This window comes from Sarcophilus harrisii, chromosome 4, assembly GCF_902635505.1.
Source record: "Sarcophilus harrisii chromosome 4, mSarHar1.11, whole genome shotgun sequence".
NCBI lineage: Eukaryota > Metazoa > Chordata > Mammalia > Dasyuromorphia > Dasyuridae > Sarcophilus > Sarcophilus harrisii.
In genome coordinates this window covers 422,011,031-422,299,388 of record NC_045429.1, presented here as the reverse complement: position 1 = coordinate 422,299,388, position 288,358 = coordinate 422,011,031, and the positions used below count along the sequence as shown (strand labels likewise).

General features: G+C 37.2%; 2 protein-coding genes across 3 annotated transcripts in view; both read left to right on the top strand.

The window, feature by feature from the left end:
* The window catches only part of WARS2 (tryptophanyl tRNA synthetase 2, mitochondrial), a 70,147-nt gene extending 3,958 nt beyond the window's left edge, over window positions 1-66,189 (top strand). Inside the window, exons 2-6 of one of the 2 annotated variants that reach the window (XM_023503517.2) lie at window positions 32,907-32,993; window positions 44,044-44,124; window positions 46,081-46,166; window positions 60,658-60,776; window positions 63,016-66,189. In XM_023503517.2, coding sequence (XP_023359285.1) covers window positions 32,907-32,993; window positions 44,044-44,124; window positions 46,081-46,166; window positions 60,658-60,776; window positions 63,016-63,464 — 822 coding nt within the window. In that variant the 3' untranslated portion in view covers window positions 63,465-66,189. Of the gene's footprint in view, window positions 1-32,906; window positions 33,165-44,043; window positions 44,125-46,080; window positions 46,167-60,657; window positions 60,777-63,015 lie in introns of both variants that reach the window. The other variant, XM_012549652.3, reaches the window with a different exon arrangement.
* Window positions 66,190-120,337: 54,148 nt separating this feature from the next.
* On the top strand, window positions 120,338-263,028 carry TBX15 (T-box transcription factor 15). The gene is made up of 8 exons (XM_003769848.2): window positions 120,338-120,539; window positions 203,264-203,477; window positions 214,345-214,446; window positions 217,428-217,599; window positions 218,697-218,864; window positions 226,868-226,932; window positions 244,374-244,471; window positions 259,066-263,028. Exons 1-8 carry the CDS (start codon window positions 120,338-120,340, stop codon window positions 259,851-259,853), a joined length of 1,809 nt encoding a protein of 602 aa, XP_003769896.1. The 3' UTR covers window positions 259,854-263,028.
* Window positions 263,029-288,358: the final 25,330 nt, after the last annotated feature.

Sequence of the window (288,358 nt, the reverse complement as noted above, 5' to 3'; positions counted from 1 at the left end):
TCTTGGGAATGGAAATAGGGATTGGTTATCTTTTTCACTGGTCTAAAGATCCCTATACTTAGGTAAGAAACTCCACCAATGAAGTTTGATACCCTCGCTACAACTTCTATTCATAAGGAGTTGCTGAGATCACTGAGAATTTAACTGGCACAATTGTCTAAGATCACTGGACTTGAATCCAGATCTTTAAGCCCATCTCCCTGCCTACTTAGCCTTGTTGCCTCTTAGACTTTGAAAATATATCTAATTAGTAGCCTACAAAGCTAAGTACAGAGCATTTATAAGCAGTAGTTTGATCACCAGGTGATAAATTATTTGGATATTATGCCCTGTGATATAAAATGCCTCAGTCCTTGGTTTTAGAATACAGTGATCTAAAAGGAAACCAAGTGTCATTAATAAAGTTAAAATTTGTTGAGATCTTGATTTAGTAACTGTAAATATATTACTGAAGGAAGTGAACCACATGGATATTGGCATCCTATAAATGATATCAGAAAACAAAACTGATTAGAAAGCTGGATAATAAGTAAACTTCAAAGAGGTAAATAAAGAAGTTAGGGAGAGTTTCACTATCCTTGTGGACTGGATGAAAATTGTAATGATAAGAAATTTGATGAAGTCTATAAATTTGGTTGAATCCCTAGATTGAGAATGGTGTCTCATTGTTGGATATCAAATTGTAGACATATGTTTAGTAGAGTGCCTTGGGATATTTTCTGGATTGTGTTTTGTTTTTGTTTTTCTATTGTGACCATTATCCACTTACTGTGGCTGCCTCTGGGCCTCTGGGGACCATGTCCTGGAGAAAATTTGGAATTTCAGCCCTGGCTGGGCAGTCCTGTTTGGTGAAATTTCTCATTATATCCAGCCAGCCTGAGACCTGTTCATGTTCTTTTTCCAGCTACCAGCTACCAGATTCTTTTTCCAGCTTTTACCCAGCTACTAGCATTTGAGCCTTCATTCTTCCCTACAAAATGTGTCACATCAACACTTCTGCTGTTTTTCAAAAGTGTCAGTTGACTATCCTATTGTTCAATTCTCTGTGTCTTTTCTTCACTTCCACTTAATATATGTTTTCTCCCGATAGTAAGTAAGCTCTTGAGGATTGGGACTGGCTTTCCCTTTTTGTATTTGTATTCTCAGTGGTAAGCATCATGCTTTTCATTTCAGAGTTGGAATTGATCTCAAAGGCCATGTAATTCAAGCTCTACCTCTCTAATACTCATGATAAGCATAGTTAATCTGTTTTTATTCACTCATGTCTGACTCTTCCCAATCCCATGTGGGGATTTCTTGGCCATTTGCCATGTCCTTCTCCAGCTCCTTTAGCACATGAAGAACTGAGGCAGACAGGTTGAGTGACTTGCCTAAGGGCACACAAGCTAGTGAGTGTCTGAAACTGGATTTGAACTCTTGAACATCTGACTCCAGGCCCCAAACTCTCTCTTGGAGCCTGGGAAGATGCTAGTACCTTTGACACGAATAAGAGAAGTTAGGAAGAAGGGAGGGTTTTGAAGAAAAATAATGAATTTCATTTTGCACATGTTGAGCTTAAGATGTCTATGAGATATTAGTTAAAAGAACTTTACTTACCTCCAGAATTGAAAGTCATTCTTTGCTGGGATGGATAGCAGATTTTATAAGTTGGTACTAGTTTATTTGCAGCTCAAACTGGCATAGCCACAGCAACTGTCAGAGACATTGATTTCTTTGGGATTACCTGTGTCTTTTCTGTAATCTCTTTAATGGCTTGTTGAGACTTTGCAAGCTTGGGTCATCTGTATTCATAACTTCTTTGAGAACCAGGTCAGTGTGCTGGAAACAGATAGCTTTGTCCTTTGTCCTTGACTTTTTTTCTCTCTTGAGTAATTACATCATTAAATTTTTCTCTTCTGTATCCATCTGAATGGCCGGTGCATTAGATATTTTCTTTTTTTTCTTTTAATATTCATGATTAGTGGACATGATCTAAGTAAATACTCAGCAAACAAGGCTAAGAGGAAGCTGTTTGGTAGTAGTATAGTAGAAGTAGGAATAATGCCATAAAACTATAGAATAGAGAATATTGAGGATAAGAGGATGATTGAGGGGCTTAAATACTTCTCAGATCAAGAAGAATGAAAATGGAGAAAAGACAAGAGATCCTTAGTGACTTTGGAGAGAGAAAATTCAATTAAGTTGGAAGTCAGACTATGCATAGAGTTAAGAGAATAAGGGGAAGTGAAGTGGAGGATTATAGACAGCCTTGTCAAGGAATTTAAGCCAAAATAGGGAGAAGAGTTATAGGATGATAACTAGCAGAGGGGGATGATCAAATGAGGTTTTTTTGATTGGGGGATATATGAACATGGTTGTAGACAAACAGGGAAGCAGCCACACAGGGAGAGAGTGGAGATGAGAGGGAGCAGTCTGGTGAAGAAGAGGGGAGGGAATGAAATCACTTGGGCAATTAAAAAGGGTTTGCCTTGGAGAGGGAAGGGCCACATGTTCATGTGATAATAGTATACAGGAGATAATAGAAGGGATCGGCATGTTGGGAAAAAGGGAAGAGGGAACCAGTGAATGGGTTCATTTTTTTCCAGGGCAGTAGGAGACAAGGTTCTCAGCTGAAAGGATGGGGGTAGGGAGGGTTTTGGGAGATTTGAGGGGGGGTGGAGAGTTAACTAGGGAGGTATAAAAGGATTCCTTTGCTATGAGGGTCCAAATGAGGTCATGTAACTTAAGTTTCTAGGGGACACAGCACAATTTTTCCAGTTTTATTTAAGACAGTAGTATCTCAGGGCTAGGGTTTGGCAAGGCATATGGGAAAAAAATACAAAATAATGATCAGGGAGTTAAGTATAATTACATTGTATCATTTTTCAAATTAATCAATAGGTTTGAATTTCATAATACTTAAAGATCAATTTCACATAGGCCATTTGAATTTCTTGTTATGCTGGCAGGGAGCAGTGAAAATTATGGATCTCTTTCTGTCTTTCCTTTTACACTGTTGTTTGGTCTAGATGAATTATGAGAAAAGAGCAAAACCTTCTTGTAAGTTTATCTCCATGTCTCTATTTGGCTGTTGCTGCCTGACTTGCTTTGTGTAAAATAGAGTCTTTTAACACATGAGTCCCTAGATGCTTGTAGGAAGTTCTGTTTATGCACAGCTCACAGCCAAGAGGTCAGCTTGAGCGCAGCCCCAAGGGCAGAAAAAAGGTGGTAAACGCTGATGCTGACTGAAGACTAGAGAGACATACATCTAAATCGTAGTTAGGATTTATAGCTGGAATCCTTTTTTAAACAGATGATATGTGCGAAGAGGACAGAGGTGAAAATCCTATTCAGGTCACTTCTGGAGGAAAAAAAATCAGAAAACTCTCTAGATAATTTTTATTGAAATAAATGATAAAGTAGTTGTGTGGTATGAAAATACATTACTCACTGCAGTGAATTCAGTGCCTCCCTAATGTCTTTAAAATAAAAAGCAGCAATCCTTTATTAATTGTTTACTCTTTGCCAGGCACTAGGATTCAGACAAAAATGAAATAGACCCTGTCATTAAGGTGCAGTCTTGAGAAAACAATCTGTCCATTCACAGCTGTCCACAGAATGAGTATAAGATCACTTTAGTGCGAAGATACTAGCAACAGTGGGGATCAGGAATGATATGTCATAGGTGATGAACTGAGCAGGAAACTGGAGATTTCAGGGAGCAGAAGTGAAGAAGGAGAACATTCCAGGGCTGGGGTAGAGGACAATCAGTAGGGGACAGTCAGAATTTGGAGTGTTTGAAGAATAGAATGAACAGAGTCCTCAGCTGTCCTTTAAAGCCTTTCAGATTATGTCATAAACTTCCCTCCCCAGTTTATTGCTCATTTCTGCCCTTTAAACACTGTTCTGTCATAGCCAAACTGAACTGATTGTTCCATTCTTTCTCTTAGGCTTTCCACCTCATCTTTGTCTCTTCACCTCCTTCAAAACTCAATTCATGTACATCTCCTAGAAATCTTTCCTGATCTTCCCAATTGTTTGTGCTTTCCATCTCTTCAAATTATCTTGTATCTATTTATCTGTTTACACAGAAAAATAGAAAATCATAGAGATGCTCCAGTCCAATCTCTTTTTACAAATAAAGAAACTGACCCAGAGTGGTTAGTGACTTGCCCAGGATCATTCATATAGTAAAAATCAGAGCAAGGTTTTAAACTCGGGTCTTCTAACTCTGAATTCTGCCTATTCCTTCCAATAAAGCCTCCTGCCCTGTTGTATCTCCTGGTATACGATTTCTCTCCCCCCCCCCCCCCAAGAGGAACTATTTGGCATTTTAACTTTGTGTCTAGTACAATAAATGCCTCACACATAACAGTTGCTTGTTGGATTGGATTGGATTGGGATCTTGGTCAGCAGGATCAAAAGTTGCAGAAAAAGTTGCAGTCAAGGTCAAGGAAGATTAAACAAAAATAAAATGTTAGATTTAGCCTCATTGATAACTTTTCCGAGAAAAGTTTCAGTGGATTGTTGAGTTCTGAAGCCAGATGCTCTAAGGTGCAAATGGAAGTGTGAACTATTATTTCTAATCGTTTAATAGTGGAGAAGGAGAGAGAGATAGGACCTAAGCTTTAGGTCATGTAGTATTAGCAAAGATTCTGTTTTCTTTTTAAGGAGACCTGAGAATATTTGTAGGCATTGGGTAAGTTGCCTGTAATTCTATTGAGTAAGTGGGTAGGAAGAGATGGAAGATGAAAGAGGAAGAAGGAAAATTTAATAGGGTAACTTCCCAAAAGGAGGATGGAAATGACATCAAGAGCATATGTAGAAGAGAAGAACTATTTCATCCTCTGCAATTGAAGCAAAAGATGGAAGGATGGGTGAAAATGTATATTGTTTTTAGTTGTGGAGTAAATGACATGAGGGAGTTTATAACAGATGGCCTTAGCAAAATAGAGTTGTAATAGGAGAGGCTGTGGTGCTGCACACTAATCCCAGTTACAATGAGGCTGAGGCAGGCCAAGCTACTATGCCAAAGTAAGATCAGTCTGAATGTCCAGGGTATGGGAGGTAGGGGAGAAAGACAGAAACAGAGAAAAAATAAAAAGGGGAGGGAGGTAGGGAAGGAGAAAGATGCAGAAAAGAGTAAAGAAGGGGAAAAGAGAGAAAGGAAGGGGAGGAGGGAGGGATAGAGACAGAAAAAAGAAAAAAGATAGGAAGGGGGAGGAGAAAGACAAGAGAAAGGAAGGAGAAAAAGAAAGAAAAGGAGGGAGGGAGAAAAAGAGAGAAACAGAACAAAGAAAAAGGAAGGGAGATAGGGAAAGAGAAAGACACAGGAAAGAGAAAGGGAGGGAAGAAGAGAGAAAGAAAGGAAGGGAAAGAAAGAAAGAGATAGAAACAGGAAAAAAAAGGAGGGAGGGAGGGAAGGAAAAAGAGGTACAAGAAAGAGAAAGGGAGGGAGGAAGAGAACAGAAACAGAGAGACTGAGAATAATGACTGTGACTCCTGTTTTAATTTTCTACCTCTTGGACATGTCCTTTCCTCCCCCTATATCAGTGCATGTTTATCTGCTCTTTCCCTTTATGGAGATTGGTTATAATATTCTGGACCATATTCCTATTTTCTCTGGAAGTATTGTGTCATATTCCTTCTACTAGATTGTAAGCTTTTTAAGGATAAGGCCTCTGTACCATTCCTTAATTTTCTTTTGATCTTTCCTATATTGCACAATGTTTGTTTATAATAGCCACTTAATAAATGATAATTTAAGAACTGAATGAACACATTGAGCCTCTGTCTAGTGCAGCTTCACTCGAGTTTACCACACTGATAGCTCCAGGTCTCCAAGTTTGGGAAATTCTAGGATATAGGGAAGAAAATTCCCTTTAGTTCCTATCTACCATCTGCTTCTAACCTATTTTCTCTCCTTCCCCCACTAAAATATCCCTTCCACAAAAAAAAGGAATGCAAATATATTTTTGGCCAGATAGTAAATTCCTATTTGTTTGATTGTTGTATTCTTAATTTATACTATTTTAACCCTCCTCCCCATACACGTACGTGTATATAGAGTCTCAGAAAATAGATTTGAATGTTTTGTAATATTTTTTCCTGTTTCCTCCTCTGAACTTAAATGTGGTTTAAAAAAAAATCTTTTTATCTTTCTTACATAAAGAAATTATAGGAAGTACAAAGGCATTCATGTTTATGGAACCCACCCTTTAAATGTCTATCTAAGGTCTGTGCTGCAAAGATTGCCTTATAAGTGAAACTTATGCTCTATGATAAAGTGCTTTTATTAATCCTGTTTTGGATGAGGTCCAAGACAGACCCTTCTTATGCCAGATTCTTCTCGATACAGTGTTACTGTGAAGTTCTAGCACACAGTTTTATAACTCATGTCACCCATTACATTTTAGTCGCCATATTTGGGAAATCCTATGGTATGATAGAGCTATCCAGCTATTTAAGTAAGCCAAAAAGTGTACTCTATCTAGTGAAAGTGGTAGAGGAAATAAAGGAAGAGTGAAAATAATTGCCTGAGAAGAAAATTGCCCAGGATATCAAGAGTAACACCCATCTAAGTCTTATAAAAAGTGTCATGAGAGTTTTTAATGATCAGAAGTGATCAGATATTTGGCTGTCCTTTTCAACCAGAAGGTGGATTTGAACCAGATTACCACATTTAGTGTTTAGTTTTGAAGGGAGAAAAAAAGCCAATTATTTGTCTCTTTGTTCAAAGGCTTTTCGTGTTACAGACCTCTGAAAAGCTGGTAGAAGAGCCAGCCTTTCACATCCATTAAGGTTAGCTCAGAAACTGTTGAATTTGATCTCTTCCATTTGCCATCTGGATACAGTAGAGAAAAATATATTCTGCATTGGGTTACTGGATACCATCCAGAAAATAATATGTCAGGGGCATCAAAGGATTGAAGCACTTGGTCCAGTCTGTCTAATGATCACAAGCAGTGTCTGCTCTCCAGTTTTGTAGTATGTTTTATTTTTTCAGTGACAATATATATCCCAGCATAATAGATCACAAAGATTGCTGCCAGCTTGTCAAATCTAGAATTCCTCCATCATACACTTCAAAAAATGCACATGTTTTATTTGGGGGAAAACCTTGCTCTTATAAAACTGAAGCAACATCATTTTCCCCACCTTTTTTTTTTTTTTCCCTGAAAGAAATAGTTTACTGCATAAAGAGGTCTCATTCATAGGGAAAGTTTCTCATTTCTCACTTTACCTTGCCCCTAGATCACCCCATTTTAGAGTTCCTTCCTTAAAGTTTGACTTTATTTAAAACTGCATTCATTGCCCCTTGTATGGAGAAGACATGATATCTGGCCAGCTAGTGACCACACTGGCAACTCTCCAGGAATCTGACAACTACATCTCATTATTCACACCAACTGGAGCCAATTGTAGCTGCCCCTGTATTTTTCTTATTTTTTATTTTAAAATGTGAATAGGAAGCTACAGTATGCCATTTGGTTTCTGCTTAGATCAAGAAAGAACTTTGCATAGTGGAACCTATATTCGCAATAGACCATATGCCTACATTTTAAAGTAACCAGAGGCCATCTTATATGTGGACTCCAGGGTGGGGTGCTCTGGTTTGGGGGCCTATAGAAGCAGGTTATGGTTGAATTTATGCTTTCTGCAGCAGAAACATTGGTAGGTCAGTTGTCTCACAGTGTGACCCTCACTCACTTAGGAGTGTTGGTGCTAAACCTTGTACTTCAGGAATTTTTGCTTCCAGTGTGATTCTTCCCACTCCACATCGTACATTCTAGGCCAATTCCAGAACCTTTTAGCACAAACTCCAAGAACCCTGAGAGAATCTTCTCTAGGTGCTGGACTAGTTTATTTGAGAGAAGCAATGTATAGAGCACAGGATTCTCTCCTTTCACAGATTTCCAAACTCCTTGGCCGCCTTTTCCCAAAGTTTTGGGGTAAACTTTAGACTGGGAAAACCTGGATGCATGGCCTTTGTCCTCCTGGTCAGGAGAGGTCAAGTTCCACATGTTCACGCACAGGCATGTTTGTGGTGTCCATGTGGCACTCCAAGTGGTTCCGCTGATTCTGGCAGACCCAGTGGCCTTTGCTGGGCCAGTGCCAGTCTCCAGTTGGAGTCTGAGTTCTGTGAACCCGTGCAGGGGAAAGCACCTCTTCCAAGTTAGAGTGCCAGGTATGGGATCATTGTGCGTCTTGAGAGTTAGTCCTCAATTTAGAACTGACATTCTGTGCAGGAAGGGCCCTACTAGGATCTGTAGGTAAATTGGGAACATTCTTCCAAGAGAAGAATATCTGTTATGAATTGTACTACTCTCTTCTAACATGTGCTTGACAAGAAAAGCAACTAGATTGCTTCGAATTTCATCATTGCCAAGGTCACACCAGAGATGCATGACCCTGTGGGCCTGATTTGTTCTGATGGAGAATGGGAACTCTCAGCGCAGATTTTGGTTTTGGGCCCTACTCCCCTCTCCCTTGGACTATTACGGTAATTTGTAACAGGTCTCCCAGATACCAGTCTCCCAAATCCATCCTCCACATTTTCCCCCTAATTATACTTTGTATAATGTAATTCTGATCAAGTAATTGTTCTCCTGAGATACTTTTAGTAGCTCATCCTTGCCCACTGTGTAAAGACAACATACTTAATCTTGACTTTTGGTGTCCTTCACTACCTTTTCTTCATTATATAAGTCAACAGATATTTTATTAGCAATATGTGTATGCAGAACACAGTGCAAGGCAGTAAAGAACATGCAAAATGTAGGTAAGACATGGTTTTGCCCTTTTGGAGCCTGTTTTGTTTTTTAATCTGACTATGACCCTTTTTTTGGGTTTTCTTGGCAGAAATCCTGGAGTGGGTTGCCATTTTCTTTTCCAGCTCATTTTACAGATGAGGAAACTTGGGCAAACAGGATTTAATGATTTGTCTAGGATCATAAGGCTAGTAAGTGGCTGAGGCTGAACTTCAGGCTGGACACTATAACTACTGTGCTATCTACCTGTCCTTTGGAGCCTATAGTCATTTAATAAGTATGATTGAACACTTTCTATTAAAAAATATATATATATACAGAGCTATATTAATAAAATATAACACTCAGCGATTTTGCCTATGCTTAATTTTTTTTCTCCTAAATCAGTGAACTAAACTTTTCAACTTACAAATCAGAATCTCAACATAAAGTTAGACATTACTTTCTTATGCTAAAAACATGCATTCCTCCTTTACTAACAAATTAATATCAGGATTTTGGTTTTTCTTCTCAAATGACCACTGACATCACAAGCACCAAATCGCATTTTCTTTTACCTCTTTGAGATGCCATGAACTGTCACAGTGGAAACTCTGACCCCTTGAACCCAAGCATCAGCAGGTGAGGGAAGGAGGAACTGATTTTAAAAATATTTTGCTTTAAAATATTATTTGCTGTGTCAGAGCCTGCAAATACCATCTGTTATTGATTGCCAGATTCTTGAACCTTTTTTCTTTTCAAAAACTTCTATCCTAAAAAAACTTTCCATCTCCATTTTCCATAAAAGCTATTCCTTAACTCCATCAAGCACATCCTGCTCCTGCTGTGCTTACCGTTATGTTTGTCCTCTCTTGTTTATGAACTCTACTTTATTCATAATGTAGTATAGAAACACACAGCATTTGTTTGGAAGGAATGGGTGAAATGAAACAGGGATGTGTGTTTTTGTAGGCACATATAATTGTAATGGGTTGAAACTCATGAACCTCCCTTCACCTCCGATTCTCCTTCACTTCCGATCCTTCTCCACTTCTCCTGAGAATAAAGATTGAAGATTTTCCCTTAACCTGAATTCCCGATTCCGGCTGATTTTAAAATACGCGGCCATCACATATGATGCCTCAGGGAACTGGACTCTTTCAAACTGAATCCCTGTATACTAAAGTATCACATCATTATAACATTATAACATGATCTATCAGCATATTTACTCATTAATGCTATATTTATATCACAGTGTTTCATTAAAATAATAAGAAGTTGCCAAAAGGGGAAAGTGACCTTAAACTATAAGGCAAAGTTGCTGCTTTTCTATTTCTGTTCTCTATTTTAGAGGGGCAAAAGTTTCATGATCTGAGGAGGAAGGGACAGCCTGAATGACAAATTGTGGGCCTGACCATGTAGAGTATGACTTTCTAAAGGCTAGTTCATAGTCACCTATGCTTGTGTGACCTGTCACAGTAAGTGAGAGGCCATCCAGAGAAGGGCAGGAGCCTCTCTCCAGGAGGAAAGATTCCACTTAAGGGATGGCTGAGAGAGAATCCACCCCCTGGTAAGCATACTCATGCTTCCTAAATTATTTTTACTTCTAATAGTACTTTATTTAAGTGTAATGCTTGAGTTGATGCACTGAGGTCCAAGTACGTGAGGCTAAATAAATTGGACTATATTAATATACATGCTTGGATAAAGAATGGCCCCTGCCCACTCTCTGTGCAAGTCCTGATGTGTTGTATAGGAAATGACGATTTTGGTGGGTGGAGGCAGAGAGACAGGAAGAGAGGCTGGAAGAGATTGGGCCTGGGTTCGATTCTGGGAGCTGCTGGTCGTGTGGCTGCTGGTCTAGCTAGCTTCTTGACTCAGCTGCACACATTGCTATTGCTGATTCTCTCCCACCTTCGATCTTTCTTCACTGAGAATAAAGATTGACGATTTTCCCCTAACTCCGGCTGATTTTAAAATACGCAGTCATCACATTTAAGGATAATAAAATTCATCTATTCATGAGTGAGTGAATATATATTGTTTTATATATATATATATATATATATGAATATGTATATGTTACATATATGTATATGTTATATAAATGATGCTGTAAGGGTAAATAAAATTATTTCATTACTTCAGGATAAAACCTTGTTAATAAAAAATGAACACTATTACCTCTACATTATGTTGGAAATGTATACTCAAATGAGTACTCATTGATGTGCCTGTCCCTCCTAGCAAAGCAGATCACAAACCAGACCCATCTGTCTGTATCACACATCCCTTATCAGTGTTCTCCCATTAGTTCCCCCGAGAGGGTTCACCCACCATGCTGGAAACCTTTCTGGTGATATCAGAAGGAGTGAGAGCAGCACATATTCTGTCCATTCCCTCACTCTTGAAATCTGATCTACCCATCGGATATTTCTCTGATGATATTCTTTACTCTGATATCCCTTCTTTACAGTTTATTCATTGTGTTTTGCATGTACTTCTTCATTGTTCTATACTCATTTTTAATTCTTTTAGTTGATACTACGTAACTTACAGACAGAAGACAGTGCACATGTTAGTATTTAAAAAGATGGGTCATTTTTTTTTTTTCTGGAAAAAAGTTGAAGGTCATTAAAGGACTTTAATTTCCCCAAAGGAATACAGAATGATCTCTTCCCATTTAATTTTTGGACCCAATTTGTGGTGTCTATCCATGTATAAAAGTCCATCTAACTGCATGTCACATTCTACATGGTAGGTATTCTTTATCCACTTGATTTTTTCCTATATGTTTGAATTTTGTTAAAATTTTTTTGAGTGGTGACAGATCTCATGTAGTGAGAAACTACAGTATTCCAAAGTTTGACCTGAACAACAGGAAGTCATCTGAAAACAGTCGCATCCGTAGGATCTCAGCATCTGTAGGGACTTCACATTGGAATCTGTGCTGGATCTGCCTCTTGATAGTAGTGAAGATCTTTAGTGTTCATTTGTCTTCCTGTTTATGCCTCAATTTATAGTGATTATAAAAGGAGCATTAAACACTGTTACCTTTGTTATTATATATTTTAAGGAATCTTGACAATTTTTGATGTATATTTGGGAGATCTTTGCTTTTATTTGCATATGACATTCCATCTCTCACTCCACATTTTCACTGTTTGTCTCCCATTCTGAAACTCTCTCTTTTCTTGCCTATACATCCTAACTTTCTTGACTTCCTTCAAGGTATAGTTCAAATGCTAGCTTCGTCTACAAGAAGTCTTTCCCAGTTTTCCCCTCCCCACAATTCCACCCTTAGTCTGCTTATGCTTTGCCTCTGAAATCATCCCAGATGCAATCCCATGTGTGCAGTTGTTTGAATGTTCACTTTCCTTTTTAGAATATGTGTTCCTCACGGACATGGACTTTTTTTACTTTTCATTTTATCTACTTTTTTCTCATTTTTATTTATTTTCCTAGTTTTATATTGTGACCTTTGATATAATGTTAGTGGTTTTATGATATACAGACACCTGATTCCATTATTCACTTTCTTGAAGTGTGTCTTCATACACTTTTCTTTCTGTTAAAGATATTCCTTTCTGTTAAAATTATCAATTAAATGTTTTCCAATGTTATTTAGTGATTACCATGTCAATACTACTGATTCTTTTCTCAAATGATGTATTCATAATATATAGTCACGAAACATGTCTTTGACCTCATTCCTTATGCTTGATCCCCATTTTCTAACATTTGCTATATTCCTCTACTCCTATTTTTCCATTGAAGTCAATTAGTATGAAAGTATATGTTAATTCCAGTACATCACTGATCAAAGAATATGAATAAATAATACACAGATAAAAAATTGCAAATATTAGCAACCATATGAAAGAATGCTTTAAATCCCTAGTAATACTCAAAATGCACATTTATCTCACAATCAGCATACTGACAAATGTGACAAAAGTTGGTATTAGTCAATGGTAGAGAGGTTGTGAAAACACAAGTACGTTAAATATATATTTGCTGGATCTAGAAATGAGTACAGCCATTATAGAAAGCAACTTGGAATTATACAAATAAAGTGGTGAAAATGTCCATACTTTTTAACACAGAGATTCCATTTTCAAATGTATATTTCAAGGTGGTTACTGATAGAAAGAAAAGTCCCATCTATGTACTTAGTGGAGGCCTTCTCTATGGGGAAGGAAAGAAAAGGGGAGAAAAATAGGCATTTATGAAGCACCTCCTATGTACCAGGCACTGTACAAGCCTCAGAGGTGGGTGCTGCCTATTTTACCATTAAGGAAACTGATACAGAAAAGTAATTAAGTAACCTGCCCAGGATCACACAGCTAGTAAGTATCTGAGGCTGGACCTACTAGATACCTCAATGAGGTGATTAAATAGGTAGGGTACCAGAAAGGCCCAAATTCTAATCCAGCCTCAGACATTTACCCGCTGTGGGATCCTGAGCAAGTCACTTAATTGCATCAGCCCCAGCTCCCTCATCTGTAAAACAAATAGTGTCAGCCTCATAGCATCATATGTTTAGGTGGTAACAGCTTCAACTAGAAAATTGCATAATTTTTTTTGGGTAGATAAAGTGGGGAATAAGGAACTGTAATCCAGACACCTGATTCCATGCATTTCCATTCTTTGTGCCATTATAGTACTCTTCCATTTCAACTGTTTGCTGCATTTCCACCCCCTACCCTTCTCCAGCCATGGGTTAGTATAATTTAAATCCTTCATTTTATGGGAACTGCTTTTGTTCAGAATATTAAAGAAAGAAATGTCTGTGCAATTTTTCTGAAGCAGCAACTGTTTTCTGTGTCATTTCAGTCTCATTAATCAGTGTTTGAGGGCAGTGGGGGGCTGTACTGTCCCTAGCACAGCGGCACCTCCATCCCTACCCGGAGGCTGATGCATTGGGGAAAAAGAGAGAGGGAAACCATCAATCTTCCCTGTCGCCCGTGTCAGCAGAGATTCCTTCGCCCTTCCTGTTCTCTCTGGCTCACTCACCACCTGTGTTTAGAATTAGCATCGAAGCTGCTGCCCAGATGAATAAGTTCCACTGTCCCTGTCACCTGCCCTGCTCTGAGCCACCGTGACGAAGTTAAAACAAATATAAAGGAGGATTCACACCCCTTCTCCTCCTACCCCCTTTACTTTTAGCCCAGAAGAGGACGTCAGACACCTGGTTAGAATTCTGTGGTATTGTATTAATGTCAATGTAAATATGCAGACATTAGGAGGCAGGATGATTTAGTGCAGTGGGACCAAGAAACCCTCAGTTTTAATTCTATTTTACCAGCGACGTCAGAGGCAACTTTGACACAGAATCTCAAATTTTATCTGTAAGATGTAAATGATTACATTAGGTCCATATTCACAGGAACTAATTTTTTAAAATTAATTGATTTTGGAAGTTAATAATTAAATTATTAATTTAATTAATGCTTCCCTTGATATTTCAAGATCACCTAGGTGTATATTCCTTTTAAAGAGAGTAAAACAATTCTGCCAGTTGCTGACACCAAAAAGAACCATCTCCTGACAGCCAAGTTTTTGGCCAGAGACCTTCCGGAGTTTAGCTAGATTGGTCCCCAGGCAACAGATGCACAGCCCATTGGCAGATGTGTTCTCAAAGCCTTTCTAGCACAGAAACACCTGCCTGAGCTTGTGCTGTGCAGGACATGAAGTCACTTCTATTCTGTGAGAAAAGGTCTCAGAGAAGTCAAGTCAGCAAGTTTCTGCTAAGTGCCCGCTGTGTGCCAGGCGCTGCATCTAGCAAAGAAACAAAGAAAAACAAAAGCAATCCTAACCATCTGGGGACAGAGCTCACCATCCAGTAGGGACTGCTTAAAAAAATGCAATAACTCCCATTAGGATAAAATACAAAACCTTCAGCTTGGCCTTTAAAGCTCTCCTCCTATCTGTGCATTCTCTTTTCTTATTACTCCTCTTCCCATGACTCTCCATTCCAGTGTTCTATCTTCTCCCGCTGAACAAGCATTTCTCCAGGCTTCTCACCTCCACCTCACAGAATCCCCAGAATCAGAGCACCATTTAGGTACCATATGATCGTCAAGACCTTTCTTAATCCCTCCTGTTGTCAATGTATTCTCCTTCTTACAATGTCTTGGTACTATTTGGTACATACTTTCTCATATATATGTTTCACCCAGAGAAGAATGTGACAATATAAATATAGTGGATATTCTATTTTTAAAAATTCAATTAACATTTGAAATAACTTTTGAAACATAGTACTGAACTGTTTGAGAGCAGGAAACTGTTATTGTGCTTGGCATATAGTAGATACTTACTATTTATTGATTATTGAATTTTTCTCATTTTAAAAAAAATTCCTAGCACCTATGTATAGGGCTTTATACAAAAACTGAATTAGATGCTCTCTGTAATGAGTCGGCTATGCTTCTGCAGATTGGGAATAGAACCCCAATAGATGTCCTCTATGTGAATGACTTGCTCTCATTTGTAGGGCTTAGAAGTTATTCCTTCTAAAATAAAATCCTTTTCTTTTTTTGCTGAGGTATTTGGGATTAGTGACTTGCCCAGGGTCACACAGCTAGGAAGTGTTAAATGTCTGAGGCTAGATTTGAACTCACAGAGTTGGTGCTCTATCCACTGCACCACCTGCAGCAATCTATTGTCATTTTATATAGCATATATCTTTATTTTTGCTGAGGCATTTGGGGTTAAGTGACTTGCCCAGGGTCACACAGCTAGGAAGTGTTGTGTCTGAGACCAGATTTGAACTCGGGTCCTCCTAACTTCAGGGCTGGTGTTCTATCCACTGCACCACCTAGCTGCCCCTATAAATTTCTTTTTTTATCCTGTAATTTTGGTATTTTGAGGGAAGTGCATCCATGCTGTGTATTAAAGAAACCCAGAATATTTGAGGTGGGCATGGAGTTATTTCATTGGAACATAAGGAAAGTTCCATGATAATGAATCTGGTTCCAATAAGCAAGGGGGAGCTAGTGAAGTTAAAGAAAAAGTAGCTTGAATATCCAATGACAATGATAGAGAGCTGTGTAATTGACTTTTTAGAGGCTTTGCATTTGTTTGAAGGTAGTATCTGAGGACAGTGTTATATGAATTTAGGTTTTGGTTCTCCTGACATCTCCCTTTGAAATGTTTTAAAAATGATAAACCTTAGTAACTCAAACTTAATCAGAGAACATCAAAATCAAAACTATGAAAGCACTAAAAAGAGAAAAATCCCCCAAAGTTTCAAGTTATAACCATCAGAACAATATTACTTCTTGTCACTCTCCTTGACAGGTTTTCTTCTTTTTCTTTTCACTCTGGTGATGCCAGGGTCTCTCTAGAATTATTTTGCTGTCAGTCATCAAATCAATGTTTTCCTGCTACATGTTCCTTGGGGAATTTATAGTAGTAGCTACTGCTTGCTGATCAGTGTCCAGGACTACCGATGCTGGCACACCAGAGTGAGAAGGTCAGGGCTAGGAGGTCGCCTTTATTAAAATATTGAAAGACTTTTTGGAGGAGCCAGTATTTGATTTGAACTTTAAACTTTAAATAAGAATTTAGTAGTTAATAAAGGAAGAGTATTCCAGTATAGTAAACAGCATGAACAAAGACAGACACAATTGTAGGCACAATATGTGTTCATTGGGGATGGTAATTTTTTTTTTTTCTGGATCACTTGCCCAATATAGCAATATTATGAGAAAAGTCATGAAAAGTAAGAAAATACCAGATTGCGGATGGCTTTAAATATCAGAATAAATATGAATTTTATTTGGTAAATAAAATTTTTATTTGGGAAGCTCTTAAAGAATTTTGAACAGAAGGGTGAAATGACCATTCCCATTAGCAACATGAAGAATGGATTAGTTGAACCATTAAAAACCAAAGAGAACAGAAAAATAGAAGAGGACACATATAAGCAGAATAATCGTGGTACTTGTGTGAAATTTAGTAAATATATTTTTAAATTTAGAAAATTGAAATTCATGTTTCTATATGTTCAAAATATATATTTTTGGTAAACATTTAACTGGACAAAAGAAATCCCTCAAGCCAATTCCCTGGTAAAAATTTGACAACCAATATATAAGAAGAATTGAGGCAAATGTGGAAGAACAAGAGTCATTTCCCAAAAGACAAATAGGTCAAACCATAAGAACAGGCAGTTCTCAAAAGAACTACTAAATTCATAATCACATGAAACAGTGCTCCAAATCATTTAATGAAAGAAATAGGGATTAAGATAACTCTGAGTTCTATTGTAGTACAGATTGGAAAAGACAATCAAAAAAGGGGAAAATTATAATTGTTTATTATTATTATTATTATTATTATTATTATTATAGCTTTTTGTTGACAAAACATATGCATGGGTAATTTTTCAACACTGACCCTTGCAAACACTTCTGTTTCAACTTTTTCCCTCCTTCCCTGCACTTCCTCCCCAAGATGGCAGGTAGCCTAATACATGTTAAACATGTTAAAGTATGTGTTAAATACAATATATGTGTACATATTTATACAGTTCTCTTATTGAACAAGAAAAATCAGATTTAGAAAGGTAAAAATAACCTGGGAAGAAAAACAAAAATGCAAGCAAATAACAATAGAAAATACAAATGCTTTGTTGTGGTCCACACTCATTTTCCAGCGTTCTTTTGCTGGGTGTAGCTGTTTCTGTTCATCACTGAACAGTTGGAATTGAATTGGACCCTCTCATTGCCAAAGATAGCCATGTCCATCAGATTGATCCTCATATAATATTATTGTTGCTGTGTATAATGATCTCCTGGTTCTGCTCATTCAGTTCATATAAGTCTCTCCAGGCTGCTCTGACATCATCCTGCTGGTCATTTCTTACAGAGCAATAATATTCCATAACATTTATATACCATAATTTGCTTAGCCATTCTCTAATTGATGGGCATCCACTCAGTTTCCAGTTTCTGGCCACTACAGAGACCTGCCACAGGCATTTTTGCACATGTGGGTCTTTTTCCCTTCTTTAAGATCTCTTTGGGATATAAGCCCAGTAGTAACACTTATGGATCAAAGGGTATGCACAGTTTCATAACTTTTTGAGCATACTTCCAAATTGCTCTCCAGAATGGCTGGATCCGTTCACAACTCCACCAACAATCAATCAGTGCCCCAGTTTTCCCACATCCCCTCCAACATTTATCATTATTTTTTCCTGTCATTCTAGCCAATCTGACAGGTATGTAGTGGTATCTCAAGAGTTGTCTTAATTTGCATTTCTCTGATCAGTAATGATTTGGAACAACTTTTCTTTTTTTTTTTTTTTTTTTTTTGCCCAAAAAACTGTTTATTTTTTTTTTTTTAGGTGGGTGAAATGGGTCTAACATGAGCTTTATTTTTTTTTTTTTTAATTTAATAGCCTTTTATTTACAGGATATATACATGGGTAACTTTTACAGCATTAACAATTGCCAAACCTCTTGTTCCAATTTTTCACCTCTTACTCCCCACCCTCCCCTAAATGGCAGGATGACCAGTAGATGTTAAATATATTAAAATATAACTTAGATACATAATAAGTATACATGACCAAAACATTATTTTGCTGTACAAAAAGAATCAGACTCTGAATTATTGTACAATTAGCTTGTGAAGGAAATCAAAATGCAGGTGTGCATAAATATAGGGATTGGGAATTCAATGTAATGGTTTTTAGTCATCTCCCAGAGTTCTTTTTCTGGGTATAGCTGGTTCAGTTCATTACTGCTCCATTAGAAATGATTTGGTTGATCTTGTTGCTGAGGATGGCCTGATCCATCAGAACTGGTCATCATCTAGTATTGTTGTTGAAGTATATAATGATCTCCTGGTCCTGCTCATTTCACTCAGCATCAGTTCGTGTAAGTCTCTCCTTGGAACAACTTTTCATATGAGTAGAAATATTTCAATTTCTTCATCTAAAAATTGTCTGTTCATATCCTTTGACCATTTATTAATTGGAGAATGGCTTGATTTCTTATAAATTAGAGTCAATTCTCTATATATTTTGGAAATGAGGTCTTTATCAGAACTGGAAAATTATAATTGTTAGAAGGATAGGTGTTCATATGGTATGAAATCTACTGACAGTTGTGAATTGATGCACCCATTCTGGAAAGGGGTCTGAAACTGGGCCAGCCTATCGACAAGCTGGATAGAAAATAATGATGGGAATCTTGGTTCCTCCAACTCAGAAGATGCACAAAAGTTTGACTTGTGTGACTCCTGTGACTAGAGAGTAGGAGGGTTGGGTGAGCGAGAAACCCAGCAAGACTATAGACACCAAGAGTGGAGCATGAGGTGTTCCTATCAGCAGCTCACAAAGGTGTACCCCACTGGCTGGTGGCGACCTTTTGGAGAGCTGTCTCATCTCAGAGATGTTGGAGAGAAATGTGATAACGGTCTCTAATTTGGGACCCTTTCCTATGTGAAGAGAGGAAAAAGAGAGGTGACAATGCTGATTTTAAACAGAAGGGATTTGAAACTGACATTGCTGTTTTTGTTTTTATAGTAGTAAAAATTCCATTTACTCGAAAAAAAAATTTTGTGGGTGGTAGTGGGTTTAGTTAGAATAGTACATTACTGCTACTCTTTCAGGCATATTGCATGTTAAATAAGGTTTAGTGAGCTTCCCAGGGAACGTGACTCCTCTGTCAGTCAATAAAAATTTAGGTGCTTACTGTGTCCTGGGCACTATGCTAAGGTCTCAAGGAGTGGACATCCTCTAAAGGGGAGGGTAGAAAAGGTCTTTGCTTTGAACTTAGTCTTAAAGAAAGCCAGGCAACCCCGTAGGCAAAAGGGGCTTGGTGGACAGACAGCCTTAGCAAAGGCATAGAATGCTGTGTGGAGGGAATGGCTGGTGTGGGTGGGAGGGAGGGGCTCTAGGTATGAAGAACTTTTTTTTTTTTTTTTTTTTTTTTAATTTAATAGCCTTTTATTTACAGGATATATGCATGGGTAACTTTACAGCATTAACAATTGCCAAACCTCTTGCTCCAATTTTTTCACCTCTTACCCCCCACCCCCTCCCCTAGATGGCAGGATGACCAGTAGATGTTAAATATATTAAAATATAAATTAGATACACAATAAATATACATGACCAAAACGTTATTTTGCAGTACAAAAAGAATCAGACTCTGAAATACTGTACAATTAGCTTGTGAAGGAAATCAAAAATGCAGGTGGGCATAAATATAGGGATTGGGAATTCAATGTAATGGTTTTTAGTCATCTCCCAGAGTTCTTTCTCTGGGCATAGCTGGTTCAGTTCATTACTGCTCCATTGGAAATGATTTGGTTGATCTCGTTGTTGAGGATGGCCAGGTCCATCAGAACTGGTCATCATATAGTATTGTTGTTGAAGTATATAATGATCTCCTGGTCCTGCTCATTTCACTCAGCATCAGTTCGTGTAAGTCTCTCCAAGCCTTTATGAAGAACTTTCAATGTCAGGCTGAGAACTGGATATTTGTGGAAGAAATTGGGAGCTACTGAGCAGGAGGGTATCATGATCAGGAGCATGTTTTAGAAGAGTCCACATGTTTTCTTATTCCACATAAACGTTGTAGAAGATAATAACTGGCATTTATATAACAATTTGTTTTGCAAAATACTCTACATGCTAATGCTTTTGATCCTCACAACAACTCTGTGAGATGGGTGCTTTTATTGTCTCTATGTTACAGACAGGAAACTGAAGCCAAGAGATTAAGTAACTTGTCGCTGTTGAGATGGGATTTGAACTTGGGTTTCCTGACTCAAGTCCAATGTTGGCCACTGTAGCACCCAACTAACCTGTTTCTAAGTGTAGGTTAAGTTAAGATTTGATTTGTTCCATCTCCAGTTGATTTGTTCTTTGGGCTTACATCTGAGGTGAACAAGAAACAGATGGTATTAGGGACAAGGTGAAAAAGTTATGCCATTTTAATAGTGTATATGTGTAATGAACACACATTGCATGCTAAAATTCTTTCTCTACTAATTTCCCTACTATCTCTAGGAAGGAGATGGTTATTTTTAATGAAAATATTAAGTGTCCAATATAAACTTCTAATCTGTATTTTCCACTAATTTAATAAGAATTTTGTCTGTAATGGCTCATATTCTCCGTAGATTTCCTCAAAGTAAGAGTTCTTGGAAACTGTCTTTTAGTGACTTAGGTTATTGAAGGTTAGAAGTAGTTAGAAAAGTCACTTATTAGAAAAGGTTGAGTGGAATTTAACAATCCCTGTTGTATTAAGACTATTATTAGATTTTGTTGTTGTTCTAAAAAAAGATAGTCTTCTAAACAATTCAAGTCAGCAAATAGTTATCAAGCTCTTACTGTGTACAAGGCTTTGTGCTATGCAAATCGCTTTTTTAAACATTTCTGTTCATTTCTGATATTTTAACATTTTCACATTTATTTGGTATCTTTCCTGTATGTAAATATTCTTCTCCCTGTAAAAATAAACTATGGAATGGTGGCTACATAAGATTTTTGTGGATATAAAATGTTCCTTACTAATTTAGTTCAACTGGCAGTTTTAGTATAAGAACTTTTAAAATCCTCTATATCATATATTTATGTTATTTTAGATATTATGTGAAATTTATTTTTAATTCCATTTCCAATAAAATCTGAGGAACTAATAACAAGGAACAAAATAGGTCTATAAAAACATTCCACTGTATAATGAAAAGGCACCATTGTAGGTGAAGGAAGCATCCCAGTACTAGAAATTTGGTAGCAATATAAGTCTAAAGTAAATTCTTTTTAAAAATAAAACTTTATGATTCAGTTCACTTTAACAGCTTAACCTAACAAATATTTATTAAGCCTACTATGTTTAACATAGGGGTAGTTAGGTGACTTAGTGGATAGAGTGCCAGGCCTGGAGTCAGGACTGCTCTTCCCAAGTTCAGATCCAGCCTCAGATATTTAGCTGTGAGACCCTGGGCAAGCCACTTAATCCCGTCTGCCTCAGTTTCCTCATCTGTAAAATAAGCTGGAGAAAAAAAGCTGGAGTGACAAACCACTCCAATGGCTCTACCGAGAAAACTTCAAATGGAATCACAACTGAGAAATGACTATTTGCTATTTTCCTCACATTTTCCCACACATGTACAGAAGTGAGAGTGTTTAATTGTTGGGGTGTATGTTCTTTCTTTTTCTTCAGATATACAAAGTGTGCCTTGTTCCTCCTAAGTTCATGTTTCTTCCTACTTTCAAACCCAGGTCAGAACATTTGGATTAGCGGATAAGCAGAAGCAATCTTTATGTTCTTGGAATTAACTCCGTCTTCTCTTTCCCAGGTCGAAAGCTTTGGAGAATTTTCTGGAGGAAGGAGCTGGAGGTTGAGCCTGGTTAGAAAGGGCTATGTCAAGGTTAAAGCCATTATAACTCAGAAATGTATTTGACTTTTCTCAACTAAGGTTAAGGGTTGCTGTTGCCCTAATGGAAGTCCTCGTGTGTGACCTCATAGACAGAGTACCCCGTGGCTGCCTTTAGTTTCTAATGAATGGTGTCAGATTGGCTGCTGTATGAACTTTAGCCTGGAATATTTGGGCCCTCTTGCCGCTAGTGGATTTGGGTCATTAACCACAGGTCCTGACTATCAGCTGTTTCAAAATTCTTGGCCCATCTGTGCCAGCAACTGCTGGACTGTTCAGCAGATTATCCTAAACAGGTGTCCAAAACTCAGTTGTAAACAAAATAGAAATATGAGGGAGTTTAGAGTCAGAATCAGAATTATAGCTTCAGAAGATACATTCTACCCACTTTATTTTACAGAACATTCTACCCACTTTATTTTACAGATAAGGAGCTTAAGGTCAGAGTGGTCAAATGACATAGCCAGAGTTTGTCTTGGGTTTTATGAACTGTATAAGTGTGTTGTAGTAGAAGAACCATGGCATCCCAAATCATAGGTACTGGGATTATTAGAAAATTAAGAAAATTACTCTCAAAACCATTCAAGAAGATGAGATGATAGAGCAGCACAAAAAGCTTAAAACGATGAAAATATCTTACATGTAACATGAGACCAGCATTGCTTCCAGTACAGAGCAGAAGACAGGGTCCTATGATACCCTTCTATGTGCATTATTTTTTTTTTTTACTTCAAACGTGGTTATGAGATTATATGCAGAAGCTATGATACCAACTAGCTTCTCAGAAAGAGAACATTAAAAGGGCTCTCTTAGCTTCATTTAATGTTTTATCAGCATTATTGCAGTAAACTTAATTGCCTTAGGATTTCTATCAAAGATTAATAGGAGAGTTTTGAAAATAGGTATAACAGGTGGCCACATTCACTATTTTATTTATTGGGGGCTCTAGGGTTGAAATTTATTTTCCTGTTCCATCTTTATGTCAGCATACTGACTTAAGAAGAAATCAAAGCTATGACTGAGGATCCCACAGGATCAGCTTGTGAACAATAACTATTCGTCCCTATAGGCCATCTCCCATTTTCTCCCTAATGGAAGTAGGATTCAGTCAAATTTTCTTTAACCTTCAAAGCTTCACTTACCTCCGTAACCACAGCAACCGGAGAGACAAAAAAATGGCTCAGCCGCCTTTTTCCAGGCTTTATCTTTGATCCCTCCAGGTCATTGGACACCTTGGCATCACTCTTTCTGAGGACTTTTCCTCTTTCCCCTGTGTTATTGTGACAATCTTTTCTTTTGGGTCTTTTTGTTTGTCTTTGACAATTCTTCAAAAGACTTTGATAAGATTGTCATCTGCATCCTGTGCCTTAATTATGGGTGTTTCTGTGCTAGGTGTTCTTCCCTTCTCACTAGACCCTCGAATCCTCCTCTGCCCTCTTGGGTTTAATTATCTCTTATACAAACAACTAACAGTTCTAGCAGGCTAGTCTCTTTTCTGAGGTCCAGGCCTGCATCATCAACTGCAATTAGATGTTTTGGACATAAGGACCCCGAAGCATCTTAAATGCAACATGTCCAAAATCGAACTCATTACCTTTCCTTCAGAACTCCCGTATCTGTCAGTCATCCTTCCAGTATTCCAGATTTTTAACCTCAGTGCTATTCTTAATTCCTCACTCTTTCTTTCACTCCACATATCCAGCCAGTCATGAAAGCTTGAGATTTCTGCCTTTGTAACATTTCTCTCAGCATCCCTTTCCCTCCACTCTCATGTCCTTTTCCTACTTCAGGCCCTCCTCTCTGCTTGCCTAGATTACCACTATAATGTTGTAATTAGTATCCTTTTCTCCTCCAATCCATCTTCCATGCCAACAAACATGCCAAAGTGTTTTTCCCAAAGTATAGTCTGATCATGTCACACTCCATAAATTATACTCTGGTAACGCTAGTAGGCTCTTTAAGGGCACAGACTGATTAATTTTTTTTAAATTGTTATTGTTCTTGTTGTTTGTATTTTAATTCCCCAGAGCAGGCATTTAATAATTTGAGCACTGGATTTAAAATCAGGAGATCTGACTTCCCACCTTAGACACTTAGTATTGTAATCATGGATATATCATATAACCTCTCAGAGTCTGTTTCCTCATCTATAAAACAGAGATGTGTGGATTAGAATCAGATATTTGTAGAGCACATGGCAAATCTTAGAAAACATAGCAGGCAGTTTAAATAGATTTTGAAGAAAACTATTTCTATGCTATTATTTATTGAGTTGATTAGTTTTGATTAGAGTTATATATTTCTTTATTTAACTAAATATGGATTATAAAAAATACTATTTTTATTTTTCAGGCATTTCACTGAAGTAGAGCTCCAACTAAACTCATGTGCTCTATGCTCTTATCAAATTAGATTGATCCATGTCCCTCCCCCCTCCCCCAATATATCTCTTTCTTCAAATATAGAAATATTTGTTAAAGGCTTCTTGCATACAAGAATACAACAGAGTACAAAATAGCCCATGATTTCAAAGAGCTAACCATTTTCCATGGCTGAATCTGATCTTGCTCTAATTTATCTTCTTGTAGGATATTGTATTTCTCTTATGCATTTCCATTTTGATTTGTATTCAATTAATTCATACAGGAAGTGTTTATTAAAATCGTATTACCTACAGTGCATTGTCCTAGGTCTAGAGGATATATTATAATGAATAGACCTCACCTCTACCTCCAAGCTACTTAAAATTTAGTAGACATGTGTAAACCATGACTTAATAGAATGACTAATGCCAACTCCAACCACAGTGGTAGAAAAAGCATATAATGTGGAATCAACAGAGCTGTATTTGAGTTGCAATTCAGACACCAGGAAAATCACAAAACCTCCCTGAGCCTCATTGTCTTTTTTTTGTAAAACTGGATTTAAAAACCAACAATAACTCTTTACCTGTTTCTTTTGTTTGTAAAGGAAGTGCTTTATAAATCTTAAAATACTATGTAAATATGAGCTGTAAGTATCATTATCTGGGTCCTTGTAAATGTTTTTGTGTTGTACAGAATTCACCCAGAGTAATTGAAGCATTAAATAAGTAGAGATCAATTTATCTCTATCAGGTTTAGATAAAATGATAAGACTGCATTAGAGGATCCCAGGTCTAGTATCTTAAAATAAGATGAAAAGAGGATTGAAAAATATTACAGAAGCTTAGAAGAGCTGTGTGTTTTTTGCTTAGGTGATAGCTGGGCAAATAGCCCAAGTATTTCTAAGTTAATTAGCTTGTAGGAATAGTTGCAGAATTATAATAGTATCAGTTTACATTTTTAGAGTGTTTCCTGGTTTGCAAAGCCTTTTGATACATTCTGTCATTTGTTCCTCTCAATCCTGTGATGTAGATGCTAATAATTTCCCCATTTTATGGATGAAGAAACAGGATTTGGAAAAATGAAGTACCTTGCTCATACAGTCTGAGTTGAGATTCTAGTACTTGATATACTTCTGGCTTTCATACCATACCAGTGACACATGGATACATCAAAATTCTTTGATTTTTCTTCATTTGTAGGCATACTGTTTATATATACAGTTATACTGTATGTGAACAGTCAGTGGCTGTTGATCTTGATGTAAGTATCACTGGAACTCTTGTTAAAAGATGTCTTTAAATATATTTTGTTCACCTTAGATAAAAGACAGAAACTTGCTTAGACATTCCAGAAAATTATATTGGGCTATTTTTAACAACTTTGAATTTTCCATTATGTTATGATTTGATATCAAAATTATGTTCATTTTGACAAGTCTGTACCTCAGAGCAGAAATAGCAATAACTATCTTCATCAAATGATTGAGTACATCAACTTCGCTTTTGATTTGTTCATTTGTTCTTCTGGAATGAATCAAATTCTAATGCTGAGACAGTTTTAGATCTGTTGCAAAAGCAGCACACACAACAAGATTATCTTATTGGGAATTGAGTTGATCAGCAAATGCACACCTGACATCAAATTAAGAACAGTTTTCTGAAAGACTCTGTCCTTAATGCTCTCTGGACCAGCCTTGTGGACCAATGTCTGCTGATACTCCAAACATCAGAGTGAATGAATGGATGCCTGTGGGCTGGGCCCAAGCCTGTTTGCCTTGTGGTTTGCCTCCCAGTCCACTGGGAAGCCAGCGCTCCTTTCATTTTCATTCTTTTCCATCTCTAGTGCTTTTGAACAGAGAACCCCCATCCTCCCGACCCCCAAACTCCACATTCCAACTCCATGATCTCATGGTACCAAGCATATCTCCCCTGCCAAGCAGCCAGGCTGCCTGCTGACTCTCAGAGGGAACAGACGGGAACATAAACTTGCTGCAGAGAAGCAAGACAATTTCTGTATATTTTTAAGACCAAGAATTCAGTATTCATTTAGAGGTTTTATTTTTTTAATAGCTCCTTGAAAATTCAGCAAAATAATTCATGCTGCCCTTATTTCTTGATAACATCATTCCCTTTGCACTGATGTGTAGAATCTCAGAAACCAGAAAATGGAAAAGATATATTAGATCATGTCTAGTCCATTCCCAATGGCCAGAATTCTTTCCCACAGTCTCCTCTACTACTTTTCCTATTCCAGTTTTCTCAAGAATTGGAATTTCCACCTTTTCTCCTGGGAGATGATTCCTTAAGACTTCTGGGTTATCATAGGGAATTTCCCTGTCATTGTGTGGAAATATTCCCATTCTTATTTTCAGTTTGGTGCTCCTTATTTTCACAACCCTTAACAGTGCCTCTCTTTCCTTGGTCAAGAATTCCTGGATGGTACATTCTCCCACACCATGATATCTAGTCTTGAACAAAGTTTAGGGTTTTTCTGGGTTTTTTTCACCCAAAATTTATGCATACATATTATATAAATACATACAGAAATGTACATACCTATCTAAATGCTCAGAATCATAGCTTTTGAGAATTGGATAGTTTTCATAGACCATCCACTCAACCCGTACATGAAAGGAATTCCTACTATACCATATATACTTAGCATCAGTTGGAGCATATCTTTCCCCATAAATCAACCCCTCAGCCCTTTCTTCCTAAATTGGATTCTTTTTTTTTTTTTTAAGCATCATCTCCAGCCCTGAAGCATGAAAATTTAATCTTTTCCATCCTATAAATTCATTTTCTGTATCAGTCTGAATTAGAAATTGTTAAGAGAAAAGTGATTTAGTATCTGAATGATAGGCTACAGCATTCCTAATTTGGAAGACTATTTTTTCATTCATTATTTGAGAAATGGGAAAGATTATTTGGTATTCAACATTTTAAAACATTTATTTATGCTTTTCCAACCCACAACTGCTAGCCTCTACTCATCTCTTCCTAACTACAGATACTTGGTTAGAGAGGGAAGGCTAGAGAGCAAGGAGGCTCCAAAAACTTGAGGTTGGAACTAAGGGAGCTCTTTTTTTGTGACAGATATTTGGAAATTGAGGGGATTCCCATCAATTGGGTACTGTCAAATAGTTCAGCATCAGAAATGTACATTTCTATTTTAAATTACCATCTGCTTTGCTGCTGTTCCCTAAAGATCATAGGACTTTTCTATCTGACTTGTAGCTAAAACTTCCCACATGTATTATCCCTTCTATTACATTGTGAACTCTTTAAGAGTGATCAGTCAGAACAATGCATTTATGTGCAACAAGTGTGACACACACACACACATACACACACACATACACTGTTCCAAATGGTGACAATGCAAAGAAAGACCAAAAAGTCCCTGCCCCTACGGAACTCACATTGTAATGGGTAAGATTAAAGTGGTAGCTCTCTAAGTGGAGAGATGACATAACATAGAGACATTATGAAGGTAGACAGGGCAGTATTTGGTGAAAGATTGGACATATAATGTGCCTGAGAATGAGGAATTAAGAATGACATCCAGTTGCAAACCTTGGTGACTGGGAGAATGGTGATTCTTTTCATTGTAATAAAGAATTTGGATTTGGGGGAAAGATAATAACATGTAAAGTTTGAGATGTTAGAGAAGACAAAGATTATCAATTCATCAGATAAAACTAGGGAGGAAAGGTTAAGGACATTCTGGTGATTGTGGATATCCAGCCTTTTGAGTTCTATGCCTCCTTCTACCTATTCAGATAAGTCCTCAAAGCAAGGCTCAACCTTCCCCTCAGTCTTTTAGGGGTATTCTGAAGGAAATAAAGTATATCTTTTCTATTGTGCTATTAGTTTGAGCTCCCATTCTTGTCTGTTGTTTCCACTAGTCCCCCAGCAAGCCCATTGTCACTTAAACCAATTAACATGAATTAGCTCTCACAAAGGGATTTTTACTGTAAAGATTGTAGATAAGGGGAGAAACTAGGTAGTACAGTAGATAAAGTACCAGCCCTGGAGTCAAAAGAAGCTAACTTCAAATCCGATCTTAAACCCTTATCAGCTGTGTGACCCTGAACAAGTCACTTGACACTCCCTACTCCTCCCCCCCTTCAAAGCTGGAGATGAAGGAATGAAGTACATTTCTGCTCAATACATCAAGGTACATGCTTAGCTCTTGGAAACTTAAAGCAATTTCTACATTTATCCCCATCAAATTCACTTCTGAATTTAGCTTTGAGTCTTCCAGGAGGTTGCTCAGGACTTTGTTCCACACTGTCTTGGTTCTAACAAATCTTGACATGGATTTTTCCAGTTGCTAGACTTCTGATCCTCATGCTTCAGGCCTTTTGAAGTTCACAAGGTTTTATATCCATCTTTAAAACATTTTCATGTAAAATACAAATTATCTTGTTTTCTGTTCATGTCCCAAGCATTTAGGACAGTGCTGTGTTCTTAATTGTTTGTTATTTGTCCTTCATTCTTGAAGAGTCCCAATGACTTCACTAAGGCATTGTCTTGACTTTCGAGTGAATTGAATTTAAGTGAGTCAGAGGCTGCAAAATTATCACCTCATTCTCTCCTCTAGAGCCATTAAAGTCCAGTAATGTCTTAGAATGAGTGTAAATAGCAATAGTTTTCTGTCCTGGCCAGAAACTCTGAGGATCTTGCTCAGGGGTCCTCAAACTACAGACGCGGGGCAGATTCGGCAGCTGCAGACGTTTATCTGGCTCACCCAGGGCTATGAAGTTTCTTTATTTAAAGGCCCACAAAACAAAGTTTTTGTTTTTTCTATAGTCTGGCACTCCAACAGTCTGAGGGACAGTGAACTGGCCCCCTATTTAAAAAGTTTGAGGATCGATATCTTAATAAATTTTTAATAAAAGATTTTTCTTTTCTTTCATTCATGATGATCTCAGCAAACCCACAATCTTTAATCCCTTGCAACCTATTGTCCACCTCTACTTATACTACACAGTCCTCATTTTCTTTTTACTTCTCTAACTGCTTTTTTTTTTTTTTTACTTATACCTACTAAACTTGCCCCAAAATGTGCCTCAAAAGTCCAGTTCTTGGTCTCCTGTTCTTTTACACTCTCTCGAATAAACTCTTTGATCTCCATGATTTCATCAAAATGCATATGATTCCTAAATCTATTTTTTTCAACTTTGATTTCTTCCCTAAACTTATTCCTTCATCTCCAGCTTTGAAGGGGGGGAGGAGTAGGGAGTGTCACGTTAAGTGACTTGTTCTGGGTCACACAACTGATAAGGGTTTAAGATCGGATTTGAAGTTAGCTTCTTTTGACTCCAGGGCTGGTACTTTATGTACTGTACTACCTAGCTTCTCCCCTTATCTACAACTTTTTGCTAAATCTGAATATCTTAGATAACCCACTCTAATATGAAAGACAGGTTGGAGGAAATGTGGCAATGGAAAGAATTTTGAATTTTTCATTTAATATCTGTGTGATTTTAGACAAATCATTCTATCTCTTAAAGATTTCATTTTCTCCTTATCTATGAAACTAAGGGGTTAAAATGAATAATCTTTAAGAGTCTATCTGGCTGTAAATACTTATTCTATTTCTGGGCCTTTGTTCATGCCATTTTTCCTACCTAGAATACCCCTCTTACTTAAGTCCAGTTTTTTCAGTTACCAGTTGTACTCCAGCTTCCCTCACAAAATTGTGATCATCCTTTGGTGATCACTTTTCCCTTCCACACTCCTTTGCTGACTATTAATCTATGCAATTTATTTGATCCAGCATTGGTTACCATAAAGGATTGTTTAACTTTTTATGTGTCTGTCCTGAATTCACAGCTGGCCTGGAAAGCCTTTGAAGAAAGAAGTTGTCCTTTATATGTCTGTAGTGCTTAGTATAATGCCAAGCACATAGTGGGTGCTCTGTTTATTTTATTTATTTTTTTAATGGATAATTATGCAATACCAATATTGCACTCATACCCAAAGAATGACACAAGATTTTGGAGAAAGTCTATGGGCCTTAGATAGATTCTTTTTGGAAGATTTATGGGGGAATATGGACTAAAATTAAAATTATGAAACTGCGCTGCTTAAAGGGTATACTTTCATTGATGAAATCAGATTTATTAAAGTATAAATATGATGAAGGTACAGCAGTACATTAAATCTATTGCTGTTATAATATTCATTACTATACTTGGTAGTATAATTTATCAGAAGTGCCTTGGAAATTTAAGATTATTGACTCTCAAACAGTTATGATATGTTGTAAAGGGCTGAAATTCTGAATCAGTACACTGGAATCAGACAACTGAGCACTTGAGGCTAATTACCTATTGGACAATACTCTATTAGCATATACTTGGAAAATGGTCCCTCTCACTATTCTGTGCTGGCTTGATCTTTTGGTGTATACAGACGATTGTAGGTGGGATTAGGCTAAGACAAGCCAGAGTCACTTTGGAGGAGAAGGGAGGTTGTAGAGAGCTCATGGAGTTTCGTCCATCTCCTTTAATTCTTCCCCTAAAGACCAGGAACTTTGGCTGATCCTGACTCTGGCTGATCCTGAGGTCAACATGGAGCTAACTCAGATATCACAATATGTTGTGTTATTTCTTGACGTTTCAAACAAATGAATGAATCCAGCTTTTCTGAGATGACTAAAGAATACACTGACTTCATGTATTTGAAAGATTGACATGTAGAAAAAAGATGGTAATTCTTCTATTTGGCTCCAGCGGACAGAACCTAGCAGCAACAAGTGAAAGTTAACTAGAAGAAAATTTAGGCTTGATGTCAGGGAAAACTTCCTTACAATTAGAACTATACAAAAGTGGAATGACTTACCGTGAGAAGTGGTGTTTCCCCTACCCAACCCCATCTCCTTGAAGGTCTTCAGAAGTTGCATGACCACTGATTAGGTTCTTTTGCTAATGTCCCTTCCAACTCTCAAATTCTAACATTCTTTGAGCTGGAAATCTACCAACTCCCACTTCTCTACACCCCCCTACTCTGGGACTGGATTTATAGTCTTTCTGATTAATGCATATGTGTCACCTGGCACAAGACTATAGTTACCATATCTTTTGTTTCTGCCATCTTTATAGCTTGTACCATCCTGGAGTATGGAAATTAAGTAAATAGTTAAAACCTAAGTAGTTTGGGAGACCTTTCTTTCTGAGTCTTCTGGTAGTATGCACTGGGATTATCAATAAACTGAGCAGATGATTATGTAAAAAAATAATTGAGTGCCTCTATAATCTTTTAACAGACAACTAAGAAATGACTGATTTCTCTGAGCCATGGTTTTCTTCTATATAAAATGAAGTTTTGGCCAAGGTGAACCCATAAGTCCCTTCAACTCTGTCTTATGATATTTATATCTTAAAAATATTTCATTTATCAAATATTGTATTGACTACCTGTAATAGGTAATATGATATAATGCTATATAATTTATAAGAAATCCATAAAATTATTCTTTCCCTCAAAGAGCTAATAGGGAAAATAAGAAATGTTCATAAGGAACCATAATACAAGGCAAGATGAAATAAGTTCCACACACGAAGAATGAAGGATGACCATAGTGGTCCAGATCTCTGTCCTGCACATTTGTTATAAATAGCAGTAACAAAACATTTTATTTTTGTAGCACCTTTCTTTCAGGAATGCACATTTTCTGATAAATGTTCTTTTTTATTGCATTATGAAATGCAGAATTATTCAGACAAATCAAAACCAACTGCTTTTTTATTGCCCATTGTTCTTTTATGTTACCATCATGGGTTTCAACCACTAGGAGGTACAAACCAACAAAGAAACAACAATGACCAAACATTATAAATTGTAAATGTGCTTCAGAACTCAAATCCTTTGGAGCATATAAAAATACAAATATTATCTTTATTAAAAATTAGAAGGAAACTGAAATATAGGAAAATTAAGTGACTTGTCAAAGTGATGTCAAAAATAAAACTCAAATTTCCTAACTTTAACTCTAATGTTCTGAGCCACAAGAGCACTTAAATATCCTTACACACATAGATAGTATTAGATTCTAGTCTTGGTGACTTGATAGAAGCCTTTTTCAGTTGCCTTAGCCCAGAGTAACCTCTCCCTTCCCTCTACATTCTTATAGCTCTTATCTATTTTATTCATGCAGCATTTAGTATATGCTTCTTTTGTTTTTTTTTAAATATTTTATTTATATACACCATTTCCCAAACTAGATGATAAATTTTCTCAACTTGTCTTTGAACCTTTTTCTAGTCCTTTACAGGTAGTAAATTGGCACTTCCCAAGTGACTACTGGTGGCAACACCTTTTCTGTTGGTTAATGATAAAGGATTTCTGGATTTGGTTTCAAAAGAAAGAAGTAATGTTTTCCTTTGTTCTAGAATAATGGCATACATCGGATATTCTCTGGCATCCAGCCTACGGGGATCCCTCATCTGGGGAATTACCTGGGAGCCATTGAGAGCTGGGTGAGTCTACAGGAAGAATGCAGCTCAATTTTATTTAGTGTTGTGGACCTCCATTCCATCACTGTGCCCCAAGACCCAGCTGTTCTTCACCAGAGCATCTTGGACATGACTGCTGTCCTGCTTGCCTGTGGCATAAACCCAGAAAAAAGCATTCTTTTCCAACAGTCCCAGGTCAGTTATACTTTTCAGAATTCTGTTTCCTTTCTTTTCCTTGTATGTGAGGAAAGATAAATGGTTCTTCTGCCTTCAGTTGTCTTTCAGGTTTAAAAATGACTCTGTCAGTTAAGGGTACAGCAGCCACATGTTGTTGTGATCCTTCCCTTCTATGTTTACCATCTGTCATTGTTGTTCAGTCATGTCTTACTCCTCATGATCCCATTTGGGGTTTTCTTGGAAAACCATTACTTGTTACTAACATAGAACAGCACCATTTGACAAATGGACCTTGTGATTCAATGTGTTGACAATGAAGTGAGATTTAGGGCCTACTATTTTCCAATAATTTGGACACTATCCCATTGCGTATCCCATTCACTGGATACTCCATTGTCTCTTCTCAGGAAACAGTGTTTCAAGAGATCTCTGAGAGACCAGCTAGGAACTTGAGGTAGTCCAGAGTTCCCATACCCAAGCTATAGCATTCTTGAGGGCAAAGCCACTCAAAGCAACTTCTACAATATTCTTTTGAATTTGTCTTTGAGCATCAGATTAGCCAAGGAGCACAAAGGTGTTGAGTTCTTTTTCCAAAACACAGCCAGGTGATAAAAGTTCAGATCTTTTATTGTGTCCTTCAATATAGCCTGCTTAGCTCAGAGGCCTCTCTCTCCGCTTGGTTCTAAGAGCTCCGCCCGAATGTCTCCAAATCCAAAGGTTTGTCCTTCCGACTCCAGCCAGCACCAAGGTAGAAGATACAATGAATCTCTCTTGCCTCAAAGATAGGGCTTGTGGGCTTCCTCCCAGAGTGCTCCCCCCCGACTCCTGGGAATGTTCCCAAATAACTCTCTCGAGTGGCTTACTGGAGCTGTATTTATGCTGCTTTTCTGAGAGTGGGATTGTGGGATATCTCCCAGCATGCTCTCTGGCCCTAAGAGCTTCAAGGGAGGTGTGAATTCCGATATCTCTTTCTAAACTCTGAAATCTCCCAAACATGTGAACTCCAGTGAGTACTTAAATATTTCTTGCTTCTATGAGCTCTCTAAAGGTGTGAACACAAGCATGTTTCTATCAGTTGTACTTAGTACCTTGTTTCAAGTTCTGGCCCAAAATATCTCCTTCTAAGATCAAATCAGTCATATTGAACCATGCTAAATTAGATAATTATTGTCTCTATCAATTCTAATGGCTTAACACTTTGTAAAGATTCCAACACAAAGGTATAGATCTTTGTAGGCTTCTAATTAAAAAAAAAATTACTCTAGTTTTTTAAGATAAATCTTTACTGATATCTTTAGATTTTAATGTTATCTGAATGGCAAGTACATAGTACACAGAGCATAGAATGCTGGACCTGGCACCTAAAAAATTCTTTTTCCCGAGTTCAAATCTGGCCTTAGACACTAGCTGCATGACTTTGAGCAAGTCACTTAATCCTGTTTGCCTCAATTCCTCATCTGTAAAATGGACTGGAGAAGGAAATGGTAGCGCACTCTAGTATCTCTGCCAAGAAAACCTCAAATAGGATTACAGAGAGTCTAACATGACTGATAACAACAACACAATTCACAAGGTTTCCTACTATATCCTTCCAACTTCTTCCTTCCAGAAAGTCATCCATTCATGCCCTATAACTAAGTATTGTTTTTTAAAAGAAAAAGAGAAAGAAAAGAAAATACATAAGCAAAATTATCCCACACATCTAAGAAACATTTGAAAATAGGCACTCACTATGTCTGCAGACCTCCCACCTCTGTAAAGGAATGTTCAGGGCTGGTCATATGGCTATGGTCAAAGATGATGTTCCTTGGCCAAATCTGTGTCACATAGCTCAGTTGCAATCTAAACTATAAATAAATGTGCTAGAAAGAGCTAGATGCTCTGCTAGATTGGAAACTTCTGTAGGTCAGAGACTATGACTTGTACATCTTTGTATCCCTCTTTGTATCCCTCTTAATTCCTGACACAGTAGCTTATATATAATATAGATGCTTGATAAATATTTATTAAATGAATTTGAAGAGAAAAATGCATGTATTACCTTAATGCCATTTCCTGCTTGAAGGAGAATTTTACTTTTTAACATAACTCATAAAATCCTAAAGCCAGAGGTTATCCAATACAACCACCTTCCCAGTTAGGGAATCCCCTCAACATCTACCCATTGGTAATATAATTGGGATTATTGCCTTCCTTTAACATATGCAGCTCAAAATATGATTAGCTTTTTTCTTGAGTAGTTGCATTATATATATTCTTGGTACTTAAAATTCCACCAATGAAAACTTTTTCATCTTTTTTTTTTTCTTTCCACACAAATGTCTGTCAAGCCAGATTGTCCCCTGTCCATTATATGGTTTATTTTTAAACCCAAATACAAGAATCTGCATTCAACTTGACTGCATGTGCTTTTATTGTTTTAGGCATATCATTAAAAATTGATTTTTTATGTAATATATTAATTCTTCCAACTGTCATCCTCAGATCTGTTAAGAATGTCTTTTTTGTTTTTATTTAAATCATTTATAATATTCAGGCTTATCATTCTGAGCTTTAATTTAAACAGCTCTAGTGTAATCTAGAGATGGGAAGATTTGGATGTTTTCTAACTAAGTGCAATGTATTCTTTATAATATTCTTTTAGACTTATTAAGTGCTTATAATTATAATAACGTTCACCCCCACGAAGCTCCAAACTAAAATGTACATTATTTAATTATAATTATAAAATGTAAAATTTTATTCTGTATATAATTGTGAATACTCTAAACCTAAAATTATAATTATAAATATTTTATGTGGAACATTCAATAAAAATTAAAAGGAATTCAGCATGCTTACTATTTATCTGCAAGACTTCAAGTTAAATTTCATTTTACAAAATTTTTGACAACATTTACAGTGAAATAAGATACAACTTGGAAGATGCTTGATATAACATAATCATATATATATACTTTATTTCAATATTCTGCTTTATTTGAACAAAGGTTTTTAATATTGGGCAAACAGTGGAGAAGCACCATCTTAAATCTTGCTCTGCATTGAGTTTATTTCTGTATCTTGATTTAAAACAAGAATAAAGTGAATATAGTTGCTTGCACAGATATGTGTTGGAACGTGATAGGAAAATTTTACAAACTTCCTTACTTGAGAGTTGGAAACTCATTTGTTTAATTTTTAGTCACTTAATCAACCAATAAAATTGAACTAATTTCTCAATGTAATACATTTACTTTTCAATTGTGAATGACAAATGCTGGATTAGATGGTAAATTTATTTAAAGTTCATTTGTAAACATTGCTTCATTTTTAACAATGTTTACACATAAACTTGCCTAAGGAAAAAATGCCTCCAAATTTCACTTTTTTCCTGCCATTAGCATATCACCCACAGTCTGTTAAACAATTAGCCACCATCATCAGTTTATTTGAAAATCTACTAGATAAAATACTAATAATCTAAGTTAAAATAAGTTTAAAATCAAAAAGCAGCCTTATGTTGAGGTATTATGAAGTTTGTTTCTGCTGAATGTTTGTGACGATGTCAAGATTGTAATATAATTCTAGTAATCATGGTGAAACATAGATCATTTCACATGACCTGATATTTGTACTGTAAGAATGCAAACATTTGTCCCATCTCTCTCATGTGATTATACAGTTGATGCTGTGATTACAGGATAACAGAGAAGAATGAGGTTAGTCTGGTGCTGTATACAGAATGCAAATGAGGGGATGCACCTGTGTCTGACTGTCCATTGGGAATCAATTTGCACTTGAACATCAAATCTTTGTGGCAGTTTGGAAACAATTTGGTGACAGAATAAGAAACTGTCAGAAGTGGACAGAATTTGATATAATCAAGTGCCCAAATGCCAGAATCACTGTGTATATGACCATGATCATTTCAAATCCCTTCAGAGACAAAACTCTTGTGCTTCAAACATGCACATGCTTGTTTTCACAGAGGGAAAAAAAAATGTATCGGTAATGTAATTGGGCAATTATTTACTGCTTAAGATGCCATTAAAGAATTTTTAGGATGAATAATTTAGACTATCATTGTGAACTCCCAAGGGGTTCATGAAGCACTGGTCTTGTCCAATTCTCATGTTTTATAAGTAACAAAATGGAATTAAATAATAGAGGCAGGACTTGAACCCAGCTCTTTGGATTATAATATATTTTTATAATCAATATAGCTGACTGTAAGATGACATGACTATTTACCACAGTATCTCTAGTAACCTTTCCTCTATAGTCTTCTAATTAGTTTGCCCTTCTCTAGTCTTATTCTTCTTGTTATAACAAGCAAAATAGATGTATGATTTTTATGAAATCTAATGAATAAAATTCCAAACTTATCAAAAAGATAAATGAAGCTTGACTAATTCTTCAAATATTGATTTCTCAACCTGTCCCTTAGTTCATTAATATTATAACTGTTTAAAAATTTGTAGCCACTGTTAATTGATATTACAAACTAAAATAAAATATCTCTGAAGTTATGCAAATTAATGGAAAATATTATTCAATTTATATAAGATTTTTCAAGAACATAACTGTCATGGAAAGTATGACACACCTGATATGATATTTTGGAGAAATTTGATTTTCCTTTAAAAATATATTTATTCCTGTATGTTATTAATTCTGTACATCTTAATTTATTTCTGGAGATAATTACACATGGAGAAAATAATTTTCTAAGCTATAAGACTGTTTTCACCAATGGTTTTTGTCTCCATTTCTTTGCATTCTTTCTGAACTGACTGGAACAATTTAGGCTCATTGAAGATTTTTCTCATTATTTTCTTTTTCTCTCTCTGGCTGCTGGTCATGTTGCTTTCCCTAAAATATGTTTGCCATATGTGGAGAATTTTACTGACTACCTCTCTTCTGAAAGGGGTGTGTGTGTGTGTGTGTGTGTGTGTGTGTGTGTGTGTGTATATACACACGTTTGGTAGGTGTTTCCTTCCCGTTGCTGGAGTCAATGATCTTTTATTTCCAGCAAGCCTGTATACAGATCCAATCTCTGATTCCCACAGCTGTCTCTGAATTGTGAGTCTCCACATTTCCAACTGCTGCCTTCACATTGTAATCACTGCAGATGGAAGATAAAAGGTGGAGGACATAGCTTGAGACACTAACTCACCATGAGAGCCAAGAGAGATGCCCTGATGTGTCAGGCTTCTCATTGTTTCAGTGAGTCTAAAAGCAGTTCAGGCAGATAGATATGCAAGGGAGAAGGAGGAAAAGGAGAATGGAATCTGTGACTGTGGATTCCTTTTGAATTCTCTAATTAAAATAGAGTTCTGTGTTATTACCCAAGAAACCAAAATTGGGAAGGAAAGTAAAGGAGAGGGCAAAATAGAACCAGCCTGCCATTCTGAATCATCCACATTTGACAGGCTAATGAAACTAAATGTGTGAGTCTTGTTGCTCCTAATGAGTTAATGAAAATTAGATGGTCTTCCTGACGTCTCTCATACTGGAGTCTATGCAGGATCCTGGGTATGGAGCCGATAGACCCCTTAGGGACCATCCAATCAGACCCCTTCTTTTACAGATGAAGAAACTGAAAAGATGAAGGGATTTATTAAAAATGGATGCCTCACAGGTAGTAAATGACAAAGTTAGGGTTTGAATCTAGGCTTTTCAATTCAGAGTCCAATGCTCTTTAACACAGCACTATGCCGCAAACCAAATTAAAGAATAAAACCTACTAAGTGTTAAGTATTGGGAAAACAATGATAAAAGTTTAAGCTGAACCTCAAAGAAAGTGATTTTAAAAGCTTGTGTTGAGAAGGGGTGCGTTTCAGGTGTGGGGAACAGCCTTGGCAAAGGCACGGAAATGGGATTGTCATGGGTATGTCATGAGAGGAATAGCAAGAAAGTCAGTTTGACTGGACTATAGAGCATAGAAAAGGGGGAAAATATGGGATAACCATGTAAAGATAGGCCTCTGGATTTCATTGAACGGGGTGGAACATGGTCAGACCTCTGCTTTAGAAATATATCGTTGGCAGCTGTGTGAAAGATGTGTCATTGGAACTGTGTCTCCAGCCTTTTTAATTAGGGCATCGTGTTTCTATGTGAAAAGGGGCACTGGACTTGGAGTTTGGGGATGTGGATCTGAACTTGTGGCTCTAGCACTATTTTTGTGATTGTGGGAAAATCACTTATTCTCCTGGTGCCTCCTCTTGTGAAATGGAAATAACATTTTTAAAAATTACATTATCCTATCAATGTCATTTCCCCAATCAGGATTCACTTATAATAAAGAATTTTAAAAGATCTGGGAACTAGGGTGGGAGTGGGGAAAAGCAGCTCTTCAGCAAAACTAATTTAACCACCACATCACCTCAATCTTATAGTATAGACAGTGGCCACTCAGTAGCCCCCACTTCTACAAAAAAGGCAGGAGGAAGGCAGGACCAAGCCTGATTATTACACAGTTACCCTCATACAGAGCTTTCAATCTCTCTGTTTTTATTTTATTTTGTATTGTTCCTGGTGTTCTTTTCATTTATATTGTTGCAGACATAGACATTCTTTTTATGACTCTGCTTACTTGGCAACACTCTTTCCATGCTTCTTTGGATAATGCATATTCTTCATTTCTTACTGGGGGATAATATTCCACTGCATTTATGTACCACCATTTGGTAGGCAGGAAATGGTAATATTTTCATTATCCATTTCACAGGAATTTAAAAGAAAAGAGCATGGAGTACCAATGGAAATATGTCATTCAATCAAACTCTTAAAATAATAGACTATTTGGAAATATTATGGAACTGGGCTGTTGGTAAATGTTTTGATCTTGCCTGTGAAACATCCACGTATGTCCAAAGAGCAATAACCTTATCTGAAAGATTGTCAGTAATCTAGCAAATTTTGCTTTCTTTTTTTTTTTTTTTTTTGACAGCACCTGAAGTAGATGGTTTAATTATTGGCTCTGTTGATTTCTAAGGTTGAGTTGCCCATAGAGTGTATTGTACAGAATGGAAATCCTTTTAAACCAAACTATTTAACTACTAATACTATTCCAGGTGTAGGGCAAGAATAGTTTGATTAGCCTCGTTCTTTGAATCAGCTTAGAGGACATTTTACTTTTTTCATGTGTAGTAGATTTTATAAATGATTTAAACAAAGCTTAATATAGAGAACTTCTCATCACCTTCTAACTTGAGCATGGTGCTGTAGTTGGAGTACTGGGTCTGGAGGCAGAAAGGCCCTCCTTTAAATCCAGCCTCTTATACTTAACAAGCTGTGGGACACAGGACAAGTAATTTAACTTTCTATTTGCCTCAGTTTCCTCATCAATAAAATAAGAATAAGAATAGCACCCACATCCCAGAGTTGTTGGAGTGATCAAATGAGATTATAGTTTTCAAGCATTTAGCACAGTTGCCTGGCACTTATAAATGTTGGATATTATTATTTTTATCCTATACAAGTGTAAGTGTGGAAAATAGATTCCAAATTCAAATTAAATGACAAAAATATCATTTCATTCTTTATCAGATTCAGTCTTCCATTTCTAAATCCATCACTAAGTTTTGTAATGTTAATATAGGTAACTGAAATAACTAAACTGGATTTTTTATATCCATAGAAGAAAAACAGACAAGAGAAATGACAAATTCTAACTCAGAGAAGGTGACCTTTGGTTAAAAATCAAGCAGATTAAGACTGTTGACTATACAAGAACTTTGGACGTGTTTGACTTGGAGAAAAATATGAGAAAATCCAAGTGCCCAAAAAGTAATAGATGGATATTGGCAAAACCAGAAGTGGGTCAATTAAAGAGCGTTTATATATTCGGTGTGAGGGTTTATCAGTTGATACAAGAGCCTTTTAATTAAAATCAGATCCCAGAACAAGGTTCCTGCTAAGGAGATTTGTCATGGGGATGATGAGTCTAGTGAAAATAACTCAGCATGAAATTGCTCATTTTTGAGAGGAAGTGATAAATGGGAATTTGTGAGTCTGAATAGTTTTCCAACTTAGCCAAGCTGCAGGAAATACTTCCTGGGAAGATAATATTTACATAGGAAATAGACAAGTCCTGGGAGACAAGAAAATATCTCAGGGCTCCCATCCAGGTTTTAATGCCCTGGGTGATTGCTTGAATGGGTCTGATTGATCCCCGGCAGCTGTATCTTTTAGCATCATCTGATATAGCATTGAAGGCCCAATGTTGGGTTTCTTTTTCTCTTCCCAGGTGTTTGGGGAAGGATCTCTTTCGTTCTTCAGCCCAATTGCCTCTTTTCAGCCTCTTCTCACATTCTAAATTTTCTTAATTATTATTCACAAAACTGACCTTGGAACTAGAAGACCTGCAATATTGAACTCTGGGAAACCTTTGGCTCCTCATCAGAGCCAGTGATGGTGTTGGATATGCTTCTTAGGTCTCTGTATTTTCCCAACCATCTCCTGTTTTCACCTAGAGATCAGCCTGTTTGTGATTATGAGTCATTGGCATTGGCAGAAACTATGTGCAGTGTAAAAATCGACCACAAGCTACAGTCATAATTGATTTCAAAGACTACAAAGCAAACGGTTATTATGTGCATATTTTATGTCATGACATATGTAAGGCACTGATATGGTAGACACTACTCAAATATTATTAGTTGTCCTTTTGTCCCCAATTCAAACTAACATTTCATCTTGGTATTTGAATGGATCATTATTCTCAACAGTGTGAATTCTCCCTCCAGGAATCCATACTGTAAACTATCCACAATTGCCTCTGCTTTACAGATCTTTCCCTATATATCTACCTCAAGGGAATCCATTGATACACTGGAGGCTCTCCACTAAATATCTTAGTTTACATAGATTGCAATGGAACTTGTGGTTCATCCAGTGGTCATTTCTTTTTTCTCAACTAGGTGAGGAGTCCATCTTTTTTCTGGTTGTACAATTCTTGATAGCATCTTTTGTACTGTGTTACCTAATTCCTTATATCTAATGTGCTGCAACTATTTTATGTTCATTTTTCAAATTGTTAGTTTGTCATGCTTAATCTGCTAAATTAAATATTTATAATGTATTTTTTTAAAATTTGGAGGATACTCCTCCCCAAATAATATCCCATCATTTGGCCAAAATGCATATTTTTTAATGAGTATTTTCTAAACAACACCTGAAGATTCTAAGATTCTGTGATTTTTTAGGGTGATAGGATTTGAAATTTTCAATCACAATCCAATCACTACATTTAATTTACCATGTGGCTGTCCAGCACATCACTTTATCAACTCCATGCCTTGATTTTCCTCTGTCTAAAACAATTTGGGTAGTCATTTGGATTGATTCTGTGTATTAAGTTCTGCTATTATTTTCCTTTTGTTCTTACAGTGTATTTCAGCAAATATTCATAGTTTTGTATCAAATGTAAAGTGAGCAAAAGAACCAAACTTTGTAATTTGTTATTGTTATGAAAAATAAGATGAGAAATAAGTTGTTTTTGACCTTTTGCCTGTTTTTCTTTATGATTTTTACTTGAATTAAGTTGATTTCTCCTGTTTTGGCAACAGCAAGAGAATATCCCAAAAATATTTTTTAAAAAAAGTTTCATTCCATATGTCCAAATAATATTTCTCCAAGGAAAATACTTGACTTCCTTGAGACACAGTGATAGCTTTTTGCAATCCATCAACAAAGCATCATACCTAGTCAGGAAGGCAGAACATTTTCTTTTTTTTTTTTTTTCCACACTTGTTTATCTATATTTTCATTCCATCATCCCACTTCATTAAAAAAAAGCGATTCTTTCCTCACCAAAGCTTTCCCCGTGCCAAGTAGCACTCTAATTGTTTTAATTTCTAATGGCAGTGAATTTTGCTGTAGCCAAGGCTACAGTTTTTGTCTGACAGATGTTTGTTTACAGCAGCAGTTAGCAATTTCCAGACATTGTTGTCAAAGCCACTGCCTTCAATGAAACCCAAATGCTGCTTTGGAAGGAAGATGATGGCGGCAGCAGCTCAGTGACTTGCATAGCTTTATGAGGGAGTCCTTGTCAAACAAGTGAAAAACAACCTTCTTTCTCTGTGGCTAATAGGAAAAAAAAAAAGAGAAAGAAACCCTCCTCTTCCAGATGGTGAATCCTCTTTAGTAAAATAAGCCTGAGTTGAAACAATGTCATTTCTCTCTGTTCACTTCACAGAACCCACAAAGAACACATTTGGTGTCACTTTTCAGAATTGGAAGCAATCTCTGCTTTTTAAGGCAATCACATGGAGAAGAAGCTGCAATTAATGAAGGACTGGGAATCCCAAGGGCTGGGGATGGGATGCCCTGCCCTAAATAAAATTCTAGATCATCAGAAGGAATTTGTCCTGGACCCAAGAGTCACCCCCAACTTTGTTTCCAACTTTTAACAAAATCATTTGACAAGAACCCCCTCATAAGTTCAGTGAGTTTGGGGAAATAATTTGGAAGAGCTCCCAATCCATTCCCTGGTTGACTGGGGCCCATCTCACAAGGCTGAGACACTTTACAGCATAAGTTGGCCCTCAGACTAGTTTGGAGGAATAGGGGAGGCCACAGTAAAAAGTGGGGGGGGAAACTATGGAAAAGAAATATTCCTTTAAGGGTGGGAATACCATCTCTGCACCTTTGCTACTTTTCAGACTAATGATTCCTAGACTGAATGGCTCAAGTTTCTGTAGTTTTCATTCCAGCACTTTTCTTTAAAATTTAGATGCAATAATTAAAAATAAGCCCTTTTTTCTTCTATGTATTGTCAAAATGCTTGAGTATTCTACAGGTTTAGAGATAATATTTGATTACCCTTATCCTGTTTTTTTATAAATGTTAAAATATCTTAAAAATATATATTAAAATAATATGTTAATAATGTAATTTCTCATTTCTTTAGGTGCCAGAGCACTCAGAATTAAGTTGGATCCTTGGATGTTTAGTCAGAATGCCACGATTACAAAACTTACCCCAGTGGAAGGTAAACATTTTCAAAGCAGGAAACAATTTAGTGAACTTAAATGCCATCATTATGGAAGTTTCTCTTTTATATATTCTTCTGTTTTATGACTTGTCTTACCATATCACAAGAACCTCAGCTTCTAGCTCATCTGATTAGCTCTGCTAACTTTGGCAAATTAGTAAGTGGCATGTGAACTAATGTCTTTAGGCCACAGTTAAAATAACGTGGTTAGAATCTCAAGGTCCTTTAAGCTTCAAAATTCTATGAATCTATGGTTTTTCTTCCTCTGTATCTCAGAATGGATGACCTAGAGTCTGCTTTTTAAGTTGCTAATGACCTTGAACCTTCCCTATTATGATTAACAGTCTGGATTCATTGCCCTTGGAATCTGTGTTCCATCCTCACCAGAACTAATTGATGGTTAGGCAAGAATGTGTTCATTGTGGGGAGAAGGGAAATAACATTTTTATGTAACATTTAAACAAGATGAGTCCAGGCAACAGTTCAAATCCACAGTAAAATAAAGGCTGTACTTTCTCAAAGAAGCTCAACTAAATAAGTTAAGTTGAGATAATTCACAGCACTTTACTTCCATTTATTTTTGCAATATGATAGCCCAAAATTAGTCTACAACCATGTCAAAACTGATCCCATTTGTAGGCATCTTTCCACCTTGCAAGTTTCCAGAACTGCCATGCTTTACTCTGAAATCAATGCCTCTAAACAGGATCCACATAGAGAAAAACAATAATATGTTGAAGTTACAGTGCTTAATTAAGAGGCAATGTTACCAATTCTTTCCATATCCTTGGGTAGAAACAAAACGGTGGCTCTCTGAAGCCCTTAGGTTCATCGTGGTTCTTATCATCTCAAATCAGAGTGCCTTCTTCCTCTAAAATTCTGGGATAGCATTCATTTCTTCACTCTTCAGTGTGAAGAGTGTGAAGAATACTTTTCAGTATTCTTCATCAGTCCTTGCCATCCCTCAGTGCATTATCTCATAAGCTATTTCCCCATCAATATATTAGTGTGTCCAACATAGTATTTTCACTCTTTTTTTGTTGTTGGCTTACATTTTTTTTTCCTTTTTATATGATTTTTCTTGCACATCATGATATTTGTGGAAGTATGTATAGAGGAATTGCACATGTTTAACATATATTGGATTACTTGCCTACTAGGGGAGGGTGGGAGGAAGGGAGAAGAAAAATTAGAATACAGGGTTTTGTAGGGATGAATGTCGAAAATTATTCATGTGTGTGTGTGTGTGTGTATACACACACACATATATATATATTTTTTTTTTTTTCCCCCCCTGAGGCAGTTGGGGTTAAGTGACTTTCCCAGGGTCACATAGCTAGGAAGTATTAAGATTTTGAGACCAGATTTGAACTCAGGTGCTCCTGACTTCAGGGCTGGTGTTCTATCCACTGTGCCACCTAGATGTCCCATCCATGTATATATTTTGAAAATAAAAAGCTACAATTAAAAAAAAAAGTAAAATTAAGATAATAATGTATAATTGAGATTTTAAATTTGCTTTCGTTCAAAACATTTAGTTGTCTTGAACTTTAAGTTTATTGATTTCTATTTTCTGATTTGATATGACAGTCTTAATAAAGAATAATTTTGTCTTAAAAAAAAATATATATATATATGTATGTATGTATGTATGTATGTATGTATGTATTAGTGTGTCTGGGATCCTGTCAACATGGCAGCTTTCTTTGATGGGAGAGATCACACTTCTTCTGTAGGTCTTATCTATGTCCTCCCCTACATCCTTTATAAAAGGCTCTATATGTTTGTTTATACGAGTGTGTATCACATGGAAAATGCATGACAGAGTTGGGGGATAGAACCCAAGTCTCTTTAATCTTATTCCTCTTTCCTCTTTTCTGTGCTATTTCCCTGGGCTTGGAAATGTCAGTGGTTAAGATATCTGAATTTTTTTCCCCTTTTGTGCCTGCTCAGACTAAGAATGACAGCCTGAAACAAGAGGGGACAGTGGGTCTCTTCACATACCCAGTACTTCAAGCTGCGGACATTCTGCTATATAAGTAAGTAAGGGTTGAAAAGTTGGATCATACAATCTTGTCTATTCTATCAGCAACCTATAAGAAGTAAAAGGGTTTGATGGATTTTTTTCCTAATAAATGAGAATGGACCCTGCACTTTAGTGGGACAAGATGCTAAAAGGAATTAGAAACTTGAATAATTTTTCATTTCAACATTAGTTGTATTCATTTTGAATTAGTGGAAATTAAGAGAATAATCAATCCTGGACATGAAATAAATTGAGCTGTCTTAGTTTCCATGTATTAGTAATATTAAGTAGATCATATTTATATAATGTTTTAAGATTTATAAAGCCCTTTATAAATAGTATCTTATTTGTTCCTCAATTCTGGAAGATAGTAAACACTATTATTACTCCCAGACAGTGATTAGATAACTTTCCTGGAATTACATAGCTAGTAAGTATCTAGATTGAGATTTGAACTTAGATTTTCCTAACACCACGTCTGATGCTTTATCCCTTATGTCACCTGACTGCCTCATTAATTATTCAGTCACCACTATTAATAAAAATGTATAGACATAGGTTCTCTATATGGCTTTGAACAAATGATTACATTTTTGCACCTCAGTTTCCTCAACTAAAAATCCTCCCACACTGCTTGATATTCTCTTCACATGGTTGGGGTTCCAAAAAATAATGCTTGTTTAAAAAGCTCTGAGTCAACATTAATATAGAAATAAAAAGAAATCCTGTTCATAATTTTTAATCTTGAGTCCATTGTTGTCTTAGCCATGTGGGATGAAATCTTACCATTTTCCAAGTAGGAATACTAAAGTAAATAATACTTCATACTTCATGTCTTTTGGAGTGGCCATTAGAAACAACAGGGGGCAATTTTAGTTCTTAGAATATGGAAGTACAATAGCTTTGAGTTGATGGCATCAATATCAACTAGAATGACCATATTGGTTTATGTTACAGGGTAATCCAAGAAATATTAGTGAAGAGTTTTTCTGCCTCTGTTCTGGAAATTTTCAGTTAATTCGGCATAATGATATATGCATATCCTTGGGCATGTAGGGACCATTTCAATATTGATTGTAACTTAAGAATTATAGGGACTCCAACTCATGCTCAATAATTTGAATTTTCTCGGTCTACAAAGGGAATCAGAGGCCAAAAAATGGGTTATTTAGTGAAGTACGTTGTTTAGAATATAAAATATCTTTATCTTCGTATTCTATGATGAAGGCTTTTTCATAGAAGTACTAAAATGAAAAAAAAACCTCCTGTACAAAAATATGGGAAACATAAAAGTAGTTAATTCTTAAGAATGATAAGGGGATAATCCATTGACCCAAAGTCAGTAATAACAAGAAATATTTATCAAACATCTGTGATGTTCCTGGTGTTATGTCCAGTCCTGTTGATGTATCAGAAGCTGCCCACACAGAATTTAAAAGCCAGAAAGAATCCTCTTTAGAGGTCAGATTTACTCTGCTTCTCCTCCTCCTTCCTCTGTCCTTTACTTAGCTGGGGGCAGAATCTGGATTTCTACTCTTTCATTCTGGGGCACTGTCCATAAAGAGTTTAGTTGGGCATATGTGAAACAAGTAGGAACCATCCAGAACAATTTATGTTAAGTGCTCAATAAATAAATCAGGCACCAAACTGTAAAGAATAATCCACCCACAGGTATTTTTTCAGTGCCCAGGTGCCAAGTACTTCAAGGCCCTTTTCATCCTGGGGACACAAAGATGAGAACGAATACGTGATCTACTGGGGGCTTAAAATACATTCCGATAAGTAAATACAAGCTATATGCAAAATAAATACATAGTGAGGGGAGTCAGGAAGAACACTAATAACTCAGGAAATCAGGCAATCCCACTCGGAAGGAGGCTGGGCTGAGCCTTGAAGGGAACGAAAAGAAGAGCTTAGGAAAGAGCCTGCACACATGCACAGACACCATGGATAATTAATTAATTAACAGTAAGGAAAGGAGGAAGGATCTCAGCAAGGCTGGCAAGAATCAGCTACCTGGAATTTCATAGTCTGGCCAGTCTTTCTCCATGGAGTGAATAAGCCCCTCCCCTTTCTTTAAAAAAAATTCTAACAGATGTTGCCACATCTGGTTATGATTTACTATAGACATGGTTGGGTAAGCTCATACTGTCTTATTATGCATATATCCATCCTTGCCAGGCCCTAAAGTTACACTTCTGTCCCCCAGGTATTAGTGTCACTTGCCAATAACGATTCCATCTTTCAGCCTCCAAAGACAAGCAGAATTCTCACAGGAGGGATTTTGTCATGAGAAACATGTGGTATTTCTTCATAATCCCTTGTTATCAACAAGCCCTCATTATGTGTCAGGCACTGTGCTAAGCCCTGGAAATAAAAAGAAAGGCAAAAATCAATAGCTGCCCTCAAGGAGCTCATGTTCTTGGGAACATCCAAAAAGCTATGGAAAAAACAACATGTGTACAAAATAAAATGTTATCCCAGTAGCAGGATTTCACAAGTGTTTCTTATCTGTTGTGAGTTGTCCTTTCTTTTCAGTAATCTGACCAATTATTCGGCTATTAGATAAGTCAGTAAGATTCCTTTTCTGTCCTATCATATCCCTCTTTGTAAAAGGAGAGAGAACACTGGGTCCCTTAGCTGCCTCAGCCGGGAAGCTGAAAATATTTTATATGATGTGTACCAAAACATCATCCTTGGGGATAAACCTGGCCTGCATAGGAGACTATCTCCTTCCTGTTAGAAAATTGTTCTGTATATTCTGAGATACTTAGCCTGAACATGTCTTTCCTGTCTCATGGTGAACATCATGAATCAACCTCTTCCTTCAGTAGATCCTTTGACATAGTAAAGTTAATGGTAGAAAAATGGGATTTTGGAGGAAGAAGATCTTGGCTTAAATCTGTACTTACTCTTTGAGAGGCCTTGGACAAAAAGCTTAACCTCTGTAGGCATTCGCTTCCTCGTCTACAAAATGAGAAGGCTGGACTAAGTAACTGGCTGTTATGGCCCCTCCAAACTCCATAATCCTATGCAGTCTGTCCAGAACACAAAAATGACCCAGGATTCTTGAGCACTGGGTCAGGACTATTGCAGTTCTGACCTGACACCAGGGCTTGATTTCGGCAGGTGACAGACCCCGTGGAGTTAGCCGGGGACTGCTGGGCCAGTAAACTGGTGAACTCTGAGGCTGACACCAGTCATTCCTACCTTTCTTTTCTCTGCGCCCTCCCCCCCCCCCCCCCCCAACCACACAAAAACCATCTTATAAGCGGATGAACAGTGGTGCACTTCTTGAGGTTAATGAACAAGAAAGAGTGTGTGGAGGGGCTAGATTGAGATCTGTAAGGAACCTAAGATACCATCCAATTCAACCCCTATTTTATGGAAAAAATAAGTTTCAGAGGGGGTAAGTGACTTGCTCAGGGTCACATGGGTAGTATCTGAGGCAGAATTCAAAATAATTTCTTCTTAATTCCAAGTCCAGCTCTCTGTCTACTGTGTCCTTTTATATAAATTTAGATGTAAATATGGACATATACATATATCCATCTGAATATATGTAATATATTAATATATTAAACTTGTTAAGTTTAAAATTACATAGAATCTACATTAAGTCTCTGTATAATATAATATAGTTGTTCAGAAAGTTATATTATGAGAATTTTTAAAAATAAGAATCTACTAGATGACCTTTAAGGTGCTTTCAGATCTAAATTCTGTGATTCCACAAATTAAAGCATTTTCCAAGCAAAATTAGGGAAGATTTTCAAAAATTGTTTTACAAAACCCTCTGCAGAGCCCAGGACTGGAGTAAAGTCTTGATAGATAGTGGAATTCTTAAGACCTGAAATTGTTAGATTAGGATCTGCTGATTTGGGTTGTGATGGTTCATGGATCTGAAGATACAGCTCTTACACAGTAGCTGTTATATTTTTTTTCCTGCCATTTAAGTAAGTACCTGGTTTTAAACATAGGATGAACTACTCTCTTTTTCCCTACTCAAATTTAAGCTTCTTTCAATATATTTTTTTTTAATGAACTTAATTTTTTTTTTTTTTTTTTTTGCTGAGGCAATTGGAGTTAAGTGACTTGCCCCGGATCACACAGCTAGGAAGTGTGTGACGTCAGATTTGAACACAAATCCTGATTCCAGAGCCGGTGTTCTTTCTACTATGCCATCTAGCTGAACTTAATTTTTTTTTTTTTTTAAATCTCCTGGTCCTGGACACACACTGTTATTTAGACCTTTTCCTCTTCAAAATACAATCAAAACTGCTTTCTACCCCCTATAAAAAGGCATGCATGAAGAAATTATTATGATTAGGGAAGGCATTTGTACTGGCTTTCATTGACCTGATTCATGTTTGAAGAACTGAAAACACTTGATTCTTATATATGTAATTTTCAGATACAATGGCATTAAAAAGTCATTGTCAATATACAAATGTAAATGTATTCCATTTCCCCAGAGAAGTTGTCTCATTCTTCCCATTGCTACCTGACCTCATAATTGAGAAATTGGTGTTAGAACTGGAAGAAGCCAACTCTTTTCTTATATCAAAACATGATTAGTGAAGGCCAAAATGGCTTCAAGTCTCATTCAAGTCATTTTTAATTTGGATGGCATTGTTTTGGTATTTACGATGTTCACTATCTTTTGACATTTTTCTTAAAGTATTCATCATTTGCAAGTCTGATATTTGTAAGTAATCTGTAAGCCTTTGCACTCCTTCATTTCTTGATCCTTCTTTTTTCCTCCCAAGGCAGATCTCTGTCTTCTCTGCTTGTCTTCGCACTGAAATGAGGTCAATGAGTATTATCAAGGCATTTATTGAGATTTTATAGTAGGGACTGGCAAACCATGATCTTTAGAGACAAACCTGGCCTATTACCTATTTGTTTTTACATTTTAAAATAAAGTTTTGTTATGTGTAAAAATGTAGAAATCATTCTTAGCTCAAGTCATACTAATTGACAGGATCATGAGTACAGAACTGCCCAGAGAGCAATCTAATCTACCCACTACATTCCACAGATTAGGGGACTGAGGTGCAATGAGAGAAAATTATTTTCCCAATGCCACTGAGTAGTAGGCAATGATTGTGGAATTTGAACCCAAGTTTTCTGATTTAAGAACCATCACTATTTCATTCAGTTAATCAACATGCTCAGGGATTATACTCAGAACTAAGGATACAAACACAAACGAAAAATCATCTCGATTCTCAAACTTATGTTCTATAGGAGAAGATAACAATAGAATAAATATGTACAGAATAAATAAATAAAAGATGATTAGGGATGGAAGTCAATAGCTATTGAAAAGTTCAGGGGAAAAACTTCAGATAGAAGGTGGGATTTGAGCTGTATCTTGGGGAAAAGATTGGTTTAATCATCTACACAATAGGAAACAAAATGAATGAAAAATGCTTTTTGCTCAGCTTGTTGCAGGTATATGAGTAGATCATTGGGTTAGCCCATCTATATATATATATATATATATATATATATATATATATATATATTTCTCTTGGATAGGTACTGGAAATAAATAGTAAGTAAATTATAAGAAAAGATTGAGCTAAATCAAATTTTGAAAATTACACAGCATTTTAAATGATCTCAAGCTCCAACTTGCCCTTTGCCTCCAAAGTCCAGGTCTTTAATGTGAGCATTCTCTTAGGGATTTCCAAGATCTCAGAAGTATCAAAATTCTCTCAAGGACTATGGGATTGATACTGGCAGTTGCCAGTGTAACTGTACCACATTACCAACTGTAATTGATATATCTGTAACACATTACCAACAATGACTTCTTGCTGAGAAGTAGAATTAAAAAAACCCCACAAAACACGGAAAATCCCTGCTCTGAAGACACTTACATTCCATCATATTCAAAGATAAGTAAATACAGGATTTGGACGAATAAATACACATTGATTGGAACAATGGCAGTGAAAGTAGTCCAGGGTTTCTTAAAGGCAGAGATGCAAGGGAGGAACATCCTAGACAAGGGATAGGGGTGGGGTACCTGGGTAAAAGCAGAAAGCCAGGAGGCAGACTATTGTGTTCAGGGGGAAAGCAAGTAAGCCAATTTAGTTAGCAGATAGAATATTGAGTGAGAGTAATGTGTAATGAACTTGGGTGGGCAAACTCTATCCAGATTGGAAAGGTTTCTATACATGACAATGTTCTGGAGGCTATAGAGAGCCTCTAAAGATTCTTTGTGTGGTGTCAAAGAACTGAGAACAAATGTCTGCTGGGTCAGAAATGGCTATTTACATAGTGATACAGTAATGTCATAGATTATTGATGTACTGTGAGAAATAAGCAATATAAAAAATTTATAGATAGTACTAGTACTCAGTGTTTACAACAATGTACAAAGGAACAAACCAAACAAAACAATAAAAATGAATATTATGTAATGATAATTACAATGGTCCTAGAAATGAGCTGAATGAGCCTATCTCCCTCTCTTTTTTTGCAGAGGTGGGGCACATTTGATGAATTGAATTTTTTTTTTCCTGAACTTTTATTTCTCTTTTCTTTTTCTTCTTTACGAGAGTAGAGCTATATTTAGAAAGCAAGATGATATAAAAACAAATGATCAAGAAAATAAGATTATAAAACAGAAAATTCCATCTGCTCTTTTGATGCTATAAGAATTTAAGGAAAAGATAAGTCAGTGGACTGGAATAGTTCTGGATGAATTTATGAAGAAGGAAAGACTCATTCATGGCATTGAAAACTGGGTGATATTGGCTAGCTGGAGAAGGAGGAATATAATATGTAGGGAAATTAGAAAAGAGGAAACATTATCAGCCAAAGTCAAAGACAGTAAAGAAACAGATTTTAGCAAGCTTTGGAGCTATTGAGTAGCTTAAAATGACACCAAATTAGAAGGGCCTTGATTAAGTCCATCAGATCATGCTCTTCTAATAAATATTATTGCTCTTAGAAGAAGTTTTCATTTGAGAAAAATACCAACTTTTTTGTGAGAAAATGTTTTTATAGCCAAAGAAGACTAGGAGAAAATTTGAAGAAATAATTGAAGAATGGGAGAGCAAAGGCTCATAAGCAGTCTGGGTGATAGATGAGAAGACTTTTTTCCTTTATTCATCCTCTGTTGGCTCTGATGTGCAAGGCTGTACTACTGTAGCGTCCAAAGTGAGCTTAAAAATAATTTAAAGTATCAAACTGTGCATACCCTTTGATCCAGCAGTGTTACTACTGGGATTATATCCCAAAGAGATCATAAAGAAGGGAAAGGGACCTGTATGTGCACGAATGTTTGTGGCAGCCCTTTTTGTAGTGGCTAGAAACTGGAAACTGAATGGATGTCCATCAGTTGGAGAATGGCTGAATAAATTGTGGTATATGAAAATTATGGAATATTACTGTTCTGTAAGAAATGACCAACAGGATGATTTCAGAAAGGCCTGGAGAGACTTACACGAACTGATGCTGAGTGAAATGAGCAGGACCAGGAGATCATTATATACTTCATCAACAATACTAGATGATGACCAGTTCTGATGGATCAGGCCATCCTCAGCAACGAGATCAACCAAATCATTTCTAATGGAGCAGTAATGAACTGAACTAGCTATACCCAGAAAAAGAACTCTGGGAGATGACTAAAAACCATTACATTGAATTCCCAATCCCTATATTTATGCACACCTGCATTTTTGATTTCCTTCACAAGCTAATTGTACAATAATTCAGAGTCTGATTCTTTTTGTACAGCAAAATAATGTTTTGGTCATGTATACTTATTGTGTATCTAAGTTATATTTTAATATATTTAACATCTACTGGTCATCCTGCCATTTAGGGGAGGGGGTGGGGGGGGGGTAAGAGGTGAAAAATTGGAACAAGAGGTTTGGCAATTGTTAATGCTGTAAAGTTACCCATGTATATATCCTGTAAATAAAAGGCTATTAAATTAAAAAAAATAATAATAATAATTTAAAGTGATTGAGTTACAAAAGATAGAGATCAAAGAGAAACTAGAATAATCAGTGAACATTTATTAAGTGCCTGCTACATGTACTGTACTAAGAGCTTATTGTTATTATTGTTGAGTTGTGTCCAATGCTCTGTGACTCCATTTGGGGTTTTCAGTCCTGGAGTGGTTTGCTGTTTCCTTCTCCAACTCATTTTACAGCTGAGGAAACTGGGGCACACAGGGTGAAGTGACTTGCCCAGAGTCACACAGCAAGTGACTAGGGCTGTATTTGAACTCAGGAAAAGGAGGCTTCCTGGCTTCAGACCTAGCACTCTATCCATTGCACCATCAAGTAGCCTAATGTTAGATATAACCATGTCCATAGACATATGTCCGTAGACATAGACCCTGCTTCCAATCTGATGGGGAAAAAGAACACACAAAAGGAAGATGGAGGGAACATGTCAGACACGACCCAAAGTAGAGTGGGGAATGAGGTATCTGGGAACCCCCTCTTTTGGTGGACTTTTGGAGCTCATGGTCCAGGCTACAGTCAGAGGCTTGGAGGAAAGTGATGAACTATGACTACCAGGACTGATGACCTCTTGCAGAACAATGAGAGTTTTCCCAGTGATGAGCTTTCTGGGTTGCAGTAGTACAGTGGATGGAAAATGAGTAAAAAAGGGAATAAATACTGAAGTGATGATTTCATTGACATAGGGAACTCCCAGGGAAGGAAACTTATTCTACTAGCACAAGGCAGCACCTTCTCTGGAATGTAAAGCCTCAAAGAATTACCCAGAGTACTGTGACTTGCCTAGAGTCACCCAGCCCAATAAGGAAATGTTTGTTTTATGGTAAATTTTAAAAAACCTAATTAGGATGAATGAAAGAAATAGAGAAGGAAAAAAATAAAAGGACAGATGTCATTACACCCTAAGGTGTAATAATACACATGAATAATGAGTAAAGCCAAAACATGTGAGGTGAAAGGAAAAGCTAGAGGAGAAAGGTTGAAAATGTAAACGGTGAACTGCCCAACTGTGAAATTAAACACAGACTGAAATAACGTTAAGTGTAAAAGCAGTGGGCAAGAAGTGAGGGCCAACATCCATTGTAGGAGGTAAAAAGAATACCAGAAGCAGGGGAGAAAGGGTCAGAGAGGGAAAAAAAGACTAACATAGGATGAAATGGCCATGATGTGTAACAGGACCGGGTGAAAAAGATGAGTTGTTATTTTTTCCTTTAAAAAACAAAAGCCTTAAAAAAAAAAAAAAAAAGTGAGAAAAGAGGCAAGAAACAGATACCAGCAAAGATACCCAAAGAGTTATTATAAAAGTTAAATGTGTTTTCTGTTTAGTTTGGTTGCTTTGTGAATCTGGAACCATTTTGACATGTGGAAATATTCATTGTGATGTGTTTAAAGTGCATTGATTATGGTCATTGTTTCTTCTGTGTTAGTTGCAGGCCATTGTGATTTCCTACAAGCTACTGCAGTTGCATTTTAACCTGCCCTGCAGACTAATTTGGAATTGGGGGAGTTCATGCTGACCTCTGGATGTCAAATTCACTGTAATTATCAAGAGGAGTAGTCAAGTCTGGTCAAAGACTAGAAATGATTGCAAAATGGGGAGTGCCAGAAGAGTATCATAAACAGGGGACTAGACATGAGAAAATAAAATAATAAGGAATATTTTTAGTACTTAACACTTAATTGTGCAACATCCCTAGTTCAACTCAGAATTGTCTAGGACACAACAATAAACATGGCCCTGATAATTATCTCTTATGCTTTGTGTGTGTATTTTTAAATTAACTATAAACTTTTAAAAATGACTGCTGTTGTTCCAAAAATGACATTCTTGTCTAAGGACCAATGAGTGGACATATTACTGGAGAAAACAATCAGTCTTGACATCCTTGCTTTAAAGAAAATCAGAAGAAAGGGAAAAGGTGCTACCAAATGGAAGGACAAGTCACAGATTATTCCTTGGAGGGAGGGAGGGAAGAAAGAAAGAAAGAGAGAGAGAGAGAGAGAGAGAGAGAGAGAGAGAGAAGAGAAAAGAAAAGAAAAGAAAAGAAAGAAAAAGTAATTTCCAGAGTTAGTTTTTTCTTATATCCAAAGACAACAAGAAGCATTATTTTGTGGGATATTTAGTTAACTCATATTATAGTACTCATGATAAATATTTGCAGAAAGACCAACATGTAAATAATTGCACTATACCAATATTGATTGAAGGGGAGGAAATAGAGAAATTTTCTGAAACTTTTTTTTAACTATAGCCCCTCAAATTAAATCAGTATAAACTTTAATATTCAGTAACTTCAAAGCAAAGGTTAGAATAAATAAGGATGATAAGATATATCAGAAAATACAATTCAGGAAGAGAAAATGAAAGAGGCCAAATACTTATAAGCTACCCAAAATGCTGATGGCTGCATCCTAAACATTTTCTTCAAGAAAAAAAATTGGTAGATGATAGACATGAAAGGCAACAAATAGCATCACCAAGAAAAAAAAAAAACATATATATATATATATATATATATATATATATACATTTGATCATATTTTTTTCAGATGGGAAAAATTTTTGATGTGAAAAACATCCTGGAATTAGTAGCCTGTGTATGGTCAGACCACCAGATGTCAGAACAAAGATGAGAATGACTAAGAAGAAAAGAAAAAGGAAGAGGAGAGAACAGAGATGAAATAGTTGCTATGGAATACAATTACAATAGCTCGATCCTGAATTATTTAAACCAGCAATTGTTAGTGAAAAACAGGCAGTAGACAACAGAAATGAGAGTATTGCAAAGTGTAACATTGTGCAGAAGATTAACCAATGTAAATTGGATGCCATGACAAAAATAAAAGAATCATGAAAATATTTTAGTCCGCAAACACTTGACTTACTTGCCAAATGTAAAGATTTTATAGCCAAAGATTAGTCATTTTACAAGCACTTAAACCTTGTTGAAGTCTAGATTTTTAAAAATAAATTTTTTCCCAGTACTTTTCAGTACTGCTATATGGAATGACCAAATGTCCAACAAAATAATGTTTCCTCTTGATTTTGGATGTATGAACAAATGAACTAACCCTTTTCTTTTTTCCCCTATCCCCATTCTATCAAGGATGCTGTGAGTTATCCTTCCATTTAGCTGAAACTTCTTTCTTCTGGCATGGTTTATATCAAGAATGTCAAGACTTATATCATTCAGTTTCTCTAGCTGTATTTCTACTCTTTGTACATTTATGTGCTAAGGCCAGGGGATACTAAGAAAGAAAAAAAAATTGTCCCCGCCCTCAAGGATTTTATGTCCTAATGGGGGAAATAACATATAAATAACTATGTACAAACAAAATATATAAAATTACTAAACAAAGGCAGCACTAGTCAGAGTATAAACTCATCTGTAAGATGTTATAAAAAAGGATAATAAATGATATAATTGGCATTATCTTATTAATCAGAGATAAACAGGAGAGAGTAAAACCAAATATAAAGAAAGTTTGAAAGGATCAATCCCTCCCTCAATCAAGTATTTTCTAAGCAACTGACAAATCTGCCAGGACCTGTGTTGTCAGGGATACAAACATAGTGAATGAAACAATTCCTACTTATAAGGAGTTTACATTCTAATAATGGAGACAACAAAGATATATCCTATTATGTATAGAAGAAGTATGACGAGAATAAATACAAAATAGTTAAATACAAGGTGTTTTGAAAGGGAGGATACTAACAATTGGTGAAATGCATTGTGAAAGAAGAGCCTGATTTCTATGAGGAAGGGAAGAGGGAGAGCATTCCACACATAGGAGACATCTAGTACAAGAAACACTACAGATCAAACTTAGCCAATTCACCCTGTTGGCATTGAAGAATAAAAACAGAAGAACATCAAACAAAGAAAATGGAAAATATCTGCAAAGATTTTGACATCCAACTAATTTTTTTTCTTTTTTTGCCATTAGGAATAGTGGTGGCACTCTAATTCTAGTATCACAACCTCAGATAGATTAATGGTGACATAGAAATTGTACTAAAAAGAACAAAGATGTGAAAAGCAGCATAGAGAAGATTTGTGTTGAAGTGACACAATTATAAGAATATTGAGGAATTTTCTTAAAAGGTATCTGAGAAGATACCAAAGGAATGGGGGGAAAAACTTAGACTTTATAAATATTGGAAAGGGGCAACTGAGAAAACATAATTGCTACCAAACTGTAAGCCTACTTTTTAATCTATACAAATATTTATGACACTCATTTACATATTAATCAATGTCATTCCTGGTAGGATTATTAGTCAGGAATAGTTTCACAAACTCCATTCTGTTATGAAACTAATTTTTACCTTTTACAATTCACTGAAAGATGTAGATAATATAAGATCTCACAGTGCTTATTGTTTGTTAATTATGAGAGGGTGGGAAATGATCCTTAAAGTTTCTCTTGCAAGGTATCTTTTATCTATACATCAAAATCATTAAAGGTTCCTTGAATAATATAACAGAGCTAACGTTCTTCAACTATCCTTTGCTGCTAAATATCAGGCAAGGCATAAAACAGGGAGACATATACGCTAAAGGTGTTTGCCCCTGTCTGGATGAAATCCAGCACAGATTTCAAGTCAAAGAGGGAGTCCCCATCCAATCTTCCAGATGCTCTTGCTTGTGAATGATATTGTGACAGTTAAGTTGCATTTAATGCAAGAATGTAGTAAAGCTTCCTAGAGTGGATACATAGCAATTCAAAGGAATTTAGAGTGACTTAGGCTCGTAGGAAAGACCAAATGGATGAAGAATGGCTATTGTCCTATTTATAAGATGCAGTTGTAGGAGCAACTTAAAAAGCTTGCGCGTGCGCGCGCGCATGTGTGTGTGTGTGTGTGTGTGTGTGTGTGTGTCTTTGAAACAAAGTGCAAATGGCTAACTTTTTGGACCTAGAGTAAACTGAAGTCAGGGAATCGGTTTCATTGCCTCAGGAAATTGAAGGTCCCTTTTTAATGACTCCAGACACAAAGACCCAATTTGTGAATACCAACTTTCTACCAGTATTACTTATGTCTGTGAAATATAGAATACAACATTTTCTGAAGAAATGAAAATGTTTGTCTCACAGAGGATAATAGAGAAGTATGTGGTGGTTATAATAGGTTACAATATAAAACTAGGAAAAGAAAATGATCTGGTCATGTAAACAAGGATGAGGGATATCAAGAGAAAGTAAAGAAAGCCTCCACAACTTTGAGTGAGCAGTTAAGTATTTGTAATACTTAAGTCCATAAGGTCTTTAGTCTAAATGAACTGGAAATAATCTTGCGGGCTATTGTTTTTTGACCCAAACAGGATTATCCAGCCTCATCACTTATCATTTTGCCCAGGTTGGCTCTGAATGACTTTCAGTTTTACAAAAATTAAATCCATTCTCAAGAGATAAAAATTTGCCACTATTTAGAAATTCAGTTTTAAAAAAATGTACCTTGGGCCCATATAAGACCAAAGTAGCTTTTTAAAAATTAAGTTATGCAAAGAATAAGTATAAAACATAGTATAAGCAAGAAAACAAATGGAAAATCATATGTGACTATAAAGCATAATAGTAAAAAAAAAAAATGAGCTTTTAAAAAGCGATGTTTTGAAATATACCCTTCAGTTTTAAGATATCTTATAAAAAAATTAAAACATTAATCTTCGAGTAATCCTTTTTACTGAGTGCTAGCAAAATCCAACTGTTCTCAGGTTTTGAAAAATGCAATATTGATGTGCTGGTATACACATTAGCTGTACTGTCTATACTTTGAATTGTGACAGATAGGCATTTCTTGTGTCAATCTGTAATTTATTGGCATAAATTGATGAGATGATCTGCTGAAGTTGGATATGCAGTTTCTAAATTATCTCTATAGATAATAAGCTGATTTTCATTGTTCTACTTGGAAGTTACACTTATCAACTTCTTATTAGTTTTATCTTACCAAATATATCCAATGTGACTCATGTTATCTATTATCTATAGCCTGTGGGTAATTCACCAGGAAAATGAGGAACACTCTGACAGAAAAAAAAACTTTCAAATGACACTAGTTAATTTTTCTGAATTCTCCTCTCTGTATAGTTATGACCTCTGCTTTTCTCTGAAATTCTTTGAAATTTTACAGATAAAAATGAAGACATGGGGTCAGACATTCAAAGTAGGGGTGATAAAAATATATGGGAGGTATAGATTTAAATTATGACTGTGCCAACTTAATATAGAGCATAGGCTATTTCGGGTATCTTTTATCTCCTCAGAAACAAGCGATTGCTTGGTGTTCTGTACTTTACTGATCTAGGAAAAACAAACAAAAACACACAAAATTTGATTGGGCAGCAATCTCTTTGTCATCTGTAACACACAGAGCTAGTTTGGGTTTCTACTCCTGCTCTGTTGTTGACAAACATTTGTGAGTCCTAATAGTGAAATAAGCCACAGCTATTATTTCAACATGACCAAAAAGCTTCTCTGAGACTTTCTGTCTTTTATTAAAAGGTCCACACACGTCCCTGTTGGGGAAGATCAAATCAAACATATGGAACTGGTCCGAGATCTAGCACAACGTTTTAACAAGAAGTATGGGGAGTTCTTTCCGGTACCCAAATCCCTTTTAAGTAAGTAGTGAGTCTATGATTATTAAATTGTGATTGATTTGAAGATGCCAATCTGTACTTGAAGTCATGCTGATTAAATTTGGGAATTACAGAGAAGATAAAAGTTTGGTGACAGTTTCAACTTAGAATATGCTTGAGTGAAATGGGGAAAGAGAGAGAGAGAGAGAGAGAAAAAAAAACATTCTCCCTCTTGGATTCAGCTGAACCCTCCCTTTAATAAACAAAGGCAGTGAAATAAAAAAGCTTGATAGCAGTGAAGGAGTCACTTCTGCCTTAGAAGTCTCTTCTTTTTCTCTGCCATTACATGGGAGATTACATGGGAGATTATCGCTTCCCCAGGACCATTATTGGTTTTTCAATTATTCAGAGTTTGGCTTCTTTTAGTGAATTCTTAATTGATGTTGTAATAGGCTTTATGTCTGTTTTATTTTGTGGGGGGAGGAATTCCCCTTATTTCACTGGGTATCAATTTGTACAAATGTCCTCATATTTTTAAAAATTCTCTATATTTATCATTTCTCACTGTACAATATTCCATTATATTCGTATGCCACAGATTGATGTCATTCTCTAATCTATGGCTTTCCCTGTCCATTCCTTAAGCATCTGAGAGGTTTGGGTAAATTTTTTTTTTTGGTCTTTTTTTCTCCTTTGCCTAAGACAATGTCAAGCATACATTAGGTATTTAGTAAATACTTGTCTTGAATGAATAGTCTTCCATGGGTAGTTCATGATTTGCGGAAAATTGGTTTTCCTCTTCCTATTCTTCTATGTCTCATTCCTTATTATCGGAATAGTACAACAGGTTGTACCATTGGAAAAAATAAATTATGAGAGTTTGAAATACCTACATAGATTTAAAATGTTGTCTAAATGAAATATAGTCATAAGAACCAAAAGAAGAACTGAAAACTCAAAGTAAATAAATTAAAAGAATGCGAAATTATAATACTGATGGTATAGTTGGCTCTGTTCATGAAACTATAATACTGATAGTATAGCTAGCTCTTGATGATCCTCTCACAAGGCAGCCCATGCAATTTTTGAACAGTCCAAAGTAAATGATATAGCAGGATATAGTAAAAACAAAAAAACCCCACCAGATTTGGAGTGAGATTTTGTTGTTTATATTATTAAGTTGTTTTTAGTTCTATCTGATTCTTTGTGACCCCATTTGGAATTTTCTTGGTAAAGATATTGAAGTAGTTTGCTTCCCCCTCCCCCAGCTCATTTTGCAGATGAGGAAACTGAGGCAAATTGTGTTAAGTGATTTGCACATGGTCATTCAGCTAGTAAGAGTTTGAGGCTAGATTTGAACTCAGGAAGATGAGACTTCCTGATTCCAGGCTCAATAGTCAATTCATTGTGCCACCTAGCTGCTAGATTACTTACAGATCCCATTTTTTGCTACTAATTAAATATGTCAACTTGGACAAATAATTTACCTTCTCTCAGTCTTCTTCTCCATTAATAAAATGCCAGAAGATTAGATATGTAAGAAGGAAAAATTCTTCCCATTCAGAAGTACTGTAAGTACTGTAATCCTATAATTATTGGGAGATTTTCCTTATATTTGAGTCTCCTTCAAATAATTATGCATTATTTTATAATTTTTCTACTAGTTAATATTTGGAAGTTTTTACAGAATTGATAGATATTATCTAGACAATAATGAGCTCCTTTAGAGCATACTGCACAGGAAGCACTATTTTGTGAGACAAAGCCAAATATTATATTTCTGTTCAAACAAAAAAGAAGTCATTTCTGAATTTAAAAAAAAATTTCTTGAATATGTACCATATACATGTTCATTACCAATTAGTGGGGGAAGAATCCATTGAAACTAGAATAAAACCTATTTTTATTTTTAAGCTTCTCTACTCATTAACATACCAAAACAGCAACCCAAATAGTTCAGTAGCTCTGTAACATGTGAAATAAGGAAATTCATAAAACATATATGTTTTAAAAGATTCAAAGAAGTTAAATTATGATCTATGAAATGCTTCACTTTTCACTGTTATGATCACCATTAATCTTCCAGAAATGTTATTAATAAGCACACAAGTTTCCATTCCGTCCAACAGACATTCATTAGGTACCCACACTGTGCTAAACATTGGGGTTTTCTCTACATCTTTTACTTGTTGAATTCTTCCTGGAGGAGAACCACAGCAGCTAGGGCAATATCCATCACTTATTTTAAAAGCTAATTAACAATTCTTGTGCTTGTTCTTAGCCTCTATGAAGAAAGTAAAATCACTCCGTGATCCTTCAGCCAAAATGTCAAAATCGGACCCTGACAAGTTAGCCACCATTAGGATAACAGACAGCCCAGAGGAGATTGTGATGAAGTTCCGTAAAGCCGTCACAGACTTTACTTCGGAGGTGACCTACAGCCCTTCTACTCGGTTGGGTGTCTCCAATATGGTGGACATTCATGCTGCGATGACGGGCCTCACAGTAGAAGAAGTGATCCACCAGAGTGCCGGCCTTGACACTGCTCGCTACAAAGATGTGGTGGCAGATGCTGTTATTCAGAAATTTGCACCAATTAAGAGAGAGGTTGAGAGACTGAGTGTGGAGAAAGACTACTTGAAAAAGGTTTTACAGGTTGGGGCAGAAAAAGCCAGAGAGCTAGCCAAACCAGTGTGCCAAGAAGTCAAGAAATTAGTAGGTTTTTTATAAGACTGTGATCAAATAATCATGTATATCCCTAATGGAGGGACCTGACCTCAGGCATAGGAAACTCTATTGTTTATGACTTTTGTTGGACCATCCCTACCTGCTCACTTCAGATGAGGAAACAATGTTTTGTGACCCTAACTAAGTATCACTTTCCCAAATTCCATAAACAAAATTTTGCCATCAGAAAAAAAGGAAAATGAAATTAAAGCAATAAGCATGGCTAAATATTCAAAAAGCCACGTTGCTGCTGCTGCTGCTGCTACTTTCTTCATCATTTTCTTTTCTTTCTTTTTCTCTTTTTTCTTCTTCTTTTTGGGGTTAGGATTCAAATAATTCTGCAGGTTTGGGGTTTTCCCTCCATGAATCTCTGTTTCATATTACAAAAGTAATTTTGAATAATCAGGAACATATTCTTGTGCTGACCTCTTCCAGAGAAGAGTGGAAGCAGTGAGGAAATAAACATTTATGCAGCACCTACTATGTGCTAAGCCACATATTCAGATTAAAAGCTCCTACTTTTTACAAGTTGTTTCCTTTATTATTTTTAGCACATAGAATTATTCTCTTTAAACATAGTAAGAGCTTAATAAATACATTGTTCATTCATTCATTCAATTTATGTAATAGTTTCTCTCTGAAGATTAAGCTTTAAATAAGACACTGGGGGGTCAACTTATATGTGGAATATTGTTCTTCAAGAATATTATAGCCTCTTTTTACTAATTTTTTTTTAAACCAAGAAGCTGAATCCAAAAAAAAAAAAAAAAAATGTCTGTATGATAGTTACTCCATAAAAGGAGAGTGTGTTGTTTTTATACTGCTGGTATATTTTATGGACCACTGGAACTGATGAACCCAGTCAGCCATCTGTGTAGTATCAGGCACACAGTTCAGATTTCTGTGTGGTGTCACCTCATGGCAAGTCTACCTCAGTCTCAATCCAGAACACACTGCAGGCTCTCAATAAATATCTAATGAAAGATAGAAAATAGTCCAGAAATTTTTCACAAAGCAAAAACTGACTTTTTACTTCACAATTTCTACCAATGCATGTTATCCTACTTCACATCCATAAGAAAGAGAAGCAGAAGAAATAGATATTTCTTCTCTTCAGCTTTTAAGGCTTCTTCAAAGATGCTCAGAAGAACTGCTGTCTTTTGGAGTAGCTTTCTAAGAAAGCCTCTCCCTCTCCCTCCCTCCCTCTTTCTCTCTCTCTCCCTCACTTCCTTCTCTCTCTCTCTCTCTCTCTCTCTCTCTCTCTCTCTCTCTTTTTCTCCAGTTTAAAGGATTATAGTTTTTGTCTCCTACATCTGCTATTTTAGCTCATTAACATTTGGCTTCTAGACTTCTATCTCAGCACTTAAATGGACAGAGTATTTGGATGTTGCTTAAAAAAAATGTTGAGTTTAGCAGATGTGAGTTAATATCTTGCATTCCTCTGACCCTGAACCAAGTCCACAGTTATTCTCTTGAAAATGTACTCTTTAGAACAAAGGAAACAAACATGATATATTTTATGCCTTCCAACGAATGATTTGTGACCGTGTTCAGAATTGTCAGGGATAATTTTATAATTTTACTGCATCCATTCATGACATAGAATCCAGATTATCATTTCAGGTTTTGAAATGGAGGGGACTGATCAACAAATGACCATCTTAAATACCTACCACTAAGTTAACTCATTATGGTGTCCTGTGGGAGAATCTATTGAGAACAACCGAAGGTAGTAGTAGTAGTAAAGGGACCTCTAAAAAGCCCTCAGAAATTGAGAGCTTCCCCAAAAAAAGGTGACTTGGCTGATGACCAACTGACATTTGACTGGCCCAGTTATATCAGTGAAAAATGGACTTTAGAAATAGGCATGTGTAGAGTGGAAACCAGAGACCGACATGGGTGGGCAGGAGATCTCTTCTGATATATAAAGAGGCGTACTAGAAGAAGTCTCTTGCACCTGAACTGAAAGCAAGTACTCACATGGATACAAGACCACAGGCGGGTTTTATGACAGCTCTGAGGGAACAAACCTTTCCTCTCCTAGGCTCACAGTAGAAAAATAGCCAACAGTGGAATTTTTGAAGTTGATGGTTCCCCAGTGAATGATCTTATTTTTTCCATTGATTTTACTGCCTGACTTTTTCCAATGCCTGTGTAATACTTACTCCTTATTCATAAGATTCTTAAGGCTCCCACATGCTCAGTACTGGGGAGATATGAACTATTACAGCTCCCTGCTGACCATAGCTCCTTTGATAATCACACAGCACCATGTGTTTGACCCCAAGAGCATCCTAGAAACCATACTCTTTACTCTTCAGATCCAGGTTGTTTTTAAAGTCTGTGGCGGCAGCTGCTTCTGCTTCCATCATCTCTGATGCATCTGTTTCTTTATCTCCATAAGTAACTACAAAAATTCCACTTCACTCCTATTATACTTTTCTATTACACTTTTCCTGGTAGAGCTTCCTGTCTTCTGCATAGTCCCTCTCCTTTAGAAATGTACCAGTCAAGCTCCTCCTTGCCTCCTATCATTTATCTTATCCCTGCTCTTCATACCAAACTCTCCTTTTTTTTTCTCTGCTGTCTCCTAAATACAGCCACCAGCTCTCCTCCTAATATCCCTGCCACTTCTTACAATTTTTCTTTTCATCCTTTTGTCCCTATCCTTTACACCTTGAATAGCTTCTCAGAGATCATACCACCTAATTACCTTTCAACATGCCTTTTTTTTTTTTTAATTTTTATTTATTTTTCTTTTTTTTTTTTTTTTTTTTTTTATTTAATAGCCTTTTATTTACAGGATATATACATGGGTAACTTTACAGCATTAACAATTGCCAAACCTCTTGTTCCAATTTTTCACCTCTTACCCCCACCCCTCCCTAAATGGCAGGATGACCAGTAGATGTTAAATATATTAAAATATAAATTAGATACACAATAAGTCTACATGACCAAAACATTATTTTGCTGTACAAAAGAATCAGACTCTGAATTATTGTACAATTAGCTTGTGAAGAAATCAAAAATGCAGGTGTGCATAAATATAGGGATTAGGAATTCAATGTAATGGTTTTAGTCATCTCCCAGAGTTCTTTTTCTGGGTATAGCTAGTTCAGTTCATTACTGCTCCATTAGAAATGATTTGGTTGATCTCGTTGCTGAGGATGGCCTGATCCATCAGAACTGGTCATCATCTAGTATTGTTGAAGTATATAATGATCTCCTGGTCCTGCTCATTTCACTCAGCATCAGTTAAGTGTAAGTCTCTCAGGCCTTTCTGAAATCATCCTGTTGGTCATTTCTTACAGAACAGTAATATTCCATAATTTTCATATACCACAATTTATTCAGCCATTCTCCAACTGATGGACATCCATTCAGTTTCCAGTTTCTAGCCACTACAAAAAGGGCTGCCACAAACATTCGTGCACATACAGGTCCCTTTCCCTTCTTTATAATCTCTTTGGGATATAATCCCAGTAGTAACACTGCTGGCAACATGCCCTTTTTTGCAGAAACACTTCTAAGAAGTGTATCTTAAAGCCCTTTAGACACTTTGATTAGCTGAGGAGAAGAACAGCATTCACAACTCCATTTTATCCATTCTAACCTAAAAAATGACAACCACTTCCACTCCAAATTTTGTAAATATATACATATATGTATATGGTGCATATGTAATATATCATGCAATAGCTATAATATGTAACACTAATGTGTAGCATAATATGTTTATATGATGCATTTAATATATTTATTGCTATATATAAAATCATTCAATATATGTATGTATATTATGTAAATTACATAGGTCTATATGTATGTGTACACACACACACACACACACACACACTTTTGGTCCCTTTTCCAGATTGTGATTATTTCCTGTTTGAACCTGGCCTATACGCATTTCACTAACACTTGAACACTTGAACAAGGACATTCTCTTCTCCAGTGACAGGAATTTGCAGTTTATCATGTTGCATCCCTGCCCTTATAATATACCATCAATCTCATGCTGCATTTAGCTAATGAAAAGTGATTCAGTGTAGATTGCATTTTCTTTATGTGTATTTATGTGCAGATGAACTAAAAATGTAGGCCTCAGGGACCTGTACAAAGGTTGAAAGGGGATGTGATCAAAGTCTGCAAAGTTGTAATGGTTAAGGATTAAGGTGGCTTCAGAGCAATGAACTAAGTCCTGGAAGACTAGAAATAGGGAGCACCCCCTAAATCAAAAAGGAAACATAAAGGTAGTTTCTGTTCTTCATAATCAACTAAGAGTGCAGAATTATACGGATGGAAAGTGTAAATAAGTCTAAGAGGAACTGAAATTCATGGAGGAGAGATTCACAAAATTATGTTAATGATTTTCAAAAGGTATCATTAACATACTGAAATGAGTATCATAAGAGGTAATTGTCTTGTTCTACCATTACTTTTACTAATCTTTTACTAATTTTTTTTTACTAATCTTTTACTAATACTATCGACATCTGTAAACATTTACAGAGTGTATTCAAAAATATTGTACTAGAGGCAGCTAGGTAGAGCAGTGGATAGAGCACCAGCTCTGAAGTCAGGAGGACCTGAGTTCAAATCTGGCCTCAGACACTTAACACTTCCTAGCTGTGTGACCCTGGACAAGTCATTTAACTAATTGCCTCAGCAAAAAACAAAAATACTGTACTAGATTAATCATTGAGCCATGGAAACATTGATAACGTTCTTATTTATGTATTGTCCTAAGAGGTAAATTATTGTTTTAAAAGTACTGTATGTTTTTATGCAGCCTATTTACATGCCCAAGCCTTATTCATCTTTGAAAGACATTCATTTGACTACTATCTTTTTTTTATGCTGTTATCTTATCTCTTTCCTCTCTTTCATAGCCAAAGTTTTAGGAAAAAAACCTGTCTCATTCATCTTCCTCTCTTTTCCTTCCATTATTCTCATTCAATTCTCAACTCCTTCCAACCTGATTTCTAGCCTCATAATCCAACTAAAAATTCTCTCTCTAAAGTTATACTATTTATATCTTCATTGCCAACTCCAAGAGCTTCTGTGGCTTCCTATTGCCTCTAGGTTAAAAATATAAACTCTTTAACATGTAAAGCCTTTAACAATTTCACTCCAGCCTACCTTTCCAGGCTTATTATATATTACTCCTCTTATTGCACTCTGCCAAAAGGCCAAACTGGCCAATTTATAGTTCCTCTTACAAACAAGTCTATTTTCTATTTTCTTGAAAATGCATTCTTTCAGTATGTACATCTGTCTTTTTGAGTCCCTGGTTTCCTCCAAAGCTCAGCTCATGAAGCATTTCCTATATGACACCCTTTAGTTGTTAGTTCTCATCCCTCTCCTAAAGTGTCTGTGTGTTTACACTGTGTAGATTTTGTATTTTTATATGCAAGTGTTAATTCCCCTGATAGAGTTACTCCCTGAGAAAGAATTGTTCCCCAGAGTCTAGTACTTTACATGCCAAATATATAGGCACTTAAGTGATAGGCTCATTGATTTTCCCTGTTTTGTGCAATATCTGGCATATTATAGGTGTTAAATGGAATATTAGATGGTGGAATTATGATTTTTTTTACCTGTACACAAGGTTTGTAATCTTGGGCTTGATTTAAGATTTAAGATACTGATCTACAGCATCTAAAATCAGAAAAGTCAAATGATATAGATGTGAACATTTTCTGAAAACTGTAAAGCATTATGTGAAAGTTGATGCTATAATAAAGATAGACACTGGAAAAAATTTTATAATTATATGTTTTAATTTGTTTTCCATATTGATGCTTTCACAAATAAATGATTTTTTTCTGTATTGCATTTGTTGCTATTGTCATACTTTTACCTTCAAACCAAAGCTCTAGATTTGCTGTCATGTAGGCAAACATTTGTTTAAAAAGAAAAAAATATATTAAAACTTATCTTGGCTTGAAACTTAAACTGACATCTGGACATTTTAAAGAGAGAGGGTATTGATTATTATATCCAATATCACCTGATTTTCTCAGAGCTGAAAGAATTACTAGAATAATCTGCTTAGGTTTCATCACTGTTGAAAAACCAGTTTTCATCCCATATGACTTTTCTGTACCAATAGAAATCATATCAGAATTCGTTCTTTTTTTTTTCTTTTTTCTTTTTTTAAGACTTCTTCAACTGCCTGGTTTCTTAAGCATCATCACTTTGGACTTCCATGCCAGATAATAATGTTTGAAGTCAAAAGTACTCGAGACTAAAGTCAAATCAAGTCACTGTCCTTTATGACTTTGGCACTTACCTCAGTTTCCTGATTTCTGTCTCTACCTACCATAAGACCATAAATTTAGAGTTTCAAGAGACCTTAAAATCCAGTTCATCCTCCTCATTTTACAAATGAGAAAATTAGGGCTCTTCAGTATTAAGTGATTAAGTGGCTTGTCTAAGATTATCTAAATCCTCTGTCTCCAAATCCCAGTGTAGAAAGTTTCTTGTTAAATCTAATGATTTCTCCCTGTCCCTCTTCTTATCCTCCTTGACCTCTATAAAACTTATGTATTTTTCTCTTTTCTCCTTTGATTTCTGAGACACTCTTCTTGTAGTTTTCCTTCTACCTCTCTGATCTCTTCTGTTTTCCTGGAGCTTCTTCCTCTCTTCCCTTGATTATAGACATCCCCCCAAATTCTTTCCTTACTCCCTTTTTTTTTTCCAGTGATCTCATCTTGAATATTGAACTCCACTTGAATATTGAACCAAATGCAAATGACTCACAAATCTATATCTCCCCCTCCCAACTTTCCCCTAAATCTTCCTATATATCCATAATTGAATATCTTACCAGAACCTCAAGTTTTATATGTCCATAATTGAATTCACAATCTTCCCAAACTTCCTCTCCCTATGAATGGCAATATTTTCTCCCCAACCACCAAAATTCATAACCCAATAGTCATATTTGCCTCTTCCCTTTTTCAAAACTCCAATTTCCACCATTTGTCAGGCCAAATCCTGTTGGTTGATTTGATCTCCGCAATAAATTCATATTTATCCTCTTCGTTGCAGCCACCCTTGTTTAGGCCCTTTTATCTTCCCAACTAATTTATTATAGTTGTCTCCTAACTAGTCTTTCCATCTCCTTTCTATTGTATCTCAAGTAATAGTTCTAATGTATACTAAATAACTCCACATTATTTATTGGATACAATATAAATCCTTGATGCTGATTGTAAGCTTCAACCTGCTTTTCCATTTCTATCTCATCCTACTCCTTTACATACCTAACCTTCCAGCACAACTGAATTACACTATCCCTGCTTCTCACTCTATCCTCTCCTACTACTATCAGCATTCCCCATACTTCTCTGTATCTTTTGTAGTCCCTCCCTTTAAGGCTCAATTCGACTTGTACTTCTATTATCCCTTTCCTTATCCTTCTGTCCCTTGCAGGTGAAAGTGATCTCACTTTTCTAAAATCTTCCATAGCATTATTTGTTTTGAGGGAAAGAGAGGTTTCTGTTTTTGTTTTGTTGTTTCATATATCTTTCCCCCTGGATTGTAAACTCCATAAAAGCAAGGTCTATGTCTTTTTTTTAATATATAGAATAATAGAGAGAGAAGTAACGGAACCTCAAAAGCTCTCTACTTCAAACCCTCATTTCATAGATGAGGAAACTGAGGTCCAGGGAAATTGTGACTTGTTCAAGATCTCACAGATCCACTGATTGCAGATCTAGAGCTCTTGCCACTTTACCAAACTATATGAACACTTAGCCCCGTGTCTCAAGTATTTAATATATTTTTAATCAAGTGGACCTTTTTATTGAGCTTTTATTGAAAGTAAATTGAATTATGTGGGCAAGCTATAAAAAAGTTTCTGAGTTTCCAAAGGAGGCACAGCTCTCCAGGAAAGGGTCATATTACAAGAATTACATCATAATGTTCACTTATGTTGCCCGACCAGGATCTGTGACACTGCCTTACAAGTTAACCCTTTGCTGAATGCTAGTTATCTATAAAAGAAAATTGAGGACTGCTTTCAAAAATGCTCCCTTTCCCCCCAGAAACCCCATAAATCTCCATGAGATTTTTCATCCACTTACGAAATAATGAACTCTTAATACGAATTCTCTCAACATTGAAACTTGATTTGATTGAATTTAGCAGATTATGTTTGATGTAAGCATTGTCTTCCCAACTAGATTTAGGACCCTAGAAGATTGACCCAAGGGGCTAGCACTTATTTATTCTAGGGAAGAAATAACTCAAGGATAAAACTTAAAAGTCCTCACAGCCTGACTTCAGTCTTTCTTTCCAGGCTTATTCTATATTATCCCCTTCACAAATTCTCTGTTCCAGCAAACCAGATTACTTGCTGCTGCCTGAACTTGATATTCTGCAAATTATATTCTACATATATCCTGTAAACCAGGGGTCCTCAAACTTTTTAAATAGGGGGCCAGTTCACTGTCCCTCAGACGGTTGGAGGGCCGGACTATAGTAAAAACAAAAACTTTGTTTTGTGCGCCTTTAAATAAAGAAACTTCATAGCCCTGGGTGAGGGGGATAAACGTCCTCAGCAGCCGCATCTGGCCCGTGGGCCATAGTTTGAGGACCCCTGCAACTGTTAACATTCCTGGAATGTATTCCTCCTCAGTCCTACTTCTCTCAGTCTTCATCTTTTCCTAAAACTCAGTTTATATGCCATCTGCTTCATAAAGCCTACCATGGTTTCTGTCATTATTAGTGCACTCTTTCTCTTTCAGTGATGTTGATAATGAGGATGATGATAAATAGCTAGCATGTATGAAGAACTTTAAGGTTTGCAATGATATTCACAAAAGTTATGTCCCTTTTGTATTTACTTATGCCCTTATGTATCCTCTGGCAGAAGCTAAGCTCCTTGAGGACAGGGACTGATTTATTTTGGTTTTCATATTCCCCATCACCTAGCACAGACACTCAAACAATAAATTGTTTGAAAGAATCCATTATTTCATCCTCGATTGGGAATTTCAGATGTTAGAATTCTCTGCCAATGATGACTTAGTAAGTAAAATCTCATGAACTGTTTATAGTACACAATGGTTAACTGATTAACTCATGCTCAGAAATAAGATTGCAACCCAGCTCTTAAAGCAAATCTCTCTAGGATTTGCTACCACATAAACATTTGTTTTATTTTAAATTTTATTTATGTTTTATATTCAAGAATCCATCCTAGCTTGAGACAAACTGTCATCTAACCATTTTAACAACTTGTGAACAATTTAGAAAACATTCATTAATGATTTATTTGCAAGGGAATATGATGTGGTGGCTAGAGTGCTGGGTTCAAAATGATGTTTTGCCCAATGGAACAAGGATTAGACTTGTGATACTTATCTTCAGAGAAGAAAAGTAGGATAGATGATAGAAGTTATAAGGAGACTAGTTTTGTTTCATTATAATAAAGAAATTTCTAATATAGAGAGCTGTCCAAGAACGAGACAGTTTTCCATTGTTTAGGTGTTCAAATAGAAACAATATGACCAATTTCAAGAATGTAGTAGAGAATATTAATGTGTTAGGCAAAGTTGGACATATATATAGCACAACTTACAATTCTTAGTAGATAACACACCCGTTAATTATCCACATTAAGCCAATGAGGAAACAGGTATAAAAAGGTTAATTGATTTGTCCATGGTCACAAAGTTAGTAACCATTAGTCATAATTTGAACTCAAATCTTATGACTCAGGATACAGCAATTTTTTCACTTCTTACCACACTTCCTCTCCTAAATGATGTCTTTGAATCATTTGATCCATCATTTAGTAAATAACTACTCATTCGGATACTTCTAGCATTTTTTAGTCAGAATATTAGCAGACATCTAGTCTAATCTGTATTTGAAAAGAAAAGAATTTGTACCAAACGTATCTTCTAAATTGTCCGCCAGTCTCGAATTGAAAACTTCCTTTGAGAGGGAACGTATTACCTCCCAAGGTAGCCCATTTCACTAATGGATTGCTCTAATTGTTTTTCCTGATGTTGAGTTTAAACCTGCCTCCTTGCAACTTTTGCTCTTCATTCCGGATTCTTTCATTTTATGCAAAGAACATTTCCAAGAAGCAAATTTGTTGTGTAGTATTTCATGCTACAGATAGAACTTAGAAATGAAGGGACCAAGGGAAATAGTTTGAATTATAAGGGGAAAAACTTCTTGGCTATGGTTAAGCTGGAAAGAAGAGTCCAGCTGTAATAGTATCTTTGAGTTATTCACTAATGAGAATGAGGAGGAGAAGAATATTGGACCCTATGATACTTCTTACCCAAGTTATTTTCAAGATCCATTAGATAACATCCTTTTGCTAGCCTTATTTCCCTGTCAATTGATCTGTGATTTGGAAATACCTTCAAAGGGAATCTAGTTCAACCTTTCTTTAACCATTCTAAGAATCTCCCCTACAACATACACAAAAAATTGTCTGCTTCTACTTTGAGGTCTCTGAAAATTAACTCAGTACTTCTAAGTTTAGCTTATTTCATTTTTGGATAAGTCCAATCATTAAGTTTTTGCATCCATCAACCATAAATTGGCCTCCCTACAACTTCTACCTATCATTCCTACTTGTGCTCTATGGAGCTAAACAGATATAGTCCAATTTGTTTTCATGATAACCTTTTAGATACCTGGACACAGGAATAATTCTCAGTCCCAACAGACTTTCTCTAGATCATTCAGTCAGCCTTCATTGATCATGATTGCAAGTCTTTTCACTACTTTGGTTACCCTCTTCTTGATATTCTACCACTTTTCACCTCCTAAAATATGACTCCCAGAAATGGAACACAATACTTCAGTTGTTTCACTAGAGAAGATTACAGAACCAGTTTTTCTTCCCTCAACCTGAATACTAAGCCTCTTCATGAATCATAAATTCACATTACCTCTTTTAGTTTCCTTAATAACTTTGATTCATCTTTAGTTTGCATTATTGAACATCTACGGGTAATTTTCAGATGAACTTTAATATTACTACATCTCCCCTATCATTTTTCTCTCCCATATCTTCCAAAGTAGAGCTTCTTAAACTTTTTTTCACCCATAACCCCTTTTCATCCAAGAAAATTTTATGTGACCCTGGATATACAGGTATACAAATAAGAATACAAATCAAACATTCACTGATAATAAATCATAATTTCATGGCCTCCACATTCAGTTACACCTATGGGGTTGTGATCCACAGTTTACGAAGCTTTGTTTTATAGCACTTAGCCCAGTGCTGGTCACATAGTAGATGCTTAGTGTGATTTGACTAGTAAATTCTAGTTGACTGATTATAAAATTGACATCCTGAATTCTAATATGATGCTTTGCATTTATTCCTATTATATCATGCCTCCTTATATCTTCTCCCGATTAAAAGAAAAAGAGTCACTTCTGAGTAAAATCTCATATATTTCCTAAAATATAGTGACCAGGACTCAGTCCCCTCAGTAAAATCTTATATATTTATTTATTTATTTAATAGCCTTTTATTTACAGGTTATATGCATGGGTAACTTTACAGCATTAACAATTGCCAAACCTCTTGTTCCAATTTTTCACCTCTTACCCCCCACCCCCTCCCCCAGATGGCAGGATGACCAGTAGATGTTAAATATATTAAAATATAAATTAGATACACAATAAGTCTACATGACCAAACCGTTATCTTGCTGTACAAAAAGAATCAGACTCTGAAATATTGTACAATTAGCTTGTGAAGGAAATCAAAAATGTATGTGGGCATAAATATAGGGATTGGGAATTCAATGTAATGGTTTTTAGTCATCACCCAGAGTTCTTTCTCTGGGTGTAGCTGGTTCAGTTCATTACTGCTCCATTGGAAATGATTTGGTTGATCTCATTGCTGAGGATGCCCAGGTCCATCAGAACTGGTCATCATATAGTATTGTTGTTGAAATATATTATGATCTCCTGGTCCTGCTCATTTCACTCAGCATCAGTTCATGTAAATCTCTCCAGGCCTTTCTGAAATCATCCTGTTGGTCATTTCTTACAGAACAATAATATTCCATAATTTTCATATACCACAATTTATTCAGCCATTCTCCAACTGATGGGCATCCATTCAGTTTCCAGTTTCTAGCCACTACAAAAAGGGCTGCCACAAACATTCATGCACATACAGGTCCCTTTCCCTTCTTTATGATCTCTTTGCGATATAAGCCCAGTAGTAATAACACTGCTGGATCAAAGGGTATGCACAGTTTGATAACTTTTTGAGCATAGTTCCAAACTACTCTCCAGAATGGTTGGATTTGTTCACAACTCCACCAACAATGCATCAATGTCCCAGTTTTCCCACATCCCCTCCAACAATCATCATTATTTTTTCCTGTCATCTTAGCCAATATGACAGATGTGTAGTGGTATCTTAGAGTTGTCTTAATTTGCATTTCTCTGATTAATAATGACTTGGAGCATCTTTTCATATGACTAGAAATAGTTTCAATTTCTTCATCAAATCTCATATATTTCATAAAATATAGTGATCAGCGCTAAATACAACACTCCATATATAATTTAACCAGGATCAGTAGTACCAGATTATTATATTCCTTGTTCTGGGCATTGTGTCTTTCTCATCACCTATGATCATAAGTTTTGTAAGGTATCGATAGTGACAACATCATAAACTTTTTCTGTAACCTCCCATAACACTTAGCAAACTACTGATTGCTTTGCAGACATTACATATGTATCAGTAAATTTAAGTTATGTTAAATTAGTTTTCTAGAGACATGAGTGACTAGAACAAGAGAAATAACTAAGAATTTTGTGCCACAAACCACACCCAGAGCAAGTTACAAGAAGCATTCCCTCATCTGAAAAGGAGGGAGAATACACCCTCTGGGAAAGTGGTGGAAAAACAGAGGGCCCAGGATACCAGTAACCTAAGGGTCCTGCTGAGAACACATGGGATCTGGGATCAGTGGAGAAAAAATAACTTCAGTCCATTATTTATCAATTCTAATTATTCTTGCTAAGTATTTATCTCCTTGTTTCTCTGCTGCTGAAAGATTGCAAATCCTGTCAGCATCCCTGAGGGCAAAGCTTTGGTCACCCTGCCCTAGTTATGAATCCAATTAAACCAATAATTTCATGTTGCTGAAAGACACTCAAACATCCTCCATATGACCAAACCCTGCTTTTCTTCTTAGAGTGAAGATCAGTGTAGCACTAAATTCTTCTATGGCACTTTTGTTCTCTGGAACTGGGAAGATTAAGTCCTTAGGTCTCTCTTTCACATGACAGCCCTCCAAATTCATTAAAATGTTCTTTAAAATTTGATTTAATTTTAAAAAATCTTTCCCTTTATCCTATGATCCAGATTTCCAAGGACGGTAATCTACATTTCCTTTCTCTGCTTTCTCAATATCTATTCCTTTTTCAATTCCCTAAAACGCTACTAAACTCCCATACTGAAGACATAATTCTAGAATACATCACGCTGAACTACTGAGCTCTATGACAATTCTAATACCTTCCTAGACCTACAGTGGTTTTTGAAGGATATGCAGATAACCCTGAAGACTATCCTTTGAGATGGGCTGTCTGTGAGTATTCTCAAGTTTCTGGGTCTCTTATGTTCCTTAGTCCTCCCCATACATAAAAACTCAAACATCATTTAAGCAAGTAAAAGTCCCATAAAATCTTCTGCCCCTCTGTGGGTTAATTTCCATTCTAAATTATTTAGTTAAGTGAAATTGGGCAGTTTCTTTGTGTCCTTACAGTTTCTTGACCTCAACTTTAATACTTTTATTTTTTACTTCAAGCACTCAATTTACCTTAAACTTGTCTTTATTGAAAATGGCTCCAGTGCCAAGATTCTGCATTCTGAAATGTCTTTCTAACTACAACCTCTTAAACCTCCACCTATCCTTTCTTGAACATCTTTGTCCTTATTAAGCTCTATTCCCTCAAGTTCTCTCTTCTCTTAAGTACGTCAAGCCCATCCAGTAAGGATCCAGGATCCTTACAGAGCCAGCATTCCCCAGAGAGTCACTCTAAAAATCTTTAAACTGTCACTCTAGAATCCCTCCCTTCTTTTGACCTTTCATCTTAATCTTGATCTTAATCTTGAGTAATCATCCTCATCTTTTTTTTATCGTTGTTGTTCCTGCTCCAGATTGCCAAATGTTGAAAAAATCAAGAAACCATGTTAAAAAAATCCACTATATTCACATTCTATTTAAATTCAGTTTATTCAGTTTCCAGTTTTTAGCCACTACAAAAAGGGCTGCCACAAACATTCGTGCACATACAGGTCCCTTTCCCTTCTTTATAATCTCTTTGGGATATAATCCCAGTAGTAACACTGCTGGATCAAAGGGTATGCAAGTTTGATAACTTTTTGAGCATAGTTCCAAACTACTTCTCAAAATGGTTGGATTGTTCACAACTCCACCAACAATGCATCAATGTCCCAGTTTTCCCGCATCCCTCCAACAATCATCATTATTTTTTCCTGTCATCTTAGCCAATCTGACAGGTGTGTAGTAGTATCTTAGAGTTGTCTTAATTTGCATTTCTCTGATTAATAATGACTTGGAGCATCTTTTCATATGACTAGAAATAGTTTCAATTTCTTCATCTGAGAATTGTCTGTTCATATCCTTTGACCATTTTCAATTGGAGAATGGCTTGATTTTTATAAATTAGAGTTAATTCTCTATATATTTTGGAAATGAGGCCTTTATCAGAACCTTTGACTGTAAAAATATTTTCCCAGTTTATTGCTTCCCTTCTAATCTTGTCTGCATTAGTTTTGTTTGTACAAAAACTTTTCAATTTGGTATAATCGAAATTTTCTATTTTGTGATTTGGAGAATGGCTGAATAGATTGTGGTATATGAATATTATGGAATATTACTGTTCTGTAAGAAATGGTTTGGCAATTGTTAATGCTGTAAAGTTACCCATGTATATATCCTGTAAATAAAAGGCTATTAAATAAAAAATAAAAATAAAAAAAAAAGAAATGACCAACAGGATAATTTCAGAAAGGCCTGGAGAGACTTACACGAACTGATGCTGAGTGAAATGAGCAGGACCAGGAGATCATTATATACTTCAACAACAATACTGTATGATGACCAGTTCTGATGGACCAGGCCATCCTCAGCAATGAGATCAACCAAATCATTTCCAATGGAGCAGTAATGAACTGAACCAGCTATGCCCAGAAAAAGAACTCTGGGAGATGACTAAAAACCATTACATTGAATTCCCAATCCCTATATTTATGCACACCTGCATTTTTGATTTCCTTCACAAGCTAATTGTACAATATTTCAGAGTCTGATTCTTTTTGTACAGCAAAATAACGTTTTGGTCATGTATACTTATTGTGTATCTAATTTATATTTTAATATATTTAACATCTACTGGTCATCCTACCATCTAGGGGGGGTGGGGGGGGGTAAGAGGTGAAAAATTAGAACAAGAGGTTTGGCAATTGTTAATGCTGTAAAGTTACCCATGTATATATCCTGTAAATAAAAGGCTATTAAATTAAAAAAAAAATTCAGTTTATTGTTGTTTCTTTTTACGTCTTACCAATATGATAAACAATGAAAGCCCCAAATTTGTTCCGTTTACTTTAAGTTCTCCCTATGGTTACTTCTCTTTCAGAAGATAATCTTGCCATTTGCTTCACTAAAGAAAGCCTGATGTTAGCTCCTTCAATGGTTTTTAGACCTTCAAATTGTCTTTACCACCCTATCATCTTCCTTCCTCACTGTCTCAGAAGTGACTTTTTTTCACCTCAAAAATAAACCTTTTACCTGTATCCCCAATCCAAATGCTTCATGCTTCCTCCAGGAAATCATTCTTTGAGTCATCCCTGCTTTTTCTTGCATGTTCTCCCTTTCTTTTCCTACTTGTTCCATTATCTTGGCTCATGATCAGACAGTGGAAAGAACCATGTCTCTGGAGCAGAGAATCAATTCAAATCCCACTTCTGATACTTATGACTGTCAACCAAACTGGAATCAGTCTTTAATATGTGGCAGCCAGCCTGTGCCCTTATTGAACCCACCCCTCTCTGTTCTGGTTGCAGAATCTCATTAGTTGTGTAATCTTAGGCAAATTATGTTTGCCCTAGTTTCCTGATCTGTAAAAAGAAAAATAATAATGTTATCCATCTGCCAGGGTTGTTGTGAGATCAAAATAATATAATGATGTAAAGTGCTTAACACAGTGACTGCCATATGCTGAACACTATATTATTATTTCTTTAATTGACTATAATTGTTCCGTGCCTAATAACTCCAAAGTGGCTTTAAAATGTGAAATGTAATAATGATTTTGATTAAAAAAATCAATAATTTTATATGTGATAATTTGGAAACGCAATTGATGTCATCTGGAGTTTATTGTTTGTGTTTGTGCATTTCTAAATTCTCTTATTTTATGAAATTTGAGGGACCATTGTAACAGAAATATTGTTAGACAAAATAAATTTTCAATCTATATGTTATTACATATAAATTGGGCTTTTAAAAGGATGTGATAAAAACAGGTATTTGAAAAATGTTAAATATTTAATGTGGTATATTTTGTTCTAAAACAAGTAATAATGTTTACTATAATAGCCAATTTTCATTTGACATTTTTGACTTGTGAAAGAGTATAGGATTTTAAGCTGCAACTTTAACATATTAATGATGAATCAACTATTAGGTATTTGCTGTATTCTGAAATCACAGAATATAGGTAGTTTTAATTTATGAGTAAAGGTTAAATGAAATGTTAACATCAGGAATAGTATTCAAGGTCTAAGTTGTGGTTAGTGAAATTTTACTATTTAAAGTAATTTCTGGGACTAAAATTTACTATTGTTTTGAGCTTTGATTACAGGGATAGTTGTCTGAATTGTCATGAATGAAGCCAATAGTACCAAATGACATATGCTGTAGTCCGGGAACTGCTAAAGGTATAAGTCTGTGCCTAGGAAAAGTTTTGGGGATAACCTCAAACATGGCCTAGTAGGATTTTCTTGACTCTATTTCCCCATTGTACTACTTCCTTTCTGAAAAGGAAAATTCTCATGTGGTCAATCCTGAGCCTTGCTTTTAACACTCTGTGATTCATGATTATCTGTCAGATATGACAAATACTTGGAATCAAATAGCTAAGGGAGTTTCCCCACCTCCACCCTTGTTATGATTTCCTTTCTTAGCAGTTTTTTACATCAAAAAGTTTTATAAGTACAATACTAAATCTATTAAATAATATATTGGTACTGGGATGTCTTTGAATTACTAAAATATGATGTATGAACATCTTACAATTTTAACCTATATTTGAGGTCAAATTATAATATAGGGATGATATTCTCCTAAGGTGGAAACAATTAAACTTAAGTAATAACACAAAGACGTAATGTGAAAGTTTTCTAATTAAATGGGATAGTAAATTTTGAGAAAAACAACAGCATTGCACTGTTTTCTCTAAGAAGTATATAGAGATGTATATGATTGACTTCCGAATTTTTTTATCATGGAAATTCAGTATGCTTTAGTAATAGGTTCTCAAAATTGGAATAAGGATTTATTAATTAAAGTCCAATAATTTTTAAACATAAATTGTATTGATAATGGTAAAGAAAGTGAAATTATTTTTCCCATTTTAAAGGTATCTGTCTGATAATTTTTTTTAATAGCCAGAACAGACTTAAATGATTTTCCTAAGAAAAAGGCACTAGGACCAAATAGATTTACAAGTGAATTCTATCAAACATTTAAAGATCAATTAATTCCAATATTAAATGAATTAGTTATTTGGAATAATAGGCGAAGGTGGGACCTACCAAAAGAAATCCTACCATAAATGGATCTTCTATATATGAAACAAATATAATATTGATACCTAAATCCAGGAAAAGTGAAAACAAAGAAAGAAAATTATGGACCAGTTTCATTAATGAATGTATTTGCAAAAATCCTAAATAAAATCCTGGCTAATAGATTACAGAAATATATTTAAAAGATTATACCAAGGGATTTATGCCAGGGATACAAATATAGTTTAACATAAAGAAAACTATTAACAGAAAAAGCTTTTGACAAAGAACAACACTCATTTCTATTAAAACATTTGAAAATATAGGTATAAATGGGTTTTTCTTCAAATGAATAAAATGCATGTTTTTTTCTAAAACCATCAGCAAGCATTATTTGTAATAGGGATAAGCTAGAAACCTTCTTAGTAAGATCAGACATGAAACAAGGATTCCCACTGTCACCAACATTCTTTATGTCACAAACAAAACCTTGCAAGAAGAGATAGTGAGAGATGCCCCATTTAAAATAACTCTAGACAGTATAAAATGTCTGAAAGTTCATTTGCTAAAATAAACCTAGGAATAATATCATATTTAAATAATAGGAGAAATAGAAATTACTCATGGGTAGGCAGGACCAATATAATGAAAATGAATAAAAATCAAGAGTAGCAAAGGAGATATATATATATATATATATATATATATATATATATGAGTTTTTAGCAATATTGGAGCTTAAAGTATATTATAAGATATCAGTTATCTAAATTGTCCGGTGCTGGCTAAGAAATGGAAAAAACAGATCAAATTTTAAACAATTCTTATATCAGGTACAGAATTTAGCTAAGGATAGAAACAGGAAATATTATGTGAACTAAAATTCTCTGGAGTTTCAAAATTAGAAAACTGGCCTCTGGAGGCATCTTGATTTATACCTGCCTCTCTTTTGACCAAAAGAGGGAAATATCAAGATAGTAGGAGATACTCTGTTTTCCAGAGCTAAGGGTCAGTAAGCAGACTGTGCCCTGAGGTCAACAATCCTTTGAGCTCACTCTCTGGGTGATTTTTACCCTCTGGCAAATGGTGTCATGGGAATTAAGATTTTATATAATTTGTGTAATGATTTAGCATCTCTATTTCCTATACCTGAGAGCCAGAAGCAACAGACATGGTGCAGAAAAAAAGCAAAAACAGCAACTGACTCCCTGAGCAATCCCTGCCCTTGTAACCGCTAAATGAACTGTACCAGGTGCTTCATCCCTGTTCCTGACACTAACTCTGGTTCTATACTCTGCTGAATAATCACAAGGCTCAACAATCCTAAAGATTTGAGACAATCAAAAGGTTCCCACAGGACTCAAGAATGCCTGTATTGTCCCAAAAATGCCTACACTCATGGTCTGTTCTGGGAACTGTTTACTCAAGATATAAGAATGACTGTATTGAGATTGTGGTTTTCATGCTTAAAAACTCTACTTCTGCCACAAGCCACAAGCTCTCCTCGGGAGGATTTTGATTTACAAACCTGTTTTCCTCACTTTGAAATTAAACTTCTGTTTGATTCCTGACTCTTCTGTCTCTAGCCTGTTTTTTCAGCTTTGGTCACTCACAAGTTTTTTTTTTTCTCATCTTGGGCAAATCATTTAACATACTTAAGCCTCAATTTTCTCATCTGTAAAATGATAAGATTGGATTTATTGACCTCTGAGGTTTCTATTATGTCTAGATTTTTAATCCTTATTTTAAAAAAAAACCTCCCCTTTTGTCTTGCAACCCAGACTTTTATTTTCCTACTAACTATCCATTTTTCAACTCCTTATTAGTTGGTTTGCTTCCCTAAAATTCTACTAAATTTAGAGAATCAAAGGTGACCAATGACTGACCAATCACTAAATACAATAGCTTTTTCTTAGTTCTAATCTTTCTCAGCCCTTGCAGGATTTTATATTCAGGAAATATCTCCATCCTCCATTTTGGTACATTCTCATTCTGTTTTTTTTAAGACATTGCACTTAGGTCATTCTTCTCCTACATACCGAGTGTTCCCTTGGCAGTCTTAATATAAAATTCCCCTAAAGAAGAGGGAATGAGTTAGAAAGAACTGTCTAGGACAGAATCAATTATGTATCTGAATCCTAAATACATACATCTTCATTAGAGAAAATGCAAATCATGGTATTGTCAACCTTTCTTCAGAATAGAGGCATTCTGATGTAAAACATGACCAGAACAGAAAATTACTTATAGAATTCTTGCACTTCCATGATGCATAATATCAATATGCTGTACTCTCTCAAATATTCATTTGTTCTGATGACGGCAGTGTAATAATTGGCCCAGGTTTGATTTAGTCAACAGACTCGTCTTCTTAAGTTCAAATTTGTCCCCAGATGCTTACTAGCTGCATGACACTGGGCAAGTCATGTTATCCCATTTGCCTCAGTTTCCTCATCTGTAAAATGAGTTGGAGAAGAAAATCACAAACCACTCTAGTATTTTTGCCAAGAAAACACTCAATGGGGTCGTGAAGAATTGGACTCAACTGAAAATAATGGAACAAAAAATTGCCACACGTGAATATCAAGAAAAGCAAAAACAGTTCCTGCCCTCAAGGAACATGCAGAATAATGGGGGAAATAAAATATAAACAATGATATATATATGAGATAAATGCAGGGTAAATTGAAGGTAGTTGCAGAGGAAAAGCAGTAGCATGAAGGGAAATCAAAAAAGATTTCTTCTTAATTTCTCCTTATAGCTTAAATACATGAGGTGATTATAGTTACAGAACAAAGCAAAATTACTAAGTTGCTTGCTTTCTATATGCAGAATACTTTTCATTATCTATCTTTCCCATTACAGTTCCATTGCTAACGCTGAAATTCAGATCCTCGTTGAATTTTTCCTGTATTTTTTTGCCTCTGGTTTTTTTTCCCCAATCAATCAATAAGCATTTATTAAGCACTCTTATACCAGGTACTATATATGAAGACAAAGTGAAACTGTTCTTGCCTTTAGCCAACTCCCAGCTTTTTTGTAAAGATCAAATGAGTTAACATTACATAAAGCATTTTTCAAACCTTAAAACACTGCATAAATACTAGGTCTCCAAGGGACTTTCACAATATATGTAAAAATCTGCAGAAGGCACTAAGCATGAGATCATTGCAAGAGATTTGAGTTAGGTCTTATCCATCTGATACATCATTGCCATAATGATTTTCCTACCACGCAATTCTGATCCTGTCACACCAATATTTAGAATGTTTGGTGCCTCCTCACCGGCCACAGAAGAAAATCCAAACATAAACTTGATCTTTGAGATCCTCTAAAATCTGACTCCAGTTTACCTTTTGGGGATAATCTCGTGCCATTTTGCTTCACACTTTCAAGGAACATCAAGCAACCTACCTACACTCAACTCAAGAAAACATGGTTTTCTGCCTCTAGGTTTTTGAGTAAGATGGCTTCTCTACCTAGAATGTCTTCCACTCCTGTCTCTATCTCATGAAATCTTTTAAAGGGAATCCCTGATCTCTCCTTCCTCTAAACATTCATATAACATTTTTTGTATTATTTTGAGATATGTGTCTTTGTATATATCTACATGACTTATATTCCCTAATATATTGTAAAGGTCTTCAGGCAGAAACCCAATCCTATTTTTTTTCCATCTCTCCCTAGCTCCTGACATAGAAGTTAATAAGTAATTGATGGATGAATGAACCAATGAAAACTTCAAGAATGGTTCTGGATCTTCTAAATGTAAATTTGCCTCTTCTGCAAATCTCTCCCAAATAGTAACTAACTCAGGACCTCTGGGATTCACCCAGGCAGAAGCATCCCCTTTTGGTTGGCTGGGAGCCAGCTCTTTTCTCTTAGGTCTTCCTTGGTCCAGACATGCATTTTTGGATATGCAGGTGCAACATTCCTTTGTCTAGACAAAGAAGTGTCTACCTAGAGCCCAGGACAATCCCCTGAGATAAAGATTTGGGGTAGCTCCAACTAAATCAAGTTTGGAATAGTACCTTTAAAATTTAATTCGCCCACCACTGGTTTAGACCTTCATTTAAATTACCATACCTAGAAGGTACTCCATTACAATTATATAATTTATTAAACATTTATGAAGGAAATTAATTTCAAAAGTTATGATGTTTCTAGAGAAAGTTCACTCAAATAACTGGCCTGCATTGTTCTAATCCGGCACAAATTGTGGCAACAGAAGAATAAATGCTCAATATTTGAAAAGAATGATTCCACAAACAGTCTCACAAAACTATGTAGCCAAGGGTCACTTACATTTAGTCTGTGTGATGGCCTTGAATCTCCACAAAACCTGGCATTCTACAGAGATACAGATACTGGAGTCCATGTGGTTTCTAAGGAGTTCAAACTGAAAATCATCTGAGAAGCTACCAACCTGTCGACAGAGCAGTCACTTCACTATACCACATGAAAAATGCTTTAAATCCTACATGAGCAATATTGAATATGTAAGCAGTATCAACACATAAGCAATGTGTATGTATATATATATATATATATATATATATATATATATATATATATATGCATTGTACAAATGTACATTAGTTTAAGAGTAGGGATAAGCCTGATATCCTACTCCCACTTAATGTCAATAAAATTTCATACTCTACTAACACTTCAATCTTGTGAGAACATGTCTTATAACTGAAGTGATACTGATAGGAAGTCTGTTCCAATTGGGAAAAGGACTTGGTCACAGCCTTCAGAGTTTGTATCAGAGCTGGAACCAAGTCAGAACTGGAGAGTTTTGAGTGTCAGAGAAGAGAAAGAGTCACCCCTGAAACGGAATAGATTGGTGGGGAGGAAAGAATCTTAGCCTTGGCACCTATTTCCACTCAAACAGAGGAGTACCTGATGAACTTCAAAAGACCAAAGCTTTGGTCTGCACTTTCACTGGCATCCTAGCTGTGTCCCCAAAAGAGCAGTTGATGATGGCAGTTTCTGCATCAAGAGTCAAGGATAGATTAGATTGATGAGTAAAGGCTCTTACAAAGTGACCAAGGAAAAGAACTATACCATATTTAAGGGGAATGTCTTAAGGACTCTAGCAAATGGGCTTCCTAGGAATGTATCTTTCCCATGTGTGCTTTCTAACTTTGAACTTTCTCTTGTATTCTTTATGTATATGGGGAAGCATATGTCACAGACTTTGGTGAATATGTCTATACTAGTTGCTCTTAGCATACCACCTTGGTAAATACCCTTTTCTAAAAAAGCTAATTAAGTCCTGCTGACAAGATGATGACTGATAATAATGACAGGAAGCACACTGGTGGGGAATTATGCACCATAGCATTAGAAAGACACTGTGTGACTCCTCAGAGCTATCCCTGTAGACCTGAGAGGCTATAGTAAAACTCATTATTGAGAATTGAAATTGGTATATTTGCCTTAGAGGATTGCTCTACTTATAAGTATATTTTTCAAGCTCCTAATAATTTGAGATTCTTCTCACTGCTTTCAATATCATAAAATTGAATAAAAGTTAACAAATCAAGATTACTCAAATTACAACTTCCAGGTCTGGCTTCTGTCCTTAGGTTTTTCTTTCACTCACCTGTGTATAACAGTTTCTAAGAATTAGTAAATTACAGCTTTCTTGGCCAATTTATAACATATCCCCAGCAGTAGCCAAAATGGCACATAAACAGATTGACAGCCAGCCAGTCTGACGGATAGACTCTCCAGAGAGTCATTAAGTTCAGGGGATTAGGTCTGAATATTCTGTAATAATCTGTGATGTTCAATCCTGCAACAGCATCAATACAAAACAGACACAATGTGAGCCCATGATCACAGCAACACAAAGATAGAGGAAGGGGCTGCTACTAATGATAGAACACTCCTAGTTCAAAAACCTTACATAAGACAAATGCAAATGACAACACACCTGTTCCTTGTATCTACACACTGTGGGATCCAACAAAAATGTGAGAAGGGGAAAGAAGGGTGAACTGAGGAAGAAGGATAAACAAGCAGATATATGTAAAATACAGAACACAATCCTAGGAATATTTGCTAAAGGATTCCAATCTTTCCTTAAGTTCTAAATATCTTGCTTTCATATGTTTATACACACACACACAGAGTTGGGAGTCATATATTTATACATGCATCCACACATATTCATACATATATGGGTATATAGAGTTGAGAGTTATATATATGCATATATATACATATACGTATATATATATTTTATATATATCTGACCACAATATAATAACAAGTTCCTTTGACCAAAACTGACAGGAGAAGTTTCTCCTATTTCCAAAATGCCCAGCTAGAAGGTGGTAATAGTGTCTGGTTTGGGGGATTTAAAAGCAGGGTTGGAGAACACCAATATAAGATTAACTGCTCCTAAATACAACTTGTGGTACATATCTGGGAAGATTCTGCTATGGTCTTGGGGTGGCTTTTTTCTGTACAGAAAGACCTAAAATGATAATAGTTCAACTTTCAGTGATAAAATTATTTATGAGTTTAGTTGTCTAACTTATCAGCTTATAACTCTCACAGAATGATAATACCAATATTCAAATCTAAGATTTATATAGCACTTTTAATATTTGCAAAGTGCTTTACATTTATTATTATAGTTTTCTTCAAAAGGAGCAATTATTCTTAAACAAATGAATGAAAAGGCATTTACTAATAATAATGGCTACTTTTTGTAGTGGCTAGAAACTGGAAACTGAATGGATGCCCATCAGTTGGAGAATGGCTGAATAAATTGTGGTATATGAATATTATGGAATATTATTGTTCTGTAAGAAATGACCAACAGGATGATTTCAGAAAGGCCTGGAGAGACTTACACGAACTGATGCTGAGTGAAATGAGCAGGACCAGGAGATCATTATATACTTCAACAACAATACTATATGATGACCAGTTCTGATGGACTTGGCCATCCTCAGCAATGAGATCAACCAAATCATTTCCAATGGAACAGTAAAGAACTGAACCAGCTATGCCCAGAGAAAGAACTCTGGGTGATGACTAAAAACCATTACATTGAATTCCCAATCCCTATATTTATGCCCACCTGCATTTTTGATTTTCTTCACAAGCTAATTGTACAATATTTCAGAGTCTGATTCTTTTTGTACAGCAAAATAACGGTTTGGTCATGTATACTTATTGTGTATCTAATTTATATTTTAATATATTTAACATCTACTGGTCATCCTGCCATCTGGGGGAGGGGGTGGGGGGGTAAGAGGTGAAAAATTGGAACAAGAGGTTTGGCAATTGTTAATGCTGTAAAGTTACCCATGCATATAACCTGTAAATAAAAGGCTATTAAATAAATAAAAAAATAATAATGGCTAACACATATAACACCATATATCAAGAACTTTACAATTATTATTTTATTTGATCCTCACAATTACCTTGTGATTTTTTTTAATCCCCATTTTATAGAAGAGGAAAATGAGGCAATCAGAAGTCCAAGTGAGCCAGAGGTTATATTGCTAATAAGTAAATGAGATTGGATTTGAACTCAGTTGCTCTGGACTCCAGATCCTGCATTCTATCCATTGAGCCCCATAGTTACATATACGTGTGTGTATGTATGTGTGTGTGTGTGTGTGTGTGTGTGTGTATGCTAACTATATCTTACTCCATTGTTCTTGGTCTAGTCTGAATAAAAACACCTGATTAATCTTTTTTTTTTTTAATTATCAGTGTCAAAGATGCAAAATCCTATCCCAAAGTCCTTGATGGTATTCTTATTAAAGACCTCATTGATTCCTAGACTCAGTCAAGGTCAAGAAGGAATCCCTTCCTGGAACAGATTCATGTGATGACCAGACAAGAGAAGTATTTCTTAAACTTGCTTTTGACTAGACTGAAAAGAGAATAAAGAGAGTGGGTAAAGAAGGACTATCCCTGTGCTAATAATCAAATAAATTTTCTCTTCTTTCTGTCAAGAACTAAATCTGGGAATGTGACCTTTTTATCATACCTTGGACTTAACACACCAGGAAAAAACAAAGGGAATTTGAAAAACTAGGATAAGAGAGAGGACAGTGGTTGGCCTGGACTCTTCTTAAATAGAAACTCTGGGAGGAGCCATCCATTGAGAGAGAAAGAACTAAGACTCCCAAGTGTACTTCCAATACGCAAATTCCAGGGTTCAAGTGGAATCCTGGATAAAGCAGTTTCTGGTGCATTGTTGGAAAACTCAGATGTACTACCTGGAGAAGAAACAAGAAAGCCTCAAGAAAGTGAATTCTAATTATAAAAGATCCCCTGGATAAAGGAAGAGGTGACATGTCAAGTTTAAGTAATAATTAATAGTTCAATTTGTATGAAAGAACTGTCTAGAAAAGTAAGATGGGGGTAACTAGGTGGCGCAGTGGATAGAGCACTAGCCCTGAAGTCAGGAGGTCCCGAGTTAAAATGTGGTCTCAAATACTTAACACTTTCTAGTTGTGTGACTCTGGGTAACCCCAGCCTCAGTAGAGAGAGAGAGAGAGAGAGAGAGAGAGAGAGAGAGAGAGAGAGAGAGAAGGAAAAGAAAGAAAGAAAAAGTGAGATCCACATTGTAGAGAGGAGAGAGTGGAAACAGGAAGATCAATTAGAAGATCCTTGTATTAGTGTAGCAGAGAAATGATTTGATACCTGTACCAGTATAATAACTAGTCATTGGAAAGAAAAGGATGAATGTGAGAGATGCTGTGGTCATGGCATCAAAAAGACTTGGTAACTGATTAGCTAATGAGCGATGAGGAAAAAGGAAAAGTCGAGCCTAACTCTAAAATTATCAATGTAGGGGACTGTGAAAATGATGGTGCTCTCAAAAGAAATAAGGAAGTTTGGAAGAGGAATAAATTTAGGGTGGAAAAAATCAGTTCCATTTTGGACATGTTGGCTTTGAGATATCTATGGGACTTACTTGTTTAGCAAGTAGTTGGTGATGTGAGATTGGATTCTCTCAAGAGAATACCAGTGGATACAAAAATATATATAATGTGAAAAGTATATGTATAGAGGTAATAACTGAGTCCATTACAGGTGATCAGATTACCTAGAGACAGAATATATAGAGCAGAAATGAAAAGAGAAGAGGATTCAATAAAACTCTGAGAACACCTGCACTGATTGGACAGAAGCTAGATAATAATATCTTAATGAAGACTGAGGAGTGGTCATTCTGGTAGAAGGAGAACAGAGTGTCATGATAGCCAAAGGAGGAGAGTAGGCAGGAGTAAGAAGTAGCTTTTTTTTTTTTTTTTAAGTTAGTCAGAAGGGTTGTTTGATTAAATTAATTTAATGTGTAACCTTAAGGACCTTTCTGTTTCATTGAGAAAGAAGGCTTACATACATGAAACCATTAGATAAGCAAGACAATTTAAGCAGAATTATATATTCATACTCACTTTTTCCTATATATCTTCTCAATTCTCCAGAAATAAGCTTTTGGGTTAGGGATGCAGAGAATTATATAACATATAGTACACATCTCACAGCTATCACATTGATTAATATGACAAAAAAAGGAAAGTGATAACTGTGGAAGGGATGTGGGAAAATTGGGAGATTAGTGCATTGTTGATAGAGTTGTGGACTGATCTAGACTAACCCTAACCCTAACCCTAACCCTAAAATTTCCCACAATAGCAATAGCAATCGTTTTTTATTGTGGTAAAGAATTCGACATCAAGGGGATGTTCCTCTTTTGAGAAATGGCTGAAGAGTGGTACATTATTGTAATGAGATACTATTGTGTTATAAGAAATGACAAGCAGTTTGCTTTTAGAAAAACCTGGAAAGACTGAAATGAACTAATTCCAAAGTGAACCCTAACCCTAACCCAAGAGAACATTGTACACAGTGATAGCAATATAATATGATGATCTGCTGTGAATGGCTCAGCCATTCAAAGTAATACAATGATCTAAGACAATGTCAAAGGACTGATCCATGATGAATAATATCTCCACCTCCAGAAAAAGAACTGATGGAGACTGAATGCAGATCAAAACATACTATTTTTCACTTTATTTTTGTAGTGGTTATTTTTGTCTGTTTTCTTCACAACATGACTAAAATGGAAATATGTTTTGCATAATTACCCATTTTAACCTATATCAAATTGCATACCATCTCAGAGAGGGAGTGGGAAAAGAGGAAGGGATGGAGAAAATTTGGAAATCAAAAGTTTAAAAAGCAATGTTAGCAAAATTGGTTTTACATGTTATTGGGGAAAATATATATATTTAAAATGTGATAAAATGCTAAAGAAAATCAAGTAGAAGATAGACTAAATAGAACTGGAGACTTCCTTCATTCTCCCAGAACTATGGATGGAGAATGTGGGCTTGCTTTGTGGATTCCTGTTTTGTGGGAAGCCCTTAGCTGATTTGGAAAGCTCCTCTGATAACATAAGGGATATGACATTCTGATGCTTTAGTCCAATCCCTTCATTTTACTCCTCCCCCTACAGCACGAAGCTAGGGGCCATAGAGGATCTAATATCAAAAGGGAGAGGGTTATACCACTACGTGGAGAGAAAAAAAAATAATTACCAAATTTCCTGAATAGTAAACAGCTTTAAAAAAAAAAAAAAAAAAGTTGAACTCTTTGATAACTTGGCCCTTGGTCTGCTGGTGAATGCCTTTTGGATTATATCATCAGGCAAGCTCCAGCAGTCAGAGCTATTGTTGCAGAACCGAAAACGAAAAGAGAGGAGTGGGTGGGGGCAGGGAGGCCTTGATGGGGAGGGGAGAAGATGAGGAATTTATAAAGCACAGTTATGACAAATGTTCATTAGAAGGGACTGGAGAGACACCCTGCATAAACTCTCCAGCATCCATGGTCAGGAGGTTGTTTCAACGGAAATATACCCACCCCTCCCCCGCCCATTTCTTGTGGATTAAAATAACTGTTTGAATTCAATAACTTTTTGACCACAGATGACATAAGTTCAAAAGAGATAAAGCGGCCCAGAAGTTATCCAGAAGGCAATGCTGTTTCAGAGAATCGTCACGGGGGGGCAGCCTTGCGACTGTTAACTTTTCGATGTCCCTTTCCAGTTCTAATAAGAGATGCTCTTCCCCCCCCCCCCCCCCCCCTTTTCTTTTTCTTTTTCTTTTTTTCTTTTGAAAAAGAAACTTGCCGGATCCAACTTCTTCCTTGGGAGAATAGGGCTTGAAGGGTAAGAAAAGGGGGATAGAAATTCCGGTTACTTTTTATTTTATTTTGTTTTCACTTTATGTTTAAAATGTTAGAGATGAATGATTTAATTGATTGATGGAAATTCACATCAAGGTCTTGGGATACATAACCAGAAGATCTAAGACGGCGACCCAGGGTGGAAATTAGAAAAGGAAGGCAGAAGAAAATGTTTATTCTCCCTGGAGAGACACAAATGGGGTTTGCGATCCGGAGCTCCCAGAAGCCTCTAGTGGAGATTGAAAGTTAAGGACCCTGAGAAGGGCAGCAGTGGGACTCTAGATCGCAAGGCCACTGAGAAAACCACAGAGCGACTCCCTCAAGCCTTAAGCTTAAAGAAGGCTATTTAAAGATTGCCGTTTGCTGCCATGCTCAAAACCGAGAGCTTTGCCGCAGATTTCCCCAGGATATAGGCCGGTGGGCCCCTCGTATAATACGCTCCAATCCAGCCCGGGCGAAAAGAGACCCAGGGAGGCGTTTGTATTTTAGTGAAGGAAAGTCTCCCGAGCTCGCTGGATCTGGGCAGATCAGGGATACTTAGCGCCCACTCAGCCCGCATTAATTCTCATAATAGCTGATGTTCCTAAGGCGTTTTCAGATTTACAAAGCGCCTTTACTGAATTTGTCAGGAATGATCAGATGATCACCTTGGAGCCAGCCTGGAGACGTTCCCGACGACCCTCTCTTCTATTTCTCAGCTATGTGGCTGGGAGTCCGAGCAATTAGGAGGAGAGTCACGTTCGAGTGGGAGAAAGGAGCTGTAGATCAAGCCTCCTGGGCAGGCAACCCCGCTACTCTCCCATTGCTCTAAGGGCCCAAATCACCCTGTCTGGAGCATTCGTGCTGTTCGCTGTGGCGAAGGGTTTAATGTCTTAGCATTTAAGAACCCCTAAGACCTTAATGTGCCAACAGATAAAATCCGTGGGACGAAAATTGACAGGGCCTGCAACCCGGGATCGGGGGATGGAATGAGGTGGGCGCAGGAGAGTCCTTCTATAAGTTTATGTCTTTGTTTTAGGGTGTGTGTGTGTGTGTGTGTGTGTGTGTGTGTGTGTGTACGCGCGAGCCCCGCATAAAATCAGAGCTTTTTGTTTGTCCTTGAGATATGGAAGTTGTAAGTGGCTAAATCAAGAATGGAAAGGTCTCTCACTCTGTCTCTCAGTGTCTCTGTGTGTCTTTCTGAGTGTGTGTGTGTGTGTGTGTGTGTATGTGACACACGGAAAGACATACAGAGACAGAGATACAGAGACACGCATAGAGAAACAGACGGAGATGGAGAGAGACAGACAGGCAGAAAAGCCTTAATCTGTTAGGTACTCTCAGAACTTCGCCACGGGGTAATAGTAGTGCTGGTGCCGGGGCCGGTGGTGGCTTTGGCCAAATGGATGGGGAAGTGAGGAATTGGGTTGAAGGGGAAAGCTGACAGAGACTCGGCTTGAGACTTCTACCTTCTCCTACTCCTCTGTGCCCCTGACCCAGCATCAACAAACACAAAAACTACGCTGTGAGAGGACAAAAAAGTGACCAAGGAGAACGCGAAAGTGAACCCCAAGATCAAGTTCAAGTGCAAACAGTCGCTACAGATTCTCTGGCTTATGCTCGGAATCAAAATATCTTCCCTGCCCAAGGCCAAGGCGCACCCTTCTCCTTCTAGGTGCCCAGGGTGGGTACACTGTGACATGTGAGCCTTCTGACTTATACTCCCAGAAAGGGCTTGGCGGGTCGGAACTTGCTCCACTTTCGCCCCTGAGCTCGACCTCTTCTGCTCTCCCAGAACTTCCAGGTCTCTTTTGAAAGCAATTAGACGCAACAGCGTGGGAAGGGAAGGTCACCCCCGCAATCCCCAAAACACTTTCCTAAGAGTTTGGGGGCTTAGGGAGGAGAGTGAATAAAGAGGTCAGACCAGCTGCGAATTTTTTTGGGGGGAGTGGTGTTTTTAAGTGTCTTCTATTGCTCCAAAGTCTCCTAGAGAACTTGGATTTCTCCCCAGTTCTTTGCCCCTTCTTCCTTCCTTTCCCCTCCTCGTCCTCTTCTCCCCCACCCCCCACCTCCCTCCCCCGCCTATCCATCTCCACTAAGCAGGCTTAGATATGTACTTGAAGTAGCAAAGGAGATGTAAGGGGAAGTCTCTGTTAAGAGAATACAAAGATTTCCACAAACTCGACAGCTTTTTTTAAAGGGATTCTTTCCTCTGAAATGATTCTTTCGGAACCAGAGACCATATGTAACTGAAAGAGCTCTGCCCTGGGAAATGACCGTAGCGTGCTGTATTTCTCGCTGACTCTCTAGGCATCTCCTGCAGGTAGATTGTGGGACAAGGACACTCAGCTGAAGCTTGACCCCGTTTCCTCCGGGCCTCCAAATATTATTTCCCCGCCCCTCCCCCCACCCCGGGCCCCACACTCTGGAGAGTCGTATCAATTTTCCGAACCACGCGCAGCTCCTGGCCCTGACTCGGGGAGACCTTACCCACTCACGCCTGGGCCCTACTGGCTTGGAAGGAAGCCGGAAAGGAAAAAAGGCTCATCGCGGGTTCTAAATCAGGGTACTTTCTAAGCACTCAGATATCAAACTCCAAAGAATCTCCTTAGTCCCAGGCAACCAGAATCCGGGTTTTCTTTAGGGTAATATTTTCAGGTATCATTTTAAGGTTAGAAGTCGGATTTCCGCTTGGTGCATGTGAAAATCAGCCCCTTGATTTAAGAACCACTCTGCGGTCACCTGAATGAGACCTCCATATGACACTAAATAAAGCGGTTTCCATCCTGGGGCCTTGTGAAGTAGGTAGTGATAGTGTGAGGTCCATTTCACAGATTAATAAACAGGCTTAGAGAGATGTGGAAGGCAAGGATGCTAACTAACGCAGTGCTGGACGTCTGACAACTTCAAGTTCGGATTCTATTACACTAGCTGTAATTCATCTCTTTTTTGCTATTAAAAAATCATCTACATAAAACTCAGAATACAGTGAGATGCTTCCCGCCTTTTCTTTTTTTTTTTGGGGGGGGAGGCATCGATTTCATCAGTGTGGTCAGCTCCCGATGGGAAAAACAGTCCCTGGATATAGATGGACAACTGATTTGTAACTCAGTCTTAGAAAAATAGATGGGATCATTACGGAGAGGTCAAGAAATTCGCCTTCCTGCAAGTAGTAGGCGTCAGAGAGTGGACTCGTACCCAGTTCTCTATCTACAAAAACTGCCTCTCACTCTGTTCATAGCAAAAGTTTATTATGAGTATTTTATTGGTGGGCTTTTTTTTTGGGGGGGGGGTGGAGACTTGAACTAAGGCTAATTACCCATTGCCGGTTTAAAAGCCTCATTCATTTTGCTGACTGTTGTTCTATTTCCCTAGTCTGGGGAGATTTTAGTCTACAGTTTAGAGAGGCGTTGGAATCAGTGAAATAGAGGCGCTAACCTTGAGTATTAGAATGGACTACACAGTTCACTTGGGGAGGATCAGTCTCCAGCCGCCTACAGAATGCCTTAGGTTCTGAGCCGGAAGCCACAACCGGAGGAGACTGCGCGCGAGGAAGGAGTCCCGATTCTCCTCATCTGGGGCCTGGCTCTCCAAAGACAATGCCTACCTCGGGAGCCAGACTTTTAGCAAGAGAAGGCAGCTGTCAGGCTTTCTTTTCCTCCATTCTATTGAATGTCCAGAACAATTCGTTATTTAGATAGATGGTGTGACAATGTTGTCGTTCACATACAGTTTAACCGAAAGCTAAAGGGAGAAGTAGATACTTAAAGTCTTTTTCTTTCCAGTTTTGGAGTTCTTAAGGTGAAACTGATGGGTCGGTGCAATTTTTTTTTTTTTTTTTTTTTTTTGCTTATTTGTTTTGGCCTCGAATGACCTGGATTATTTTCTCCCCCTTTCCCCATTATCCTTTATGTGTCTAATGTCCTTGAGGAAAGCATACGCAATTTGAAAGGATTTCTCTGAACTTTTGCGAGGAAAGGCTCAATTTCCTCAGTGTTCTTCCCTTGATTCTCTTTTCACGTCCAGGGAGCCCTAAAAGCCCAGTCAGTGACTTCAATGGCTAGACTGGAAGTCTGAAATGTGAAATCTGGAACGGCCACAACAAAAATGAGGACACCCCCCCCCCTTTATCTTTTCCAGTTCAAGAACCGTTCCTTTTTCCTTCCTCTATTCCTTCTCCCCTCCTGGGAGTCTGCCGAACTAATGTTCCTTTACGGGCCATAAAACTCCCATAGCAATTTGCGGCCATCAAGGGTTGCGCCCCTTAGGTTGGGCATTTATTTCCGTTGCTTTATCTTCTTCCCTCATTTCTATTGGATTAGGACAATGAAATCGGCTTTCAGACTCAAAATACATATTTTGGCAATTGGAGAGAAGTGGAGGGAGGGGTATAAGGGGTGAGGGAAGTGTTGTGAAACCTTTATCAATGTTTCTCGTGAATAACTTTACCCTAAAGTGCAGGTCTTAGTCTAGGCCTGATCTCTCGGCCCAAACTTCCTGACCCAGACTCAACCTACCCTATACCTGTGCCTCAAGTTCCACAGGACGTCTATAAAGTCGAAACACACCGAAGTTAGATTGAGGCAGAGCATTAGAGTTAGAAGGAGCCCTGAAGACCTAGCTAATCCTTTCATTTTTCAGATTAGGAAACATACATTTCTGAAAGAAGGCTTTTATCTGTCTTACATTGGACACTGGATTACTCATATATCTGCTATGCAAAATACATCAAAATATGGAACAGAAAAATTAACATGGTTTTATTTATAACCACAGTGTGTATGCATCACCTGGAATAAGGTGTATGCCCTATTCCTAGTCAGTTGACTCCCTCCCTTCCAAATTGTTCCTCTTTGAAATCAGTGGTCTCTTAAGTCTCTTCCACCTCTAACAATTCATGATGTTTTTTGGTTTTTTTTCTGTGTTCACTATTAAATCGATATTCGAACTCCAAAGAAAGATTTCTTAGGGTTCAATTATCCCTTGGGGAATCGAAGTGGAGCTTTTGTTTAGTGAAAACTTAGATCACATGAGTGTTTGTGTCTAAATTTCTTCTAGACCCTTTCTGTGAAGTCTATGTAGCGAGAATGAAAAACAGAGACTGGAGAGCAGCATTTCATTTTGTCTCTACCCCGTAGCCCCTAGAAAAATGAACTTGGATGGAGGGGTGGGGGGGTAGAACTTCTTAATGCAAAAGGGTATCGATCTGTTTTCTCTGAGCATTTTCAGCAAACTTGGAAAGCAGAACCAGACCGGGTGGATTGTTCTATGCCAGATCCAAGCTGCGAAGAGTGAACATAACCTGCAAAGCAAAACTTTTTCCAGTTCAAGAATCCCTTCTTCCTTCCTTCTAGTTGGTTAGAGTCCAATTAGACTGAACTGAATTAAATCGAATTATACAGAGAGAAGAGACAATTGAATAATCAGAAAGAAAAGAAAAAATACATTGTCACAGAAAATATACCAAATAGCCATGGGCTGAATTGTCTCTCCCCCTGCCTCCATCTGTTTGCTTTCCCCAGTTTTTTCCCTTGTTAGTTTTAGCTCCATGAGGGAAAGAGAGAACTGCCTGAGAATGTGGTCTGTGACAGACTGCTCTGGGCTTCTCAATAAACCCCTGATCAGATTCAAGTTTGACTAAGGAATTTTACAGGTTAGGGAAAATATTATTCATTTTTCTTTTTCACACTTTGGTGTATCTTGCATATTTTGAAATTTGAACAGAGTTCTCTGCCTTTGTCCCCTTTCTTTGGGAATTTTTTTCCCCCAGAGAAATAATTTTTAGGGATGTGATAGCATTCAGCACATGTCTTAGTAGGTGAATTTCTTAGGCAGGTTTAGCTCTACTCGGTTGGAGCGAAAGATAGATCTGGCACTAAAACTGGTCAGTTGTGAACAGCCAATAGTAAAGTCATGAATTATGGTTGTGTTTACACTTCTTTTGTAAACTAAAAACATCTGTGTATTTAATCTTCAATCTCTTCCCTTGACTACAAGCAGAGGGGGAAAAAAGGTGATATAAACTAGATGGGGTTTTCCCAAGTATTTGTCAACTGCAAACTCTTACATCTCCTAGTTAGACTCCCTAATGAGTTACAAACTGAAGATCTTATGGAAACCCAAGACTGGTCAGTAGAACTGCACATTAAGCAATAGGTTGACAGCCACTTAGTAAGAGTGACCTTAAGTAAACCCTTTCCCTCTTTAGGCTGCATAGGCCTTTTCCCTCTCATCTGCCAAATCATGAGGATCAGCAGGGTTGTTGGGAAAGATACTCTTCTACTTTTAGGATAACTTCTGAGATTTATCTAAGTCTTATATTTTCTAGTTTCTTTTGATTGACCCTACCCTCTATTGGGTCCTTTCTTGAGGCCTAATACAGACCTTTTCATCACAGATATTATGTGTGTGTGGAGAATATAGACATGGAAATATAATATTATTGGCAGGACAGGGGACATTTCTGAAAGATGAGGATGGGCTAGAAACTTAAGTAATCTTTTTTGCTGCCCCCTGAAAGGCTGTTCTACCTGCAGACCAGTCTACCTTTGCTTCTCGGTCCTAGGGAGTCCACATAGATACACATCTCCCCTGCTATAGCCAAAGTCTTTTCACAAGGGCAATCTAACATAACCTGCACAGAAAATCTAATTTTTCTTCCCTCTGACTGCCTGGGGCCCTAATTGCTGGGGCCCTGTTGGAATGAATGGTCTGAAGGATATTCATCTGTGGTGCTACAAAAGAGGCCAGGAACATCTTTCCAGATATCTTTCCTCTTCCTCCTCCTCTCTCTATACGGAACTTGGAGCCCTCGGTTGGGGAAGGGGAAGGGGAAGGGGCAGAAGAAAGAGAAAGGGAAGGGAAGTATGTTTCTTTCCAGCAAATGTGAAGAGATCTGCCACCCAGGCTGCTGCAGAGAAAAACTGAAGAAGCAAAAATCAAGCTGGGAATTATCCCTGTTGGAGAAAGGAAGACAGTTTTGAAGGTGTCACAGAAATGGATCCCATCGGGCTAAATAAAAAATAAACCCTGGTGTTAAAGGTAGTCCTAAAGACTGCTTTCACTTCTCTTGGTTCCCCTTTCCCTCCTTTGCCCCTTCCCAGACTCCCTGCAGGTAACCACATCTCCTCAGCTAATGAGTCTGCAACCTTAGAAAGAGCAGACTCAGTGCCAGAGGCCAAGGACCCCCTGCAGTGAGTGGGAAGTCATGACCCCGCACTTTGCCTAATTCTGATGGCCGATTAGTAGAAGCAGCTTGGAGTTGGTGGAAAAAAACACCAGCCTGAGAGTCAGAATCCACGCATGCAAGTCCCTATTCGTTCGACACCTCCGTGGACAGCCTTCCTAAGATTTAGTTTCTGCAGCTGTGAAATGAAAGATACTAATATTTACTTATTCGGCAGGATTGTTGGGAAAGATACCCTTCTTTTATGAATGACTACATCTGAAGTCTTCTTCATCTTATTAAGAGAATGGAAAGTTCTGCCTAGAATCGGAGTATAATTCGAGCCTGAACAGTCCTTTTCCCTATTAGGGGATGAGAGGATAACAGAAGAGGCAAAATCTGGAGAACAACCTGCCAGGTCCACTCTTCCCCACCCCTTGCTACCTCCCTGAGGTTCTCTGGGGAAAGATTTACCAGGAGGTCTTAACAAAACAAAACTGCAAGAGAGCTCAGAACAGCGCTGTGGTATTTATTCAGCTTCTCCCCCTCCACTCTTCCTTCCCCACAGCGTGATATACAGCCCAGAAACCGAAAATGCTGAGCTGGAGACCCTGAAATCCGTGGAATAAGTGGGGTCGTTAATCACCTAGCAGAAACAGTCCAGGCCTGGCATGGGGAAGAAGGAGACGGAGGTGGGGGAGGGGGAGAGTGTGCACGTGCGCGTGCAGGTGTGAACCTGGATTGTGTGCACTCTACGTGGAAATGTGCAGAGGTTGGAAGGGGTTGTTCGGTTATTTTGGTCTGTTCCTTGACCCGAATCTTTTAAGAAAAACACGTCCCCAGAGCTGGAAGGGATTTGGGAAGGAGAACCAGCACTTGGTTCTCCCTTATTAAAAATTGGAACTGTTTTCCCTGGGCACAGGAGAGGGCTGAAAGGGAGCAGAGCTACAGAACATCCGAATTCTACCATAGTTCTAGAATCCTACCAGAGCTCCAGAATCCTGCCAGAAATCTAGAGCCCTACTGAATCTTAGGGAGACTCGAAGGCAGATGTGCACGCCGGCCAGGTGAGAGTCGCGTGGAGAGGCTCAGAATGGACTCCACTAGTGTCCCGTGGCCCCGAGGCAGGGCCCGGGGGTGAGGGAGCTTAGCTCGATCATTGCCACAGGGAGAGAGGTAGCTCCGGGACAGAAGGGAAAACACGGTGAACACATCGAGAATTCGAGTTTTTATTAGGGACAAGTGTTTCTCTTAATGGAAAGCAGGATCGCTCTCTCTAAATCGCCTTCGACACACCCACCGCCTCCACCCCCCACTCTCCGAACTTTAATTCGTGCCGAATTTCCTATAGGAAGAGAGGAGTAGACTTGGCTCGCTGGGCTTAGTAAAGGCCTCGGGTCTCTTGATCGCATTTTTGTTCCTTTGCTCCGCCTGAACTGGGTGTAGTTCAGTGTCACTGAGGGCTCTGTTCTTTTCCCGCCACGGACAACCCAATAACTGACCCCGACTGCATGAGAGCACACCTCCCCCCTGCCCTGCTTTTTGCCCTGCCCAGTCCGGTCCTTCCGGGCCCCGTCTCTGGCTGCCAGGCTGGAGGCATTAGGCCCAAGAAGGCGTAGATCAGAGAGCGAAAAGACTGACCCCACCCCAACTCCGGGTGATTTCAGTCAGCCCCATTCAGGAACTGTTTGGGGGAATCATTTGTTTAGAAGTTTTTCAAACAATGGAAAGTGCATACTTTTCCTGGAGATCCTCTACTGCAGCTGAAGCTGCGCGAAGCTCCCCAATCCGTTTACCCCTCGATCTGCCCTCTCAGCGCTGGAGAGGGAAGGGGAACTTCTAAACGGCACTTTCCATTTTAGCCAGAGAACCCGGAAACTTCTCCCGCCACCCCTCCTGCTGCCTGGGTGAGGTGAGACTTTCCTAGGATAAGGCTGGGGGACCGACTAACAGAAATGTGGAAAGGATGGAGATGGTGATGATGGTGGTGGCGGTGGTGATGGTGGTAGGTGGTGGTGATGGTGATGGTGATGTAAGGAGGGAGAAAGAGAAGGGAAAAGCATGGGAGGGAGGAAAGGGGAGAGGGGACAATTAATAGCATCTTATTCCCAGCGGAGTCTCGGCTAGAAGGAGCTGGGTGGGTCTGTCCTGTTTCCTATTCTCTCTTTCCAGGGAAGTCCTTTAATAGTTCATTAAATTGCAGAATCAATAGGGACAAATTAAGATTAACAACGTAAGGAAAGGGACACTAAATGTGGCGATAGGACTATTTTTCTGTTCCTGAACTTGGGCAAATCACTCCCACCATTCTGAACTTCGTTTCTTCTCTAAAATGAAGGGGTTGAACTACATGACCTTTCAAGTCACTTCCAGTTCTAGGTCTTCTATCCTGTCTACAAGCAGGGGAATGGTTGTACTTGTCATTTCAGCAGAGCCCCTCCTTCGCTTTGTAGGGTTGAGCGCTTAGGGGCGGGTACTCAAGCGTGCTTCAGTATAGAATGTACTTGTGTGGGTTTAGCTGGCTTATACCGCTTTGGAGACAGGCTTTCTGAGAAACCAGAGGAGAGTGGCCCTTTCTATACATCTGTTATTCATCTATACATCTCCTCTTTCAAGCCATCTCTGCCGATTCTTCCCAGCCGGGATGAGACACTAAAGGGCTGACAGATAAACCGCTTTGAAAATAATCCTTATCGATTAGACTTCTTCCGTGGATGCTAACCTTAAAAGCAGCCAGACCTTACCTCATTGGCTCTCCTAGCTCCCCCGGCTGAGGACTCCATAGCCTTTGGACTGTTCCTTTCCTAGTGTGTGTGAGTCCCATAATAATCCGAGGAAGCTTCAGTCTATACAGATTCTATTTTTGTGAAAATAGATTTGGCTTCAGAATCCGAAGTCAGAGCTTCAAATCCCATTCCTCATCCTTCCTCCTTATGTGGCTTGGAGAGAAAAAAAAATCAGTTCTTCTGAGCCTCTGTCTTCTTCCTACAAAGAGGGAGCCAGATTAGACTGTTTCTATGGCGCCCTCCAAGCTCAATGATCCCTCCCCATACCAGTAAATAGCTTAATAATGTAGAAAATTAATAAATTAGATCCTGGACCAGATTCCACCATGACTGCTCAGTCACATAGGATTTATTTACACACACACACACACACACACGCTCTGAACAGCGGAACTCCCGAATTACCGGATTCTTGTGCTTTCCTTCATTTAACCTTATCTTTTGAGCGATGGGACATTGAGGGGGGGGGGGAGAGCTCTATATACCATCACAAAGGTGTGTTTTGAGGATGCAAGGAGAAACTACCATTTATTATCGCTGTTGCTTTTCTCGCTTTTAAGACAGATGGGGAGTTCGTGGGGGACGGGGGAAGGAAACCATTCTATATCTTCAAAGAGCCGGATCTCTTTCCAGCTCTAAATCCAGCTCTGCTCACTTCACCTCTCCCTTCAGTTCATCTATTCCAGAGGACAGAAATCACCTGTACTTTTAAGACTCGAAGGGGTTACCGGGCTGCGGGATAGATGGTACAAGTTTATAACACGTTTCTTCCCTGGGGGAAAACGCACAGGCCTATTGTCTTCCTCTCAGATGCCGACGGAAAAGATTGAGAGAAGGGGAAGTTAAAATATACTGGACAAAAATTCATTGTTAAGAAACACTTTGAAGTTGGGCAACTGTGGCTGCTTCGATTTTCCCCCTCCTCTCCTCCTCTCCCCGCTCCCCCCCCACCCCAGTTCGCCAGATGCACTAGAAATCCTTACTTTGATCTTGCAAAGCAACAATTGAGATTTTTAATTTTTTTTTTTTATAAAAAAAAAAAATGGACAGGGAGGAAATAATAGTAACCATGCAAGCTGGAGCACTCCGGGGAATCGGTTCTCCTGGTCAGGGGGCGGAACCAGTTAGGGGCTTTCTCTCCAGCTTAATTGAGAGAACCGAGGCGAGGGTTTTCCACCCCCCAAAATATTTCGAGATTGGATAGGAACATCTGCTCGGGCCCTCGTTTTACATAAATTCTTGTTCGCAAAGATTTTCCCCCCTCTTCCCCATTTTCCTTTTCGTTCCCCTGACAGGGCATATTTGTCTGGTTCAAACAAGGAAGTAAAATGTGTGTGTGTGTGTGTGCGTGCGTGTGTGTGTGTGTGTGTGTGACAGACAGAGACAGAGAGACAGAGAGACAGAGAGAGACAGAGACAGAGACACAGAGAGACAGAGACACAGAGAGACAGAGATAGACAGAGACAGAGAAGAGGTGGTGGATAGGTGTGTTTCCGAGCGGCGGCGGGGAAGGGGAAGTGCTTGGAAGTGAGAAGGTTCCTCCTCACTTGCCATCCTCTCCTTTCGCTCCCCACCCCTTCTACCCACCCGCCCCGACTCTGAGAATAAGTTTAAGAAGAAAGAGGGCCAGAGGGAAACGTAGGCGCCCCCACCTCTCCCCACTTCTCTCTGCTTCAATAAATGATGTCCTTCTAGAGGGAACCAAGCTATATGCTTCGACCAAGGAGCGATGTCAGCACGTTTCCTCCTTTCCTGGATCTCTCCCTCTGTCTGGAGCTCAGGGAGTTACTGAAATAAGACAGATGTGCAACCTTTCCCGGCGCTTTTGGGATCAGTCTAATAACCCCAAATTGGATTGGGATTAGGAAGAATATTAAAACCACATAGAGAACGACACTTAGACCCCTCGCTTTCCACAGCCAACCACTCCCACTCCCGGAGTCCTGCCCCGAGTCTTCAAGATGAGAATATACTTTTGCCTCTGCCTTGACAAACCCCGGCAAAATCCTCTAGGTGTTCGAATCCGATTAGAAGTGTCTGCTCACCTCCTGACCAACTCATTACCTGAAACTCTCATCTTCTTACCTTTCATAAATCCATAGTGCATATCTCGAGTATGTAGCTCTGTCTTTTGCTCTCTAGAGTCAACAGAGGCACTCTAACTGGATGGTAGTGGCGGGGGCGGGGGGGGGGGGGAGAGAAAGAGAGGGGGGGAGGAGAGAAAGAGAGGGAGGGAAGGAGGGAGAGACAGAAACAGAGAAAGACACAGAGACACGGAGAGACACAGAGAGACAGAGAAAGAGGGAAACAGAAACAGAGAGACTGAAAGAGAGAGACGGAGATAGGCAGAGAACAGAGAGAAAGAGACAGAGAGAGAGAGAGGGACAGAGACAGACAGAGGCAGAGACAGACAGAAGGCACCTTTCTCTAACATGAATAGAAGGCTAAGATCTTAATCTTGGAGGTATTAATAACTACTTCAGTAGCACCAACATAAAAAAAAACACCATTCTAGGGAAAGCTCAGGAAAAAAATCACTTAATTAATGTTGTTATTTTTGAAGTAATATAATTATTATTTCTTCATCCTACAAATACTTTATTAAATTTTTCGGAACAATCTGGTTTTGATATATACATGAAGACCAGCTCAAAGTGTTTTAAAATCATTTGTTATCAACGTGATAATCTGGAACTTATGTCAAGTATTTATTATTGATACAGAGTAATTCCCTTGAGTATTCGATTTCCCGTAGAATGTTCTTTTATATAAGACTTTGACTTTTTACTATATAAACCTTTTGCCAACAGGACCCCCAAATCACCTGCATTAACCTATTGGTAGTGGGGAAAAGGGGGAGGGTAAAGCTGAGACTAAAATCATTTGCTGCTTCTTGAAAAGAACTGGTGAATGAATTGATTTTTTTCAGAAACTCTCTTTTATTCTTACTTTCCTTTCTTCCTTTTCTCCTTTCCAATGACCGGTTCATTTTCCTCCTGAACCCGTGATACCCAAGAGCAGTAGAGCCCACCAGCCTCTAAGGAGTCCTGAAAGGCCCACAAGAATTCTTTATTTTGGAAGCAACTAGATAGTGCAGGGAAATGAGCACTGGCTTTAGAACCAGTTCAAATCTGGCATCCTCAAATTCCTAACACTTACTGTCTATGTGACCCTGGGCAAGTCATTTAACCCTAATTGCTTTACTCAAAAAAACAAAACAAAACAAAACAAAACAGTTTCCAGAAAATTAAGTCTGTTTCCCCCCCCCACCCCCCTTCCAGAATTGACAGATTGTCTTAGCCACTGTAAGGCCAGGGGAAGGTTTCACTCAGTAAAATAAAAGCCAAAGACCAGGGAGGGAATCCCTTCCTTGTGAACTAGGTCAGAAAATGTTCTCCAGGATCCAAGGTTTCTAAGCAGGCTCAAAGTATTTCCTTAAATATTAGACAGATACACTTACAACTTCCTTTAATTTTCTTCAACTCCCTTTCCTGTTTTGACCACATATATCACACACACACACACACACACACACACAGGCACACACACACACACACACACTCCTACCTTCTATTTATCGAATTCAACTTCAGGGGAAGTGGGATTAAAAGAAAAGTAAAGAAAAAGCACAGGCTGGCAAGAAAGACAGAACAGAAAGACTGATTGTAAGAGGAAGCTGTGGCATTGATTGGCTCTGAGAAAGAAGGTAAAAAAAAAAAAAAATCGAAATCCATGTTGTAAGGTAGAAGTTGGGAACCTGAGGTAGAAAAATGGCTAGAACTTGATACTAAAAGATCTTTGAGGAGACATACATAATGGTTTGGGTGGCCATAGAACACACTAAAAAAATTCTGCACAGCAAGAAAATGTCTTGAAAAGCATTTTAAGGTAATGTTTGTACTGGGTAAGCCTGCAAGTAACGCTGGATTTGCCATCAGAGCAAAAAAAAAAAAAAAAAAAAAAAAAAAAAATAGCAGAAAACCAAACTGTGCCAACATTCCACTGTGAAATCCAGTCAGGAAAAGGGGGGGGGGGGGATGAGTGTATGTGTGTGTATGTATGCATATGTGTGTGTGGGGGGGGGTTAGATTTTGGTTTTCTCTCTCAATTTGTTTCTGTATTTTTCTATCCCTTTTCTCCCTTGCCTGGGCATCAGACCATAAGTGAAAACTGAGTTCTAGCTCTAGCTTCAATACTAACTCATTATATGATCTTGGGAAATCACTTATCCCTTCTTTGTCTGAGTTTCCTTATTTATAAAGAGAAGCAGCTGAACTAGACAAGATGATTTCTCCAATTCTAGCCAAAAATTTAAGTCAATAAAGCTTATAGTTAGGCCTTTAAATTTTGTCCCCTTTTCCTTTAGGTAGCTAATAACATAGTAAGCCTTACCTTTTCCCCATAAACACTTTCTTGGGGTTCTTTATTCATACAGAGTTGTAAGTGGTTGAAAATGTATGATTTATATGATTACCTCTTGGGAGGGAGTTAGTTTTTAAATGGATCAGAGCTCTAAACTAACAAAACAATATAATGCACTGTGAATGAGCTGCAAGGGAAACAAAAGAAATATATGTATTAATTCATTCAATATGTATTTATGAAGTTCTTACTATGTACAAATTACTATACTTAGAGCTGAGGAAGATACAGACAATAATAGTTTGTCCGAAGCCCAAAAAGAGTTTTCAGTGTAGTGGAGGAGACAAGGAAACACCAATAACTATAATAAAAGGCAGAATGTGATATATGCCATAAGAAAGTTAGGAACAAAGTGTTACAGGATTTCAGCGGAATGAGTGATCCTTTTCTACTGGAGTGATCACATGAGACTTCCTGGAAAAGTTCAACTGTAACTAGACCTTAAAAGATGTATAGAAAGAGATGGTGTGAAAATGGTATTTTAAGGTGAGGGACTGATATAAACAAAGGTATAAAAAAGTAAAAAGCAGGATATTTGAAAGCTGCAATTAGCTCAAGTTTAAAGGAATAGACAGTAGATAATGACACATCAGGATGAGAATGCTAACTAGTCTTGGATTGCAGAGGACATTTAATACTAGGGTCATGTTTTGAACTTGATTCTTTAGACAATAGAAAACCACTGAAGATTTTTGAGAAGAGTAGCATGCATGATCAGAGCTGTGCATTAAGAAAAAAAAAATCAGTCTCCAATGGAGCAGAGAAAGTACAGAAAGGAGGGGAAATAAAGTAAGAAATATTGTAAAAAGTCGAGGTCAGAAAAAAATGAAATCTAGATTTAAGTTGATGACAGTAGGAATAGAGAGAGAATAGATGAAAGATTTTATAGAGGAATATTGAACAGGCTTTTTTGACATGGAGGTCAAGAAACAGATCACCTCACAAAATCTCAAAAGGCCAAAATTGGAAGATTATCTATTCCAGTCCACACCTGAACAAAAAGTCAAAGTTGAATTCGTTGTTTCTAGCCTTATTGATTGAACGAGGAAAACCAGAAGCTGGAGTGGGTTTGGGAAAGGAGAGGTTGAAGATAAGTTCGATTTGGCCACTTTGGGGCTTACACTTAAGCTTAAACAAATGTAGAATTAATAATAGCTAGGATACTAGAGTGATTTTTATATATAAACATGCACGGACATAATCGCTAAAATAATGTCACTTTAATATTTACAAAATATTTTATATACTTATATAATATATATATTATATAAGTATATTATATATATTATATAAGTATATTATATATATTATATAAGTATATAATATATATACTTATAAATATGTAAATATTTATTTATATATCTTGTTGAAGCTTGACAAAGTACATAGTCAATACAGATGCTATTTTTGAGAAAGTGAATGGCCTAGTAGGTACAAAGATAGTGGGGAAAATTGGAATTCAGATTTCACCGGCAATATTTGTAAGTGTCATGCATGACTATACATTCTAAATCTTAATTTCTTCATCTGTAAAATTCACATAATAATGCCTTTAGTATCTCTCTCACAAAATTACTATGAAGCTTAAATAAGAATATATGTAAACTGTTCTGTAAATCCTACTGGATTATATATGTACCCATACACACTTTACAGAGGAGAAGACTGAGTTTAAGTGATATGCCTTCAGTCCCACAGCTGTCATCTGAAGCAACAAAAACTGTATCTAAGTCTTACAGATTCCTGAGGACCACAATCATAGACTCATAGATTTAGAAGTGGCATGGGACTTTAGATGACATTGAGTTCAACTCCTAAATTGTACAGATGAGGAACTAAAGAGATTAAAGGACTTGCCCATGATCTTAAAGGAAGTAATAATTTTCTAAGTGTACTAGAGTCTTGGAGAAAACAAAGATCTGAATCATAATCATTTGAATAATCTCCATATGGTTTTTGCTGTCGGGAATCTTACAGTTGAATTGAATAGACAAAACAAAGATCCATGAAACTGTAATAAAAGAGAATGAAAATTGTGAGCAAAGACAAGTAATTTAGTTTCTCCAAATCTCAGTTTGGAATTGAGATTGTAATGAAATAGAAACTATTATTATTGAGTAGAGGAGAAAGAATTTGCCTAAATTTGTGAGTTTTTTTTTTAACACAAGATTAATCTATCATTTACATTGCAATTAGACTTTTGGAGATGATTTATATTGCAAATGGAGAGCAACTCAAATATTACTCTAATAATCTAGCTATTAGATGCTAGGAGGGCTGCACTAGAATGGTTGTGGAAGAACTGAGAGAAGAGTGTGAACCCAGGAGAAATATGAAAGAAGAAACCATGGGCATTGGTAACTAATTTAATATATCACGTAAAAGAGAGAGGGAGGCCAAAATTTATAGCCTGGTAAACTGAAGAAATAGTGGTGCCATTGACAGAAATAGGCTAATTGGGAAGGGGAGATTGTTGAATAGGTAGAAACTTAATGAATTCAGTGTTGTATATGCTGATTTTTAAAGACATCAGAATGGAGTTGTCTTGTGGTCAGTTTTAAATGTGGGATTAGAATGAAGATGAAAAGGATTAGGGTTCCAGAAGCAGATTTGATTATCTTCCAGTTGCAGGTTTTATTTGAAGCCCATGACTAGGTGAAATCTCCAACAAAGTGAATGTAGAGCAAGAACACAGCTCCAGGAGTTTCTTACAGTTTGAAGGCAAAAGATAATAGAAACACTTGAATATAACTAGAAAAGGTATCAGTGGCATCATTAGCTGCAGTTTCATTAACATTTAAAAAATACTTCACATGTGCTAGTTGCTGCTAAAGACTCTGTGAGGTGGATCCTACAGGTACCATTATTTTAATTCATAGATTTAGAAGCAGAGGTTAAAAGAAACTTGCCCAATTGTCACACAGTGTTAAGAGCTAGGAGAATGGCGATAATACTGTACGATCTATATCTAGAGATTATTTGTGAAAATTCCTGGTCAACTAAAAAAAAAAAAAAGTGATTTATTCTACAATGTGGGATTCAAATGAAGGATTTTAAAAATTGTTTATTTTATAGCATATTCCAAAGCTGAAGATAAATAATATATGGAATAAATGGAAAGAGATCGAAGATGCTAGATTGTAAAGGGATTCATTTGAAAATAGGAATTTGGAATCGTGTCTTGTTTACTCGGAAACCAGCCTCCTTTCACTGTACCAGGTTATCTGGAAGGGCTGGGCGTATGAGATAATAGATGACCGAATAGTAATAGACTGAGGTCTTGAAGAAGGAGGCACATAAGGAAACTTATTCTAAATGAAGCTCTATCAGCAGGATTTCCTGTGTTAGCAAGAGAAAATTTGGAGACTTTCTTGTTTTCCTTAAAAACCCACCAAGTAAGCAGTATTCCATCCATGTCTAAGGTCTATCTGTCTCCAAAACCAGCACCAAATCTTAGGGGATGACAGTCTCCTCAATTAGAAAAAGATTATTCTGTTATTCTTGGTGGTATTCCTACAACAAAGATGATGATATATATTGAGATGAAATTCAAGTACTCTGCCTTCGCTCCTCTCCCAGCTAGGACTAGCTTTTCTACTTTCCCCTCGAGTCAAAAATACTCATTTCTTCACATTGAACCAAAAAAAAAAAAAACCCACCCAAAAATACAATACACACACACACACACACACACAGAGAGAGAGAGAGAGAGAGAGAGAGAGAGAGAGCGCATTTCCTTTTCTTTTCCTCCCATGTGTCTCTTCTGAATTTTACTGAGAAAGAGAATTTTGAGATAATGATTCTCATTTCTTGTCTAGTGTAAGAAGAAGATTGGGGATTAGCCAGTACATACTTCACAGGGCTGACATCGGGATTTTAGAATCAAGGAGCTTGTTTGTTCTCAAAGTGAAATCCACATGCTTGGACAGATGTATCTCTTTTCTTTCCCATGCCCCATCTCGTCCTTAATTGTAGTAATATTTCAGAATCATGTCTTTGAAGTATCGAAACATTTTCATCAATGGTCACTCGTCATACACAGTACATCTAGAAGGAATATGGCACCAGTCTGAATTTGTCAATAGACTATTTATTTATTGGTGAGATGTTTGTCCGTGGATTAGTGCAAATGTACTTGAGAAAGACAGACGAGCAATCTTAAGATTAGATTGCAAAGTTTTGGGAAGGGCTATGTTCTTGCTTTATTGGAGCTATTATATTATATATATAATATATTACACGAGCTATATATTTGTGGGAATGAAACTTTAAATCAAAGAGTTTTGTTAATGTTGTATCAAAACTTTTTTTTTTTAAAGTCATTTCCTCTCTTAAATGAGAAATCTTTGAGGCTTTCTTTGCCAAATCGAGAAAAAGGCGTCTTTGAACCAATGTAGTCGCTGAGGCTGAGCTAAATAATTTAGCAAATACTTTAACTTCACTAGTTCGAAATACTTACAATTCTTTCAGGGTGGGCACCTGCCGGCAGATTGCGAGCCCTTAGCAGAAGGTCTTGGGACCTATTTTGGCTGAAAAGGTCTTGACCTGGTAGCCAAAGTCTGGTGGTGGTGAGCTTACCCATACTTAATTTGTTACACCTCTTCTCTCCCCCCCCCCCCACTCCCCCTCCTCCCCATCACACACCTCCAAGTCCTTTTCCCTTGAAGCTGTCCTTCTGAGCTTGGTAGGTCTGCCACATAGTCATTCCTCTCCACTACCCCGCCCAAGTCTACGGAAAATCAATCACTTCTAAGCAGCGACGAGCCATTGAAAAACTTTAGAGAAGACTAAAGCAAACTAGAATGGGGTGGTGATGGAGGACAAACGATTTCTAATCGAAGGAAATTCATTTCTCCTTCCTTTGTTTATCTTTCTGAAAGACCCTGGAAATTTTCTGAGTCGAATCTATAACAATTATATTTACACGACACTCCAAAGCTTGCAAGACATTTATATTATCTTATTGTATCCCCACAACAATCTTGTGTTGGGGTAATATTATTAGCTTCATTTTGCAGTTGAATAAACGGAGACTCAGAGCAGTTAATTAATTTCTTTATGACAAGATTCAAACTCAGGACTTCTTGGCTCCAGGACTCGCAGCCAATCCATCATGCACCTCGTTGCCTCTAGTTCTGGTCTGTCTCTGTAGTCGTTCAGTCGCTACTGATTCTTCTTGACCCGGTGGACCCGTACATACTGTCTGTGAGGTTTTCTTGGCAAAGATACCGGAATAGTTTACCATTTTGTTCTCCACTGAATTAAGGTCAATACAGTGAAGTGACTTTCCCAGGGTCACGCAGTAAGTGTCACACAGTAAGTGTCTGAGACTGAACTTTCTGACTCCAGGTCCAGAGCTCTATTCACTGAGTCACCTGGCTAACTTCTATCATTGGGACGATTATTTTAGTATTCGCTTTTCATGTCTCAATTTAGTCAAAATTTTTATTTTTCCAGCAGTTTTGGGGGGTCTCTGATATTGAGAATAATATTTATATTCTAAGAAGTGGATCCACTTCTCTCTACTTGAAGTCCAATTGGCTGGACTTGAGAAATCCCGGGACTCATCAGACCTGGGAAAAGCTACCCATCTTCTTGTCATTCGTAGGCTATCTTGCTTCTCTCTAAAACCGAGAGAATTTAACTTGACATCCGTGTATCCTGTAATTTAGATTTCAGCGGGTACCCGAATTTGGATGAGAAAAAAATTCTTTATAATTGGTTTCTTTGGTAATTGGTTTCCTCTGAATTTCATATCATGCATTTAAAACAAAACCCTGAGAAGGGATCCAGGAAACTTGGCAAAGGGGTCCAAGGTACACAGAAAAGTAAAGAAACCCACTTCTCCACATGCGTTTTCGCCCAGGAGCTTCCGATTTGCTCTGCCCTCTTAGGTTTTCTAGCTTAGCATGGAGGGATTCGAGGTGGGAGAGGCCGAAACAAAGGGGGTGGTGATAGTGCAAAACGGCTTTGGTAACTACAGAATAATTGGAAAATTTGCTTTAGTTTGTAGATCCCGCGTTCCAATTTGGAAGTATTCAGACTCAGTGTGCAGCGCAGATGTGCACACACATCTCCTGCCCTCCACTTTGTCTTTAGCATTTTCACTGTATATCTCTGTCTCTGTCAGTGTTGGTTCTCTGACTTTGTCTCTCTGTTAGCGTCTCTCTGTGTCTCATGTCAGTCTGTGTCTCTCTTTCTCTGTCTCTGTGTCAGTGTCTCTCTCTGTCTCTGTGCCAGTATCAGTGTCTCTGTCTGTTTCCCCTCCTCCTGTCATTCAGACGTCAGCTCTTTGCTTTTTTTTTCTTTCTGATGTAACGATTTTATGTAATACTTCCTCTCCTTGGAAAAACAAATACAGACGCTTAACTTTAGCAAAACACCTGCAAACAAGGAGAGAAAGGCTTGCTTTTCCTTGGCAGTGGATTGGGGCGTGTATGGAGAAAGTTAAGAAAACCCGAAGCCTCTTTAATGCCCTGGATCTCCTCCCGTTCCTCCCCGGGACTCTTTACTGCGACCCCATTTCCCCTTTTTCTTGACTTCCCTTTCTTCACACTGCCCGTGGGGTGGGAGGGGAGGAAGAAAGGGTTTTGCGGTTGTCTTGCCGGGCGCCTCCCTCCCTTTCTACCACGGACTCCCAGTTCCCTTGGGTTTGGAGAGGAAAGTCAGGGGTTGCGCTGGCCTCCATGGCTGCTTTCTTTTTCACATTCATTGCCCGTGTTGACCAACTCCCGCTACGGACTGGGTGCCTCTTCAGCCCGCCAGCCAGTCGTCCCCTTTAACTACCACCAGACTTGGACTTTGTTGGGGGCGCTAGGCCGCAGGTAGGATTACTCAAGTCCCTGGCCTTCTTCACAAACACTTCGATTCTCCACAGGTAGCTCTTCTCGCAAAGGAACTCAGCCTAAAGAATCTGGTCTCCATCACCTCTTGGAGACAAGGGCGGGGGGAGTGGAAGAAAGTTGGAGGGAGGGTGAGTGTGGGGCAGGAGGGGTGTAGACGTTGTTCTCTTCAGTCCTGAGTATGTGTACGGGAGAGAGCGCGCGCGCGAGAATCTAATTTGACACGCACTCATAATCTGCATGTGCTTAGACGACGCATATGTAGGTGTGTATATGCGTGTGTGGGCCCTTGCGCTCGCATTTGTGTGAGTACATGGCGGTGAATGCGTGTCTCTGTGTTTCTTGGAGCAGGAGCGTTTTCCCAAATGGCATTATGAATCAGGCTGCAGTTAAAAACTTTACGGAAACTCCTAGGGAGTTTAAGCAGGTTTAGGGAAAATGCAGATGTTCTGCAAGCTGGTCTGGTCCGTAGTCCCTAACACCAGAAAATACTGGGTGTCCACCACTTTTGACTTTGTTTACCCCCGGCGCTCCTGCAGAGGACTCTCTGTGTGTGTGTGTGTGTGTGTGTGTGTGTGTGTGTGTGTGTGTGTGTGTGTGTGTGGTAGGAGCCAATGCTTGGCCCTCTGGCTGGGGCCCGGGCCGCCCTCCCTGCGTGGTTGCCTTTCTGCCTCGCAGCTGCCTCCTCGAGGCTTGCGTAGGAGTGAAAGCAGGCTCTCTGCTCTACAGATCTTTCAATACGGGCTCCATTTTCTCGTTTCCTGCGAAGAGGTTCAGCCAGAAAGCCGAGCCTTCCGCCAGTTCAGCTCCAGGATTCAGGGCCAGAGGCTGGGGGTTGGGATAGGTTCAGTGTCTCCTCCGAGATTGGGGTGGGGTTAGCGTTAGGGAGGTAGATTGGGGCGGGGAGGGGGTGCGAGGATTCAGGATGCTTTGAAGTTTGAGGCAGAGAGAAGGTTTTGTGGTTGCGGGATTCAGGGAACGAAATTTCCTTTCTTTACCTGGGCCCAACTGAGCCCCGGCGTTATTCTTACAAAGGTCCCCTTTGTTAAGGGGCAAAAACCTGAAGATTGAGAACCATCCACGAGCTGTAGTTCGGTCAATGATGAGGGACGGATTCCCTTCCCAATCCCCACCTCTCGCACCCCACCCCCACCCCCGCCCCCGACCCGAGCACTGCGTGGCCACAGTCAGAGAAGGCTAGGAAACCGGGTGGCTCGTTTTTATAGTCCAAGTGCATAATCGGGTTCAGCCCCCCCCCGCCCCCACTCCCCACCTCGCCAGAAAGAAAGCAGATAAATTTATGAAGGGAGAGCTAAGAGAATAATTACAGGGTGAAGGTAGTTAAATTTTATTTCGAGTCCCAAAGGCGAAACCTGACATTTTATTGCAAACATCTGGAAGAACTGCAAGACTGGCACGCTGCTAGTTTAAAATAAAAACAAAAGATTTTATTTCGTACAACAACAAAAAATAATAATTAAAGAAACCTCGCCAGGAGCGGTCCGGCAGTTAAAGGAAAGCGGGAGTGGGTCGTGAACCCTGAACGACGCCTGACAAGTAGTTCTCAGTGAAAGTTACTGAAGGGCATCTGAAGGTGTGGACTGGGGGGCCGAAATCAGGGCCAAGCAAGATTGGAAGGGGTCCTGAGAAGTTGGCTTCTCTGTTCATGTACCGCAACCTCTACCCTAGACCCGGGGAGGCCTTCATTCTCCTCTCTGGTGGTGCGTTATCCAGTCTTCTCTTTATTGTTTCTGTATTTGACTTAGGCCTGCTCTTTCTCCATAGCAGGAAAGGTTCCCAAGGAGAGAGACAATTTTGTCTCCTTTTCTCAGGTTATTTCATTCATAATGTTTTATATCTACCAGGCAGCGGAAAATACAATAAATTGCAGCCCTCCCCCAATATATGATTACCACGTGTTTAAAGGGCAACCTCCCGCCACACACCCGCCGCTATTTTAAACTTTGTTTTCGACTATTGGCTCAAAAATCCTTATCAAACCGGGACGGAGTCAGGTCACCTTGATGTTATATTCCAATTATTTCTCGGGAGTGGGGTGGTAACTGAGTATTTATAAAGACTGGAATATTTCTGACAGTGTTTTTGCTTGTGATTTCTGTCCCTGGTAGGGGAAGAGTCGCTTCCTTTTTCGTTAATAACGTGTCTGGATAAGTTGTAATCACTGTGACCTCCCTATCTCATTCTGCTGCTTCCCAGCTCTTTCCTCCTCTCCTTGATACTTCTCATTGACTTTCTCTTTTCCTAACTGGTAGCTGCTTTTACATCTCCTTACTCTACGAATCCAAACAAAGCCACTTCCAAATTACCATTCCCACACCTAAGGCCAGGCTCTCACTAGCTGACTTGTCCTAGTCTTTTGGAGCGGAAATGGACAGATTCAATCTCCACTCCCGAGGCGGTTATCAAAGAATTGACGGTGACTAGAGTGCATCAGAGGCCATCAGTTAATCAGTTCTGGGACTATCCCTGTTTTGAATTGTGTCCCTTGCCTCTTCCCCCCATCATGGGCTCACAAATCTCAGTAAGGCAGGAGGGAGATAGAGGCAGAGGAAAAAGGCAAAAAACAAAGGTCGAGCAGATAGAAAGAAAGGCAGAAATAAATATAGAAAGAGAAAAGTTTTCTAAAGTCTGCAAAGAAAAAAAAGGCCAAAGAGGCTCTATCCTGAAGCACATACAGTTCATTTAAAACTTCACCCAAATAAAAGCCCTCCCTTTCTATTTCTCATCGTTGCCTAACCCCAACAATGCACCACTCACTATGGTATCCCAGTCATATGTTCCATCAGCTTTTAGGCAGAAAGTAGCTACCCGCCCACTCTTAGACCCAACTTCTCATTTGTGGCCAACAAGAATATCCCAGGTGAGAGCATCCTTTAATTTTACGAACGACTGGGCATCTAGGGCGGCGTGGGTACAGACTGAGAAATCATAAAAAGGAATGGAAAGAGTCCTTCTCTTCGTGGGCCCAGGGCCCAGAGAGTAGGGAGTGTGTGTGTGTGTGTGTGTGTGTGCGTGTGCGCGTATGTGTGCAGACACGCATTTCCACGTGGCACGGCTCACTCGAGTATCGGAACATGTGCACAGATGGTCTGCATTGTATGTATTGGACACACACACACATGCCTGCATTGTTTTGGCCTCCGGACCTGTGTTCCAGGTAAGTGTACAGATCGATCCTTCTCGCTTATCTGCGTTGTCTGCCTTCAGTCCTGAGTGTATTGCCCTCATGGGCCTCTGATGAAATGTGGAGCACAGGCTGGTCGGAACGCTGAACAGCACTGCACTTGGGAGACTAGCTTCCCGTTTCCCCCCTCCCCCCTTTCCTTTCCCTCGAACCAGAGAATCCAGAGGAAGGAACTAGCTAGGTGCGGGAGTGTCTGGAGTCTAACTCATCTCTTAGGCTTTCCCCGCCCCCCTCCGGGGGCTGGCGCTTCCCGGTTCCAAAACTGAATTATTTTATTCACCTTCTGGGAGAGTGAAAAGGCTTTGGAATTTTCCTACAGAGTTTGTGTATCTAGGGCAAAGGGACGGGGGAAGCCAAAAACTCCCGGAGGGCCTACTGAGGCTGAGGGAACTCCAAGGAGTCACCCATACAGCCCGGAAAAGTTAGCTTTCGAATCTCCATCAACTTTTGGGTAGATCTTGATGCTTACTGGCAGATACCAAGAATAACCTAAACGAGGGCGGGTAAAGCTAAGGAGGTCCTGTATTGCTAATGACATTGAAGTACTTTGGAGGCAACGGAAGAGAAAAATACTGACAAAGGGAGGGATGTTAAAGTTGATTGTAGTTTGCGCGTTCTTTGCACCTCAGCATCTGAGGATTCGCTCCCCGAAACTCAGCGAATGACCTTACGCAGGGCACAGCACCTCTGGGAAAGGTAGTGAGCGGCCCGAGGCCCAAGACAGAGCTATCTCCTCACGGCAACTTTCATCAGTTCAGAATCCCAGGGCCCGCAGTCCGCAGCTTTGAGAGTGGGGGAGGAAAGGGGGATTCAGGAGATGGCATCTGTGCCATCCAAAACTCACACATGTGAACTGAAGCTAGGCCTAGTACAGTCTGGCTTTCCCAGATCAGCCTTCGGTTCCTGTAGTCTGCGATCTTCCAAATGTAGCTGCAGTTTGAGAAGAGGCTTCTCGCTTTATGGTTTCCATTTCTTCCTCAGAAACGCCTCTGTAAAAATTAGGCAGGGTGTCGTTATAAGGCGGTCCAACAGGCCATGGCACTAGGTTACAAAGCAAAATCCTCTTGTCACTGCGACTTCTAAGGTCAAATCTCGATTTGCGATCTTTCCTTATTTCTGCATACACACAGTCTTTTCCTGAATATATTTCTTTTCTTCTCTGTTTCTGTTGATCTGGTTGGTTTGTCATTCAGCGTGTGGATCCTATACTTTTCAAGCTATCCGTCTGTCTGTCTGCCTTTGAGAACTAGGCTTGAGGAAGATTATGAAATCGCTCTAATAATCCCCTCCTACTGTAATTGATTTGTGCCCGAGAAATTAGATTCTTATTTTTCTTCCTTGACACTAAAGCAATTTGAGGTTTCTCTATTCCTTGGGTTCAGTTAGCCAATGCTAAACTCTGGGGATTTCTGACACCATTTCTAAGGGATTCACGATCAGTCTTTCATCTCAGACAGCAGCGTGTAAAAAGGTAAAGTCACTTTCAGGCAAGAGATGTTTATTGGGGGGCGGGCCGAGTTAAATTTATAATGTTGGAACTTAAACTTGCTTTAAGAAATTAACCAAATTGAAGTAGGGAGGAAACCCCCCAAAAGGCTTTCTCTGCTAAAAGAAAGGAAGGGAAGAAAAGGGAAAGGGAAGAAAAAAGAAGCACCTTTCCCAAAGAATTTAGATCTCGGCCTGACCCAGTCCCCGCATTTTCCTCTTCTCTCTCCGAGGAGAAACTCCCGAAGGCTCCCTAGCTGGGCCTCCAACACGACGAGAAAAAGCTAGCTTGTCCTAGGAGTGCTAGGGGGAACTGTGGCTCCGAACTCTCTTGAGCACTTCACTTTGATTTTTGAGCCTCCTCTTCCTTCTCCACCTCCACCCCCCAAGTCCCCAGGACCTATTCGGAAAACAAAAACTGTGCGTCTAAAAACACTTCCGAATTCGTTTTCTTATGATAAAAAAATGTTTGGGCTCTTTTAAAGACAGGTACTCTGTGGTAAGAAGGAGATTTTTATTTAATTTTTGAAGATTTTTCATAGTAAAGGTGAGGAGGACAGCGAGGATTAAACCATAGAAGATTTAAATCAAAATAACTAATGAAATACAGGGACTGTCAGCTCTAAATATTTAGTTTAGATAATTCTGTTAAGTCGAGGGGGCAAGTGGAGACGTAACAATAACCATAATTTAAAGACACTTAGCAAATCCGACAATATTCTTTTGAGTCCTAAGTTCCAAGGTCTTTATTGAGGCATCTAAAGCACGTAGCTGAATTAAAAAGAAACGGTTTTGAACTTGGGGTTTGGAGAAATTTCATTTTTCGAACCTAATATTGCACTAAATGTAGGTTCCCCCTTCTCATCTCACCTCCTCAATTTCAGTGGGATCCGGGGTGACAAGGGTTAATCACAAGGCTAACTAAGGAGAGACAAATAGGCCCAAGTTCTTGCCCCCTAGCCTCAGTCTCTCTCAGTTTCTTATTGGACAGTAGCTTTGGGGTTTCTCCTGTTCCGTCTTCCCCTATTGGTTGGGGGCTTGCCTTTTTTTTCCCCCTTTCTTTCTCCCTTCCCCCTCCCTTTCCCTCGCGCCTTTGACTGGCACACACAGCCCAACCCCAGCTCTTCGGGAAAGGGAGGAATTAAAAAAAAAAAAGTTTCCCAGAAGTTTGGATCAGCGGAAAGACGAAGAGAGGGGGAGAGAGAAAAAGAGAAAGAGGAAGAGAGAGGGAGGGAGAGGGGAGGAGAGAAAGAGGGGGAGGAGAGAGCCAAGGGAAGAGAGAGAGAGGAGAGAGAGAGAGAGAGAGAGAGAGAGAGAGAGAGAGAGAGAGAGAGAGAGAAGAGAGAGAGAGAGAGAGAGAGAGAGAGAGAGAGAGAGAGAGAGAGAGAGAGAGAGAAGAGAGAATTTAAAAAAAGATGAAATCCAGTCCGAACAGCTTTTGAGCCTGGCCGGGAGGGGGGGTGTGGTGGGGGGGAGAGCGAGGCAGGGGTGGGGACACCAGCCAGCACCGCTCAGCTGTCCCGGAGCCTCCACTACTGTAGCCGCTGCCGCCGCCTCCGCTCCGCCGGGGTCCAGCGCCACAGCCTCTTGCCCAAGCTCATGTAGCAATACTGTCCCCGCTACGGGCCCAGGTCCTTAATTGCCGGCGGCAGCGGGGGACGCTTTCCGGAGTCGGAGGCCGAGTGAGTGGGGTGGCAGTGCTGGGCTGTGGGGGGGAGGGGGGGGGGGAGAGAGGACTCTGAGAAGCCACCACCTCCGCCAGAGCCGAGACCCACTGCCGCAGCTGCTGCAGCTCTAGTCACCCGCCGTTGCCGCTGCCTCTTCCCCGCTGAGGCTCCGCCGGTCGCTCAGTCTTAGCGCACGATTTGGAGCCGGCTACGGGTGGGCTGGCGGTCCAGGGCGCAGGGCGGCTAAGATGAGTGAAAGGAGAAGATCTGCAGTCGCCTTGAGCTCCCGAGCACATGCTTTCTCCGTAGAAGCCCTGATTGGGACAAATAAAAAGCGCAAACTCCGAGACTGGGAGGAAAAGGGTTTGGATCTGTCCATGGAGTCCTTGAGCCCCGCGGGACCGCTTGGAGACGGCGAGGACGCGGCTCACTGCCTGGAGCCCCACCCCGGTGAGTACGGCGTGCGTAGCAGGCGGTGCCGGCACAAGGGGCAGAATGGAAACCCGGGAAGGTGGTGGGCTGGCCTTTCCTTTTTTCCTCTTTTACTTTGTCTTCCTCCCCCTTGCTTTACTTTTTATTTTCTTCTTTCACTATTTCTTCTGCAGTTCTTTAAAAAGAAAAGGTTTTGCTTTCTTTAGAACCATCCATTCACTCCTCCCAATGTTTTAGTTTTAGTTTTTGGCGGGAGATACGTTGTGGTTATTGCTATCCTATCATAAAACTAACACGTAGAAGCATGTTAATTAAATTGCAAAGGGGGTGCCCTTTCTTGAGGAGTGTACTCCAAATTCTGGGCCAGATAGATCCCGCGATAAATGTGCGAGAGCCCGGGCAGCTGAGAAGGAGCGTCTTCCCTTATGCGACCCGGTGAACCAGTTCTTCATTCGAAAGAAAACCCCGCTTGTTTTAGGATTCCCCGACTTGCTTTATTCTTAGCTCTATCCCCTCGTCCTTTCCCACCTTCCTGGGGCTAAAGTTGTGTGTGCGTGTGTGCGCGTGCTTTCCTGACGACAAGAGATCAAACTTATATTGTGACTGTATTTGTGTGTAAGTACTTTTTTATATGGAAATTCTTTTCACGTACTTTTATCCTACCTCCTGGATATATTCCCCAGACATTGACATCTATTATCTGAGTAGACACAAGCATATAATTAATATATATGACATCTGTGTCTGCAAAAGTATTACAAAACTGCCCTCTTGATAGGTTTTTGAACAGAATTGTAGAAGGGAAAAAAAAAAAAAGCTTATATCTTTCTTGTGCTAAGTGCCAAGATTTCGCCTGTGAAAAACCAGCGTAAGTCGAACAGCTGTTATCAGAAGAAACTCAGACACACGCACACACATAACACATGCTGTAGCCTCTTTTGGTTGTTTGAGAACATATCCAGCGCTTCTAAAGCATTTCTGGACATTCTCATGGATCTGGGGGTGGGGGGAGGAGAGGGGGAGATGACACACAGGAAAATTGGGAAGGGGGAAAGGCGAGTTAGAGAGACCCCAAACTGTCAATTTCCAGAGGGCAAGAGCAGCGGGAAGAAATAGAAAATCTTATTTCTCGTAACAGCTTGACCCAGGGAAGATTCGGAGAAGGGGGCAGCTGTCGGCTACATTTTTTTAAAAAGCAGTGACAGTTCAATTTCCATGGCCATGAGGCTAATAATAATGCGATTAAAGGGTGGACTTCAGAGACAGGATTTTATGAATTCTTCGTGTTTTTGTGGCAAGATACGGTATTTGGCTTTAGTGTTGGAGAATTATTTTTATTAGACGGTGAAAAGAAAATTAAAAGGAGATTTATATCGGTGGAATACATCTACGCATTCACGGGCACATGAATTTGGAACACTGGTAATGTGATTTAAGTGTTGCTCCTCTCCCTGGGCAAGTGCTCAAAGTCTTAGAGAATGTTAAGCTCTGGAAATCATATTGAGCCACTCCTTCACTTTACTGATGAGGAAAATGAAACACAAAAGAGATAAAAGGCTTGTCCAAGATCGAACACATTTAGGTAGGTGAGGGGCTTGGAATGCATGCCTTCTGGCACCTAGCGCCGCAACTAGTGAATTCTACTCCGCCATCCTCTTGCCTCTTAACGCTTCTGTGAAACCATTTCTGTAGCGCTATTTTAGTACTCCTGCCTTGGAGTAATCAGAGCTCTGGCAAGGGTTTCGAGCAGTCCGAGTTTGGGATTTCTGCCTGTTTGTTCCACGTCCCCTTTTATATTCACCCGATTCGAGTTAAAATTATTAAGGGAGTAGGTTAGACAACTGGGAGTCGATTCCCCGCTTCCTTCCCCTACTCCCCTTCCCTCCACTTTCTAATAACATTTCTCTTCTATTCTTCTCAAGAACTCGGTACTGCCGGGTGATCTTCCTCGGCTCCGCTCTTGTGTGGTTTCACTGTTTAAAATGGGATAAAACGAGTTCTAATCAGAATCGCGTTCTTTCATTTTTCTTTGCTTCTCAGTTGGAAGATCAAGATCTGGATGTTTGGTGGCCAAGGAGGGAAATAGAGCTAAGAAGGGGAAAATGGAAGCAATCTTTGGGGAAAACGTAAACATTTAAAAAATAAGAGCAGTAGCAAATATATATATATATATATATATATATATATATATTCAAGAAAATCTTTATTCCTTCATTTTCTTCTCCTTCCAGAAAAAAGAAGGTAACTTTTGTAAAGTTCTTCCAATCTGTCAACTTAATTATCTTCCAAGAAAAAAAAAAAGCACAATAAAAGGAAACAAGAAACGATTTCTTTTAGGAAAGGTTGGGGAGGCGATTTTTAAAAAAAGAAATCAATGGTAACTCATTCCGCTGCTTTTCCCGAGACTTCTTAGTAGGAAGGAATAAGTCTCCGCGGGAAGACAGTTCCACCCGCCTTTGTGCGTGGGGCGGAGAGACAGAAAAGAGAAGTCCCCCTTGAAGGGGAGATAAGGCTTTGTCCGAGGGGGTCCCGAAGTTCATTGGTAGCCCCCGAGAGGGGAGCGGTCGGGGGAAATAACGCTGTGGGGAATCTGGTCCTGGGGAGAACACTCGAGCTGGCACTTGGCTGGATTTGGAGGACGGGAGCTCTTTTACGTTTTCTCCCTTCAGTCGTCTTGACTGCCCATAGCATATAGAAAATAAATTACGACCAGTTTTAAAGGGGAAATAAAGGCAAACAAATCAAACAACCGATCTGTGATTTGGAAAGAAAAGATCGGGTCATCGGGTCCCTATCCCATCACTATGTCCTTTTCACTTCCAGCCTTTAGAGGGGAAACTTAATAGAGACTTACACCACCAAAGGCTCTATCAGATCATTCTCAGAGAATGAAATCGAAGGAGGACTGGGCTGGAGGAGCATGACGAAGATTATTTAGGACAATTGTGTTTCTGTTTATATTTGATTTGGCTTTAGTGAATGACTATAGTGGGGTTCTAGCGGTAGGACGAGAACCGCAACGCCTGAGTATCTCGTCCAACAGTTAGTTTCTTCTTTTCTAACCTTCAACCTCCCCCCCCCACCCCCGCATATTTATATGTGTATGGATGTATGTATGTGTATATATGTATGTATGTACGTATGTATGTATTTCTCCTTGATTTCAATCACAGTTTGGTTTCATTTCGTTGCTCGAAAAGCAAGAGCCTAGAAATAATAATAATAATAAATAATAATAATAATTCTCTCATCCTTCACCCCATAAACGCAGATGTCTAACATAGCAAAGCGGGTGGGCAGTGGTGGGAAAAGAACAAAAAGTCGTCGGGGCACCCAACACCTATTCTGTCAAGTTTCCAACTAATCAGAGTGGAAATAAAGAAAAAAGCTCGGGGTCACAACCTTGGACCTTGAAACCTTCAGTGAACTTCGATGGGCAAGAAAGCATTTCTAAGATTTAAGGCTCGCGCATGTGTGTCCCAATTCAAGAGGCAAAGTTCCCCAGGATTTGGGAGAACCAGACCCTAGGGCCTTGGGAAAGAAGGGTCAAATACCGTTGTCCCAATTGTGCCACCCGCCGGGCTTTCTCCCCCCCCTCCCTCCTATCCTTCCCTGCCCCCAAACCTGCCGTTGCAGAGCGCCCAGGGCCTCTCAAGTTGCGGCCTTGAAAAGACCTTCCCGGAACCTGACAGTCTCTACTTTCCAATCCCAGTCGGTATGTTCTAATTTGCGATCCCATCAGGTTTCCTCAGCTAACTTTCGAGATCTTCCTGTCAAAAGCCCCACTAAAATACCTCCGACTTTCTCGGCTCGGGCTTGTAGCCACGGGCAGAGAGCGCTTCGAGGCTTAAGACTCCTAGAAGGCCTTCCGGAGCGCTTTGGTGTCGGCTCTCAAGCGACTTAAAAGCCCGTTCCGCTGGGCCAGCTCGGGAAATGTTGCTGTTCCGCAGAGTTCCTGGGGCGCCAAAAAGCGGGCGGCACAGTGGTGAGAGACCCCCAGGATGTACTAAAGAGTTGAGCTGAGCTGCCTGGGGCTACGTCTGTCCGTGAGATCAATCTTGCCGCCAGACTTGAAACTGATTTAGGAAATCATTTTAACCAGGGCAGGCTTTTAATTCTATCCCCTTAGAGCAATCAACTCCCCTCAACTAAGGGGAGAAATCAAAAGGAGGTTTTTCTTCTTCTTCTTCTTCTTTTTGGTGGGAGTAGCGGGGAAAACATTGACTAGATTTCTGTGTGGTTATAGATCTGTGAATGTGTGTGCGCCTAAGCGCTTGAAACCAGGCGAGGAGACTAAGAACATCAGCCACAACGAGAAAGACTAATAATATTGCTGAGTAGAGTACATTCTTCCTTGTAGCTCTGCAGCTCAGTCTGAAGAGCTCAGAGAGGCTCAGGGATCTCTTCACAATTCTCCTTCCTTCCCAAGAGATACGATTACCCGGGTTTTCCAGATGTTACCGACTTTGTGTGGGTTAGAATATTGTACGGTCTCTACAGGCTTGACTGAGCCAGTCACTCCGGAGTGGGGTGTAGAGTTTTGGCTCAGTCCCTCAGATTTAATCCTTTGGGGAGAGAAGAGAGTATTCTTGGGGGAAACTTTTTACGTGTGTGACCGGCTCGGACACAGAGCAAAACATGCATCTGGCTTCCTTGCTATTTTGAAATGTGGGTACCCAGGTTCTTTGTAAGTGCCCTCCATGAAGGCGAGAACCCGGTCTTCCGGAGGGAGGTCTGAAATTGTCATCGGCTAATCTTGACTCTCTAAGAGGGTGTTTGTTAGTTCCCTCGTTCATAGTGATGAGATATTTTCTCTGGGGATTGTCAGACAAATTTACAAATGTTAAAAAAAAAAAAAAATCGCAGGGTGGTGTTTTGCTCTGTGTAGTAACTGCAGCGAATGTGTCACAGAAGAAATGAAAACTGCATGATATCGTCCGCCCTTTGTAAAGATTATTGTCAAGTAAAAACTACTGGGCCCGGCAAATTAAATGTTATCAAGTCTTATAAACAAACGCTACTGGTAAAATGGCAACGCCGATACCACCAGGAGAAATAACCTTTTAAAATTCAAGGGCGGTTTAGAGCCTATGGGAGGAATAGGAAGGCTTTATAGAATCCCCCTGTTTTTTATTTTTGTTTTTTAATTTTTACCTGATAACATTTCTAAAGAACGATGTGATTAGTTTTTTTTTTTTTTTTTAATGATAATGTCCAGTTATATCTTCTCAAATATGATCTCTCTTCCCTTTCCCCCTCCCAGACTTCTTGTATAAAGGGCAAGGGTGCACACATGTTTAGCAGAAGGTTTTCCATTTCATCAAAGCCTCAGGGCAAATAAATATGCGGCTGCCTCTCTGCATTCTCTTCCTGGGTGCAAGCCTGGACTCTCTTCTCTGCCTTCTCCAAACAGATAATGACTGGATGTAAAAACAGGACTCACTAGAGATTCCCAAACCGAATATCCAAGTGATACTCAGGTTGATTACTTGGAAGACTTCAGATAAGTAGTTCTTAATGTTCAAAGAGAAATGGAGATTGATTCCTTTCCAAACTCTTCTGCAGAGAGTCCCCAGATAATGAGGACAGAGATCCTAGCAAGATGATCCACCAAGCATCCATAGAGCTAGTCAAGTTTCTATTAAGTTAAAATCAGTGAGATGGATAAAAGGAGAATACCATACTTTAAAGATGCATAAGAGTTAACTCGAATTTCTAGATGCCCCAGAAGAACTTTTCAAATGATCTTAAAGAGAGTTTTGGAATTCTGTAATAAATGACCAAAATTAATTTAAATTAACCTTAATTAAAGAAAATATGAAAATCACCCTGAGCAGTGTTTGAGAGCTGCATCTCCAAAGGGGCCTTTGCATTATTATTAATTAGTATTAAAGAGCCTTGCATCTACTAACAAACTTAAATTAACCGAATAAATAGATAATTTATAAAATAAGTGAGTTCCTAAATCTCTCCCTCCTCCCCTCAATTGAGGTGTTTTCCTCCTGACTCCCTCTAATTATCTGGATAATTTCCTCCATTTTTCATTTTGCCTGTGTGGACACAAGATTAATGGGAAAAAATCATTCAGAAATAACTAAGGATAATTTTTTTTTTATCAGATAGGAGTGAAATAATTGTACTTTAAAAGCCTTTTCCCCCTTTCTATTCAAGATTCTTGAAAGGCTCTTAAAAACAAAAACAACAAATCCTTAATGATGGAAACTTTTCAAACTACTGTAGTCATTATCTGTATTTTGTGAAGTATCTAGTGGAATTAACTAGTACACTGATTATGGAATCTGGCACACCTTGCACTGGAGTGTAGAAGTATCCTAAATCTGTTAGCTCTTTCTCTGGGCAGGGAAAGATGACAAAAGCCAGTGTTAAAATCTGTATGTTTCACAGAAAATGATAAACAGATTGGCATTTGCTTTTCAATTCTGGAAAGACACTTAGATAATCTATTAAATAATGATTCTGGGCTCTATGTGGTTATTCTTTTCTAACTTCCAAAAGAAACAAAGCAACCTAACAGAAGGGAAATTTTTTTTAGTGGATTTGTTCATTAGAAGTTTTCATTTTGATTTTTGCTGGATATTTCCCCATAGTAGCAGGTAACTTAGAGAATTTAGATTCGGTTTGAAACAAGCATTTTTTCCTTTTTTCTCTGCATTGATCATTTTAACTTGTCTTCCTTCCTCTCCCCTTGCCCTCCCCACCCCCGTTTCCTAGTAAGTTTAAGTTCAGAATTTTATGTGTGCCTGTCTGAGATCATATGGTTAAAGACTGAACCCTAGCTAAAGTCCCAGCAGGGAAGAGCAATTAGCAAATTCATGAATGGGGTTCTGTTTACACTTCTATTAAGAAGGATAATTATTTGTTAATTTAAGTAAGACCTTATGCTTTGGTTATAACTATTAGCAGTGATGCCTCAGCCCCAGTCCCTCACAGGAAATGTACGAAGTGGGGAATTCAAACACACTTGTAAAATTCAATTACATTTTCATTTTATTCAAAGCAGAAAATTTCAGTTAAAACAAACTTAAGAGTTGTAAACAAGCCCTATAATTCATTCTTTACTGCTGAAAAACCCAATGTTTGGTCCAAGTACTCTATATATGTACTACATGATCTCTATATAACTATAGATTTGTTATGTTCACTATGATAGTCATTCATTCATTTATTCATCAATTCACTACATGTTTATTAGATTTTACTGGGTGCTGGGTGCTAGGGGCAGGGCAGATAAAATTTTTAAATAAGACGTAAAACATTCCCTGGGCATATTATAGTAATACTCTATATTAATATGGAATAACAGTAATATAAATAATATTGGAGAGAGAGAAACAGAATTATAGTTGTTCTATAGTTTTGCCGAACTAGTTTATTAACAAACAGAGCATCTGAACCTTGGGAGGCCTTCGGGGATGTCACATCCAGGTTTTTTTTGACAATTGTAGAAAATCCCCAATGCTGAAGCCATGCCCCTAGTTTTGTCTTTGGATTGGATCCTGATGTTATAGGATAAAAGACAGAGGAAAATGCAGTTTGAGGGAAGGGTCAGTCCTGTAGTGCAAAATCTCTTTAATTTATTTGATAATGACATTCATTCTGAAAAAAAAATACAGAGGAATTTTACTGTGATTGCTAATTTCATATTTTACATCCAATAGGGAAATTGCATTATTGTAAGGGTCTAGGGAAACAGAATAAATGGCCGAGATATGAAAACTATTGATAATTTTTGTTTATTCATTAAGATAAATGGAATTAAGAAATAATATGAAATGTTCAGAAGCATTTCTCCTCATTTCCTCCTCTTGTGTTGATCATATTAAGCTTCTACAAGAATCAGATGAAATGGTGTGAATGAGAACACTTCAACAAGTAGGAATCATTAAGGGATTATTATAATGTAGCTAACAGAAACCATGGGGTTTAAACTTATAGAATTCAAGTGAATTCCATGATATTATTCTCACTATCCCCCTTGTTTCCTGTTTAACACTGTCCCACAACACCGATGTTTATTTTCAAAGCCTTAGACTGGGGCTCATAAAGCCCTGTTTTCACTCTTACCTCCTCCTGTGGCTTACTTGACCCCCGACCTGCCCCCCTTCCCATATGAGGTTCGGAAAACCAACTCTTCCAGCAAATTTCAGATGGGGTTTCACTGTGGAAGGAATTCTGATTTTACCCCCTTCCTGTGAATGGTTCCTTGGAAAAATTAAACAGTTTCAATTACCTTCAGAAGTCAATTAATTGGGCCCAAATCACAGATTATACCTCCCTTTCATCTGTTTGCCTTTGGCTGGGTGTCCTATGTTTCCTAAACACTCCTCTCCAGCAGCTCCTTATCCTGTGCTGGGCTAGTTGCTTTCAGAAAACATGGAATATTTTTCTTTTTCCCCAGATGGCGGAGAGCAAGAAAGCAAGAGAGGGCCTTAGTAGAACGGTTACCCACAGAAATCTAATTTCTGTTGCCATATTTTAGCTACAGCCTCAAGTTTCTCTCTTCATCCTTTTAGTAACTCCTCTCAGCTCCCCATACTCCAGCTTCAGGCAATATATGTGGAGCTGGGGGGTCTCGCTGCACCCTTCAGTTTAAGGCAGATTCCATATGTTCAGAAACCTTGATTGTGGCATTTTAAATAACCAGGGACATTGGAGTGCTACATGAAGGCTGATTCTCCTCATAAGCTCCAGTTACTGTAGCCTGTTGACTATGAGGTAAAGGGATGGGGTTTGAGGGTGGAGGTGGGAGGGGGGGGGAATAAAAGAAAACAAAAAAAAATTCCCCCAAAAATGCAACTAAGAAGGGGCCCAAGGATCTTACACCTCACGCCCTGAGGGGGATTTGAATTTTGCTTTCATCAGGCCCAGCAAATTTCAGAAGAATCAAATTGACTTCAAACATTAGAAGCAATTAGAAACCAGGAATCCCTCTGCTTGCCGAACTTTTTATCCCTAAACATTTCCAAATGGGCAAATCTAGGGTCAGGAGATAGCTTAGCAATCCTGTTACAGAGGATAGTAATCATTTAGCCTGTTCAAAAAGCAAAATGTCATTCAAACTTAATAGTTTTGCTAATGTAGTTAATATTTTTGCTTGCTTAGATATAACTTTGTAATAACATGAGCAAACATTTAATGGCCCAGTGGAATGAGTCATATTGGGCACTGTATATTATATAGCCTAGTTCCTGAGGTTGGTATGATAGTACACTTGAGTAAATAATAAACACTCCTCCAGAAAAGCTTGATCCAGGATGCTTTGCCTGCTAATCCCCCCAAAATAAATGAATACATTTTTCTTTTTGGATTTCCCATTCTGATGCATCATCAGGGTGTTGAATTGATTTTAGCTATGCTAGGTTATGCCAGCAGAGCTCAATCTCTGGCAGGCTTTAATAAGGTATATGGGCTTTGAGCATGAACTCAGGGACAGATGACTCATCTTTTATCAGAGGATGAACCTAGCTAAATTAGGAGAAGCTCATCGATGAAAAGATAAGTCAGCAGAGAATGGCTTTTTTTTTTTCCAGTAACTATTACTTGTATTAATAAATTGTGAAGGAGTTACCATCTGTACTGAGATGGTTTGTACTCATGAAATCAGGGATCTTTGAGCTATTGAGTATATTTTGAAAATAGACCAAAAAAAGTTAAGACAGTGTCAAATGACAACTGGTCCTATGATCCCTTAGTGCCTCAATGTCTACCCTCAGATAATTCTTGACTGATTATCATTCTAAGAACACAAACCTCTTCAGCCTCTGATTTAGAGAGCAGTGAGGGGAAAGGCAAAGAAAGACACTGGGATTTGAGGAATTAAATATTACTTAGATCCTAAATGAAGCCCTTAATTCTGACCAAGCTTTTGCATTTCTCAGTGTCCTAAATCCAATGGCATGACTTCTCAGGGCCTTTCCTTCTGCCTTAGGGGAAAAAATATAATGATGTGAATTTTCTTCTATACTGGAAGTTATAAATAAAAGTAACTATAAGTGTTTATGGAGTACATTCCAAAAAATAGGAATGTTTTCCACAGAAAATAAGCTCTCAGATGGATGGGCAGAGCTCAATTGAAAAGACCATTTAAGAAACCTGCATTTGGATCCCACCTCAGCCACTAAAAAGTGCACATTTTATAGATGAAGAAACAAAAACTTGGAGAATCAATAAAATTATATGCTCCAGGATACCGAGTTAATAAATGGTGATGTTCCTTTCACTATATCTACTGTACTATGCATTTAGTCTGTGCAATGCATTGTGTTGGGGACTGGGAGGAACATGTCTTGGAATACAGATTCCTTTTGGTATTTTCAAAAAACAGTCACCTTATCTCTAGTGGAGGAAATCAGAGGAACTGATCTGTATCTTTAATTTCCTAGATAGAGGGAACTCCCTGTAAGGAAATCTATCAATGCAGATGAGCAACTACTCTGTATCTTCCAATCTCAGAATGTTGTTTGAGACACTGCTGTGTACCTAGTATGGCTTCCATCTTCACACCCCAATTTCTTCTTGTTGTTGAATCATTTATTAGTATTGGACTCCTCATTATCCCATTTGGGGCTATTTGGGGTTTTCTTGGCAGAGATACTGGAGTGTTTTGCCATTTCCTTCTTGTTTTATAGATGAAGAAACTGAGGCAAACAAGATTAAATGACTTGCCCAAAGTCTCATAGTAAGGAAGTATCTGAAGCCACATTTGAACACAGAAAGAAGAGTCCTACTGACTTGAAGCCCAGTGCTCTATCCATTTTGATATCTAGCTGCCCAAACCTCCAATCTTTTACTTTGCAGATAAATTGTGTGAGAAGCAGGATTTCCCTTAAGACTTCTTGCCTCCGAGTTCTCTATCTTGCCTTTCGTGGACAAAAATTAATGGGCACAAAATTGGACTTGAACATGACAGAAAGAATTAGTTTCTATATTTCATGTCAAACCTGGTAAGCTGAGATCTTGATTTGTAATGTTGTTAGGATGCTAAAAGCACGACTCGGGGACAAGCAAACTGCTTGTCAACAAGATAGATCAGAAGTCTACATAATATTCAAATCCTCTCTTCATTACTACTGAACTTGGGGTGATGTCAGAGCCAATCACTATAAAGGAAGAAGGGTCCAACCAGCATGTAGGAGTGATTCCTCATGTTTCTATCTCATGAGAGTCTAATTTCTTATGGATTCTTGCAGCTAAATCTGAAACCCAATAGTGCACTTATTCTTAAACTCTTGCCATGCTTCCTTGCTTTTATGAACAAACAACAGAATACTTAAATTCTAGTTGCAATTGCATAACTTTAGTGGTATGCAACCAAATGGTAAAATTTTGTAATATCTTAGTGAGCCCTGTTACAACATATTACAACACATTGGATTTACAGGCATCATGGTGTACTGGAAAGAACACTGGAATTAGGAGACCTGGACTTGAGCCCCATCTGCGTTACTTTAAGTGAATCATTCATTTTTTAAAACTTTAGTATCCTCAACTGCAAAATCTAGTTAATAATATGTAACAGAATCCTAGAATATCAAAATGGGAGGGAACCTAGTGGCAATCTATACAATCCAGCCCTGTACAAGAATCTTTTTTTTTTTTTTTAATGACATTTCTGACAAGTCTTTGCTTGGAGAATCCTAGAGAGGAAGCTCATTACCTATCTCAGTAGCCCATTTCACTCTGGTATAGCTCTAATTGTTAGGAAGTTTTCGCTTATGTCAAACCAAAATTGTTCATTTTTATGTCTCTATTTCTTGTGCCTAGTTCTGCCCTCTGGGGATAAGCAGAGCAAGTCTTATCCATCTTTCCCATGAGAATCCTTAAAATACTCAGATATCTATCATGCTGCAAATGTTTCTTTTCCAGAGTAAATTCCTCAGTCCCTTCAACTGATTCTTATATAGAATGATCTCAAGTAACTACACCATCCTGATGGCCTCTTGAGAATGTACTCTAGTTTATCAATATCTTCTCTAAAATATTACACCTAGAACTGCAGAGTGTAGTTCTAGATGTAGTCTCACTAGGACAGAATATAGTGGGATCGTTAATTCCCTAATCCTTGATGCTATATTTCTTTCAATGAAAATTCATTTTACACTAATTTTTGGCTTCCATATTACACTGTTGATTTTTCAATGTTTTTTCATTTTTCAAAGAACTGAAATCAACTAACTACCCTCGCAAATCTTTCCATCTAGATCAGAACTTCTTATCAGAACTTTTTCCACTTATGACTGCTTTTCAATTAATTTTTTTTACATGATCCTGGGTATATAGGGATATAAGATAGGTATACAAATCAACCATTGACTGGTAGTAAATCACAGTTTTGTGATCCCCACATTCGGATATACAACCCCTTTATTATTTATTCTCTTTAAATGTCATAAAAAAACCATTTTGGCCTGTCAAAGTCTCTTTGCACTATCTATATCTTGGGATTGTTATCCAATTAGCTATGATGTATATAATGTGCTTTCTGACAGTAAAAATGCTTTATGTCTACCCAAGTTCCTTCCAGATTTAAGTCCTATAAAATTAGAACTGTCGATTCTAGATGGGGTGTCATTGCCAAAGAGTTCATGATATAGGTACTTGCCTACTGTTGATAAATCTTCTTGTATTTAGGTAGGACAGTCCTTGAAAAACATACTTTCTCTTTCTGGGACTCTATTTGAAGCCCTTTCAGCCTTTTTACATATCAAAAGTTAGACTTTGCTATAATGCGTACCTTAGAGACTCTAGGTTCAATCCATGCCATGATGAGACATTAAGTGAAGGTTTTATTGAAGAAGTGTTATATAAATGTGACTTATTGTCTCATTATAAGGATAACTGCCCATAAATTAAAATCAGGAATAAGGTATAAGATTTAGCCATGTAGTATTTTAGGGTGTGTGTGTGTGTGTGTGTGTGTGTGTGTAAGGGGAAATATCCCAGAAAACACTTTTAAATTTATCTACATTTTCTCCATCACTTTCTTAAATTCAGACAATTCATTCAATTCAGACAATTAAATTCAGTCAACAACAACAACAACAACAACAAAGATCAAACAAAAGATCTAAGCCTTGATTTGTGGAGCTTATTGGTTTTTAAAGAAGTAAACATGCACACTGAATATTGTATAATGATTTCTGCATAAATTGGCTCCAGCACATTCCGAGAAATTATGGACCCTTTCCCAAGTCAACAGGAAAAATGCTTTTAAATGTGTAAAATTAAATACATAAGATCACAAAGGAAATACATTATATTGAAACACAGGTATCAAACTATTAAAAGCTTCCAGGGGCTTTGAAATTTCAGTTTAAGTAATCCTGATCCACTGGAATATCCAGGACCAGAGAGTATCTTGATGGCACCAAATACCTTTTCAGAGGTGTATTTACTATGTGATCCAGGGCAAGTCACTTAGGTTCTCTGGGACTCAGGTTCATCATTTACAAAATAAAATATTTCTCACAGAGACTTTAAAGGAGTTTGAGAAGAATTAAGTGTTCTTTGTAGGGTTTCAGATCGCACTTGGTGTTCAAATGCAGTAGTGCAAGCAGAAGTGACGTGTTTTGGCTAAATCATTTTTGAACTGTTTTTAAGGTTCTTAACAAATAGCCAAGAAGTTTACATGTAATGAAAGAGATGATACACTCTTAGAAAAGTCCCAGATATTTTGATGACTTGGGTGTTATGAAAGTTCCACCTTGGAACCTTTTTTTTTTTTTTTTTTATTAAAGTGACAAAACCATGACATGCCTGAACTTAATTTGTTTTGGGGCAGAGAATGAACTAGGCTGCAAGTGTGTGTTAATAGGCTTTGGTAAGGAAGAACAGACACAAACAACCTGACATAAAGGAGAGAAAGTAAAAGGACCAAATTAAGTGAAGATGGACCTAAAAGGGCTGTCAGAGAAAAAGCCTCATGGGGAAAGCTTTTGAGAGCAATGGAAGAAACTCAGAAAATGACAAAGAGTAGTAACCCATTGTATTTGAACTGCTAAATCCCCGATACTTTGACTTTCTGAAGCCTTTCCTTTCTGAAGTCAGTTTCTTCAGAAAACAGAGGTTCCCAAAATAAGCGCAATTGCGTAAGACTTTCTTTCGTTCTCATGCTCCACATTGGATTTATGTCATTTCCTGGCAGCAAGGCAGGGAAGGTGGCTTCTCTGGGAAGGAAGGAAATCATAGCTCCTTGTTGGAGCCAAGCCAGACGCCCATCTCCCCCACTGAACAATCCAGTAGAGATGTAGAGTGCTGACCCTTGGCTATCTAGGCCCAATTATTGAATTCTCAATACCAACTGACTCCTATTCCTTTCATATACTATGCTGTGGTATCTTATATGTCATTTCCAAATCACATATTTCTGGACTGGGAATGTCATGCAAGGGACACTTAATTCATAACCAGAGGACTTCTATTCAAATTTGAGCTCTGCTGCTGCAAATCTATGTGCCCCTGAGCAGACCATTTTAATCTCTTTGGGCCTCAGTTTCCCCAACTGTGAAATGAGATTTAGATGATTTCAAATGTTCTAAATGAATGATCCTATGATCTTATGACTTAACCACTTCCTTTAACCTCTTCTCATTTTCCCAAGACTTAATCTCTCATCTTTTCTGTGAATGACTCTTTTTCTGATATTCAGGTTCAAAGGAGCCTCCGGTTGGCAGGCAGTATGCTGAAATGAAAGACCCTGGACCGAGAAATCAGACTGCTGGGTCCTAAACCTGGTTTTGTGTGATCTTGGGCAAGTAGGTCTTTTAACTATTTAACTAAATGTTCTTATCTATAAACGAGGGAGATTGGTCTCATAATTGGAAGGTAAGGAGAATAGAGGAAACTTCACCCCAGGATCTGCATTCCCAGAGAAGGGCAGCATACCTTCATACTTCTTATGTCCCTTTCTTATTCTGTAGTTAAAATTTGAATTTAGGAAGATAGAAGCCTTTCCTTTGTTGTTTCATAAGATTAAAGAGTCTATATATGAAATGTTTAATCATTCTCTTGTTTGGTAGCAACATAGAGAAAAATAAAGAAGTATTGAATGTCTCTTTCCATCCTCCTTAGGGTACATAATAATGTAAGGAAGCATAAGAAGCCTCTTTTTTTCACCAATGTTACTGGCTAATTAAGTTCTCAATCAGGTTCAGGATTCCTCAGTAACCGTTGTAATAGAATCACTTCTATCTTGATTATGATTGACATCACAACCAATCAATGAAAGGAGCACAGTAGTGCTGAAAGAGTGGGGATCTTCATCCACCTTGCTTTTCTTTCACCTGATAATGACAAAGAAAAAGATTACAGACAAGCAGTTTGAGGATGTAGAATGTTTCCTGGTATAATAAATTAATCCTGGTATAGGACTAATGGTACAAACTACTGAGTCCTTAGTTTGCTACTTAGCTACTCCTTTGCTACTGTGTAAATATTGGGAGGATAGAGAGTGTAGGGGAAACCTCAGCATCTGGACATCCTCAAAGGAGGGAAGCGCCCTAAAATGGCCCACTTTGGTTTTGCCTATTATACCTATTAAAGAAAGACTCCGAGGTGAAAAGAGTTTGAGAAGTCTGAATTTTAGAAATTATTTTCTTGAATTTGGAGTGACTATACTTTTCTAAATCTCCTCTGCAATTCTTCCATGCAATAGACTCTGGCTACTTATTGAATTTGATTTAAAATTTCCCTATCTTAAACCAGAGTCACTTTGAAATTCAGGGGAACCTTAAATAACACTTTCTTCTTCATTCACAATAGAGATTGCTTCTGATGGGTAATTGATTCAAAATGGAATGACTTAAAAACATATCAGTTGCAGCAACAGACAATTCATGCATTATAAGTATGGTTGATTTTTGGAAACTGGAATCCCAGCTGAAATCTCTTTTCCATGGATTGAATTTACACGGGAAGAGTTCCTGATTTACACAGTGGCTTCTCTCTAATGCATAAGGATTAGGAAACAGCCTTGAAGAGTGACAGACAAATATGGCTAGCAGAGCCACAACTTTCAATGTGGGATAGTTGCTTTGATACCATTTTTTTTTTCAGAGCTCTCCAGCCAAAATAGATGACTAGCTCTTTCCCAGTATAATTCAGCACTCCATTGCCTCCATGCATTTTTGTGTGATGCAGTGTACAGAGTCGTGGGCTTGGATTGGGTATTGAGAGCAAGGATCTGAGTGAGAATCCCTTCTCTAATACTGTATGACTGTGGTCAAGTCACTTATTAGCTCTAAATATCAGTCTCATTATCTATAACATGAGGTTGACAATATCAATCTCATAATGTTGATAATGTATATAAAATGCTTTACAAACCATAAAGGATAATCATCAGTTGTTATTTTTACCTGAATTAAATTCTCTTCTTCCCTCCACTTGTTGAACTGTTTCTTGGTTGCCCCATCCCTGGTGTTTTAATTTCCTCAACTGAAAAGTGATATCTCTTTCCTCCAGTTTTCTAAGACTATTCTAGTAAGCTTTTCCTACTTTTTATATTCTCTTTGGTGTCATGGTTATTTATGTATTCTTCTAGTAGACCATATTCTTCTTGAGAACAGGATTTTTCATTTTCTGTATCTGCAGTATCTAGCACGATATCTTTCACACATCATACATTAATAAACACACGAGGGATTTAAGTAAATTGATGCATCATTTGTCATGTTTATTACCAAAAAATAGTATAATCATTTATTTCCCCAAATCTCTTTTAATGGTAACTCACATTCTCATTCTCTCTCTCTCTCTCTCTCTCTCTCTCTCTCTCATTAAAGCATTTTATTTTCAAAACATATGCATGGATAATTTTTCAGCATTGAACCTTGCAAAACCTTGTGTTCCAAATTTTCCCTTCTTCTCCCTCCCACCCCATCCTCTAGATGGCAAGTAATCTATGTTAAACATGTACAATTCTTCTATACATATTTCTACAATTGTCATGTGGCACAAGAAAAATCAGATGTAAAAGGGAAAAAAAATGGATAACACATTTTCTAGACTGTAAGTTCCATGAAGGCAGAGAATATATTTCTACTCAGTAAGTAATCAATAAATAGGTGTTAATTGAATTTTTTCTTCACTCCCCAGTTCCTATTACCAGATTTTATGATCCTTCTAAATCAGTGGTTCTCAAAGTATGGTCTAGAGAATCCTGGGGATCTCTGAAACTCTTTTAGAGGGTCTACAAATTCAAAAATAGTTTGTATTTCCAGTATGGTAAATGTCTATAAATATAACCCAAATAAACAAAAATGCTTTAGAGAGATCCTCAATAATTTTAATAGGATAAAGATACTGAAAACAAAAGTTTAAGAACCACTGTTAAAGTATATGTGATTTTTAGTAGGGATCTTGGGTAACTTTTTTAAAATATAATTTTCAAAATTTGTTCATCCATTTGTGCTTTCATTTCACTCTTCTTTGATGTACTTAGCATCTACTCTCTAACTTGAAGTCATATATCTATAACAAGGACTTGGAAAATGGTCCATCTATGAATTCATGAAAGGTTTCTTTGGGTGTAGCTATTCATTATTGTATATCTCTTGCTTCATTGTGGCTTTAGTCAACTCTGTCAAATCACAGACCAAAGACTGGCTCTATTTCAGGACTCGAAAAATAGTGGTAGAAGATGCTAAGAGTGAATGTTTGACTATGTCTCTATTGTAAAGCTAGATTTGCTCTTCTTGCTGGCATCACAACCATGTGGCCAAGTGGAGGATTGGTGACTTGATAGTATGTAATATATACAGAAACAAATGGTTTTGGGGGCACATTTACCCATAAAACTCCACTAAAATAAACATATCTTTACATTTTCAATATGGGGTAAGATTGGAAGCGAAGCAAAAATTTTAAAAGAAAAATTGGGGGACTATTTGTCAAAGGAAATTGACTATAAATAAATTACTGAGTGTGTTGCTGATATAAGTGGTAGAATTAACAGCTTAGGCTATGACTATATATAAATAATGGAAAACAAATGGAGTCTTGGTCATATGACTTTTGCTACAACATCTTGATATAGTCCAAGTGCTTCCAGTACACCAGGGAAATCTCCAGCTGCAAAACCACCCTCATCCTGGGAACATTATCTACAGCCTGGTACAACTGCATATTACGCAGATTAGACTGTGACATCACAGCAATTTGAGGAATCTCTATGATATTCTGTCTGGGTGGCACGGCAGTGACAAAGGAGATCAGGAGACCGTTTCTCCTGAGACAGGCCAGTTCTGGGTACTGCATCAATTCACACGTAGGAAGCAGAGCTCGGGAAGGAATGGGGAGGTAATGTGTTGTGTGGAAGAAAACTGAGTGTAATGGTTTGCCAGCCTGTGTGGGTGAATTGGTTTCGGGTGTTAACATTTGTTTTTTTTCTTCCCCAGGACTTGACTGCATTCTTCTTTTTCTCTGCTTGTCTGGTTTCCTGGCTGAGTTGTTAGGAGCTACACAGCTGTGTAGCTCATTTTGGGGATGTGTTGGGAGTGATGTGGCTTGCCTTTGTAAGGGAACTTTTTTTAAGGCATCAACAAAAGTACATACTCCTTTGGACTTTAGAGGAATATTTTATCTGTAGCCTTATCAACTGAATGGTGACCTGAACCTGAATGGTTACCTGAGTGGACCTGAAATTCATTAACTTGAATTTAATACACAGAAGGCAGTTTTATCCATACTTTAGACTCATAAAATATCAGTTTGACTGTCAAAGTGTGGGATCTTAGCTCACTTGGTCTATAATTGGGAAGTTGGTAAATTCAGAGGATCCAGAAGGCTTGAGATTCCCATGTTCTCTTCAAAGGATCTTCGGAGAACATGAGGGCAAAAATAATTTTTAATCCTTCCCTTTGTTTTTTCTAGTTACAGACTTCATTTCACTGTGATAATATTCAGAGTATTTATTTAATTTGTGGTTAGAATGTTGGTAAACTCCAAGTACTCAGGGGGTTGAATGAAACTTAGAGGGATGAACAGATCCCTGTTCATCAGGGAGAAAGTAGAACAGGAACAACCTCCTGTTCCTGGTGCAATTGGCTTGGGGGAGACACCAGCACTTAATGTTCCTTCCAGACTCGGGGCTTCAATATCTGGTTGCACAAAAACTATGGAAGTCTTGATGGGTACCTGTGGTATAGATCTTGTTTTTTCGGGATTAATGTAGCTCTGATAAGAGATTACAAGTTTCTAGCACCTCAGATCTTTTCAACTCATGATTTGGGCCTCAGCAATTGCAGCATATCTTTTCCAGGCCCCCTCCCCTAATCCAGTAAGCCCTTTGCAAGTCTACCTATATGGGAGCTGGCTGTGTCCAAAGACCGAGGATTCAGAACAAGCATTAGCTTTAGGTAATGTACTTAGTTGTCAGCTAAAAAGCAATTATTTAGCACCTACTACATACTAGGCATGGAGCAATGCCAAAAAAGTCAGAAAACAGTCTTCAAGAGTCTTATATTCTTATTGGAGAGAAAGCACATCAAGAAAGAAGGATCGAAGGAAGGAAAGAAAAAAGGAAGGAGGAAAGCATTTATTAATCACCTACTATGTGCCAGGACTCAAAATCTGGTATCTTTGCACACACACACACACACACACACAAACACACACACACACACACACACAAACATGGAAGTCTTGATGGGTCCCTGTAATACAAATCTTGTTTTTTTTCAGGATTAATGTGGCTCTTATAAGGGATTACAAATTTCTAGCACTTAAGATCCTCTCAAATCATGATTTGGGCCTTAGCAATTACAACATATCTTTTCCAGACCTCCTTCCCTAATTCAGCAAGCCCTTTTCAAGTCTACCTACATGAAAGCTGTCTGGGTCGAAAGGCCTAGGATTGAGAACAAGCACCAGCTTTAGGCCATGTACTTAGTTGTCAGCTAAAAAGCAATTATTTAGCACTTACTGTATTCCAGGCACTAAACAATACTAAGAAAGGCAAAAAATAGTCCTCGAGAGTCTTACATTCTTATTGGAGAGAAAGCACACCAAGAAAGAAGGATAGAATGAAGGAAAGAAATTAGGAGGAAGGGAACCATTTATTAATCACCTACTATGTGCCAGGTACTTTACAGATATTTTCTCATTTGATTTTCCCAAGAACCCTGGAAGGTAGTTGCTATTGTGAGTAAATGTGGACATATATCTAATATGACTGTACATGTATAATCTACATCAGATTGCCAGTTTGGGGAGGGAGAAGGAATGGTAGGGAGGGAAGAAAACATGGAAATCTAAATATGATCCTTAATTTGTAGTTGAAGAAACTGAGGCAGATAAAAAATAAAGTATTTGACCAGAATCATATAAATAGTAAGTCCCCCAGGCTTAATTTGAATCAGGTCATTCTGTTTTTTTTTATTTTTTTATTTAATAGCCTTTTATTTACAGGATATATGCATGGGTAACTTTACAGCATTAACAATTGCCAAACCTCTTGTTCCAATTTTTCACCTCTTACCCCCCCCTCCCCTAAATGGCAGGATGACCAGTAGATGTTAAATATATTAAAATATAACTTAGATACACAATAAGTATACATGACCAAAACATTATTTTGCTGTACAAAAAGAATCAGACTCTGAATTATTGTACAATTAGCTTGTGAAGGAAATCAAAAATGCAGGTGTGCATAAATATAGGGATTGGGAATTCAATGTAATGGTTTTTAGTCATCTCCCAGAGTTCTTTTTCTGGGTATAGCTAGTTCAGTTCATTACTGTTCCATTAGAAATGATTTGGTTGATCTCGTTGCTGAGGATGGCCTGATCCATCAGAACTGGTCATCATCTAGTATTGTTGATGAAGTATATAATGATCTCCTGGTCCTGCTCATTTCACTCAGCATCAGTTCGTGTAAGTCTCTCCAGGCCTTTCTGAAATCATCCTGTTGGTCATTTCTTACAGAACAGTAATATTCCATAATTTTCATATACCACAATTTATTCAGCCATTCTCCAACTGATGGACATCCATTCAGTTTCCAGTTTTTAGCCACTACAAAAAGGGCTGCCACAAACTGAATCAGGTCATTCTGAATCCCTGCCTAGTTCTCTACTTGCTGTACTTCCTAGTTGTATACCTACAGTTGTATGCATACCACATACACACACACATACCTCTTAACAATATATGTGTGTGTGTGTGTGTATGTATATATATATATATATATATATATATATATATATATATCTTAGAATACCCACATATGTGTAAAATAATATTATATACATATAATATAATAACATAGGAAATATAATATTGTATATAACATGATAATGGTGTATTTATATATATAATATAAAAGGGACATTATCTCCAAGGGAAAGCCATGAGAGTGGGAAGGGAAGGAGAGATAAGAAAAGTTTCCTATGGAAAGTGGGATTGAGTTAAACCTTGAAAGTTAAAAAAAAAAAAAGTTAAGCCTTAAAAGAAACCAGGATACAGAGCCGAGGAGGGAGAGTATTCCAGGCCTGGAGGATGGTCCGTGAATAGGCAAGGACTTGGGAGATGCAGTGTCCTATATGAAGACTCCGTATGGATTGTTGGTGGTTTGGCACCAGAGACCCTGAATTCTCGAGACCTTCAGACTTGTAGACAATTTGCTTTGTAAATTCAAGTGAATCCTTTGGCCCAGGGGCAGCTAGATCGCTCGTGGATAGAGTACTGGACCTGAGTTCAAATATGACTTCAGACACTTAACACTTACTAGCTGTGTGAGCCCCAATTACCTCTGCCTCCCCCCCCCAAAAAAATCATTTGGCTCAATAATGCTTGTTTTCCCTCTGTAAATAGGGAAACTTTTGGCTTCTCCAATGCTATTGCAAAGGAATGTGGGGAAAATATTTTTGCAGAGAGAAAGTACTTTCTGTGATGTGTAAAGAGGCTTCAGTTTTGTTTTCTAGGAGCCTCCTGAGCAGGCCTCTCAATTTTAGAAAGTGTCATTAGTTAGTGAGGGAAATGTCCCAGAGTAGAGCTGCTCCAGTCATTCCTATTAGTTTCCAGCCTTATTTCTCTGGCAGTCTTTGCTTCCTGCCCAGCAAGGGAGAAAAAGAAATGGAATAAAAAGGGAATCTGAAAATCCCTGGTGTTAGACAGAAGTGCAAAAAATATCCTTAAATGAAAGACAGATTGCATATATTTGCCTGAGAAAGCACTGTTGTATTGGGCAAAAGCAGGGGATAGGAAATTCCTCCTTGTGTGTTTGTGTGTGTGTGTGTGTGTGTGTGTGTGTGTGTGTGTGTGTAAAGTAATGGAAGCCTGGTGCTACTGAGAGGGCCTGAGACACCATGAAGACCCAGCTGATGGAGGACCATAGAAAGTGTCAGGAGGAAAAAGAAATAAACCATTGACTTTGAAACACTCAAGTGATCTTTTTGTAAAAGGGAGAAAGGCAAGGATGAAAGGAAGGGGAAGAGAGAAGAGAAAGACACACAGATAGACATTAAGATAGACAAGATATATACAGAGACAGAGATAAGCAAATAGAGACACAGAGACAGACACACATAGATACAAACAGAAACAGAGCAAAAAAAGAAAGAAATAGATAGAGACAGAGATCAGAAACAAATAGAGGGGTACAGACAGAAACACAGTCACAAATAGAAAGGCCAAAAGAGACAAATATACACATATACAGAGAGAGAAAGAGAAAAGGAAGAAGAAAGGAGAGAAAGAGAGAGAGAGATGGAAAGAGCGAAAGAGAGATGGAAAGGAGAGACAGAGACAGAGAGATGGAGAGAGACAGACAGACAGACGGAGAGAGACAGAGAGAGAGAGAGACAGAGACAGAGAAAGAGAGACCTAGAGACACACACACACACACAAACACACACAGAGAGAGAGAGAGAGAGAGAGAGAGAGAGAGAGAGAGAGAGAGAGAAGGAAGAAGAGAGAGGGAGAGAGAGGGAGAGGGAGATATTTATTAACTTGCTGTAAAAGTTTGAATGCTTTCTTGGATCTGATTCAAGTCAGAGAGGGACATAAGGAGTTTGGTACTCCTCACCTCTATCTTGTTATTTCCTTTGTGGGTTCTGTTAAGTGTCTAACCATTCTCAGGATCTAATCTGAAGTTAGGGTCTCCATATTTATATGTGTTTGAGTCACAAGTTCTTAACCTTGAAGTCCCACAGATCCCCCAAGGAGTCTGTGGGTAGATTTTAGGAAGTTTGTTAACTCATATGAGAAAAAAAAATTTACATCTTTATTTTCACTAAGCTTTGGTTTCCTTTATAATCCTATGAATTTTATTTTATTTCTTTACCTACACTATTTTGAGTTTCACTAAACTGTTAAAGGGGTTCATGACGCACAGAGAAAAGGATCAGAACTTCTGGTTTAAGCCCTGAATCTTAGGTCTTAATCCATCTATACCCCTGACTAAAGGAAAGTTTAAGGCATTAATGATTCCCCAAACCTCATTACTGTGCAATGGAAAAAGAGTCAGATTTGGAGTGGAGTGACTTGGACTCAAATTTCAATTCCGGTACTATTTTTATAATTTGGAGCAAGACCCTTTCCACTTCTTCAGCCTTCAATTTCCTTTTTGTGAAATGGCAAGACTAGGATTAGATAACTTCTAAAGTCCCTTCTGGTTTTAACTGCATGACCTTCTGATTCCAATGGTATATAAAGACAGAGGAGATCCGCTCTGTGAAAGCAGGACACATATCAGTTCTCCATTGAGTGACTTAAGTTCTGAAGATGAAAGAAAATGACTTTTTGATGTCACCCAGATCTTTGTGGATGAACACAGCAGTGTATTCCAGTCCTATCTTCTTTCAGGTGAATATTCCTGAGTCTTCATCATACCTAATATAATCATTTAACAAAAAATGGAAAAAAAAGAAAGAACCTTGTAAGCTGGAAGAAGAAATGGTCCACAGTGTGATTCCATCAGAGTGGAACAAGACTGCCCATTGTCTTGTCCTCTGGCATGAGTAGGCAGCAGTTTTTGACTAACCAAGAATTAACTCTAAGTGTCTAACATGTGTAGGTTCCTAATTATGGGGCTTAGGTTCTAGAAGAGCTGGTGAGAAGCAGATGAACAATCATCTCCCCACAAAAGGCATTCCTCAGATTTTACTTTGGATACCTCATAGACAGTATCTCATGGAGGGGCAGATGGAAACCTCTTTGATGTTCCTGAGATTTAATGTAACTGTAACTAAAACTTGTTACTCGTCTTATGTTAGTGTAGTTGGCATTTTTTCTGTTAATTTCTGATACTTTGTACCCTACCTAGGAAATGAGCAACAAAACATTTTATTTTCTTTTGAAAATAGACTTGTAAGTAATACAAAAGGATCTCTACTATATGCTAGGATATCTTAATGACGATAAAAAGGTTATGGACTGGACTGTTGGTGTATTTGGCTGTGAGAGAATTAGCTACAATTTGCTGGCTTCAGCAGAAAACCTTATTCTCTCTTGACTAAAGATTTTTGGGTTAAGAAAGAGAATATATGGCAGGTGGTTTAGGCCAGGTCTCTAAAACATAGGTTCCATTTAGGAACTCTTTCAGAGGTAGTGCTCAGAGTTAGAAGATAGTTTTACATCTGGTGGATTGTGTTTATTTCTAGCACCACAATTTGCAAACCAAAATATGTAGAGAGCAGGGTAATTAGAATGTCAATGCGTTTAAAACTTGCATTATATAAGAAGAAATTAGAATTGTAGAGAGAAAATGATGGAAAAGTATTATATATATATATATATATATATATATGTCTTTGGATATTTGAAAGATGGTCATGTTATATAGACAGTCATTCTTTTAGTCTTTATTTGTTAGCAGAATGTATTTTTTGGGGGTGCGTGGGGTTTGGAATAGGTGATCACTGGGAAGGCATTAGAATCGAAAAGAGCTTGATTCTCTCCCTGTTTCTCTCTCTTCCTCCTCCTTTCCCTCTTTCTCTCCCTCTCTTCTTTCCTCCTTTCCCCTCTCCCCTCCTTTCTTAGGTATCTAAACTTTAGAGTTTGAGAACTCATGTGTACACCGATTTGTCAGTTACTGGGTAATCTCCTTTCCTATTCTAGTAGGTACTTAACGTTGCGGTTCATCTTTGTACTAGAAGAGGACCAAGGACCTCATGATGTTGGGATCAGGTATAGTGTATCTCCTGACCTAACCAGTACAAGCTTGGAAGGCTCTACTACAAGTTAGACACAAGTAGTCCACTTGAACATTTAGAACAGAGATGTCTCTAGATTTGTACATTTCACATTTCCTTTGGGCTACTGTGCTTTCTTGGATGCTGACTTGTGGTGGATAGTTCTGTGTCAGCATTTCCCATGTCTCACAATCGATATTAAAATTCTTCAGAGATCTTGAGAGTGTCCTTCTACCTCTTTTTCTGATCTCTATGTGAACACTTGCCTTATGCCAATTCTCCATAAAGTGGGTCTTTTGGTTAAATGTACATTTGGTATTTGGGCTATATGGCCAGCTCATCAGAGTTTTGCTTCCTGTAATAAAATTGGACAGTTTCTATTAATAACATCAACAACATTAATCATGTGAACTTAATTATTTACAATAATTAATAATAACAATTAATTGTCATATATTATATGTGTAATATAATAGATGGTATATTAATAATTAATAGTGTAATTAATTGGTAATAATTAATAACAAAGAACTGGCCAGTGATTCTTCACATACAACTTACCTTTTTATTGTACCTCATCTATAGTAACCTCTCTCTTGTCATACTATTGGCTGTTCTCTATGCCTAGGGAACTTCTTCCTAATCTTCATTTCTTAAAATCCCTAGTTTCCATAAAGGCTCATCTCAAGTACCACCTACCCGAAGCCTCCCTTGACTTTATAAACTGATATATACTGGCTATATTACTCTGGATAAGTCACCTAACTTGTTTAGCATTCTAACACTAAATTGAAGAGAAGGTGCTGCTATTTCTTTGTCAACATGAATGTAACTTTTATGAATTCTCCAGTGCTTGGGATCCTCAGAAGCTTTTGAAGGGGCCAGTGCTTTCTTGCCCATGTTTTTTCCATGTTGTCTTGAGCTGTTCCCAAATCTGAAGCTCTAAAAAAGGCCCAAGTTTAAAAATAAAGACATTTGGGATCAGGCCAAAGGGCAAATATTTAGAGGCATTTCCATGTGTTATGGTCATTATTGGTAATACTAAATTAGTCAATTCAGTTAAACAAAGGGTTACTGAATGCTCCATAAATATAAGGCTCTGTTATTAATCACTACTGATCAGGCTTTATGGAACCAAATATGTTGACATCCATGTTAGGGAAAGTTAAACAGCCTGGGCACACTGAATGTAGTAGGCTTATCTAATTTCACGTTTGATTATGGCATTATTGCTTAGTTACTTCAATGTTGTAATGAATTAGAACTTGGTACTTAGAGTCAGAAATTCATCAATTCAAGTCCTGAATTAGACACTTATTGTGTTGTATTGTTTAAGTCACTTAACCTCCCTTGGCTGGCCTCTGTCTCTTCATCTTTAAAATGAAGATACTATTAGCACTGACCTCACAAGATTGTTTTAAGGATGAACTCAAATGATAAAATATATGTCCTTGGCAAGTGCTGTATAAATGTTATTTGTTATTTTTTTTGTGAACTGGTAGTAAAAATTATTTGTGGCTAGATAATAGCACGTAGTTTCCTTACAGTGACAAAAGTTATCAGAGATCTAGAAGTTAGCGATCAAAAACAGCTCATTAGTTTTGTTGGCAGTTTAAAAAAATTCAATTTAGTTGCAATGGTACAAATATTTCCAAAGGAACTCCAATGTGCAGGACATCTATCTAGGTTGCTGCTATTTTTTTTTTAAAGAATGAGATTTGTATAAAGATATAGCTGGGAATTTTCTGGTAAATGATTAATAACCAACTTTCTGGGAAAACTATGTATGTGATATACTTTTGAATTTAACTTGCATCATTAGCATTTTCTCTATTATTGTCTTAAGTCAATAAATCAACAAAACCATACACCATGCCCAAATTTTTGATGTTTGTCAATTTCCAAGATGTAATGCTCCCACTGAAAATTTAACATTAGCTTTCGAACCAGTTTGAGGGCTCTAGCACACCTCATTTTATACAATAGGAATGTAGACTGAATATTAGAAGAGACTGTCTATGTAGTTCAACCCTCTTATTTTATGTGTGAAGAAACTGAGACAGAGAAATTAAGTGGCTTGTTCAAGGACATATATTTAGTAAAAGGTAATGGTGTGGTGCAATGGGAAAAGTCCTACACCTTTGTTCAATATTGACTGTGCTGTATACATGAGTTTGTGACTTTGGGTTCAGTCACAACTTCTCTGGGATGAGGAGGGTAGATGAGGTAACCTGTAATGATGCTTCTGGCTCTAAATCTGTGATCCCATAAACTAGCAGGAGTGGTATTTGAACCAAGGTCCTTTGTCACTAAATCAAATATTTTTCAACAAATCATAATGTTTCCAGAAAAAGAGATGTATGCTGATAGATGTGCATGTCAGTAGAATTTGTTTAAATTGAATTATATTTAAGTATACCAGCTATGCTTGCTATTTATAGAAATTCTATTGTAAGTCCTTATGTGAAATGAAGAATCTTTTGGGAAAATAGAAATTTACTTTCTAATATATATGCTTTCTAAAGCTTAATACACATATAAAAATTTGCTTAAAGTATACTTTTATTTTTTCCAATTAATAGTATTTTATTTTTCCAATTGCCTGTAAAGATAGTTTTCAGCATTCATCTTTGTACGATCTTGAACTCCAAATTTTTTTCCCTCCCTTCCTCTTTTTCTCCCCTCCCCAAGACATCAAGCAATTCAATATAGATTATACATGTAGAATTATGTTAAACATATTTCTACATTAATCATGCTATAAAAGAAGACTCACCACAAAGGGGAAAAACTCAGAGAAAGAAAAAACAAAAACACTGAACGTGAAAATAGTATGCTTCAATCTGTATTCAGACTCCATAATTCTTTCTCTGGATGTAGTCAGCATTTTCCATCACAAGTCCTTTGGAATTGTCTCGGATCATTGCATTGCTGAGATGAACTAAGATAAAATATACTTCTATTAAAAATACAACTTTGTGGTAAATTCCACTTAGTCTCATTGGCTTCATCTAGTGAGTTAAATCTGTGTTGGAAACTTATTGATTTAAAACTTATTCTTGGTACTGTATAATATCCATAAGGATTCTCTTATTCTTTTCTCTTCTCTCTTTTCCTCTCTCATCTCCTCTCCCTTGTTCTATTCTTTCTTCTCTCCTCTTCTCTTCTGTTCTATATTCTCTAGTCTATTCTATCTCTTTCCATCCCATCCCATACTCTTCCCTTCCCTTCTCTTTTCTTCTCTTCCATCCTATTCTGTATTATATTCCATCCCATTTCTGTTTTGTTCTGTTCTATTCTGCAAGCATTCATTAAAACTCTTACTATGTGCCAGGAACTGTGGTAGGCCTAAGGGAGTTAAAGACAAGAAAGGAACTCCCTACCATCAAGGAGCTTACCTTCCCCTGAACGGAAGAAAATCTACAAATATTATTTTAGTTTGCTCATACAGTACAGTTGGGTAGCCATATGGGTCAAAGACAATATTTCTCCATTCTCAAAAAAGAGCTTTTTAAGCTTATTTCAAATATTTTTCTAAGAAAGGGTTCATGATATTTTGAAAATTTCTACTTAATTTTTAAAGCTGCATTTGACAAAATGAACCCCTTTCTATTTGCACAGTTGATATTGCCAAGGCAATTGGTACGTCAGAGGGGAAAAATTCCAGATGCCCCATTACTAATATGTTTTGAGTCATCTTTTAAAAAATTATTCACCCTCTCTATACCTGATTTCTCTCATTTAAGTAGAAGAGAATAATGCTTATTAGTATAGGAAAGAGAAAGGAGACAATGTCATTGGAGGTCTTTGACTTTTTGCAAAGAGCTCCACAAAGCTTTGAGGGAATTGTATTCTAGACATGTTGAAAAAAAAGTTGGAAGACCTGCATTTAGATTCTTATTCCTTTTTAAACTTTCCATGTCTCTTTTATTTATTTGAGATATAGGCCTATTAGGATTATGGCTGCATAAAATAGTATGAATGGTGTAGTAACTTTGGGGCTATCGTTCTCAATGACTGGACTGGACTGGACTAAATCCTAGGTCCACCAACAGTAAATTAGTGTGCCTGTTTTCCTACAGCCCCTCCACCATGTTTATCCTCTTTTGAAATCTTTGCCAGTTTGATGGGTGTGAGGTGCCTGGTATCTTTTAAAAGATAGATTGCAAATAGAATTCTTGGTAATTTCCAATCTCCCTCCTCCCACTTCCTAACATCCCCTCACTTTTTCCAGGTCCGCCAAGTTTATTGGTCTGTACCTGCCAACATTCTTTCTTTCACCTTTTAAAACAGAATCTTTTTCAGCCTCCTCTGAGTCTCCCCACTCCTCCTGGTGTTCCCAAACATGACTTTGCCTTATTCTTTTAGGATCCTGTGGTGCAAAGAGTCAGTGCCCACAGTTTTCAAGGTGCAGAGTAAATAAAAACCGGCTGCAAATACTTCTTGTTAGTGTGGGAGAGCATAAAAGGCATCTCACTCAGTGTTTCTGGATGCAACTTTGAGCTCAATTATCCTCAGCTGTTCAAAATCAAGGCAATTTCCAGACCCTTTCAAAGGGCTGGATGGGCTGTCTGCTGGGTCCTGAGTGAAATGAATGCTGTGTTACAACTAATTAGTGGAACTCTTTTGCCTGCAATTGGGGTGACGGTGGGAGGAGTGTTTATCACTTCCTGCAAAAGCCAGGAAACAGAGATGTTGAGAAGGTTCAGGATTCTTCCTTTCCTCCCCTCCTCCCAGATCAAGTCAATTTTTCTTCCCTCTTCTTTGTCTCTCTTCCTCCTTCCCTCCATCCCTCCCTCCTTTTCTCTCTCCCTCATTTCTTCCCTTTTTCCATCCTTTTTTCCCTTCCTGTCTTCCTCACTCCTTCCCTCCCTCCATCCTTTTTTCTTTCCCTCCCTCCTTTTCTCCTGCCCTCCCTCTCTCTGTCTCTATCTCTGCCTATAAAGAAAAAGGCTACAAAACAGCCCCTTTGGCTTTTTAAATAAAACTCAAACATAGATTTTCTCATTTTAACAATAGAGAATGGTATGTCAGTCTCAGAGTTGTGAATAGATTTGAGAATAACCATAAAAGGAATACTTCCTTTTTGAAAAATCAGATCTTTAGATCTTTAAGAATCTGAATTCTAGAAATCATTTACTTTATCCTCACAACTTCCATGTTGCTTGCTGTTTGTCTATGGATAACTCATTTCACATCTATGTTTTTGTAAAATACCATCCATTGATTTTAATCAGATGTTACAAGATGTAGTTACCAAGAAAGTAATTTTTCAGAGACACAAAGAAAGATATTAGTTAAAAGACATGGGTGCTATGTCTTTTTTTTTTTTTTTAAAGGGCTAAATCCATAGCAGTAAGAGTTGGGTAGCTAATCAGTGTTATAAGGTGGGACTTTTTAAAAAGATAGCTTTCTTGTCTTATTTCTGTATTTCAGATTCTATGTAGGAGATGGTAGGTATTATAGGAGTATGAGAACTATTTCCCAAGCACAATTGCTTCCCAGTGTTTACTTCTTAATTGATTTTTCAACTAGATTTTTGGAGAATTTGAGATCAGTTAGTACCCTCCTTCCCTATTTCTTCAATTAAAACAAATTTTATGCTCTTTGCACTGAATTCACTAAAGCAAGTAATTCAATCCTTGATTTTTTTTGTTTTTTTTTCCTTTAGTGTTTTCCATAGTACCTGTCACATAATTAATTCTAATAGCCACTTTTAGTTTGAATAGTGAGGTGTTCTTCATCAATAATTTCTTTTTGTACAATAAAATCTTTTTCAGACCATTCTTCAGTGGATGTATCTTGATTCATTTCTAGAGATGATTTCCCTTAGTTTATCCAAAGCATTGCCTTGTATGCCAGCAGACAGTCTATCCAAGAGTTTTGCTTGTTTTCCTCCCTACTCTGAAATTCTCCAGCTACCATTGCTTCTTAGCTATCTCTACCTCTTGTTGTCCACTATTATCCATCAGCCACTTCTTCGCAAATGCCATGGTCATCCATTTGCCACAGCTACTTAAACAATGCTCAGTTATTATAAATAACTTGTTGCCATCCTACAGTTGCAGTTTCAACTCTCTCCAAGCCTCTTTTCGGGTTTATGTGTTGATGGGAGTAACAACAAATTACATTCTCTTTCATACTGTGATGACAGCTTGGGCAGTGTTCAGAATGACTAAATTGTACCTATAACTACCACCAGAGTGGTGGCCAGAACTTAGTCCCAGTCTTCCCTTCCAAGCAAAGGGAAACAGCCATTCTACTTGACTGTAGGCATATCTCTATAAGAACCTTGAACTGTGAATCAAAAAATTTAGAGTTTTGATTTCTAATTCTGTAGCTAATTTTCTTTGTGTCTTTGGGCAAGTCATTTTACTTCAAAAGATTTCATTTATTCAGACAAGAGAGATGGATTACGATGATGGCCAAGGTCCTTTTTAGGTTTTTTTTTTGTTTTTAAATTCTCTTAAGATCTGTGATTGTTTTGTGTAAGAAATTCTGCCTATGTAGATTGCAACTTTTAGTCTTAAAGAATAGTCAGGGAAGAACTGAGAGGTTAAGTGATTTGCCCTGGATCACAGAGCATATATAAGAAGTGGAACTTAAACTTAGGTATTTCTGAGGGTCCAACTTCTAAACATTATACCGTGTTGTTTTTTTTACTCTAGTTCTAATATTAATTTTTTATGATTCCATGTCATGACAAAATTAGTATTTCAGAGACCCAACAGAGGAATTTGTTTCTTTCTATTGGCTAAGAAATCTGGAGAAGCTCAGGTTCTTTCATCCACTCAAATCAGATGGTATTGGATTGAGTCAGCAATGTTAAAGGAGAAAACCAGGTGTGGTTATGTTGACGGTGACGGGAGGAGCTGAGGAAGGAGCCATACACTTTCTTTAAGATTGACTAATGTGAGTTTATTGCCATCAATTTGCAAGAATGCACTGGGTTATTCAAACCAGAGTTGTGATTCAGCTGAAATCTGAACCAGAAGGGAATGTGGCAAGTCTGTCAGTGCAAGGCCAGTGAGAACACTTGGTTCAATAGTCACGGCAGGCCCATAAACACGGCAGGATGCAAGGCTGCCAAATGAAGAGGCAGAAATAGTTGAGTGGATTCCCGTCCTCCTCCCGCCTTCCCCATTGCCACCAATCCCTGGATTTCCTCCCTCATCCCCTATTCTACTTTTTTTGCTTACCCCAACTCCTTCGTTACACATTTCTGGCAGGAGGGATCCTTCAAGGCAAAGAGATTTCTCAAGCAGTTGCAGGAGCAATCCACAGGTAGTGTCAAATTACTGATTTGTAAATTGCTCTGCTTTCCACTGGTACTAGAGGAACTTTCTGCTGGGGTGCAATATGGGAAGTGAAAAGAGCAGATTTAATTTATAGCTCTGCCATTTCCTACCTGGGTCACCCTGGGGGAACCGCTCCCCTTTTCTGAATGGTGGTATCCTCTATAAAAAGAGAAGACCATGTTAGAGATCTAATATCCCATCAAGCTCTAAATCTGATACAATGAGCTCTGAGATCTCTTCTAGTTCAAGTTAGTTCTACAAGCCAATGACTTGTAAGGCCCTTTATAATTCGAAATCTATAATCCTTAGGTGTGTGTATGTATGTGTATACATACATGTATGTACCCATACATATATGTGAATATATATAGACACATATATATTTATCTCTCTACATAGCTTTCTTGAATATATAAAAAGTAAGGGTTTCTTCCCTCAGGAAATTAGTAGGAAATATACTTCTTTCCCCCACTATCAGACAATGTATTCTAAGTTCCTGCAGAAGGGAAAGAAATTATTTCACTATCTTAATTTTGAATGAAGCTGGACAGAATTTATTTTAACCATTCATACTTATCATCATTTGAAATCTGATTTAGTCTCTCTCTCTCTCCACACACAAACACACACACACACACACACACACACACACACACACCCTACAACATGTTTTTGTATTCACTTCTCATGAAATTGTCTTTATTAGTTAAATATTTCTGATTTTTTTCCATCCCTTTATATCATGGCCTAAAGACTTTATCATTCTGATAGCTATCCTTTGAATGCTTTCCAGTCTATCAATTCCCTTAAATCTGGTAACTTGGGGTCCATATTTGAGAAAGTAAAAAAAAAAGCCCTGGCACTCACATCTCCTTAGGAACCCCTACTCCAGAAGCTTCTCCCTATCTCTGGTTGGAGAGAGGGAGGGTGGACATTGGAGAGCTACTCGAATCTCCATAAAAGAAAGGTGCCCAGGGTACTCATGCCATCATTTCCCAGTTTCAGAACCTTATCATACCTCCACAACAGATACTTTCCCTCTCTCTGTCTGTACCCTTCCATCCCTACTACTTTTTCAACTTCTTTTTATGTATTTTATGTGGAGGTATGTTTTCACTCTGGAAAGATGATTGCCCCCTTTGTTTAAAAAACCCAAAGTGAATATTAAAATAAGACATATTCTCCCAATACTCAGTCTATTTCCCTTGGAAGGATGAGTTAAGTACCTTGGGAATAATTAAGTCTCTCAAACCACTTCACAGTTTTAATAGGGCAGGATAATTATTTTATTTTATATTCATTCTTATTACCAAGCTTAGGGTATGTCACAGTGTTTAGGGCCCCTCTCATCTCATGTTTTTATGCCTGTGAGGCTTAAGGGCTAAATATTTCTGATTCTTTCTATCTCTTTATATCATGATCTAAAGATTATCATTCTGATACCTATCCTCTGAATGCTGTCCAGTCTAGCAATTCCCTAAAATCTGGTATTTTGAACTGAGTAAAAGGCTCCAAATATTGTATGATGGAGTCGGGGCATAGAAGTTGTTGCCTCTCTAGGTTTGGATGACCTCTCCTGGTGCAGTCTAAAATCACAATAATTTATTTTTAGCTGCCATATAATACTTATAATATAAAACTTGGAGTCCCCTGGAATTTTTCCAGTTCCCCCTAGCTATATTCCAGTTATGGGTTCCATTTGATCAAGATTCAATGATAGCTATGAAGTAATTTTTTTCTTCTTACATTAGAAACTCTAGCTCATTTTGCATATCCTCTATACTTTGTGCACGTGTATGTAAACATCTGAAATTGATTTTTCATCAACAATACTTTCTTGATAAATGTAGGGAAATGGAAAGAACACTCAGTTTGAAGTCAGAAGAACTATATTGGAATTGTATTGACTTTTCTACTTATTGTGAAGTGGCAATGTGGAGAAAACAATTTCAGCCCTCTATACTTTATTTTTCTCACTTGTGAAGTGAAGACAGTAATATACTACTTATTCCTTGTGATTGTTTTAAGGATCAAATGGGATAATATATCTGAAGATGTTTTGTAAGGTACAGTTTATATAGAGATAAACTATTAGATTATAAAGACCTTGCATGAGGGACTGTCATTTTTCATCTTTGCAAAAAGTTGATGCTTAATTCATGGTTTTAGAAGTGAATTGAATAGTTAATTTATTGGAACAAGATTAATGGTTTTATGAATTATATTTGTTATTTATTTTGTTATATTGAATATGCCACCTTGTCTTCTGACCTTGAATCTTGCTACATAGAGTTGCAATGGAGCAGAAAGAAAGACTGGGTAGGAGGAACAGCTGTTTCAACCATTCAACAGTCTTTTTCTGTGCCTAATAAGAGAGACAAAGGATTAGAATCATAAAATTGGAAAGCTGGAAGGGACTTCATCAAATCCAATATTTTTATTTAACGGATGAAGAAATTGAGAGTCATAGAAGCAAAGTGATGCTTATGATCATATGGGGTGGAACTAGGGCTAGAACTTACACATTCCAATTTTCTGTGTATCACACTATTACATCCCCTCAGATAGAGATGTATACATTCCCTTTAATACTCCAAGTTATCATATATGTCTATTTTTTTGTGGAAACTTTCTTTGATAGTCAAATCTTCCTTGAAAGACTTTAGATGCTGCAGACTGATGGTATCTTCCTCTACAGTTCCTTGATTGCCCTTTCTCTTTTATATTCCCAAATGTATAGAGTTTCTCTGTTATTGTCACTCTAAGCCAGACATTGATTTTTGGTAACTTCCTTCTCTCAGAACCAGTGCAGCAGTGGGGAGAATCAGAATCCCTTTGAGAAAAATGTGATGCTGGAGAATTGAAACAGAAGATGCCAACTTCAGTGTATTTAGTGAAGGACAAATAAATGCACATTTACCGATTAGATTAGTTTTACCTGGCCAATTAAAAAAATCTCCCTTTCCCTCCCTTGATTACCAACTTTATTATCTTCTACTTCTAATGATTTTCATTGTCTGTATTTCCTCTAAATGTTTGGATGGCTAGTTAAACTTAACTCACAACTCATAAATAAGATTTTTGATACATTTCCCATCTGAATAGAGGTTGCCAAGTACTCACTATCTCTTGGCAAAAGCTCCATTGCTACTTTCTTTTTTCATTGATTTAATTATTTTCAGAGTATGTGAAAATCTCTTTTTGACAACCAGTTATATTTGAGTATAGGACTGCTCCTTAAAAAAACAGAGCTTTTCATCTTTTCAGAAATAGCCTTTGTATAATGAAAAAAGTACTATCTTAGAGTAAGGGCACCTGGGCATTAATTTTGACTGTTCCACTTAACAGCTGTGTGACCTTGGGAAAGGCCTTCACCTTTACTAAGCCTCAATTTCCCTATCTCTGAAATGGGGAGAATTCTGGGACTGCTTATCCCATAGGGATGTAAAGCATTTTATAAAGCTTTATATAAATGTCAGCATTATTAGTTCAGTATGATGAGTACATCCCAAAATGAGTACAAATTTATTTCACTTTCTCCTTGGATACATTTATACTTGTGGGAATGAAACTTTGATTTAAGAGTTTTGTTAATGCTCTAACAAAACTTTTTTTAAAAAGTCATTTCCCGGTAACCTCTCATAGCTCCTGGAATGTTTTATTGTCCCAAATAAGCAAAATCAAACAAAATAAATGTTTAAACATAGATGCTTAGGGTTCCAAAGTTTTTTGTATTATTTTCCTTTTGATCAGGGCTTTGTAAAATTTTTCAACCCTTTTTTTGCCTGAGAAATTTTTATGTGATCCCAGATATGTAAGTATACAAAATAGATGTACACATATATAATAGGTATACAAACCAAACATTTACTGATAATAAATCATAATTTCACAATCATCACATTTAGTTATAAGAAATCATATGGGGTAATGAACCAGTTTAAAAAGCTAGGCTTCAGATTATTGTGGCCAGTTGTATGAATTGTCCTTCTGGGTTTTACTTATTTGTTTAACACTAATTCTTACAAATTATCTCAAGTTTCTCTGAATTCTTCATAGCTGTCACTTTTATGACACAGTAATAATTCACTATATCCTTATCCATACCACCATTTGTTCAGCCATTCTTCCAATTGAGGAAGAATGTTTCCTTCCTATGTTTTGATACAACAAAAAGTGCTGCTTCAAATGTTTTTTGGATATTGGTGAACTTTTCTTTTTTCTTTGACTTCCTCGAGAGTGGATCGTAATGGTATTTTTTGGGCTAAGGTGACTTTTGGGGAAATGGCTTTTAAAGTTTAATTCTGAATTGTCTTTTAGAATGATTGAATCTAGACCATGCATGATAATATATTAATGTATTTGCCTATGGAACATTGATGGAACTTTTATAATCTGATGGGTGAGATGTCTTAATTTAGATTTCTCTTATTATTAGTGAATTTGATGATTCTTTTTTATGGTTTTTGATATCTTGAATTTCTTTTTTTGAAAACACTGATCATATCCTTTGATTCCATATATGTTGATGAATACTTCTAATTTTAAAATATTTGTATACATTTCCTAAAATGTCTTAAAAATGAGACTATTTGAGATATGAAACCATATGAGATCATTACCAGAGACTTTTGTTGCTAAGATCTTCTACAATTAACTGCCTCTCTCTTCTAAATGCTTTGTTCTTGCTAGAATTTTTATTTTTTTATTTAATGGAATAAAAATTTTCTAGTTTAATCTCCTATGATCACTATATCTTGTGTAGTTAAGACTTCTCTCCTGAATCACAGGTGAGAAAGATACCCTTTGGGAACATGCAGTTGAAAGTGAAGCAATCTTCCAGTGACTTGGATCAATTTTTAGATCCCTTACATAATAATAGCAGCTGAAGTTTAGGTATCACTTTCAGGTTTGCCTAGCACTTTGTAGAGAAGAATCTCTGTTGATCCTTTGGATAATCTTGTTAGAACAGTAATCTTGCTAATCTTATTATTGTCTCTACTTAAGTACTTGCATGACTGAACAAATCACTTTCCCTATCTGGACCTCAGTTTTCAGATCTGTAAAACAAGAAAGTTCCAGGACATGACCTGGAAGGTTCCTTCTAATTCTACATTGTGCTGATGGTTACCCAACTTGTAAGTATTTTGGCAGGATTCAAACTCAGGTGAAGTCCAACACTCTGGTCACTGTGTCAAGATATATTTCCCATGGATAAAGCCCTTGTCATTTAAAAAGTATTCTCATAGATAGTGACCTATTCATAGAGCACATAATTACACATTGTATGATGCTCATTATCGCTTTTTGAACTTCACAGAAACTTTGGCCCTAATATTTCAGACTATGCTTAGGAACGCACAGTGCTACAAAAGATCAACAGACATATAGCCCTCCATTAACCACACTCCCCATAGCTACACTGCTTTGGCATGAAGCGTTGTTGTTTGTTATTGTTTAGTTATTACAGCAGTCTTACTTTTCATGACCTCTTGGCGTTTTATTGGCAAAGATATTGGAGTCTGCCATTTCCTTCTCTAGCTCATTTTCAGATAAAGAAATTGAGGCAAATAGAATTAAGTGACTTGCCTAGTGATACACAGCTAGACAGGACACCATTGTTTTGCTTCCTTTTAATAGAGCCTTGGCAGGCTCTGACTATGATGTGCAAGGGCAATTTAGGGATACACTAGAGATCTGGATCTCCTATTTTATATTTATTGCTTATAGTCAGTTTCAGAATAGAAGAGAAACTCAGACCAGAACTCAGGGCTTCTAGGCTAATATTCTTTACATTGAATCAAAGTCCCCCAAATATTTCAGATTGATTGAATGAATTATTAATTCCAAAGCACAGGACCAACTCCTCATTGTTCCTTCAGCAACTATTTTTTCTTTGAATTATCTATGAAATTAGCTGAGCTTTTATATTTTGCCCTCAGAGATGCTACATCCAAGAGTTATGATTAAAAATAGACAGCTAAAGAAGTAGACCTTGCTCTACAGATGTATGCAAACCCATATAGTGCCTCATGTCACCCTGATACAGGGTCAACCCCAGACAATTGTGACATGGGCCAACTTTATCTTTGGTTTTTCATTGCTTATCCCCATGTCTTGGTGATCTCTTGTCACATCCACTTAAATTTTTCCTTTTTCATCTTCCCTGGATAAAGAATTAAATTTGTCTATTTTGCATCTCAGCTTCCTATATTATTAGATGAAAATTGGTTGAGGTGGTAATTCAATATAGCTAGAGGAACAAGCTTAGTTAATTGTATATTTTATTATGGATTTTGGCCCCCCACATCATCTGTTCTAGCAATACCTTAAATAGTGGAACTGTCAGGTCAGAATAGCAGGAAATAGAGAACAGGGGTGGCCAGTGGGAGTCTTTTTTGGAGGTCATTTAATATCTCATTGTTTCAATTCAATATATGAGCTGCCTCTTTAGCAGCCCTTGGTCTATCTGTTGACTGACTTACAAGATGATTTTTGAGAGCTTTCTGGGAGAATCCTAGGCCCCTAGATTGAGACTAATGTTGGAATCTGGAAAGCTCTTCAGGATACTATTAAGTATTCTGATGTTCTCCTGAATGAAAGTACCAATTCAATTCAACATGGATTTATTTTTTAAAAAAATTATAGTATTTTATTTTTCCAAATACATGCAAAGATAGTTTACAATATAACATTAAGCACTCCTACTCTGAACAAAACATTATGACTGTCACTCAGGCTACAAATATAAAGTAACAACAATAACCATAAAAACCCTGCCTTCAAGAAGTTTACATTTTACTGGAGGGATAAATGATGCAATTAGATAAATATACAGAGCACTAGTTTAAGAGCAGGGTGAGAGCACAAATATCCAAGGGCATGAAGAAAACTTTTCCATGGTAGATGATACATAAGCTAATTCTTTTATTTATTTATTTAGTAGAGCTTTTTATTTTCAAAACATATGCATGGATAATTTTTCAATGTTGAGCCCTGCAAAATGTCATATACCAATTTTCCACCCTCCCCTAGATGGCAAGTAATCTGACATATGTTAAACGTGGTAAAAATCTATGTCAAATCCAATATATGTATACATATTTATACAATTATCTTGCTGCACAAGAAAAATCAAATCAAAAGGGAAAAAAATAAGAAAGAAAATAAAATGCAAACAAATTAACAACAAAAAGAGGGGGAATGCTATGTTGTGATCCATACTCAGTTCCCACAATTCTCTTTCTGGGTGTAGATGGCTTTCTTCATTAATAGATCATTGGAATTGGCCTGAATCATGTCATTGTTGAAAAGACCCACGTCCATCAGAATTGATCATCATATAATCTTGTTACTATGTACAATGATCTTCTGGTTCTGCTCACTTCTCTTAGCATTAGTTCATGTGAGTCTCTTCAGGCCTCTCTAAAATCATCCTGTTGATCATTTCTTATAGAATAATATTTTATAACATTCATATACCATAACTTATTCAGCCATTCTCCAACTAATGGACATCCACTCAGTTTCCAGTTTCTTGCCATATCAAAAAGAATTGCTACAAGCATCTTCGTACATGTGGGTCTCTTTCCCTTCTTTAATATCTTTGGGATATAAGCCCAGCAGAAACACTGCTGGATCAAAGGGCATATTAAGCTAATTTTTGAGGAAGCTAAGGTTGCTTTCTAAGTGGCAGAGGAAAGAGTGTGCTCTAGGCATAGGGACAGCCTATGCCAAGATATGAGGACAGGAGAAACTAGAACATAAGCAAATAAGGCATGTTTGGAGCAAACATTCTGAGAGGCAGAGGACTATTAATGAGCTGGAATCTCATTCAATCCCTAACTTTCCACAAAAGACCTTTCTGTGACTAGCTCTTTATTTTATTAAGCGATCTTGGGTGGGATACCTTCTATACTAGAATTTATGAGTCCTGGCTATTTGCCTGTTATGGACTTGTATAGCCTGGCTTCTGTCATACTTGGAATATATCTCCTCTGTATCTCTGCTTGTTGTAATTCTCCTCTGCACTTAAAACCTAGCTCAGGTCCCTATAGAATCATAGGATACTTGTTTTGGAGTTGAGAGGCAAAAATATCTACAGAATTTCTAAAGCCTATGATTCCTTTATGCCCCAGGAAAAAATGTGCTCTCATTCATCAAATAATCAAATAACAATAATAACAGCTAACATTCATGTGGCATTTTTAACATCTGCAAAGTATTTTACATATATTATTGCATTTGATTTAATTCTCACAACAACTGTGGGAAGGTAAGTAGTGTTTTTATTCTCTTTTTATATATAGAACAACTGAGACTTACAGCCGAAATGCTTAAGGCATTTCCTCAACATCCTTTCTTTGTTTTTATCATATTCCAACTTGAATCATTTTTATTTGTATACCTAGCTTTATATGGCAATTAGATTGTAAGCATTTTGAGAGTGGAGATTGTGCTTTTTTTCCCCTTTTTCTTCCCAGCTTGGTATACTTAAGTGCCTTCCCAGAAAGGGCATATTGTAGGCACTCAATAATGTCTTTTTTTTTTTTTTTCCAGCTGAGGAATAACTTCCTAACAATTTGAATCATTCAGGGAATGATTCCTGTAATAGGTCACAAGTTTCCTCTGATTAGAGAGCTCCAAGCAGAGATTGGATAATCACTTATCAGAAATTCTAATGGAAGAAAAACTTATTACATAAGGAAGGATTGGATGAGCCTTTGAGATCTCTCCCAAATCTAAATTTCATGATTCTGTGCATTGAATTGGTTTGAGAAATTATAGTGGAGTGAATAGACTCCACTGGTATTAGAATCAGAAAACCTAAATTCAAATTTTAATTCATATAGTTGTAATCTGTGTAAATATGAACAAGTCGATTAATCCAGTGGTGTTAAACTCAGGTAAAAAAAAGGGGCCATTAATCTATAAATAAGCATCCTTGTGGGCTGAATATTGACTTTATTTTAAAATATAGTCATCCTTTTTTTATTCTATTTTATTAAATATTTTCCAATTACATTTCACCCCAGTTTTAGTGCATAAAACAATTAGGATTAAGTGACTTGCCCAAAAATTCACACAGCTAGTTAATGTTAGGTAAATATTAGTATTAATTTTGAGGCCAAATTTGAACTCAGGTGCTCTATCCACTGCACCATATAGTTGCCTCTTCCAATTACATTTTAATCTGGTTCAGCAGCACTTAGAAGAAGGATGGTTTGACATCTTTGACTTAAACTGTCAAAACTTTCATTTCCTTATCTCATGAAACTGGCTTGGGGTTATTACTGACCCTACGATTTGTAGTGGAAAAACTGCTACATGTGTGTGAGTTGTTACTGTTATTATTTAGGTTGGAAAGAAGCATCAAGTCACTTTGAACCATTTAGCATTTTGTACAGAGTCAAGGTCAAGGTCAGATTGTTTTTCTGTTTCTCTTCTCTGCTTATTGTTTCATTTCCAAAGAAAAACCCATTTCAATCAGAATTACTAGATTCTGAAAAATAGACTATTTGAAAAGCTAAATGCTTATTGAATGTTCCCCTATCCATAGTCCTTTCAATCATGCAAATTTCCTTGCCCACAGTCACCAACTCTAAAACACCGAGCTCTAGAAACCATATACTTCCTGATGTTTTCAATGAGTGCCAACTTTAATCATAACAGGCACATCTCAGCCATGGGCAAATCCACTGTGCTGGAGTGTCTTGAGGCCATGAGGAGACCTCAAGAATGATTGTCTATTTGCTTGCTGCCCACACCATAACACTGAGCTTCAGTTAGCCCGCTTTAATGTCTCATTGGAGGGAGGCTGGAGTGCTGGTGGTGGAGTCACATTTCTACCAAAAGCAAGCACTGGTCTGGCTGTTGATTCCCCAGAAAACAAAAACAAAACCTCACAATTTAGATGCTGGAGAAATGATCTTTCCTCACCAGAAGGAAGGAGCCAGTTGGGCTCAAAATTCATTCAGACTTGTTGGCTTTGCAATACCATTGGTTTCTTTCGGCTGTTCAGTCTTAACTGAAGGAGGCAGGAGAGACATTGTTTTTCAGATCAAATTGCTTATTTCCATAGGAATTTAAGGCAGTTAAGGATGGGGTTTGGGTTCCATTGACAGGCTGAATGTCAGGGAGGGATATGTGCATGCTCCTCTTAAAGTATTTTGAATGTTTGGATTTTTTAAAAATGAAAATTATAGGTGCCAAAAAGCTGGCCAAGAATAATGAACACAAAATTAACAGGTTAAACAAGGATTTCAGTCAGGTTGGCACCAAATTGTCCCAATTTAGGGACCTAGTGATCATATTATGACTTAAGCAGCTTTGCTGAGGAAGCGTGGCCACTTAGCCCATTTTGGCTCCACTGTCTGCTTCATGATAATGTGACCTTGACCTTAACTTTATACAGAATGCTAAATGGTCCAATGTGACCCGATGCTTCTTTGTGACATAAATAATAACTGTAATAATTCACACACACGTAGCAATTTCCCTCCTACAAATTGTAAGGTAAATAATTCTCCCCTGGTATGATTATCCCAGTTTAATGGATTTAAGAAACTAAACATGATTTGGGCTTAAGGGGATGGTGAAGGTGGAGGGTGTGGTAAAATATAGAGTTGATTAGGTAGTTAATTTATATTAGCTTACTTTAGGCAACTAGGTAGTGCCATGGATAGAATACTGGTTCTCGAGTTCAAATCTGGTTTTATATCCTAAATATAATATAGTGGGCAAGAGAATGTGTATTTGCTTCAGTTTTTTCCTCTATAAAATGGAAGAGATAACAGAACAGACCTCCTGTCAGAATTATCACGAGCTCTCCATCTGCTACAGCACATTGCTCTCTTAACATTTAACCTGGTAAAGTGAACACATACCTTTGCCTTGCACTATAGAAGGATGGAATAGTCAGATAAGACTTTTCTATTAGGAAGGTAATTCTCTAAATCCTAGGCTGGGATCTGTGACAAATTACTCTGACTGAAAGGATAGTGTGTTTTATAGATGACCTTTTATAGCTAAGCAATAAATCTTCACTAGGTTCATCCAGCCGTCATTGATTGGCAAACTGCCACTCTCTAATGCACCTGGGGGACCAGACTTTTGTAAGCTGAGCCTGGATTGATGCCCCCTCCACTGCCATTAAAACAGGTATTATTATATATGTCTCAGGTGTGGGGGGAGGAGTTTGTGATGGCCCCTGCAGATAAACCTGTCCTTACTTACTTTTTCATAGTTTTCCCTCCTTCTCCTCTATAATCGAAGGACAGGGGGGAAAAAAAACATACATAGCAAACCTGCTTGTTCTTGGGAAACTGCTGGAAGGAGTGATAGCAGCCTTTTATCAAATTCAATTCAAATTCATCTTATTCAGAAATAACTTGTTAAGTATCCATTATTACTTCATCTTTGTATTTTGTGTCTGTTTTGTCTGCCTTACAATTCAGTTTTGTAGTTTGTTAATTAGCTTCTTTGGTGCTGTATTAGGGCACAGTACTAATCAGATCAGTCAATCAGAAGCATTTATTTAGTGCATGTCAATAACTATGATAGGCACTTAGGGATACAAATACAAAAAATGAAGCAATTCCTACTTTCAAGGAGATTTGTAAGAAACACACACAAGATCCAGCAGTGTTACTACTGGGATTATATCCCAAAGAGATTATAAAGAAGGGAAAGGGACCTGTATGTGCACGAATGTTTGTGGCAGCCCTTTTTGTAGTGGCTAAAAACTGGAAACTGAATGGATGTCCATCAGTTGGGAGAATCTGAATAAATTGTGGTATATGAAAATTATGGAATATTACTGTTCTGTAAGAAATGACCAACAGGATGATTTCAGAAAGGCCTGGAGAGACTTACATGAACTGATGCTGAGTGAAATGAGCAGGACCAGGAGATCATTATATACTTCAACAACAATACTAGATGATGACCAGTTCTGATGGATCAGGCCATCCTCAGCAACGAGATCAACCAAATCATTTCTAATGGAGCAGTAATGAACTGAACTAGCTATGCCCAGAAAAAGAACTCTGGGAGATGACTAAAAACCATTACATTGAATTCCCAATCCCTATATTTATGCCCACCCATTTTTGATTTCCTTCACAAGCTAATTGTACAATATTTCAGAGTCTGATTCTTTTTGTACAGCAAAATAACGTTTTGGTCATGTAGACTTATTGTGTATCTAATTTATATTTTAATATATTTAACATCTACTGGTCATCCTGCCCTCTAGGGGAGGGGGTGGGGGTGGGGAATAAGAGGTGAAAAATTGGAACAAGAGGTTTGGCAATTGTTAATGCTGTAAAGTTACCCATGTATATATCCTGTAAATAAAAGGCTATTAAATTAAAAAAAACACACACACACACACACACAAATATACACATATATTGCTTAATAACATATATAGTGCTTAAAAACTTGCAAAAAAACTTAGGGGATAGTGTAATAAACAGAGCATAGGACTTTATGTCAAGAAGATGGATTCAAAACCCCCTCCCCCCCTTAGAAACTGACTAGCTGGACTAGTCACTTTACTGCTCAGCCTCAATTTTTTCATCTGTAAAGTGGGCATAATAAAAGTATTTCACAGGATTGTTGTAAGGATTAAATGATAATAGATATCTCAAGTACTGTGCAAACTTTTAAGTCTATATACATGTCAGAAAATTTTATTATTATTATAGTCTGCTAGTAACTGTGAGGGTAAATAATGCAGAAATTGCTATAGTCACTGAATATAGGAAACTGAGGCTGAGATAAATTAAGTGATTTTTCATACACTCACACAGTTAGTAAATGTCAACATCAGAATTAGAATCCAGGTCTTCATAGCTCAAAGTCCAGAATCAAAGAAGATGCAGTCTCTGCATTTACAGAGCGTGCAATCTTATATACAATAATCTCATATACAACAATAAACATGATAAGAGGAATACTTTTGCAAGAGTATGAGGGACACAAATGCTTTCCAGTGATTTCCCTAAGGTCCCTTTCCAACTCTGAGATTCTAGGAGAAGGTGGATCTTAAAAGAATGGGTTAGATTTCAGTTGGGGGAGATGGGGGAGGGTGGTCCATGAGTAATGTCACCCTGTAAGAAATAAAGCTGGGTTTTGAACTCAGGTCTTCTCACTCCAATAATTACAGTTGCCAAGACAATTCCAATGATGGAAAACTCCCTATTTTTAGGATACTTTTAAAGGATATTTTTAGGATAGACACTAGACAGATAATCTTATTGGTGTTCCCAGTGAGGAACATCTTTTACCAGAGTAGATTGATACATTCTCTGCAATTTAGAGTAATGATTTTTGAAATGTATTCTGGGAACCACTGGGGGAACCCTGAGACCCTTTCAGGAGATCCATAGAACAGAATTTTTTTCCACAATAATTTAAAGATATTTTTATTTCTGATAACACTAAATGGTGTAACCTATATTAACATCCTCAAAAATTTTTCAATCAATTGATGAACATTTATTGAGCACTTACTATATACCAGAAGACTGTAAAGAGGAACTGAGGCCAAAAAGTGTGAGAATGACTGGTATAGAGTTTCTGAGAGCTCTAAGCTACTTGCCCAGAGTCACACAGCCACAGACATTGCCAGTCACATAGCCACATTTGCCAGAGGCAAAGTTTGAACTCTGCTCTTCCTGACTCCAAGGCCAGCTGTCTATCCATAATGTCATACTACAAATGACATTAATACTTTTTTCTATGGAATCAAAGAAAGCTGCCTTTGTATAAGTACCCATAAAGACCAAAGAACCCTCCAATCAAAATAAATTATCAAAGAATGAAAATTTAAATGGAGTGGCAGCTAAGTGGCTCAGTGGAGAGAGCACCAGCCCTTAGGAAGACTTGAGTTCAACTATGACCTCAGACACTTATTAGCTGTGTGACCTTAAGAAAGTCACTTAATCCCTACTGCTTACAAAAAAAGATGACATTTCAGACTCTAATAAGATGTAGAGGATATCTTGCAAAGTAAATATGTTTTCTTGGAAGACCTCAACTTATACTATGTGAGTGGCTTCCTATTCTGCCTAAAGGTAAGGTTGACCTAATCTTATGATAGGTGAAAGCTGCTTCTGACCTTGGACAAGAGCATGGGTGCTGTCCTTCAAACCTCTTCCTACTATAAAAGACCTAGAGAAGCTCTTCCCACTTTCAGGCTTGAAGAGCCTGTGAAGGGGATGATGTCCCTGGAAACAAATCCACTTTCATAGCTACAAGTGTGCTTTGTAGACTTTGGAGTCCTGCTGAGTGAGGGCCTTTAAAAATGTTTTTGCATCATCTCTAGCCCGGTGCTATTTGTGTCCTTGGGGTAAGGGAAGCAACATTGTGACTTGGAGAAATCCCTTCCTTAGATGAGTTGAATCAGAACGGGGCTATTAATCCCAGCAATATTTCCTGTCTCTGAAGTTTGCTGCTAGGCCAACCACACCTGCCTTGAGTTCCAGTGCCAGGTCTTGCTGTAAGAGCTTCAGAACTCTATTTTTGGTGATTTCTTCTCAGCACAAATACGTGTTTGTTGGGAGTCAGCATGGGATGACTTGGTTGGCTTTTTTGAGTGACTGCATTAGAATATCTATTACCTAGCTCAGATGGATTTCCTTGATTACTTTTTTCCTTTCCATAATCATGCTTTTGGACAGCAGGATTGCATGTTCTTGTATCCAATCGGGTCCCGTGTTAGCAGACTTTGGTCCACAAAAGGACAAGATGTGACATTTTATTGATGGTCTGACTTCCTTCCTACTTCTGGGGCTATCAAGAGCTGACTCATGCCTTGATCTTAATTTATCTTTTGTATTTACTATCACTGGAAATGAGAGAAAGACTACGTACATAACCCTTCATTCAGTTCTGTGATATAATGGCTCATTCTCATCTTCACTTGATTCTTTGGCCAAGAAAGTCAAACTGGAGAACTCCTTAGCTTTTCCTTATTCCCATTGGTGTAACTAAGCCTGGCTTCTAGTCCTGACTTAACCTTTTATTAACTATGTGAGATTGAGCAAGTCATTCTCCAGGGTTCTCTAAACTCATTTTCTTTATCGATAAAATGGGAATAATAATATTTACATTGCTTTTCTTATGGGGTTGTTGTGAAGAGCAAATGAGACCAATATTTATGAAAGTGCTTTGGAGTTATAAAGTACTACATAAATAAAAGGTATTATTATTGTTGTTATAATAATAACTATTATCATGCAATTATAAAATGTTATATGATATTATTATTAACTATTATAAAATTACTAAAAATTAACCAAGCTTACTGTCTGCCAATGAAGGCTACTTTAAAGAGTTTTTAACTGATCTGGTCTAGGATTCAGAATAAACACAGAAAGTGAGTCAGTCAATAAACACTTGTTAAGCACCTACTATGTACAAAGCAAAAGATAATCCCTGCTCTCAAGGTGTTCATGATATAATGTCACTTCATCATCTTTTTTTTTTTATTTTTTTTTTTATTATTACCTTCTCATTCTGACTGATTCACTGAATGAGTAATATCACACACAATCACATTAGAAGTATAGGGGAGCTTAGAGATGATCCCCAGTCTAAGTCCCACATTTTATAGAAAAGTAAATTGAGGCTGAGAAAAGTACAGTGATGTACCTAGTCACTGGAACAGAAAGTCAGGTTTTTGAGATTCAAGTCATTCTGCAACATAACATGCTAATTTGATGTTTGCAATTCTGAAGGAATCATCAGTTTATCTGCACATATTTCAATGAGTGTGTCCTAATATGCCTGGAAGCAAAGGGCAGAATTTAAATTTACCACTGATGTGGGGGAGAGTAAAGGACTTAATGACGTTTATGAGTCAACCAATAACAAACACCGGAATCTCTCAAAGTATTCTTGTCAACTTGCTTTTCTCTAATCAGAGGTCTGGTTTGGGAGACACAGAGAAGTCAGGATTGGGTCTGTGTTTAAGAAAACAAACAAACCCAAATATAACCATATTCCCCTCTCCCATTTACCCCCTCCTTTTCCTTTGGCTATCTGCCATCTTCCTTTTTTTCTTTCTGGAAGCCAGAACTGAGGTCTGGTTCCAAGCAAGGCTGGGATGTTCCATTTCTTCAAAGCTTGAAGGTCCTTGGTTAAGCCAAACTTCTTCTAGTGGTTTCTTGGGCCTTGTTTTTCTTCACTCAGAAGAAATTCAGTAGAGTTTCAGATAAATAAGAAGGCTGTGTCTTCTTGTTCATTCCCCTCTCTCCCCCCTGCCAAGGTCAAATAAGAATCTCTCAGTCAGTTTCTCTTCTAGCCACAGAATAGCCATTACTCTGTCTTACAGGTCACTTTTTTTCTATCAAACTGGTAAGATTCAGCCTTTCTCATAACCTCAAGATAAACTTAACCCTCATTTTCCTCTTACTCAGTGATTCCTAAGCAATTTTCCTTGCCCTTGATAGTCATGATTTATTGAGTTTCTATTTTACAAAGAGGAAGTGTGAGACATGCTATTAGACTATAAAAGTCTTTATTACTCCTTTATTGCATAAACCTCATAAGCAGAATCATAAATAAGTTTTGAAAAGAGAATATTTATTGATTTTCTTTCCTGCCTCAGAGGCAAGAAAATAAACAAAAAGATGTTTTTATCTATGCTCTTGGCCTGGCATCAGAGAATGGTCTTCCCACATAAATGGCCAGTGAATAGTTGGACTAGTCTGCCAAAATGAGAAATCAAAATTATTTTTATTTGTTCTCATTTTGAAAGGCAGTGTGGAGTAGCAGATGGTGAGCTGGATTGTCTGGGTTCAAATGTTGGGTTTGATAATCAGAGCTCAAGTAGCTCAAGGTGTTAGATTGAAGGTCCTTGAAGACAAGAACTGTCTTTGCCTTCTTTGATTCTCAGCACTTATCACAGTGGCTGGTACACAGTAGGTACTTAATAAAAGTAGTCTAATTCGACTCCATGTTTTATTTCAGGCGATTCTTTTGCTGACTAGTTGATCTGCCTCAATAGAAGGCATGATCTCATCAGAGAAGTTCCCTACACTAGTGAAATCAAAGTCTGGACAAACAAAAATACAATATCTCTTTTACAAGGAGACTTAAGCTAGGATATAGGAATGATGCACAGGGACACCATCACAGTCAGTCATCATTGAGACTGAACTTGTTCTGGACTATGGGAGGCAAGCTTCCAGGTAAGCATAACTGCCAGACTTCAGAGTCCTTATGGATAGACCAAGTCTACAGAGTACATTGGAAGCAACCATTGGATTGGACCTCTGCTTGCTTGAGAGTTAGGTTTCACGTCAAGTCTGGGTTAGGCACAATATCTTTTGTTTCTGTTTCTGCCACTCGATTAGGAAGATGAGTTGGAGCTAAGTCCACTTGCCTGAATGTTTTGTGTCCCTCTCTATGCCATGACCAGCTATAGCTATGAACCTGATTATGTCAAAAGTACCACCATGGGGCTAATCATATCTACCTCACATGAACCAAGTTTTTTCTTTTTTCCAATGCATCATGAGATTTTCTTAGTTGATTGTCTGCAAATCTTGCCAGCTTCTTGGTGGTGGTTTGGTCTCTTTTGGTAGTAGTGGGAATCCAATATATATAAAACAATTGAAGGACACTTGTGATTAATAAATGTTCAACTGAATGACAGAGATAATCAATGCTAATAGAATTCAGAGAAGGGAAATATAAGTCAGGGTTCTGGAATCTCCAGAGAAACTTTAGAGAAGATTTGACCAAAGAAAGATCATGGTGTTTAGAACTGGAAGGAACCTTGGAAGTCATCTGGTCTGAACCTTTCATTTGATAGATGAGGAAACTGAGGCTCACTCAGATGATTTGTCTTATCTAAGGTAGTAACTAGCAAAGTTAGGGTTTGAACTTATCATCCTGACACCCAATTTAGTGCCCTGTTCTTTCCACTTATACCGGACTGAGCTAGACCTTGGAAAAATGTATATATTTTTACGTGTTATCTAAGTTTTTTTCTATTGCCTGGAGTTAGTTATCCCATTGGTTTACTGTTGTTGTTGGTTTTTTTTTTTTTTGGATGGGCAAAATTATCATGCATGGATGGATTCATGTTTGTATCTACCCACATATATATGCAATATATGTATATGTAAAGTGTGTGTATATGCATATATATGCATCTATATTTGTGTACATGTGATTATAAACACTAACATATGTGCATACACACATACAAGCATATGTGTATATGCATATCACATATCCATATAAATATGCACATTACACACACAATACATATCTAGACATTTTCCCAAATATGTATTTATGTATATGTCTATATATACATATACATACACACATGAATGCACACACAAAAACTTACATGTTTATATGCTGTCTTCTTAGTACAATGTAACTATTTGATATATTCAAATAGTTTTTATGTTTACATAATGTGTCTTCTTATTAGAATGTAACTACTCAAATATATGTATATATATGTCTATATACGTGTATGCATACATATGTATACACATGCAAGCACACACATAAACACATGAATGTACACACACATACACATACTTATGTTTAGTGCTACATCTTAGTAGAATGTAACTACTAGAGCATATATGTCTATATATGTGTTTATATACACATATGTACACGAACACACACATATATACACATATAATTATATATTTACATGCTGTGTCTTCCTAGTAGAATGTAACTATTCAAAAGTGAGTCTGTTTTTTGTTTTGTCTTTTTATACCCCAGTGCTTAGAAAAATACCTTGCCCAGAAAACCCTGAATCAATTCTTGGTAGTGGTGAGGGTGACAGCAATAGTGATAGTGCAGGAGGGCATAGAATTATGACTTTTAATTATCAAGATGATGTAAATTTGTGAACGTCTTCTCCCATGGTGGAAGGTCTAACCCTTATTCATGGTTGCTTGAGAGTAATAGTGTGCTTTCCTCCTTATGTGGTGGTATGGCTGGGGAGGGAATTTTCTTTGCTGTAAAGCAGATGTGGGATAAAGAGGGTGTTTTATGGATCTCACTACATGTGTGGTTTCATCATTTGTTTCATGTTTGGCAGCTGGGGATTGTGGCTTTGCTGCTTGTTGCTTGATGGACTAAAACTGTGACACATAAGTTGTCTCATGATGGTGTTGTTGTTTAAATGTTAAAATTTAATGCAGTATAAAAATGGGTCACATGGCTTTCCATATCACTTTGTCAGAACCATCTGAAAGGACATTTGCATCCTGGGATACCCCAGAGGTCAGAAGAAGCCATTTTTTGTTTACCACTGGATATTTTGGCTTCAGTGACTAGTGGTATCTCGGTAGCCTAGCAATGCTTAGGACCACAAGTCCCTCTGTCAACAGAGGCCACATAAGGTGGAGAAAAATGCCTTTGGAGCCTCATCATCTTCCTTTGTCCTTTAATTTTTGATTACTGACTGTCAGGTACTGGCCTTTAATTTTTACCATTCCTCTACTTTACTCCTTTCTTAAAATAATGATAATTATTTCTTAATTATAATGAATCCCCATTTTTAACCACTTGAAAATTAATTCATATTATTACACAAAGACTCTTCTGGGAGAGAACTGGGTAACAATGGCAGCCCTTCTGCTTTAGGATGCAGAAGCAAAGAGAAATTTAGTAATTGATGTATGCTTTATCAGGGTTTAATGCTAATAATAACAATTAGTTTAAATACCTTTTTAAGATTTGCCAAGTGTTTTTTTTTAAATAAACATCTCATTTGTTTCTTACAACAATCCAGTGAGATAGGTGCTATTATCATTCCCATTTTACTGATGTAACAATTGAATTTCAGAGGGAGGTTTAGTGACCTCTTTAGGGCCACAAAGCTGATAAATAGATGAGCTAGGATTTGAATTCAAGTCTTTCTGATTCTGAGTGCATCATTTTATCCTTAATAATGCTCTGTGAAGTGATGACTATATCGGAGAGGAGATGTTATAGCCAGAATTCAATATATTTTCCTTTATATAGATGTGATTCAAGGATAAAGGGAGAAGGAAGGAAGTACATAGGGCTGTATGATAGATTATGAAGAGGAAATTATAGATCTGAAGAGGAAAAATTGATTTTTGTTTTTGAGATTTATAAAGAACAAAATGTCATGGTTATCTCTCTTAAAGTTCCATTTGCATAACGATCCCTAATGGGGGATGCTATAGATGTATATGAAGACATGGACCTCAGAATAAACAGAAAAAAACTTTTATTCCATATGGCATGGTCTTCTAAATTTTCAGGAGTATATTTCTATCACATCAGCATGGTACATATTAATGGTTTGTTCATCAACATGATGGAAAGAGCTCTGGACTTAGATTTCAATTAGAATTAAAAGACCTGTTTAAGTCCCTACACACTTTCTGTGCAACTCTCCTTCAGCCATTTAATATTTGTAAACCTCAGTTTTCTCATCTATAAAAGGGGAATAGTAAAACCTGCACTATGTACCTCACAGGATTGTTGTGAGGCTTAAGTAAAATAAGAGGCAGTATGGACTTGTGACTGGGCAGCTAAGTAGTATGTGCATGAAATTCTGGGTTTGGAATCAGGAAGTTTCATTTTCATGAGTTCAAATCCAGCCTCACACACTACTGTGTAATCCTGAACCCAAGTCATTTCATCCTGTTTGCCTCAGTTTTCTTATTTATAAAATGAGTTGGAAAAGGAAATGACAAGTCACTCTAGGATCTTTGACAAGAAAACCCCCAAATAAGGTCACAAAGAATCAGACAGGAGTGAAATGACTAAAAACAAGTAGCCTCAGTTCAAGTCTTGGTTGTCATTTACACAGGCTTGGTTCTGGGTAATTCATTTTACCATATTATACTAGGTAATGCTATAGTCCAATAAACCACAAAGAAGTTAGCTCCCTGCACCAAGAGGTTACCTGTATTATTGAAATCATGGGTCTAGTCCTTGTCTTTATATAAAGTGTTATGTAAACATCAGTTATTATTATCTGGTCCGGACCTCCTTATTTAACAGATAAAGGCCCAGGGGCATTCATGACTTATTCAGAATCCTCTAGGTAGCAAGAGGCAGAGCTGGGTTTCAATCTCAATTTGCCTGATATTTTCTGACTCAGAAGTCTGTTATCTTTCCTCTGCTCCTTCTCTTGTTTACCCCTAGCCTCAGGCTTCAGGTCCTGGCAAAATTCCTTCCTCCCCATGCCTCAGCCAAAATGGCCAGTGCAACCCCATGGGCCTTAAATCTGTCCTCTGCCAGAGCCTTGGGTTTTGTATGGGATTCAGCCATCCGTCGATGTTTAGATACTGCGTGCATCCCCTCAGCTGGAGCCCTGAAAGTGCTGGCATGGCATTCCCAGAGAAGCCAACCAACTTAAAAGAAAGTGCCGTAAAGTAAATCACCAGGACTGGATGATTTTCATCCAAGAGTTGGGAAGGAAATGAAGTGTGAAATAGCGGAGATACTGATGAAGACATTAGTTCTTCTATATAACAGCAACTGTTCCAGAGTAGGGCGAGGCTGCTAACATGGTGACCTTATTGCTGGAAGGGAGAGATTTGTGGCCTAGCTGGCAGGCTTGGCCAATCTAGGCCACTTGGAACCAGGAATGCAAAGCCTAGCACAGACAACAGGATTTTTTCTTCCTTTTAAGCAGGCAAATGGGACCATCTTCTTGGTCTGAACATGGTGGCCATGTTGAGGGGTCCTTAGGAATTGAGATGCTCAATGTTCTACTCTGAGCCCATGTGGAGCTATAGAATTGGAGTGGGTGGTAAGATGTATTAACACTTACTCAATAAATTCCAGTGGCTTCCTTATTGCCTGCAGGTACAAATACAAAATGCTCTGTTTGGCATTCAAAGCCTTAGTCTTCTTACACTTTAATCCATGATACATAATCTTCAGTTCAATGACACTGGCCTTCCATGGACAAAACATTTCACCTCTGAGCATTTTCTCTGGCTCTTCCTCACATCTGGAATGCCCTTCTTCCTCCCCTGTGACCACTGACCTTCTTTTAAGCCCCACCTAAAATCCCATCTCCAACAGATCTTCTTAACTTCTCTTTATTCCAGTGCCTTCCCTCTGTTAATTAGTTCCTTTTTATCCTGTTTTAAAAAAGGGCATCTAGTTGGTGTAGTGGATAGAGTACCAGTCAGGAGGACCCAAGTTCAAATCCTCAGATATTTTTAACACTTTCTGGCTGTATGATCCTAGACAAGTCACTTAACTGAGAAGGTCTATGCAAAAAACAAAAATAACAAAAACACACAACTCATTGTCACTGGAAAGTGCCCTAAACCTGAGAGCTTCCTCTGAGTACACTTTTATATGATATCCCAATTTTTTCCTGGACTACTGCTATTATCTAAGAGAGCAACCCATTTGGGAAAAGGGCCTTGCCTTCATCTTCAATATCTTGTGTCAATCTACAGGTCACTATCATTGATGAGTATTCAACTCAGTCATTAAATGCTTATTGATGCTTTGGATATATTTATTTGCCTGCTGTCTTCCTCATTAGATTGTCAATTCGTGAAGGGATAGGGACCATCTTTTTCCTCCTTTGTATCCCCAGCATTTAGCATAGTGCCTGGCTATAAAAAACACTTAATACATGTTTATTGAATTGAAATTAAATGGAAAGAGGAGGAAATTTTTAGCAAGTAATCTAGGGATGCCAGAGAGAAATAGAAGTGTGCACCACCAAACAATACTGTGCTGAATCCAACCAGTGAAAGCCTCCCCTTGTGCCATCTTCACTTGGCATACCACAATGGGAAATATAATTTTTTAAAGATATCCTGAGCAATGGGTCTATTGCATGATCACTTGCAAGGTATCTGGGAATCTTAAAGAGCACAATATGCATGTGGAAGTGAAAAGAATCTCAGAGGCCAGCAAGTCCAAAAAAACTAGAACCAGCATCAGCAGTTTAACTGACTTGCCCAAGATTACACAAGTATAAGCATCAGAAATGCTTTATGGGTTATAATAGATTATAGGTCTTCTGACTCCAAGACTTTCCTTCAATTTTCCAAAGGGATCAAACCTAAAATAATGGCCCTATGGTTCAAGGGAAGGAAGTGGGAAGAGAGCGCAACAATTTCCATCATTTAAAGTGCAATTACAATTCTATCTCCTCCTTGTAGCCTTCCCAGAATCTCTCAGCCAGTAAATTTGGCTATCACATAACACCATGACTAACAGATTTCTAATGCATTTATTCTATAATGACTAGATCAATGAATTTATTGACATATGGACTCCCAGGTAGAAAATTTCCTCCATCGGGGCACATCAGTAATTACTCTGTGACCTTAGAGGATTGTGTGGGACAGTAACAGGTCAAGTTACTTACCCAGAGTCACGCAAACCCTCTGTATATCAAATAGGTCCGATTTGACCCAAGTCATCCTAACTTTAGGGTAGCTTTTTATCCATTGGACCCTGATAGTTCTCTCTGTTAAGACTATAGTTTTCTCTGCCTATGTCATATCTCCCACTAGACTTAGGGTCATGAGGACAGAGATCAGGTCTTAGCCAAATAACTTCAATCCCTCTTATGATGTTCTGCACATGGTAGACCCTAAACATCTGTTTTGTTGGATGTTGATAAAATTTTCTCTTTAAAAGATAAGTATTCCCAGAGAAGAGAAGGTTATATATATTAGTAATCAGGAAAAACTAAGCTAATGGCAGTGTGGTGACAGAGTGGGAAGAGTGCTGAAAACTGGGTTTGAATGCTGGCTTCATTTTTAATTCATCCTTCAGACTGATTAAGTTGATAATTAGTTGGTAGGTTTCTTCTCTTGGATTCCGGTTCCTTATCTTATCTACAAAAAAATGGGAGAAGATGAAATGAGAGAGTCTTTAAATTTCATTCTAGTTATAAAAAATATTTCTCATAAATTGATTTTGTCTTGTGGATAGTTTGATCTCTGCATAAGGTAGTTCAAATGCTTCCAGAAATGGTCATTTGTCTTATTTAAATCTGAACAACCTGATGTATAATAATAATATTTTCTCCTTTGCCTACAATCAATGACCACAAGGCTTGTTCCAACCCGATGTCCTTATTATGATCTTCACTATATAGATTCCAAATCTAGAGTTGGTCATGTTATCTTGTTACCATGTTATCAGATTTGGAATCTATATACTGAAGGTCAACAATAAGGGTGCTGGGTTGGAGCAAGACTTGTGATCATTGATTGTAGACAAAGGAAGAAATAACCATTACTCCAAAAAGATTTATTGATTTTGAAAAACACTTGATCCAGCAATCCCTCACCCTGGCTTTTATGATGATGAAATTGTGGCATATAAATTTGTGAGCAGTTCATTTCTAATATGGGGAATGACTTTAAAGAATGAGGTGGTCTATATAATTATGCATCATCTTTAGTAGAAAGAGACTAAATGGCCACGCCACCAGCACCCCTGTATTGTGCAGTAGGATGGAGTTGTTGTCATGAACATTGGTCAGATGTGCCATGGAGACATGCAGAAATCATAGTTAATTAAGGCTGTTAAATATCAGGATAGAAAACAGGGAAAGAGCATGAAACTGAAAAGTAACATATAAGGATGATGGTCTAGCATCTCTATCCATTGGCCATATGATTTTGGCTGAGTATCTTAGAGTCAAAGATCTTATTTCTGGAAAGGGTTCAAGAGAAAAAATGCTAGACTTTGAAGGAACAACAACAATTAGTTTTTAGTCAAATAAAGTAGCATTACTATTTTAAGGAAAAGGTGATTGAGGTTCCTGAGAGATATAAATTTAACATGTTTACTACGTACCCAGGTCTAAGTTAAATGTTTCAGATATAAAGACAAAAATGAAGCCCCATCTCCTCTCAAGGAGTTTATTTTCTACTGAAGGAGGCACAAGGACAAGAGCCAAGGCCTTTTGATTTCTACCAAATGCTCTATTTTTTTGTCCCCATCATACCTTTCTGAATTTTTTCCTTATCCTTAAAACTAAGATAATTCTTGTTTTATCTATCAAAGTATGAAGATCAAAAGATATGATGAATGTAAAAATCTTATTTAAACATAAGATATTATATCATTAATAAGATAGAAGTAGAGACTGGATTTATAATTTCATTATCACAAGGAAATATTGGGTGAGGATACTCCCTCCCTCAAGGAAGATCATCATCTTTTCCAAAACTTAGGATCCAAGAGAATTGCCTAGACTCTAGCACCATAAGAAATGAAGGGATTTGTCCAGGGTCATGTGGTCAACATGTGTTAGGTCTTGAATCCAGGTCTTTCTGGCTTTGAAACAGGAACAGAACCACCAATAATTATATGTTAAAAAATAATTTTTTTTGATAAAGAAATGTGTTGTTTAAGGGAATTAAGTATTTAAACAAATAAATCATAATGCATCTACTTATAGTAACATTTTTTTTTGTTGATACACTTTGTGGATACACATGTGTATACTGGTGAAATTTTCCAGGAGGGGGATAGTTTTTATTTATTTATTTATTTAATAGCCTTTTATTTACAGGATATATGCATGGGTAACTTTACAGCGTTAACAATTGCTAAACCTCTTGTTCCAATTTTTCACCTCTTACCCCCCACCCCCTCCCCCAGATGGCAGGATGACCAGTAGATGTTAAATATATTAAAATATAAATTAGATACACAATAAGTATACATGACCAAACTCTTATTTTGCTGTACAAAAAGAATCAGACTCTGAAATATTGTACAATTAGCTTGTGAAGGAAATAAAAAATGCAGGTGGGCATAAATATAGGGACTGGGAGTTCAATGTAATGGTTTTTTGTCATCACCCAGAGTTCTTTCTCTGGGCATAGCTGGTTCAGTTCATTACTGCTCCATTGGAAATGATTTGGTTGATCTCATTGCTGAGGATGCCCAGGTCCATCAGAACTGGTCATCATCTAGTATTGTTGTTGAAGTACATAATGATCTCCTGGTCCTGCTCATTTCACTCAGCATCAGTTCGTGTAAGTCTCTCCAGGCCTTTCTGAAACCAACCTGTTGATCATTTCTTACAGAACAATAATATTCCATAATATTCATATACCACAATTTATTCAGCCATTCTCCAACTGATGGGCATCCATTCAGTTTCCAGTTTCTAGCCACTACAAAGAGGGCTGCCACAAACATTCATGCACATACAGGTCCCTTTCCCTTCTTTATACTCTCTTTGGGATATAAGCCCAGTAGTAACACTGCTGGATCAAAGGGTATGCACAGTTTGATAACTTTTTGAGCATAGTTCCAAACTACTCTCCAAAATGGTTGGATTCGTTCACAACTCCACCAACAATGCATCAATGCCCCAGTTTTCCCACATCCAGGAGGGGGATAGTTTTAAAGCAGTAGAAGTAACTGTCTCATCCCAATTAAATATTTAACCCCAAACTACCCAGACATAAAACAAGTTTGTCCTTTTGGGGAAAAATTGTGTAAGTTCAGCGACCATGTTAACCTAGTCTTTGAAAAGAGTTGATATTTCTTCCTGCAAAGAAATCAATTTATACTTACAAATCATTTGTCCACTGGAAAGAAAAGCTTGAACTTGGTGCGATGGAGGTAGCTCTGGATTTGAAGTCAAAGGATGTGGCTTCAAATCTTGGCTCAGTCATTTACTATCTGTTCAACTTTGAGCCAAGTACTTAAGTTTTCTGAAAATCAATTTTCCGACTTGCAAAATGAGGAGGTTGAATTAGATGGTCTCTGAGGGCCCTTCCAAGGCTACCTCAATATGATCTGGCTGAGCAACTGAACAGTCTATGCAATATAGTAAAATGAGCTGGGGAAATGCCAACATGCCTCACTTTGAGAAAACTCAATATACAAGAATTAGACCTTATGTACACATTAAAGGGTGAAGGAACACACTTATTTTACAGCCCTCCTTCACTGTCCAAAATAATTTATTAAAGGCTTCCTCTCTTTGGCTGATATACTTGATGCATTTCAAATAATTAGATATAAAATAATTTAATTTACTTGTGATATTCAGAAATAGATCTTGAGTTATCAAATGATACCATGTATATACAACATTTTATATATTTGTAAGCATTATATGAGTTCACATGATATTGTATCTATAATAGCTTTTTTAGTATCAAAATTATGGATACTATTTATATAACACAAATCAATGTTGTGTAGCAACAAGATATTGGTATTGCAGGTACGAAGGCTTAAGATAAAGATCTGCCTCTGATATTTACTGGGGGACTGTGGATAAGTCAATTAGCTTTAATGTATCCTAGATCATTTTCTATAAGTTACCTATGGGTTGCTGATCTGCATGGGAAGGAACAGGAAGGATTTCCACATTGGAAGAATTTCTACTAGAATGGATGGAAACATAAATTTGTACCCAAAAAACCTCTTTACATATAACTTTATATCAGATCAAATGAGCTACAAATTTTAAAAAGCACCTAGCACAGTACTTGGTACATAATATATAAATTATATAAAAAAGGTATTATATAAATGTTTATTACCTTCTGTGTGTATGTGTATATATACACATATATACTTATGAGTGATCCTCTTTCTATTATATATATATATATATATATATATAACATATATTCCTATTTATAGATAAATATAGCATGTCTATACCTATGCCTGTCTGTCTATCTGTCTATGTTAAGTGCCACAGTGATTAGAGTGCTGAGCTTCGAATCAAGAAGTCTCATGTTCCTGAGTTTAAAATCAATCTCAGACAATTACTAGCTATGTGACCCTGAGCAAATTACTTAATCCTTTCTGCCTCAGTTTCCTCATCTGCAAAATAAGCTGAAAAAGGAAATGGCAAAACACTCCAGTATCTTTGCCAAGAAAAACTCATATGGGGTTGTGAAGAGCAGACATGAATAAAAATAACTTAACTCCAAAAAACTAGTAGATAGACAACTTTGGAATTAGGAAAACTTGGGTTCCATTCCTGCCACTAATATGTACTAATTGTGATCAGGATAAATTATTTAACTTCTCGATGTCCTAAGAAACTCTTTAAGACTCTGAGTTGTAGAGAAAGTGTTCCTTTGTATTGGTAGAAAGTACTTCTTTATCTGTGGGTTTCTGATATTGATGAAATCACAGGTCATCACTAACTTTATAATTAAGTGAGGTCTACCCATTTAATAAACACCACATAAAATATTTACGCTTTATTTATTTGTTTATATTTTCAATTCCATTGACAATTACGTGCATTACAAAGCTGTTTAATACAATTTTCATCCTATTCTGTTCTTTTCTTGCTGCTCAAAAAATGTTGTGGTGGATTTTATTGTAATTCGATTTGTTACTGATAATGCTTGCTTTACACTTAGCTTAATGATTAAAATGTGTTTGGTTGTTGAATCAGTTTTGATTATATGAAGAATACAATCTATAGAGTTGTACTGTAATGTATACAATGGCACATACGCCATCAATAAGTCCCCATCCTACAGACTTGTGAATTCTTTGAAAAGATTACTTCCACATGCTCCCCAAATCACTTAAGATTTTTGACTGGTTGGTGGTCCATTGATTCCATTTATCTGACCTGTCAAAACGCCATCTTTAAACTCCAGTGATGCAGAGAAGCCTGGAATTAGCCAGAGCTGAATTTATTACAGAACAAAGGGAGGTGATGATTAACACACCCATTTGAGCAGTAGGGGGGAAAATAATCCTTGAATGGATTAGATGCCACGATCCTAAAACCACATTCTTTGAGCTGTTGGGCTTTTGCCCAGAAATGGGGAGAGGCTAAACAATGATGCCTTTTAAAAGACAGGGTGTCTCTGAAGGACTCAGCCCAAATTCTGTCCTAGGTCTGTTGATCTGATCAGGGACAGTGAAGCAAGAAGTTGGTGGTGTAGTGTGTAGTCATATTTGACAATTGCCTTTCATCTATGAGTCAATGGAATAGAGTTTATAGATGGTTTTTAACTTGGGATCTACAGATCTCCCTAAGTGGTCCATGAATCGATTTCAGGGAGTCCATGAATTTGAATGTGGAAAAAATCCCAGCAATCTGCAACAAAATTGGCATTTCCTTTAATTGGTTAAAATTTTTATTCTGAGAAGGGCTCTATAAGCTTTACTGGACTGCTAAAAATTTCCATGTCTAAAAAAGACCTCCTGGTATAGAACTTCCTTGTTGGTAAGCATTTTTTAAAAAAGGAAATACCTCTTTGCCATTAATTTGTCACTTTAATTTTTAAACTTAAATTCTGTGGTGATGATTCATTATGCTGTGGGTTATTAATGACTATATCAATGGACCACAAAGTCAGACACGTCCTCCTTAGTTGTAAGTTTGCTTTGAGTTTGGCCTGGCAATGGTCCCACGTATGTGGATGGCATCCAAGTACCCACCTAAGGTTGAGAAGTTCATCACCAGAATGTTGAGCTTTTGGTGGGCATTTTTTTTATTTTAGCCAAAGTAACTCACAGAGATAACATCCCAAGGTATAGAAGGAAATGTACTGTGTTGGGGTGAAAAGAATAACCACAAGAATAAAATCATAATCCTTCTGAAAAATGATGGCTCTTTAAACTAGCTCCTGTAAAGATGACACCAAAAGCTGATTGAATTGAGGTTGACTTAGTGGATAGCACACTGGTCTTGGAGTCAGAATGGCCTAAATTCAAATGTTGCTTCACATGCAACATCTGGATGACAAGGTTTTGTCAAGTCATGCCTTCTCCAAATTTCGGTTTTCAAAATGGCAGAGTTGAACTTGATCCCTAAGGATCCTTTCAGATCTAAATCTATGATCCCATGATAATCGTCACACTGTAATCATTCAAAAAGAATATAGTAAGCATCTACTTTCTTCTAGGCACTGAAGATACAGAGAGAAAGATGAGTTCATTTCTGCCCTGAAATAGCTTACGTTGTATAAAGGAGGAGATAACATGTACAAATAAAAGTACAAACAGAATAAACATATGTGGAATGGGCAGGCGTATGACTGTTTCCAGGCCTGGTGGGGAGCTTTCAGAGATGTGAAATGATGTCAGGCATTTCGGTGAGCTGCCCATGGTCACCCTCAGAGTAGGGGGCAAAGATGAACTCTTCCTGGCTACTCAGAAACAGCAGGTGGACCTGAGTTCTCCCAGCAGATGTTTCCTTAGTGTTTTCCAGTAAACTCTATCTTGGTAACAAAGCCGACAATCATAAACAAAGCTGTAGTTGGCTTCCAGAGATTAATTTTCCCACTGATTACTCCTTTATTCCTCCTTTCCTCTGCTCTTTAACTCTGACTTCATAAATAGCATCACTCTTACAGTGATGTGTCCCCAATCTCCTTGGGAGAGGTCTCCAACAGAAGAAAACTCATCCAGAACATGCTACCTGAGCAGGAAGCAGCCCAATAGAGAAAAGCCAGTTTGGCCCTCATTCCTCGGGAAGAGGACTGTTTGAATCAGCCCCAGGGCCTCAGGAAATCTCCCTTTACTCTGAGAGGAGCCATGAGACAGCATCATCCCTGAAGTTTCTAAATACAGTTCAGGCCAGGTCACTCTGACAAATGCTAAATTGGCCCAGCACGGAGAGATCAGAGTGGGATCTGTGACAGCGGGTTTAAATGCCACTGCCTTGGTGCCAGCAGTTTCCCAGGGCTTGAGGGGACTGAGAGGGGGAAGAGTTGGAAGGACAGTGCAACTCCATATCAGAGGGCAGTCCTTGCAGGCTTGGCACATGAACTGTGCCGTCTCAGTGACACCCGTGATTCCTTCAGAAGGCACCAGAAGTCGAATGACTACACTAGGGGTTTATAGGGTGTTCTCCTCTGAAAAGCTTACCGAACTTGAGCTGAACTTGGAGGCCGTCTTTGAGGTAGGTAGGCATGGGGTAGCAGCTTTCATTGTCCACTTCTCCAGAAGGGTTAGCTGAGGAGAGGAGCATGTGGAACTAAATGATCTGGATGAGTTTACCAAGGGAGGTGAAGGAGAGAATATCGAGAACGTGTTGGCTTTGAGAATGCCGATCTAAAATTCTTTTGCAATAAAGCTATCCTCGTGCAGGAATCTGGGAACTTTTTAGCACATGGATCACTTGAAGGGGAAAGAGCCAACTTTTCTCCTCTTGTTTGCTACAACCAAAAATTAGACTCTCTGGGGCTTGGTGCACTTTGAATCACTCCCTTCTGGGCATCCTGACCTTAACCGTTTTGTGCTGAAGTGAGAGATGAAGTAGGGAGTGAAAGGTCAGGGAATGAGTTTTGTGAGTTGTTTGAGCAGGTAGGGGCTGGGAGAAGGAAGGATGAGGTATGGACTTATAGTGCTCAATCTGTGCAAGTATTTTCAGCTAGGATCTATGTACACACAAACACACACACACACACACACACACACACACACACACTATAATACATTATATGTATTTCAGTAGTGAAATCTTGTATTCACCTCTTCTATCTTTTTTTCTTCTCCATGAGCTAAAAACCTCAGATATCCAGCAGAAATGACCTGTGCATTTTGGATCGGCTTGTAAAACCATCTGGAGGAGGTTTGAGTACTATGTGAATAAACAAATTACTTTATTTCAATTGCCTCATCTTCTAAATAAGGGGTTTGAGTATGAATCTAACTAGCAAGATTCTACAGATGACACTTTTAGGACAACTATCCTAGAATATATTTGAAAAAATCTTGGTGGTACCAGGAATTGCTAATGATATTGGTTTTCCTTTCTTTTACTCTCCTCATTTTTTTCTTTTTGTTAAATTCAGATAACCCCCTGACATTATAATGTGATAAGTGGGATAGTGGATAGAACATTTGGAATCAGGAAGTTCACACTTACTAGCTATGTGACTCTTACTTAGAATTTTGATTAACTGTTCTCAACCTCAATTTCCTCTTCTGCAAAAGGGAATTAATGTCACCTGTCTCACAGGGATATTATGAAGATCCAAAAAGATAATTTGTGGAAAGTACTGTTCAAAGTTTAATATCTTATTAGATATTAATACTTGCTGTTATAAGATTAAAGGGGTTTGTTCCTCTTTCAAAGTACATCCTGGAACATTGACATTGATGGAATTTCCGTATTGTCCTTTCAGGAGACTGCTTGCTAATGTGCAAAAACATATTTTCTTCATTCTGAAGCATGTAAACAGCCCTCTGAAAATTGACATGTGAACTTTGGATTGTAAATCTACCCAGTTGAATTATTAGCCAAAATTTATAGTTGCAAGCTGAAGTAAGTTTTCTGTTTCAGACTTAGACAAGATTTGCATGGGAACCCAAGAGATCACCAGGTACAAGGATCCTCTCCACTGCATGCCTTCTCTCTTTGGATTCCTATAGTAATTGCTTTTGGGGTGGATTATTTGACTCATGGGAATCCTTCTATTCCCAGTTGATCATTTAACTTTTCATAGATTGACATCCTATTTCCCACACTATTTTGCAAGCTCTTTAAGACCAAGTCTACACTTAAATTTTCTTATATTTGCATTTGGTGGATATTCTATAAATATTTCTTGACAATAAAAATTGATTTGATCTGGTCCTGAAACTTCATTGGTGTAGGAAACTCCACTGGATTAGGAAATTATAGTCTTGGATAGTTACTTGGGACAAGGCAAGACTAACGTTCTTGATATAGTAATGTAGGCAATGGGAATCAGATCTTTCTGGTTCTATCATCTATAATGGACTTCTTGTGCTGTTGAATTCTCAGTAGTCATTATTGAAAATCTTTCCCAGTATTCTCAATTGTCCACTCACACTCTTACCTTGCTTGGCAGATGACCCAACCTCCAATTTCCCTGAGACAGCAACTAAAATTTATATAGTTCCTTAAGTTTTCTGTTTCAGACATTTTCACGTTATCTTATTTTATCTGTGTTCTCCTAATACCATTTGAGATGGGTACTATTTTTTGTTCCCATTTTGTAGATGAGAAAAGAGATTGTGAAAAATTAAAAGCTTTTTGGGTTTTTTGGTTGTTCCATTGTTTCAATCTTCTTTTTGTGACCCCATTTTGGCATTTCTTTTGATAAAGATAGTAGAGTGGTTTGCCATTTCTTTTTTCAACTCATTTTACAGATGAAGAAATTGAGGCAAATGGAGCTAAGTGACTTGCCCATGTCACACAGCCAGTGAGTGCCTGAGGCCAAATTTGAATTGAATCTTATGTGACTCCAGGCCACAGTCTCTATCCACTGTGACACCTATCTGCTTTTTGGGGGTCACAGGATAGTAAACACCCAAAGTAGGATTTGAACATGTCTTCCTATCAATAAGCAAATGAGTTTTCCATTACGTAACACTGTTTTTCCTGATGATTGAGAATAACTGAAAAGAACTACTTCAACTTTTCTCCTCTCTATTTCAAACCTTCTGTTCCTCCCTCCTGTCTGAGGAAAAGAACTCTTGTGCTCTTGATTCCTACTTCTTTTGGCATTTTGGTCAATTCAATGTAATATATATTGATAAAGTACAGGGTAGTTTACAATTATGTGGTAAGAAAAGGGAAGATGGAATCTCTTCTTTGAAAGAACTCTGAACCTATTAGGGAGATGCACCATATTCAGAAATATATACAATATAACAATAAATTTATTATAAGAGAAGAACAAAGTATGTTATATGAATTAAAAGAGAAATTAAAAGGAAAAATGTCATCTGTGAGAGGGCAAAAATCATTATATATTGGGATATCAGGGAAGACTTTGTGGAGAAATTGGCATTTGAGATGAGCTTTAGAAAATGGTAAGAATTTCTGAAGGAGAAGGGAAATTGGAACCAATAGAAACAAAAGCATAGAGGTAGGAAATTGTGGCACCTATAAAGAGAAATAATCCATTTTGGTAATAGCATGAAGTACATAGAAGGGAATGGCAGAAGTTAAGGCTGGAAAGGGAGAATGGTATTAACTTATAGAGGAATTAGAATGCCAGGCCAAGGAATTTAAATGTTATCGAATTGGCAACAGGGAATCATTAAAGGGTTTTGAGTAGAACAGTATATAAACATGTTTACATATAAGAAAGCTCCATTGGACATTGTTTTGCCAATTTGAAGGAGAGATCTAGTCAAACTGTCCTCAATACATGACATCCCACCTTCCATATCTATATCTTTCTTTGCACAGGCTTTTCCCCCATTTCTAGGATATACTCTCTCCTCACTTTTACCTCTGAGAATTACTAGTTTATTTCAAATTTTAGCCTAAATGCCACATCAGAATGAAGTCTTTCCCCATCTCCCTTGCTGCAAGTGCCTTACCAACAAATTTACCTTCTGTTTATTTTTTGTATACTTTACATTCTGTTTTCCCCTACTCCCTAATAAAAATTCAGTGAGAGCAAGGACTATTTCAATTTTATCTTTACATCCTCCATGCCCAGCACAATGTACATTGCTAATACATTGAAGGTACTTAATAAATAATTCTTGATTAATTGAGTGATCAGAGAGATGAAACTCCATTAGAAGGGCATTGCAGAAGAGTAGGTGGGTAGCAATGAGGGGTCTGTATAAGGATATTGATGGAGGAAAAAAGAAAGGTTGATATAGGAGATGAGGAAGAGGGAAGAAACACAGTCAGTGTTTGAACATGATAGATGTGCTTAATAGTGGTTCCACTGGCAGAAAGAATGAATTCACAACAGGCATGTTTTTGGGAAAAGAGAATGTTTGGCTTTGGACATGTTGAATTTGAAGTACTGAAGAGTACTTGAAGGACAATTGGAGATGTTCTGTAAGCAGTTAGTATGAGTTATGAACTGTAAGAAAAAATTAAGACTGAAGATATTTTATACTTTGTTTCTCTGACTCTGTCTCTGACTGTCTCTCTATCACTGTTTGTCTGTCTGTCTGTCTCTCCAACCCTATCCCTCTGTCTATAAATGTGACTAGGGCCCTTTTAGTCTAAATCAACAAGAAGTATTATTTCCTTTAGTGGCCATTCTATCTTTGCCTCCTCTTTCAATGTAAAACTTCTAGAAATAGTTGTCTGTACTTGATGTCTCTCTTTCCTCTCCATCCATGCATCTACTCAACCCTCTGTAATCTGACTTTGATAGTGACATCTTTTAGTTGGAGAAGTCATTTATTTCAGCTTGTAGCTGTATAGGAATCCCTCTTATAAAAGATTCATAGATGGTCAGTCAGTCTTTGCTTGAAGAACTCAGTATCTCTCAAGGTAATTCATTTCACTTTTGAATAGTGGAAATTATTCACAAAATTTTAAAAAAATATTTAGAGCTTAGAACACAATTTTGCCTTTCTTCAGTTTCCACCAATTGCTCAAAACTCTGCTAAGCAGATCAAGTTGAATCCATCTTTCATATGATAGCCTTGCAAATACTTGAAGACAACTATCATACTGTCCCTAAATCTTCACTGCACCAGAATGTCAACATCTCTTATTTCTTCAAGTGATCTTATGGTTCTCTCCCCATCCAGAAAACCGTTCATTCTAACAATTGATTCTATAGCTCAGACTCAGGGACCCTCACCATTCTGATCTTTATCATCTGGATGTTTTCCAGCTTATCAATGTATTCCTAAAATGTCTACCCAGAACTGATCACCAGGGTGGCAGGAACATAGAATAGAAAGAGCATTGACTTTAGTGTTAGAGAATTAATATTCAAATTTCATCTCTGAAACTTACTCCATGTGTGAACTTGGACAAATAATATAGACTCAATTTCCTCTACTGTGAAATGAGGGAATTGGTTCTTTCTAGCTCTAGCTCTGATTCTATGACAGGTATCCAGATATGATCTGACCAGGATACAATATAACAGGAATGTCACATCTTGTATTTTTAAAACTATATCTCTCTTATAAAAGTCTAAGATCACATTAGATTTTTTCACTGTCATGTGTTCCTTGAAATAAAATTTTATGACACTTTTCATTTCTTCTTTGCTTTTATTTCTCATCATATCCCTTCTTTTTTCTACACCCAGAGAGCCATTCCTTATAACAAAGAACTACAAAAAGAGGAAGAAAAAAAAAGTTTAGTCAAACCAACCAACATGCTGAAAAAAATATGGCAATATATTTGGTTGTTCCATACACATAGTCTCCCATCTTTGCAAGAAAAGAGGAATGAGGTGCTTTTTCATAAATCTTCTTTGGGGTTTATATTGTACTTTCACTGAATTAGTTTCAATTGCTTTTCTTTTCTTGTTTATTTATATTGACATATTTTTTCTTTCTTATCTTACTTTGCATCAGTTCAAATGAGTTTTCCTATGAATTTCTGTATTTGTTATCATGATTTAAAAAAAAAAACCCAGCTTGTTAATATTCCATTAGGTACATATATCACAACTTATTTATCTATTGCTTCCAGTTTTTGCTATAAGAAATAATGCATTGCTTTGTTTTATATGGCCCTCCTTTCCCATCATTTGCTTTTTTGGGGTAAATGACTAGCAGTTGAACCTCTGGTTCAAAGGATATAGACATTTTAGTCACATTTTTTGATTGTATGATTCTAAATGACTATCAGAGGTCCTCAAACTTTTTAAATAGGGGGCCACTTCACTGTCCCTCAGACTGTTGGAGGGCCGGACTATAGTAAAAACAAAAACTGTGGGCCTTTAAATAAAGAAACTTCATAGCCCTGAGTGAGGGGGATAAACGTCCTCAGCTGCCAAATCTGGCCCGCAGGCCATAGTTTGAGGACCCCTGTGTCAATTCACAGCTCCATCAACAGTACATTACTGTTTTTGTTTTTCTGCAACTTCTTTAACTTGAACTATTCCCATTTTTTGTTATATTTGTCAATTTCCTGGGTATGAGGTAAAACCTCAGAACTGTTTTGATTTACAGTTTTTCTTTTTGAGAATTATTTGCTTATGTCTCTTAACAATTTGTGTTTGGGGAAATGGCTTTAGGTTTTATATATTTTTGTAGTCTAACCTGAAGCTTAAGTTCATTGGCTTAAAATGATCATCAGCAATGGAGATTGATTGTTTAGTGCTCTTCAATCATGAGCTACACCATTTTATTAGGAAGAGAAAATGAACTAGTGGGAAGAACTGATGATCAATAATTAGGATATTTCACTGGTTCCCCATGGATGCCAGGAGAAATGTTACTGCAAAACTGGGTTGATTCCCTAAGGTGAACTTTTGAGACAATATGTGCAGAAGTCTCACAGGATGGATAAGCATGGAGAGATTGTGCTCTGTATCACTGAGAGAACTCAGAAACTGATGAATCTGAGAGATGCTTATATTAGAAGAATGGAAGGAACCAAGCATTTATTAAATATCTCCTCTATGCCAGGCACTATACTAATTCAGGTCTTCCTGACTTTAGGCTCAGACTATTATCCATGAAGCTATCTATTAGATATTTGATGCAGAGATTCCCTTAACCCATCATGATCACTTCTCTCTTTATCCTACTATTCCTTTTGTTTATGCAAAAATTTTCAATTTCATGTTATTAGCATTATCTATTGGCACTACCCTCTCGTGTGGTTAAGAATTCATTTCTTAGCCATAGCTGTAAGAAAGCTCCTAATTTTGATCTTTCTCTTCCTTTTTTTCAGAGTATGATAATTAATTTTCAGGTGGTTTGTCCATTTTGTGTTTGTTATGATGTATAGTATAAGATATTAATCTAAACCCATTTATTTTGCCAGACTGATGTTCAGTTTTCCCAGAAATTCTTGTCAAATGGGAAGTTCCTACCTAGGTAATTTATGTTTTAGTATCTGTTGAGCTCAATAATTTAAAATTCTTTTTTTGTATGATCTCTTCCACTGATGTACTTGCAATTTAAAAAAGAGTACAAAATAATTTTAATGTTTACTGTTTTATAGTGTAGTCTGAGGTTGGGATATATCACTTTCCTTTTCCTTTTATGTTTTATAGCTATAAATTAATTTTAGTTATGTTTTAAATTGTTATTATATGGCATGCCTTCAGTATGAGCAGTGACTATCTCTTCAATTTTTAAAATTGTTCTTTACTTCTCTAAGGAATATTTTAAAATTTATCTATACAAGTATTGCATGTCCTTTGGTAAATCGATTCTCAGATTTTTAAATACATTTTGTAATTAATTTGAATGGAAAGGTTTTCATTTCTTTCATTCCTTCTGAATTATATTGTTGCTACATAGACATACTTTTGCTTTTTGTGGACTTATTTTGTAACTTGCTACTTTATTGAAGATAAATGATTGTCTCATTATAATTTTGCTGACTTTCTAGGATATTCCAAATAAAACTTCATGTGATCATCAGAAAGATACTTTCCCCCTTGCCTTTTTTGCCCCCTTTACAATTCAATTTGTAAAACATTTTTTTTTGACTTTTTGCAGTTTGTAGAATATTTATAACTATGTCAAATAACGGCAGGGGAAATAGACCATACTTATTTACTCCTGCAATTATTGAGAAACATCTAGGGTTTTTCTGTTCCATGTAAAGTTATATTTAGGGCTTAGATAGATGATTTTTTTTATTGTATTAGAAAAGATATTTCTATGTTAATATTTTGTGTATATTTTTGCCATGTTACATTTTTTGATCAATATTGAACTCCCTCCCCAACTTGTTGGGATCTGACTCAGTCAGGAATGTGTAAGAAGGCAGGGAAGGTAAGAAAGAGCTAAATTGTAAGATGTTTTAAATGTAAAACAAAAGAATGTTGATCCTGGAGGTATTGGAGACATTGGAACTCATTGAACAAGGGGACAACATGGTCACACCTGTGCTTTAAGAAAATCACCTTGGCAACTCAATAAAGGATGGATTAAAATTGGGAGAGATTTGAAGCAGAGTGATTTGACATCAATCAAATGCTTTCTAGTCAAACCTCTTCCATCTACCTTGGCTCTTTTTTGGAGTTCCTATTTCCTTGATTTTTTTTTTTTCATATGCCAACTCGCATTGTAGAATCTTTTATGCGAGGTTTTGTGGTCTTTAACATGTCAAAGTATATGCCCTTCAAAAGGTGTCACACAAATGATCTGGTAAAGTCTTGCTCTTGTTTGCCTGATTACAGAATATTTTCAGAATGAAAATATCATATTTATGTTGAACTGATGTTCGACTAGTTTTGACTTGTAAAAGGTGGGGTTGAACATAAAAGGAGAGGGTAGAGCAAAAGAGACAGAACAGAATAGCAGATTGAAAGCACTTTCTAGGTCTGGGGGGAGAAACTACATTAAGTAGCCCAGTTTCAGCCACGACGGATATCTTTAGTGTTAGGATTATAAAATTTATGAGGCTTCCATTTGTGCATCCGTGGATCACAAAATGGATATCACAAAAAATAATGTATGGATTTTTTTGCTTGGTTCTCTTTAATTAAGTTAAACATACAGATTTATTAAATATCTACTGTCAGTCAATAAGCATTATTAAGTACTTTCCATTTGCTATCAAGGGCAGTTAGGTGACATGGTGGATAGAATGCCAAGTCTGAAACCAGAAAGACTCATATTCTGAAGTTCAAATCCGGCCTCAAACACTTAGTAGCTGTGTGGCCCTGGGAAAGTTACTTAGCCTATTTGCTTCAGTTTTCTCTTCTATAACATGAGCTGGAGAAGAAAATGGCAAATCATCTTTGCCAAGAATACTGACAAAAAGTCAGAAATGTGATCTCATTGGTTATTTTTAAGGGTATTTTATTTTGCTGGGATAGATTATATGTCAACTATTAGATCCATAGAAGATATAAACAGAGTAGATAGAAGATATTCTCAAAGGGAAAGGTACTAGCACCTTGGGGGAGGGGATCAGTAAAAGATACTGAAGAATTTGAAATTTGAGCCAAGTCTTGAAGAAAGGGACACTATGAAACAGATGAAAAAGGGAAGAGCTCTCTAAGTACAAGGGGCAGCTAATGCAAAGGCATGGAGATAAGAGATGCAGTGATTCAGTGAAGTGGGCAAGTATAGCTATATTCAGTACTCATAGAAGGGAGGAATGTACAAGAAGGCAGAGAAGGTAAGAAAAGACTAAGTTGTAATATGTTTTAAATGTCAACAAGGGAATTTTGATCCTCGAGGTAATAGGGAGGCATTGGAGCTCATTGAACAAGGTAGCGACATGGTCACAACTGTGATTTAAGAAAATTACCTTGGCAACTGAATGGAGGATGGATTGAAACTGGGAGAGATTTGATGCAGGGATCTCAGTTAAAAGGCTATTCATACCATAGAATGGATATTGTGAAGGTAGAAATTACAAGATTCAGAAATGAATTAGTGTGCTGGTGTTTGAGAATGAAGAGTTGAGGATGACAATGAGATTTTAAGCTTGAGTAACTGGGAGGATTGTGGTACCCTCAAGAGGAAATGGAAAATTTAGGGGGGGGGGGGAAGAGAATGTGTGGAGGGATGAGAATGAGTTTTATCTTGGTACATTGAATTTGAGGTGACTTTGAGATATTTAATTTGATATGCCCAAGGTGCAATTGGAGATACATGACAATAGGTTGATAGAGAGACTGGGGTTGGGTATACAGATCGGGAAACATTTGAATAGAAATCATCATGAAACCTATGTGAGCTGACAAGGTTATCAGGTGAAAAAGTTTGTTGCTGTTATTTATCTTTTGTTCTTGAAAAGGACCATGGCAACTGGAAGGATTGCAAGTGAATTTGATTTAGGTGAGTGACACTGTACATAGTCACCAGTCTTACTCTCTCCCTCTGGTGAAAAAATTTAGAGCAAAAAGAGAAGTCCAGGATAAACCATTGGGATAGACTTATGGCTAGTGAGTAGAATATCAAGAATTATCAGAAGAGACTGAGGAGGAACAGTCAGATAGGAGGAAAACCAAAAGAAAACAATGTTACAAAAACTCTACAGGGTGTCCAAAAGCAAAAAGGTATTTGGTCATGCAAGTCATGATCATGTGAATTATGTAAGTGTGCTATAAAGGGTTAGAATCTCAGAACTGGAAGGGACCTTGAAAGGTCACATAATGACTCACTGGCAGAACTGGAATCAGAGCCCAGACCTCGTGGCTTCCAATGCAGGACTCTGTACTATACCATTCCATCCTTCTTTTTAGGTTTTCCTTAGAAAAAGCCCCACATGGGTGATGGTTATGGTGATGATCTTGCAGTTGATCGGGAAGACTTGCTGATGTGCTTGGCAAAACAAGAACATTTTAGAATTAACATATGCATAAACTATTATGTTTTGGTTGATTGGATCTTAGGAACCTAGGTGGGAATGTATTTAAGAAAATATACACATGACACATATATATTTAAGACAAAACATCAGAATTCAGGAATTTGAACTTCAGGTTTACAACAAACACTCCCAGGACATGTTCAATTACTGGAAGCATTTGTCAAATTACCGTGGTAGTTTTGAAACAAAATTAATTTTTAATCCACTTTAATTAAAGAAAATGAAAAAATATCATATAGAGCTTCTAGGAATATGTAGAATAGGACGGGGTATAAAAGTGATAAGCCTTTTACTTAACATCTGTGGGGATGGGAATAGACTATTGAATTCTATGTAGTTAGAAGACACTTAAGGAAATTTTTTAAAGAATCAGATCAATTTTTTTTTTCCCTGAGGCAATTGGGGTTAAGTGACTTGCCCAGGGTCACACAGCTAGGAAGTGTTAAGTGTCTGAGGCTAGATTTAAACTCAGGTCCTCCTGACTTCAGGGTTGTTGATCTATCTATCCACTGTGCCACCTAGATGCCCCCTAAAGAATATTAATGACTCACTTTAGCTCTTCTGTAAATTGTTGGTTATAATGAAAAGCAGAATTAAGAAAATGGCTTTGAAAAGCAGAGGTCTTTGGTATGCACATGGCCATAGAAATATTGGGTTATGATTGTTATTAACTTAATCCCTAGCTTCCTTCAAGGTTAGTACTACCTTCTATGTGAAGTTTTTTCTGCTTTCTCCTGCTGCCGATGCCTTCTCTAACAAATCACCTTGTATCTGTTTTGAATATATCTACTCATGTATTTCTTGTCTCCTCCAACTAGAAGATAGACTCTATTGCACCTTTTTCTTTGTATCTCAGACCCTAACACAGTGTGTGGCACATAGTAGGTACTTTATAAAGGTACTTTATAATTGCTTGTGGTCAACATTGTATATAATCATGCCGTCTATAATAACACTGGGCTAATGATTTTCCTAAAGTATTCATGGAATACATTAGGAGTATAGGTCATGAACTATGGCAAAGAAGTTCTGAAAATGATAGCATTGTCTAAGTGCTAACTTTCAGTTGATATTTAGACATTTAGATGATATAGTAGAGTGCTGGGCTTGGAGTCAATCATGTCTCAAACACGTGTTTCTGTAGAGCTGGGCAATTTACTTAAACTTTCAAACCCTCAGTTTGCTCATCTATAAAATAGGAGTAATAATAACACCCATTACAGGACTGCTATGAGGATCAAATGAGATAAGACTTGTAAAGATTTTGAAAACTTTAAAGTACTATATAACTGTTAGTTATTATTGATACTGTTAGTGCAGCATAATCTAGGAGCAACTGAACCTTTTATAAGAGATTTACTTTTCATCTGTTCTGAGAGGTTAAACTTATCCAAGGATAGGTGAGGTAAAAATGGGATAGACAGAAAGGAAGAGAGGGATACAAAAAAAGTAAAGCTAAGGAGAGTGCAAACTGTGAAAAACTGATGAGGAGAAAGGGATGTTGTATTGACCTATTGTGTGTCTCCTCATTACCTCTGAAATACCTGCCATCTGTAGAGAAAAGCAAGTAAGTTCTTGACTGATCGGGAAGACTCACCAGTGCCTCTTGGTTGGTTGTCTGGGTTCCCTTGAAGATAAGACATGAGACAATATGTAGTCAATTTGGGGGACCTTGACCTATGAATTATTTCTGTTTCTGGATTCTCCTCTGCTTCCCACATCCTAAATGACTTGTAGATATTCATCATGCTCCTGGAAAGGTATGTATAGGTCAATGAATTGCCTTATTAGTGGTCTATTTGTCAGACTATATGTCTCCCTCAGCCTTATTTGCCAATGTAACTGGAGACTCTAAATTCTAACACTAACAGCTACTTCCCATTCTCTTATAAATGCTGATATTATTATTTTAGTTTATTCCAGAATGACTTAGAAAGAAATCCGGAACTGGGTATCAAATTTGGGGTTAATATTTAAGATAGTACCAAATAATAGTCATCTGTCAGATTTCATAAACGCTTCATAATCTAATTCTAAGTTAGTGTTCAGAGGATCCTGCACTGAGGAAGGTCTTTCAGGACTGTCACTTTTCTAGGATTTGAATTCAGATCCCATGATTCCATTGACAGGTGCTATTTCCAGAGTGCCAAACTGCCTCTTGGGTCTTACTTTCTCTTACTAGACAAGTTAAACTTGTCCAAGATCACACAGTAATAAATGACAAGAATTAAGGTTTGAGTTCAGTTCCTCTGACTTCAAAGCCAGTGTTCTGAGAGTCCTGCTTCAAAAAAAGTATTTCCTATATTCAGTTTTGACCTTTGTGCTATACCAGTGGTTGTGATCCTTTTTTTCCCCTAGGCTTCTTGATTCTCTGTCATCTGTTTTTACCTGTTTCATACTTCCCCACTCTATGCTATGTGGGACACAAATTCCTTGTTTATTATTAGGTTGGTATTTTTTTCTTAATGACTAAATGGCTCATTAACCATTAATCAATTAAATAGTGATCAACCCACTGCATTTGTTGAGAGAGTAAAGGTTGTTGACCCATTATGTAATAAATTGAGGTACTATGGCCATTTTTTTTTTGCCTAGAATGACCATATGATATTCTTATTAGTTGTACAGTGATTAATTATAATTATTGATACTCCTGCTCAGATTGTTTTCAAACTCCCCCTTCCTTTTATATAAGAGTGACAACTGAGATCAGTCTTGCTTATATAACACAAGACAGGAAGATGTTGGTGTTATTTACTTCTGTTTTATAGATGCAAAATTAGGCCAAGGGGACAGAGTGCCATACTTAAAGCCAGTGATACAATTTGCATCTTAGGGAGGTTGTTGGGGGAGGGGAATGGGAGGTGGGGTAGATATTGTGGTTTCATCCTCTAACTCATGATGTTTTCTGATCTCTTGCTTCTGGTTTTAGTGCAAGATTCCCAAGTCTTTTTTCCTTTAACTTTAATAGTCATTTGTAATTCTATCATCTCTGTTTCTGATTTCTTTACACTTCCCTTGTGAAAATATGCTTTCACAAGCTGTCGAACAAGACTTTCTGTGATTTTTAGAGGTTCCTTTAGAGGTTGCTTTCTGGAAAACAGGAAGTCATCAATTGTCAAGAAAACAAATAATTGGGAAACAAAAAAATTGCGAGACTCTGGCTTTGGTTTGAACCATCAGCTTGGTGTATAAGTTAATCACTCATATAAATAGTGATACAATGCATTTGGTACCTTTCCTTTAGCCTTTGTAACAGCTGGTACTTAAGTCACTGCTTGGATTGTTGTATGACAATGTAGCATAGTGGAAAATTCACTTGACTTGGCATCAGAAGGAATGCATTGGCTTCTTGGTCATGGCTGCATGGCTATAAACAGATCACTTAATCTTTTTGGATCTCCATATCTGGACCTCTAAAATAGGGCTTTAGAGGTCATATGGTGGTGGACAGAGGGCCACTTTCGGAATAAGAAGGAATTGGGTTCAAATCCTGCCTGTGGTATAAACTGGTTAGACAAGCCAGAAACTCTCAGTGCTCTGGGCACTTCTCTGAAAATCCAAATTGCAGCTAAGGTGTCAATCTACATTGGAAAATGGAAGGTCTCATTATCAAGCTCCTAATTGCCAATGAAATCATAGGCTCAGGTCCTAGTCTTATCCCTATAAAATGGGGCAAATTATTCATCAAAAATTTTTTAAGATACAGTTAAGTGTTAAGCACTTAGCTGGGCATTAATGAAGCAAAAACTAAAAATGAAAAACTTCCCTGTTTTTCAGAATCTCATCTTCTACTTTTACTTATTTCACAATGTCAATTTCAAGAAAATGTTTGGTAAATCATAATATCCTAGGTAAATACGAGTGTCCCTTTATCATAGTTGTTACAATTTGACTGATAGTTTTATGCTTATGTTAATGTCATGGCAATGCTGTTAATTAATTATACTTTTCTTTTCATGATTTAATTTTAACAATCATGTTACATTGTGACTGGCAACTCATGGATCAGCTTCACCAATGTGACATTCAGGTCAATTCAATTCAATTGAGTTCAATTCAATTCAACAATCATCAAGTATCTTTTATGCAAAGAACTAGGTGAGGAAACAGAATTAAAAAAAAAAAGATAGTTCTGCTATAATAGGATAAATAGGGAGGTGTGCAGCATAAAAATAATGGTCACATAAAATATGGACTTACCTTGCACAGCATTTCTCCGATTAGTGGAATTGTCTGACGTTGTAGCCACTGTTCCTCTTGCCCGGGATGTATTCTATTCCCAGTCTTAGAATCCCTAGCACCATTGGGAGCTCAGTCCAAATGCTACTTTCCCCATGAAGCCTTTTCCAGATGATATTGATAGCTTCCCTATGTGACAATAAATTCTTTTATTTTTTATGAATTTTTGTGTTAATTTATGTGAGTTCATTTGATATTTCTCAAGTAGAATTCAAGCTCTTTGAGGAGAGAAACTGTTATCATTTTTGTTTTTGGACCCCAGCTCCCAGCATAACATCTGGCATATTGGAGGGGCTTTAATGAATGCTTGTTAAATTGTATTGTATTTCTAAATATAGCCATTAATAACATTACAAACGAACATCACTTAAGGCTTTGAAATTCTACTGTAATATAATTAATCATTCCTATGTAATCAAGTGCCTTGATAATGATGTTTCACCTAATGATGAGCCTTCACAGGACTCATTAACAGCATTAGTCACTGTATATGTATAATATGAGAAAGATCTAAGAGTGCTATAGATCTATGCAAACTTTAGGGATAAAGATAGGGATCCATTTTTTCCTTTGGCATAAAGAACTTGAAGGTTGGGATATTCTCTCTATCAATAAAGATTGGCACCTTCTTTGCAAATTATAGTTCTAGAGAATTGCCTAGAACACTGGGAGGTAGGAAAAATGATTTCCAAATTGAATTGTGTTGTGTGAGGAAGGGCAGATCAGTAGTGGCTTCATGACCCTTTGAGTGGTCTTGAAGAATGAGTATAGGATTATAATTGAAATGGGAAGGTGCAAAGAGAAAGGCACATATCAAAAAACCTTGTGTCACTTCTTATACAAGGTCTTGCTAGTGCCTCCAGTGGATAGTGCTTTCATCTCCATTCACCTTGTATTTACCGTGTGTAAATTTCGTCTGACTTTTATTCACATATGCTTTTTTCTCCAACAAAATATAAACTCCTTGAAAATAGGGATTGTTTCACTCTTGTCTTTGCATCTCCAACTGCTAGCACAATGACTGGAACATGAAAGTTGCTTAATTAATGCTTCTTGATTGATTCAGTTATAGAGGAACAGCGCAAGCAAATTCATTGGTGCTCAGAAAACACCTAATATGAACAAAGAAGACATTAAGTAGTTTGATTTGACTAGAAGACAAAATATATGAAAATCGAAAGGGGAAGGGATTAGAATGAAACAAAGTAAAAAGATACGATGGTACTGATTATGGGGTGCTTTAAGTAGGATCTGTCCAAGTTTCCCGCAATTTTTTTTTGTTTTTGTTTTTGTTTTTTGCTCAGGTAATTGGGTTTAAGTGACTTGCCCAGGATCACACAGCTAGAAAGTGTTAAGTGTCTGAGGCCAGATTTGGACTCAGATCCTCCTGACTTCAGGGCTGGTGCTCTATCTACTGCACTACCTAGCTGTCCCCCCTCCCCCCACCCCCCATTTTTAAGATTAGGAAACACATTACAATGAATCTGAAATCTGTTACAATGAGAGACAACTAGGTGGCCCAGTGCATAGAGTTTTGGACATGGAATTAGGAAGATATGTGTTCAAATCTTACCTGAGATTCTTACTAACTCTGTGACTTCTAGGTCATGTAACCTCCTCCAGTTTCATGACCTGTGAAATGGGCATAATAGCAGGACCTATCTCATTGAGTTGTGAGGTCCAAATGAAGAAAAGCATTTCTTTTTAAGAACTTTCAATGTACCAGATCTTAAACTAAGCATTTCACAAATATTATCTCATTAATATGTATGTATATCCATGTGTACATACACATATATACATATAGATGTGTCTGTATCTATGTACATACACATGTGTATATATGTGTGTGTATATGTACATGCATATATGGTCTTTGCAAACCTTATTTGCTACGTAAATGTTAACTGTTACCAGATAACATTATTTGGTTTACCCCAGAGGCTGACTTTGGCCTCCTCACTTTTACAAAGTCCATATAAAGTGAAAAGTCCAGTTTTTTCCAGTAACAGTTAAAAACTGCAAAAAGTACACTGATATACTGTTGGAAAGTTCCCCTTGCCTGAATGGCAGCACTCTGGCAAAACAGAATAACAAAAGTGGCGCAGAGCCCATGTTCTGAATATAAAGCCTAGCAGGTCATTGTGGTTTTTTTTTTTTTTTTTTTTTTCATGTGGGAGTATGATCTTTCAAATGGAGTGGAAATCTAAGAGCCAAAAATATTTGGTTTTATTCCCAGTGTAGGGAGGTAAATTACTACATCTGAAAATGGCCTTCCCTCTGATATAAATACATCTTGCAAGTCACTAGGTATCTGTTGTCCACTAACTGGGGATTTCTTTAGTTATCATCACATATTGAACATTTAATTATATGTTTATCTTTTTATATTGTTGTAGTTGTTCCATGTGTATTATTTCTTTTTTTCCCGGAAAAATTATAAATTCCTTGGAGACAAGAACATATCCTGTATATCAGGAACTTATCACCCTTTAATTAGACAATTAAGACAACCTTTTAACTGGTGCATGCTTCCTTCCTTTCTTGTGCTTGCTTCCATAGTTTCTTCTATTATCCAATCCAGCTTTCATAAAGTAATCTTTCCATTTTACAAGTCTGACTGTGTTACTCCAAAAACTTCAGTGGCTCCTAATTGCCTCGAGGATAAAATTCAAGCTACTTATCCTTTCATTTATGAACCCCTATGCAGTCTGAGTCTAACCTATCTTTCTAGTCTTATTTCCCATTATTCTTTGTGCTATCAACATTCCAACCAAAATAGATACACTTCTGTGAATTCAATATGCTGTCTTTTCACCTCAACAAGTGTATCTTCATTCTTGAAATGTAGTCCTTTCTCATCTCTGCATTTTAGAGTTCTTATCCTCCTTCAAGTCTCAGCTCAGTTGCTACATGTATGTATACGTATGTACATGCATGTGCCTATGTGCAACCTTTCCTTTCCTCTTTGATTAAGATGTTTTTTTCTTTCTCAAATATTTTTCAAATAGTCATCTCTATTGCTTCTCACTTTTTACTACATTTTATATGACTTCAGTCATTTCTCCTTCCTCCTTCTCCCATCCCTAGAGGATCTACATCCTCAGCTGAAACTCAACAAGCAGTCTTGGGTTCCTTGTTCTGAGAAGCATTCATCTGAGGAAGCTGTGGGTTTGTTTTATTATGATTCCCTATGTAGCTTTTCTAATAAAACTTGTTGTTGTTTATATACTGTAAAAGTAGAATTTGGCTGTCCAATAGTGAAGTTGTTTTGGGAAATGGGATGGGGGCCCTGAGCCAGGAAACAGAAAAATATCCACCAATGGTGACCTTTATGCTACAAAGGACTCCTATACAAGAGTGTTTACAAGTTAGGAGTTAGGAAACCTTAGGTTCAGTTTTAACTCGGACACTTATTAACTGTGTAATCTTCAGCAAGTTATATAACCATTCAACCTTAGTTTGTTTCTCTGCAAAATGGAGAATTTTTTTCTTAATGGAGCGATTAATACTTGTACCATCTATCTCACAAGTGGTTGTCATAATGAATAGAGTGCTGGAATTAGAGTTGGTAAAACCTGAGTTCTAATTCTGACTCAGATACTTACTAACTGTGTAATCTTAAGCAAATCACTTAACTGTTTATCTCAGTATCCTTATTTGTAAAAATAGAAATAATAAATAATAGCAAGTAACTGAGTGGGTCATTAGGAAGATCAAAAAAGATTATATACATGAAGTACTTTGCAAACTTCAAAAGCACCATGTAAAGGTTTATCATCATTATTGTGGAAATCATTGTAAATGTGACTTATGATTTAAATTATCATTATTGAAAAATGCTGAGGTCTCTGGATATTGGGGAGTAACATTTTTTTGAACTTCCCATTCTTTACATTTTCCCACCATATCAACTCTGCTATTAAGTTTGACCTCAGCCTTCTCCACTATTTTATTTTTCCCCTCAACTTCTCTTCATCAGCACAGATGATACCGTCAGAAAAGGAAAGGGCCATCTGGCTCAACATACCAGTTTTTTATTTGGTTGCTTTCAAACCCACCTTCCTGTTTTGGGCTCCCCCTCCTCACTCCTCATACTTCAGAAACCAATCTAGGTGTCTCCTGAACTCATTTATACCCTTTATTTCAACAGCCTTCCCGGATAACTAATTCCATATGTTTATTGCTCCTTTTGCCTTGCAACAGTCAGCAGCCCTTTCTTCATCAAAAATGACCTTATTGGAGTTTTAGGAAAGGTCATTCTCTCAAAAAATGGAGATTTTATAAGCATATACGATACATTAGCTCTCTGAAGACCTTGGAGCATCCTATGTTGTATAGATGCTCATAACATTAAGCTTGGGGTGGAGGATAATATTTAGAGGAGCTAATTTATCCATTGTGGCCTAGATTGGGATGCAGTTGAGCAGGAGCCCTCCCTTTCTCCCCTTCACCCACCTCTGTAAAGTGGTCTATAAAGGTTATAAATCCTATTTTCAAATCAATTAAAACTTTTCTTTTGATTTGTATTTAATAGCTTACCCCATGCCCTATGTTTCATTCTTTCCAACACAATGACATTAGGTACTCTTTATAACTTGTGATGTGGACAATTTTGTTCAGCTGTTGCTAAAACTTACTAAAATGCCAGATGTCATGTTGGAAATGTGAAACCTGAAACGAGGCCATAAATTACAGCAACAAACCATAAAGAATAATAAAATACCCTGAGTTCTGTGCTCTGAAGCTTCCCAATTTCTAGTCTCCTTTTACTGACCCTTTCTTCTCACTTGTCCCTTCTTTTCATCTTCTCTATCCCAAGGTGAGGCCATGAAAATTTCTACTTATGGTTTGATGTTTGTTTTGCAGACTCAGAGCAGAGCACTGGTTCAGACACAGAGGTGCTCACAGAGAGGACATCGTGCTCCTTTGAGTCTCACCCGGATCTTACATCAGGTGCTCCTGGTCCCCCACCTCCCCCCATTTCATCCATGGAGGAGATACAGGTTGAGCTCCAATGTGCTGATCTCTGGAAACGGTTTCATGACATTGGGACAGAGATGATCATTACAAAGGCTGGAAGGTAAGGACATCCCAAGGGTGTTATGACTGGGAAAAACAAACAAACAAACAAACAAAACAACAATTTAGGAGGAAAAGAAGGAATGTTTTTCATTCATTAAATTGTGGTTAATATGTGGTAACACCAGTGAGATATAAAGAACCAAGAATACCGATGTTCAACCTCTCCAGGCCTCAGTTTTCTGATCTGTACAATGAGAGGTTAAAACTAGATGATTGTTAAATTTTCTTCCAACTCTAAAATTTTGACATCTTCATTTTCCACATTAGCACAACTTCCCCCCCATTATTTCCTGTTATTTATTATTATTTTCTATTATTCATTGTTTTGTTATCATTATAGTGACTGTTTTTAAGGGAACAATTTAACATTAACCAAACATATTTACAAATACTCCTTAACCTCCAGGTATAATTGTAATCTTAGCTTAATTGTTTGATAACTTCATAAGAGTAGTTTTCTGAAACAAGTATTTGTTTTTATAACCAATATTTTCATTTGGTAGTTGGCATCCAAGCCAAGTATTGTGTGTGTGTGTGTGTGTGTGTGTGTGTGTGTGTGTGCACATGCACATGTTTGAGCATTTCCATGAAGTTGATGTTGGTGGTGCTGGTAGCCAAACTTTTCCCCTTGGCCCCTTTGGGTTCTTTTATAGGTTAGAAAATTTCCTGAGAATTCAGCAGCTATCTAATAGAAACATTTCTAAACATACATACTTAAGCTAATCAAAGCTTTTTGTAGAAATGGTTTTTGGAAGAAAAAACGCTTTTAGTAAAGATACACCAATTTAGAGGAGTTTTTATATTTCTTTTACATTTGTCTTAAAAATGAAAGAGCATTCCTAAAGAAAATTCAGTTCTAAATCTAAAGATCAGAAAGTCATTTATTTAGAGTTAAAATGACCTTAGAGGTTATTTTATCAAATTCCCTAATTTTATAAATGAAGACAATGAAGTTGGGAGGGTAACAAATTACTTACCCAAAATCATATGAATAGTAAATATCAGTGGTAGGATTTCAACACGACTGAAAAACACTTCACCTACACACACACACACACACACACACACACACACACACACTCCTTTGACTCCAGAGTCACTGGATACTCCAGAAAATTCACTATCTCACACAGCTTCTCCTTCTGTACAGCTTCACCAGAAAAATGAATCAGGTAAAAAAGTCACAGACATATCAGATAAACTTAGTGCCTATTAATTTATTTTATAAGGCTGTCCTCTTCCTGCTGGAATTTGCAGTCTGTGAATTTTACCATGAAAAAATTTCTTAGAAAAAGCAAACTAGGAGAGATGTGAAAACAAAAGAGCACATTGGTGAATAGATTGCTATTTGTTTCAAACATTTATGGAACACCCACCATGTTAGTTGCAGCAAGCAAGAAACAGTCCCTGTCTTCAGGGAGCTTACATCCTACTGGGAGCCACAGCACACAGATAACTAAATGCAAAGTCTGAACAAAATAATTATGAAGTGTTTCGGGGAATAGATGGTCAGAAAACTAAAAATTAGAGCTGGAGGATCTCATTTGGAGATGGCACTTAAATTAAGTCTTTAAGGGAATTGCAGATTCCAAGAGGCTAAAATGTATAGGGAGAGCATTCTAATCATAGGGACAGTTTATGCAAAGACAGAAAATAGAATGTCATGTATGAAGGATGGTAGCTTTACTGATTTGAATTTGAATTCAAATTCTGGGCAAGGTACATGAAATTCATTTGGAATGATAGGTAAAAGCCAGATTGTGAAGTGATTTCAATGTCAGATAAGTTTATGTTTAATACTAGATGTGGCTGGAATGACTAAAGGTTCTTAAGGATACCAGTACTTGGGAATATTAATTTGGTAGCTGTTTAGTGGGTGGGTCGGAGAAAGTAGAGACAGGAGGTAGGAAGGCTAAGAAGTTGTTACAATAGGTTGGATGAAAGATCAGAATCAGAATTAAGGTGACAGATGAATGAGTTAAGAGAGTGAGATGGATTTCAGAAATGTGAATATAGAATTGATAATACATGGCAACTTATTATTTATGGGAATGAAATAGAGGAAAGAATAGAGGATGATTCAGGTTGCAGACCTGCAGAAGAATGTTGGCATTTTTCACTGAAATAAGGTTGTTTGGAAGAATAGGTTTGGTGGAGAAAGATAGTAAATTCCACTTTAGATATGTTGAATTCAATATGCCTATGAGATATTCATTTGAAAGTATTTAGTAGGTGATTTGTGATGGGAAAACTGATACTCAAAAAAAGAGATGAAGGTTGAAAAAATAGGTTGAAATTTATCTGCAGTATTGAGCCTATGGGAATTGATGATGTCACCAAGAAGGAGAATGTGAAGATGGAAAAGAGTCACTAGAAGAGAATCCTAGGTTCACTATACAAAGGTTCAGGGACAGAGATGATGAATCAACAAAACACTCTGAGATGTAATCAGTCAGGTAGGAGGAGAACCAGAAGAAAACAATGTCATGAGTACCCAAGGAAAAGAGAATGTTCAGGAGAAGAGAGTGATCAACAATGTTTAAAGCCACAGATACATCATGAAGGACAGGGACTAGTTTTAACAATTAAGAGGTCACTGATAGCCTTGGAGAGAGCAAGTAAAAATTCACATACCATTTATTTGAGATGGAATACGCATTTTTAATACTGGGTATCCTATATTTATGACACAAATTGGAAGGCAAGTGCAAAGTCTTATTACAATTGCAAAGAGCTAAATGGTATAGTTGATTGAGTTTGGTAGACCTAAGTTAAAATTCTGCCTCACATATTTGCTACCAGTGTGACCTTAGGCAAATCATTAAATCTCTTTGAATTTCAGTTTCCTCATCCATAAAATAGGGATAACAATATCTATCTCACTGGAGGTTGTGTGGAACAAATGAACTGATATATGTAAAACATCTTGCATATCTTAAAAGTGTATACAAATGCTCACTCTTAATATTATATTTCATAGTGTTGCCAGTAAGACACTTTATAAACCCCCTGTGAATCTTAAAGTTCTAATAAATAGAAATTATTATCTTCATCCTTTTCTTCCTCCTCTTCCTCCTCCTCCTCCTCATCATCATTATCATCATTACTGTTTTTATCTGGAAGGATAAGCAGCTAAAGCAGTGGAAAAATTGGCATAATTATTTTTCAAAATACTTCTGAATGTATAATACTCAAAATGACATCCCTACCTGAAAATTTAAGGGACCAATTTTTTTCAAGATGCATAATGATACCCTGAGAAGTTTGATTTGTATTTCTGATGTTAAGTTTTAATATCCAAATCTAATATCTCATGGAGTTGCCTTTTTTGAGAATATGGGAGTGAGTGAGATTGATACATACTATAATTCAATTCATGTAGTTGAGACTTATTAAATGCTATTCTTATACCAACCCTTTTAAGTATAATTTTTAAAATTTTATAGTTAAGTAAATTGTTTTAGAGAAATTAGTTGACTTGCTCATGGTCATACAACCAATTAATGTTAGAACTTTTATTTAAATTCAAGTCTGTTTAGCTCCAAGGCCAACAACCTTTTCCCTGTATCACACTGCTACTTAAAGATCAAAGTGTAGTTGAATTAGAGTGTGAGTCCAGAGGTGATATGAATCATTGGATTTATTTAAATTTTTTTTTGGCAAGGCAATTGAGGGTCAAATGACTTGTGCAGATTCACACAGCTAATAAGTGTTAAGTGTCCATATTTGAGACCGGATTTGAACTTGGGTCCTCCTGACACCAAAGCTGCTGTACCCACTGTGTCACCTAGATACCTTGGATTTTTGGATTTAGAATAAGAGAGTAGCTTTAGTTCTTGATCTGGGTTGAGGAAGAAAGTATTCTAGGTTTGGATAATAGTGTAAATAAACAAAGTTCTGGTTGTGGGAGAGGCTATGATGAAATCAGGGAATAATAAGTAGTAATGTTTGGCTGGAGCGTTGATTAGTGAAATAGGGCGTGTCCTTTGTACTGATGTTCCTACCCATACCTGCATAGAAACTCAAATATCGAAAAAAATTCCATTTTCTCAGAATTTCATTTGTACAGCTACATTAACTTTTCATCTTTTCATGCCTTTTGTTCATTTCCCCTTTCTCATAATTTTATTTTTTAGTCACATTATCTTAGCGCCAAAGTTCCAACATTAATTTTTCTTAGGGACTGCATGTCTTTTGAGCTTTTTAATGTCCATATAACTTTCTATAGCTTAGTCAAAAGTTATATAGGCTCAGAATTACTGAAAAGCTTTTCTTTTGTTTTTACTGAAAGAAAAAGAGATCAGCACCATGGACAGAGACTGTGATGGGGACATATGGGTTTGGAAGAATAAAGAACTGACCCAAATTTAATCACAAAATTCAAATCAAAACCCAAACTCTTTTTGTGGAGTGTTAAAAATTTGCTTAGCCTCTTAGTGAGGGTTTCACTTTCTATGCTACAGTAAAGGGCAGAGGAAAAGAAAAAACAAGTTTTATTAAATTATTAGATGGGAAATTATTTGAATTGTAAAGTAGTTGAAAGAGCCCTGAACCTGAAGTAGGTGTATGGATCTAATCTTGAATTTGACTTTTGCTACCATGTAGAATAATCACAGATCAATTATTTTATCTCTCTAAGACTTAGTTTCCTCAGGTGTAAAATGGGAATAATAATACTTTTACGATCTTTACTACAAGGTTGTAATGAGAAAGGTATTTTTAAAAATTCAAAGTGATTTTAAATGTGAACTGTTATTCTTATATTGACCCAAGAAGATAGAGCTAATAGAATTTTTAGGTCTTAAAAGGGCCTTAGAACTTATTTAATCTAACCTTTTAATTTTATATATAAGAAAACTAATTCTCAAAAGTGTTAAATGATTTTCCCCAATGTCAAAAAAAAATAATGGCAGAACTGAAATCTTAGATTTCTTATCCATTATTCATTCTACTATACCACTATACCCCATTTTGAATTTAGTTTAAATGAACTATTTATAAAGTTAACAATTATGTTTTCAGGATAAGATATTTGATTGGAAAGGAGTATTTAGTTCAATTCTGATTTTCATGAGATCATAGATCCAGACCTGAAACAGACCTTAATGATCACTTAGTTTAAATACTTTATAGTTTAGATGAAGAAACTGAGCCTTAGAACGGATTCATTCAGTGTTACTTAGTGATTTGCAGAGCTGTATTTGAACTCATAGTACTCTAAAGGCAACACTCTATCCATGGTGACACACATTGCCTCTTCTCTTCCTGCGGAATTCTGATAAACTTGTGCAGTACTCGCTGCCATGGACCATTTGTGTGTTCTAATTACATTATGTCCTTTCCCTTCTCCTAATCATTTCTTTGAATCCCTCATCTTATCCTGAATCCTTTTCCAGATTTCCTTTTTCACTGATCTTTCCTCAAGATACTAGGATTAATAGAAATAATTCTAGATTGATAATTATGAGATCTAGGTATTATTCTGAATGCTGCTACATAACCTTCTATGGAACTTTTAGGAATTCATAATTTCTCTGGCACTCTATTTCTTCATATAGGGAGGATGGAGGATTTATCTACATTATTTCATATATGTGAAAATGCTTTGAACAAAGCACTATGTGAATGTAATAAAATATTATTAAATATTCTTGCTCTAATGTGAATTCAGAAACAAACTTTCCAGGTGATTGCATGATTTGTTGAACTGCAATTGCTTTTCTTATTTGCAAAAATCCGAAAACTACGGGCTCTATCTCTCATTGTATGGAACAGATAGGAATGAACTTTGGACATTACTCACTGAAGCTAATATTAACATTTCCAGTGGGGCTGTTTTTCTTCTCATTTATAATGTCTTTCTTTAGGATAAACACCTAGATCTGCCACTTAATATTCCTGTAATGTTGAAGAAGTCATTTTCCTTTGTGGTCCTCAGTTTCTTAACTTACAAAAGGAGAGGTTTGGTTAAATGGCCTTTTCCAGTTTTAAATTCTATGACAACCATAGAATTTTGAGCTAGGAGGTATTTTTAGCAAGTTATTATCTACCTCCTCTACAGGTGAAGTGGTTGCTACAGAAACGACTTTCCATTTTCACAAGGCTATTAAATAGCAGATATTAAACCAGAATTCAGAGGACTTCTGAAGTCCAATTTTGCCCTTATTCCACTATACAACATTATCTCTTTTAAACAGATTATTCTTAATTTGATAGCCTGTAATGAATGTGAAGATACTGACTAGTCACTGTGATGTACCAACACCTAATTTCCTTTAGACAGGACATTTTTAAATAAATAAAAAGAATAATCCTCACCATATGTACAGATATATAGCTCTAAGGGCAGCTAGGTGGCACAGTAGATAGAGTGCCAAACTTAGGGTCAGGAAGACTCTTTTTCATTAGTTCAAATCCAGCCTCAAACATCTACCAGCTGTGCTGGACAAGTCACTTAAACCTGTTTGCTTCAGTTTTTTCATGTAAAATCAGCTGGAGAAGGAAATGGCAAACCACTCCAGTATTTTTGCCAAAAAAAAGCCCAAATGGAATTACAAAGAGTTTGACTGAACAATGACTGAAAAACAAACAAATTTGCATGTTTTTGTATATATTTCTAGAGAGCAGAAAGAGATCAGGGAAAAGTAAAGTTTTTGAAATATACGATCATAGGATCAAAGATATAAAGTTGGAATTCAACTTCAGCCTACACAGGCCAACCCCATTATTTTACACTTAAGAAAACAAAGCCTAGGACTATGCATTGTAATATATTTAAGAACCCAGTGATCTGCCTCTGAGTTATCAACAACCCTTGCTGTTCTATTAACCTAACTATGCATGCTACATACTCCCCTCAGGGGAGGGGAGGGTCTTTTCTTAGTATTTGCCCCATTTCGGCTGAAAAATGAAAGTGACCAGTTTAGCCCTTACTGAATCTTCCTGCTTGTCTGTTTTTGTACTCACCCTATTTCTAGGTCAGAGGGACTGAGTTTATGATTGGGTCAGTTGAGTTGCTGAGTGTAGGGCCTCACATCCAAAGCCTCACATCTAGGGGCCCACATTTAATGCCCCACATTGGATGCCAAAAAGTAGTGTCTGTCCTAGCTCTCTGTAGGCTCTCTGGACCAGCCTTAGTCTGAGTGGAGGAGTGAAGAAGGCCACCAGGATGGTCAAAGATGGAGAGTCTCATTTCCAGTTCTGTCAGTCCTTAAATACCTCAGTATGATTACATCATTATAGCACACTAAGTATGTGTGAACTACAGAACCATTATCTCATCAATCACACTGATCAAGTGCTAACTTTAAGCACCCTGTTATGTAAAATACCTCTTGCTGTAAGTATTCCTTGTTTCAAGGAAAACACCCGTAGTCATGCCCTCCCTGACTTCTCAGGAAGGGATGTAGGCACCAAAAGGAAATGGGGAGCCAAACCAGGTATTGTCAGTAAGTTTCCTCTGGGTTAAAGGGTCTTATACCTTACCCAGAGTTCCCCCACTATCTGGAGCTCTCTACATAGGACAGTGGGGTGACTCATCCAGTGTTCTACAGACAGTAGTGACCCAGCAGGAAGGACTGGATATATTGTATTTATTCTTTTAGACAACTGTGGAAGCTATCTTAATCAATCAATCAAGAGATATTTCTTAAATACAGTGTTCCCAGGCATTGTGCCAAATACTAGGGTTACAAAGATAAAATCCTTCTGCCTTCAAGGAACTATCATTCTAATGGAAGAGGCAACATATACATAAATAATTACAGATATATAAAAAACTAATATAAAGTAGTAACTTTTATGCTGTCTTCCAAATATGATGAAGCTCCTAACATATACTCAGAGTTGTTTCTCTAATGATGACAATTGCTTTTCTTTTTCCTCCTTATGGTGTGGAGATAATTTTATATTCTTAAAGGTTATACTATCAAAACTAGTTCTGATTAGTTTTATAAACTGGAAAGGTGTCAACTGTGGGACCAGCAACAGTTTGTATTTGTTGTCTGAGAACCATTCCAGCTAAGTTTATTGAAACTCATCAATAAAGCATTGGCTAGGAAATGGTGAATTATTTTGGCCACAGCAGTTTGAGAAGCCACTAGCTAAAATGTGAATGGGTTGCAATTTGCATTGCTGCAAGGAATACCTATTTTGTGAAAGTTCTTTTTTTTTTATTTTATTTTAAATATAAATTTTAAAAATTGTTAACTCAGCATACACACACAAGCATCATATAATAATAATAAATGAGAGCTAACATTTGTATAAAGTTTTATGGCTACAGAACACTTTACAACAACACTGAGGGACAGGTGCTAATGATTATTATCATTTCACAAATATGGAAACTGAGGCACAGATTAGCTTATCTGTTCGAGGTCACACAGCCAGCAAGTGGTGTAAACATATTTGGATATTTAGATAGTACTTGTAATTCATAAAATGCACTTGTTTCTCACAACCTCCCTGTGAGGTGGGAAATTTAAACATTTATATCCCATTTTACAGATGTGGAAACTAAGTGAGGAATAGTCACACAGTAAGTGTCAAAGGAGAGATTTAAATTCAGATCCCCCACTTCAGATCTAAGGCCCTTTCATATGAACTTAAACACTCCCACAACATTCATTCATCCCTTTCATGCCTAGCCCTGAATGGGTTCTGTACAATAAAAGCTCAGTGTTTTTCTTGCTTCTTGTGGTTCCCTGAAGAATGGTGTGCTTGATTCTGGGATCTCTGAAATTTAATCCTCCTCAGGGGCTGTTCCCTCCCCCGCCTCTCTTCAGTGATGGGAGGAGTCATAAAGTACCACATCCTGACCCTGCTCTGTTTGTCAAGTTTAACAAGCCACTGTGGCCAAAGCAAGGGACTGCCTGAGGCTGCTTGAGTTCACTCCCCATTGAATCCACTTCAGCTTTGCTCCTCCCCTGACACACACGTTGACAGAGTCCGAAGGTCATCAGCAAGAAATGTTTTCTGACAGTTTTATGTTTCTTCTTAAACTTTGGTAGCACTTTGGTTGAGAGGAAGGGATGTTAGTGCCTTCTTTACTTCCTCCCCTTTCTCAAGGGACCATTTACAGTGAGACTTTCAGTAGATTCAGCACATCTATTGAACAGCTACCAAATGCTGCACCAAAAATAGCAACAGCAACAATGACAATAACAACTACAGTATTTTACATTTATATTGTATGCTCTAGTTTACATAATGCTTTCCTCAAAACCAGCCTGTGAAGCAGATAGGCTAAATATCACCATTTCCATTTTTTTAGTTTAGAAAACTAAAGTTTATAGTGGATTGGTGAGTTACCCATGATCACACAGATAGTTAATAGCACAGATGAATTTTGATCCAAGTTCAGGCCTCTTTCCACTTCATTTCACCACACCAATAGCCGATACAAAGAAAATATTCTTGCCTTCAAGGGGTTTATAATCTAGTGGGCAAGATGAGACATTTAAAAATGTCTGGAGCCCAATGAAGATTTAACAAAAAAAAAAAAATCCTAAATAATGTCTAGTTCAAAGAATGAATAAAAGAAATAATAAAAAATTATGTGAAAGAGAATAATAATGATGAAAGAGATTACTAGTATTTTTGGGATTCAGCTCAAGTAATTATCAGGCAAAATTATATAAGATCACCTACATATATATGTATGTATATATATATATATATATATACACATATACACACATCACACATATACATATTTCTAAAACATGCATTATAAGAAGGGGATTAATGAATTGAATATAATTTTAGAAAAGATAATATCACATTATATGTATGATGTGTGACCCAAGAAAGGTATAGATAATAAAGTCTATGGAATTTTGGAGGCAGCTCTGTGCAAAAAGATCATTATGCTGTTTTTAGTGAACTTTGCAAGGATGGTAGTGAGGGGCAGTAAATGAATGTTTAGATTTTTCATAGTACTGAGTATGATAGTCCAAGGTAATAATGATGATTCAAACAGTACAAACAAAAGCCCAACTGGATTCTTTAGGTTAGTGACAGAACTTCTTATCTACCTGGAAATAATGGGAAAAGAGGCTATTCAAGTTTGGGGCACTGAATTTTAGGAAGGAATTTATTACATTTGTCTCAGATACCAGAATTCCTAGCTATGACTGTATCAAAGGGAAGAAATATAATATTCCAAATGCTTATCACTTACCAGGGTAGAAACAAAAAAGCGTTAGTGATAATGTCACCCAGTATTTTCCTTTAGTCTCTGCTAATTAGAATTGCATCAAGACAACCAGGGTAGTTTAATATGAGAGGGTAGGTGTTAGTAACAAAAAATTATGAAACTAGGCTGAAAGTATTGAGATGCACATTCTAAGATGATTTGCACAGAAAAGTGTGACTAAAATGGTAAGTAAATTGGAGATTATGCTATATGTAGACTTGATGGAGGAGCTTGAGATGTTTCACTTGGAGAAGAGAAGGCTCAAAGACAGAGAAGGAAAGGATGTTATCATGGACTTCAAGTGTCTGGTGAGTTCCCAAGTAGATCAGAGATTAGATTTGGTTTGTCTGGCCCCATTTGTTAGAACAAGTAACAATGGATAGAAGTGAAAGGGGGCAATTTTAACTCCATATAATGGAAAAAAAAATTTCTGACGCTGAGTTGTCAAAATGTGGAATGAACTCTTTCAGGAGACTAGTTGGGGATATCATAAATGTTAACTAAGATCTTTTGATTCTGTAATTTCTAATTAATTGTTTACTGGTACTCTTTAAGCCTTATAGGGATGCTTTGGTTATTAACAATATTGTTTCTGTTGTTACTTCAGGCTGCTCACTCACTATCTCATTTTTCTTCATTTCTTTGCATTCTTTCTTGCTTTCCGTAGGCGGATGTTTCCAGCCATGAGAGTGAAAATTACAGGCTTGGACCCTCATCAGCAATATTACATAGCAATGGACATTGTGCCTGTGGATAATAAGAGATACAGGTAATGAGAGCTCTATACTGTGAAATGGTGGGCATTGTTATAGATGGTAATGGTATGTGAGCCCTTGAGAAAATTTAACACTTTCCATTGGTCATATAGAAGTCACAAACTAAAAGGACATTCAAAACGTTTCTGCAAAATAATAATATAACATATGAACATATGATCATATAAACCCTGGATGATACATACTCTCTTGGCAAGGCAGAGCTGTACCTGATACTAAGTGACTGGGGTTTTGTTCCTAGCTTCTGCCATGGTGGAGGTTGCTTTCTCTTGCTCAAGTTCCTTCTTCCTCGTGGTCCTCCACCATTCTTATGTCGCTGTTTTCCACTTCATGGTCCCATCATTATCACATTGTTCTTCTAGGGTTTACTTTTCTTGACTATTGGTGCTGGCTCAGTCATACTTGTCTGAGGTGGATGATCACCATAGTGCCATTGGGCCTGGGGGATCTCATATTAGCTAAGATGCTTGATATTAGTAGTGATAGGAGAACAAGCTGATTTCCCTAGCAGTAACCATTGGGGTTTCTATTTCCCATTCCCTGCTTCCTTGCAGGGAAGGCCACCATCTTCAACTCAATTTGCCCCAGGTACCAAAATTTCTGTATCAAGGAGAAGAAATATAACATATTACAAATTCCTGTTAGTAGTCAGGGAATGATGAAGTGACCTAATATCTTCCTTTAGCTTCTGCTAACTGGAGTTATACCAGAGAGGTCTAAGAATGAATGGAACTTAGTCAAAAGACTAATGAAAAAAGATAGGTTTATTAAGGATAAGGGATGGTCCAATAAGAACTATTAACTAATAATAATAATTATTACTAATCAGTGCCAAATGAATAACAAATAAAATTTCAAAGAACCACAGGGAGGAGTTATTCCAAGGAGAGGAATTTGTCTATTCAAATTTGTCTAGGCAAAAGTTAGAGACAAAGATTTTGTTTGCAGCTGCAGAACCTTGGATGAAACATAAAGAAATATAAAAAAAGAGACCAGAATGTTTGTGAATTATGAAAAAAGTAGTTACATCAGAAGTGTTGTGATCTGTGTTGAAAGTAGGATACCTATGCTGATAGACTCACCCATCCCAGACCTACTGAAGTGCAAAGAAAGTTTATCAATAGCCTTCTTTCCTTGGGAGTTATTAACAAAAGACTTGAAATCTGTTGCATTATCTGGTTCATAGGCAGTCCTTCCTCAGGGAGAATGTAGACTGACTGGCTTCTAGAGGTCCTTCCAAATCATGTGCAATTGATTTTGCTTTTATTCAGGCATGATCAAAGACCTTGACTTAGGTGCAAAATAAGCCAGTTCTGAAACAATCAGCTTTCAAGCAAATATGCTTTCTTGGGCAGAAATGGGTGGGTAGTAGGTGGAAATGGATGGAACAAGATTGGTTTGGTCAAATCAGCAGGCTATGATCAGCATTAGGGGAAGCTCTCAAAGCTTGTTAAGGACACGAGAGCTGGATAATCTAGATCTATACAAGAGAAACAGGAAGAACTATGGTTAGGATTTATCCCCTCAATTGATCAGAACTACCAGGATAGTTTAATGTGAATGAGTGAAGCTTAGTAATAAGACTCATGAGCCAAGGCTGAAGCTATTAATATTCCTAGCAAGTGGTTATTCATTGCTTATTCAAAGATTTCCAGAGATGGAGAGCTCACTACCTCACTAGCCTTGTGGGAAATGGGTTCTTCAATGATCCAGTAAGGCTGTAAAGAGGGTACCATTTGTAGCTACCTGCCCTTCTCTTGAGGCAAGCAGTGTGGAAGAGAAGCAGGAATAAAGAAAACTTCCACCTATCCAAATGCTGCAAGGAAGGCCCAGGAATCAGACCCTTTTCTCTACTAAGAATGGAACATTCCCTAATAGAGTTGATTTGAAAGGATGCAAAAGCTAAAGAAGCATATTCATTTGATGGAATTTCTTAGAATAGACATGGTGACAAGACAGAGACCCTCTACAGAGTTTTTGGGCTAGTGAATTTCTTTTTTCTTTTCTAGGAGTGTCTCAGGAATCCAGACTCAGAGCAAGGAAATGGTTAATGAGTGGGGGGCTTGGTAGTTCTTTGCACATGGCTGAGTTTTATAAGAGAATAAGGGAGAAGATGTTTTTAATAAGCAACCAGATCCTGAACAAGTGGCCAAGGGATTATCTGGTTTGCATTTGAAAGGTGAAAGGTTGCAGTAAAGTACTTTAGCCCATAGTTACACATATGGCCTCAGGATGTGTGTGTGCGCACGTGTGTGCATGCATGCCTGTGTCTGTGTGTCTGTGAGTGAATGTGTCTACATGCATGACAAGGGGAGGGGGAAGGGAAAAGGAAGGGAACATTAAGAATGTTTCCCTCCTGAGGAGCTACAGCTTTGTTCAGTAACCCTAAATCTCTTTCCACCTCAAACATTCCTTTAATTTTCTCTCTTTCATTTTTTAAATATCTGAATTATCCTCTTCCTCTCTCTCTCCCTCTCTCCCTCCCTCCCTCAGTCCCTCTCTCCTTCCCTTTCTCCCTTCCTTCTTTCCTTCCTTCCTTCCTTCTTTCCTTCCTTCCTTCCTCCCTCCCTCTCTCTCCTTCCCTGCCTCCCTCCCTCCCTTCCTCCCTTCCTTCCTTCCACTCTTCCTCCTTTCCTTCCTTCCTTCATTTGTTCATTCCTTCCTTTTTTCCTTCTTTTGTTCACTTGTTCCTTCCTTCCTTCTTCCCTTCTTTTTTTCCCTCTCCTTCTCTTTCTCTCTCTCCCTTCTCATCTCTTTGTCTGTTTCTCTTTCTATCTCCATCTCATCATTTACTTTTTTCTTTACCTTTTCCCTTGCTCTTTCCTCCGTCTCCCCCTCCCCCCCGCCGCCAAATCCTTTCCAGTTCTTCTGGCTTCTTTCCTTCTTCTTTCCATTCATTTACATTTACCCTATTCTCCCCCAAATGGTTCTACTTTCTACCTCTTAATCTTCCCTCTCTTCCTTTCCCTCTCAGATATGTGTATCACAGCTCCAAGTGGATGGTGGCCGGCAATGCTGACTCCCCTGTCCCCCCAAGAGTTTATATCCATCCTGATTCACTGGCATCTGGAGACACATGGATGAGGCAGGTGGTCAGTTTTGACAAACTCAAACTGACCAACAATGAATTGGATGACCAAGGACATGTGAGTCATGGAGACCTCTAACTTCTCATCTTTCTATCACTTGTTGCACAGCTGTCCCACTTTTAGGCTTTGATAAAATTTGTTTAGTTGTGTCCTTTTATGCTTAACAGTTGCCTCCTTGCTTTCAGGTTCTCAGCCAGAACAAATATCCTAACAATGAAATCTTGTTTCTCTTAATTATTCTCTTGTATGACAAATCAAAACAACTTAATCAGAATATATAATACCTGCTAGTTTGCTGTGGAATATTACATAAAACTATGATTCTTGGTCTCTCTTTTTAGAGAGCTTATAATCTAGATAGGAAGACAAGACATAAACACATGTAAAAAATTCACTTTCTGTAAAAGGTAATTGTTCAAGACAATAACAGTACTATCTTAAGATAGCTTGATTGAACCACTAGCATTTTTGGAAGCTCTATTGGACTTAACAAAATTATCAGGGAGGGAACTTACCTTGAGGTTTCCATGTATAACTGGAAAAAACTAAAGAATACAAAAAAATGTTGGTGGTACAAAACATCATTGAGCTCTCATCTTGTTCTGATGGAAAGATAAACTGCATCCGTCATTTAAAATGATGGTCTCTACCCTCAAAGAAATTAGAATCTATTGGGGGAGACAGAAAACAACTGCATTAAAAGGACATGAGAACTCTCAACAGTGATATAAACCAGTGCAGATTAATACAGTGTGAAATTATGAACAAGAGCATTGAGTAACTGGAGCTGGGAGTGGTAGTAAGTTCACAAGATAGAGGATGTAAAGCATTCTCTTGGCGTGATATCATAGTTAGGACCACAGCAGTGTCATTAAACATTTGTGTTTAATTACAGACAGTATGTTGTAATCCCTATGGATTCCCTAAATGCAACAGTGATATCCTATTGTCCTATATAATACCACTTACCTTCCACACCATTACTGGCCTCAAATTTCCCTGCCTCCTGTTCACTCATTGCTAATCCCTTAGAAAGGGACTAGTCTCCTTCTGATGGTCATGCTCTGAATACTGACTTGAGAACATATCTATACATTAATGACGGAACCTAGAAAACTATCTACCCTGGCCAATGCTTCTCCTTCCCTTTCCAGATTATCCTGCACTCTATGCACAAGTACCAGCCCCGAGTCCATGTGATCAGAAAAGACTTCAGTAGTGACCTCTCTCCTACGAAGCCTGTTCCTGTGGGAGATGGTGTGAAAACTTTCAACTTCCCAGAGACTGTCTTCACCACAGTCACAGCCTATCAAAACCAGCAGGTAAGTGGCCTTGCTTTGGACTCAGAATGATTTGTTCTGCTTTATTTAGGTATTTGGTAGGAAATTATGTCTATGAATTATGTCACTGAAAGGAAAATGTCATACATGCAAAAAGGTTATTAAAAATAAAGAATACTAATTATGATGTTATTTTTATGCATAGTAGCAGCTAATGCAATCTAGATTTTAATCAGATTGTTAAAAAAAGTTTTGAACATGACCTTCAAGACTTTCCACTACTAAAACAGCTTTCTCACTTTGACATTATTTCTTAATGTGCTTATGTCTATGTCCTTGTTCTCTCATTTTAGCCGGGCAAAGCTTGTCATATTTGAATTTTCATTTTCTTTTCTTGAGGTAGAATTATCATCCTTTTCATTTGTCATTTTTTTGGTTCCCACCAAACACCTTCCTTTCAGTTTAACACTTATGTTCTTCTGGAATCTTTTCAGTCTTAGTGAGTCATGATCAAAAACCCTACCATGCCTTCCCCATCTGTTCCTTCCTTTCTGAAATATGTTCCCTCCTTTCTTCTCCATTGGTTATAGTTCTCTTCTATGTTTTGTAAACCATGTAATCTCCATCATTCATTGAAAATAAATTGAATGATTTAAAATGATTTTTAATCAATCAGAAAACATTTTTCAGAAGCATATTTAATACAATAGCTGCCATTTGTATATCTATCTACTTGCAAGAAACATTGATTCTCTAAATCCTGTGAGATAAGTATTATTAGCCTTGCTTTACATATGAAGGAAAAGAGAGTTTACGTGACCTGGTTATACAGTGTATAAGTTAGGGAATTGGAATTTGAGCCCAGGTATTAGAGAAAGGTTTAGAAAATCAAAGCAAGGGCAGGTAACAGAGACTAAATATGGAAGTTTGTGGTATGGCTGATCCTAGAAAATGACTATTACAGGTGATAAAGCTTAGCATGAGTTCACGTTGATAAAAGAAAGCTATGGACCCTCTGAAGGATTAAAAAAATAACAACTATATTTGTGGGAAAAGGAGGATCAAAGAAGAAACTGGACTGCTGTTTGGGGGTAGATTGGATAGAGATAACTGTCAATAGAAAGAGGGAAGAGCCACTGAATTCTTGTTGTCTTCCCTGACAAGGCGAATGACCCCTGAACTAAAAATGACAGAGAAAAATGACTGAAGAGTTGATATCCAAGATGAAGTTAAGGGCACATAAAGAAAACTTCTCATTGCCCTTGAATTCAGATTATTTGATCCAGATGAATGGCATGCTCAGGTGCAAAAAGAACTGGATAACATGACTGTGGAGCTCCTATCAATAATATATGGAAATGGGACAGCTAGGTAGTGCAGTGGACAGAGCACCAGCCCTGAAGTCAGGAGGACCTGAGTTCAAATGTGGTCTCAGACACTTAACACTTTTTAGCTGTGTGACCTTGGGTAAGTCACTTAATCCCAATTGCCTCAACAACAACAACAATAATAATAATAATATATAGAAGTGGGAAATGGTACAGATACTACAGACCCAATTGAAAGCAAATGTCCCAATATTTTTTTAAAGGAAGTGAACAGAGCATGCAAAGTTTAGGCTAGAGAGTTTGATTTAGGCTCTTGGAAAAAGCTTAGAACAGATCTCGAAAATGAAGCAATGATTACAAGGTACAAGTATGGCTTCACCAAGACCTGATCATGCCAGACGTACTTTATTTCATTTTTTTAAAGGGTTAACATGATATTAGATCAGAAGAATACTCTGTATGTTAATGTGTTCTATATGTGTGTGCACATAAGAACACACATATATGTATGTATGGGTATATGTATGGGTATACTTTACTAAAACTAAAAGATTTTCTCTCTTTCTTTCTTCTATCCTCTTGTTTTTCCCCTTTCTTCCTTCCTTCCTTCCTTCCTTCCTTCCTTCCTTCCTTCCTTCCTTTCTTTCCTTCCTTCCTTTTCTCTTTCCCCTCCTTCTCTCTCTTTCTCCCTCTTTTGTCTCTCTTCCTCTCTCCTAAATGTTAACAAAACCTAAATTGAAATATTTCATACTGTTCTTGTGAAGAGAATGGAGAAATATAAGCTAGAAAATAACATAATTAAATGTATTTTGTATTGGTTGAAGATTGGACTTGAAAAGTAGCTATTAATAACTCACTGCCAATTCAGCAGGAGAATGATGTGTTGATAAATGTTTAACAATTGATTCTCCAGGAAAAAAAGAAAAAGTACACATGACACACTTTTAAGTTTAATTCACATTATTAACATTGTTTCTATCATTTTTCAAGTCTAAACAATCAAGAAAAAAGCCAAAAATATGTGAAGTTTTGATTTTCTTTTTAGAACATGGGAAGCTCTGTCAAATTTTGAATAATGGAGAGAAAATATAGAAGCTAATTTAAAAAAAATAGTCTGGTAACACTCTAGGTTATAGGATGAATTGGAGGAAAGAGGGCCTGAAGGAAAAGAAACAAATTAAATTAGAAGGCTATTGCATTCTTCCAAGTACAAGGGACTGTTTTGAGGGGTTATAATAGGAATGTAGAAGACATGTCATGTAATAGAGAAATTCTAAAGGAAGAACCAATAGGTTTTGGTGGATAATTAGCCATACATGATTAAAAAAATTAAGACCCCAAGGTCCAAAATTTTGATGAAGTGGAGAATGATGTTGCCATTGAAGAAGGCAATTAAATGAAGAATGTAATCTTTACCCCCTTATTCCTAGTCTGATTCAGAAGTGTCTATTTCAATGAATGAGATTTTCCAGGTAAACTTTCAATAGCCTTGTATCATTGGAAAAGATCAGATGTAATTAAAAATTTGTTTAGTTGAATGCTAAATCAGGTTGTGATTGAAAAAGGGCCCTGTAAGAGATTTTCATTTTTCTAGGAGGAAATTTCTACTGTAGAGAACTATGATCATGTTATGTCTAAAGAAACAAATTGAGAAAGTGGGTGAAGTGCTTATAATTCTCAATTGTTTTATATGCATGATCTCCTTTGTTCTTGCATGTATAGATTCCATAAAATCAAAAAAGTTGTTTTTTTAAAATAGTATTTTATTTTCTCAAATATATGCAGAAATATGTCTTCATGCATCCAAATCATGCCTCCAAATACATGCAATGTTTTCAACATTTACCTTTGCAAAACTTTGTCTTCCAAATTTTTCTCCCTTCCTCTCTCTTTCTCCCTTCCCAATACAACAAGTAATCTGATATAGATTGAACATGTGCAGTTCTTCCAAACATATTTCCATATTTGTCATGCTATGCAAAAAAAAAAAAATCAGATCAAAAGGGAAAAAATGAGAAAGGAAAAAAAAATCAAGCAAACAAATAGTAACATTAAAAAGTGAAAATACTATGCTTTGATTCACATTCAGTCTCCACAGTTCTCTTTGGATGTGAATGGCACTTTCCATCATAAGCCTATTAGAACTACCTTGAATCATCTCATTGTTGGGGAAAGAGCCAAATCCATCATAATGGATCATCTTGTTATGGTGTACAATGCTCTCTTGTTTCTGCTCACTTCACTTAGCATCAATTTATGTAAGTCTTTTCGGGATTTTCTGAAATTAGTCTTCTGATAATTTCTTATAGAACAATAATATTCCATTATATTCACATGCTATAACTTATTCAGCCATTGCCCAACTGATGGGCATTCAATTTCCAGTTCCTTGCCACAATAAAAAAAGACTACTACAAACATTTTTGTGCATGTGGATCCTTTTTCCTCCTTGATGATAAGAGGAGGTTTTTCTGACCAATTTCCAGTCTCAGTGAAATTTTATTTGTAGAGTACCTTTTTAGCTGTTAGCAAGACTCATAGTTCTGTAAATTACGCTATCTTTTTTTATTTCAAACTAGCTTTTCTGTGCAAAGATTTTCCTACATTTTAGAGTGGAAAGATGTTTTTAAATGACAGTACTTTTCCTCTTTTAAAATGATTTTGGGTGATAGGAGAGAAAAAAAAATCTCTAATGTCTTCTTGGGGAGAAAAAACAGGCAGCAAGGTAGAGAAGAGATTGGAGCATCTTCTTTTGAAAATCTCTTACTTTCTCTAAGCCACTCCAGAGGGTTGAGAATAATTGAATGCCATCAGACAGAAGCAATCAACAGCAAAGAAGTGCTGACTGTCTGAGTCAGTTATTTTCTCTTATTCTTATAGATCTCCAGCCCTTTACACTTTCACTAGATCACCCCGAGAATCAAGGGTCTGGAATTCTATCACAACCTCCTATCATTTGATTAGAAGAGCAGGAAGGATATGTTCCCATTTCAATGCAATGTTTTTCAATTCTTTCTCCTCACTACCTTCTCCCTGCCCCCATCAGCCCTACATCTAAAGTTACCTCCTCCCCTATTCGGCTTCCCTGACCTAAGCAGTCAAAAAGCCTTTAGTATTACTGTTATTTGCTCACAGAGGGCCAATTTGGCAGAGGCTAGGTAGGCAGAAAAGAAGTCTCAGGCCTTGCCCAGAATTTCATTGTGGAGAGTAAAATTGAAGAGGAGGGATAGAGGTGACTTCATACTCTGCTCTTGTTCCTTGGAGAAGGATGGAGCCAATATTTCCACCCTAAATAACTGAATAAGGTGGAAGTTTCCATTGCAAAGACTGTGTCTTTGATTACTGGAGATGGAAGAGATCCTAATAGCTACTATTTATATAGTTATTTAAAGTTCAAAAAGATCTTTACAAATATGATCTTGTATCCTCGCAAGAACCCTGGGAAGTAGGTGTTATTATTATCCCCATTTTAGAGATGGGAAAACTAAGCAGAAGTGACTTGTCAAGGCCAATATATCTGGTGAGTATCTCAGGGCTGACTTGAGCTCATCTTCTGACTGTAGGATCAGTGCTTTATCCACTGGGCCATCTAGCTTCCTTTAAAGAAAATTGAGATTGTGCCTCAGGTCACAAGGATATTAAATGACAAAGCTGAAACTAGAGCCTAGTTATTCAGATATTCAGTCTTTTTCAGGGAGAAAATATACACACCCACCCATCTTCCCACCCCCCCCCCCTCCCCCCCCCCCCCCCCCCCCCCACACACACACCTTGGCTTCTCTGGTGAACAGAAAACAATTTTTAAAATATATATGATCTCCCCAGGTAAAAGTTCTATTTTTCCATGAGAATTGGCCTTATGTGAGTTTGAAAATCCAGCCTGAATCGCTTATATCAAATCTGAAAGGATTATTGAGGTGCTCATTTGTATCCTAAACCATCCAGATAATTTTATTCCAACTTTTCAAACACAGCAATGCAAAATTACTTTCTTCCTGAGTGGAACCATTCATATCCCGCAGAAGAAACCTTCAAAAGCATTGCTAGCCAGAAGAAGAAAGAGAAAGACACCTTGAGGAAGGAACCTCTCAGTTTTGGTGTTGTGAAAATTAAACCCTGGTGTTTCTGATTTCCATTTCCTACTTAGATGTGGCTGATAACATTTACACCATGCTGCGTGATTCAGGCCTTGTTTCTGAGAAGCTCTGCTAGTCTTCAAATTCAGTTAAAGATTTAAAATGAATGTAACTAAGCCAGCATCATAGGGTAGCTCAGCTTACACCAACCAGACAGAGTAGGCTTGTGTAATGGAAATTCAAGAGGATGCTTCTATAGTCCCCCATTTTCCATGAGATAAAGCTTGAACAAAACTTCTGTGAAATCACTCTTGAGTGGTTAGAAAGTCTGTCTTGGGCTCAAGTTCTGAGTAGGAAAGCCATGTCAGACCATTTCATTGCCTCTACATTCATTGACATCACCCAAAAAACTATTCCCTGATTGCCTTGAGCAAGGAACCATTGTTTTTTCATCCCTATTTGCATTGATCACAGAAAGTGAGGCTAATTTTGGAAATCAATGGTCATATTTGTAAAGATCTTTTTGATTTTTAAAACACTATATAAATTCTAGCTCTTAGAGTCCCATCCATTTCTAGTAATCAAAGTTACAGTCTTTGCAGTGGAAACTTCTGTCCTATCCAGTTATTTAGATATTGATTCTATCCCCTCCCAAGGAACAAGAGCAGAATATAAAGTTATCTTAACTAGGTAACTTTGGGATAAAACTATATAAGTAAAAATTTATTTTTCAAATAATATAATACATATAAATTATGTTGCAAATCTTGAAGTGATACATAATGGTTAGCTATTACTATTATTATTGATATTTTTATTATTGAATTAGGCACTTTAAGGTTTTCAGAATGCTTCATATATGTAAAATCTTTGTCCGAAATGCCCTGTGAAGATGCTGTTATTGCCAATTTTACAAATAAGAAGACAGATGAACTGAGACTAAGTGATATGTCTAAGGTCATATAGCTCATAATTTTCTAAGTTAGGTTTTAAACTTAAGTTTTCCTGACTCTCAGTCCATTCAGCCATGAGTTGGTCATGGGAAACTGCAGCTATTTTATGAGTCAAATCCAACTTGCAAGCTCAGTTATAGTGAGGGATATCAGCCAATTGTTTGCCAAGCCCTTTGATTTTTGCAGATGAAGGCCCCGACAAGTGGGAGAATCCAGTTATTGCATCATTTGATGGTTACTGGCTTTTAAACCTTTTGTGCTGATACCCTTAGGGCTAGGAGCAAGCTGTTAGAGAGCAGATAGCTCTTAGCTTGTTCTCCAGAGCCATGATATACAATGTCCTCAGAGACACGGAGAACTTCAGCAGTATGGCAGCCCAGTCATATATCAGAAGGCCCTCTCATAAATGGGTTTGACGACATAAGCCAACTTGAAAGGGAGAATGAACGATTATAATCTCAACTTGAAAAGAAAATATGGTGTGTAGTTTATTACTAAGGATTATGGAGGAGGAAAGAGCTGATTTTAAGTTAAGAACAGAAAAAGCAATGACATTCTTTAAATTCACTGCAGTCTTCATGTGGCAGACAGTGGGATTTAGAAAGCCAAACTTTCAGGCTCCTGATCTGCTCCATAAAACAGAGGCAGAATTGCTTTCTTTCACTACATTATTAGCGTCATGTTATTAGCATGTGATATTGGAGCAAGAAGTGTTTCAGGGGGAAAAAACAGTCACCTTAAAGCTAGTACAGTTCTTTCATGTCAGAGTCTGGTTGTCAAGATCTCATGTTGCCTTTTAAAGACTTTTAAAGACTGTGTCTTTGGGAAATTCCGCTGTGAGGAAGTGGTTCGGAAGGGGAGATGAGGAGAGCTTTGGGGATTTGCAACACAGGAAACAACATGAGCTGTCCTAGGGAAAAGTCCTATGATTTGCAGAAAATTGAAAAGAGTCTTAAGTGATGCTATTCTCTCATTTCTAGAATTACAGTAAATTCAGTATTTCTCCCTCCTCTTTCCCTTGACTCCCCACCCCAACTTTCAGGTTCTCAAGGGTTTGCCTATAATGAGTCATTAACATCTGCTCCAGACACATAAGTAGCAAATGCCTCTCATGGCCATGGCCGAATATGGAAACACTGGAATTCTTATGGGATTTATTGGTCAAGCTTTGCCAATGTAGGCACTGGAAAAATAATTGATTCTGTGACTGGAGTTAGGATATAGAAAGGGACTTCTGCCCCACCTGGGGAAATTGGGCTAGTAGACTTCCTACTCTTGAGGAAGCAAGTATCTTTCTGATCTCGTTGGGTCCAGTTTGCCTTAGTTTATGAAGACTGTCTTTTGAGGTAGAGCAGGAGGCACAGAAAGTTACACAATTTTTCAGAGGCAGAGGCAGGATTTCAACAATTCTCATGGTAATAACAAATGCACAGCCCCATGGATCCATGGGTGAGGGAACTCCCATTGCAGGATTCAGCCAGGTTTCATCCTGCAGTTCTCTGAATGATCTCTTGGTCAGTCTTCAGGTAAAAATATGACTGCTTTCTAATTTTTTATCTTGGAACAAAACCTGAAAAGAAAATGAATGATGATGTCAGTTATGAAACTCAGGGTGATTTTTAAAGGGAATAATTGGAAAGGAAATCTATGTTGAAAGTACTAATTTGATTTTATTTTATGGTCTCCAGATCACCAGATTAAAAATTGATCGAAACCCCTTTGCTAAAGGCTTCAGGGATTCTGGGAGAAACAGGTAAGGAAAATGGGGGAAATGGGTTCCTTGACATTTCTTTCTACTGTGATTTTATTCTCACTTCCCCTTCTGACTCTGGCTTTGTCAATGACCATCTGTTTTACAGAACACAGATAATATCATATTTAATAAAGGAAAAATAAGGTGGAAAATTGAAGCTGGGGTGGGGGAAGGAAATGAGGAGTGAGAGTGGTGCCAGATAAAGAAGAAAAGAAAGTATCACCAAATAAACATTTAAAAAATATACAGAAGATAGATACAAATAAGCAGAACAGGTTTGGAATTATTGTGTTTAAATTGAATATATACTTCAAAAACTATATACAATGGAAGTTCATAATTGTATACACAATCCTCTTTTCTGTTTTTCTTTGTAAGTCAAAATGTTCATGTTAGAAAACCACACACATACACATACACATACACATACACACACACACACACACACACACACACAAGTTGAAACAATGACCACTAATCCTGCAACTGGGGGAGATGGGTTTCTTTAATTTTTTTGATAGATTTCTTTATTAGTGCAACCTAAAAGAAGGAATGTAATTGTTTTGTTTTGTTTTGCTCTTTTTTTTTTTTTTTGCTCAGAGTCTGGCAAAAAATATAATCAATATTTACTAGGATATAGCACTGAATAGAGTTTCTAAGTCTTTCAAAGCTCATTGTCTTTGTTATTATATAGATTGTTCTTCTGGTACTACTTACTTCACCATATATCATTTCATACAAATCTTCCCAGTTTTCTCTGAAACCCTTATAATTCCTATCCTTCTTTTAAAAGAATAACATCATTAATTTAAGCATTTTAAAATTACTTTCTTAGGCCTTCTTCAGTTTTCTATATTTCCTTACAAATATGGAATACTGGCTTAGCACTCTCTTTGAATTTTAAGCACCCTTTCTTGTCCTACTTAAGGATGTCACCAGAATTACCACAGACAAGGAAAGAGTTAGGCAAACTTTATTTCTCAGGGAAGCCTGCAGGTAAAATGAGTCCAAAGTCATAGGATACTCCCAGATAGTCAACAGTGTCAATGACTGGGCAAGAATGAATTTCTAAAGTTAGAAACTACTCAAGCATACACTGCTCTGAGTACCCAGCTGAAAATAAACTCTTTGAGACACAGCTCCTGTTTGTAGTTGTAAAATCCTATGATATTCTCCTAAAAAACATAAAGGCATTGGGAATCAAACTTATTTATGAAGTTGATAGGAAGAAAATAGTATTCATCTCATTTTGCAGATGAGAAAAATGAGTACACAAAGCTAAGGAACTAAATCTGTGATTGCAACTGGAGACTTCTGGATAGGAAAACTTCATCTAGTGAAATATATTGTTCCCTTTTCTTTAACTCAGGGATTCTTAACTTGCGGGACAGTGAACTTAAAAATATTTTGATAATATATATTTTAACAATTGTTTTCCTTTGTAATTCCATGTATTTTATTTTATTCACTTTAAAGACATTATTTTCAAGGAGGACTAATAACTTTCACCAGTGATTCCACAATACAAAAAAGGTGAAGAATCCTTGAAACAGAAGATCTCTGTAGTCCACAATTCTATGATCCATAAAGCAAATCATCACCTCACTGCAATTTATCTTTTGAATCCACCTGTATTTCCAAAGGTTGGGTTTGGCGTCACTTTAGATCAAGAGATATGTTTAGAATCCTTGTACCAAACAGGAGTTTTCAGTCTTGGATTTTCCCAGTTATTTCAGCTCTGTTTTTTTAGTTTTTACAGAACTAGGCCACACAATTGCCATCAGTTCCTCTTGCCTGAGTCTCTGATAAGAGTTGTTAGGAGCTTTGCACACACACATGCCTCATTGTAAGCAGTCGAAAAGTTCTGTCTCTTCTCTCAGACCCCCAGTAGGCCTAAATACATCCAAAAGCAACTTAATGTGTTCTTGCCTGAGGTCTCCATCTAAAAGAAACTGGGTGATGGTATCATTCAATAAAGCCCTGGGCCTTGACCTCTGAAGACCACACAACATCACTTTATGTGCTGTTTTTTAGTCTTTAGTTTCTTCACTGTCTCAGTGTCTTAACTAGTTAGTTAACTAGATGTTGCAATTCTTCCCTTTCCCCTATCCCTCCCCATGTAATGTATACCTCTTCCCCAAATGCCTTCCCACCCCTGTCCTCATGCCCAAAATAGTTCTAAGAAACTACGAGGTATAGTTCTTTTTTAACCACATGGCCTGGATTTTGTCTGCCTTTTAATTTTTTTAAATTTCTGTTCCAAACAATATAATCTTTTTCTGTATTCTGTGACATCATCTTAAAGAGCTGTATTAATCAATGGGAGTTTAAGTGATTTGTCTTAGGTCAAATGGTTAATATATATCCAAGGCAGGATTTGAATATTGATCTTTTGGTCTCTGAAGCTGACTCTTTATCCTCTCTATACCACACTGCTTAGAGACTAGGTCTTTATTATACTCTACTGGTTTTGTCTTTATGGCATAAAATAATAGAAACTTAAAAAAAATGCAAGCTCTTAATGTGTCAGAGATAAAGAAAGGGCCAGATATCAAGCTACCCATATCTTAGTGTGACCAGTGTGTACCCTGTGGGCTGCCCCCCCCCTCCCCATTAAAGTTTCTTAATATTAACAGAAAGTCTTAAAATTTTTTTTAAATCTCCTAAGGCATTTTTAACATTAAGCATTTTGCACAAAAAAAATTTGATGAGTTACATATAAATGTACCAGAAACATACGGATTAAATTTCTCTTAAAAACACATGGGCTTAAAAATTAGGGGGGGACGGTGCTTGGCCGATGTCTTTTGGTTTTACTGAACACAAAACATTTGTGAAGTACTTTGGAGACTCAGAATTCGCCAAACCCCAAACCAAAACATGTTCAGGTTTGTCAAGCACTATCTATCCCAGCATAATCCAGAGGGCCTCTAAAAGAAAAGGACCAATTGCCAGTCAGGGCCTGATGCAGAGGTGAAAGAAAGGAAGAGTATTTCTAAACATTACTCTCTGAAAAAAATGCTTCTACCCAATTATATAGTGCCTAAGACTCAAAATTCAGTCTTACGATACCATTAAGTTAGTGTTCCATAGAACACAACTTTATCCCTTGAATGTATGTGTTGATGGAGTTGGCAGTGGGGAGCAGAAAATAGACATAGCAGAAACTTTGGGTCTAGTGAAGCTTAAGTTTGAATTCTTCCTCTGATATTTACTAACCCTAGGCTCATCTTTCTTTATCTATAAAATGTAAAAGTAAAAAGTAACTAGGGTCATTCAGCTAGTATGTTTTTGAAGCTAGATTTGAATTCAGGAAGAGGAATTCACATCTGGCAATCTATGCCTTTTCTAACAATTATAGTCGTCTCAAACTCCTGATCTTTCTGAAGGTGATGGCTTCATTTTCATTGAGGGTCTTCAGACACATGGGTTCAAGCAGATCAATCAATCAATAAGCTCACAATGGTGAGTGTCCAACTGTGGGTGTCCCCCAAGACTTCGTCCTGGTCTTCTTCCCTTCCCCCTTCTATTTTCTCTTGCTTGATAATTTCATTATCTCCTATTGGCCCAAACCATCATACAGAGGATTCCCAGATCTATTTATCCAGCACTTTATCTCTCTGCTGAGCAATTGTTTGTTGGACATTTCGAACTGTATGTCCCATAGGCCTTTTAAACTCAACACGCCTAAAAGAGAATTCATCATCTCTCTCCGCCAAACTCTTCCCCTTCTGAATTTCCTAATTCCTGTCAAAGACAACTATCCTTCCAGTCATCCAATTTCAAGATCCCAATGTCATTTTTGACTCCTTTTTCTGTTTCCTCCCTCCTTCCCACCTTTCCCCTGTTTCTTGCCAAATCTTGCAATTTCTTTCTCTTGCACAGAAGGTCTTGGGACTACTTTATGTTCTTAAAAATTGAGCACCCTAAAGAATTTTTGTTTCTATGGGATCTAGCTATAGATGGAAATCAAAATATCTTAGTATTGTTGTGAAAATAGTCTTAACCTTATAGATTTCCCCTAAGGGTCTCAGGGACCACTAGAGGCCACAGGAATAGCTGTTGAGAGAATAGTTGCTCTACAATATCTCTTAAATATGTGCTCCTTCTTCTACTCAGGCTCTCATCATCTCCCTCTTATTTGAACTTTTAAAATAATCTTCTAAGTTGTTTTCCTACTTCAAGCCCCTCCCATTTGCAATTCAATATTTAGCTACCAAAGTGATTTTTCTAAAGTATAATTCTGACTGTCACCATCTTGTGCAATGAATACAAGTGGCTTCCTATTGCCTCCAGGATAAATAACAAGTCCTTTGTCATTCAAAGTTCTTTACAACCTGGCCTATTTCTACTTTTTAAATCTTATAACTCATTCCCTTTCATGGGTTCTGTGGCCAAAACCATACTAGCTAACTTGCTATTCTTTCAGCCTGACCTTGCATCCCCATTCTCCACACTTTGGGCCCAATTTTCTCTATGCTTTTGCTAGGCCCTGAGCATTCTTCTTCCAAGTCTCTGTTATTTAGAATCCTCAGCTCAAGCATCTACCTCCTCCTGGAGGTCTTCCTGGTCCCCCAGCTTCTCATGCCATTTCCTCTCAAGTTATCTTCCATGTGCACTGAATTTTTCATTTGTGTTCTGACTTATATTTACTTCCCCCATTAATTTTTTTTTATCTTTAGGGTTTTAGCAGTGTCTCACATAGAGTGAGTACTTTATAAGTGCTTGCTAGTGCTAGGGAGTATAATGGATGGAGTGCTGAGCCTGGAATCTGGAAGACTGAATTCAAATATTGTCTTGGACACTTACTAGCTGTATGATCATAAGAAGGCCATTTAACATCTGTAAAATGGGGGTAATAATAGCACCTGTCTCCCAGGGATATTGTGAAAATCAAATAAGATAATATTTGAAAAGTGCTTGGTGCAGTGAATCGTAGGCGTTACATAGATGCTGGCTATTAATATTATTATGTTTGCTGATTGGTTGCCAGTTATTGTTTAGGGACACAAAGAAAAAGTGAAAAACCATCCCTGAATTGAAAGAGCTTACATTCTAATGTATATACTATTCACACATATATGCAAATATGTGCAAGTCAGAATACAGAAAGCAATTGTTAGGACAGAAATTAAGGTAAACCGAGTTACAGAGTTTTGATCATGTTCAATTTGTTTTTAATACTATTAATTACCAATAAAAGGGGACTTCAGCTTCTCAATAGGCCAAAAAGACTTTGAATGAGAGCAGACAGATAATTTTTACCTTCAAAGGAGTAGCATCCCAAGATTAGATGGCAGCATCAGAGATGGGGAAAGCAGTATGATTGGCTGCACAGTCTGAAGCATTACAAGCACGATTGGTTGGAAATTAAGCAGGAGATGCTAGCAACAACCCCTCCTTTCATCCTTCAAACTTTCCACTGTACTTGTTTATCATTCCTTTCCAAACTTTTATGAGTTAATAGTCTATAGAAAGCTTAGATCCTTAATAGTATAATTAATTCTATTCCTTTGGACAGCATCAGCTGGCAACTTGAAATGCTCATGTGATATTTACCTTGGAGGTTGCTGGATGATTTGGCAATTCCTATAATCCTCTAGCATCATCTCTCAAAGCCTCCACTGAATGCCCAGTTGCATGTGGCTTTGTGCTAGGTACCATGTTGGGAAATAACCACAGTCTAGACTCTAGGAGACATCACAATCTAAGAGGAGTAATAGTGACACAAACAGACACATAGATATACAGGCTTGCAGCCTAAGAACATTAGTCTAAGACAGAATTAGGTGGTCAGGTATATATGCCTTTCTTGCTTTAGCTGAGGTTACTGAGTTACTTTTCTCATCATTTGATGGAGCTGGGCTTCCTGCTGAGGCAGGCGTGAAACAGGAAGCAGAGTCTTTGAGTTGGGAGGCACTGAATGATCTCCAGATGCTGTCTATTCAATCCCAGTGCTCTTACTAAGGGTCAAGATCATCGAAAGACAGAAAGGGGAGGTCATTCCAAGCACATGTCGGAAGGAAGAGGATGAAAGAAAGAGAAAAAAGGCAGATAAAGATGAAGGGGGAAAGGATTAAAAAGGAAGGGAAAGAGAAGAGAGAAAGAAAAAGAAAGGGAGAGAGAAAAAGAGAGAGTGGGAAAGAAAGATACACACACATACAGAGAGAGAGAGAGAGAGAGAGAGAGAGAGAGAGAGAGAGAGAGAGATGTGTAAAGAAATAAATACTTCAGAGAGCTGTAAAATCACCTTAGTTTGGAATACCATCAGGGCAATTTTGAACTGAATCAGAAATTGATTATCATTTGAAATTAATTTCACTCACGAGAAGTTTGGACCACATAGTCTTTGAAACAGCAGATCTAGCTGTGGATGATGAGCATCTCTCTGTGCTTCTTGGCTCATATAGGAAAAGAGGATATCCATATTCACTAGCATCTGCAAGCTTTAGGAAGGAAGGGTGTGATGTGAGCAAAGGCAGGTAGGGAGGCAAGCCTCAGCAACAGCTGCCTAGCAGTAGGATGGAACTTCTATCAAACTTCCTCCATCTAGAAGTTAGGGAAGGAAAGGGACCTTCTGTGAGTGCCTCTCTGCCTAATTTCATGATGAGGGTAGGATGATCCTATCAATGGTTTTTACAGATAGACATGGGAGATGTTGTTGGTAAGCTATTGATGATGGTGGGAATAATACCCTTTGTAGGATGACTCGCAGGAAGTAAATCCTAGATTTGTGGGGAAAAAAAGTTTGCCAAGCCTATTCCAGAGTTAGAAGGGCAGGGATTGAAATGGAAACCAAAACTTTGACTTTTGTGTTTCATTGGCCTGAAGGAGAAACCCATTATGACCGACCTTATCAGTTCTCTGAAGAGGGAAACCAGCCAAACACTGCCCTGACATTGAAAGCATGACCAGAATAATAGAGGGCAAAAAAAAGAACTTGGAGGATTTGAGTCCTCCTGGGGTGTGCAAATGCCTGTCCTGCTAAGGAAATTAGTTACTTCTGTCAGGATTTTACTACCAGTTTCATCCAGGACAAGATGTTTTCAGTCAATATCCAGGCAAATGCCAGATCAAACATAACTATCTGGAAACTGAGGATTTATCTGAATTTATCTTAGAAGTGCTAGGGAGCATGAGGATTCAGGATGACCCCATTGTGCCTCCTCAATTCTTGTTTTTCTAATCCAGGCTGCATTCCCTCTAAGCCTCCCTGCATCTAAAGGGAGTTAATTCCTGTCCTGCAAGACTCAGGCTCTCTCACTACCGCCAGTCCATCAAATCTGCATCAAAACATTGCTTTCAGATCTCAGAGTAAAGAGGCATTGACATTTCCAGAATTAGGGATGCTGGTATAACTGAATGAGAAGCTTCTTATCAAGAAAATATTTCTACTTTATGCAAACAGCCCCCCAAATCCTAAAACTCTGTATTGTGCAGGCTCCCAGGACACAAGTGGAAGCTGCATCACAGGGGTGTAGGTTAAGGAGGGCAGATCTCTGTAACAAGGACTGGATCCATGAAGAGGTAGCAAGGTTCCTTGACTTGCTCAGTGTTTAAGCATCTTATCTCAGGTATTCTGAGATTACTGTGTCTGCTTACAGGAAATTGGGGTAGCTGTTGCTTTTTCATCAAAAGGTATCTGGGGGATAGAGCACTGAACCAGAAATTAGAGAGATTTAAGACGCTTATTTGCTATGTGAGCTTCTGGCCACCCTAGTTTCTTCATCTGTAAAACAGAACTAATGGAATTAGTAATAGCACTTAGCTGCCAGGGATTTTGTGAGGATAAAATTAAATATTTGTTAAGCTTTTTGTAAACCTTAAAGCATTAAATACTGCTATATGCTAGCTATAAAGAACGGGCCTGCCCCATTAGTCTTTTCTCTCCTCTTCCCATGCTCTCATCTCCCGTTCTGAATCATCTTTCTTCCTAGGAGATGAGTGCTGCTACAGTTACAGATAATCCAAAGGAATGATTCTATAATGGTGGAATTTCAGAAACTATAACAGGTGTTATGGATGCGGGAGATATTTTTGGACGATGGGGCTTCACAGCTCCCCTCAGATCATACCAAGTAGAAGCTGTAATGAAGTTTGCCTTGTATAGCGCTGTCTCTCTTAGATCCAAGGCAGGATTCTCTTGTGATTTGATTGATATTTCCTCCAGAGACAAAAGTATTATGCAGTAAGGAAGAAAGATGTGAAAGATCTGGGGAACTGGGAAGTCTAAGATGTGGGAGCTTTCATCAGATGGAAAGAGTAGAGATGACTAGCCAGGGATTAATAGCAGTTAACCAAGGTTAACACCTTTGCTTTATGTCTTTGGAGACACTAATATCATAACAACCTCACAGGGCTGGTGGTTGTCATGATCCAGTGAAATAACATATGGTCAGTGCTTTGGAAACTTTAAAGCACTACATAAATGCTAGCCGTTATCCTAGAAAAGGAACATTTGTTTCGGGTTAGGTTTCAGTTAAAATCCTTGAATAGAATTCTCCATTTCAAGCCCCCTCTATCCTTTCTCTTCTTCATCACTTATCTATATCCCTTTGAGGTGAATAAAAGCAATGACACCATTCATAGCCACTTTTTATTTTCCTATATTATCTTTTATCCAAGTTGCTAAGAAAACTTCTAATATCTTCAACAATCACCATTCTTGCATCAAGGGCCTCATGTTAAAGTCTGGGAGTAGAAAGATGAAAAAAATTACAGAGCCCCTGACCTCATGGAGCTTACAATTGAATAAGAAAAGTGAAAGATAAATGGACAGTTAAAAAGTATAATGTGAGGGAAAATGTGATTAAGGGCCAAGGACACATTTGGGGAATGAGCCAAAACTTTTAGATGGGAACCATCAAGTATGGTTTTCTGGAGAAGGTGGTCCCGAGTTGGATAGCTAAGTTGCATAGTGGATAGAGCACTGGGTTTGGAATCAGGAATACTCATCTGTAAACTGTAAGCTTGCTCCTGGGCAAGTCATTTAACCCTGTTTGTTCCACTTCATTATTTGTAAAATGATTGGAAAAGGAAATTGCAATCCACTCTAGTATCTTTGCCAAGAAAACTTCAAAATGAGTTCATGAAGAATCAGACATGACTGAACTACAACAAATCCATAGAAGCAACATCCTTATTGATTTCTTGTTTGTGTCACCTTTTTTTCCCAGAGAGCTGGATGATTGGAATAGATATTAACAACCACATTTATATTGCATTTCATGGTTCAAAAACATTTCATATTTTGCAGAATATTTCATTTCATAGAAGGAGAAATTGAGGCTCAGAAAGTCCAAATGATTTATGTGAGATTATATGACTAGTAAGCGATGAGGCTGGGATTTGAACCTCTGCCTCCTGGGGCCAAACCCAGATCTCCTTCTGTCATGTGTCACTGCTTCTCCTTATTGGAGCCAGTTAGGAGGCTATGACAATTCCATAGATGAGAAATGATGAGGTCTGAGTTGAGAAGTTACTGTGTGAATGGAGAAGAGGAATTTCTTGCCAGGGATGTTATGGAGGTAGAATGGACTGCAATTGGGAACTGATTAAGTGATTCATTAACATTCACCTCCTTCAGAGGCTCATGAGTTTAAGAAATATTTTCTCCATTTTATAGATAATGAAACGGGTAATACTGAGGCCGAGGAAATTTCCCAATTTGCATAAATATTCAGTGACAAGAATAAGAAAAGAACTTAAGTCTCTGAGTTGGGGCCCAGTTTTGCCTAACACTAGGTCACATTCCCTCTTGAAAAGCATTGCTCACATGCTGGTTGACTCATTTTACAAGCTGAGATCCAGTTGGCCAATCATAAACTCTCTTTCAACCACTGTGCTTTTCCAAGTGTCTCCCTCCCAGTGAGTATCTATATTTTCATTTATTCTCCCAGGAGGCATTAGTTATGTTTTTCCACATTGAACCTCTTTCTATTCTTTCCTTGCAACATTTCCAGCCTCCTTGGATTTTGAATGATTTTTCTGTTGTGACTGGCATGGCTAGGGTCTGCTGCTTAGGCCAACCTGTGGATTCAATCAATGTTCTTCTTGCTTTCTTTCTCAATCATGGTTAGAGATACAGTAATAGGTAACCAGACCTAAATAGACTCCTAGCAACATCCAGTCAAATATCTCCTATCCATTTAATTTATAATCATTTATCATTTTTTCTGGCTTAGTCTTTCAGAGTATGTTAAATTTTTTTATCTTGTTATTTGTTCTCCCTACCCTGTCATGAGCTTTTTTCCACTATTGTCCTTTTGTTCATGTTATAGTGCCAGAAAAAGTTGGCAATCATTTTGTTATCTATGGCTCTTGACCAGTGATGGTGTCATCTAACAGGGTGATGTCTTTGTAATGGCTAACATATTGGAGCCTGTGATAATGAGGCCCGCTGTGGCTTGAGGGACATGTTTTTTGTTCTCTGAGGAGAGAATTTGAGGATCAGATCTAGGTAATATATTGTTTCCTTAACATTTAATCCAGATCCAGAGGAGTGGCAACGAGTTGGACTGCAAGAAAGTAAGAGTACTTTCTTATATTACGAGTGTCAGAAATTGGTCCATTGTAGTTCCTTTTCTTCGAGCTAGGGACATCTTGAACTCTTGACTTCATTGGTCTATTGGACACCAGCGGTTCTGTTACATAAAAGCCATCTCCAGGGCTGCCTTTGTGGCCATGTGGAAAGTATTACACCATCATTCTTCTTAGCTAGGTTGTGGGCCTCTTGTCAGTTTGTGGTTCTTTAGAATATCCCCAAGATGACAAGACAGTCTCAGCAGTCTGAATGAAGAAGCCAAACCCTGATCCAGTGAAAAAGAAGGAGGAACTGAGAGTAACGGGCTTTCTCAAGTTATCTCCCATTTGACCTCTCTTCTTGTGGAATGAAAAATGGCCTTGTCTTTCCCTAGCTCAGGCTCCCTATATCACCCATGGCATCAGGAAATTGACTGAGGAGGAGAGGGAAGAACCAGTGTAGAGCTATGAAATCAGGTATTTGAATGGTAAATAGGAAAGAGAGAGTAAATAGAATGAAAAAGAAAAGAATTAAGGCAATCCCCATTCCTGAACCAAATTGAAAGCAGAAGTTGCACGTTAATGTGATGCCTGGTGGGATTATGAATATTGTTCTAGTTATTGAACGTTTTACTGAACACCAAAGGGATGCCCCCACCATTCTTTTGGAATGAGTTGGTTGGAAGGCAATCCCTTATAGGCTGGCTGTTTTCCCAAAATAGTTGATTCTGAGGCATTACCAGTTTGCAAATGAGGGGCCCCTTGTCTCTTTTTATTCTTTCTCCCTCCCTTGCCACATGCTAAGAAGTTTCTACTTTGCTTAGCCAGGAGTATTTTGGAGAATCTATAGTGAAGAGAATTGGAGTTCTAAGCAGAGAAGAAATGGTGATTATGGAGGAATTGAATTGATGTTTTTTTATCACTGGTTCGAGGAGGGGGAGGTAAAAGAGAGATGGGAGAAGGGAGACACTTGCCATTTTGACCATCTTCCTCCGTAGAAGCTTCACTGTTAGCATCCAGCAGGCCCAGAGCAGTTCAGCATGTGGAAAGTGTTAGTGGCACACAGATACCTGGGATAGCTTAAAGGGTTTCTCCCCCCACCCCTTTCACTTTTTAGACAATGGAATCACTTTACATATGATTCTGCACTAAAACTTTATAGAGTTAAGAGTAGGTGTATTGAGGAGCTAGTCAAAAAGCCAGAATACAGACTCAGCCCTGGAAGAGCTATTCAAAGTAACTGAATGTATTAAGGCAGACGTAGCAATGACTCCTAAGGGAAAGGGCAAGGTCAGAAAGAGCAAAGATGGCAATGGATGATGCTCATTTGGGCCTTTGTTGAGGATAACGCATCCTCATAGACAAAAGAGCAAACACTGAAAGAAATCTGAAGCTCACAGGTACCCCTGAATCAAAGAAAAGGGGTTCAGATAGGAAAAACAATTCCCATATCCCTAGTAAAAGTTTGTGGGTTCTTTTTTTTAGTCCCCTGATGTTTTAATTCTGAACTGGTTTCCATCCAGTTAGGAACAGCAAAGACTGAGGAGGATATATGTTTGAAGTTTATGAAAGCATGAGTGATGTGGACAGGATGAATACAAAAAGAGGTCTCTGGATCCCAGCATGTTAAAACTAGGGAAGTCTGTTTTAATTCAGAAAGAGGTACTTTTGGGATAAACAGGCACTGTGGAATGAACTAGACCTTCTTAAACTTTCTGTACTTGTGATACCATTTTGCCTAAGATTTTCCCACACCCCCAGGTATGTAAGTATATAAAATATGTATGCAAATCAAACATGATAATAAACCATAATTTTATGACACCCATAGTCAGTTATGAGAGCCTATATGGGATCTTGAACCATAGTTTAAGAAGCTGATGAGTAAAAAAACATGTGAGACATAAATCAAAGCTATGACACTGTAGGAAAATATAGACGAGTTTAAAAAGGACTTGGAGTAGATAGATCCATGAATAGATTAAAAGTAGAGTTGGGAGCAATTATATCCACAGAGTTTTTGAACAATCATGTTCTTTCACAAATGCCTGTGGTGTTGCTATCAGATTCAGATTATTGGATTGGAAAACTATAGCTGTGATGAAATCTGGTATTTCTAAATTGTTTTTTTCTTTTTAATCTCAAGAATATTTCTTTTGACTAGAGAAATTTACTAGGAATATCCTTCAGGGATTCCGGGATTTTTACTCTTCCTATTTTTTCCAATTGGTAATGGGAAAAGTGTCTTAATGTTTTATGGTAAGTAGAAAGGTGATAGACAGAGGTAATACTGATTTCCCAGCTTCTAAGTAGTAGTTATCTTGCCATATTTTTAGAATTCTACTTGATTTTCTCTCCCACTGTTGATCATCAGCAAACATGCAATAGTAATCTGAGGGTAGAATAATCTACCAGTCATTCATTTCATTGTAGTAATTTGACTTTCTTCTACATACAGAGCTTTATGTGGAATACTACCTGGGAGGGCTCATTGATACTGGAAAGACATTACAAAGAAGCTTAACACAATCCTTTCTATCCAGTAAAGATTCTATTTGTTCTCTTTTTATATAAACTCTAAGCAGAGTTTAGATTGAAAGCTCCTTAATGATGATGTTTTTGCTTTATTTTTAAAGTAGTTTGGCAAAGTTGGCATAGTTGGCATAGTCCCTGGCACTTAGTAGGTACTTAACAATCGCCTTTAAGGGCAATGCATATCCTGTCACTTCTCATATTTCCCATCAACTTGTAATTGGATTAGTTGTTTATTTTAATCTGTAAATGGGTGAGCTTTATTTTTGGAGAATAGTAAACTATTATTGTCATTGGAGATAAAAATCCAACTATATTCTCCTTAGGTCAGACTAGGGAATATTGCATACAGTTCTGGATATGGCACATTTTTAAGAAATATTCAATAACTAGAGAGGTCAGAATAAGGAAACATTTGAAAACCACTTAGCATTGTTGGAGGAATCTCTACCTGGAGAAGAAAAGAGTAAAAAGAAATATACATGATAGTAATCTTCAAATATCCAAAGAGCTGTTATATAAAGAGACTTGGGGAGAGACCTTTCTAGAAGCAAAAATAAAATCAGTGGTCCATAACAAAATAAAAATTTTAGTTTATGTTGTGTTGCATTTTAAGGTTTACGAAGGGCTTTCCCTTAATAACTGGTGAGAAAGTTCAAGTGCTATAATTCCTATTTTATCAATATGGAAATTGAGGCTCAAAAGGCATGAAATGACTTTCAAAGTTGCTTCAGAGTCATTATATGAACTTTTTTCCTACATAATATTGATTTGAACAAGGGAAAAGAATAAATAGGGAGATTTTGACTTAACAACAACAAGAGCTTTCTAAGAGTCAGACTATCCTATGGTGGAGGAAGCACTGCTTTAGAATACTGTCTGAGGAATGCTGCAGAGGAGATTCCTACAATGTGTGGGAGGGCAGACTACATGATCTCCAAGTTCTCTTTCTAATTCCAAACTGTAATTTGCAAAATTCCATCTTTTGGCTACATTTTGAGTCTGGGCTAAATGATTATTTTTGTCTGCAGAATTAATTATTTAAATATATTTGTTAGAGCACTTACCAGAATGTCAGAGATGGGGCTTGAATTCAGTTATTATTATTATTATTTTTTGCTGAGGCAATTGGGCTTAAGTGATTTGCCCAGATTTACACATCTAGGAAGTATTAAGTGTCTGAGGCTATGTTTGAACTCAGGTCCTCCTGACTTCAGGACTAATGTTCTATCTACTGTATCATATAGCTGTCTTGAACCCAGTTATTTTTTTATTGTGAGACCAGTTCTCTATTCATTCTGCTATGCTGCTATTCTATTTTTGTCCATGTAAAATATAAGATCTTCTTAAAGTCTTTCTTATTTGGATTGTGGAATTAAAAAAAGACCTTTAGAGGAAACAAATATCCCAACCCTCATATCTTACCACCCTCATTGGTATGTGTTAGGATTATTTGGGTTCATTTGTTTCATTTTATCTTATTTTTTCAATTAAATTAAAATTTGTCAGTTAAAAAAATTTCTTGAGATACACACACACACACACACACACACACACACACACACACACTCTCAAGCAATTGGTCATGTCCAAAATGTAAGTTTTGGTCAGGAGATGGATAATATGTTTTATCATCAATCCTCTGGAATAATGGTGGTGGTGGTGGTGGTAGTGGGGTGTGTGTGTGTGTGTGTGTGTGTGTGTGTGTGTGTGTGTTGTTAAAGAAGAATGGGGATGGAGGCAGTCTAGATGAAATTCAGTTATTTGCAATGAGTCTTTAATGCCTTCAAAGAGAATCACAAGCTATTGTTATGGTGCTCATTCCAAGATCCAAAATTAGTTTCTGAGGGACTAGGTCTAAATCTTCTATGCCTTTCTGTCCACTGGGTCTTGCTTATGACTTCTCACTCTCTCTACCAAATTGTTGTATGTGATGTATTCAGCGTTAATGTGGGTTGATCATGTGAAGAGGTCTTCTGTTTTGACTTTTAACAGATTAACAGCTAATAAACACTAGGCAATACCTTCCCCTCAGAACCTTTTCTTAAAATAAAGGTTGGATTTGTCAGCCCTTGTATATTTAAAGCTTCCTAGATGCCAGGGATGACATTAGAAAGTTAACTGATAAAGCAAATTAGCTGTACAAAGAAAACATTTTCTACCACAAAAAGCCAATTAGCATGTTAGAAACCCAAGGAAAGGGGAAAGAAGCCTCTTTTATGGAAAAGATACTCATTTGCACTTGTAACATACCTCTAGCTTTGCTCTCATATTCAGCACAGGGCTGAATATAATTGGAATAATAACAATAGCTACCCTACCCATTACACTTTTATAGACTGCTTTGTACAACTCAGCTCATTTGATCCTCAGACAATCTTGTAAAAGCACATACAGACATTCTTATCCCCATTTTACAAATGAAGAGACTGAGACTCAGAGAGATGAAGTGACTTGCCAATATTCATAGAGTGAGTTAGTGTCAGAGTTAAGGTTCTGTTGATTTCCAAGATCAAAACTCTTTCCATTATACTAGGATGCCTCAAAATGAACCATCTGGAGAAGATGGAGTACTCTGAGATCAAACAGTATAGATCCTATCTCAGAAGGGAAGAGAAACCTTTTTTGTTTCAGGAAAGGGAAACATAGTCACCCTCAACCAGTCCATAGTATAGCACTGTATGCTCTATGAACTTCTTTTGGTCAGTCAACAAATATTCATTAAATATGCATAATGTACCAGAAACTGTGCTAAACACTGGGGATATTAAAATGGTAAAACCCAAAACTTTTGTTATGATATAAATATGACATGTAAACAAATGAAATATACAATGAAAACAAACAGATACTTAAACAGCCACTTAAAAATGCCTTTATTTTTGTACAGTCATATCCACCTTTTCCTGACCCCATTTTGTGTTTTCTTGGCAGACATACTAAAATGGTTTGCCATTTCCTTCTCCAGCTCATTTTACAGATGGGAAAACTGAGGCAAACAGGGTTAAGTGACTTGCCAAAACCACACAGCTAATAAATGTCTGAGGCTAGTTTTGAATAGATGAAGACAAACCTTCTTGGCTCCAGAATCTTTCCAGTTCCCCCTTCAGGGGAGAAGAGAGATGCATGCATGTATTCTCATCTCTCTAAAACACATTTGAAAAATGCATTAATTCAGAAGTAATTAGATTTTCTAACAGGCAGTCTCTTGCCGAAGTTTCTTCTCTTCAAAAGGGGATTTGGAATAAGAGGGGTAAGTTAAATCTGGAACAAAATCTCTGCATCGGAGTCTTCTGTGATTCTTAGACAAGGACTGGGGTTTTTTTTTTTTCCTAAACTTTGTTATCTCCCCAATAGCTAGCATAAAATAATCATTTCATGGGCATCTGAATAGTGCAGTGGTTAAAGCCTTGTACCTGGAGCCAAGAAGGTTTCCCTGAATATCTTTAGAATCAGTTGCCTAGCACATTTTTACAGGGGTGCTTCCTAGGATGATGGCTGATGGTGCAGGGCTGGAAAGAATTGCTATTTTCAGGGTTCTTGGGTTCAGGGTCTTGGGTTATTTCCATTAGGATATGAGAAAAAATGATGGTCAAGAGGTTGGTGGTAATTTGAGCTTCCTGCACGTGCTGAATCCTGTCTACCTTTAAAAGGTAGCATCTTTATTAGGCTGATTTGCATGTCTTGTTGGCAGCAGTTGTTGGAGATGTTTGGCCCCTTCTCCAGAGACATGGCTTCCCCTAATGTTGGCTATGAGGGTTAGATTGTAAGCAGAATCAGTCATCTGGAGATTGCTCCCATTTCTGGGGCGCTTGTGCCTGAAATCCATATTGCCTGTATTTGTTCCTCTATTAAGTCTTTTAAGCCACTGATGTTCTAAAGACCACTGCTTTGCCCTCTGGGACTGTCATACACGATTGGTAGACATTAAGGCAGGAAGAAGAAAGCTCTTGCTATTTTTGGATTTCAAATGGAGGTAAAGAGAAGATTAGGCATTTATTTAATAATATTTATTCAATATTACCCTCAGTGACACTGAAGATTTAGAAGCAAGATAAAGACCAAGATGTTTAATGCTTTCTTGTCTTTCTTATCTAGCTGGTGACTTGTAAGAAAGTCAGAATGAAATAGCGTCAGGGTCTTGGATTGGTTTATAGATGGACTTGAACTAGGAAAATTCCTTTTTTTTTTCTTTATTTCTGTAAGCTGACAACATCAGCACATTGTGCTTCTAGGTTAATTTACTCTGGTGGAGGTGATCTCTCAACAGTAAGAAATGCACTGCCATTTGCCAGGTGAGAGAAGTTAGGCCTGTCCTTTCTGTCGAATTCAATGCATTTCTTGGCTTTATTTATGTCTTCTCACCTGGCTTTTTTCTTGTTCCTTAGGACTGGACTGGAGGCCATTATGGAAACATATGCTTTCTGGAGACCACCTGTGCGCACACTCACCTTTGAGGATTTCACCACGATGCAGAAACAGCAAGGTAAGCCACTGGATAATGGTCACTGGCTAGGGACAGGATGGGAGCAGGGAAGGGACGAGGCACAAAATTTGAGTTGGGACATCTGGCCTCCAGCTGAGTCATGGGATTGTGCTGAGGGCTATGAAATGAAGAGAACCTGGGAACCACATAAATAACTGGAGCATCATCACTTGGCTGGATGGGGGATGGGAACAACCCCTTAGGTCTGATTCTCTTAGCACTTACTCTGAGCCTTCAGAAGTTACCTCAGTATCCCCAGTGTGGAATGATAGTTGCTTCATATTTTTCTTCCTTTTCTTCCTAAGCATTCAACAGAACACTGGTAATTTATAGATTTTTCTACAATATTATCTTTACTATCATTGTGGTCTTTTTATAGATAAAGGTCTTGGGGCACAGAGAGAGGGGTATAAACATTTGTTTAAGGTCTCTCAGTGCCTATGGGAGGTAGATGTTGACTCTTTATTCCTAGGTCTACTGTTTTAGTCCACTGCGACTCCCTACCTTTCTTGCTTTTTACCTTATGTTTTATTTGGAACAAAATTGTTCTCAAAGAAAGACAGAGAGAGCCTCCAAAAGAACAGTCTGAAAATAAGCTGCATATATTTCAAGTGAAACCTCAAATGCTAGCCTATATGGTCTCCTTGTTTTCCTTTCAAATAGGATTTTCTTGCCCTTCTTTTTCCAACTCGTATATTCTATCAGCTAGAGTCATGATTCCAAACTAAAAAAACATGGGAGTCATTACTCTGTATCTCAGGATCTTTGGGAGCTATATAATGATGTACCTTTAATAAGTAATGCTATGATATTTGTGGAAATATGTATAGAAGAACTGCACATGTTTAACATATATTGGATTATTTGCCATTTAGGGGAGGGGATTGGGAAGAAAGGGAAAAAATTTGGAACACAAGGTTTTGCAAGGGTGAATGTTGAAAATTAGCCATGCATATATTTTGAAAATTAAAAAAAAAAAACTTAATTAAAAAAATAAAATCAGATGACCTTCCAAAAAATGTAATGCTATTTATATTTTGGGACAATTAGATGATATTATAGTGTATAGAATACTGGGCTTGGAATCAAGAAAAACTCATCCTCCTGAGTTCAAATCTAGCCTTAGACACGTACTAGCTGTGTGATCCTAGGCAAGTCACTTAACCCTGTTTGCCTCAATTTTCTCATCTGGAAAATGAGTTGGAAAAGGAAGTGGCAAAGTACTTCAGTATATCTGCTGGGAAAACCTCAAATGGGGTCACAAAGAATCAGACATGACTGAAAAATAACTGAATAACAAGAATCTATATATTATTGCATTTTAATTTATCTTGTTAAATATTTCCCAATTATATTTGAATCTGGTTTGAGCCCTACTCAGCAGTGTTTCAGGCTGGGGGCATGGGCTGTGGGCTGAGTCCTTGATACCTCTGGTCTAGATTATAGCCAGGATTGGTAAACTAGATCTTGTGTGCCCATTTTCCTTTATTCTTAAGCCAGGGCCTGCCTGTAATCAGCATCAAGCTTCTCTGGAATCCCCACTCACCCAGCCTCCTAATATCAAAATAAAAGTTGCTTTGAGACTCATGAGATAGCAATCCTAAAAGGTTACCAACTATCAAGAGTGTGCTGGCGTCAGCTCAAACAGACTCAATAAAGTCAAATGTTAAAATTTTCAGTATGAATATTTGCACCTCAGAAATCAGCCAAAGTTTTCGTTGTTTGCTTTATTGTTTTGTTGATTACCTAGACTTAAAGTGATAGAAAAAAATGTCAGTAATGCGAATTAAACTTAACTGTGTGTACAATGCTTATTTTTTTTTTTTTTTTTTTTTTTGGGAGAGTTGGTTGTTAAACATTTATCAGCATATAACTGCTTACTACAGTTGACAATGCCCTGGTCTAAAGGTTCTTGACTGTCTTTTGTATCTTGGCAGTTTGATGAAGTCTATTGACCCCTTATCAAAATTAACACAATTAATTCTCAGAATTAATAGAATTTTTAAAATGCAGAAATAATGACTGCTCTTTCTCTAGGAAAACTGAAAAAGGAAGAGAAATGAAAGAGAACAAGAGTAGTGGAGGAAATCGATTTGTTTACATCCAGAGCATCCCATCCTATCCATTAAGCTAAATTTACCATCTGATTACTGCCACTGATCAAAATGGTGGCAATTGACAAAATCCTCAAGGTTTTCTCCCCACTCTGATTTTTGATGACAGTTATTTAGATTGCTAAGTTCACTCATCAAACCTAGCTCAGGTTGCCCACTTTTATGTCTGTTTTCTGATTAACATACACAGAACTGAGAGGTAGTCTACATTTGTAGGATTGATTTGTTTTTCTAGAAGTCAGGTTACTTTTTTTGTCAGCTTTTGAAAACTGACTGTGAACTTATTTTCTCTTATCCTGTAGTGTTGTTTTCTAAGTTAGAGCAGAAGTTGCAATCTGCATTAGGATTTTTAGCAGGCATATTGCCTTCAATGCAAGGCAGAAATATCTTAGCTTTGGGAAACAATATTCAGTGATTTGCTGGGTTTAGTCATTTCCATTCCTCCTTCCCCACCCCTCCATACTATCTTCCTCAAGTCTTTGCATTCATCTACTATCATATAAATGAGCATAAAATGACTAATGGAGATGGAACTCTTAAATCCATGAGCTAATGGAGCACTTATGATATACAACCAAATGAGAGATTTAGATAGATTTATGACCTTCTTAGTATAGACATTCCTCCAAGGGAGATTTCAACTTTTTTTTTTTTTTACATGTTCTCAATCTATTCTTATCCATTTCTTTCAACAAATTACTTATAAAGGATTTACTCAATGTGTCAGAAGTCTTCCTTTGTTAATTTTAGCACCTCAGGGGTACTCATGTAGTACCAAAGTTGTCCATTCTTGCTTATTGGATTCATCTTTTTTTTTTTTTTCCCCCCCATTATTAAGTGTCCTTGGTAATGCCTTTTTCTGCACTTTTTGAGTATAAATTATTGCTGGTAATGTGTTCCAACCTGATTACCTTTACCATTTACATTACAGACACTTAGAAAACATATTGGTTTGAAAGAAACTAAACTCTTAGAGCATGATGTCATCACTGAAATCCACTTATTACCAGGGGAACAAAAAGAACCTGGGATTATTGAATACACATGGTAATGGGATGGAGCAATAGGGAAAGCCAAGAATCTATTAAATAGTTTAATTGGAATATATTTTTGAACTTCAGACTGAACTTGATCCAGATTCTCATGATTAAAAACTCTGTGGCTTAGTTCCTTGACTTTAACAAAGGACATAAAATCAGCAACAATCTCCTCCCTTTTCCCTAAAGCTTAAGGGTTCCAGTAACTGTAGGCAATGTCACTCATAAAAGAGAGTAAAGAAACTCTGCTTTTCTGTATGAAATTGTTCTCTGTCTCTCCCGAAGCAGAGAGGAATGGTTTTCTACTGGAAACACCAGTGGCAAATTGGTTGCTTAACAATTTCTTCTTAGTAGAGGAAAAAATACTAAGCTGTGTCTATACAATAATGGACATTTGGATAAAGATGGAAATATTCAGCTACCCAGATGTTTTGCCTAACTGACACCAATTATCTCAACATTCGGAAATGCCTCAGGAGGGAAAATAAGGCATCTTTTTGGTTTTTAATCCAGATGCTACCATAGTGTAGACACAGACTCGTATTCCAGTATTAAAAACAATAGTTACACCTTTCTTTCTAAGTTAAGGTAGGGTCAATTTTCCTTATGAAAGCAGGAATGGAGAAAAGCACTTATTATCAAGGGAATGCAGAAGGAGCTTGAAATTATGGAACGTATTCTAAGAGGATGAGTTAAGGAAAAAAACCAAGAATCCGTTGAATCATTTAGTTGGTACAGAGCTATAGAGAGGCCCAGGACCATTTTGACTTTCAGGCTCAGTCTCATTGACAACAGATGTCCAAAAATTCTTAGGATCTTCTATCATCTGACACTGGTGACAGGAGTGATCCTAGGTGCTTAAGATTCAATGACCCTAAGTATTTTGGTGACAATAGGATGATTCTGTTCTGAAAGAAACTAAAGCTATTCAGCCTGGAAAATCCAGATATGCACATAAGTGCCAAATGTTCTCTGATTCACTGTTGATTGAAATGGAAAGTATCCTTAATAGCTTGCAGTTAAAGAATAAAGTAGATATATTTCAAATAAATGGAGGAATTTTAAAATCAGTCATTGCTTAGTTTTGAGCTCAAAAGTTAAGAGATGATTATATATTTGTTCTCTTCTCTTTTAAAAATGGACAGAATGTTTCATTTTAGTAACTCACTTCTATAAATTATCACCAGAAATAGAAGACATGCTCCTCCACGCAAGCAGAAGCTTTAGTAAATGGTACACAAGATGATATAGCCTGGAAGAAATTGCATTGTACTGTTGGATAGGGTACCTGCATTTATCTTACTTCAGTCACTGTCTAAATGGAGATGAGTTGATTAGTCTTTGTTTGCATTAGTTTCTTTCTTATAAAAACAAGAGTAACAATCATAGTGTTTATTTAGTGCTTTGGGAGTTCACAAAAGACAAATGTTATTTCATTTGACCCTCACAACAACTCTGAGAGGTAGATGCAATCATTATCCTCATTTTATAGATAAGGGAATTGAGGCAAACCCAAGTTAATTGAGTACCTTGCCCAAGTCCCTGTAGATAGTAAATTATTGAGATTAGGTTTGAATTCAGTTCTTCCTGACTCCAGGTCAAATGTTCTATTATTCTGTTTACTCCAATACCTACCTGCCTAAAACAGCAAATATTCCTCATGCCTTAGGTCTATTATGAGGAAAAAATAGATGTTCTATCATTTAGGAGAAAAAAAAAAACTATTCAGCAAACTCTTTACTAATTGATAAGATCATTGGCATAGATAAACATAAAACAAAGTTCAATTCCAGTACCTATCACAAGCCTTGGAAGTTGGAAGTATGTTACAAGTCGTGTGTGTGTGTGTGTGTGTGTGTGTGTGTGTGTTTGTTGAATTGCTCTTAAATCTACAGTAGTGTAGGAGTACTGGAAAAAGAGGTCAGAAAATAAGAGAGTTTGTAAGAAAAATGGCAGGCTCAAAGATGGCAGAGATACCCGAATCTGTTCTAACCCATATCTAAATAGGCATCCCCTTTCCAACTCTGGAGGTAGCCCATTCCAGTTTTGGACATCACTAGTCAATAGGAAACTTTTTCTGACTTCCAAACAATCCACACTGGCCAACCTGTTTGGTGAATTGAGACATTGAATTCATGTACCTTTATTTACTTCTTTCTCTGCCTATACTCTAAATGACTTCCTTTCAGTCACTAATATCTATTGATAGATAGATAAAGTATTAAGAACTTACTATCTCCCAGATACTATACTAACTACTGTGGACACTAATATAAGCCAGTAAGACAGTCCTCTCCCTACCCAAGTTTGTACAAACTAGAGGAGAGTCAATTGTTAAATTTTCAGTATAAGCATTTAACCCTTGGAAATAGTGAATGCTACAAATAAGGGTTTGATTTATTGTTTTGTTGATTGTCTCAATTTAAGGAAGTGTTAATAATGCAGATTAACCTTAAATGTATGTGTTCCCCTCCCTCCCCCAGAGATTGTTAAATGTTTACCAGCATACCTCCTCTATTGCTCTATAAACATTTGAGTTTAGCAAGAATGCAGTAAAAGGCTTAGGAAATGAAATAATCACTAGACTGGAGGTCTGGTAATATGATGATGGTGATGATGATGATGGGATTTACAGTGCTTTAAGATTTACAAAGTGCTTTACATGTATTATCTATCTCACTTTCTAGCATCCCCAGTCCTTATCTTCAAGGGGCTTACATTTTAATGAAGTGTCTGGAAGGGGTGGAGGGAGCAAAGTGGCTGACAAAGAAGTACAGAAAATGAGTTGAGCCAGGAATGAAGTAGGCATGGAAATGTGGGCAATGGAGTCACTAATTTAGAGACTGGGACCTTGAGGTAGAGTTTTCTCCAGAATAGGAAGGATAACAATAAAGAAATGGTGGCAAAGTCTGGAGATAATAGTAATATTATAAGATAAGCAAAATTTTCTTAAAAAACTTTTTATGAATATATTTATTTTAATACAACAGACACTACCCAACAAATACTCAAATTTCCCATAGATAAGCAAAATCACATTATAGGGTAATTTCAGTTGATAGAATATTGTTTCCCTTTTTGTTGTTTACTAGTTGTTAACAGAAGCAATATATGCTTTAAGGATTAATAATTTGAGACCTACATCATCTATTGTTCGGCCTGAGTTTTGTTGCCTTTTGGTTTTTAATTCATTTACGTTATAGTCATTGTGGGATTAGCTTTTTTTTTTTTTTTAATACTATATTCATCCTGCATCTTTTCATATATTTTTATGTTTCTCTAAAATCTTCATATCTGGCATTCTCATTATTCCATTACATTCATATGCCACAATTTGTTCATCCATTCCCAAATCATTGAAAACATATTTTGTTTCCAGCTTTTTGTTATTAAAATAATGCTGTTATGAATAGTTTTGTGCATATGGGTCTTTTTTCTTGCTGCAATTAACTTCCCCAAAGCATAAAACCCAGTAGTGGGATTGTTGGGTCACAGGATATGTACAACTTAGCATATTTTCTTGCATAATTTCAAATTGTTTGCCAGAATTTCTAGGACCAATTCAATGCTTTGCCAACAGAGAATTAGTGTACTCTTTTCTTATAGTTCACCACTGAATTTTTCCATCTTTGGCAACTTGATAGTTTTATGGGTGTGAAGTAGCATGTCAGTGATTTTGATTCTCATCTCTGATTATTTGAATAAACTTTTAAGATGGTTGTTGATAGCTGTATTTTTTTTCTTCTAAAAACATTTGGTCTTATTCTTTGACAAGTTCTTTTAAAGACTGACAAGCTTACAGCAATTCCCTACAGACTTTTAGAGGTCAGACTTTTACCATTGATATTAAGGATTCTCCCCTCTCCTTTTAATTCTAGTTTCACTGATTTAGTTTGCACAGAAGTTCTGTAATAGCTAGGCCTTCTTTAATAATCTAAGCCTATGGTGTCTCAATGCCTTCTCATATAATTGTCAAAACAAAAACAAACAGAGCATAACCTTTTATTCTCTATCTTTATGTCATGACTTTCTATAACACACAATGTTTTTGATTGACAAACGCATTTATCATAAAGGATGAAAATATATATGGGGTGATGGTGATGGTAGTACTTAACATGGTTGCTATTGATCAAGGATTTGGAGAAAGTCTCAAAAATAGTCATTAAAATTCATTTCCTTTTTTCTCCTCTTCCCTCTTCTCACTTAGATAATTGCAAATATTAGAGCATGACTATGGAACAATAAAATCCCTTGTAGAAAAAGCTGTGATTTTACGAGGTAACAGATGGGAATTGAAGAATGAAAGAAACAAAACTATGGAGAAATGCAGTAGATGGAGAAGGACCAGCTGGTGGCAGTGGGGGAAGGTCTCCAGATTGTCTAGATAGGCAGGGGGTGAGACCATCTATAATATAGCTCATCTACATGTAATTAAATATTGCTCTCACAAATTTAAGTTTATTTAAGGGCCCTGAAACATTTGAATGCTTGAACTTAATAGGAAAGAGTTTTTATAGTTAATTTTCTGAAGCATGAAACTACACAATTCCCATTAGCAGTATAGCATTTCACATTTACTTTATGAGAAATATAGGATTTCTTGGTTGGACAGCATAGAATTATACTTATTAATATTTTTGGAATTGATTTCTGCTTCCATCACTGCATGGGAATAATAGGCACTTAATAACTCAGAGAATAATATTATTTCAGAGTTGGAAGGAACTCCAAAACCCATCTTGTCCGATGTAGGAACTTCATCGAAAACGTCTTTCATGAAAGGTCATCCCTCTTCGGCTTGAAGACCTCCATTGATGGGGAACTTACTCTCTCCTGAAGAATACATTCCACTTTTAGATAACTTTAACTGTTAGGCAATTTTCTTGAAATCTTCCTTTCTGCATATTCCAACAATTTTTCCTGGTTGTATCTTCTGGGCCCAATCAAAACAAATTTAATTTCTCTTTCCCATGAGAGTCTTTTAAATATTTGAAGACACTGATATGTTCAACTTCTCTTCATTCATCTTTTCTTCATTCAACTGAGCTTTCTACAGAGTTGTTTCAAGTTGATCTTTAGAGAACGAATGAATGAATGAATCAACAAATCTTTAGAACACAGAGTACTTTTTACTTTTTACCTGTTTAAATAAACTCCCATGAAGGGCTTCTCGAGGACATCCAGTGAGTCAGCACTCCTCAGGGACAGATGCCATCAAGTTATAGAAGAGGAGTATCTGGCTCATGGAATCAAGTAATTACATGGAAATTTATTTCCTACCAGCCCAGATGGAGTCCCCTCCTTTCCTTGCTGTTTTTTAATCTGAAAATTAAAACAAAACAAAACAAAAAAAAAAAAAACAAAAGGAAACTTTATGTGAAAACTTCCATAATGCAATCTGGAAGTGATCAATTTAAAGATGCAAAAGTCAGCAGGTTTGGCATTTAGGGTTTTCACAGACACATTTCGCTTGTCTTCATGAGATGCTTGTATTTATTCTGGATTACTGTCTTCTTACAAGATCACTATTATAAATGTACTTCTTTTGATTATATTGGCTGTTAGCCCTGAATATATGAGCAAGTTAATACTATACATGAATTTTAATGTTCATCCCACTTCAGCATGCTGCTGAAATAAGATTAAGGGAAGCTCATGAGGGGATTAGGAGTTGGTTTGGGGGTTCCTGGGGATTGTAATCTACTGGGAGTGGAATTTCCAGAATATCCTGATTTTCTCTCTGTGTTTCCCCTTTCCAAAGTAAATTAGAGTCTCTGGGGATGGAGAAAAGAAGTCAGAGAGGTGTATTGTAGAAATCAATATGCCTATTATTCTTGTACCATGATTAGAATCACCAGAAAACTGAAGGGACTTTAGAGATTACCTAATCCAACTCCTTCCTTTTACAGAAGAGGGAATTGAGGCTAGAGAGCCTTCTTTGAGGGTGGCTAGGAAAGAGAATGGATTCACAAGGCTTTTATGAGACAATTCGGGACTCACAGCAATTCTTTTGGGGGAGTGCATCCTGTGTAGTTTCACTGATACTTTAAACTCTGGGAATGTAAACTGGGGTAATGTTCCCTAGTGAGCAGTGCAATAGATTTGGTTGTCAGGGTGCCCTGGGTTTGAATTTTTCCGATTTTGCTTCACATGTTTATTAAGTACCTATTACTATAGTAATTTATATAGTAGCATATCACTATATATATTTATAGTATAGTATATTACTATATATTTATATAGTATATAGTATATATATACTATATACTATATAAATATATAGTAATATACTATATAGTAAAAATATAAAGTAATAAATAATATCTAATTATAGGTACTATATTAAGTACCTATATACTACCTTGCTGTCCTGGACAAATTATACAACCTTATTCAGACTCATTTTCTTCATCTATAAAATGGGAACCCAAGAAGGCAGAGAAAAGACAGGGACCTATCTGAGCTCTCCTAAATTTCTCTTCCAAACAATCCTCATCCTTTAAACTAGAGAAATTAACATCCAAATTCTTTCCCTCATAGAGTTGGTATGAGGAATAGAAGATAAAACAAATTATGCAAAATTTGAAGAACGATATGGCCAGAATATGGAATATAGAGTCAGAAAGATCCGTAATGAAATCCTGCGTAACACTTACTAACTAGCTGTGTGATTCTCACTTAAACCCCCTAAGTCTCAGTTTTCTCATCTGTAAATTGGATAATAACAATAGTTCCCACTTTCTAACTGTTATGAAGGGGAAAAAGAGTTAATATTTGTAAAGTACTATATGTACTTTTTACCTTAGCCAGCTCATGCCCAGTAGAGCAAAGGTCATAAATAAGCAATGCTCTTTCATCCCATAACATCCCTTGGCATCTACTCACTGTTATATTGGACAGGATATTCATAGATGTTTGGGGAATGCCCAGAGGGAATAAGATATCTATCTTTATCAACACCAATGTATGTAAACACAATGGGATCTCGTCTATTGGGAGCTAACATTCTGCAGCGCCTTCCAATCCTGTCTCTGATTCTTTTTGGATCCCGAGTATCTCATTCTAAATCATTCTACTGTCCATAACGCTTAGCTCCTGTGCAAAAGGAAACTTATTTCAAGGATTACTTTCTGCTGAGAAGACTGAGAACCCTCTTCTTGAGGTAGTTCGGAAACTGAGGCCATACTGATATAGGGAAGAATTCATACAGGAAAAGGGAGACAGGAAAAGTGGATCTAGAGACCAATCTCTCTATTTTTTCCCTCTTTTCATGCTGAGTTCAGGGAAGCTTTCCAGCTCATGCTGGTTTAAGTTACCCTCAAGTAGAGACTTTCAGCTTCTACCCATGCAGGACAGCACATGTGTTGAAAGTTAAAAAGGGAGAATAGGCTGTTCTCCCCTTCCCCACTTTTTCATAAAATGAAATCTGCAGATTCCTTGGAATTGGCAGAAATGTTGAACACACTGACAACACATCCAAGTGTTGTCAAACCAAATAATTACCAAAATAGATAAAAATACAATAAATAATAACATAATAATAACACATTTTTAAATTAAGTCAATATGTGTCCATAAGGATCTATATGTATGTAGTAATGGTTTCTTCTGTCTATTTGTCTTTGTCATCTCTGGTGTAAGGAGCTTCAAGTGATAAATGCCATCTACTCTTATGAGGTAACTGAGTGGTTCAGTGCCTAGAAAGATGGGTCTAAAGTCAAGAAAACCTGAGTTCAAATCAAGCCTCAGGCACTTACTAGCTGGGTGATTCTGAGCAAGTCACTTAATGTATTTATCTAAGTTTCTTTATCTGTAAAATGGAGGTAATAATAATAATAAATAGCATTCTTCTGAGGAGGAAATAAGATAACAACTGTAAAGTACTTAGCACAAAGCTACGTAAATGTTGGTCATTATTATTATTATTCCCAACAGATGTCAGAAACTCTGAGAAATTTGTTGGCATTGCCTTCCTGATGTTATATGGTCCTCTTCAAGAATGAAGGACAAACAAGTCTTAGCAATTGACTAGAAGTACTGAGAGGTTAAATAAGTTGGCCAGTCACACTATCACTTTGTCACTAGTAGGAATGAGATCCAGAGCTTCCTGATTACACGGTCAACTCTTTATCTGCTATAATATGCCTTTTTTCTCTTCAATTATTTTTTGTTTTTGAAAACATCTTTTTGGTTAATCTACTATCCTAATTTTACTTTATGTTTGATGTGTTTTGAGAATTTAAAATGATATTGATTTCTTGTTACCTTGTTTTCTATTTTAAAAACAAAGGCCTGACAAGTCCAGCCCTCAATGTGAACAGAGAGAAATAACTAATGTCTCTTCTGAGCATTAGAAAAATCATGATAAAAAGCAAAATGTATGGAAGCAACCAACCTTTTTGTGGCCATGTTTGCCCACGTCCAACTTTTGCTGATCTATTTCCAGTATTTCATATCTTTGCTTGCGGAACTGGGGGCCACAAGGACTCATTTCAAGGCAGTGCTATTTAAAATCCCAGAATTTTTAATGTAAGCTTCTCATCTGGTCTGCAGAGAGCACTGAAACTTGTTAATACCTCAAGTCCCTCCGCCTTCCATCTTAGTGTAACAGACTAGGACTTAAATCAGTACCATTCACTCTGCTGTGAGCCATCCAAGAAAACCATTTCAAAGTTGTAAAAAAATTTTCTGTTCCACATCATGCTTCCTGCTGTAGACCCAAGGCCTGAGGATGATGGAGCATATTTGTAACAGGACAGTACAGTGTGCTGAACAGGTGGTCCCCTCTGGGACTGTGTAAATACCGGTCCATGGAGAGCAGGACAATACTCAGAAAGAGAGGAGACTAGATAAATATCCCTGTAAAATATGAATCTTTCTACAGCTGGAGTCAAATTTCTCCATTCCATGTCACATCACTTATTTTACCTAAGCTCACAAAATTCAGCATAGCTTCCTTTTCATGGGAATATATGGAAAATAGAGAAAAAGCATTTCAAAAGGGGCCTGTCCCCAAGACAGGCTAGGAAGGAGTTGCTGGATTTCATTCAAGATGCTGTAAACAGAGTTGACCCTAGTCAAAACTGTACAAGCAACAAAGTGAGACAGATCCCTTTCTGAGCCCACTTACTCTCTACCTCAGGTGCCAAGTGGCTTCTCTCCCAAGTCTTCTCCTCCAAGTAAAAATCTGATTTTAGGAAATGACTTAGTATCAGTCATTTCCATTCTACTGTGTATTTCAATTAATATGTGAAACCCCTGAGGGTCATTTACATTTTGAACCCTTTCAAAAGTGATGGCAATAAAAGCTTTATCCTGAAATGATAAATAGAAACCAGCAAATGGGAGATTTAGAATTAATGGAGGTAGGGCTTTTCCAGGAATCTCCAGAAAGTACCTATTTTGTGCCAGACACTGAGCTAAGCTGGGGCTATAAAGAAAGGCACAAGATGATCCCTGCCCTCAAAGAACTCACACAATTCTAGTGGGAAAAAACTTTCCATATCATTATATATATTTTTAAATGTTGTTTACTAAAGATTTTCTTACGATATTTACTTGTTGGAGTACCTTTTGGTATTTTACTTATAATTTGATCTGTAGTATTAAATTTTTGGTTTCTGAATACTTTCTTTAATAATTTTTCCTTGATCCCTGCTCTTTTTTTCTATTATTTACTCTTGTTCCATTCTATTTCTCATTCACCCCTTCTCTCTCCCCTCTCCTGTAGGAATTCTGATTCTGGGAATCCCAACCCAAGTTAAGGTTGACCCCAGAGGGTTCCAAGATACCCCCTTTGGGAAATATAGGTCTTGGCAATTCTGGGAAAGTCCAAACCCTGCCCGGAAGGTCAGCAATCTTGGGCAAGGGAATTTGCTGCAGGGAATGCTCTATGTGAAAGACATTTAAAGTTCTTAGCTTTCCACCCTCATACTTTCCACACTATTATACAGCTACACTGAATTATTTGTCAATTTAAAGATTCATCTTGGGGGGGGGGGAGGTTGCTTTTACCAGTGAAATCAAAAGTCTAAGATCTATTCCTTCACATTTGTCATTTATTGTACTAGACTCTTATTCTATTTTATCTATGTACCGCAATTTGTTCAGCCATTGCCCAATTGAAGCAATCACTTTATTTACTTTGCTTTATAAAAAGTGCTATAATGACTATTTTTATAGATATGCTTTTTAAAAAAAATTTCAGTATTTAGCTATAGTATGCTTGGATTAGAAGATCTACAAGGTTTAGTGACTTTCCAGGATAGTGGCAATTCATGACTCAACTTGACTTCATTGGTGGGTTTCAGACAGCAGTCTTTTCAGATCTGGACTATAGCCACAAATGATACATATGTGTATAATCCATGTAACTGGGGGAGACTAAGGCTTATGGATCACTTGATCTCAGGAATTCTGAGTCTGTCACCCAACATGGGTGACATGGTGAGCCTCTGAGGGGAGATGTGGGTGGGGAGAAAAGCTGCCTAAGAGAAGCAAACAGAATCAGCATCACTTTCAATAGATTGGAAAAGGGAAACCTTCTTCAGCCTTAGACACTGGGGCTCGAGTCAGGATTGAGCTAGGGGAGTTGGGTATCCTTTGACAAATCCTAGCAATGGAGAAATTCAAAAGTAAGAGTTGGCAAGACCAAATGCAAAAGCCTTGAAGAGTTTTCCACAAGATTTTCTTTTTCTATCCGCAATCTGTTCCGTATCTTTGGCCCCAACAGCAATTTTGTGATGTCTGAGGACCTAAGGTTATAGAATTCTGAAATCTAGGATTTCTGATATCTCTCCTCCTGAGAAGTCTTAGGGTTTTTCAAAATCTTAACAGAGAATCTCTTTCTTTCTCAACTGAATTGTCTTTAAAAGTTGATTTGAAAGCACATTTGATACTGTTTTCCCCCAGGGACCAAAATTGCTAGTTATGCTGCTGGTTTGGTGTATTTGAAAAGTGTGTTTTAGGCTTTTAATTAGAAGACCAGGATTTAAGTCCTGGCTTTGAAATTTATTTGCTCTGTGATCTTGAGCAATTCAATTCAATAAACATTTGTTAAATGCCTACTCTGTGTCAGGTAGTGTATTAAATGTTGGGAATGAAAATAAGAAAAAGAAAATTTCTACTTTCAAGGAGTTTACAATCTAATGGGGGAAGACAACATACAAAAGAAAGCTAGAAAGTGGGGAGGGAGAAAGGGGGGAAAGTCATCACCTACCAGAACCTTATTTTCTTTCTGGATTAGGCAGCCTGGAGTTGAAGACTGATCTATTCAACTCTTTGAATGTCAGTTTCCTAATCTGTTAAAGGCAGAACTCAGGTTCTTCATGTGAGCAAAGCACTCAAGAAATGGGAACTGTTTTAAGTCTTTTTTTATTTTATTACAGAGACATGCCCACCCTGCAATGAAATGATGTTTGTGTTCCATTCTGTTTTTCAGGGGGCAGCACAGGCACCTCCCCAACCACCTCCAGCACAGGAACTCCATCCCCTTCTGCTTCTTCTCATCTCTTGTCTCCATCCTGTTCTCCTCCCACCTTTCACCTGGCCCCCAATACTTTCAACGTGGGCTGTCGCGAGAGCCAGCTGTGCAACCTGAACCTCTCCGACTACCCACCCTGTGCCAGGAGTAACATGGCTGCTTTGCAGAGCTACCCAGGCCTGAGTGACAGCAGCTACAACCGGTTGCAGAGTGGTACGGCCTCAGCCAGCCAGTCCTCAGAAACCTTCATGCCTCAGAGGACTCCATCCCTGATCTCAGGAATACCGACGCCTCCTTCGTTGCCCAGCAATGGCAAGATGGAAGCTTATGGGAGTCAGCTGGGCTCCTTCCCTGCCTCCCAGTTTCAATATGTCATGCAGGCAGGCAATCCGGCCTCCAGCTCTTCTTCCCCTCATGTGTTTGGTGGCAGCCACATGCAGCAGAGCTCCTACAATGCCTTCTCCCTTCATAACCCTTACAACCTCTATGGGTACAACTTCCCCACCTCCCCTAGACTAGCTGCGAGCCCAGAGAAACTGACCACCTCCCAAAGCACTTTACTCTGTTCATCTCCCTCCAATGGGGCCTTTGGTGAGAGGCAGTATCTGCCCACAGGGATGGAACATGGCATGCATATGATCAGCCCCTCTTCAGCCAATCAGCAGACGGCTAACACCTGTGACAGCCGGCAATATGGGTCCGTCCCCGGTTCTTCCTCCTCCCAGATGTCTGTGCACATGGTTTAATGGGGAACCTGACCTCTCATCATCAATGATCCTCCACTGTTTCCATAAAGGCATCCTCATTGTCAGGAGCTCAAAGCCTTTTAATGAACAGCGGGATTGCATATATTTTTTCTTCTGAAGGGAGAGGGGTGGGAATAACCCCAACAACAAAGAGATGCTCCCAAGCTCTCATAGGATGGAACTTAACATCTGACTTCCTGGCCCGTGCTCACAATATCCAAAGACAGCCTTGTTATACAATGTCTAACCTCTAACCCTAAGTGGCCTTAGGAAAGATGGGACAATCATTTTATATTAATATAAAAGAAAGGCTAGAGTGTAGCAGCCAAAGAAACATGCATATATATATATATACATACATACTTATACATGAATATATACATATATATATAAACACACATACACACAACACTCACTTTTAACTAGGGTGAGCTCTTCATGAAGAGAGGCCCAGAGTGGGTACTTCACCAAGGACTGGTCTTCTACAAAGCTACATGGCCTGCAAAGGCTACCTTTGACCCTTATTCCCCAGAACCCCACCTGTTTCTGGAGTGAACCAGACCTCCTGAAACTACCCCTCATGAATGGGAGGTAGATGGACCTCAGAGCCACAACTGTACTTTACTTCCTGAAGGAAAGTGCTCTCCTGACTTTGGCTCCCTCCGGCTGATTGGCTATTGTCTTGAAAATTCAGTGGTGCTGTTGATGTGATAGGAGTGAAATGAATGGAAAGAGAAAAAGAAAAAGAAAGGAAGGAAGAAAAAAGAAAGAGAGAGAGAGAGAAGGAAAGAAAGAGAGAAAGAAAGAAAAAAGTGAAAAAGAGAAAGAAAATGAGGATGTGTGAGAGTTGGTAAAAATTTAATTCACCAAAGAAGATGCTTTTCTTTCCCCAAACAGGATGCAAAAAAACATGATTTAATTGAAGAAAAGACCTCATTGGAACACTCCAATTCCAGGGGCCAAATGGGAAAAATTAGATAAGGGCTGCATCTTAGCCCCAAAGGTCCTATCAATGGTATATTCTTCTAGAATCCAGAGGTGCACCAACCCGAGGAAGTTTGACTCTCCAAAATATGCATCTTACTTAGTATGGGAAGGGGAAAGAGAATGGGATTTGGAGTATGGGAAAGCGATTTAATAATTCAGCCCAATTTTGTTGAAATCAGGGGCAATGAAGAGAGACTTGGTCAGCTACAAATGAACCAAGGCAGTTGACCTGAATTTAGTGTCTTGCATGCCAGAGTGGCCATAGAAAATTTGTAAAGTTTCACAGAAATTCAGAGCACAGAATTTCAGAGAAACTCATCTTGCCTCTTCCCTTAGAGCACAGTTTTAAACAAATAGATGGTTGCGTTTTGAAGTTTCTTTAATTTCTTTCCTTTACCCTTCCCCTCCCCCATAGCCTTTAACAATTAAAACAAAATTGCAGCTTGGTATAAACTAAGCATTTAAGTGGTGTGGAACTGCAATTATCCCAAGTAACAGAATACAGATATTATTAAGATTTTGGTTTTGAGGTGTTGTAGATATATGTATTTATGTGCCTAGTGGGGAATTCAATATTATGAATATTAAAAAGGGGCAATAAAAAGGGTATGTAAAATATGTATGAAGAAAAAGGTGTATAAAAATTTGCCCTATGCACGGAATTCTGTTTCTAAGTGCCAAGCACAAAATGCCGCTAAATAAATCTTTGCAATTGTTTCTTGTGTGTCTGTTGATTTGAGAAGACCAGTTCCTCCATGAGCAAGATATCTTTGCCAAAATATCCTATGATATGTGCCAAGGATATCAGACCCAGGCAATTATTCATGCTGAGGTTCTATGGACAGAAATAGAGAAGGTCTTGCTTTAGGAACAAAGTATAAAAGAAGAATTTTTGGAGAGTAGGGAGAGGCAGTGTCATGTGGTAGATATGGAGTTTTCAGTAACCAGTGAGATAGTGTGGGGCTTTTTGTTTTCTTTTGTTTTTTGCCTAATGAGGAAATAGCTCCAAAAATTCATATCTTAAAGGGCAGTTGAGATGGAGTTCATATCTTAGCTGACTTTAAAATCCATATTTATTATACTCTACAATGACTTAGTCTTTTTATCCAATGCTTAACCTTATTTGGCCTTTGGAAAGCTAGTTTCCAGCAATCAAAAAGAGCTGAGTTCAAGTCACACCCAAAACCTAATAGTTCTGTGACTCTGGCCAAGTCATTTTCTTTTAATGTTCTAAGAAACCCTCTGAGACTCTTAAGTTGCAAAAGAGGTTGTTAACTTGCATTGGAAAGAGAGTTTCCTAATCTAGGAATTTTCTATACTAAAGGAATGAAGAAGGCTCATACCTATTCCTTGGAGAATACAGGATGGAAAATGCAGTTATACTTCTAGCAATCCAACATAGGAGCTAAAACACCTTTCCAAATAAATTTTCCAAATGAAACTGTCACTTGTATTAGTTTGGCACCCTAAGGGATCAGAACAGTCAGAGTAAAGGAAACAAAAGATTTATGTGAGAGATTTGTAATTATAGATTTATTGGAAAGATATATTGAAGCTTCAGATCCTGAATTAGTAGGCTAAGTGGGCATGTATTACTCTATACCTCAAATTCTTGATTATTGGATTATAGAGATTTTATGGGCAATAATTGAATTGGGAATTCTGGCAGCAATTGGGATGACTATCACAAGAGCAGAGGCTCTCTGGAGAAGAAAGCTTTTTTGTACGCCAAAAGAAGGCTAAATGGAAAGCTATAAGCAAGGCCCTTGCCTCAGCTAGAACCTTCTTGTTCAATGCAACTCAAGAAGCATGAGACTAGGAGAAATTTGCAATCTGAGGGATATGCCATCCATGGAAGAGGACTATGGAAGTCAAGATAAAATAATTCCTAGTCTACAGAAACTTAATCAGAAAAGCGAAACTAAAGACACAAATATATGATAATTTAAACAAAAAAATTGTTTATCCAATTATCCCAGTATCACTACTGTCCTTCATACCCATCACCATTTTATTTATTTTTATGAGTTTATCAGCACCTATGACAATAATTCATTAGATGTGTAGAAGCCTGAAAAAAACCCAACATCCTTGAAGTTGGGATTTGAATCCTAGTTTCATAACTCCAATAGCCATTGAACTTAATAATAATAACTAGCATTTCCATAGCACTTTAAGGCTTGTGAAATGCTTTACAAATATCATCTCATTTGATCCTCACAACAACCCTAGGAGGTAGGTGCTATTACCATTCCCTTTTTATAGATGAGAAAACCAAGGCAAACAGAGATAAATTCTATGAAGACATTGATAAGAAACCCAAATCAACATACATTATAATACTCAGTGATTTCACTTCAAGAGTGGGAAAAGGTGAAAATGTGTAGACATATAAAGGAAAATGTGAATTCATGATAAAGAAATGAGACAGGCCAAAAATACAGATTATACAGAAGCCTTATTCCTGAAAGCTTTTTAAATTGTGGGTAGGGACCCCATATGGGATTGCATAACTGAATGTGAGGGTTACAAAAAAATTGGCAACAGTAAAAAGTTTCTGAAGGCAAGGACCAAAAATTAATTCAAAATTAAATGCATAATGAATCTGAGGTGTTTCTGATAGGACTTGGCCCTGTTGAATGCTGTGACTTCACTGCAGCCTTGGTTTTGAACACATTTCATGTGCACTTTACTCAAACACTTCAGCTCAGATTTGAGACAGGGTTATATAAAAATTTCTCAGGTCAGAAGGGGCCATGAATGGAAAAAGTTTAAGAAGCCTTGCTCTATACTATGCATCTTCTTGTAAGAAAAAAAAAAGAATTAATAGGCACTGTTTAACACCATTATTATCTAAAACCACCAATACTATTAAAGGGAATGAAAATGACTACATTTTAACAGACAGGGAAAGACTTCTTATAGACATAAAAGTTATTCTCAAATTAACTATCTTTATATAGTTACACATTAGCAAAACTAAGACGAGAATTTATACTAAGCAAGAAGAAAGAACAATAATGAAAAAAATTATGGTTATAGAATTAAGATATAGAGTTAATTTTAAGAAATTATGGAAAAATGGGAAATGAAAAACAGAAATGACATTGATAAAAAATATAATACTTTCATCCAGAAATTAAAGTAAATTAATTGCTATAGGGAGAGCAAAAAAGCCCAAGTATCACCTTAGTCAAAATTTTTTTACTTGCTTAACAGAGAGACATAACTGCCAAGAGCAATATTGCATTAGAATATAAATTCATCTGTAAAATCTTTAAAAATAATGAAAAATTATGAGCAATGCTATCTAATAAAAATGAGAAAAGCAGTAGCAGGTAAATATAGTCTAAAGAAAGCTGTAGCAAAGCAAGTAAGCAAAGGCATTCCAAGGATATTTAGGAATGGCAAGAGAATGAGGACAGTAGATAGATGAAAAATGGAAAAGATTTACAAAAAAAAAATATTACTGCATGCTGTTTGCTCCATCAAGGATAACGAAACCAGTGAACTTAGACTCTGATATCATAGTTCCTGAAGTTCTTATAGAGAAAGTAGAAATGACCTAAACAGAGTAAAGATGAGAAAAACAGGCAAATAGGGTTAAGCATATATAGAGGAGTTTCATATCAAAGATGAAATTGTGAAGTTATTGAGGGATGGATTTATCATGAATCTAAATAAGGGAAATAATTACAAAGGCATGGAAAAAATCTCAGATCTTTTTGTATTGAAAAAAATTACTAAAATAATGTCAACTATGGTTTTCTATTCCTATTGCCCCACAATCTTTATTTTGCAAAATCTTTAAGAAGATCATCTTTATGTAGATTGGAGGAAATCTTGATGAATTGCAAAAGGTTTCTCAGTCTCTGATAACCTTTTGCAATTTACATTTGTCAATAGATCACACATCTTTACTATTTACAAACTGACTGAAAGATATAGAGAATATTGTGCTTATTATTTGTCAGTTTAAAAAATATGATTTGGTCAAACGAGATGTTGCCTTGCTATTTCTTTTATAGTAAGGTATCTCTCACTTGTCCATCAAAGCCATTCAAGGTTCTTTGGAACATATAAAAACAGAAATAATTCTGTTCAGTGACCCCCTGATAATTAACACTGGGTGAGGCATAAAATAAGGAGCTATGTATGGAATAAAGGCATTTACCATTCTAATGAAAATGATTTAATGTAGAGCATGGTCCAATGATGGATTCCTTATAGAGGGTGAACATCCTTTAGCTGCTTCTGTTTTGGTTTGGCATTGTTTTGATTTAATCAGGCTCTAAAAGGTCATTTATCCTAGAAGAAATCTGTAATGATGCAAAAGAGTTTGGCTTGTTTATACAGAAAAGACTAAATGCATTAAAAAAATCCATTATCCAAATTTCTTTTTTTTTTTTTTTTTTTTTTTTTTTTTTTTGCTGAGGCAATTGGGATCAAGTGACTTGCCCAGGGCCATCCAGCTAGGAAGTGTTAAGTGCCTGAGGTCACATTTGAACTCAGGTCCTCCTGACTTCTGTTCTATCCACTGCACCAACTAGCTGCCTCCATTGCCCAAATTTCAATGTATGTATGAATTAACTTTCTACAAAGCTTTATTCAACAGGATGTATATCTGTGACAGACAATATAGGAGGACAATGAACTGGGTTTAGGGTTATATAGGAAGAGCAAAGATTGTTTTGGGGACATTACAAAGTATTTTTCCTGACTTACAGAATAGCAAGGGCCCTTTTTTTTTCAATACAAATATTTTACTTGTGCAAACATTTTATGGCAGCATAATATGGAACATCAACTACCTCTTAAGAACTAAGAATAATCTTTACACTGAAGATCCCAAAGAGGTGTACAGTAATTGTAAAATGGTCTTAACATAAAACCAATGTACAATACCAACAAAGAACAAGAATAAATGATATGGTCAAAGAACTCTAATGCAAAATGTGATGAGAATGAAGGATGATTGGTGTATGGCCAGGAGGCCCCAACATGGGGAGAGATCCCAGTTGTAAACTTTTGGGAGAACATAAATGAGAGAATAGGATGGGTAGGTATGATAGTTGGTAGAACTATATATCATTGAGATTACAACTATCTTTGAACAACCAACCAATCAATCAGTCAACATTTTTAAAGCGCTTACTTTGTGCCAAGTATTGTGCTAAGCACTGGGAATATAAAAAGAAGACTGTGTCCTAATGGAGGAATCAACATGCAAACAAATATATGCAAAGCAAGTCATACAGAATAAATAGAAGACAATTAGGAAAGACTTCCTGTAAAAGATGGCATTTTAATTGGTATTTATTTGAGCCAATTCTCTATACATTTTAAAAATGTATCAGAAACATTGACTATAAAAATCGTTCTGCTTTCCTTCTAATATTGGCTGCATTGGTTTTGTTTGCGCAAAAAAAAAAATTAATGCAGTGTAATCAAAATTATCCATTTTGCATTGCATAATGTTCTCTAATTCTTCTTTGGCCATAAATTTCTCCCTTCCCCACAGATGTGAGAGGTAGACTGTCCGTTGTTCTTCTAATTTACTTATATATAGTATTAACCTTTATGTCTAAATCATGAATCCATTTCAACTTAACCATGATATGAAGTGTTAGATGTTGGTCAATGCCTACTTTCTAAATTGGCATTTATTTGAATAAATCCATTAACAGAAACTAGACTAACCAAAGATTGGAAAGCAGATGATATGGTAGAAAGATTGCCAAATTTGCAATACATCTGCATCCCTTTTTGGGTTCTGTTCCTGAGTCTCTAGAGCTTTCTCCACCATGGTTTCTGCAATCTTCTCAACCTAGAAGATGATTCCATCTTTCTGGCCATTCCTTCAATTGGTCTGTTCTTCTTAGAACCTCCTTTTTAAAGAAAGTATCCAGACCATCCACAATTCACTTCTTTATTTCTTTCTGCACTCTACTTCTGACTCTTTGGACTTTTTCTAACATACCTCCAAGGGAACTTCTACTCTCCTTTTCCCTTCTTTTTCCTTCCCCCTATTCCTGCTTTTATATGTTACCTTATCACTAGAATGTAATCTCCTTAAGGGAAGGGATTTTCTTTTTGCTTAAATTTCCAGTATTTAGCACATTTCCTGGCATATAGAAATTGCTTAATAAATGCTTGTTGATGTGATATGTAGTAAGAACATCTGGCTCTATTTCTCACTTGTATTTCAGTAGAAAAGCCGTTTAGTCTTTCTTGGTCTGGATTTCATTTGCAAAATAAGGAGACTGATGCTTCAAAGTTCCTTTCTAGCTTTATATCAGTGATCCTATGCTGGACCTAACTAGCTTCAATGAACAAAGAAGACTTCCAAAGGTGGAAGGGCCTCCAAAAACATCTAGTCTAATCTGTTGCTAAATAAAGATTCTACCTACAACATCCCCAAGAAAGTGGTTGTCCATTTTTTGCTTAAAAATCTCCAGTGAATGTGTACGTGTTGATGCAAGAATACCACCACTATAGGTTTATATTTTAAAGAGATAAAAAATGGAAAAAAGACTTACTAGTACAAGCTCTTTTTTGTGGTAGAAAAGAATTGGAAATTGAGTGGATGCTCATAAATTGAGGAATGGCTGAAAAAGTTGTGCTATATAATTGTAATGGGATATTATTGTGCTATAAGAAACGATAAAAAGGCTGATTTCAGGAAAACCTGGGTTGACTTACAGAATCAGAAGAACAGAGATACTGTACAGAGATCAACTGTGAATGACTTGGCTATTTTGAGAAATACAATGATCAAAGATAATTCCAAAGGATTTATGATGAAAAATACTGTCCACCTCCAGAAAAAGAATAGGTGGAGTCTGATTGCAGATGAAATCATACCATTTTCATTTTACTTCTCATGTTTTTTTCCCCCTTTGGGTTTGTGTCTTCTTTCACAAGATAACTAATATGGAAATATGTTTTGCTTGATTGCACATGTATAACCTATATCAAATTTGTACTGTCTAAGTAAGGGTAGTGGGGAGAAAGGGAGAAAATTTGTAACTTAAAATAAAGAAGAATGAATGTTAAAATTGTCTTTACATGTAATTAGGGAAAATAAAATATTATAAAGAAAAAAAATCTTTGTTTCTTCTACTTTTTAAGTCAGACCATCCCATTTTTGAATAGCTCTATTTCTTTGGGTGCTTTTCTTTACATTGAACTTGTATTTGCCCCTGAAATTTTCATCTTTATTCCTTTTTCTCACTTCTGAGGTCAATTAGAACAAGCTCAATCCTCATTCCACATGACAGTCCTTCTAGTACCTGAAGACTGTTTTTTCCAAGAATCTTTTCTTCTTCAGGCTAAACATACAAGGTTCATACACTTGAACTTCATATAATAACTTTATAAGGCATGAATGAACTCAGAGTCTTTCACAATTGTGGCTATGCTTCTCTAGATATTTTCCAATTCATCAATATCTTTCTTAAACTAAGACACACAGAATTGAATATTATACCTAAATATGGTCTTATCAGTGCAGAAGAAAAAGGTACTATCAATTATGTTTCTACAAGTCAGCCTCTGTAACAGCTCTGTAACTAGAGCCCCAGAGTTTATTGATATGGGACTCTCTCTTTATTGGTGAATATGATCATGCCCTTCATCTACATAAAAGTTAGGTAGAGCTGACAAGAACAGTACAAAAGATAGATTTGAAGCTATTAAATTTCTTTGCTTTCTTGAGGTTTTTTGGGTCTTTTGAATTTTAGCTTCAAGAGAGAAAATGGATAATGTCAACTTCAGAATATTGAAGAGGGATAAAGACTGGGGAAAAGCCAATATATAAAACTTTATTCATGCCCTTATTCTCACTTTGCTACATTAGAGACTCCAGAGAATTTACCCTTTGTGCACATAAGTATATAAATTTATAGAAGTACATATACATATGAACATATATATATATACACATATTTATATATAACACAGAAACACACACAGACACACACACACACATATATATATTATATATATTCTCCTATATATAATTTTTTGGATTTCTGTTTTGCTATTGACTTGAATAAATGGATTTTCTCTCTATTCAAGTCTATTGACTTGAATAAATGGATTTTCTCTCTATATGAAATTGGTTTTGGATAGGAAGAAGTCAATTTTGGATATAGAACTTGGGAACTTCCCTTTCCCTATTTGCAAATAGTTATCAGAAATTTAGCTTGTACATGAAAAGTACATCTCATAGACTAGAATAGGCTATTCAAGGAACCAGATAGATATAATTCTAGCCTAGTGCTCCCCTCTCTGAGGACATCCAAGTGGTGACCTCTAGTCCCAAATTCCTATTTCCTTTCCTATCAGGAATTAAAATCTTTAAAAAAATATGGTGTGGAGAAGGGGCTAGAGAGATTTATTCTTCCTCCCTTTGAGTCATATATATCACTCTTGTGCTACATGTGGGGGATAGACTTGATGCTTCTTTTAATGGGCTTCAGTGACTTTGACTTCACACTGCTTAACTTTGTAATCCACTAAACTTTCCACATTTTTTTTCAGATAAAGAGAACATTCAGTTAACAAACATTTAGATCTCAAGCACTGAGTTCAGAAACAAAAATGAAGGTCTCAAACAATACCAGTTCTTTTTATTTGAGTCTTCTTATGCAAAATGATTAATATAGAAATGTTTTACATGCTTGCCACATAAAACCTTTATCTGATTGCTTATTATTTCAAGAAATGAGAAGAGAAGGGAGAGAGAGAGGAGCAGAATTTGGAACTCAAAATTAAAAAAAAACCCAAATGTTAAAAAAAATGTTTTGACATACAATTGGGGAAAAATAAAATATACATAAAATAAAAGGCAAACATTAAGGATAAAAGAAAGATAAGAATAAAATACAGAAAAAAGCAAAAGTCTCTGCTTTCAAGGATATTCCAATCATGGTTCCATGTCTGGTGTAATGGATCACTCAAGATTGTGAGGATTCTGATAAACATTTACCTTCACAAAACATCTAACACCTTCTAGGTCAAAGGTAATCTACAAGGAGATGAAAAAAAAAAAACCCACAAAAGTAAAAAAGCAGGTAAAGGCTGCCAAAAAAGGAGTTAAAAAAATTGGTCAACAAGGAGTTTCCTTGTATTCTCAACAACAGTTCTACTAAAGTCATAAAACTTTTTATATTTTATATTGGTCAAATGGTCCACAGCTGGGTCTCAAATCATTCTGCCTGGAGATTAAATTAACTCATCATTATAGCTTCTTTGCTCACAACAGTCCTGGTTGGTGTTGTGGAATGGGAGTTAACTCAGTCCTCTCCAGATCCATTACAGTTCTGATCCAAAACAAAGGAGCTTATATTCTATCAGAGGAAGTACTCTGTATATATGTAGGTATACATGTATTTATGTGTATCTCTCTTTTGATGATATACTGCCCTGAATTGAATATTTGCAGTTGATCTCTATAATATATATGTAAGACTTCACAAATATTTTTATTAAAATTTTTCTCATTAGATTTGTCTATTGTTCTAATCCTTTTGTTCAAGATCTTTCTAAATCATAATGTAAGCTATCCCACCTTCCTTTACAGTGTCTGCAAATCAACTTCATTATTATTTAGAGGATAAATAGATATTTCTGTTTCAAAGTATCCTGTTCCTTTTTCTTTGAGGAAGAGTCTCATATTTGTTTCTTGATTCTTTTTAAAAGTAAATTTTTATTGACAACTTTTTTCTTTTTTACATTACAAAGTAAGTTTTCAGTATCACTCCAGAAAACCAACTCATAACAGAAGCTATCTTTTGAAAAAAAAAAAAAGAAGAGAAAAACATAAGAAAAACTCATCAATATATCAAAAAAGTACAAAAAAGTTGCAATACCACTCTCATAAATCTCCCACTTCAGCAAAATGATGGAGTGTGGATAGGAGTGTGCTAAATTCAACTTGTATGGGCTTTTTCAGTGCAAACTTCTATGCTTTAAAAGTTGGTAAATATTACAAATCAGGGCTTGATTATTATTTTTTGATTGTCTAGACTGGATAACATGGGAGAGAAAATTGTAATAATACAGATTAAATTTTAGTGTGTTGTTGCTACATTCCCCAGTCCCTCCCCAGTGGCCTGATTGTTAAACATTTGTCCCAGGGGCAAGTATCTCTATTTTTTAATGCTTCTACTTTGAAGCCATGCTTATTCTTTATAATTTTACTACAATCATTCTTAACTTTTTCTTTTTTCTTTTTTTTTGGGGGGGGTTTCTTTTTTTAAACATTGTTGTTGTTATGCATATTGTTGTCTTGACAACATTTGGCATCTATTCATGTAGATCTTTCTATACTTCTATATTTATCCTATTTGTCATTATAAGAGCACAGTATTTTCCTATTACATTCATCTATCATAATTTGTTTAATTATTTTCTAATCAATGGACATCTGTTATGTTTCTATCACAAAAAGTGTTGTAAATATCTTGGTGTAAATGGGAACTTTCTTCTTATCAATGGCCTCCTTGAGACAGAAACCTAGAAATGGAATTTCTGGACCAAAGAGTATGGACATTTTCTTTCCTTCACTTAATTTCATATTGCTCTCCAAAATTATTATATTAATTCACAGCTCCTTCTCTTACACATTGACTATTCTCATCTTTTGTCTTATTTTCCATTTTCAGGATGTAAGGCAAAACTTCAGGGCAATTTTGATGTTCATTTTCTTATTAATTGTGATTTGGAACTTTAATTCATTCATATGGCTTTTAATAATTTGAAATTATTTTGAGAACTGAACATTCTTTGACCAATTATTTATTGGGATACAGAGGGACAGAGAGAGCCAGAGAGCCAGAGAGGGAGAGAGAGAGACAGAGAGACAGAGAGGGAGAGAGACACAGAGAGTGACACACAGAGAAAGAATATAGCTTGGTTACCAAACCCTTATCAGAGAAATGACACAAAGAATTTTTTCCACTTCTATCACGTCATTCACATTCTAGGTTTATTATTTCTGTGTATATAAAACATTTTCATGTAATTAATTATGGTTTTTTTTTAAACAGTTACTTTATCCCTTGTTTGGTTAAGTATACAACCACCCACAGTTATAAATGATTTAAAATCTTATTTTCTCATAATTATTGATGATATAATTTTTAATATTATGGTCACATACCATTAAAAACACATTTTGGAATGTGATCTAAGGTATGGGGCCCAAACTAATTTTTGTCAGACTTCCTCCTAGTAATTTTTTTAATTAAGTAGGGAATCAATTCATAAGTAATTTATGTTTTCCAGTTATAAGACATTGGATTTTTAATTTCCATTATTTCAGTTTCTCCCTTGCTATTCTATTGTACTGATTTACCCCCATCTACTGTTTAACCAATTCCAGATGGTTTTGATGACCTCTACTTTATGATATAGTTTAAGGTATGTATGTGCAATTCCCTCTTTGTCCATACATGTTTTCATTATTTGTTGTGGTAGTCTAGATCTTTTATTTTTCCAAATTATTTTCATTATTATTGCATCTTTTAAAAAAGTATTCTTTTGCTAATTTGCATAGTATAATACTAAAAGAACAAATTACTTTTGTAGTACTGCAATTTTAATTAGATTGACATGGACCAGCCATGGACACTGAATATTCCTCCAAGAGAGTTAAGTTGTTCTTTATTTCTTTAAAGAACATTTTGTAATTGAATACCTACAAGTATTTTATGTACTTTGGTACTTTGATTCCAAATTATTTTATGCATTTTGTAGTTAATTGAAATTGGATTTCCCTATTATTGTCTATTGGATTTTATTATTATTGTGTAGAAAAGCTATTGATTTTGGAGAGTTTGTTTTGTAGCCTGTGACTCCACTAAAATTACTTTGAATTAGTATTTTTGCTGATGGTCTAGGATTTTCTAAGTAGACTGTCAAATTTCTTCTGTACTTGAGTAGATTGCTGTAGTCTGATAAAATTTTTATTTAAATTATTTGAATCTATATTCATTAATAATATTAGTCCATTCTCCTTTTATTTTATTTTATTTCCTGGTATGTTTTAAGATCACACTTGTCTCATGAATGGAATATGGCAAAGAGTTTTTTCTTCTTCAATTTTTGAGAATACTTTGCATTGTCCTTTAAAGTTTGGTAGAAATTTTCTGTAAATGATTAGGTCCAGTTCTCTACAACCCCCTTTTTCCTACTTTGGTAGCTTCTTCACAGCTGGTCAATTTCTTTTACTGAGATTGGATTATCTAAGATAACTATTTTTCTTCTTTTAGTTTGGGTATTTTATATTTTGAAGGTATTCTATTTCTTTTGTTTTCTTGCCTTTAATAACATATAACTGCATAGAAGGATCTGATAAATTGTTTTGTTGCGATTTTGTCATCTTTTTTTTTAAAAAAAGATTTTATTCTCTCTTCTTTTAAATAAATTTGGCTATAAGTTATCAAATTAATGTGTTTTCAAAGAACCAGAAAGTTGTTCAATGTTATATTTTGCAATTTTGCTTTCTTTTCTATTTGATTTGTTCAAAACAGAGAAAGGGAAATTAAAAAATACTGCCACTATTTTATTACTGTATATGTTTTTATAATTGAATTATTGTTTCCTTTACTAATTTAATGCTAAGGCATTGGGAGCATATAAATTTAATGATAATGATTTGTTTTTTCTATTATTTCTTTTAGTATAATGGATTTTCCTTGTTTATTTCTATTTATGCTATAAATTCCTGATATATGTTTTTTGCCCTGTCTGATAATATGATTACAACTTTTGTTTTTTGTATTCATCTGTGGCATAGTAACTTTAGTTTAAGCCTTTAATTTTTCATTCTGTGTCTGTCATCTTTTATTTTAGATGTGATCCTTGTAAACAACAGATTGTGGGGTTTTGTTTTCTTAACCAATCTGTCATTTTTTATTTTATTGGATTGTTTAATCCATTCACATTTAAGTTTATACTTATATTCCTCCATTTGACTCCTTTTTTTTTCTGAATTAGGATTTTTTTTTTTTTTTTTTTTTTGGTAAAGATAATACTTTATCTCTTTGGCTATTCTAATTTATTATTATTATTATTTTTAGGCAAACTGAGGTTCTCTTTCCCTCACCCTTAATCCTTCTCCATTTGAAACTGCTTTCCCTAGATATGCAATTTTACTTAACTTATGGATTTCTTTTTTATTCTGTCTTTTTATTGTTATCTAATTCTTCCCCTCTTTTTTCTCTTGCTTAAGTAAAATCCCATTTTCCTTTCTTCCCCTTCAATTTTGTTTCCTAGTTAGTTTTTTCTTTCAATTTCTATAAAGGATTTTTTGCCTTTATTCTCTTCATTGTTTCTCTTCCCATTCTGTCCATTCGAGGCTTAAAAAAATATTTCATGTCCTTCCTACCTATTTATTCCTTCTTTAGTTTCTGTATTTTTTATGGAATTAAAACTTCTAAGATACCTCTTTTGAATTCCATCTTTTAAACAATTTCTCTGTAATAACCTTTTAGTCCTTGCCTTCAATTAAGTTTTACTTGACCTAATTTATCTAATTTTTATTCCTCAAGTAAAAGAAGAGGCAAAGGCATTATCTAATGGTAGGAAATATCCTTGATTGTTTGGTTCTTTATTAATATTTTTCTTTTCCATGATCATTCTCCCCACCCTTTTCCCCTTTGTCATAATACCTCCTCTTAGGAACCATGTCTTCCCACATTTCTAGGTGTCTATTGCCCACAAAATTTCTCTTTTTCTGAGGTGGAATAAATGGTCTGTCTAAGCATCAAATCTCTAGTAATTGTAGCCATTTTACGATCACTATCTCCATTTATAGAATATCTCTTTTCGATCATGGGAGGGTGTTGCGATATGGAGGGGGAGGAGGAAGAGAATCGGGGAAGAAGGCAGAGGGAGGGAGGAGGGGAGGAGAGGGAGGAAGGGGAGGAAAAAGACAGGAAAGAGAAGGAGGGGGAGGGAGAGGAAAAGGAAGGGAAGAAGGGGGAGGAGGAGGAGGAAGAGGAGGGGAAGAAAGGGGGAGGAGGAGAAAGAGGAGAAGGGGAAGAGGGGGAAGGGTTCTCTGACCTCTCTCCTCTTCCCTCTTGCCTCCAATTTATTTCATTCCCAATCCACAAGAATATCTGTATCAGCAAAGGCTGCTCTGCATCTCCTTCAAGTGTTATGATCCACAGCTGTGGAGGCTCTTGGAGAATTGACCTGCCCCTTCACTTAGGCATGGTCCTTAACAGGAGGGGTCTTCAATAGGACCCTCTTCCACCACTGAAATGGATTCTTCCTTCCCCCTGTTTTATTCTTTCCATTTATCTTCTCACTTATTTGCCTGTACTGTCTTTACTCTGGAAGACTTTGAGTCATTTTCTCTTCATTGTTAACTTTTGACTTGATTAGTCTATATCATCTAGTCCTCTTTCTCTTCTTTCCCTTTCTCACCTCTTATAGTCTTCCCAAACTGTAGCTTGATCCTACAAAAAGGAAAGAATACTTTAATTCAATTGTAGGTGAAGTGTCATGAGATAGTCCAGAGTATATGCAGTCCATTTCTTCACCATCACTTCTACTGTATTTCTGCTTTCTCCCTTATCTCTTTGGGTACTTTCAAAAAGAAATTTCTTAATGGTCTCTCTGTTGTTTCTTCTTGGTAATTTCATAAACTTCTTTCTCTTTTTTCAGCATTTTCAGTTACGTTCAGTTCTTCATGACCCCACTTGGGGTTTTCTTGGCAAAGATACTGGAGTGACTTGTCATTTCTTTTTCCAGCTCATTTCACAGATAAGGAAACTAAGGCCAACAAGATTAAATGATTTTTACAAGGTCCCACAGCTAGTAAGTGTCTGAGGCCAGATTTGAACTTGGGAAGATGAGTCTTCTTGACTCCAGAACCAACACTCTATCCACTATGTCACTTAGCTGTACCTTAAAATTTTTTCTTTTTTCTTTTTTGTCTGGGGTGTTTTAAAAGCAAAAAAAAATCTGCTCAGCTATAATTTTCTTTGTAGGATCTTTTAAATGCCTCCTTTCAATTTAATCTCCATCTTTTCTCATTGATGATTAGGATCAGGATTGCAAAACTGCATCTTGACCAAATTTCTTTATTCTGTGGAGTATATTATTTCATTCTATCTTGTGGTTTTTGGTGGGTTCCTAACCCTTAATTTTACAAATGAAGAAACTGAGGATGAGAGGTTAAATAATTTGCCCAAAGTTATTCAGATAAATAGAGGAATCAAGATTTGAATTCAGGCCCTGAAAATTCAAGTTCAGTTATTTTATCAAATTCATGGAAGTTAATGAAATCACCAAGAGAAATTGTACAGAGAGAGAAATAAAGAGACCTTGAGAGATGACTTTGAAGGACACGCATAGTTAGGGGCCAGGGCATTGATGTTAATCAGAGTAAAATGAGAAGGTAGGAGAGAGAAGGAGAAACAGAGAGAATAAGTTTACAAAAGTTAAGGGAAGTATCTAATGCTTGGTATTATCCAGCAGCTTGTCCTATCTTTGCTTTCTATAGTCTATTTTCTACCTTCTCATGAAGAACATCAGCTTTCAAATGGAGTGAATTCAAATGGAATTAATTATATGTTGACAGGAAATGACACATAACCTTGGTGAAAGCTTTTTTTTGAAACAATTATCTGTAATAAAATAAGACTGTGGAAGGACTTTACTAATCTACGTCTTCATGTGCATTATATAGCCAAGCATTTTTCCCCATGTTTTAAGTTATTTGGAACTCCCACTTCACATCTGCCACTTAAAATCCTTGGCTTCCTTTAAAGCTCATCTTGGATGTTACTTCCTTTGTGAAGCTCTTTTTCTCCTTGAATTATTTTGAATTTATGCAAATGTGTACCTTCTGTACATTCTTGTACAGCAAAGGAGACTGAAAGGAAGAATCAGGAGAGACCAAATACATGCCAGGATCATTTGCTTAGAGATTAAAATTTAATTTTCCTGCTTGATCAAGCCTACTAGCAAGTAATTTAGTAAATTGTACAATGGTGATGAGAGATTCCTCTTAATATAATGGATCCTCTCAGATAACAAAGATGTTTATTTTTCTCCTTCTCTTCCCAGCACCCAAGAATTGTGCCTGAAATTAATAAATATGTGTTACTATTTTTAAAGAGATCCTTTCTGTGAAAGATTTTTAAAAGCTAGAAAATCCATCTTTTCTACTTTTAGTAAAACTGTTTCTTTTGGATTTTGAAGAAATTTGAAACAATCCATATTTTTAAATTCATAAGGTGTTGGAGATGGTGGAGGAAGATGACATGCATGGGTCTTGTCTTCAGATTTGGGTTCCTACACAAGAGTTCCTCCTCACATTTACTGAGAAGGATCCTGCCACAGTAGCTCTATGTTCTTTCTAGGTTCCCACTGTCACACTGTATGGTAAAAGAGGGCCTGCTGGGCTAAACTGAGAAAACATTCATCATGTTTTCCTCCTTAGCTCATTTTACTGCATAGCACACTCATCTTTTATGACCCAGACTAATGCTGTTTCCCTCTTAGATGCTTCCTGCTCATGCTTTCTGGTTTTTCACTTCACTGTAGCCATTTTTTTGAGGTAGAAAATACCAAGAGACATTTGATTCCTCTTTCATAATTCTGAATGACTGAACACAAATAGTCAGAACTTTCACTCATTTGCTGTTGAAGATGCAGATTGGCCCAACCGTTTTGGAAAATGATTTGAAATTATGCCAAAAAAAGACTTAAAAACTGATGTAAAGATCCCACATATACCAAATATTCAGAGAAGCACATCTTATGGAAGCAAAGTACTGGGAACAAAAATGATGTGTAGATAGGAGAATGATTAAATGAGATGTGGTATACAGATGTAATGAACTATTACAACACTAAGAGATGATGAACAACAGCAGAAAGTGGGAAGACATATGAATATATTCATATGTCTTCCCACTTTCCATTTCAAGCAAAAAATATGAAAACAATATTTTGTTCAGTTGCTTTTCAATTATGTTAAACTCTTGGTGACTACTTTTGAATTTTCTAGGTAAAGATACTGGAGTGGTTTACTTTGTCCTTCTCCAGCTCATTGAACAGATGAGGAAACTGAGGCAAACAGGTTTAAATGACTTAAACAACTTGGTTCTTTCTGATCCCAGGACCAGTAATCTATCCATTCCATTGTTCTTCTTATCTTCCCATGAAAAGAGATACATGACTAAGGCAAATGAAAACAATAAAAATTTCTTCAATATTGTGTAATTTAAATAACTAAATTTAACTCATCTTGTCTAACTGGCTCCAGAGAAGGTGAAAAATTCATCTTCTTCCTTTCATTGAAGAATTGTATGTGTGGGTATGATGATAGATATGGGGTACTGTGCTTGCTCCCAGACACAATTGATAAATAAGTAAATTTTGTAAAATTAGTAGGAGCTTAGTCCCTAAGTTTTTCTTATGAGGGAAAGTTTCCTAGGCAATAGAGTAGAAGGAGCATACTTAGACATAAATGTGATATAATATAAAAGGGATCAATAAAACAAACAAAAATTACCAGTGTTCTTCCCCTTCATCCTAATCATACTTGGGAGATATATTCTGGATTTCAGGAGAATTCCAGGAATATAGAAAGTAATTCTTCTTCACTCTTAATCCACACCAAAACCCATTTGCAACCTCTTTATTCCTGTCATCAGAAAGGAAAATGCTTCTTATAAGTCTATGGACTGATCATGTCCTGCTTTTTGAATATTTCTATTTTCATTTCTAATAATGAGGCAGCTAGGTGGTACAGTAGATGGATATCTTGTAAGGGTATTCTGAATATTATTTAATCTTTGAGAGATTCTCTAAGGATATCATTGAGAATATACTGAAAGTGGACAATAATTGAGTTTGCTCTTCTTTGACTCTCTCTTTCCTCCAATTCAGTTCAGGGGAGAATAAAATAGACATAGCCTAAGTGTGCTATGTTCTTCTACTCAGCACTGTGATGTCTCTAACATTGCTTAGCTTCAGATTTCTGCTTGCAACACCTTTTGCTGTCAGCCAGAAGAAGAAATACTGTTGTGCCATGAGAAAAGCTTTGACATCTAATGGGATTTTCCATTCAAGATTCTAACCATGTGAAAGTATTAATGGAAACCTTTTTGGCTCAACTCCCCTCCTTTTCTGTCCCATTCTCCCAAAATTTCTAATTTGATTTCTAGGCTAGGTTAAGCTTTGAATATGCAATTAATATTAACTGACTCTTGAGCCTATTCCTATAAAGACACTCTATTATCCCTAACAATAGGAAGCCTCAGATATACAAAAGCCTCAGATGATCCTCTAATCCTAACTGAATAACCTCACATGACTTGGATTTCACTCCTAGGTCTTTCTTATTCCATTCTGACAAGAGACAGTGAAAACTCAAAATCTGACATTGTAAGGTAAAATCTTATAAATGTAATTAGATTAAATATTTAGGACACATAAATCTTCTAGGCTAAAGCTCTTATAATATCTTCCATTATGCTTCTTTATAGAATAGGGTCAGTCCAAAGCAAAAAGAAAAAAAAAAATGGTCAAAGTAACATAGAATCATAGCCCTAAAGCTAGAAGGGGAATTATTTATTTTAATCCCTTCATTTTATGGATAAGGAAACTGAAGCCCCCCAAAATTCAATGATTTCCCCAAAGTCACAAAGGGATTAAGTGACAAAATCAGGATTCAAGTGGATCTTAAGGATCAGCAGTCTAATCCTCATTTAAAAAAAAATGCTTCTTTTATTTCATAAAAAATAAAAAATATAAAAATCTTTTTAAAAGGAAAAAAAAGAAGGGAAAATTGAGGCTTACAGGGATTTTGAACTTGCCCAGGTAGGATTTCTATTTAGGAAGATAATTTATGGAGAATTGAGATGTTATGGTAATGCATTAAAAATAGAGAATAAAGAAATGAATATGAATGAAACATCTAAAAATTTAGAGAAGAAAACAGAAAGATCAGAACTGCATGCAGGTAAGCAGAACAGTTCTGTTACTATCATATTAATTTTAATAGACAAAAAAACCAAAATGAGAGATAAATGAAATTCATAGTTTCATATGTAACCTTCTTTTCTCCATTTTTGTATATTGAAATATATAATTTTCAATACTGAATGTTTTATAAATTGAATATTTTGTTTATTGAAATATTAATTTAAAAATGTTTCTCAAATTCATGTAAAAATAGAACTTAAGATTATTGTGGGTGAAATCAATTTGATTTTGGCAACTTTCTCTAGAAATTCTCTGGGAAATCAGAGGGTAAATATAAGCCAGAAATGAAGATTTGTTGCCTGAGAAAAGGAGAAGGAGAAGGGAATTTAGAGAAGTAGTTGATGAATCATAAAAATGGAAAATAATGGAGTCAGTCTTAACTATGAAGGCAAATAATGCCAGAGTAAGGAAATGGGGAAATAGGAATTGGACAAGTTATTGAAGGCAATTAATTGGTTTTATATGCATGACAGAATGGTCTAAAATTAAGGATTGAAAGTTGTTGGATGGAGATCTTGAGGTGGTGTAGTTCAGAGAGATAATAAATATGCCCATTTGGATGTGTGGCTTGAATTGGGTAGAAAAGGAGGTTATTGGAGTTGAGGATTTATGTGGCCAAAATATCAAAGGGTTCACAGCTTGAACAGTGAAGATTCCAAAAACAATGCCAGGGAATGGGGTGGAGAATACAATGGATTAAGCACTAAAGCAATTGAAAACGATAGAGACTGATGTGGAATTTGGTAGATAATAGTAGCAAGGCCAAAGAGAAATGAAAGAGTTGGTCTTTGAGAGAAGTAGGGTGGTAGAAAAATGGTTTAAAGGTTACAGAAAGAGTAGCCTACAAATCTTTTCTTTTACGCCTATGAATCAGGGAAGTTGGAGGAGTCATTTTTATTTGGATAAACTTATAAGAGATATTAGAAAATAAGAGAAGAACCAGGTTTTTGTTATCTCAAAGAGATAGATTTGGAAATTCTGAGACTATGGGGGAATTTGTTGATAACAGTACAGGGATTTCTAGAGACAATTAGAGCGGTGCATGTATTGGGCTTGGAGTAAAGCTTTGAGTTCAGAGCTATTCTTATGTGTAAAATAGTATTGGACTAATTATCTTGCCTCTCAGAACCTTTTCCACTTAAAAAAAATAAGATCTCTACCCCATTCTGCTTATACCCCAACTTTCATCTTCATTCATCTTCTATCATATCTATATCTATAAATTTCTGCTTCACTTCCTTCAGGGATCCTGATGTCTAATAGATGAACTTTCATTTTTTCTTGCCCAGAACCAGATTTCCTTGTTCTTTCTTGGCCATATTTCCCTCTGTATTCCATTTCTTGCTCCTCTTTATGTAGTCTTTATCTGTTAGAATATAAGCTCCTTGAGGGCAAGGGCAATTTTTCTGGCTCATATTTCCAGAGTTTAGCACAATGCCTAGCTCACAGTATACTTACACATCTATTATGTATAATTGGGATGAATATCATTTCAAAGTTTGTCTTCTGAAATACTATTGTTAACTATTAATTGAGAGGCAAAGCCATCTGGCTATTAACTATTAGAATGGTTAGTAAGACTCACTACATATTAATGATATATTATTTATCAATTTACTGATTATTATTGTCTCAGAAAGTAGGAGGCTCAGATTAAACAAAATAGCTGGCTGGCCAGAAATACCCACCAAAAGAACCCCCTAGATCTGCCTGGCAAAGCTGCAGAGTTGCAAAGATGCTTTGTCACATGTTCCCGGTATAAAGAGAATGACCAAATAAGCAGCTGTGCCTTCTTTCTCACAGGGAGAACATCATCCACAGCATCCTCTTTGGGCCAGGAGCTCAGTGACGTGAATGTGAGCAGACACTTAACCTACAACAAAAAAGCCGAGCAGAGTGAAAAGGTCATTTGTGGAAAGGTGTGAGATGTGCAGGGAGAGCCAAAATGCAAAAGGGTTAGCCATGCAAAGGGCCAAGTTAAACAAGACACAACTGGGGCCCTCTCGCTTGTCCAGGCCTTCCATAAGCCTACAATCAAAGGCTCCAGAGGGACTCTGGGATCCAAAATTATGAGTTATTTAACTTGGCCACCATCACGACTGACTCTTTTTTGACTTGGCTCTTCTTGGAGATGTCACACCTTGATTCCATTGGTCTTTATTTAAGAATATTTTTTTAGGTGCGTTTCATGTTTTCAATGACATAGCCATTTTTTTTTCCTGTTTAGTGAAATAATTAAAGAGGATCCAGTGGGGAATAGGCTTACTTTAGTCCTTTATCTTAGAGGAAAAGCAGTTACAAGTATTTCAAAAGAGTTTTGCAATGGAAATGCAAACCTCAAAGGAATCCTAGCTTCAAAAGGAAAAAAAAAAACAAAAAAAAAACTTTCTAATTTGTTGAGCAGAAGATTCTGACCCCTGAGGATTCTAGGGGTAAAAGAAAAGGATGGGAGAAAGGGAGAAGTGCTGTTTGACTTCAATGGAGAGCAGATGTTTGTGGTTTCAGCTTCTATCCTATATCACTAGGTTCTCATAGCCCATAAGCCCTTCACATATATTTTATACTAACAGAGCATCATTTTTACAGAAAGTCTATGCATAAGATAGCAGTATACTATGATAGGAAAAGAAAGAAAAACTGTCACCAAATCAAGAGGTATGATTCTAGACAAGGACAAGATGGATGTAGGAGACATACTTACTTTTTAAATTAAAAAAAATTCTGTCTTTTGAGGTCATATCACATTTCTTTCTTTTCGATCCTCCTCCCCTCCTTTCCTCTCCCCTTTCTTTTCTCTCCTCTCTCCCTCTTCTTCTCCTCTCTTCTTTCATTTCCCCTCTCTTCCTTCTCCCTTGCCTTTCCCCTCCCCTTTCTCCTTCCCCAAACCTTCTTTTAGTCCCCTTCCCTCCTCTCTCTTCTCTCTTTTCCTTTCCTCTCCTCTTCTCCCCTCTCTGCCATCTCCTCTCTTCTTCCTTCTACTCCTCTTTTCTTTCTTTTCTTCCCCCTTCTCTATTCCTCCTTCCCTCTCTCTCATCCCTTTATCCTATCTTTCACTTTCCTCCTCCCTTTGCTCTTTCCCCTTCTCTGTCCATCATCTATAATTTATATCTAGTTTTCTCCTATAGAGAGTATAATAATAACTGGCAATTTTATTGTTGATTAAAGTTTTTGAAGTGATCCACATAAATTATGTCATTAGAACCCCACCCCAACCTTGTGAGAAAGGTACTATAATTATCTATAATTATTATTTTATAAAGAAAACAAGACTCAGAGAAGTGGGGGACTTTTCCATGGTCACAAAGTTGCTTAAGACAGGATTTCAAGGTGTGTTTCTTATGAATATTCATTCTTGTCCTTTCCCACTCTACTGTGCTGACTCTGGCTACAGGCTCAGTGTCACACTCTTGGATTCAAAGGACAGGATAGAATCCAGTGCAGCAAATGAATCTTATATCTGCAGTCTAACATTTTGGAAGGAGTCCTCTGGAGCTTTGTAAAAAGGTACCTTTCATCAACGGCTCTATCTGCTCACAAGACTCAGGCAGGATTGATGACAGAAGTGGTAATACATGACAGTGTAAAGATTATTAGATTTGTAATCAGGAGACTTTGATTCAAATCCTGGATCTGTTTTTGCCACTGTTGTTATCTTGGACATGTCAAGAAATCTCAGTATGTTTCCTTATTTATAAAATGGAGGAAGGGAGTTCTCAGTCTAGGTATTGGGTCACAGGTATTGAATCCCTTCCAACTAGATTTCTTTTTAAAATGTTTTTAAATTTTTTTCCCCAAATATATGCAAAGATAGTTTTCAACATTCATCTTTGAAAAACTTTGTGTTCCAAATTTTTCTCCCTATCTCCCCTTCCTTCCCCAAGACAGAAAGCAATCCAATATAGATTAAACATGTCCAATGCTTCTAAAAATATTTCCATATTTGTCACTCTGAGCAAGAAACATCACATCAAAAAAGAAAAAAAAAAACAAGAGAGAATACAATAATAGCAACAAAATGAAAATATTCTGCTTTGATCCACATTTAGTCTCTATAGCTCTCTCTCTGGATATGCAAGTTTATTGGAATTGCCTTGAAACACCTCATTGTGGGAAGAACCATGTCCATCACAGTTGATCATCACGTAATCTTGTTGTTTCTGTGTACATTGTTCTCCTGGTTCTGCTTACTTCAATCAGCATCAGTTTGTCTAAGTCTTTCCAGATTTTTCTGAAATTAACCTGCTCATTATTTCTCATAGAACAATATTATTCCGTTACATTGATATACCATGACTTATTCAGCCATTCCCCAATTGATGAGCATCTATTCAATTTCCAGTTCCTTGTCACCAAAAAAGCTGCTACAAACATTTTTGCACATGTGGATTCTTTTTTCTCTTTTATGATCTCTTTGTGATATAAACTCAGTAATTACCCTGCTGCCTCAAAGATTTTGCACAGTTCTATATAACCCTTTGGGCATAGCAACTAGATTTCTCTGGTTCTTATAATATCAAATTCTTCAAAAGAGAAGCTTTGAAAATTTGTGAGAACCAAGCATCTCTTGCTAGGAGATTTTCCAAGGTCCCTTTTAAAACCTGCCCAAGATAGTTAATGGGAAGACTTGATTGTCTGTTACATCCTCAAGCAAGTCATGTTACCTCCCAAAATCTCAGTTTTCCCACCTGCTGAAAGGCAATAATAATGCTTTCATTACCTTTAAGAGTTGTAAGGTTTTATAAAATCATTTTGACTATTTAAAAAGTGAAGCTTTCACTATCTTATTGTAATTGACAAAACAGAGACAATGAGAGAGCCTAAATTGCCAATATGATAAAGAAAAAAGCTAAGTTTCTAGAAACAAAATGCAAGTGTGCTGCAAGAAGCCATTACCATTCCCCCTAAATGCTAAGATTGGCTCCAGTTCATCCTGTGTTTATCTCCAGCACGCAGGAGTTGTTTGCATGCTGTTTCTCCCATTATAGTGTGAGTACTCTGAGTGTCTTTTGTCTTTCTTTCTATCTCACATTTCTTAGCACAAAGCCTGGCTTATAGTTGGCACATAATAAATGCTTGTCAACTTGTTGAGTCAACTTCAATTTCATTTCTGAATGTATTGTCATGATGAGAGAGAGGAGAGAGAGAGGGAAGAAAGGAAGATGGAGAGAGAGAAAGAGAAGAGACAGAGAGACAGATAGAGAGAGACAGACAGAGAGACAGAGACAGAGTCAAAGAGAGAGAGACAAAGGGAGAGAGACAGAGAGAGAGACAGAAAGACACACACACACACACACACACACACACACACACACACACAGAAACAGAGAGACACAGAGAGAGAGAGAGAGATCATGACATCATGCAGACCCTGGTCTCCTATAGGATGAAAAGAGTAATTGGAGAAGCCAATGCTATTCAAGAGAAGCTCTAGGTCAAGGAGGCAGCCTGTTCCTGAAGCCATTGCTGATCCACCTCAGGTGCTTAACATGGATCTTATACTAGCATTGGGACCAAGAAAGATCATGGGCAGCAGTCATTCATTGTTCATTGGAAATTCTATTCTGCCACATTTTCTATAAATCTATTAAAGTCATGACTGTTCACTTTGTCCTGGATGGAGTTTTTTGGACAGGCTACTCTCACTGAGGACAGAATCACTGTCTTTGGGGATGGAATTATTCCCAATCCACACTCTAGGAATGGAAACAGACTTTTTGTTGCTTCATTTTTTTCATTCCCTCAGTGTCCTAAATAGAGGAGAAATGTGGAGTATGAAGAAATCAGAGAAGTTGTCTATGGCTGCAAAGCTCACAAAGGCCAGGGCTAGAATTTGATATTAGCCGATTTCAGGTGCCCCTTTTATTGAGGCAACAATCCACTTATCTGGGCTAGGATGTAGCAGGGGCCTCTCACTAGGGTGAGTTTGGAGCCAGAGTGTCTGTTAGCTTAGAGAATAGTTCTGCTACCCGTGAAAGAGCCATGTACATATGTATCCTTTGAAGCCAGGAAGGGAAATTCATCAGAATGGTTCTAGTTCCTGCTTTAACTTGACCTTCTTCTTTGAGCCTCTGACATGATTAATAAGACCACTCTATCATTCCATAGCACAAAAGCCAGTGACAGCCTATGAGAAAATGACCACAGATGCAACGGATTTTTCCCCCTCTACAATCAGAAGCCTCAAGTTATAGATGTGTAGGGAGGTTGTGGCAGCAATTGATCCAGTTCTCTGCCTTTGGGTAAGCCTCTCTCCAAACCATTTCAGATAGATGGGGAAGGGGAAGGGGCAAGCATTTATTAGGTGCCTAATAAATGACAGACCCTCTCTTAAGCAGTTTACAAATATGATCTCATTTGATCCTCACAATAACCCCAGGAGGTAAGTGCTATTATCAGCTCCATTTTATACCTGAGAAAATTGAGGCAAACAGAGGTTTAAGTGATTTATAAAGGGTCCTGGAGCTAGATTTGAACTGAGATCTTCTGTCTTTGTGTCTGGTGCTCTTGCCATGGCTCTGAATAACTACTCTATGGCTTACATGGCATCTATCTTATTTAAAGACTCCTCTAGAGGAAGAATGCTTACAGTCATCTTGAAAAACAAAATCTTGTGTTTTATGATTATTCTTTTCAGGAATCCCTTTATGCAGAATATTCTCCTCCCTTTCTCTCTGTATATATAATTCAGGGCAGAGCACTATTCTGTAGACCCTCAGAGCCAGAAGGATGCTTTGAGAATACTCCGTCTAAATGTTTCTTTTTATAGGTAGAAGCTCAGAAAAGGTAGACACTTCTGTAAGATCATACTGTGAGCATCTTGAGGTGGGAAAAGCACTGATAGGGAATCATCAGACCTAGTTTGAATCCTAGTCTCAAAACTGACTATCTCTAGTTAATTTTTCTCTTTTACTTTCACTGCAAAAATAGGAACTTGGACTAGAAAGTATCTAAGAACCTTTCTGTATTAATCCTAAAATTTTGTCAGTGGCAGAATGGTTCTAAAATAGGCTTCCCAGTCTAGGACTTTTTAGGAACTCTCAATCAGTCTTCTATTCTTTTTCCCCCTTTTAGCCAAGTTTAGCAAAGTGCCTTACACAAAGCTGGCAAATGTTTATTGATTAATTAATCAGCTGCTTTTAAAGAGCATGGAGAAAAGGTAGTTCTTCTGATAGCCTTTCATTTACCTGAAGACAACCTTCCCCCTAGTCTTTGCAGAGTGAAACAAACCTTACTTGAGGATATTCATGGCTAACACTATTGCTGTCTTTAAACAATCTTCAAGAGTTATTGCATGGAGGAAGGATTAAATCAGGCATGAGATGGAGCCAGTTAGAACAGTCTCCAGAGAACCTATTGTTAAATTTTCAGCATGAACATTTACATCTTAGATTTAAGCAGTCCCTACAAATCCAGACTTGATTTATTGTTTTTGTTGATTGAAAAAAAAAACTTTTAAAAGTGTTAGTAATGAAGATTAAATTTAAAAGTATATGTGCATAAATCCCTTTACCCATCCTTCTTGGCCTGGTTGTTAAATGTTTACCAGTATATCCTTGTATTGCTCAATAAAAATTTTTCTGCACTCAGCAGGAGAATCAAGAAATGAAGTTAAAACCAGACTGGAAGCCTGCTGACTGGAGGCTGATAAAAGAATAATAAAAACTGTCATCTACATAAAAATATTGCAGAATGCTTTATTTCCTTTATCTTATAATACCTCTGTATTAAATTTGCTGTGAGATTATCAGATCAAGGATCTGGAGCTGGAAGCAACTCTCTCAAGAAAAGTGGGATGTTAAGATGGTACCATAGGTACCCCTCTACATCTGGATAAGAAAACTAAGCCAAGAGAGTTGGTTAACTTGCTTTAGATCACAGATAAGTGGTAGAGCTAGAATTTTAATCTAAGTTTTCTGGTGTCAAATGGCATGCTTTCTCCATGGAACCATTTTTTTCTTGCTTGCCCCTAGAGGATTTATTTAAAAGTGATGGGTGGATATCACAAAGTTAAGTTTAGGCTTGATGATAAGAATAATTTGCTTACAGATGGAGCTATTCAAAAATGGGATGGAGTTGCTTTGGGAGGTAGTGAGACTTCTTGCTGGAAGTCTTCCATTAAAGATTGGGTGAATGCATTTTTGGTAGATTTTTGTTCAGGAATCAGTTGGACTAGATAGCCTCTGAGAGTCTTTAGATAAACTCACACAGTGTTATGGTTCTTTGAAACTTTTATAGTCAGGGGAGATGTCAAAAATATGGTTTACTTAACTGATTATAGAAAGGCCTGGAAAAATTTACATGAACTGATGCACAGCGAAATAAGCAGAACCAGAAATATATTATTCACAACAACAAGAATGTACGATGATCATCTATGAAAGACTTGGTTCTTCTCAGTGGTTTAGTGATCTAAAAACAATCCCAATAGACTTTGGATAGAAAATGCCATCTGCATCCAGAAAAAGTATTAAGGAGACTGAATATAAATCAACACATGCTAGTTC

Bases quoted from the DNA above. Each gene is read 5' to 3' on its own strand.
- TBX15 (XM_003769848.2), top strand. From the start codon at position 120,338: ATGAGTGAAAGGAGAAGATCTGCAGTCGCCTTGAGCTCCCGAGCACAT. The intron at 218,865-226,867 runs GTAAGTGGCCTT...TATGGTCTCCAG, and splicing joins CAGCCTATCAAAACCAGCAG to ATCACCAGATTAAAAATTGA. The intron at 226,933-244,373 runs GTAAGGAAAATG...CTTGTTCCTTAG, and splicing joins AGGGATTCTGGGAGAAACAG to GACTGGACTGGAGGCCATTA.